At 38.6% G+C, this 221,387-nt stretch overlaps 7 protein-coding genes across 19 annotated transcripts; 4 read left to right on the top strand and 3 right to left on the bottom strand.

Annotated features, from left to right (window-relative positions):
* Nucleotides 1-32,222: 32,222 nt before the first annotated feature.
* CENPK (centromere protein K) lies at nt 32,223-57,460 on the bottom strand. Its single transcript, XM_075739442.1, has 10 exons — nt 57,311-57,460; nt 54,703-54,804; nt 52,140-52,196; nt 46,474-46,546; nt 42,197-42,243; nt 40,696-40,778; nt 40,477-40,572; nt 40,056-40,185; nt 35,676-35,726; nt 32,223-32,735 (listed from the first exon to the last, which is right to left on the bottom strand). Exons 1-10 carry the CDS (start codon nt 57,311-57,313, stop codon nt 32,577-32,579), a joined length of 801 nt encoding a protein of 266 aa, XP_075595557.1. The 5' UTR covers nt 57,314-57,460; the 3' UTR covers nt 32,223-32,576.
* Nucleotides 57,461-57,516: 56 nt separating this feature from the next.
* On the top strand, nt 57,517-72,830 carry PPWD1 (peptidylprolyl isomerase domain and WD repeat containing 1). Of its 2 annotated transcripts, none has more exons than XM_075739425.1 (11): nt 57,517-57,745; nt 58,826-58,928; nt 59,630-59,730; nt 61,009-61,129; nt 63,650-64,097; nt 64,647-64,837; nt 65,336-65,525; nt 66,903-67,084; nt 70,581-70,662; nt 71,287-71,469; nt 72,465-72,830. In XM_075739425.1, exons 1-11 carry the CDS (start codon nt 57,532-57,534, stop codon nt 72,606-72,608), a joined length of 1,959 nt encoding a protein of 652 aa, XP_075595540.1. In that variant the 5' UTR covers nt 57,517-57,531; the 3' UTR covers nt 72,609-72,830. The 2 variants fall into 2 exon arrangements, with proteins under 2 accessions (XP_075595540.1, XP_075595541.1); XM_075739426.1 differs by lacking the exon at nt 57,517-57,745 and adding an exon at nt 58,250-58,270.
* Nucleotides 71,883-103,605, bottom strand: TRIM23 (tripartite motif containing 23). Of its 4 annotated transcripts, none has more exons than XM_075739430.1 (12): nt 103,416-103,580; nt 102,367-102,529; nt 89,100-89,221; nt 87,228-87,506; nt 86,434-86,616; nt 85,676-85,891; nt 84,487-84,621; nt 79,026-79,155; nt 78,803-78,913; nt 77,231-77,355; nt 76,672-76,874; nt 71,883-71,899 (listed from the first exon to the last, which is right to left on the bottom strand). In XM_075739430.1, exons 1-11 carry the CDS (start codon nt 103,515-103,517, stop codon nt 76,695-76,697), a joined length of 1,746 nt encoding a protein of 581 aa, XP_075595545.1. In that variant the 5' UTR covers nt 103,518-103,580; the 3' UTR covers nt 71,883-71,899; nt 76,672-76,694. The 4 variants fall into 4 exon arrangements, with proteins under 4 accessions (XP_075595545.1, XP_075595544.1, XP_075595546.1 ...); XM_075739429.1 differs by lacking the exon at nt 71,883-71,899 and adding an exon at nt 73,741-75,497; XM_075739431.1 differs by lacking the exon at nt 71,883-71,899 and adding an exon at nt 102,925-103,005 and having other exon boundaries at nt 73,741-76,874; nt 103,416-103,470.
* Nucleotides 103,606-103,946: 341 nt separating this feature from the next.
* Nucleotides 103,947-133,290, top strand: TRAPPC13 (trafficking protein particle complex subunit 13). 4 transcript variants are annotated; one of them, XM_075739434.1, is made up of 13 exons: nt 103,947-104,076; nt 110,558-110,626; nt 111,504-111,603; nt 112,177-112,261; nt 112,884-113,011; nt 113,147-113,219; nt 116,243-116,287; nt 119,796-119,813; nt 121,981-122,114; nt 128,357-128,555; nt 131,618-131,718; nt 132,848-132,995; nt 133,090-133,290. In XM_075739434.1, the coding sequence occupies exons 1-13, from the start codon at nt 104,031-104,033 to the stop codon at nt 133,192-133,194; spliced, it is 1,251 nt and encodes a 416-aa protein (XP_075595549.1). In that variant the 5' UTR covers nt 103,947-104,030; the 3' UTR covers nt 133,195-133,290. The 4 variants fall into 4 exon arrangements, with proteins under 4 accessions (XP_075595549.1, XP_075595548.1, XP_075595551.1 ...); XM_075739433.1 differs by having other exon boundaries at nt 132,845-132,995; XM_075739436.1 differs by lacking the exon at nt 119,796-119,813.
* SHLD3 (shieldin complex subunit 3) lies at nt 103,960-109,589 on the top strand. The gene is made up of 2 exons (XM_075739445.1): nt 103,960-104,076; nt 106,250-109,589. Exon 2 carries the CDS (start codon nt 106,381-106,383, stop codon nt 107,128-107,130), a length of 750 nt encoding a protein of 249 aa, XP_075595560.1. The 5' UTR covers nt 103,960-104,076; nt 106,250-106,380; the 3' UTR covers nt 107,131-109,589.
* Nucleotides 133,291-134,498: 1,208 nt separating the features above from the next.
* SGTB (small glutamine rich tetratricopeptide repeat co-chaperone beta) lies at nt 134,499-156,167 on the bottom strand. Of its 2 annotated transcripts, none has more exons than XM_075739440.1 (12): nt 156,026-156,167; nt 154,590-154,714; nt 151,889-151,992; nt 151,047-151,116; nt 147,030-147,129; nt 145,191-145,295; nt 142,181-142,319; nt 142,031-142,093; nt 139,885-139,922; nt 139,573-139,656; nt 136,484-138,114; nt 134,499-136,342 (listed from the first exon to the last, which is right to left on the bottom strand). In XM_075739440.1, exons 2-11 carry the CDS (start codon nt 154,687-154,689, stop codon nt 138,003-138,005), a joined length of 915 nt encoding a protein of 304 aa, XP_075595555.1. In that variant the 5' UTR covers nt 154,690-154,714; nt 156,026-156,167; the 3' UTR covers nt 134,499-136,342; nt 136,484-138,002. The 2 variants fall into 2 exon arrangements, with proteins under 2 accessions (XP_075595555.1, XP_075595556.1); XM_075739441.1 differs by having other exon boundaries at nt 134,499-136,352; nt 136,496-138,114.
* A 26-nt stretch (nt 156,168-156,193) lies between these two features.
* On the top strand, nt 156,194-197,398 carry NLN (neurolysin). 5 transcript variants are annotated; one of them, XM_075739419.1, is made up of 13 exons: nt 156,194-156,390; nt 169,777-170,033; nt 172,497-172,645; nt 178,100-178,207; nt 179,699-179,801; nt 180,481-180,641; nt 182,034-182,169; nt 184,406-184,772; nt 186,846-187,047; nt 190,093-190,279; nt 191,624-191,752; nt 192,231-192,367; nt 196,885-197,398. In XM_075739419.1, the coding sequence occupies exons 1-13, from the start codon at nt 156,359-156,361 to the stop codon at nt 197,017-197,019; spliced, it is 2,103 nt and encodes a 700-aa protein (XP_075595534.1). In that variant the 5' UTR covers nt 156,194-156,358; the 3' UTR covers nt 197,020-197,398. The 5 variants fall into 5 exon arrangements, with proteins under 5 accessions (XP_075595534.1, XP_075595533.1, XP_075595530.1 ...); XM_075739418.1 differs by having other exon boundaries at nt 156,222-156,390; nt 186,822-187,047; XM_075739415.1 differs by lacking the exon at nt 156,194-156,390 and adding an exon at nt 156,445-156,682 and having other exon boundaries at nt 186,822-187,047.
* The last annotated feature ends 23,989 nt before the right edge of the window (nt 197,399-221,387 follow it).

Genomic DNA, 221,387 nt, shown 5'->3' with positions numbered 1-221,387 from the left:
CTAGAAATGGCCCCGGGCCATGTGTTCAGCCTAATACCAACCACTTGCCATCAGAAGTAGAAGCTATTGTGCCTGGCACATTGCATTTCAGAGAGAGAATGCACATCAAAGTGTACTTTCAATTGGCAAATGCACGCCTTTTGAGTTGAGCTGTCTTTGATGACCCTCTAAAACAAAATTCACAGCGATGCATTTGGCTTCAAGGATGGCTTTGAGACTACTTCTGCCCAGCAATGCGGATATTGCCAAGAATGTCTTCATTTAAATACAAAGAGTCTTACCAAAGGCAGGATGGTAGACCATCCTTTTCTAGGATGCTCCCTGCAAGCAGCTGTGTGTGTTATGCTGATGCAGAGCTTATCCCAAGCCTCCTTGTTTCTGCAACACCCTGTGAACCTGGCCAACCCGATTATTTTAGTATAAGATTTGGAAATAAAACTGGAAAACTTCATGTAAGCTTGGCATCCTCCAGCATGTCCTGGCCAGTTCCCTCCCTGGTGGAACACAGATGAGGCAGGGCAGAGAGAAGATCAGAGAATACAAATGTGGTGAGAGTAACGCTTGCTCAAAACGCGGGGCAGGGGGGACGACACACGACACAACGGGGACACGACCGGGGACGGGGACCGGACACGAGGGACGAACGACTGTGGGAGGGGTAAGATTAAATACCTATCTAGTAAACCTGAAATGAGGAATCTTAGACTACTCAAACTGATTAGGGAATCCTATAGGAGAACAGATGTTGGTCTCAAATTTTGCAGGCAAACAAGATGGAACTGATCTTATCCTCTTTAAGGCAGAAAGTACAATAAAACCAATACAGTTCCACACAAGAACAGGAATAGTAGTAAGCAGAAAAGGAGAGGTAACTCAGATGAGGGAGTTGTTTTATTTCCAAGGCAGAGTATTTTTTCCTGCTTCGTCTATTTCCAACTTTCCAAGTCCAGAGATAGATAACAGAAAGAAGATTAGGTCAGTAGGCATCACAGTTTGTTTAAAGGGAGCATTTTCCAGCTATATGTATTACAGTTTTTTCTGTGTGTTCTTGTTTTGTTATTTTCCTTATTCCACAGAAAGTTGTTCATAAGATTTGAACGGTCTGTAAGACTTAAAGAGAACAAAGCTGAGACAAATTGTACAATATGTGGAAAATGTGTATGGAAAATCTCTATGGAAAAATTTGACAAATGGTATTCCTCAAAGATTAGTGCACACAGAAACATATAAAAACTATGCAGAAAATCTTAGCAAATACATAAGAATTCAGTTATTTTGATTTTAGAATGAAAAATCTGGAATTAACTCACAAGAAGACTTGGCTGTTACTATGCAGAGCACTGCAGCGTTTTGTAGTCTGGCACTCAGCACTAGGAATGACACTCCCAGTGAAGAATTAGGCACCTTGGTCTCAGGTGCCTGAGTGACTTGTTTAGTTTCTGAATTGAAGGAGAATTACGGTAGTCATACTGATGAGCATCACAGACTGCTCATTTAGCATCTGCTCAACTATGTGGTGATTCCCCTTTTCTTGGTATGCTTTATATAAAAGCATGAACACATACACTAATGTCAGAGATTGTAAAATTGGATCGTGAAATGAGTACAGATTTATTTTGAATGGAAAAAAGAATTGGACTTTCCATATTCCTGGACTGTGTAGCTGGAAAAGATTTATTAAAGACTCTAGAGCATACAGTGCATACTGCTTTGGACACAGGTTACAACTTTGTCTAATTTAGATGGTTTTCTGGCATTCTTTCTACCACAGTGTCTTGCAACAGGTTATAAATGGAACTATCTTTAATAAAAGCTGTTAACCCAATGGTTTGAAGAAGAACTGGAAAAAAAAATTACAATGCTCACCTCTCCCCTTGTAACTTTTGGGTGTCCCTCCAAAATGCAAAGACTTAGGTGAGTGCAGGAAGGTGTTATGTGAATGTGTTTAGTAAATACATTTATTTCCTCTTATCTCACAAGTAACTTCATTGTTCGTTTTCTTAAAGAATTGTCACAGCACTAACAGCTCCTTGTTTAGGGAGGACAGTGTTCTGCTGTGAAAGCGTTTGTTAAGGCCCCTTTAAGATGTCCAGCATTTCCCTTTTCAACTTACTTAGGATTGGCTGGTTTTGTGTGAAGTTTGTGCAGCAGTTAGGGCTCTGAACCTCGTGTATGTCCCTAACCTGGAACTGGTTAGACACTGGAGACTGGAGAGTAGAAAGGGGAACTGACATGTATGCTTGCCTTGTTCTGTGGCCAATTAACCCTAGTTATCCCCTTGTACCCACTCTTGAAGAAAAAATCCAGGACCAGATGAATCTTTTGGTATGACCCAGCAGCTGTTTTTATGTTAAGAGCAGTCTTCAGTCTTCAGCTTCTTCAGTACAAATTGTAAGTAAGTGGCTTAACTTAAAAGCACTTCCCCCTTCCCACTAATTTGCACTGTAATCCACTGGCATTGACAGGTATCCATGGGAGTCCACTGCACTGTTGGATTTCACACTGAGGCAGCTCAGGAGCATCTATATGTTGCACTTAGCTGCTCTGCTGTGAGAGCAGTGATCTCCCATGAAAGAATACTAATAAAAAGAAGTCCCAAAAAAGAACAGTTACTGATCCCTTAGTAATGACCACAGCTATTTGTCAAATGAGCCTCTCAAAGCCCACTGCCATTTATGCAAAGCCTGGAAGCAAGAGCAAATACCATGATGGTTGAAATGTATATAACCCTTTCATAGGACTTTGTTCTGTATTCCACTAAATATTCTTGAAATACATTGTCTTGCGTATATTTTTGTTTATTATTTGTTAAAAGCATACTGTTATAGTCTAAAGATAAAACTAAATAAAGGACTTTCAAAAAAAGATCAAAGGTCACAACATGTTTTCCAGCATCAAAAATGTCTTTTTCACATTTTGCTGAAAACTCAGCAGTGCATTAAAATCAGAAACAACTTTTTGTTTCTAAGGAGTCAAAAGATTACATTTCTTAGTTACAGGCCTGTTTTCTGGGCACAATCTGTAAATTGAAATATGAACTGTGTTTAGCGTACTTCTGTTCCTGTTATAGCCATTAAGTGATTACTTGCATCAATATGCAACTTATACTGGAAAAGGATAACATGCAATTTTTTCTCAAAAACTTTCAGGATGCTTAATATTATGGTTCAACAGACTTGCACAGTATATGCTATCAGTTTTGCATTCTAACATGAAATAACCATAAAACCATCCAGGGGTATGAAGGTGATGGTGTGTCGCTCTTCACAGACGTTTGAAGGCAAAGCAGGAAGGAAAAGCAACTGGTTCCTGTGTTTGTACTTACATGATGAGCCAAAATCAAAAAAGGCCTTATCCTCCATGTGGTCATCGCTGGAAACTCTGATACAGGTTCAAGCTGATTCTAGCAGCCACCTTCTGAGCTACTGAAAGACTAACTTCTCCTAACTTCAGTTTTTCTGTTTTTTTTTTCTTTTCTTTCTGCCATCTATAAATCTACACAATTTCATCCACAGTTTAGGTTATCTGGCAATAAATAGAGTAAGATCCTATATAAATTATTACACCAACAGTTTTCCGAATACATTTAATTATAAATATAACACAACTCTTCCAGTACTGTCAGTCTATAAAGTTTGCCTAACAGTAAGTACCTACAGCCATCTTAATTTAACAGTGTATTTACAAGGACAATCAGGTACACACATAAGGAGTACAAACACAGATGGAGATATCCCACCAGCAAGTGTGTACCTATGGTGAATTTTTTCTGCTGTCTTTAAAAGAAGGACTTAAAGGTTTGCCTGTTTCCTAAGCCAGATAACTGGCTCATCCTGAGTATTGCAGCACCTGAAAGTTTAGTTTTGCATTTTACCAGATGTGGTTGGTATTTTCTAAGGTATCAAATGGGACTACAAGGGACCCAGGTGTAATTAAATATTAATTACTTCATAATTCAAGGATCTGCGTAACTCAAATAGTTTAAGTTTGTGCAACGTCACACCTTCATTTCAGCTAGTACAAATTTTAAATCAAGCTGAAGTACATTTTAGTAATTATAAAAATGAGGTATTTTACAGCTACTTCCACCAGTGCAAGACTGCTTGTTCCCCTAGCCTAGGCTCATACCTCTTCTAAAGTATCGTTAATTTTATGCACCACCTGTGGGTATAGCCTGTCATTTCTATTTAAAGTCTAGACACAGAGCATTTTTATTTCTCATTTTCGAATAGCTGTCCCTGGGCCATTCTCCTTCTCTGTCCCCAGATACAATGTCTGACTTTCAGAGGTGAGAAACAGAATTGGGAATCTCTGTGAATGGGCTTGGGGGAGGGTGGAGTGGTAACCTTTGCTCTTGTTCTGCCCCAGATTCTCGGGTTTGCACATGAATGGATACTCTTCCATTGGGGTCTTTCTTTTGGGGGATGAAACAAATTAACTGCAAAAGAATACCAGGGAATTCACTTTGTGCACTATCTCTGCAAAGTTTTTTTCTGAGACTCCATGGAAAAAAGAAATTCAGAAGCTTGAAATGCCTGATGCAAAACTTTCAGAATAGGCAGGGCAGCCCAGCATTCCTCGCACACTGCTCTACATCAAAACTACACATAAATCTCTTACCAGCCACATGGTTTCTTACCAAAGATGGAGTGAAAAATCCATTACTATAATTCTTCTGAAGTTCAACTGTAGTTTTAAAGATAAAAAGTTTTGTGCTTGTTTGTTTAATTGCTGCTCTTGTACTAGGGAGGACAGAGATTAGGTGCTTTTTTATTTTTAGTTCAAAAATTTGGGGAATTTGATGAAATACGATGTGCAGAAAAGGATTTTTTCATCTTGAGAACAGAACTCCAGGTGACAAGATGTCCACACTCGCTATAAAGTATGATGAGATATTGCATCTGTTTTTCTCAAAAAAACCCCCTCTTTATGCTTGTGCTATTAAACATGACCTGCATTCTAGTCAATGTGCCTGGGTGAATGCATTGCTACCAAAGTGTCTTCTGCCCCTTGCTAACATTTAGGCATTTAAGCAGCTCAGAAGTTCTTCCAGTTGTTTCATATATGTATTTTACATGGACACAGGAATGAACCTTGTATGACTCAATATGAAAAAGCTGTAGAAAAAGATGACCATGGCTACTTTTTGTGTTTTCTCAGTTATGAAGCACTTCAGCATGTAATACACACTTACTGAATCTGACAGTGTTTTCAGGTAAGACAATGGCACTGTGATGAACGATAATGAATGCTGTGCTTTGCGCATTGACAACAAACTACCATCAGCAGTGAGATCATATCAGGGCTATCCTAATTCTGTCTGCCTCTCTGATCCTGTTCAGGGAGAAAGTGAATTCTCCCCCTGACCTCTGAGATGCATTAAAAATATTAATGGTAAGTATGTGCAGTATTAATGGTAAGTGTGTGCAATCCAGTGGTCATTACTTCTTAGCTTATTAAACAACTTTTCACAAATGAGTAACAATTTACTGTATATTAGTTGGCAAGGTCACACAGGCTTAGTGACTTTAATGCATATTAAAAATTTAAATTATTTTATTCAGGTCTATTTATATAGATTTAAATATAGATTTGTTTCATAAAAATATGCATGTATAAATGAAAAATGTGCATATGCTAGTATTGGGAGGGTGGGCAGGGCTACTATTTAAATTAATTCTTTATAATTTCCATAAAATAATGCTTTGCTATTAAAAAAACCCAAACAGATCTTGTCTTATGGTTAGAGTATTGTGTTTAAACTCAGATTCCTAGCTTTTCTCATCTTTATTTTTGAATAAGAATTTTCTGAAACATTCAGATGGTTTGATAATAGCAAACTTATAAGCACTGTAGATTTACAATTACAGAGTTCTTATAGCTGAGAATGTTGCTCATTATCTGGTTTAGATTCAGCTTTTCAGACAGGTGTACAGGCCCTCACAGCAAGTAGTTCCACTTTTGAGATTGAATAAAAGTAGTCTAGATTACCCAAATCATTTTTTTAAACACAGTCAAATTTAACTTGGACTGATTAACTGTATAGTCAGAAGGTAATTTCATGATTAACACTTCTTTTTACCCTTTGGGAAAAAATAGAAGTAATTATAAGGAATTCCCCTTTTAAAATACAGTTTATTTTGGATATACTTCTTATCCATCTTTCTTCCTGTTATTTTACTAAAATAAACATACTTAACTGTTTTTTTCATAAAACTGGTAACAGGATCAGAATCCCCCTACAGATATTACAGCTCTGTCAGTGTAGGTAATTTGTATTTCCCAACTTCACAGTCGGTCATCAGGCAATCGTCCCACATCAGGCAGCATAATACTTTAAACCCCTGAGCTATAGAGTCATAGACTGGCCAGCTGGAAGCAAAATAGGTTTCCCCTTCCCCATTGCCAATGTGCTGGACTCAACCAATTCCCTGAAGAAAAATGACTATATACTTGGCACACAGCAGCTACTAAATTTAAATTCCTCCCACCCCTATATACTCAGCTTTCTATCTGGTTCAACACTGAACTCCTATGATTTGGCCAGCTTGGATGCAGAAAGGGATCTTAGCCATCAATAAATTTTACTGAAAATGATGCTTTGCTTTCCTTTCTTTTATAGTACTAAAAGGAAGTTCTAGTGAGATGGAAAAAGTGGCAGGTACAGCCAACCTAACATGCCATCAACAATCATTTTGGCTCTATGACCTGCGCCAGTCCAATTCTGATTGCGTGGCTTCATTTCTCTCGTGAATTACTGTCGTCTGTAGCAATGTGCATGTTTAACCAGCAAATCTGAACTGAAAGCAGATTTTCTAGAAAGGAATGGAAGAGGAAAATAGTCTGAATAGTCACTTTGGTTAATGAAAGCAAATTTTAGATGGGGTTCTCAGCTGTTCCTGGGAGTACGTAAAATTCATCCAACTTTGTATGGAAGAATCATTGTATCCCTCTCTTGTGATTATTTAAAATAAGTGCCACTGAAGTGAACAAACGTTGGCTGTGTGACTCGGCAGACATTTATTTAACCCACATGTTTATGAGTTCTCTGATGTCCATTTATTCTAGAGAAAACTTAATTGCAGAATTAGTATCTTTATCTCAAATTAGATTATGTTATAAACTAGCCATGCATGTTGTAAGCCTGATGGATACTGGATAGAAGATGAATAAATATCAACAACTTTGGCTTAACAGATCAATACTAAAATGCAACTATTATAGATGCAGAAGCATGATTCTCTGATTTTGTAAACAATGAACTCTAGGTAATTTTCTTTGGTTTCAGTGAAAGTAGGATTGGCTTCTTTATTCTTACTAATCTAATTTTGACACATAGGACTCTGTAACTGTCTCCAGTTTCCATTATTCCTACATACCCTTTTGATGTTGAAGCAAGATGGAATGACCCATTAAAACATCTTATAGACAACCTTAGTGTGTATACTAACATTGAGATGAATCTATGCTAACTTGACAGAAAAAGAAAATTATTATCAGATGTTGAGAATCCTTATGCATATCCCTGAAATTAAATAGAAAATAAAGAGAGATTTTTCCATTGTGTTTTTAGACCGAGAACTTTGGAATATTTTTTTCTGCATGACATTCATATTCTAACATCTACCCCATGTTACATCAGAGTCAATATTACTCACAATTTTTCTTCAATAAAATAATGGTTTAGCAAAAAAGAGTCTTTAACCAAGCCAAATGCTTTTTAGGTTGCACTGTCTCCACTCCTCTCCAATACACCATTTGTGTTTGAGACCCTAAAGACTCCTCAAATTTGGGCTTAACCACCTGTGATCAAATCTTTGGGCTTTTATCCACCTGTGATTAGTCTCTTACAATGGTCACAGTTTTCATCTCCTTTCTTTGGGTTTAAGAGTTTAGGAATAGTTATGGTGAAGTTGAGAAGGAAGTGGTTTATCTGATTAAAAAATTCATGCATCTTCACATTTAACAATGAAACAAAATACAATCTTCTGTTAAACTGTACATCCTGAGCAGTTAGCTGACATGTTAAAGACCCAGTCTCATGTCCCTGCTTCAAATAAGTCAATATTTAGAGTAACTGGAATTGATTTAACATAAAAGCAGGGAGAGATCTACGCTTGACTGGTAAATTGCTTTGTTGTCCTGTCATTCAATAACACAAATCAAGGATCTCACCTTTGCTTCATCCTAAGGTTTTACACATCCTGTCTAGGAGCCCTTATTAATAGATTGGGGGGTGATTCTTTTTCTTTTTCTTTTTCTTTTTCTTTTTCTTTTTCTTTTTCTTTTTCTTTTTCTTTTTCTTTTTCTTTTTCTTTTTCTTTTTCTTTTTCTTTTTCTTTTTCTTTTTCTTTTTCTTTTTCTTTTTCTTTTTCTTTTTCTTTTTCTTTCACCTTTGTAGAGCTGACAAACCTTTCCATAAAAAGAATACAATAAGCTGTAGTCTATGGCCTGGAATTTAACTTCCATTAAAAAAAAAAAAAAAAAGGTCCTTATTGGTTCCACCTACAATGGAGTATAACTATTACAAGCAGAGAAAAAAGTTGATGAAATGGCACACCTTACCCTGAAAGATTTCCAGCTATTCCATCACTACATTTACAGAATCTAAACTGAACTTTTTGGAAAGTTGCTCTTTTCCACAGTTTTCTTACTTTTCATAAAGCTTAAGAGAGGGAGTACAATTTGGACTATGATCCTATAAATTGATGTGCCAGGACTGAAGAATGTCAGCAATCAGCAAGCAAAATACAAAACCTTTGTAAAGAAAACATGCTCCCTTTCAAACTCTTAACTGGTAGCAGTTTTTTAAAAATAAGTAAGGATAGATCACAGTAATAAATAAACAGCAAATAGACATGTTACTACCTAGCATATAGTTGATCTTTGGTACACAGTTTTCCTGGTATACAAAGTGTAATGGAAGCTCTAGATGTTCAACACATTTAAAAATCTGGTCACTTAGGCTAGAGACTAAATACAGAGCTAAGTGTGCAGCACCAATTTATAAATGCTGTTTGTCAGCCTCTTCCAATAAAATGTTATTTGGCTTTGACATTTTCCCCACTTTTCCAGTTTTGTGTGTGGCAGAGTTTGCATCATACTAAAATCTGTTGTTGAGAAAATTTTGTCCTTTTCTGATGGAAATAAATTCTTATGTTCTGGGAACAAAGGACTGGAAGACCCAATAAAAGCTATGACCTGGATCCCTATGGCCTGTTTGCACAATCTTTTTTTGAAATAATTTCACTGCCAGTGGTTCGCATCAAACAGTAGGCTAGTAGAAAGGAAAGCAAAACAGAGTCTGAGGCCCCCTAGAAGAGAGGTGCGCAGCTTTCTTCTGTGGGAATAAATTTTATAGTATTTTAGCATTTTCCAGCTGGACCTGGCATGCAGGTTCACTCACAACACTTTCAGACTTCCCCCATAGGGTCCAGATTCCTGTCCTGCACGGGTACGTGATTACCAGAGTCAGTTGTCCCTCATCTTTTTTTCCATGTTACAGGAACCCAAGGCAGATTTTCTGTGTCATACTAAATATCTTCTGGTCTATCAGTCTCATATGCTAATCTTCTAACAAGAGTTCCACTGGATAGATGAATGATTCACAGAGAGTTTGATATTTGTGCTGATGACTTGCTTCTCTGGACTCAGCACCAAGTGGCATACGAATAGCCTTAAGAATTACCTCCCCAGGAGATATTGGTATGGTGCCTGGATCAAAAATTTTACAGACTTTGTAGTTGCATGGAATGCAACTGTTTTTACTTCCATAAGGAGACTTACTGGGTCTTCTGGGTTTCCTGGAAGCTGGAAGTGGAAGGAGATGCATCCGCCCTTCTCTGAAAGTATTTATCTCCTTGTTTTTTGCAGTAGCACCCTGATCAGATGAAGCTTGGCTGCCCAGAACAAGCACCTGAAGATCCAGGATGATTCCCAGTAGCTGGTGACGTCTTATAAGGCTGACACTTTTTCCACTGTTTAAGATATGTCATAATGAGCTGCCAGAGGAGGATGCTCTTCCCGTATACCTTGTAATGTGTTGGGAAGGATCTAGACTTTTTTGGTTTTATTTTTCATACCTGGGCTTTTGCTTCTAACATGGTTCAGTGTGATTCTGCAAATTTTCTTTCACAATTTTACAACATAATGGTTTACTCACACTTCTATTATTGAGAAATAATACATGTACTAATGATCCCATGTTTATAGGAAAGTTTTTATAAAAGTCTAACAAAGAAAAACATGTCCCAAACTGAGATTTTTTCATTAATTTGAATAAAAAAACAACTGCAGGCAGTGCCCTGCTCACAAAGCAGCTAAAACTCTGCATCTGGTAACCTTCTTGATGGGAAAGGGACCATTTTTTGCCCCTTAGCTTTCTCTGGACACTTCTGTACGTAAAAAGAGATGCATCCCTCAAAATTGCCTCAGAAACCAAATGAAAGTATTTTTTGAATGCATTAGCTTTGAAGAGAAAATCTTCAGAGAAAGCTGTGCCACAAAGAGGGCAACTGGATAGAGGTTCAGAGCCAAAGACAGGTCTGTTTTGAGTTACAACAGGGTTAGGGAACACCCCGCTATGATTACTGCTAGACCTAGAACATACTGATTTTGGAAGGAGAAATGGGAGAATAAAGGAAATAGAAAACATAAAAGAGAAAGTCAAGAACAAAATATAAAGAAAGAAAACTGAAAATGTGTATGGAGGAAAATAGAAAAAGGAATAGACACAAAATCTCTCAAGGAAATACATTGTATAATCTTTTTTAATGGTATGAACATGATAGTAGCAGAATAAAGAAATGTCAGTTTCTTCCAAAATAAAATGGTAATTCTTATTCTAGAATTACTCTATGTGCGATACATGGACTGATATTTTAACATCATAGCATGTAACATAACTTTTTTTTTTTTTTTTTTTTAGGCTACTAAAGGATACATAAGTGCTTCATGTATTGAGTAGTATATAAAAACAGTAGCATGCTATTTGTACTTCATTATGTACCACTGTGCCAAAATGGGAAGACAGCTTTCTAAAACTGATCACATCTTGTCTTATCCTTTAATTATCAAATGTTTTGAAAGGAATAATGATTATTAAAAAAAAAAAAAAAAACCAAAAAACAAACAACTATTTTAATATCTAGCTGCCATACAGGGTATTAATAAATCATTGTGATGCTTATTTAGTACTTAAGTTTATTTGAAACATACTGTTAATGAACAATGAAATTTTGAGTAATGTCAGTAAATTTATGCAAAGGATTTCCTTAACCATGCAAAAAGCAGGCATAAACTTTGAAATAAAATGTTTTCATGGGAAAATATAACACTTTAATTAATATATTAAAAATATTCCATTTGATCTGATTCAAACCGATTTGTTGCTTACAATCATGTAGTTTGCTAATAATTTGCTAAACACCCATATCTGATTAGGTTTTTTCACATAAGCCTGATCCATGCCAGACACATGTATGTTTACTGGAAAACCACGTCCTAATATTAGGTCAATATTATTTATTTCTTAAATTGAGTTCTGAACTGCTACCACAAATTAGATATTTGAAAGTGAAACACATCAACTTCAGTTTGATGATTTCAGTCTCTAATTTTTTCTAGGTACTCCTGTTTTTTAAAATTGGCGCTGGGTTTGTGTCCCCTCACAGAATTACATGCATGTTGTCTACTTTCCAGATTGCATTTTGGAATAATAGCAGCTTGAAAACAACCTTGCTAAAATGTTGCAAAGGTAACTTTGTTCAACAGTAGTGATAACGCTTTTTTTGTAAACATTGATGCTGCAGTAATCCAGTGGGACAGTTTCATCTGTGGTGTAGCCCCACAGACGGTCTTATCTCTAGTGGAAAAGAACTGCAGCGGGAATTAATTTGGCTGAGTAAAAATAACTCTCTCTTGATTTAAGGTGAAGGTTTACATCTAACTCCTGATAGTTCTATATATAGTACGCTAATTTGTTTTAGGATGTTTCTGGCATGGTATAGGAGACTTCTCATTGTAAGTACTATTCCTATCATACATCCTACTGGGGCTCTGTCTGTCTTCTACCTATTTCATTTGGTTTACGTGACTGCTGGCTCTCTAAAAAGTGAGGCTTCTCTTGCAGTAATTCACAGGTGATGTAGAGATGTAATATTTCATAAAATTAGTATCTGTGTTACATTATAAAATTTGAACACTGCTGCAGCTACACTTTTCTTGACGTAGAACAGTCGCAGTTTGACTAACTTAGTCAAGACACAGTTGTTATTCTCAGCTTCAGTGTTCCTGAACTGTAACCCATATGTGACAGCTTTCTTTCTGAGCTAATCATCTCAAAGTTAGCAGTCCAGAGACTTGCAAATGTTTTTTAAATTCAGCTTTGTTGTAACTGCCCACATCAGTCCTAGCTGTAGGAGGAAACTTACTTTCGAATTTGTGTGTTGTTCCTAGCAGAATTTTGCTGAGACCCTCACATATGCAGTTATGGTACTATTTTTATACCTTTGCCAGTTCTTCAATATTTCATCTTCCCAAATAATAGATGTGCAGTGCTGCCAGAATCCTGTCATATACAAGGGACTTTGATCAGGTTACACTATTTTTGTCAAGCTTGCACACAGTCAAGTAATGTATTGACGGCACAGCCTTAACCTTCTTATGCAAAAAAGCATCAAAACTAAGCGCCTGTTTGCACTCGGGGGCTGCCCTGTGAAGTTAGAGTCATCTAGGAAATACTTGATAAAGTCTAGTTGAATTTTTAATTTGCAAAACAGGTAGGAGGACTATTTTGAACAGACTGACTAAATTCAGCTCAGTTGAACAGTTTCACCTTTTCATGATGAAACACAGACCTGCTCCCTTTCTATTAAGCAACTTCATTCACATTGACCTCAGCCTTTGGATTCTTCTCTTATATACAACAAATTAATTACCTAGTTTTCCAGTGCTGCAGTTCAGTGTTGCAGGACTATAACCAACACATTCCTGGATCTAATAAAAATACAGCTTTCAATGCAATGACTGTCGCAAAACAAAACCCTCTAATAGTGAAATAGACACAAGTCCAAAAGGGAATGATACTGAAATAAAAGCATGCTGCGCATTCAAATAAAAATCTAGATGTAGCTGCATCAGGTTATGTATTGACAGTAGCATTGTAAGCTGACACTTGCTCTTTGGGAACATTTATTAATATAAATTAATAATTTAACCGTAAAAGCTTTACAGTCAAATAGACATAAAATTAAAATAGCAAAGGAAATACAGAAGATGAACTATTTTAACAGATACCGATTTTAAGCCCTGACATTTGTTTCTGTGAATAATTTAGTGTTCTGGCAAAGATGTCTCTAGATGATGACACTAGAATAATGGCCTGCCTTGTCACCAATCGAAGTTCCCCATTGTTCTGTTAAATGAAATAAAAGCACTTTATAATCTTAAGGGAACTTGAACAACCAATTGTCAGGGAAATGATCTATTATAAAGAGAAAAGGACCGGTTATTTATGAAGTAAACTGCAACATTAGTCTAGTCTAATTTGTATTTTAAGTCTTTCTGCCTGAAACAATCTCCAGCAACTCATTTAAATGCAACCGAAATTACAATTAGAATAGGAATACCACCAGAATTACATTTGTCTTGGCTAACTATAATCCAAAGGCTCATTTGGAAGCACCTGCAAGCAGCATTTGTTGCCAAATAGAGAAGCAAGATTATGTTTCATTTGACACAATAAATTTTCTGAAGTACAGAATTTAAAACATTTGCAGAACAAAGAACTTCTTATAACCATGGCTGATTATAATTACGAGTAGTTCGGCACTGCTGAGGTACCTTGGAATGCTCATTGTTTAACCTGGAAACAATCTGAACTAAAACATAGTGTGAGTATTGCCTGAGAGTATGCACAAAATAAAGAGTCTCACTGGCTTAATCACTAGAATTTCACCTTTGGAAATAAGAAAAAGTATTGTGATCAAAAAGTTGTTATGCTAAAACAATTTGAAGCAAAATACATAAATAAGCAAATAAAATAAAAATCTAACAAGGAAAAAAACCAGTAGATCAAATCCAGTAAACCAAATCAAAACACTGAAAAACCCCCAAACTTTCTCCCAGAAAGTACATGGATTGGCTATCTCTTGTGAATAAATAACTCATGAAGGATGAATTGCAGACTTAAAATAAACAGGCACAAGGTACTTATACCTTCCCAGACTGTTTTATATGCCGTTTATTGGACTTTTCTTTTTTTTTTTAAAAAAAAAACAACTTCAAATACAATGTAAGATACAGAAAATGTAGTATCATTGTACCAGAATATTAAAGAATAATCAAGGTTTCAAGATAGACTTATTTTTCCAAGGTTATATGCCTGTAACTTGCCATGGCAGTCTTGACTAGCATCACCTGTTCTCTCTCAACAACATAAACAAAAAGCTCACGTGCATTTCTGCCGAAACTTTATAGCCAGAAACTTCGATGCCAGTCTTTCAAAATCACAATTCTTTTACCTGCAGCAAAATCCAGACAAATACAACAGTTAATTTTAATGCCACCATCAAAAGCTGAAAAATTATCTGCAGAACAATTTTGTTGATTTGCTAGGAAAAGACCCCAGTAAGTTTGTACCAATTGCAATCTTTTGCGGAGTGGAGTTTGTGAGAGCAGACGTGGTTTGCTCTTCCTTGTAACTTTGTAATACTACCTGAAAGAAGATTTCATGTTGCTAGATCAATTTCCTTACAATATGAGGTTTGCTATACCTATATATTCTGAAAAGTGAGAAGAGTCAGGAGCTCTACACTCAGCACACGGTACAGAGGAATCACTACTGTAGAAAGAGTCATTTCTTTGATCCCATCAAATCTGAATGGCAAGTAGTGCTCCCTCAGATTGAGATTTTCTACTGAATCAGTTACTACTGACAGCACCATTCTCCCAGATTTGGTCTCTGTTTCAGGAGCTGATGGTTTATCCATGAATTATGCCCTGAATAGTGACAGGGTTGACTGACATATTTTTCTTGACCGTATTAAAGCCACCAGCTCAATACTGGGAGAATATGGTATGGGTTAGATGGAGAAGCCTCCTGCTTCTGTGATGCTTAGCAGTCAGAGCTGTGAGAGGTTTTAAGCAGCATCAGTACTCCAGCGATATGGGCCTAGTAAAATAAAACCAGCCATGTGCAATACTACTTTATTCAGTAATGATTAAAGTCAAAGAAATCTGTCCTTACTGCTTGTTGCTATCATGGCATCTATCTTGATCACCACTGGTTATTATTGAAAACACAAAGATTAATTGAGGTTTACCAAGAAGCCTGATTGACACTTCTCAAGATTGTCCTGCTATGATCAGCCAATTGTCTATATATGAATTGACAGACAAGGTTTTAACTGAGATCTCAGAGTTGAAGTGCAGTTCTGTGTGTTAGCAAGACTGGCTCAGCTGTGAATCTCAGGTACACTTCTCATAGCTCAGATGGATAGCAATCTCTAGTTCAAAAATATGACTCTGAAATGATAGAAATGAATATTGCCATTCAAAAGCCATGGTAACACAGGGAGTGTTCAGTTTCCTCTGGTCTAGGATATTATGAAGTTTTCTCTTCTTCAGAAAAAGGAAATAAGAATTTTATCTTAAGCTTCGGCTTGATCTTTTCTACAACTCCAAAGAAAATCAAAGCAACCACTTCTTTTTATAAGAGTTACTGAAGAGTGACGTGCAAAAATTGCCATATGAGTATAAAATGTGATGTTTGCCATTGCTGACAATGTCTACTGTTCAAGTATGAACTGTAGTGTCTGACCATGTCCAGTGAAACCCAGGTTTCCAAAAGTCAGCTACAGGATGGTTTTAATGTGATTCATGCTCATGTCATGAAACTGCAAACTAGGCAATCAATTTTTTTACAAACAGGCAGATAAGGTACTGTCGTCAGCTGGAATCCCAGACACCTTTAAATAGGTGTCTGAACTATGATTCCTGCAGCCACGGATCAAGCATGTTAAAAGCTCTTCCATTACACAGACGATCCGTATGAACACTAAAGAGCTGACGATAAAGATATGAATAACCTTGGTACATTCTCTTGGATCACTGTTGCCTTAATTTTAAGCTCTAAATCATTTTCAAGAGACACTTTTAGAAGATCTGTAGGTTATCAGCAGCCTGACAGACTAAATTTCCTAAAAAGATGGGAAGGAATGAATTTTCTCCTGAGCCACACTTCTCTCCAGCAAGAGATTCATCTAAATACAATAAAAAGTATCTGAATAAGCATCACCTGCCGGTGGTGGGAAGCACGTTGTTTTTTTCCAAGATGTGTGTCAGAGCTTCAGGTCAGGACTTTAAAAATAGTGAAATCTCAAGGAGGTCAAACAGTTACAGCAAGCCACAGGTGGTATCTTTGCTATCACTCATGTGTTGGACCTCACTATAGGATGCTTTCTGGATATTAATTTTGTGATTACTACTGCCATATCTGGTATGTCAAGATGGACAGTATTTTTTTTCAAAGGCATATTTTGGTACCAGCAAGAACTTGCTTGTCTAGGCTGGCATACTTGGTTTCAGCAGTGAATCCTTTTTTGTTATTATCCCTGCCTTTTGTTATTCTTCCACAATGTTTTAATTAATTGCCTTTGCTTGACTTTTCATTATCAGTTGGATGTATTTGTACTAATTTATAAATATGGCACTACACACGTGAAACTGAAAATGGGATCTCTTGGTCACAGAGCTGATGCTGATGAAATTAATGTCAAAGGCATAGCCTCCAAGGTGCAGCTAATTATAAACATGCTGGTATCAATAGTCACAATGCTTTTTATATTCTTCCCCTTGGAATTACAGATGTCTTATTTTGAAGTAAGGGTAACTGTTAAAGCTTCTTAAATTTTGGCTGAAGGACAGTGACATACAAGAATAGCTCAAGTGCTGTATCTGAGCATTCAGGTGCAGGATGAAAGAGAGTAAGAGCCACGGCTGTAGCATTTGTCAGGGATGTGTACTCTTTTTGGGCAGAAGATTTACCTGCTGTATTTGTTAATTAATGATATGAAACAACTATGACAGACTAATTTCAGTCATTATCAATAGCCAAATGTGGGGGGCAGTATCTGTGTGTATGCCTGACTGGTCTTTAACTTATTTGGGGAGCAAAGGTCTAACATACCCAGAAAAAAATGTTTATGAAAGAAACAGTACTTTTTTTCTTCAAGGATAGTATTTGAACTTATACTGATCCAGACTGCAACTTGTTGCCATGAGCAGTAAGCGGGAAAGTTTCAATGCCATCCTGACCTTTCCCTTGTACGTACCAGGTACATATATATAGTTCTAAGAAAAAGCTGATCAGGAGTTTATGAACTTGCATACTTAAGGTACAAAGGTATGTACAATGGAATCCATACCAAACCACATGCAAAATAGAAATTTTTTCCATGAAGCGGAACAGCATACTCGAGTGACAGATTTAATACTCAGTGTTAGATTTAAACCCACTGTACAGGTCTGTCCCTTTCCACTGAGGTTTTTCATCACCAAGACAATTTATCCTAAGTGGCAGGGAATGAGAAAGGAAGCCTGGGGAACACTGAGAAGAGAGGAATAGGATCCATGGTCTTTGTTACCAGCAGTATAAGGCAGGAACAAAGGGGTATCAAAATGACCCTAAAGCAGGTCTACTGTGTAGACCTCTATACCGCAAGTCACTCAGTGTAATTCATCTATGTGTAAATGTGTCCTAACATAAAATCTCTACCGCTATTACCCAGTATCACGTCTGGTAGACAACTGGATATTCTACTTCACATCATAGGTAGGTAGACTGTGAAACTATTTGTCACAAGACATTCTGGGTATTAAAAAAAGTACATGGATTCAAAAAGCGATTACACAAATGTATAAGAATCTCAGTTAAGGACTTCACATTGGTGATTATGAAAAGACTTGACTCTCTTCCTGACCCATGCAGCCGGAATGGTACACACAGACCTGTTTTGAAAATCCAACAACACGCTGGATGCTAAGAACCTGTTAAGCTGTTCTAGTGCCGTAGCTTTACCATAAGTAGAAAGCTCACTTCTTTCCTCTCATCATCTGTGGCTTTTTCACAGTGAAGTGTTTCATAACTGTGTATTAATTTATATGCTAGCAAATATACTTGATATACTTATCTAAAGCAAGTAAAAGCAGATTGCTCATTGATTGCCCTTGATGCACAAAATTACTATTGTGAAGTGACAGGGGGGTTCAGCTAACTGAACCTGTCAGTATGTCTCCTTTAAGAAAATTCTTAACTATCCACGCATGCATGAGATCAAATTTTCATCTACTCAGACTGGTAGCTCTGAATGTTCATTGAATTTCCCAGATTTTTTTAGTGTTAGCTTTGTAGAGTTAAAAATTTACATTAAGCTAAACAAATCCTTATTTCATAGAATGCACATAGGTAGAGTCCCTATATTAGCATTTACAGAAGTGTTAATTCCAATTAAATAACTGTCACTTAGACATGCACGGAGAAAAAAAAAGTGAAGTTGCCCTGCTCTCTCTTTAGATGTACTCGTCAGCCTTCCTAATTGTTGATACTACTGATGGAAGATCTTATTCCAAGCTTTTCTCATAAGCAAGATCTGTTCTTCATTACTGCCTTGAACTTCTTCCATTTACTTGCCAGGATTTTTCGAGGAGCTACATCTTCCAGCTAGCTCTGTTTCAGTCTGAACTAGTTTCCCTTAAAAACTGATAATCCATTTTAGGCCATGAGATAAAATGAATTACCTCTTTCTACAGCTTTCCTTTTGCTGTAGTAAGTGATTTAATTGAGCCTAAGGAAAAAGCTCTACATTGAAGTTTTGGGTTCTGAGCATGTCCCAAGCCTAAGCAGAAAGGCTTTAGGGAATGCAGTAAGATACTGTGGAGCTGCAGGAGAGTCTCAAGGAATATCTATGCATATCTTCTCAGGATCGAACAATTAGCAGGATAGGGGTTTCTGAAACAGTTGACTGCCAATTTTCTTTAATAACCACTCAATCTAAATTCTATAAACTTGCATTTTTTGAAAATTTGTACATATCCTTTACAACACATTTTATGGCAATGAATTCCATAATTTAATATAAAGCTTCATAGGAAGTGTTTTCTTTTAAATCTATTCTGATAATTTACTTGGATGAGATTTGATTTTGTGTTATGAAAAATAACGAATATTGGATCTTCTCTAGAGTACTCATTTATAGACTATCCTATCTCCTTCTCAGTGGTTTTGTTTTTTGTTTTTTTGGGGGTTTTTTTTTGGGGGGGGTGTTGGGGTTTTTTTTGTTTTTCTTTTTAAAATGAGAGAAGCTACTTAGTGTTTAACATTTTTTCTTCAACTTACCACAGAAGTAGGCATCCAGGGTGTCCTGATTCTGGGAACGATAGAGTCAATTTCACAAGGAGCCAGGACAGGTGACCCAAACTGGCCGGGGGCTATTCCATGCCCTGTGACATCATGCTCACCATAAAAGGGGGCTAGTCGGGCAGGGGCGGGGTGGGGAGTGTCTGGTCGGTCATTGGTTCAGTAAATTGTTCTCTATTATCACCCATTGTTAATATCTGTTATCAGCACTGTTGTTGATTGTTCTCCCTCTCCCTTGCTGTCCCAGTAAACTGCCCTTATCCCAACCCTCGAGGCTTTGCCGTTGTTTTTCCGTTCTCCTCCCCATCCTGCCGGGGGAGGGGTGAGCGAGCGGCCTTGTGGCACTTAGCTACCGGCTGGGCCTAAACCACGTCAGTCCTTTTTGGCGCCCAACGTGGGGCACGAGGGGTTGTGATAACGACAAGTCTGACCCAAGTGTGTTAAAACAAAGTTGTTATAAGCATTTATAATGTTATTGAAACAGTCGCTGGTCATAATGATGTTCTGTTTGGTCACATGGCTCTGGTTTGTAAACCCATGTTTACTCTATATAATCCCTGCGGCACTGTTTATCACCTCTGGGAGAGGGGTTCCTGTTCTCATGTTGTTGTATTGTGTGATAATGACTTATGATAAGATATCATCGACAGTCATGAGTCTGAGCTGGTACTTGTATGTAGCATTTCGGTCCCGCCTGTACCTCTGTCAGTATCTTTCAGAATTGATTAATAATTGCACCCGATCTATGGGGAAGACAGGGAAGGATACCTTCTCCCACTCTTTCACCTCCCCTTTTCTGTTTTGGTTGGTCACGACAATTTTTGAGAATTTTGAATACCCTTGGAATGTTCAGGCCAGTATATTCCTATTGCTAGGTCTCCTGCATGCTTTCCAAGTCCTGTTCAGGGTTAGCAAAAATTGTTTCAAGAATATTACCCAGGGATCTTCCCCAAGGCTGAATGGTCAGGGCTGGCATAGCATGTGGGAGAGTATGGGTGGGTATCTAGAGACCTTCTCACCCCCAATGGTTTGGAGCTTCACTCCCGAACAACTGCAAGACCCTGATAAAATGGTAGAATATTTGAAAGGAAAATGCTGTGGGTATTCTAAGGAGACACAACTCACTGGCTGTGCTGGGCCCTGGTCACAATCTATCAAACACTGCTTGATAGTCCCTCATCCAGAGGGAGAGAGAGCGAGCGGACCCTCAGGCACTGCAGCTACCCAAACCTCCCCAACAGGCACTGTAGCCGAGCCAAAAGATCAACCCATACCAGTATCAGTCGCCCCTATACACAAAAAGAAATACACAAGGAAATCGGTTCACTTAGTGAGAGATGATGATGAACTGGGGCCATCATGAGAAGAAGAAGAGCCAGAACCAGAAGTGATCACTCGATCCCTGTCCCTGAGTGAGCTGCGAGATATGCAGAAAGACTTCAGCTGCCTTCCAGGGGAGCACATTATTACCTGGCTGTTCCGCTGCTGGGATAACGGGGCCAGTAGCCTGGAACTGGAGAGCAGGGAGGCCAAGCAGCTGGGATCCTTGTCTAGGGAAGGGGGCATTGACAAGGCAATTGGGAAGAAGGCACAGGCCCTCAGCCTCTGGAGGCGACTCCTGTCAAGTGTGAGGGAAAGGTATCCTTTCAGCGAAGATGTCATATGTCGGCCAGGCAAGTGGACCACCATGGAGAGAGGTATTCAATATCTGAGGGAATTAGCTGTGTGGGAAATGGTTTATTACGATCCAGACAATGCACAGTTGCCCACAGACCCCGATGAAGTGCAGTGTACCGGACCCATGTGGTGAAAATTTGTGTGAAGTGCACCATCATCGTACACCAAGTCACTGGCAGTAATCGACTGGAAAAGTGAAGAGGCACCCACGGTGGATGAAGTGGCTGGCCGACTCCGGCAATATGAAGAGAGCCTTTCTTCCTCCCTCGTCTCGGCTGTGGAGAAACTGTCCCAGGACATCTGGCAACTCAAAGAGGATATATCTTACTCCCCACCTGTACAGACCCGTATTTCAGCTGTTAGGAGTAAGAGTTTTTCTGCTCCAGAGACGGGATACGGAGCATACACACCACGAGGTATCCTGTGGTTTTACCTGCATGACCATGGAGAAGACATGAGGAAATGGGACGGGAAGCCTACTTCAACCCTGCGGGCATGCGTACATGAGCTACAGGGCGACAGCTGTAAAAAGGAACTCTTCCAGAAAGGATGCTGCTCCAGTTTCCACCAGGGAGCCCCCCAGATCCAGTGGAAGGCCTGATCGCACTTATGATCCTCTTGAAGGGACTTCTAAGTCCTTTCTGCAAGACATGAGTAGTGACTATGATGAGCAGGATTAGAGGGGCCCTGCCTCCAGCCAGGTGGAGGAAAGGGACAACAGAGTGTATTGGACTGTGTGGATCTAATGGCCTGGCACATCAGACCCACAAGAGTACAAGGCCCTAGTGGACACGGGTGCACAGTGTACCCTAATGCCGTCGAACTATGAAGGGGTGGAACCGATATCTATTTCTGGTGTGACGGGGGGATCCCAACAGTTGACTCTGTTGGAAGCCGAAGTAAGTCTAACTGGGAATGAGTGGCAAAAGCACCGCATTGTGACTGGGCCAGAGGCTCCGTGCATCCTGGGCATAGACTACCTCCGGAAAGGGTATTTCAAAGACCCAAAAGGTTACCGGTGGGCTTTTGGAATAGCTGCCTTGGAAGCGGAGGAAATTGAACCATTGTCTAGTTTGCCCGGTCTCTCAGAGGACCCTTCTGTTGTAGGGTTGCTGAGGGTTGAAGAGCAACAGGTGCCAATTGCCACTACAACTGTACACCGGCGGCAATACCGCACCAGCCGAGATTCCCTGGTTCCCATCCACAAGCTAATTCGTCAACTGGAGGGTCAGGGAGTGATCAGCAGAACCCGCTCACCCTTTAACAGTCCCATAGGGCCAGTGCGGAAGTCCAATGGAGAGTGGAGGCTGACGGTAGACTATCGTGGCCTGAATGAAGTTACACCGCCAATGAGTGCTGTCATGCCAGATATGCTGGAACTTCAATATGAACTGGAGTCAAAGGCAGCCAAATGGTATGCCACAACTGATATAGCTAATGCATTTTTCTCGATCCCTTTGGCAGCAGAGTGCAGGCCACAGTTTGCCTTCACTTGGAGGGGTGTCCAGTACACCTGGAATCGAATGCCCCAGGGGTGGAAACACAGCCCCACCATCTGCCATGGACTGATCCAGACTGCACTGGAAAAGGGTGAAGCCCCAGAGCACCTGCAATACATTGATGACATCATTGTACGGGGCAACTCAGCAGAGGAAGTTTCTGAGAAAGGGAAAAAAATAATCCAAATCCTGCTGCAGGCTGGCTTTGCCATAAAACAAAGTAAGGTGAAGGGGCCTGCGCAGGAAATCCAGTTTTTAGGAATAAGGTGGCATGATGGGTGGCGTCAGATCCCAATGGATATTATCAACAAAATAGCAGCCATGTCCCCACCAACCAACAAAAAGGAGACACAGGCCTTCTTAGGCGTTGTGGGTTTCTGGCGAATGCACATTCCGAATTACAGTCTGATAGTAAGCCCTCTCTACCATGTAACCCGGAAGAAGAATGATTTCAAATGGGGCCCTGAGCAACAACAAGCTTTTGAACAAATTAAACAAGAAATAGTTCATGCCGTAGCCCTTGGGCCAATCCGGGCAGGACCAGATGTAAAAAATGTGCTGTACACCGCAGCCGGGGAGAATGGCCCTACCTGGAGTCTCTGGCAGAAAGCACCAGGGGAGACTCGAGGTCGACCCCTGGGGTTTTGGAGTTGGGGATACAGAGGATCCGAGGCCTGCTACACTCCAACAGAAAAGGAGATATTGGCAGCCTATGAAGGGGTTCGAGCTGCTTCAGAGGTGATTGGCACTGAAGCACAGCTCCTCCTGGCACCCCGACTCCCAGTGCTGGGTTGGATGTTCAAAGAGAGGACTCCTTCTACACATCACGCAACTGATGCTACATGGAGTAAGTGGGTTGCACTGATCACACAATGGGCTCGAATAGGAAGCCCCAATCGTCCAGGGATTCTGGAAGTGATCACAGACTGGCCAGAAGGTAAAGGTTTCGGAATGTCCCCAGAGGAGGAGGTGACACATGCTGAAGAAGTCCCACCGTATAATAAACTAACAGAAGATGAGAAGCCATATGCCCTCTTCACTGATGGGTCCTGTCACATCGTGGGAAAGCATCGAAGGTGGAAGGCTGCTGTATGGAGTCCTACACAACGAGTTGCAGAAGCTGCTGAAGGAGAAGGTGAATCAAGCCAGTTTGCAGAGGTGAAAGCCATCCAGCTTAGATGGCTTTCCATCCATTTCAGCCTTAGATATTGCTGAAAGAGAAAAGTGGCCAACACTGTACCTCTATACCGACTCATGGATGGTGGCCAATGCCCTGTGGGGGTGGTTACAGCAGTGGAAGCAGAGCAACTGGCAGCGTAGAGGCAAACACATCTGGGCTGCCCCATTGTGGCAAGATACTGCTGGCCGGCTAGAGAAGCTGGTTGTAAAGGTACGTCATGTAGATGCCCACGTACCCAAGAGTCAGGCCACTGAGGAACATCAGAACAACCAGCAGGTGGATCAGGCTGCCAAGATTGAAGTGCCTCAGCTGGATTTGGACTGGCAGCATAAGGGTGAATTATTTATAGCTCGGTGAGCCCATGACACCTCAAGCCATCAAGGAAGAGATGCGACATATAGATGGGCCTGTGATCGAGGGGTGGACTTGAGCATGGATGCCATCTAACAGGTCATCCATCAATGTGAAACATGCGCCATAATCAAGCAAGCCAAGCGAGTAAAGCCTCTGTGGTATGGAGGATGATGGTTGAAATATAAATATGGGGAAGCATGGCAAATCGACTACATCACGCACCACAAACCCGCCAAGACAAGCGTTATGTTCTTACAATGGTGGAAGTAACTACTGGGTGGCTGGAAACATATCCTGTGCCCCATGCCACTGCCTGGAACACTATTCTGGGTCTTGAAAAGCAAGTCCTGTGGCGACATGGCACCCCAGAGAGAATTGTGTCAGACAACGGGGCTCATTTTCGGAACAACCTCATAGACACCTGGGCCAAAGAGCATGGTATTGAGTGGGTGTATCACATCCCCTATCATGCACCAGCCTCTGGGAAAGTTGAAAGGTGCAATGGACTGCTAAAAACTACCCTGAGGGCAATGGGTGGTGGGACCCTTAAACACTGGGGGACACATTTAGCAAAGGCCACCTGGTTAGTTAACACTAGGGGATCTGCCAATCGAGCTGGCCCTGCCCAATCAAAATTTCCACGCCCAGTAGAAGGAGATAAAGTTCCTGTAATGCGCATGAAGAATATGTTGGGTAAAACAGTTTGGGTTATCCCTGCTTTAGGCAAAGGCAAGCCCATCTGCGGGATTGCTTTTGCTCAGGGACCGGGATGCACTTGGTGGGTGATGAGAAAGGATGGGGAAGTCCGGTGTGTACCCCAAGGGGATCTGATTTTGGGTGAAAATAGCCAATAAATTAAATTGTACGATGTTAATAGCTATATGCTGTATTAATAGTATAACCATAAGAATCACCCAAAACTAATGAAGGATGGACTTTGGAACTGACTTCAACTGGTGCCCAGGAACTTTGTAGAAAATTACATCTGTGACGTCCAGACTGCGAGCATGGACCATACCAGATACCCCAGCCATGAAAAATACTCCGGATGCAGCGTGCAACAATCCAGCAGCACGCACCATTGTTCCTGCTCTGAGACACTGTAATGGCAGATGGAACCCAAAGCCATGGCCTAAATGAACTCAATGGACACTTTAGAGCGATGGCCCATGGAGTAAGAAGATGGTGTCAGTGAAATAATCTGGGCATGATGTAGATGGTATGGAATAAGGGGTGGATAATGTCCTGGTTCTGGCAAGGATAGAGTTAATTTCACAAGGAGCCAGAACAGATGAGCCAAGCTGGCTGGGGGCTATTCCATGCCATGTGACGTCATGCTAACCATAAAAGGGGGCTAGTGGGGTAGGGGAGGGGCAGCGCGGTTCAGGGTTCAGGGCGGGCTGAGTGTCTGGTTGGTAAATTGTTATCGGTAAATTGTTCTCTATTATCACCCATTGTTAATATCTGTTATCAGCACTGTTGTTGATTGTTTTTCCCTCTCCCTTGCTGTCCCAGTAAACTGCCCTTATCCCAACCCTCGAGGCTTTGCCGTTGTTTTTTCCCATTCTCCTCCCCGTCCCACTGTGGGAGGGGTGAGTGAGCGGCTGCGTGGTGCTCAGCTGCCGGCTGGGCCTAAACCATGTCACAGGGTCAGTGAAGTATTTGAGCTTTGTAATATTAGTAATAGGGTGAAAGGATAGAAGAATACAAAGTATTTGAAAACAAATGAAGAAAAAAATCTAATGAGGCAATGCTAGAAAACAAAGCCAAAAACCATAGCTATTTCAATAATTAATTAAAAATACTGTAAGGTAAATGTGTATAGATTAGTCAGACATTAGAGCTAGACTTTGAATAATGGAGGGCAGTATGAAACAAAAAAAGTCAGTGTTTGTGCACAGCAGCACACACTGGGACCTGTACTCATGCCTAATCACCAATTGTGTGGGTAAAATGAACAGCATTCACTCAAAACCACACAAGATGTAATGCTTCTTTGTTTAACATTTAGTAGGACTAGATCTTGTATTAAATTGGCGCATCCCCTTCCTCCCCCATGTGTGCTTATATCATCTTGTAAAGCCGTCATGTGAAATACTCTTGTCAAGTCCTGTTCAGGACTTTCATAGTAATTTTTAGTAGCTCCAAGACCTAACTGCAAACAGCAGCCTGATTTCAGTCATTGCATTTTGTTTCTTTATCTAGGAAGTTGTCCTCAACTAGTACAGGTGATGGAGAGCCCGACTAGAGGAGAAGCACTGCTGGACTTGTTGCTCACTAATGCAGAGGCACTAACTAGACAGTTCAAGATTGGAGGCAGCCTGTGCTGAAGTGATCATACCCTCATGGAATTCTCGATCTTGAGAGGTACAGGATGGGTGAAAAGTAGAGTCAAGATACTAAACCTCAGAAAGGCAAACTTTCAGCTGTTTAAGGCACTAGTGCATGGGATCCCTTGGGAAACTGTCCTCAGAGGCAAAGGAGCGAATGAGACCTTGGAGGTATTTAAAGACAATTTTCTTAGGGCACAAGAGCTCTCAATCCTGATGTGCAAGAAGTCAGGCAGGGGACACAGGAGGCCAGCTTGGCTAAGTCAAGCCAGCTTTGGCTTAGCCAAACTAAAACACAAAACCAAAATGCATACGCAGTGGAGCAGGGATATACATCCTGGGGAGATTGTAGGGATAGCCCAAGAGTACAGGGAGGGGATCAGGAAAGCCAAGGCACAGCTGGAGCTGAACTTGGCTAGGGATGTGAAAAATAACAAGAAGGGTTTCTTCAGGTACACAGGACAACAAAGGAAGATGAAAGAAACTAAAGCCCCAATGAGCAAAATCAGGCAGACATGGCTACAATAGAGATGGAGAAGGCTGAGGTACTCAACAACCTTTTTGCCTCAGTCTTCACTGGCAAAGGCTCTAGTCATGCCACCCAATTCACAGAATCCAAAGGCAGGGACTGGGAGAATGAAGTACTGCCTACTGTAGCAGAAGATCAGGTTCAAGACCATCTAAGGAACCTGATTGTGCACAAGTTCACAAGATCTGATGAGATGTGTATTGGGTTTGCATGGCAAGGTTTTGGTAGTGGGGGGGGCAATGGGAGTGGCTTCTGTGAGAAGCTGCCAGAAGCTTCCGCCATGTTCAACAGAGCCAATGCCAGCCAGCTCCAAGATGGATCCGCTGCTGGCCAAGGCCGAGCCCTTCAGGCATCGTGGTAATGCCTCTGGGATAACATAGTTAAGAAGGGGGGAAAAACCTGCTGTGGAGCAGCAGCCAGAGAGAGGAGTGAGCAGATGTGAGACGAACAACTCTGCAAACACCCAGGTCAGTGCAGAAGGAGGGGCAGGAGGTGCTCCAGGCACTGGAGCACAGATTCCCCTTGCAGTCCCTGGAGAAGACCATGGTGAGGCAGGCTGTCCCCCTGCAGCCCATGGAGGTCCATGGTGGAGCAGAGATTCCACCTGCAGCCCATGGAGGACCCCACACTGGAGCAGGTGGAGGCGCCCGTGGCCCGTGGGAAGCCCACGCTGGAGCAAGCTCCTGGCAGGACCTGCGGCCCCATGGAGAGAGGAGCGCAGGCTGGAGCAGGTTTGCTGGCAGGACTTGTGACCCCATGGGGGACCCACGCTGGAGCAGCCTGTTCCTGAAGGGCTGCACCCCGTGGAAGGGACCCATGCTCGAGCAGTTGGTGAAGAGCTTGTCCTAGTTTTCGGCTGGGATAAACTTAATATTCACAAGAAACCGGGAGGGGACACAGCCAGGACAGCTGACCCAAACTAGCCAAAGGTGTATTCCATACCATATGACATCATGCTCAGCTTATAAAGGGAGCTGGCTGGGGAGGAGAACCCACTGCTCAGGGGCAGGCTGGGCATGGGGCTCTGGGGGTGACCAAACTGCATTGCATATCACCCACTTTGTATATCCTAAGCATTGTTGTTGTTATTTTCTTGTCCCTTTGCTGTCCCAGTAAACTGTCCTTATCCCAACTCCAAGTTTTACCTTTTTCTTCCCATTCTCCTCTCCATCCCACCAGGACACACACAAACACAATGACCAGTGAGCAAGTGGCCACACGGTGCTGAGCTGCTGGCTGGGGCTAAACCACAACAGTCCTTTATGGCACCCAACATGGGGCACAAAGGGTTGAGATACTGACAGATCTGACCAGAGAGTGTTAAAACAATTATATACATTTATTTTATTAGTTAAGTAATCACAACGGTGTTTTGTTTGTCACATGGCCATGGTATGTAAGCCTGTACTTGCTGTACGTATTCCCTGCAGCACTGTTTATCACCTCTGGGAGAGGGGTCCAGATTCTCATTTTGCTGTACTGCGTGGTATCAACTTATGATACGATGACATCACTGGTCTTGAGGTTAAGCTGGTACTTGTATGTGGCATTGCTGTCACGCTTGTACCTTGGCTGACATTTCTCAGAATTGATTAATAATCACACCCAATCTATGGGGAAGACGGGGGGGACACTTTCTCCTGCTCTTTCACCTCTCCTTTTTCTTCAGGCTGGTCACAGCAGCTTTTGAGGATTTTGAATATCCTTGCGATGTTCAAACCAGCATGCTCCTATTGCTATGTGTCCTGAATGTGTTTCAGGTCTTGGTTAGGGTTACAAAAAATTATTATTCTTCTTTTGTTTTGTCATTTTTTAGTCTTTTAAGGTTCTAGTTGGGCTTTGGCCCTTCTAATTTTCTCCTTGTATAGCTTGATGACATCTTTGTTGTCCTCCTGACTTGCCTGCCCCTTCCTTCAAAGGCCATAAACTCCTTTTTTTCCTGAGTTTCAGCCAAAGTTCTCTATTCAGCCAGGCTGGTCGTCTTCCCCTCTGACTCATCTTTCAGCACATGGACACAGCCTGCTCCTTTGCCTGTTAAGATTTCCTTCTTGAAGAGTGTCCAGCCTTCTTGGACTCCCTTGCCCTTCAGGACTCTCTCTCAAGGGACTCTGCCAACCAGGCTCCTAAACAGGCAAAAGTCTGCCTTTTGCAAGTCCAAGGTAGCAGTTCTGCTGACCCCCCTCCTTACTTCTCCAAGAATTGAAAACTCTATCATTTCATGATCGCTGTGCTCAAGACAGCCTCCAGCTGTCACATCACCCACAAGTTCTCTGTTTGTGAACAACCTAATTCTTACCCATAGACACTCAACCCTGTTGTCACCATCATTAAGCTCTAAACAACCAAAACACTCCTTAACATACAGAGCCACACCACCACCTCTCCTTCCTTGTCTATCTCTTCTGAAGAGTTTGTAGCCATCCATTGCAGCACTCCCATTGTGCGAGTCATCCCACCATGTTTCCACGATGGCAACTACGTCATAGTTTTCCTGAAGCACAACAGCTTCCAGCTCCTCCTGTTTGTTGCCCATGCTGCATGCATTGGTGTAGATGCACTTCACTGGGGCTACTGATCCTGCCACTTTTTTTTGCAGAGGAGAAACTCCAGTCCCTATGCAACCATTCTCAGGCACTTCTGTGGTTTCTAACCCACCAATAACCCGTGTCTTTGCTGTCACATGGCTCTCCATCTCCTGCCTCCACTGAGATGGCAGACCAAAAGGACCTCACTAGCACACTGTCCCTTAAACAGTGGCGTGCTGCCCCCAGGCTTATCTCTAGCAGCCTGGTTTTATCCCCTTCCCCCTTCAAATCTAGTTCAAAGCTCTTTCAATGACCCTCGCTAACTCATGTGCAAAGATCAGTTTCCCTCTTTGAGGCACATGTACCCTGTCACCAGCAGGCCTGGTGTTATATAAACGGACCCAGGATCAAAAAATCCAAAATTCCACCAGTGACACCAGTCTCGGAGCCAGGTACTGATCTGCTGGCTCTTCCCATTTTTTCCCTCATCATTCCCTGCAACTGGAAGGGTAAAGGAAAACACTACTGGTGCTCCTTGGGACCAGTCATCCCAAGGTCCTGAAGTCTCTCTTGATTGCCCTTGGACTTCTTATTGCAACTTCAGCACTGCCTACATGACAAATCAATAATGGAGAGTAACCTGAGGGCCATACGAGGGTTGGAAGCTTTCTCTTCATATCTTTAACCCAGGCCCCAGGGAGGCAACAGACTTCCCTAAGAACCAGGTCCAGTCTGCATATTGGGCCTTCTGTTCCCCTCAGAAGAGTCTCCTATGGCAATGACCCATCTTTTTTAATTTAGGGAAGTAGTTTTGATGCAGGGCATAGGCTGACCTAACCTTGGCAACACATCCAACCTAGATGAACCATCGTCCTCATTATTGTTTGGTTCCACTTGGAGAGCCTTGTACCTATTACGCAAAGGCACCTGGGAAGGTTGGGTAGTCACAGAGGAAACGGTCTTGCTGTGCCAGGCAGGAACTTGCCATCATTGCCCACTATCTTTTAAGCCACCACATTCTGCCAAGTGGATAAAGGACAGGGCATCATCCCTGTTATGAGTCCTGCCTGCCTGTTGGGCCTTTCCATCAAAGGTAGGGTGTGGTTCCAGTAACCTCTCTCTTGCCCTCCCCGATACTTCTCAACGTACTCACCTCCTGCTGGAGCTCTGTGTGGTGGGTTGACCCAGGCTGGCAGCCAGGTGTCCCCAAAGCCACTCTGTCACTGCCCTCCTCAGCTGGGCAGGGGAGAGAAAGTACAACGAAAGGCTCCTGGGTCGAGGTAAGGGCAGGGAGAGATCACTCACCAGTTACTGTCATGGGCAAAACAGACTCAACTCAGGAAAATTCATCTAATTTATTACCAAGCAAATCAGAGTATGATAATGAGAAATAAAACCAAATCTTAAACCACCTCCCCCCACCCCTCCCTTCTTCCCAGGCTCAACTTCACTCCCCATTTCTCTCCCTCCTCCCCCCCAGCAGCACAGGGGGACAGGGAATGGGGGTTGTGGTCAGTTCATCACATGGTGTCTCTGCTGCTCCTTCCTCCTCAGGGGGAGGACTCCTCACACTCTGCCCCTGCTCCAGCCTGGGGTCTGTCCACTGTATCTGCTCCACCATCATCCTCCATGGGCTGCAGAGGGACAGCCTGCCTCACCGTCTTCACCACAGGCTGCAGGGAAATCTCTGCTCCGGCACCTGGAGCACCTCCTGCCCCTCCTTCTGCACTGACCTGGGTGTCTTGCAGAGTTTCTCACATCTTCTTACTCTTCTCTCTGGCTGCAAAAGCTGCTGCTCCTTTTCTTTTTCTTCTTAAATACGTTACCCCAGAGGCACTACCATCATGGCTGATTGACTTGGCCTTGGCCAGCAGCAGGTCTGTCTTGGAGCCGGCTGGCATTGGCTCTGTCGGACATGGGGGAAGCTTCTGGCAGCTTCTCACAGAAGCCACCCCTGTTGCTCCCCCACTACCAAAACCTTGCCACACAAACCCAGTACACGCTGTCACTAAGCGTAGTTTCTCCTCGTGGACACACCTCCCACAGGGGTGCTCACTACTGCGGTCCTGTTGTGGTGTAAGAGCAGGGCACACTCTACAGCCTGACACCTGGGTGGCTGCGTGTTCCCACCAGTGCTCTGTCTGGGAAGCTGCGTCAGTTGTGGTGGGCGCAGAGCAGTTTAGAGAGGCCGTGGCTTCCTACGAGGTGGGTAACATTGCTCCCTGGTCAAGCTGGCAGAGATTCAGTGCACTCCCTGTGCGCCCTCCCATGCAAACTGCTATGCCATGCCCATGTCACTCGCACTCCCAGGGGCTTTTTATACATGGAGAGGGGGCTTGGCTGCCATTGCTCCTGGCCCTGTCCAGGTCTCGTCAGCTGCTGTCACACAGGTTCCTGGCGGGTGTCTCAGCTCCCCACAACGTTCCCCTGGTTTAGGAAACCCCTGTGCACTGTGCTGGAGCGCTCCGCCACAGATCTGTCAGCTTTCCTATGTGTTTATCTTAAAGCCAATAAATTTGTTTGCAAAGGCTCTGGAACAAAACCCCCCACATTCTTGAGATGATACTTCACTGTTAGTTCCAAAAGTTTGCATGGCCATGTACAGGAGGAGCTGAGTTACTTCAAATTTTGCCTCTACGGAGTACAACAAAATACTAAAGGAAATTGAGAAGAATTAGAGCAATCTAAGAAATGAACACAAAAGAGAAAAGTCATGTATAAAGCATGATTTTTAAATTAAAAAGGACTGTTAAACATCTTTACTTTGTCTATTATCTGAATTTGCATCTTATTAAAACAGCTAAAACAGTCCTCCACAATGCAAATCTTGGCATCACTTGCTGTAAAACTGAAAGCTGACTGTAACTACGAGCAGTTAAAAGTAGAATTTTTTGTCTTTGTTCATATTGCATACCCTGACTAAATACACATTTTATTAAAAATAATAAAAATAAAATCATCCGTTAAGAAGAGACTGCAAAAAACCCTCATCATAAAATATGTCTTAGCCCCCAAGTAAGAGTACTGGTGGTTTATCTTGTTTTGAAATAAACATGTAGGTCAGGCTACATGTGAAAGGCTTCTAGGCGCATTCTGCCTGGATCTTCTGGATGTCTCATGGCAATTCCGTATCGCAGCAGCAGCTCAACATAAGGTGGCCAAAACGAGTCAGTGATTGTTACATAGGGTTCATGTGGTGTGCTCATTAATTTGTTTATGAGAGTCTGGAAGATCAAAAGGATAAGATTTAGGAAATGAACAAAACAGCTAGATTTTTATCTCCTTTAACGAAATTTATACGAATGATTCTAATGATACACTTATGTAGGCAATAAAAGAAATACAAGACCTGTTCCAGGTAGAAGTAAAACAAAGCACTTCCAATTAACTTCATTACATGTATTTTGATGTAAAAAATAGAACTGGAGTTCTGCTTTTATCTAGACTAAGTTTTTCACCATCTGTCAAAAATTCTTGGTGGATTTTAGATAGTGTAACTGTAAATGCCTAAAAAGTCTGAACGTGAAGGTGGTAAATCCTTAAATGATTAATCTTTAAATCAGTATTTGAGTATCAAGACTAAAAGCATTAAATAAGAGGGAAAGCTGGATTTTGGGAATCACTTGCCTCAAAACTGTAACTACTTACTGTTAACAAATCACTGTCCCTCAATCTTTCAGATTTTAGCAGAGAAGAATGTCCATCTTACAATTTTTCAAAATTTCATTGCACCAATAAGCTAAAAAAAAATTGTCTCCTTAGATTGGGAAGAATTCTTTTTCCTGTATTTTGTGTCCTTCTGTAGTTATTGTTAGAAATAAATAACTGTGAAAAGTTAAGTATTGTAGTCCTAATTTAACTTCACTATGCTTGCACACCAAATCTTTTTGCTCATCTCATAAATGTATTATCCAAATTGTTATTACTTCTCATTTGGGCATGACAAGCAACTTTCAACAATTCTTCTCCTCTTGATGCTTCCTTACTTCTCCTTTGTTTCTTATCTAAATACAGAATTTATTAACAGAATTAGAAAACAAAGATCAGTTTTGACAGTTCTTTCTCTGATCTTGGAGACCATGTTTATGCCCTCATAATCTTACCCATTCCATGGTGCTCTCTCTTCATCCCAGATATTTCATCTTTCTACTCAGAGGTTCTACATGTTATAGCTTTCCTAATTTCAGTAGCTACAAAATATGTCTTGACTGCTAAAGAAAAACTCAAAATCTCACTACCAGACTTTACTTTTTTTGACCCATTTGGAAAAAAAAAAAAAATACTGCTGTTCTTTTTCCAAACATTCCAAAGAATTATTCCAGTTTGTCTTTTCTACTTATATGCCCCAATTCTGAATACTTACTCCAAATGTATTACTTTTAGATGAGTTTAGACTTAAGTCTTTTCTGACATCTGATATTTCAAAATAGCCTTTATGGCTGTAATTTTACATACAATTGTACTGTAAACAGTCTTTCAAATCTTAAGCTAGTTCACTAAATTATCAATCAGAAAGGAATAATCCTCTAACTGTTTAAAAGGAAAAAAATTACTACATTTTTTAAAAATTACAGCTCATTACTGGAATAAAAAGTAGTATAATAAAAATTCTGAGGTTTGCATGAGAAAAGATTTTACTGCTTTCTTACTACTTATGCTAATTTAATGAAGTTGCTACTCATATACCTAAATAATACAAATGTATACACCTAGCTCGTCAAAGTGGATTTATTAAAAATGTACACCTTCATTATCTAACAAAACACATGGGGATTGAGGAGACATGGTTAGGAACACATGCACTGATTGTGATTCTGTGACTGAATTATGTTTTTACAACAGCAAATCCTAAATCTGTAATTATAACACAGAGATGACTTTGCATTTGTCTCTTTAAGAAACTGTTATCTCTATCTAAGAAAACACTTGAAATTTAACAGGCACTTGAAGCTAGAACCAAGTTGCTCAACAAAAAAACCAAAACACCCATAAAACAAAGATAAGGGACATTGACAGTTTACACCAAGATAGTTTAAATTAAAAATAAGTCTGAATTTTTGGGAGTAGTATGTTCTTCCAAATGGAAATTAGACATTACTTGGATGTGTTCACATTTTGAGGAGATTAACAATGTCAGAAAAATACAAAGGGCAATTTTAATGCATTAGAACAGCTTTAAAATTTCAATTCCATAGAGAATGTGGCTATTTTAAATTCTGATCTGTTTTCAAGCTCTGCCTAATTTGGCATTAATAGGCATGCTGAGATACTTGAAGCATGTAAAATGATTTTGATGATGTAAGCCCCAAGTCTGGGCTTTAAACTAAAGTACAACAATGTCATAGTGACCAGATCATAGCATCTTAATACCAGAAAGTTGTTATTCATCAAGTTTTCCCTCAGGAAAAAACATTTCCCCCCCGCCATGGAGATCTTACACATAGATGCCTACAACTGCCTGAACAGTGAGGATGGAGTGGGAATAGGAATTTTCACTTCCAATGCTACTTTTCAGACAAGAAGGAACAATGTTAGTGAAAAGATTTTTAAAGCTCTTTCAAAATTATGCTTTGCAATTCAAATTTATAAATTGCACTGTGATTAAAAATACACACTAAGCAATGCTAGCATACTTATAAAATGAATTAGAAATGCATGAATCATCTATTTCCTCATATGAGAGGATAACCCAGTTAATGCACAAGACTACACATTAAGTGGTCCTTCTATAACTGTTATTGTATATTTCAGAAATACTTCTATTGAAACGGTACAAAATATAGCATGAAATGGAAAAATTGATATTTTTGTTAAGCATAGCATTTGTCTCCCCTAATAATAGCCACTAAGGCTCATAAAACTTCTTTAAAATAATCATTATAAAATTAAGAAATAAGGGATAATTATTCTCCAGCTTAAACTGAAGATTTAGTTATCTGAATTATTGCCACATCTCTTGTAAGAAATTGGGGTCTTAATTTGATAGGAAATAAAATAGAAATCTGACCTAACATTCTACTTTTCAATTAACATTCTACTTTTCAATTAATGATCTTAACCTTATGTCATATACTGTTATTTATCTTATTAACTTATTAAGATATTATGATCAGATCTGAGTATTGGAAATTTCCCCAAATCTCTACATAAAAACCCCATCTTACCTCTAAAATTTCATGCAGTGTTACCAGTTCTACAGCTGGCTTTTCAGAATTCTGCAAAGATAACTACTCCCCCACCAAATAAAGAGAAACCAAAATTCAATGGTCAGGAAAAGTGTTAATTGACAAATAAAAATAATCATACAATTATTTGATTGCATAGTACACAACAGATGAAAACTTTTATGTAGATTTAGTCATGACAAAAATACAAGGTAGTACTTAAATCATTCATCTACCAGTTCAATATTATACACTTCAAATGTAATATTTTTTGAATTAATTATTAAAAAAGATTAATCTTAAGTGATCATAGTATATCTACCTTGGTTTGCATTTAAATAAAACCAAGTACATCATATTTATAAATGTAGTACAGTGCAAAACATCCTGTGAATATGACCTGTTAGGAAAAAAAATAACATTTTTCTTGAACTTCAGAAAGATGTTTACAATGCAAATTTGACACAGCTCAGCACTTGAGTTCATAGTGCCTTAATACTTTTTCATGATTAGCTGATGACTATTTGTTTACTTTTACTCTGACTTCAATTAAAAAAATTGGTAAAGCTTAAGAAATAGAATAATTAAAAATTTTTTTAAAAAGTCTTTGATAAAATATCATTTGTACAGCAATCCGTTAGAAAATTACTTATTTTCATTTGTAGCAAGCAAATCTAGCCATTTGCCTATAAATTAACATGAATATGATTCTATGAATTCCTTAGACAGCAATGCTGACAAAACTGCTTGTGCTGTTACATGGTGAACGTGATTCAATTTTTCATTTTTATCCTTTTTCCCCCCTTCCTCTTCCCCTTCAACAAAATAAAGGACATAACACAGCAGTGCTGTTGAATATGTCAACTTAAGTTCTAAGATATTAACAGCTGTGCAGCACCTTATACAAACTCCACTTCTGGAACAGAAGAATACAAGCAATACAGAAGAATTTGTGAAAGGCAAGTTCTGGCTTCTTTTTTCTAGTCACAGTTCCTAATATTCTTCACCTTCAGAAAGCTGTAAGGGGGGCATACTACCAGCTCCACAGAAATGTTGCAAACTATGGAGCTAGGGCTCAATAATGCCTATCTTTGTCCCTTTATCTTGATATTAGGCTGAGGAAATAGAATCTATGCTAAGAAGCTGCAAAAGCTTCCTCGGAGCAATCCTGATGATACTCTGTAGCCTGGGCTGTCGTATTTCCCTGGCCAAAAATATTACTTTGTAACTTAGGTAGTGGGTTCAACCTATTACAAAGTTGAAATTAGGTTATGACTTCAGTAATTACTAGAACTGATACACAAAGAATAAAATCCTGAGGATATTAGTGCAAAGAGGTTTGCACTCTCATAGAACTAGCAAACATTTTGCTAGGTTTATAATATACATTGTGTATATTGTTTTGTAAAATTATAATACTTACATATGTTAAGTGTCATCAACATAATAAGTACCTCTAATTAATTAAAGCTTGTAAAGCCACTTTTAAGCAGGATGCTCAGCATTTATTTATTTAAACTGAAAGGTACCTATTCCTTCCTTCCATGATATAGACTGGCATAAAGAATACTCCTCAACACATGACGTTTCATATTTCTCAACTTAGGGAAAAAAAAAAAAAGTGTTTTTTTTTTAATCCAAGATTTAAAATACAAGATAATTTTTGCCCCAATCACTACCTATACTAAAGGTGTTGGGCCATGGCAACAGAAGCTAACCTGGGCTGCTGTGATTCAGTCTTCCCTCCCAGTCCCAGACGCAGGTGCCTGGTAAAAGGAGGGTGGAACCGTAATGTTGAGGCTTGGAGCACTTCACACTACACTGGAGCTGTGCCCTTCACGCGTCAGACCCGCACACGCGTCCTCACGCAGAACTACTGAGAACACAGGAAGCTTCCATGAAGTGAAGCAAAATTCCTGATGAACAGAGTTAAGAGGTCAGTGCTTCCAGAGCGTCGAGCCAAGCTGACAGCAGATGCGAATAACGTTACCCCCAATCAATGTAGCAGCAAATTTCATTGCTAATGCTGTCAATTTCTATTTCTGACACAATAAAGAAAATAATAAAGGTGAAAATGGCTGTCTCTTCTGCCTTCACAGTTAATCACTTAGATGCATATTACAGGGGACCTGCACTTGAGCCATGAAACCGAACTGAGTGAAAAGATATAGAAGCAGCTATGAATTCACAAGGAGTAAAAAAGAAAGAAGACAAACTGTGTTTAAGAGTTCAGGAAATGCATAAATAAAATTAAAACTAGGAAAAGATAAGACCCTGCTTGGAAATTTGTCAAAATAAATTTTACATCTAAGTAAAATTAAAAAGAAAAAAAACAATGGTAGAAGGTGGCTTCTGTGAGCACAGGAAGGGTTGATTAATTCCAAACATCTTGGGTCATTATTTTTTTCTTTAGATTTTAATAAGGAAAATTGCATGGAAGAGAGATGAAGGTTGGGTACCTAGTTAGAATTTCTGACAGTCAGTATAACAGAAGCTGAGAAAATTCAAGCAGCTGATTTTGCTCTGGGGCAGGACATTTTACATAAAATCTTGATCAGATTTCTGAAACACACATGAATTCACTGTTTCTTATATTTAAAACACAGCTGGATATGACCATGAGCAACTCACTCCAACTCTGACATTGGCACTACCTTGATGATGGTGTTGAAATGGAAGATTTCCAGAGGTCACTTCCAGCCTAGATTTTTCTACGACATCACATAAATGGGAGTAAAGAAGTTGGTGTATCTCATTATAGGAAATATACATTGTAAGGAAATAACAATGACATCTATGGAAAAATGGACAAACACTTAAAATGCATCTTGAAAAGTCATTAGTGTTTGAAGAGGCATGTCCTAGAACAATTGCAAGATAAATAAGAACCTGCAAATAGGAAGATGACATCAGGCTGAAATCAAGAAATACATAATTGAAAGATGACTGTTAATGAAAATCCCTGAAGCTTTAATTTCTTAATGTTGGAACAAAATGCATCATATTTAGTAATAGCAGGAAACTGGAAGGCATTGATATGCAGAAGAACTAAGATAGAATAAGATATTTGAAGATGGTTCAATAAGACTTTGAAAATGGACATGATGTCTTGAAGACTCCATTTGGTATTTTTATGTGCAAAATATGTATTTCTGTGCAAAACCAAGTTGTTTTTTTTTTAAATTATAAGCTCAGAGTTCATCAGTCGGAAATAACGGGAAGAAAAAGACAAGGGTGTAATAAGTTGCTTTTGTGATGACTGTCAACTAGTACTTTTGTTTATAATACTGTTTTTTAACAGGTTCCAAAAAAAGATGAATCTAAGTGGAAACAAATATAGAAAATTAGTAGTATTAGGATAAGCCAGAGAACTGAAAAAAATTATCTTACAGGAGAAGAACAAGAAAGCTCTGCTAGTTCAAGTAGCAAAACAAAGAGAGCGTATAAGATTGCTTTCTATAAATACCTCAGGAGGAATAAATACAAGAAAGAAAAAGAGCTATTCTAAGGACAATACTGGCATAGGAATACATGGATCTGTGTTAGATATGAATAAATTTAGACTGGAAGTTAGGAGGCAGTTTCTACCCAGAGTACTGAGGCACTAGAACAAGCCCCAGTAGAAACAATATTAACAAAAATAATTAGTTTTAAAATGGAGCTCAATAATATTAAAGAAATGATGTAATGTGGTTGTCTGAAATAACACAGAACTGGATTAAAGAAATAATTTCTATTTCTGTATTCTTAAGTGTGTCTGAAATCAAAATCAACCCGTCTTTTTTTGTAACTATTATTTCAAATAGTAATGGTAAAAGGTTTATTTTTACTGCAGACTTTGAATTTATTATGCAAAATACTCCCTGACTGACTATTTTCCCCTAAAGTTTTAAGATAATTTTTGGCCCAGTTTGCCTGAACAGAAACCAATGGTTAACATTCCAAACTACACTGTAATTATAAACACTTGTCCTTATTATTGTTCCAAAAACATTGTTAGACAATTAAAATTTGCTTTGCCAAGGAAAATATGAATCCACTTGCCTAGTCCAGTAAAAAAGAAAATGGAACAATTTGGAGTGAACCCCTCACCATTTTGAAATTTGGCACAGCTTGCAGTTCAGTAAGAAATACAATACATTGCTATGCATCTCATTGGGTAAAGGATAAATGCATTAAAAAGAAAATATCCAGCTGGGAAAAGCCTTAAATAATATAAACCAACCTGAAAAATATCAATTAAACCTAAAGGATCAGCTGTAAGAACGATAATTATTTCAAAATATAACTGCAGATTCTGTGCTAGTCACTTAGAAAAGATATTGCATCTAATTGATTAGAAATTGAACATTCCAAATTTAACAGTTAAGAAAATCTTACCTTCTTTTCAGCAATTCCATGTTTCTCTGGAAGGGGAAAATGTTCTTCTAGGAATTCACCCAGAGCACTCAAGAGTTCTTCCTTATATAACTTTAGCTTCAACAATTTACTGTGCAGTTCATAACATGCTCTAGTGTTCAAATTAATAGTAAAAACATAGCAATAGAATATGAAATTCAGTAAAATAATTAAAAAGTTATTCTTAAGTAAAAAAATCCCTTATTTTCTATTGTTATACGTTCAAAATCTTGAATCACAGGATATAAGCAGAGTAGCAATATTTTCCATGTTTCAACTATGGATTACTAAGTTATTATTTGATCTATTTAACAAACAAGGAGTATGTTTTAAGAGTTTGTTTGCTCATTTGCTCTTGTTGATATTTAAATGCTTCAATATAAAAACAGCGCTGTAGAAATACCTTTTATTGCAAAATTGTTCAACTTGAGTTTTTTCCTCTTCAATGTCATTAAGAGTATCTAGCATCTGCTCCTGTTCCTTGTGCCACTGCTGCTCTCTTTGAAACATGAAAAGTAGGAAATGGCACAACAGATAAATAGTTTTCCTGGACAGTCAAAAACCCCCAAAAAGCATGGTTAAAAAAGCTTACAGCATTTGTAAGTCCAAATTATTGTATTACCTTTTCAGATCTTCTTCCAGATTTTTATTCTTTAACTGAAGTGTTGTCAGCACCATTTCAAGATCACTTTTTACTTTCTGCAACTATTAAATAGTAAAAATAAACCTACAGTTCGCAAGTAGCGCAGTCTGTAGTATTTGTTCTATGTAAGGTTACATCCGTAAATCTGTTAAAGAGAGACAGTATTATCTGGAATTTCTTAAGAAATATGGCTATAGAGTGATACACTATTTTAAAATCCAGTTGGGGCTATTTAAAACAATACTGTCACCAGTTGCCCATTAGTGTCTTATTGAAGCTCTGTAAAACAACACAGTTGATTTTACCTGAAGTGGGTTATGGAGCACAAACATGAACTGCTCATCTGATGAAAAGATTGAGGAGAAAACATCTGCAGCACCAAGGCTGCATTCTCTAAATCATTGCAGCTGTTTCCAAGAATGAATCCATGCTAGTTGCACCAACATAAAATGTACAGCACTCAGAAAACAACAATGCTGCAAGGAAAGACTAATTGCATACATTAACTAAATGGTTCTTAGTGATAGAGACACATCTGGGAGAGGAAAGCAGGAGAAATAAGACTACTGCAGCCAGAAGTTACATGCACTGCTGAAAATAGGAAACAGTGGACTCTCAGTGAACTGGGTCTTTCATTAATACATTATCTGCTACAAAGTAGTTTATGGGTTTTTTTAAATATAAACCTATGCTTTAGGTGTATTTTGTGTCCTTCCATACAAACTATAAGAACTTTTATACGTAGCTCAAAGAAATAAAAATTGTGAAAATATTCTACAGAAGCAAATATGCTCTATATATGCAACACCTGAAAAAAAATCTGAATCCTCAACAAAATAGGCCACAAAATAGGATATCAGATCAAACATGCCATAGCAATACAGTGAAATGAAAGTATGTAACAAAAAACCCTTGTTAATAGCGGCTCTTAACAGCAGTTGGGTTCAGTTGTGAGTGATACTAGAGGAAGGAAAGCTGCTTGGAAGAAGAAAACAAAAAAAGTTTTGGGGTTTGTTTGTTTTGGGGTTTTTTTTAAGCCACATCCACAAGAATATTCTCAGGTCATGTTGCATACCAATGTCCAATCAATATAGTATAAAGCTACCCCATGACATTCTTGATTCGCTCTTTCTTCCAAGGCTGGAAAAATTCAACAAATTATTTGTAAATTATTGCCACAGAACTCTAGATCTCAGAATACTGATTCTTCAGTGTAACACTTAACATGACATTATTTTATATCAAGTATGAAATGCAATATATAAACAAATCTTTGTTTAAAAGATCATTCATTACAACTAGGAAATTTTAGTAGTTATAATGCAGGGGAAGAAAAACAGAACAATGCCTGAAGAAACATACACAATATCTTAGCAGTAGTCCACCACAAGAGAAGTCATAGGAAAATGCAGCAATTGTATACACTTTTCTTTTTTTTTTTCAATGAAATTTTATTATCTCAGCAAACAAAAAGACTTACCTCTTCTTTTCCTAATGCTAACAGTACATCTGGATGGGCAGAAATTACTGAAAAATAAAATGAATTAGGTTTTCTGCATCGGTTGATATAGACTTGTTTACACTGAAAAGCAGCCTGGCTACAGAGAAACTTGTACAGCCTCTAAAAAACTAGCTTGGCTGTCAGCAGCAGTTTAACCACATTTTGTGGTGTCCTGCTGAGCTAACCTACTGTCACTTTTCAGCAATTTAAATTAGACTGGAAAATGGGTGGTGTTAATGCTTCTGCATTTTTAATTTTTTATTCCTGAACTAGTTCAGATACATAATATTGAAACGCATAGTACAGTCATACTTCAAGACAAGCAAGCCTGATTTTTTCAGTGGAAGGGATTCCATCAACATTACCAATGTGGGCAATCAAGTTCTTCCACCCTTCCAATCCCTTGTTAAACAGCTTCCCAAATGCTTGATCAGGATTGTAAAACCTATCAGATTTGAAGAAGTTAAAAAGCATGTCACTATGCTTACTGTTCACAAGGAAAGCTACATGTAAGGAGATGAAAGGCCCAGCAAGGCCAATATCCTAACTCCAACCCTGAGCAACAGCAGGACTTAAGGGAAAGTATGATATTGTTCAAAGATGTGGTAATGTTTCCCCAGAATGCTTCTGCAAAACACAGTGATTTATGGTTCATGAATTTTCTGAATAAAAAGTGAATTTTTGTGTTTGATAGTGTTTGATGGACTCCAATCGAATCTCAGTTCCATGTCAACTTGCAGCATCTGCATAACCGTATGACTTTTGAAAAAGTGAAGCATTTGAATCTATTAACAGAAGAAATGAAAGCTACTTTAACTGATTTAAAACTTAATATGACTGGATAGTTTTTGTCCAAGCTTGGGCTCCAAATCTGTAATCTTAAATACAATTACTTCACTAAAAGCTTTTCCTTTAACAAAAAGGAAAATGCTTAATCCTCTCATAAAAGCATTAAATAGCACCTAAACACAATACAGTTGATTTAATAAATTTATAAATACTGGTTTTGGTAATTTCATAGTTTTTATCTCCACAAAGTTTGAGAAGCCTTAACTTAGTAGTTTTAAAAGCAGTGTTCTGAGATGAAAATCAGCAAAACTACTGAGTTCAAAATGCATTAAATTACATCACAGTAAACCGTCTTTTACACAGAGAATTACTGTCTCTAAATCGTGCCACAAAATTTGATTGCTCCCAAATCAAGCTTGTGTTTAAGAGCTGTGGGAGGTAGCAGTCTGTGTTATTATTCGAGTAAGACTTCTTTAATGACATGAATATCCTACATACACATGATAAAATGAATTGGTGTAGTTTTATTCACATTCGCTGGTATATTTGAAGAAATCCATACAACTCCCCTGCCCAGATTATCATGAGCCCTCACTACCTGGAATTACCAATTTCTCCTATTCGTTTCTATCAATTCTTCTTTTTTAGATACCTGATCCTGAATATGCGCTTCCCATTCAATATTCATATAGTGTGAGTATCAGAATAAAAGGCCACATCTTCCTAGGAAAGAAATCACTAACCCTGTATCAGTGAAGGAACAGTGCAGATCTAAGACACTGGGACAACACATTTATGGCAGCTGCTACTGCAAAGAACACACGTTGCTCTATCTATCAGTTAAGCTTTTTCAGCTACATTTGAAGAAAAAAATCAAAAGTCAAACAGAATTGTCTAGTGATACATAGTACAATTACTAAGCAAAATACTACCAGATGCTAGGAATGTAAAAACAACTACATGCATATGTTTATACAGAAACTCCTATTAAAATAAGAGGCATTTGGCAGAATACTGGTATTTGCAAAGAAAAATAGAAATTAGGCAGAGACCACAAGTAGTTTATATGGTTTAAAATATGGTTGCTTCCACTTCCTTCTTTTGCAAAGGTAGAAGTTAAATTCTATTTTTACGAGCCAAATGCTTGTTAAAAAATTTTAATTTAGCTAATTTAGCAGCTCTAGAGCTATATAAGTAGTACCAGAAATTGAGAAAGAATAAGAGACTAAAGTAAAAGCTTTGAAAAAATAAAATTTGCATTGTGGATTTAAGTCTGTTTGCCAATATTGTGCCCAAAGAAATGTAGAACTGCCAAGTTATAACCTCTGAAAATAATGTTTAAAATTGAAATGCTGACAGGCCCTCATTTACAAGAATTGAACTGGCCACTACTAAAAGCAGCAATCAAAATAACAAGACAGCCAGACATTCATGCTGTATTAGTAAATTGTATGAAATTAGTATGCATGCTATTCTTATTCAGATAAATTAAGACAATGTTTTCAATTAATTAATTCCTCCTTCAAAACAAACAGTAAGTAGAAAGGAGCCACGATGGACATAGAAGATGTAAGCACAGCAGACTCTTCATTTTTATACAAGCACTATAGCTCCATTCAAATTCTTAGCAGCAATTTCTTTTTTATTCCCTCAGAGAGGTAGCCAAAAAGACAAAGCTTTGGCTGCAAAGTATTATTTGCATTATAATATGCATAGATCATTTCTCTAGTACAAAATTAAGATTTCTAATAATAAATCTTATCACCTGTGAACAAAAAAGAATGGTTGAGCAAAGCAAGTCAGCAAGCCAATAAAAATAGGTCAAGCCCCAAGAATATTTTTAAGCAAATAGCTTAAAGTTTAAAATAATTACATATTTTAGTAAGAAAACCTAACATCTCCAGGTATTTTAGCCAGATAAAAACTATAAGTGCTTTCAATTAATTTGCTTTAAGCCAGCAGCTTATTCATGAGCAGCAGCTAAGAACCAGTATTTACCAAATTCATTCGATGTCATACTATTTGTCTACATACCTCTAAGAAGCATTTAAGGCTGACCATTCTTAAAGACGGACTTACAAAAAACACATGAACTATGAATTTATTCTAATAGAGCAACAATATTTATAAGAAAGAAGAAATATTTTTTTCTAGCTCCTATTATTTGATCACAATATGCAGCAAGTACATGAACTTTGAAAGAACCTGGAGAAGTGACTTTAATGTTCATCTGAAAATGCATTCCAATTTAGCCAAATGACAAAATATTGGAAATTGCCACTTGTTCTCTAGAACACATTCCTATCATTTTGTGAACACTAAAAAACCCCAAGCCTCTTCTGGCATAAATATAGTCAAATGTGTCAATGTATCCATTTAAAGATTAACTAGTAAGTTTTACTGCGTTGAAAGGTGCTGACAGTTCCTTCACAGGAGAAATAACAGTGAGTGCTATCGTAATATGGATAGTGTAGTGTGAACTGTTTTAGGAGTCTCCAAATAGGACATCTGAAAAAAAAGATTACTTTACTCACACTTATATTCTGAATGGCTTTATTTTCAGTGTCTGGCCACATCAGCCTTGCAATAGAGTGAAAGCAGTTGGCAACGATGCTAACGTGCAAAAAGAATTTTGAAGAACCGAGGAATTTATATCTTTTGACTGATAATGCCTAACAAATACAAGAGCTACCACTTGTCTCAGTGGGATTGTGCTTCTCAGGGTAAGTGATCTAGATTCCTATGTTTTTAAACTGAAGTGTCTTTCACCACCTTTTCTTGACCTGAAATCTTTGACCCCTGTTAAATCCAAGCTAGATATTTTACTACAGTCTAATGGGCTTACTACTAATGGTTACTTCAAAGTTTCAGTTTTCATAATACAACACATTTTGTGAAGTATTAATAAAAAAAAAATGAACAGAGGTATGGTTAAAAATATATCTGCATAAATTATTGTTATTTATTAGCAATACTTGCAAAGATAAAAAAAAATAAATCAGCTTCTTAAAAGACAAAATGAAGACAAAATTTCTTTGCCAAAGAAGTTCTGTCCTAAAAAGGAAATACAAATGAAAGATGGAGAAGAAACAATCACAGAAAGGAGAAACCTGAAGGTGGGTAACAGCATTATGAACTTCTATTATTTTGTTAGATCTGCTAACAGTTATTTTTCCATTTAACTGACTGATGAATGGTGATATGAATCATGCATTTATTTGTCCAGAATCATACGAGTAAGTTACAGTAGAATTCACTTTGAATTCTGAATTCACTTAGAGCTGAAGTGCAAAAAGAATACAGAAATGAAAAATCATGCTACTGTGGGAAGTATTTAACTTTTAAGTAGTTACAGTATGAAAATACAATCAGCAGACATTCAATATATCCACAGCTTAAGATGCCTAGGTGAAAGAGACTTTGCAGAAGTTTATACGAGTATACCCTACCTGGAAGCCATTACTTACCTTCAGGAATTCTTTTTTGCCATTGATAATGTTCCGCTGCTAAAGCTTTCACTCGCATCATTGACAAGGAATGCTGTATAACAAGAAAAGAAGCATCTATTGAAGTGTGTTCAGTTTCATTGGAGTAAAATGAGATAGACCAGGATAGAAATTCAATTATTAAGTTTATACAGCAGAAAACAAAAGAGCATCTATTACAATAGACCACTTACTCCTTGAAAAGATTTAAAAAGCCACTTGGAAGGATTAAGAAACATTTTTATTCTTTTTTCGAAAGGGGGAAACCAGAACTAGTCAGAGTCGGCATTTACCCCCCTAACTTCCTCTGTCACATCAGGCAATGACCACAACTAAAGATGAGCCACTGGAAACAATGACAATATCTCACATCCCCACTCCTCTTTAGATCCATGGCCGATACACATTTAAGGTTAAATGGATTGTGCTTGATATGTGATGACTAAACAAAAGATTGGCTTCCAAAAAAGCCAGTAGTCAAATAAATCTTCTATCAAAACCACATCTGTGGACTCAACAAAAAAACGGTCTAGAACTAGTGCTCTACCTCACTATAATCACTGAAAATATAGGAGTAATAAGAAAAAAACACCAGTTCAGAAAAGTTCATTAAAAAAACCAAACTAAACAACCTTAGATTTTAAAAAAATTACTTATTTTAGTATCTTACCATGCTCTAGAGAAAGAATATATTATTACTATTTCACTTCCTGAAACTGAGTACTACACCTATAACTTTTCTTCAGATACATTTCAAATTACATATAGATATCATATTGCTAGTAATCTGATAAGAAATTAATCATACATTTAAATACAAAAGTACTGTTGATATGGCCAAGCATTCCATAAAAAGCACTGCAGATTGCATTTGGCTTTCATCAACTAAAAAGAGATAAATATGCTAAGAATCATCAGCCAAGTTCTTATAATAAAAATATCAAGAACTGACAAGCTTAGCTTTTCACTACTCAAAATAACTTCGTAAAGTGCATCTTCAAAAGATAACCTTTTAAAATAAAGGAAAACAAACCCAAACCAAAAGAAATAATCACCATACAAACATTTCTCATTTTCTAGATCAGGTGGTGTCATCTCTTTTGTAATGGAGCACTACTTTTGACAATACCATCAGTTCATTCTCTGTTTCTTTAAACTTGATAAAAACATTCTGGATAGTACAGTAACTGGATGAAAAACTTTCAAATAAATTAACACTATCACTCGGCAACCTTAAATCAAGGACCGCCTTTTCAACAGACAAATACACCAAATATGTACATCAGATGTCTCTCTCTCATGCCCTATATACATTCCTAGAAAAATATGGTGCTCAGTAAGTAATCTATCACATCACAGAGCAGAATCAGTCCTGTGGTGGTGCAACCCCCCCCCCATCTTGAGCTGCTCAGTACTTGGCACAATTTCTCCCCTTTTTTTGAGCCACAAACCTGAACAGCAGACCAGAGCGTCAAGGCGTCCCTTTAATGTGTTTGGTTCTTGCTCACTTGGTAGCAAGAACAGCCTGGTACACCTGTGCTTGAATGGCTGTGACATTCTTGTTCCCTCATTACTTTGGAACAATAGTGCTAATCGATCACCTCCTGACAGCCTGGTACACCTGTACGTGAGCCATGGCCCAAAATGGGGAGATGCCAGAAAAGTTCTGAGTCCACACAACTGGTGGAAATTACCAGAATATTTCATCATCCAAGCTGAGCCAAAGTGGAAAAGTACATGACAAAACCTCCCTCCCCACTTCCCCTCCTCAGGAAGCTGCAGAGAGCCATGAGGTTGCCCCTCAGCCTCCTTTTCTCCAAACTAGACAAACCCAGAGCCCTCAGCTCATGCCTTCCAACCCTCTTACCAGCTCTGTTGCCTTCCTGTGGATACATTCAAGGACCTTCACATCCTTCTTAAATGGTGGGGCCCAGCACTGCACACAGTACTCCAGGTGATGCTGCACCAACACTAAATGCAGTGGGATAGTCACCTCTTCGCCATCTGGTTATGCTGTTTGATGCACCCCAGGATGCAGTTTGCCCTCTTGGCTGCCAGGGCATGCTGCTGGCTAATATTGAGATTAGCATCAACCACCCACCACCCCAGATCCCCTTCTGCAGGGCTACTCTCCAGGCACTCTTCTCCCAGTTTATACTTGTGCCCGGCATTACTTCATCCCAGGTGCAGAATCCAACATTTATTCTTGTTAAATGTCATGCCATTGATGAATGCCCAATGCTGCAATCTATCTAGATCCCTCTGCAAGGCCTCTTGTCCCTCAAGAGAGTCAGCAGCACCTCCCAGTTCGGTATCACCAGCAAACTTGCTAACGGTGCATTCAACTCCTGCATCCAGATCGTTGATACATACACTGAACAGAGCTAGCGCCAGAATTGAGCCCTGAGGAACACTGCTGGTGACTGGTTGCCAGGCAGAGGTAGCCCCATTCACTACAACCCTCTGAGGCATGCCGTCCAGCTAGTTCTTCACCCAGCAAACCATGAACCTGCTCATCTCACAGTTAGACAGCTTGTTCAGAAGGATGCTGTCAGGGACAGTTATCAAAAGCCTTACTAAAAATCCATAAAAAACTACATCCACCACCTTTCCCTTAGCACTAACCAGGTGACATAATCATAGAAGGCTATCAAATTAATTAAACAGGACTTTCCCTTTGTGAAACCAGGTTGACTGTGCCTGATGACTGCATTGTTCTGTAAATATCTTTGAATAGGACCTAGTATTATCTTCTCCATATTTTTTTCAGGGACTGAAGTTAGACTAACATTCTGTAGTTTCCTGGATCAATATAAGTGCCTGTGTTAGGGCTGCAGGAAGATCCCATGAAAGTTGCTGACAGAGAATATAACATGAGCTTTTCCTCTCCTCCCTATTTTCTATCGTGAAGTGCAATCAATTAAATAAATTTAATCTTCACTTTTCAACTCCATTTAATCATTGTCTTGCTATGACAGAATCACAGAATGGTAGGGGTTGGAAGGGACCTCTGGACATCATCTAGTCCAACCCCTCTGCTAGAGCAAGACCACCTAGACCAGGTTGCACAGGATTATGTTCAGATGGGTTTTGAGTATCTCCACAGAAGGACACTCCACAACTTCTCTGGGCAGCCTGTTCCAGTGCTCGGTCACCCTCAGAGTGAAGACCTTTTTCCTCATGTTCAGATGGAACTTCCTGAGTTCCAGTTTGTGCCCGCTGCCCCTTGTCCTGTCACTGGGCACCATTGAGAAAAGTCTGGCCCCTTCCTCTAGACATCCACCCTTTAGACATTTATAAGCATTGATGAGATCCCCTCTCAGTCTTCTCCCGCCCAAACAGACCCAGCTCTCTCAGCCTTTCCTCATATGAGAGATGTTCCAGTCCCCTCATCATCCTCATAGCCTTCTGCTGGACTCTCTCCAGTAGTTCCCTGTCTGTCTTGAACTGGGGAGCCCAGAACTGGATACAGAAGTCCAGACGTGGCCTCACCAGGGCAGAGTAGAGGGGGAGGATAACCTCCCTCGACCTGCTGGCCACGCTCTTTTTAATGCACCCCAGGATACCATTGGCTGTGTTGGCCACGAGGGCACACTGCTGGCTCATGGAGAGCTTGCTGTCCACCAGGACTCCCAGGTCCTTCTCTGCAGAGCTGCTTCCCAGCAGGTCAACCCCTAACCTGTACTGGTGCCTGAGGTTATTCCTCCCTAGGTGCAGGATCCTACCCTTGCCCTTGTTGAATTTCATATGGTTCCTCTCTGCCCAACTCTCTAGTCCGTCCAGGTCTCGCTGAATGGCAGCGCAGCCTTCTGATGTGTTGGCCACTCCTCCCAGCTTAGTGTCGTCAGCAAACTTGCTGAGGGTGCACTCTGTCCCCTCATCCAGGTCATTGATGAACATGTTGAATAAGACCAGACCAAGCACTGACCCCTGGGGCACACCACTAGCTACAGGCCTCCAACCAGACCCTGCACTGCTTATCACAGCCCTCTGAGACCTGCCATTCAGCCAGTTCTCAACCCACCTCACTGTCCACTCACCCAACCCACACTTCCTAAGCTTGCTTATGAGGATGTTACGGGAGGCGGTGTCAAAAGCCTTGCTGAAGTCAAGGTACACAACATCCACTGCTCTCCTCTCATCCACTTAGCCAGTCATGCCATCATAGAAGGCTATCAGATTGGTCAGGCATGATTTCCCCTTGGTGAATCCATGCTGACCACCCCAATAACCTCCTTCTCCTCCACAGGCTTATTGATGACCCCCAGAATAAGCTGTTCCATCATCTTTCCAGGGATGGAGGTGAGGCTGACTCGCCTGGAGTTTCCTGGGTCCTCCTTCTTGCTCTTTTTGAAGACTAGAGTGACATTGGCTTTCCTCCAGTCCTCAGGCACGTCTCCGGTTCTCCATGACCTTTCAAAGATGATGGAGAGTGGCTTAGCAATAATCTGCCAGCTCCCTGAGCACTTGTGGGTGCATCCTGTCAGGGCCCATGGATTTGTGGATGTCGAATTTGGCTAAATGTTCTCTAACTCGATCCTCCTCAATCAAGGGAGGGTCCTCCTTTGTCCATACTTTCTCTCCTGTCTCCAGGGTCTGAGGTTCCTGAGGGCTGGCCTTAGCAGTAAAGACAGTTTAAGAAAAAGTATATCTTGAAAGTTTAATTACAAGGGTATAATGTGTGTCAGTAAAGCTGCAAAGAAACATAAAAACCTCAGTCTACGCTCAATTAAAGTTATACAAAATTTATTTCTCCTTATAGGATTTTATTCAGTCATAAAAGAAGAAAAAGATTATATTTTATCTATTTGAATATGCATCTTCATTTATTTATTCTGATTAAATAATAGTTTAGAATATAGTTTATTACTAGCAAGAGATTAATGTTAGTAATGACATAGTAATTAAACATCTGAATGTATTTGACAGATACATCTCTGAAGAAAAGTGCTCTTTTTATTAATTATTCAGTCAAGTGTATTGAATTAGCCATCAGAATAGTCTTACTGAAGTCACATAAGATGGAAATTTATAAGAGCTATATATTTCACCCAAGCAGCCGAATGTTAACTATTTATACTTTCCAAATTTGGGGTCCTCATATAAATTCTATTTTAAAGCTTCCTATTTAGAATTTTAAAAAAACTAGACAGTGAGCCAGCACCGCATTCTTGCATGTTCCCCAAAATTTGAGGGATACAGGAGCTCATGCTCTCAGCATCACTTAGTTCACTTCTAACTCAAACACATCAGTTTCCCAATGATAACCATAAATGGGGAACAACTGTAATGTGCAAATATGAAGTTCCAGAGTAAAACTAAAAGGATCAATATAAAGTTTCACAAATTACATATACACTGATCAGTAAATAGTCCAAATGGGTATTGAAGTTAGACACTCCTCCATTTGGCTGCCTATGTTAGTCATTTATCACTTGTGTGGCAGGACTGCATGTAACCATTTTGCTATATATAAATGTAACTTTTCAGTATTTGCTAGACACGTACTTCAGAATACAGCTTCAAAGTTAATAAAACTGTCAGCTTTAGAGAATAGTGAAGATAATTTAGTTTCCTTCTTTTGGAAGAACTCCATATCTTTACAGAAAAAGATATATTTTGAGGAGAATAAAAAAAACCTGTCTTACCTTGGCATTCGATTTTAGCAGTGTTTCTCCTCCTAGAAGCCTTAGCTTGCTCTGACACTTGGCAGAAAACAAATGAAACACAAACATTGTTTACTTACTCTTCTCTTTTGTAAGAACAAAACATGAAGCTTAGAAATTCCGACAAGGTTTTTAGTATAGGAAAAAAAGTTTTGACTTGGCTTCTACCACATCCCTCAGAGCCTGACCCAGAACAACAAATTAAGAAATATTTTTAAATTATACCACAGTAAAAAAAAGTAGAACTTCAACTAATTGAAAGTAGAAAAGTAGCAGCAAAGAAAAGAAAGATGCATAATTTGATGAAAAAGGCAAGTTATGAGGGAAAAGTCGATATGGGGAAACACACTGAACAGATAAAAACCATGAGAAAGTGGGAAGAGAGAGTCATGGACAAGGCTGAATAGGAAAGCTGCTAAGAAGTTAACACACTCGCTGTTACTATTCTGGCTCTCCAAACAGAGCAAACATGTTACAATACACATTTTTAGTTTTAACTAATTTAGGGCAATATACTGTACACTTCAGAACCACGAAGGGCCACGAAGCTGATCAGAGGGCTGGAGCACCTCTCCTATGAGGACAGGCTGAGAGAGTTGGGATTGTTCAGCCTGGAGAAGAGAAGGCTTCGGGAAGACCTTATTGTGGCCTTCCAGTACCTGAAGGGGCCTACAGGAAAGATGGAGAGGGACTGTTTATCAGGGAGTGTAGTGACAGGACAAGGGGGAATGGGTTTAAGCTGAAGGAGGGTCGATTTAGACTACATGTTAGAAAGAAATTCTTTACTGTTAGAGTGGTGAGGCACTGGAACAGGTTGCCCAGAGAAGTTGTGGAGGCCCCATCCCTGGAAGTGTTCAAGACCAGGTTGGATGGGGCTTTGGGCAATGTGGTCTAGTGGAGGGTGTCTGTGCCCATGGCAGGGAGGGTGGAACTAGATGACCTTTAAGGTCCCTTCCAACCTAAACTAGTCTGTGAAATGGTCTGATTTTTAGAAGTGCACTACATCAGCTCCCATGACTGCAATGGGATGTATATCACGTCTTAAATTCAGGCCACCACAGATGGCCAAGGCTTCAGCAGGAAACACCTGCTAAACTCTTTTTTGTTTTATAACCATCAGCAATTTAACCTGCCCCATGATGGGGTAGGATGTATTCTACTAAGCAGTAGAACTACTAAGCAGTACTTTAGAAATCTGGCTTTTAATGTTTTGGAACCAAAACACAATATAGGATTTCTCCAATAAAACCTGCTAATGCTGACACTCAACCATTGGAACATTATATCATAAACCATATAACCTTGAAGCTAATTCAATGACTATTAGTGGTTTAAAGTTTTTGCTGAAACACGCATGCATCCAGGATGCAACAATCAAAAAGTAATAAAAATCCTACTGTTTTTATCAACTTCTAAAAACAATGCACATTATCACTTCCTGTATTGTTTTGGTGCTGCTGGGAACGAGATACAAGATATCAAAGCTTTTCAATTAAATTCAAAATAATAATCTTTCTAACTTCCCTTCTAATAAGAATATTTCAAAGAAAGTTCACATCCTCTGAAGTGGTGCCAAACAAAACGTCTGTTGATAGCTTATTACAGTACTTCAGAAACCTAGACACAGCATTCCCTGTCACTTTTTCAATGTTAAGACAAGTTTACGTGTAACAACAAATAAAATCACCTAAGTTTTTTTAAATCTAATTCTGTAAAATTATTGCACTGTCAGTTGTCTCTACTTTGTTCTACTTTAAGTTTGGAAGTATTTTTACTTCAGTTTCTGATACTTTTAATGATTTGAATCTAAAACTCAGAACTCAAGCAAATAGCATATAAACACCACATGAAATTGAGTGAAGCAATTAAGTCTCTCAGAATATAATTTAGAACATGACTTTTCATCAGACTCAGCAGAATCTTATAAGATGCATAGAATTCCCTCAGAACTGTTTAAAATTTTTCTTTTCTGAGATCCCTGTAAATAAAAATAAGTCACTTTGAAATGTTATTAGCCTACTGAGTCATATATCAAGAAAAATAAATTTTATTCTTGAGGATATAATTGTCATTTTGCATGAGTGTCTGTTAACTTCATTGTCCTTCTAAGCCTCTTTCTCCTCCCATTCTCTCTCTCCTTTAAGAGCCAAAGTACTTGTGAACAGCAGTTGAATCCCATCTTGCATGAGGCTAAAGAGAGAAGGATCTAAAGTCTCAGTGTGCTGGTACTACCCGAACACAAGTAAATTGTTTAATTTTTCCTAGTTTTAACATATACTCCTATTCTATTTAACTAAACCATAACATCAGCACACTGTAAACAAAGTTTGACACTGCAAGGCCATTCTTCACCCCTGCCAGAACTTATAGTTTTGGCCTTTCTGAAAATCTTTTCTTCTCCCCCCCTTTTTTTTCCTCATGTTTTGTTGTGGTGGTTTCTTTGGAGGGGGTTAGGTAAGCATACAGTGAAGGATGGGGGGGATCAACTAAAAAATGCTGAGGAAAGTTTACAACAAATCTAGTCTATCATTTGTGATTTGCATACCTCTTCCATCTGCTTCCAAATACTCTCACATTCATCCAAGAGTTCTTCCTTGGCATCTGCAGGATTAATGGGGCCGTTGGTGATTTCTGATGAATGTTCAGCCTATTAACAAGCCAACAGAACAATTATCATGTAGATCCACAATAATTATTAATAGGTTACTGAATCATACCTTCTACTTCAGGTCAGATATGTAACAGAGCAATCCCTCTGAATCCAAAACTTTCAGTTAACTCCCCTATGTTTCTAGATATCACCCAATCATTCAGTAAAATCAGCTAACTATATTACTATAGTAAAATTTGAAGACACTAATAATGTTTTTTAAAAATCTAATCACAAAGTCCTAAATTTTCAAAACTGCTTTGATTATCTGCAATGGCATTTTTTATTTTGACAACTTGAATAAAGAAACAATAAGAGAATCTCAAATCTACAAAGCCACACTTTTCTTCCATATATCTGCAAAGTTGTTAAGCATAGTTCCTTCTGCTCTGTCTTCCAATAAGTGTCCTAATCTATTTCTCTTTATGACAACTTGAATTCAGAATCTTTTTTGATTAACAAATTAAAGTGTTCTGGAGGTTACTAAAAAAACAAACAAAAGAACCTGCAAGATATGCAGGCAACCAAGGAAAGAGGGCACCAGGACACTCAAGAAAAAAATCAACTCAAGTTAAATTAAAAAGTTTGAGAAATTGTTGGGTCAGATAGAAAACATAAAAATTGAGAAATTTAATGCTAGTTAAATCTATAAAGAGATACATGAACAACAACAGCAATTAAGAAGGAAAAACAAGAAGGGCCAAAATGGCATTCAAAGGATTTTTTTTTTTTGGGGGGGGGGGGGGGGTGGGGTGTAAACGACCAACAGAAATTTCCTAGATGTACAAGATGCAGGAAGCCTTTAAAAATACCTATACAGATCACTATGACCACCAAATAGTTAGAGACTAAAAAGAGATATTTAAAAAGATAAAGATCTAAAGAAGAAATAAACATCTCTGCCTTTTTAATGATGCACAAATTCCTAACTCAACCTCTTGTTCATTTTCAGAGCAAAAATACAGCACCAGAAAAATTTATGTTGAAAAACCGAATAATTTAAAAGGAGGGAAATATACAACTAGTACCTCCAAAGTTCAAGTATGTCATAGCAGAGTGGCTAAGAAAAAACAGAATGTCTCACTGAACACTGAAATTATTCTAGAGAACTGAAAGGTAGCAATATTTCTACTAAGCCTTCCTGGAAAATTTGTTGCATTAATAATTAAAACCAGAACACTAGAAAATCTGGATTGCCATGATCAGATAAGGTCTAACAAGCACAGGTTTTGCAAAGGAAAATCATTATCTTCTTTAGTCTTGGAATGTCTCCATAACATAAAGAGAACTAGTTCACATAATTTATTAAGACTTCTGAAATGCCTCCAGCAAAGTCCCCCACAGAAGGCTAATAAAAAACCTAAGCAGTTGAAATGCAATGCACTTTTTCCTCAGACTAAAAATTGTCAAGGAGATAAACAAAAAAAGAGCCTGAACAGATAATTTTCACCACGGCAAAAAGGCTCAGCAGCAGAGCTAAGAGTGCCTGAGTGAAAAGAACAAAAGGTGAGGAGGGAAAAAAAACCCAAAAACCCTTTGGAAATTTGAAAGGGGTCCTGGGGTGGAACAAAGAGTCTTACCCCTCTCTGTCCCCCTGGTAGTAATACAATCCATCAACATGGAAACATTACATGATATAAATCTCTGAGTACCTAGCAAAAAACCCCAAACAAAGTAGCCAAAATGACTTGTGGTTCCAAACAATGTGCTGTTATTTACCTTATAAACTATATACACCAAAGTATCATGTTCAGGTGTTTTTTCTTGTGGCCTGCAGTTTTTCCCTATTTCTGTAGGGTAAAATTAGGTTCCTATTTGAACACCATACTTGAAAACTGTACACTTTTTTTTTTTTTGCATGTTATTAACATTAATGCGTTCCGGTTTCGACATGTGACTCTTTCTTACCTCATTTTAGAACTAGGTAAAAATACACATAGGGACAAGTGTGCATTATAGGCTCTATGCCAGCCAAGCTTTATGGGAAATGTTTATATTAACAAATACAAAACGACTAACTACTGGAAGAAATTCACAGATGAAAAAAGGAAAGTAACAGCAGCTCTGGAAAAACCGATAGGAAAAAGAAGTAAGATAGAAAACCAGGAGTTCACCTTAGGAAGGAGAAGAATAAAAGGAGGCTACAAATAGCATCACAAAAGAGGTTAGACAGGGAGCTCCCATTCTCCTTGACCTAAGCCCCAGAACTACACCAGCGACAGAAGAACGTGAGAAAGGGGGTTACTCCACACAGGCTAACGCCGAACGCAGCCTTGTGCCAGGCGGGAGCAGGCGGGCAGGGCCCGTTCCCTTCCCAGCAGCCCCGCGCCCTAACGGTCGCAAGCCTCCCCAAGGCGCCGCGGCTGCCCCGGCTCTACGGCCGAGGAGCTGCTCCGCTCCGTCACTGAAACCCGGGAACCCTTCCCCGGGCTGGCGGCGGCGCTCAGGGCAGCCGGGTGGCCGCGGTGCAGAGGCCAGTGGTCGCCCCCTTCCCGCCCGTTACCATGGCGGCTCCGCGCTGCGCTCGGCTCTGCCCGACCCGCGTCCTCCTTTGCGCGCGCTCCGCGTTCACTGGCTGCGTCCTGTGGCGTCACTTCTAATGCGACCGGCACCGGGTGCTGTTGGGGATGGGAAGTGTCGCGGAGAGGTGATGTTCTGCCCGACCCACGTGCTCCCTTGCGCGCGCTCCGCGTTCACTGGCCGCGTCTTGTGGCGTCACTTCTAATGCGACCGGCACAGCGTGCAGTTGGGGACGGGAAGTGTCGTGGAGAGGTGATGTTCTGCAGTATGGCGTCGTCCGAGTCTGAGCGCAAGCGAAAGCAGCCTGAGACGGTGAGCGGCAGCGAGGAGGTGGCGGCGGCGGCAGACGAGGAGGATGAGGAGGAGCGCTGGGTCGGGCCGCTCCCGGGAGAGGCCGCGCAGGCGAAGAAGAGGAGAGGTAATGGGAGGCCCGGAGCCTTCGCTCGCCTGCCCCTTCTCGGGGGAGCGGCCCGGGAGGCGTCCGCGGCCCTTCCCCGGGCTGGGTGCGGAGCGGTGGGGTCTCCTCCGGGCTGCAGGTCCCTCCGGGAGTGCGGCCGTGGCCCCGGGGTGGGGGTGCCTGGCAGCTGGGTCGCCTTCGGGCCGTTCCTCCGAGCCCGGGGTCGGGACAGGACGAGGGCGGGCGGAAGCCTGTTGCCTGAGGCAGTGTCTCGTACGTAAGATGACGGGGCTGTGGAGGGGCCGCTCGAGTGCGGAACTATAGGCTGGGGACGCCGTATTTCTGCTTCATCTGGAAGCCACCCTCATGCTAAGAGGCCGTGCTTTGCAGCGTCTGCGTTGCTGAAGCCGTGTTGCTTAGAGCTGTGGGATTCACTCTTCTGGATCACTGCCCTAAGCTGCAGGAGTAGGAGAAGCTTCTAGGCTGTGTTTTGATGTATAGAGTTGATGTGTCCAGCAACTCTCTGGCTGTCATGGTAAAGTAAATGTGAGTTTAACGATGTTCAACAGATACAAACCTACCGCTTCAGTAACTGATGCCATTGTGCAGGTGTTAATGGTTAGGATGTAAAAATCGGAAACAAAAGCAGAAAATCAGATTATTTTAGGTGGGACAGTTAAACAATTAGATAAGTAGGTGCTAGCACTTAGAATTTAAGCTACCATACTTGTGTGGGACCGTGAATCTCTTAACGACTACAGGGATACATTTGGTTTTGGAAGAAAAAGAGGTGCAAATGACATTCTGTTTGCTGGCAGTAACCTAACAATCGTCGTACTTAATTTTTATACATTCAGACAGCCAAGGTAATAATCACTTTAAATGGGGGCATCTGTATGGGTTAAAGCAGAGCTTAAGTGGCTTTAGCCTATCAAGACTATAAGCCTGAGTACAAAGCTGCAGTGGCTTTTATTAAAAAAATCTAGCATATTCTTGACTAAAATGGGAGTAAGCTGTTCAGTGGTAAGTAAGGGAGAACAGAAGCTAGATGTACCTTTATAAAAGAAAAAAAGTCCTGATTTTTCTTTTTATTCTGTCTAGTTCTTGAATTTGAACGTGTTTATCTTGAAAATCTACCGTGTGCTTCAATGTATGAACGCAGTTACATGCACAGAGATGTCATTACACATGTAGCATGTACTAAGTAAGTGTCTCTTTTTTTCCCATTATATCTCATTGCCAGAGATGTATTTTTGTATGTGCTAGGAAGTTTTCATTGTAGAAATTTAATAATGGAAAGTTACTGTGTCCGGAGGTGGTGGTTTAAGTTTGGTGGGGGTTGGTTTGTTTGTTTGTTTCATTTGGTGTGGGTTTTTTTGAAAACTAAGTGCAAAGGAAAGGAGTTACAGAAGCAGAAGAAGCAAGATAAAAATTGTTTAAATAGACTACAAGAAGGTCTTAAAATCCTTATTGCAATGTGCAGTGTATACAGGAGTAAGAGCAACTGACTGCATCTGAACAAAATATGATTCAGCAGAACTGGACCAGTTGAGGAGATAGCTTTCTTCTCTTTTATATATACACACACCCATACATTAATAAACAGTAACTACTGGGAAATCAGACCTAAAATAGGAATAAAATTTACATAGTCAAAAGGGATAGTATTATACATTTCTTCAGTTCAGTCTGTTGACTTTTCATAGATTAATCCAGAGTGCATTAAAATACTTTTTTGCTTTTCTGGGAGTGATAGTACCCATTCAGATAGTTTGTCACAGTAATTTGTTTAAAGTTCATTCTCTAGAGAATTATTAATTATAGTGCAACTTACTGCCTCAGAGTGATATGAAAGTGCATAATATGTATATATTTTTGTTGTTTTTTTTTTTTTTTCTTTTGTAGGACAGATTTTATCATAACAGCCAGTCATGATGGACATGTAAAATTCTGGAAAAAAATAGAAGAAGGGATTGAGTTTGTTAAACACTTCCGGAGTCACCTGGGTGAGAATTTGCTTTTTCTTCTCTAAAGGACCTCACTTTTTCCTCCCCCTTTGCTCTTACTCATGAGGAGGGAGGTTCTGGGATTCATTTACTGCAGTAAGGGGTTAAATGATACCTACCCAGCTTCTTCATTCCCCTATCCTGTTGTGTTTTGCTCCCAAACTGCAGGAGAGCTAGGGTGAGAATAAAACATGCAGGACTCCTCCTGCACAGATACTCTACATCCTTTGCATTGCCTTGTGCCCTGCCTGTGGGGAGAATGTCTAGGACATGAAGAAACTGTCTGTTTAAAAAAACAAGGTGAACAAGGTGCATGACAGGGTTTGTAAAATCCAGAGAATTTTAAGAAGATGTACTTTAAGTGAGGTTACCTTCATCCCTTATAATTTTTTTGTTTTGTTTTGTTTTCCCCTGCAGTATGGGAAAAATGGTTATTTTCATCTGGAATTATTTCAACTCTAGAGTAAATTCTGCATCATTGTCATGATTATCAGCTGAATTGCAATTAGGAATTAATAATTTTAACCCAGTTTTCTGAGTTAGTAAGTACACGTAGCTTTTCTATATTATGCTAAGCGTTAAATAGGCTGGGCAGAAAATGAGGTTCTCAATCCTATTAGAAATGATGATATGCCTGATGGGAAAAAAAAATCCCAGTTTGATATACAGACTGTTACAGTAAGAAAAATATTTAATAATAGACAGTAACAGTACTGTTTCTTTTTAGAGCTAGAAAAAATGTTATGGTGGGTTCTTGATCTTAACGATCGGCTTCTCATTATATACAGAAACAAAATGTGAGAACAAAGGCTACCAAGCAAAAATAAGTATTGTGAAAAACTTATGGAAGGCTCAACTGCAGAGCAATTTTGAGTAATATGTGTGTTAATAGCAGGACTGTAATATTCTATAGAGCTATTCTTTTTCTCTTTTGAGAGATGCAAGCTGAAAAGCACATAATTTTTTACCACACCATAATGTTGTTCTCATTTTTTAAAATTAACTTTTAAAATGAAAACAATTTTCATTATAATCTTCTGTTTATGTATACATAAACATTATCACATACTGATTCTAAACAGTGGTAGGATATAAAGTGTTGTTTTGTGGGTTTTGGTTTTTGTTTTTTATTATTAAAGTCAGGTAGCTTTTTAAGTCAAAAGGTGGAGAAACAGCTGAGAAACAGTTTTAAACCTCTTTAGGTTTTTTCCCTGTGGAATATTGTAATGAAGAATGTCCCTTTCCTGTATCTTAATACACTATTAACTTTTTTAATAGGTGTTATTGAGAGTATTGCTGTTAGTTCGGAGGGGGCATTATTCTGTTCAGTTGGAGATGACAAAGCAATGAAGGTGTTTGATGTAGTCAACTTTGATATGATCAACATGCTGAAACTTGGGTAAGTTACTTAGTTCTTGAAAATGTTTGTTTGAGATTATAAATGGTGGTTATTTTGCTAAGACGTAACCCAATAATTTTGGGGTTTTTGAGGGTTTTTTCCCCCCAGTCACATGAACCTGAGTAAGTTTCATTATGCGTCCCGTGGCTGGAGACTGCCTGACTGAATAGAAAAAATTATGATTCTGTATGCAACAGTACATGAGTGGAATAGGTCTGTGCCTTTCCTCAGTGTCAAATATTAGGCACAAAATGTGATGTTTCTCAAAATACTTAGCGAGGCCTACTTTTTTCCTGTTGTTTGACACTGAATTTAAAATTTATAGCCAACTAATAATTCCCGTAGAGAAGGAATTTGGCCTGTATGTATTGTCATATTTGTTGTCATAGGGATAGAAATTTCCTTCTTCTGTTAGAAAAAATGTCGTTGTTTTCTTTTAGTCTTGCTGTTGTAGGATTTCTGTAGTTACACAGTATGTAGCTAAAGAATCTGGGAGAAGTAGGGATGGATTTTACTGGAATTACCAGAGGACAGAGACACCACCAGAGGAAAACAAGCCCCACACTGTTACAAGGGTGGGTTTGGAGGGTTGGAGTATCAATGAATGCAGTACTAGGAGTGGTAGAAGTACTGGTTTTTCCACAGGCTTTTTAAAATTGGACAACTTCTTCCTCACAGTCTACTATTTGTCGGCTAATTGTGAAACGGAATAGAAGTGTAAACTCAAGGGGGAAAAAAAAAAAAAGCTTGTTAGAATGCGTGTATAAAGCTTATGTTATCTGCTGTGCTGGTTATAGTTTTAGTATCATCCTCCAGATAATGTTCTTAGCCTATAGGAATTGATTGCCTCTTGGCTGTCTGCTGTGGAAAAATTCTAGTTACCCTTAGTCTGTTGTTTTTGTTGGTCTTTTCTAATTAGCAGCCCTGTATTGTCACTACAAAATTTGTAAAATTGTAGGATAAAATAAATTTAATATTAATAAAAACTCCATTTGATGTTACAATAGAAGATGGTTTGGTTTTTTTTTTCTGTTTGAGAATTCAGGGAAAACTGAGGTAGAATTTAAATCAATTTTGTTTCCAGGATACCCTGAGAATGCTACCAATAAAATTTTTCTTTAGTATGTTCCCTGATTTATCTTTAAATAGATTTTTTTCAGTCTCAGTGATCAAGACCCACCTCTCCCCATATATTTTTTTCAAAGATAATTGGTTTTTACCTGAAGTGAACTCTTTAATGAAGAAGAGAATAGTATGCAACATAAGCATTGTCCTGAATAACCTTTTAAAACTTACTGTTTGTTGCTCTATCTTCTGCATTGCTGTTTATTGAACAGATAGTTTCTGTTGATCTGCCTGATAATTTTTTCATGGCTGTTTGCTCAGGCTTGCAATGGTTAATGTAGAATCAAGTTCTGTGTGGTCTTTTCAGCTTATTTTACCTTGTGTTGATAGGTGTGTGCTGGTATATTGCAGGGCTGATTAGCTTTGTCTTAAATTCTTCAGATCCTTTCAGTTCTAACTAATCTATACAGTGCGGCTATTTGCAAATACCTGTGCTTTATGCTTCTATCAATGATCTGGAGAAGGGTGGCTATTTCTACAGAAACTTTGGATGATGCATAGATCAATGGGACATCATGTTTGTTTATGTATTTTTTTGATCCTATTCTTTCTAGTGAAACTGAGACAAAGTTCTGGTTATGTTCCTCTTTATGAGAACCTTTACCAGACAGGCATTGAAAATCCAAATTATTAGTGTCTGTCATTTGTCAGTCCTTCAGTATCTGTTAGTTTGATTTGTGAAAGGATACTAAATACGAGTTTCTTGTGGAGACTATATTGTTTCTTTGTGGTCTTTTAGTTTCTGAGTTCTGATTCTCAAAATCTTTTCTTACAGATTTCTTTAAAAACAGACATAACTTATATTATTGACCATATCTCTGGCTTGTTTTATTCGTAGAATATGGTTTTGCTAGTAGAAAATGCATTCCTTCTTAAATGCATTCAGGATGCTTATTGACTATAGGGTGATTGTCTTCGTTTTACTTACATTGCGTTTTGGTTTTGTTTTCCTTTTTGCAAGATCTAGTTGAACTTTTCTGTAAGTGTATAGCAAAGGTGCATGTTTCTTCATTTCCACTGAGGCATTAATCACTTACCAGATATAAGAGAAAGAGAATCATAGAAATTGAGTAGTAATCATTAATGCTACTTGTGCTATTTAGCTGGATTTCCATCCTCCTTCTTTTATACTCACCTTCTACTTTTGCTTTCTGTCACAGCTTCTTTATAAAACAATATAGGAGCAAGTGAAATTGGCCAAGCCATCCACTGAATTGTGTTGTTTGGAAAAGTTTGGTTATAACACTGTTGAATTTTAGTAAATAAAGTTGAAAATTTGCTTCTGATATTTGATTTCAAGTTGATAGTATAACTTGATTGTTATCTAAGTAACACCAGTCCTTATTTCTTTTTCTTTTTTTTAATTTTTTTTTTCTCCTTCCACTGTTGTTGCAGCTACAACCCTGGCCAATGTGAATGGGTGTATTGCCCTGGAGATGCCATATCTTCTGTTGCAACATCCGAGAAGACTACAGGAAAAATATTCATATATGATGGACGAGGAAATAACCAGCCACTTCACATTTTTGATAAACTCCATACATCTTCTCTTACTCAGATACGATTGAACCCTATCTACAAAGTAGTCGTGTCTTCTGACAAATCTGGAATGATTGAGTACTGGACTGGTACTCCTCATGAATATAAATTTCCCAAGAATGTGAACTGGGAGTATAAAACAGATACTGATTTATATGAATTTGCTAAATGCAAGGCTTACCCATCCAGTATAAGTTTTTCACCTGATGGCAAGAAAATGGCCACTCTTGGATCTGACAGAAAAGTTAGGATTTTCCGTTTTTTGACTGGGAAGCTTATGAGAGTCTTTGATGAATCTCTGAGTGTGAGTTTGGTCTTGCTTCTCTTTTTTTTGAGGCTTTTTCTCTTCTTATTTGAATTTATATACCAGCACATTCCCCTAAGTTATCATCTGTTTCTATATTTTGTCTTACAGAAAAAGGTTTTTCAGGTTCTCTTACTTTTCTCTTGTATTGCTTTGCCCCAGAATTAATTCTTACAGATTTATGTTAATCATGCAGTTGTTGATTTTCATCTGTGTTTTTGTACTGCTAGATTTCTTTTTACTAGAAAGCAGTTGTGGAAAATGCATGTTTCAAATAGCATCAAAATAATGAATTAAATTTCTCATTTAAGAACTTTGTTAGACAGCTACACACTTTCCTTTCTTTGCTTAAGCTTAGTACTACAACATGCCTGTTGCATCGTTAAAATAGAGTATTACTTGTATTTATTTTATCTCTTCAGTTAAGTTTGAGTGGAATAGTCTCACTTGAATTCTGTATTTTCTAATCATGTGGATCAGTGTTTTGCTGGATCAAAAGTTTAAAATATGTTCATGTAATAATGATTTTTTTTTTCTTTTTTTCTGTAGATGTTTACTGAACTTCAGCAGATGAGACAGCAACTACCAGACATGGAGTTTGGTCGACGTATGGCAGTTGAGCGTGAGCTGGAGAAAGTGGATGCAGTAAGATTAATTAATATCATTTTTGATGAAACTGGACACTTCGTTCTCTATGGAACAATGTTGGGCATTAAGGTCATAAATGTAGAGACTAACAGGTAAGTTCCAGTGACACACATTGGAATAAATATGTTTGTTTCAAAGTCTATATTCAGTCAAATTTATAGTGTATTTAAAACTTTATATGACTGTGTGGGTCTCTCATCTTTTTTTTGTTGTTTTTATTTGGGAGCTTTGCATTAAACTGTAGATAAGATACTCCCATGCTTTGTAATGAGTTGCAGTTTAATGCTTAGTAAAATGAGGAGAAACCATGGCAAGCATATTTGTATTACAAATGTGTAATCAGTGAATCTCTGACTAACTAGATGTGATAACATAAAGTAAAGGTGGATTATGCAGTTGGGATTTTACCATGTAAGGAGGCTGACTAGTAAATTATGTAGCAAGTTTGAATAGAGAAGCATCATAAAAACAGTTAGTAAATTATTTTGAGAGGGTTTTGGAATTCTGCTTTGTCTTGCATTCAGAAACGAGACATTCTCTGACTGTAACCAGCTAATAGTAATTACACCTTTTTACATCTTGTACTTCAGGTGTATTCGTATCTTGGGAAAACAAGAGAATATCAGAGTGATGCAACTAGCTTTGTTCCAAGGAGTAGCAAAGAAGCATCGTGCTGCAATCACTATAGAGATGAAAGCATCTGAAAATCCTGTTCTCCAGAATATCCAGGCAGATCCAACAGTAGTCTGCACAGCTTTTAAAAAAAATAGGTTTTACATGGTGTGTGTGATTTCTATTTAAATAACTCCATTTTTATACGGATGTTTTCTCTGCATTATTTTTTTCTCCGTGCACCTTTCCAGTGCTTTTTTTATCTTAAGTATTTGCAAACATAACTTTACCAGAGGACTCCTGTTATATTGCAAATATATTTTAGAATTTTTAGCTTGAAATAGCTATAAATTGACTAGAAACAGCTTTGCAGTCTTTAATTTTTTCATTATCACTCAAGCAGTCAAATAAACTTGGATGGTTTTGGCTCTCTAAATTATAGTTTTCTGAGAAGGGTATATGGTTTTGTTCGAGTTGAAAAAAAAAAAAAAAAACCACCTTAAATAAACCTAACCAGATCTTAAACTGATAAAGAAACAATAATTAACTGTCTAAAATACGTAATAAAAAATAATTAAATTCAGACCGGCATCAGGACTTGGTAGCACCAAGTACGTCATGAGCAACTAATTAAGACAGGAGTTATTTTCCTGTTCACAATGTAGATTTTGGGTGAGATACAATGAATTAGCCCAACAGAAGCAATTCCAGAGTAGTTAGTAGTTGATCTGGGATGTGATCACCATAGAGGTTAGAGATCTGTCTGTCTTTTGTTGTTATTTGTGCTTGAATTTGATCGTGTTTTCCATTGGAGCAAGATAGTGTGCTTTGTAAAGCTTTGTGTGGTTAGTGTGTAGTGTATAATGGAATGTACTACTCTGAACAATTTGACAAGCGAGGAGGAAGAGTTAGACAAAATCTGGAAACATTACTCACTGTTAGAGAAAACATGACTATGTGCATGCAGAAAAAGATTAGTGATTATTATTTGATATGTAAGTGTACTACTCACTGAAGTAGATGTTGATGTACTCATGTTTATTCTATGTTTTCCTCTAAGTACTATAAAAATCACATTTCTGAGATTTCTCCTGTTTTGAGTTAAATTTACTGGTTTTCTATAGTTTTGTATTCATGCAATCAGTTTGACTTTGTAGTGAAACTAAAACTTTTGTGATGAAACCTACCAGTTTTATCTGAATATAACAGAACTAGATATTCTCCATTTTTTTTTTTTAAAGAAAAGATGCTGAACTACTGTGGGCTTTCTCTTGAAAAGGGGAGGGAGTTTAAAGATAACAGATTATAAAAAGTTGCTTGGATTTGTATGTAGTTGTACTGGAATTTGTGACTGTGGAAATGCTAGTAACGCACAACACTGAAATGCAAGGATAGACTGTCTATGAATTCTCTTCCTACATTTCAAAACTAGTTGGTGTTTAGCAGGTTGAATAATGACACTGTACTGATGGGTACAGAGCAGTGTGTAAGATATGGGGGAAAGAAGGAGAAAACCAGTTAACCTTCTGTTCTTTTGTTCTTCAGTTTACTAAACGTGAACCAGAAGATACGAAGAGTGCAGATTCTGACAGAGATGTATTTAATGAGAAACCTTCTAAAGAAGAGGTCATGGCAGCCACTCAGGCAGAAGGTCCCAAAAGAGTTTCAGACAGTGCCATCATCCACACAAGCATGGGAGATATTCATATCAAGCTTTTTCCTGTTGAGTATGTATTTGGTAGTTTTTCTGTTACTCTGTTTTTCCTTCATTCCGTGCTTGTTGGTGGCAGTATACAACACTTGTATTTCAAAGTAGGAATAATTCTTTTCTTCCCCTCTTTCTACTGTCCTTGTTTCCTGACAGTTTCTTAATACATCAAGCTGGGAATGTGACTTTTGACAAAGACAAATAAAGTAGGGTAAAAATAGATCCAAGTAACAGTTGGGGATACAGGGGTTTCTTATGATTCTTGCTTTTATTTAATTACTGGTTTAGGGGGTTTATTCCTGTCTTAACTTTTGTTCACTGTCTAAACTGCAAATGTGGATAGGTCATGATGCCTCTTCTGTGTAAGCTACATATTATTGTAAGGCACGGCTGTTTGGTTCTGTCTTGAGAAAGAATGATGGTGTTGGCAACAGCAATAGGTTTTGCAGTAGGTCTGTGTAAGCCAGAGGAACAGTAGTTTGCTCCTTCAAGAGCAGCATAAAATTTATACCAGCATATGATGATAGTGCTGTGTATATCCAAAACCAGGCATATAATTGAAAAAGAGTTTTTATGCATAACAATTGCTAGTTACTGTGTCAGCATCTCTCTTTGTGATCATAGAATCACAGAATGGTTTGAGTCAGAAGGAACCTCAAAGATCATCTAGTTCCACCTCCCCTGCCAGGGGCAGGGACACCCTCCACTAGACCACGTTGCCCAAAGCCCCATCCAACCTGGCCTTGAACACTTCCAGGGATGGGGCATCCACAACTTCTCTGGGCAACCTGTTCCAGTGCCTCACCACCCTCACAGTAAAGAATTTCTTCCTAACATCTAATTTAAATCTACCCTCCTTCAGCTTAAGGCCATTGCCCCTTGTCCTGTCACTACTTGCCCTTGTAAACAGTCCCTCTCCAGCTTTCCTGTAGGCCCCTTTAGGTACTGGAAGGCTGCTGTAAGGTCTCCCTGGAGCCTTCTCTTCTCTAGGCTGAACAATCCCAACTCTCTCAGCCTGTCCCCATAGGAGAGGTGCTCCAGCCCTCTCATTATCTTCAGGGCCCTCCTCTGGACTCACTCCAACAGCTCCATGTCTCTCCTGTACTGGGGCCCCCAGAGCTGGACGCAGTACTCCAGGTGGGGTCTCACGAGAGCAGAGTAGAGGGGCAGGATCACCTCCCTCGACCTGCTGGTCACACTTCTTTTGATGCAGCACAGGATACGGTTGGCTTTCTGGCCTACAAGTGCACATTGCTGGCTCGTGTTGAGCTTCTTGCCCATCAACACCCTCAAGTCCTCCTGACAGCTGCTCTCAATCCATTCTCCACCCAGCCTGTAGTTGTGCTTGGGATTGCCCCGACCCATGTGCAGGACCTTGCACTTGGCCTCGCTGAACTTCATGAGGTTCATGTGGGCCCACCTCTCCAGCCTGTCAAGGTCCCTCTGGATGGCATCCCTTCCTTCCAGCGTGTCGACCACACCACACAGCTTGGTGTCATCAGCAAACTTGCTGAGGATGCACTCGATCCCACTGTCCATGTCGCCAACAAAGATGTTAAACAGCGCTGGTCCCAGTACTGACCCCCGAGGAACGCCACACGTCACTGATGTCCACTTGGACATTGAGCCGTTGACCACAACTCTCTGAGTGCGACCATCCAGCCAATTCCTTATCCACCGAGTGGTCCATCCATCAAATCCATGTCTCTCCAATTTAGACACAAGGATGTTGTGTAGGTGTGGTGGGTTGACCCTGGCTGAGGGCCATTCTATCACTCCCCTCATTCATTAGACAGGGGAGAAAAAGTACAACAAAAAAAAAGCTTACGGGTCGAGATAAGGACAGGGAGAGATCATTCTCTAATTATCATCACAAGCAAAACAGACTGAACTTACAGAGTTTATTTATTACTAAGCAAAACAGAGTAGAGCAATGAGAAATAAAACCAAATCTTAAAACACCTCCCCCCACCCCTCCCATCTTTCCGGGCTCAACTTCACTCCCTGCTTCAACCTCCGCACCCCCCCCCCCCACCCCCCCCCGCCAGCGGCACAGGGGGACGGGGAGTGGGGGTTACGGTCAGTTCCTCACATGGTGTTTCTGCCGCTTCTTCATCCTCAGGGGGAGGACTCCTCTCATTGTTCCCCTGCTCCAGCGTGGGGTCCCTCTCACAGGAGAAAGTCCTTCACGAACTTCCCCAACATGAGTCTCTCCCACGGGCTACAGTCCTTCACGAACTGCTCCAGCGTGGGTCTCTCCCACGGGGTGCAGACCTTCAGGAGCAAACTGCTCCAGCGTGGGGTTCCCCACGGGGTCACAAGTCCTGCCAGCAAACCTGCTCTGGCGTGGGCTCCTCTTTCCATGGATCCACAGGTCCTGCCAGGAGCTTGCTCCAGCGTGGGCTTCCCACGGGGCCACAGCCTCCTTTGGGTGCCTCCACCTGCTCCGGCGTGGGGTCCTCCACGGGCTGCAGGTGGAATCTCTACACCCCCTCATCCTTCCTCCATGGGCTGCAGGGGGACAGCCTGCTTCACCATGGTCTTCACCACGGGCTGCAGGGGGATCTCTGCTCCGGTGCCTGGAGCACCTCCTGCCCCTCCTTCTGCACTGACCTTGGTGTGTGCAGAGTTTCTTACATCTTCTCATTCCTCTCTCTGGCTGAAAAAGTATGCTGTCTAGCTGGCTTTTTTTCTTCTTAAATATGTTATCACAGAGGCGCTGATTGGCTTGGCCTTGGCCAGCGGTGGGTCTGTCTTGGAGCCGGCTGGCATTGGCTCTATCGGACACAGGGGAAGCTTCTAGCAGCTTCTCACAGAAGCCACCCCTGTAGCCCCCCCGCTACCAAAACCTTGCCATGCAAACCCAACACAGTAGGACAATGTCAAATGCTTTGCACACGTCCAGGCAGATGATGTCTGTCACTCTTCCTTATCGACCAATGCTGCAACCCTGTCATAGAAGGCCACCAAATTCATGAGGCACTATTTGCCCTTAGTGAAGCCATGTTGGCTGTCACTAATCACATCCTTATTTTCCATGTGCCTGAGCATTGTTTCCAGGAGGGTCTGCTCTGTCATCTCACTGACTAGCCTGTAGTTCCCTTGGTCTTCCTATTTCCCCTTTTTAAAAATGGTTATGTTTCCCCTTTTCCAGTCAGTGGGAACTTCACCAGGCTGTCAGGAATTCTGAAATGTGATGGAGGGTGGCTTAGCCACTTTGTCTGCCAGTGTGAAAGCACTGTTCAGCAATAACTAAAATTTCACTGTGTTATCAAGACTGCTGCTGCCTTCCTGTGTAGTCATGCAACTTCCTACTCCTCTCAAGTTTTTTTGCGTCGAGCTCTGGGTTTGAGGAAGTGAGGATTTTTTTTTTCTTTATTTGATAAAAGCCATTTCTACAGCACGCTGAAACACTGCTCAGTACAACAGGATCTTAGTTTCATCTGAAATCTTTATGGCCTTGCCACCAGTGAAATATTTATTGTAGCCTGTATTTTCTGTTATATGATTTTTAGGTGCCCCAAAACGGTGGAAAACTTCTGTGTGCACAGCAGAAATGGTTATTACAACGGACACATATTTCACCGTATCATCAAGGTACCTTATAAAAAGTTCTCTCTTTTTTTTTGTGTGGTGTTTGTTTGTTTGTGGTTTTTTTTGTTGGTTTAGATCATGTCCCTTTGTGGTCAGTCCTCTGTTAAGCCTTTCATTTCCCTTTTGCACAAAGGATTTCTGGAATGGCCTCAGAGTTGCCTGTAATGTCTGAACAACTCTGAGGTTCTAAATAGCTTTATCACTTACTGAAGTTGTTTAATAGTTGTTCTGCAACTGACGAGGTGGAAGAAATCTGAAAATTGAATGAAAGATCAATTCAGCAATCCTGCTTGATTGAAGACTTTGTTTCATGTCAGAAGGCATTCCTTGTAAGGCTTCTTATTTCTGTTGCACCAGAATCAAGCTGATAGAGCCTAAGTGTTTGCAGAAGGTACAGATAGTCAGGTTTCTTTCCTTCCCTAGCAGGAACAGTGAGTAAGCTTGTTTTTTCACAAGTACTCAATTATCAATTAAAGAAGTCCTGAATGCTTTGTCCTTTATCCACAGCATTTTAACACATTTTGTTGAAAGGGTTGAAGTAAGTTTGAAAAAAAATGTCACCTGTCATAAACCACTTTTGCTTATTTATTCTATGCGATGATGTAATAACATTTACTTTCTATGCAGGGTTTCATGATTCAGACTGGTGACCCAACTGGCACAGGAATGGGAGGAGAAAGTATTTGGGGAGGAGAATTTGAAGATGAGTTTCATTCAACTTTACGACATGACAGACCATACACGCTCAGCATGGCTAATGCAGGACCAAATACCAATGGATCCCAGTTTTTTGTAACAGTAGTGCCAACTGTAAGTAATACTAAAAACTCAATTTAAGGCCTGAGATGCTAACTTGATAGTAAAAATAAATTTATTTCTGATGGAAAAAGGAACACATGAGTACTATCTAAATAATCTTTTCTTGTTATTTTGCAAATACATGCTGCATATGACGATGTATACTGTGAAACCATCCGTTAAGAAATAGAAAAGTATTTTTGTCAATTGTGATCAAGAGACCTTTTGGCTTTAATTGGAGTAAGGGTGGTATCAAATTTTTAGTAAATCAGACAAGTTTGCAATTGTGTATTACTAGACTATTTTATATTAATATACTGGAAATCTAGTTATTGCTTAGATTGTTTGCAGTTTTTGGATTGGTGCCAGGGTGACTGTTTAATATTGCCTAATTACAGCTATACAAAGAAGCCAATATTCAGGTTTGAAGATTTCCTTTGATCTATGTACTTTCCTTTGATCTATGTATTTTTCTATCAAAGAAAAAAAAAGAAAATTTTCTGTTAGATTCACATATCAAATAAAACAAATCCTTAATGGTAACACTTATAGATACTGCATTCTTCTATTATTTCAAAATCATGTGTCTTTTTCAAAAAGCACTCATCTACCACAATTTTGAGGCTTATTAAGTTATATCAGTATCTATATTCAGATTGCTAATTGGGATACTGTATCAACATGACTTTGAATTAGCATTTCTGTGAACTGAGAATACACTTTAAAATAACCTATGAAATGCTACTGCATTGCTAGAACTTGATCTCTGTAATATTTTAAGAAAACAAATGAAAAGGTGTGTTTAAATTCTTAAGAATATGTATTAGCCACACTCTAATATTTACTTACATGCTAATATTTACATGGTGGTAAGTTTCATAGTCTGAACATACAAAATGTATCCATGTTCACTTACTCTAGGTCAGTCTTTTTGGCTTGGTACCTAACCTACATGCTACTTTCTATTTTAATATGCTTTTTCTTTCCCCTTCTGTGTCCTCAAACAGCCGTGGCTAGACAACAAGCACAGCGTGTTTGGACGGGTGACTAAAGGAATGGAAGTTGTTCAGAGAATCTCAAATGTAAAAGTCAATCCCAAAACTGACAAACCCTACGAGGATATCAGCATCATTAATATCACAGTGAAGTAAGCTAGGAGTTGAAGGTTCCAGCTTAAGCAGAAAAAACTTGGCATGGTGAGACCGAAAAGACGACCTAGAAAGAACAGAAACATTTTTGGTAATTCCTAGATAAAAGAAGTGCTAGGACAGAGGATTCAGTTCTACTATTTTTAATGTACCTAAAGTGCCCCAAGTCTGTATTTGTGATAACTTTGTATTTTTAAAGTAAAAACATCTGCATGTTTCTTACAAGGTCTACTGTTCTTCTTGCATCTCTTCTATACAAAACCGAAGATAAAACCCCACACCCTGTCTCATGATAGTGTTTATAAAATAGGATCAGGGTATAGTTTGTAACTTTTTCATGTTTATTTGCATCTTTCATACCTAATTAATCCTTCTCACAGTCTTGAAATCTTTGAGAAGGTCAGAGAAGGTCAGAAATCCTAAGCTGAGCACACTCTTCATATGTACATGCATCAAAAATTAGATTAAGTTATGACACTGTTTGCTATGACAAGGTAAGTAATCTACCTATGTCCTTCAAAAAAGGTTGTGTATCTGTCTTCTGTCTCCATCTCCAGGAGTGATGATCAAACTCTTGGAATACTGGTTTATAATGTCCTGTGCAACTTGTTTGGCATTGAAAGAAAAAAAAAAAATTGGTAATGTTTGATTTCTTAGCCTAGGGAGTCTGTTTCTGGCTTCATTTTTACCGTAAGTCCTACAAACATTATCTTACTACTTCTACTGAAATACTTTAAAATTACGTCAGTCATCTCAACTAAGCTTATGTCAGGTGTTTCTGATGCAGTCCTCAATGAAAGCTCATACAAAGCTGTTGTGTATCTGTGGCTAGATACGGTCCTGTTACTATGTTGGATAGTTAAGTGTACTCTAAATACAGTAGCATTAACATTGATGCTACTGCCCTCATACAAGACTCAGGCATTTACAGTTCTGGTAACTTCATTCATGAAATTAGATATGATGCATGCTAATCAAATTCAGTCCCTCAAAAGCTGCTACCACTAGGAAGCCTTTATTCAGGGAGGTAAAGGGGTATCTTCAGGGATCAGTAAGAAAAATTCTATAGTAAGTTAGGTATAGCACACCTCTATTCTGAGATGAGGTTAACAAAAAAAAGGCAAGTTTGTTAAAATTAATTTTCAAAGTTTTAGATATTTTTATTGAAAAGAATTCATTTTCTGGGCAACTCAAACTGCAGCAGCTCATAAACTGTTTCCACTAAAAGAGCTCTTTCTTTCAAGAAATCTTTGCATAACTTCCACACCTACTCCCAACAGTTCAGAATAAGAACTATCTCAGAGTAAGACGCTCAGGTACCACATCATCCACAATAAATTTGAAGGTAGCATACAGTAAGACCATATCAAGTGATAATGATAAAGTGTTATTTTTCAGTTAGTCTAGACATACTATTTTTGAGCTGAGATTCTTTAAAGAATGCCGCGACACAGTTACTGATGTTGTATTTACTCAATTTCACAATTACTCAAAATCCCACGAAAAATTACTCAATCTTTTCAAATAGTCCTCATAGTTAGTAATGCTTGAGTGAGTTCTAGTTGAGGAAAAATTCCAATTGCATATTGCATAAGTCAGTATACTAAAAACTAAAGTTCACTAAAACTGGTGAAACAAGCTTAAATTTGTAACTGAAGCAGTTTATATGTAATATTAATTTATAATACAAATAAACCTCTTAGTGTATCTGTTTACACTGAAGAGTTCACAGACAAATGCAACACTTTCACAGTTACTTCAAGTCATCTTAAATAAATTCCATTTAAAAACACTTTTATGGTAGCATTCCATGTGTCACAAGCAATCTTTTGTACTCAAAAATATGCATAAGTGAGAATTTTTCCTCTGCCTTCAAATGTGACATTACAAAAAATCCAAACTTGTGACCTTGAACATTTTAAAGTAGAACTATAGTGAGAGGCATATATAACTGAAGCATAAGCCAGCTGAAATAAAATTCCAGAATCAGGATTTTTCTACAGAATGCATGTCTTCTCTGTTAAAAATATTCCAGGAAAAGGTATCTACTGTGCCTAGGAGAACTTCATATTTTCAGAAGAGCTATGAAGGGACAGTCAGCCCTAACTAGGTCTGGGACTGCTCTCCAGTACGGGCTAAGCAGGTGCTCAAATCAAAGCAGCCAACTGCCTCTTGTGCAAGAAGTTACAGGCCAGGAAGGATGACAATTTTTAGTTCAATAGGTGCAAGAAAACACCTGTCACGCCGTTGTAAACTATTTCCAAATTTATCGGGTTGTCTGAAGAAAGAGTAAATACCCCTTCTCAGTTCCTTGCATATATGTAGGCATTGAAGCCCATTTCACAAACATTTAACTACTTTAAAGCTTAGTGTTCTTTTGGCTACTATTCAAGTCAGACTTGCTGAATCTGAAGCTGCATTTAACACCATTTGAATGAAATCTAACAAGAAACAACTACAAATAAGTGTCATTATGAGGAAGTAGTTACCTAACTGCTTCCTCTTGAAGAAAAGTGCAAATGTACTAAATTTATACATTCTGTGCTTTATGTAAGGTATGTAGTGGGAAAACACCGTAAAATTGATAATATTACAATACAAGCCATAGCCATAGATAATGGGTTACATTTTCAGCCAGGTGACATTCAGAGCTCTCACAGGTAAACACACTTTTCAGTGTGGCAAAAATATCTACCCATCTGTGAAACAACACTGCTCACTTCCACTGTCTGCTTCTCCCAGTTCACCTCTACTCCAGTAAGAAAAGTGACAATACGCAGTTTTGATCTATTGGCCATACTCTTTGTAGCTCCTCTACTGACATGAAGAGGTGCATGGCATGGTTTCTTCAATCAGCAATGGCTGTGCAATTAAAAAGGATGGCAGAAGATTCTGGTGTGCATACCAGACAGATAAAATTGTTAGCAGAGGTGCATGTGCACCAGAAAGAGACATCATTCAGTCATTGCAACCTTCTCTAAATTTAAACAGCACTACACCCATATTTCATGGGTTTGTGAATGAGTAATCTTCAAAAACAGAGGCATTGGTGACAGTTCCGTGTAGAAGATACAGTGAGAATTGAAAATCTAATTACAGAAGGTTTATATCACATTTTACCATCTGCTTTTCTAAGTAAGAGTTATAATTAGTGTACACTGCTTTTATATTGTTATTTACCATTTTAAGGCCACTACCTTAATCTGGAAGCATGACTTCTACATAAGAGTACATAGCTGGATTGACATTACAGCACACTACTTCTTTAAGAAGTTTTTTTTATTTATTTTAAACTTCATTTGACTTCTTGAGGAGTAAACTTAATCTCTAAAGGCAGACCATGTCCTCAAGCACACCCAAAACACTTTCACCTCAATATCACTACAGTCTGCCCATAAATAAACCCCAACTAACCCCTCCCCCCTCAACTAGAAAATGGCTAGCTAGACAACACCACAGTTCCCTAGTCCTGCAACACTGTTCCCCATTCTCAGTCTTCTTTGCCTAGTTAGGCTGCCTTCCGGTAACAAACAGGGAAGCTAATAAATAATGTGGGAAACATTTTCTTTTTGTGGTGTATTTGCATGTAATTTTCAATGCCACCTTCAGATGAATGCATTCTTTAGCTATTATAGAGTAACACCATTTATTTCTGACTAATAGAGCTGGCTATTCTAATAACTTGAGATGGATTTTGGAATAGTTTGCTAGGAAAGTATTTGTAAACCACTTCAAATTTTTCTGACACCAATTAACTACTGTAACCTTGCTATAATTATTAGATGAACTCCTGTGTATATTTTATCATGGAAGAATTTTAAATTGTAACAACCTAATTTCACCAAAAAGAATTTCAGGGCACCCTTGTAACTAGCCCATTCCATTACTTGTATCAAATTTCAAAACCACTATCAACTGCACAAGTTTACTGAACCAATTATCCAATCTAGGATAAAGGGTTGTATTTTTCTGTAACCACCAAGTTAAACAAAGTCCCCTCTTCAGACAGCAGACCTGGCTACAACATCCTAAATTGTGCAAACAAAACAAAACAGTAAACTACAACCTTAAATTGCAGCTGCTTTAAAATTAAGCCACATCCAGGACACCAGCAGCCACTAATTGCCTTGAAAGCCAGTCCAATCCTTCATAAAGTCCTGTACCACTTCGAGCATCACAACCTTGAATATACCAGCTACGGCCACAGCAGAGTTTGTGGAGACTCAGCAGTTCTGTGATTTCTTCCACTGAAAGGGCACCTGCTACATCCTACAACAGAATCAGATGCAAAGACTCAGTTATTCTTCTGTATTATGTTTGAAGCATTTTATTTTCAACTGATGGCTTAGACTGAAGCTACAGATCATATAAAAGCTTTCCAAACACAAAAGCCAAATAAAACAGTTAATGCATTTACTCCTTGTTACCATAAAACAAAAACTGGTTGTTGAGTCTACTAAGCACTCTAGCATCACTTATTTTACCATCATTAAACATAAAGAAAACATCTACATTTTCTCCTTTCCACATTACCATTACCTACCCATAGCAGAGGGTTCAGAATGTTGGAAATTGATAGACAAACTGAGGAAAAATTAACAGTGAAAAAAAAATATCTCAAGTACCTGTTTATTAGCAAAGATCAAGAGCAAAGCATCCCGCAATTCCTTCTCTGTTAAAAGTTTTGCAAGTTCACTGTGTGCTTCACTGACCCTGTCTCTGTGACTGCTATCAACAACAAACACCACCGCTATGAAAGAGAGAGAGAGAGAAATGTTTTACACACATTCACATATAAACTCTGTAAAATTAGCTTTCAATTTACACAATTCTTTTTTTTTCTAGCAGTCTTCTCTGTGAAGTTTCTCAGCAGTGTGCAACTTCATTTTCAGGAGGACTGAGAAATGCCTTACATACCTCTATACTTTTGACAAAAATCTAGAATTCATCCTACAACTGGGAAAAAAAGGCTGAAGTTTTTTGTGTAGTCTAACATAAAGGCTGTGATACTTTAACTATGTAGGTCTAAAACCAGATTTACTATGTGTGGATTGAGTATCTCAGTTTAAACCATTTCCTGATCCATTTATACTCTACTCCCACATGACTGTTCTGGTTTCCCTTAACTGGCTATAAAATCTACACGTTCAGCCAAATCGGCACAACTTCCTTCAGCTATAGAGTACAAAATCCAGAGAAGATTGCCATGGACCCAACACAGCAGCAGTAGATTTTACTGTCCACTACAGAGAGTAACCAAGATGCCAGAAAGACTGGAGAGTCAGGGAGGCAGAGCTAGAGGATAGAATTTAATCTCATGGATTTTGCAAAGAAACACCAAAACTAAACAAAGCTTACTGCAGGTATGCACTAGGTTAACCGCTTAGATTTTCTCTCCAACATAAAATTCTTCAAGGCAGACGTGATTCCATGCTACTAGTGTTTACATGGTAAGTTTTAAAGAGGACAAAAGAAATCCCGCAATATAATTTTTAAAAGTTTGAAAATATGGACAATTTAAAATGTTGCAGTTTGCAATGAAGGCTGAAATAATGCACAAAGTGGAGCACAGAAACTGATGTTTGTCATTCCTAAGTATTTCAGAAAATTTGGAATGAATTAATGAAGAGGAACCCCTTTCTAAACTGGAAAACAACTATGGAGGATTTGCAGAAGGACAGCATGAATTTCTAAGCTGGTACCATTTAGATCAATGTTTTCATAATCTGTAATCTAATCTATGACCAGATATTACACTGCAATACCAAGTCAGAAGTTACAGAACTTTGTAGAATTTTTCAAGTTGCCAACTAAAGGCTCCTAAAGGCTGAGTATTTTAATTTCAAGCACTATTTAATATTTCTTCTTGCCAGTAGTACTGGCAAGTACTACTTCTCACTATGCAAACTTTGGAACACTGCCCCTTGTCTGTTGTCAGCTAGAACCAGTTTAACAAAGATTCTAATTTTGTTTGGCTCCATGAACTGTCTGATGGATTTATGGAGAACACACCTTTATCATGTAGCAGACACTATAACCAACTGGATTAAAATTTCTTAGCTCATGAATCTAGCGGCTGTACTTTGCATCAGAAGAACAATTTTCTACCATTATAAATTATGTCTATTAATAATCTTTTTGGCTCTGAAATACAAGTTAGAAGACAAAATACAGTTTAAAAGTTTTATTAGCCTCACCTTGTGTATTGAGATAATAATGTTTCCACAAGGGCCTCAATTTGTGCTTCCCTCCTACATCCCAAATAGTAAACTTCAAATTCTTGTATTCTACTGTTTCAACATTAAAACCTAAAATAAAAATACTAAAGTTTTATAATCTTGTTCTGTATGAATATAATCAAATTCTATAGATCAGTCAAACATGCAGAAAAATCATCACATTTAGATTGTTGATACTAACCTATTGTTGGAATTGGCTGCATGAATTCATCTTGCTTTAACTTAAACAAAATAGTTGTTTTGCCAGCTCCATCTAATCCTAGAGTGACAACCCGAATTTCCATTTTTGGTCCAATATGTACCCTGTTGTCCTGGAAGAAACAGCATCCACATAACAAATTTAGGAAATTCAACTTAGAAAACCCTTATGTTTAAGATAATTAACTTGTCACTATTTGTTAAGTGATTAAATGGATGGACTCCAAAAATACAAGGCACAATCACCAATCACCTCCAGCGATAATATAAACCAAAATATCCATTAATGTCTGTAGTGAACCTGTAACTTCTTCCTGAGTTATCACATGCCTTTTAGAAAGACAGCAAATCTCATGCTAGTATGTCTGTACTTGAAAAAAATTCAATTTCTTTCATCATTCTTGGCTTAAACTGCATGAGAAGTTGTTCATAGTGATTACTTAGAATTCTCTGACCAGAGAACTCTGTTGGTTTTGTAGCTTTTTCACTATGTTTTGTCACATTATCAATGCCCCCACCTACAGAACTATTTCCTTGCTGGAGGCTCCATAGCCACACCTCTTCACTTCAAGCAACTTCCAATGCTTTACCACATTACAACAGCAACATTATTAGTATTAACCAGTAATCTGAAATAGTGAAGAAAACAAAGCTTTGAGTCAAGGAGAGAGAATCAACTTCCTATTTGTAGGTTAGACCAAGCTACCATGAGTATTGAACAAGCTGACGCTAACAATGCAATCAAGTGGTATTACTAATATAAAGCAGCAAACTGTAAATTGTAAAATAAACAACACAGGCTAAGCTTACTATCTATCCCTGAAACATATTTCGAAATACTTAGAAATGCTATCTTGATGAAATACCAGTTTTAATCATCAGAACTATGTGGCAATACATTTGTTTTCTTGCAAAATCCAGACAGCACTGTGCAGGGCAAACAATACACAAACCCCAATGTCTACCCCACACAGCTTTTTATGTCTTCTTGCATTAGAAATGCTATTTATTGAGTGCAAAAATACTACAGCTGCTCCTGGTACAAGACCAACATGCATCAGTGTAACTGGATGTATAAACATCTACATCGTGTGACTTGAGACACACACACAATCCATTATACAACTGGATATATGTCATCATGACATGCAACTCCATTCTCCCCTCTGTCACAGACAAGGTAGCATACTGCCAGAATAATCAATACAGATTAAATCAATGACCTTATGCTATTGTAATCTCCAAAGAGAGCAAAAACACCTCAAGAAACTGGTTTCTAAAAAAACAAACCACAATGTAAAAGTCATCAACATCATGATTGTAAGTAGAAGAGTCAGATCAAAAGTCCCATCTAATCTAGTATGTTGTCAGAAACTGGGTAAAGAAGGATACATGTGAAAGTAAAACAGGGAAAGTACATAGTGGTAACTCCCCTAAACACCCTCCTTGTGTCTAACACCTTGCAGCTCATGGACTTACTGAGCCAACAATGCGGTTTCTGCAAGTAAGAGATCTTGATGTATTATTGATCTATGAATATCTCTGCTTGTTTCTTGAAACCACTGACATTTAGGGGCCAGAAAATCCTTGGCATAGAACTCCACAGGCTAACTGTTGCGAAAAAACGACCGTATTTGAATCTGTGAAATAAACTTGTACAAGCTGAGCAGTTTCAGCACTACAGCTTTGATACCACACAAGGCAGATGCTCCAAAACTAAAGCACTAACTGAATATTTGAGATCTGGAAAATAAAACATTGACACTTACTTGCTTTTCAATAAATTTCCTCCAAGTTCTAGATTTTTTGTTTCAGAGCTGAAGGTACTAAATTCAGTGCCAACATTGCAATACAGCATATTATCAGAACAGCTCTCCTTCTGGAGAAAAAAAACCTGTGGGCAGATTCTTGACAAGCATGTCAGCAGGAAAGGTGCAGGCAAAGAGACAGAACACAAAGTAGTATGCAAAAAGCACTGAAGAGTCTAAAAAATGCCATGCCTCCGCATCCTTTCCACACTCAAGCCTCGGTTCTGATTTTGTCTAAAATTTCTGGGGATGAATCTCCCCAGTTCTTCCCTGCGCCTGAAAGGAAGAAGGAAGGAAGGAAAAGAGGCCGCTCTGGATAGAGCTGATCAGTCTGTATGTGTCATGGTTTAGACCCAGCTGGCAACTCAGCACCCTGAGGCTGCTTGCTCACTCCTCCACCCCTCTCCCTCCGGTGGGATGGGGAGGAGAATCAGAAGAAAAAGGTAAAACTGGTGCGTTGGGCCAAGGACAGTTTACTGGGACAGCAAAGGGAGAGGAAAATAACAATACTTGTAACAAAGTGGGTGATATACAATGCAATTTGCTCACTGCCCTGAAACCCAATGCCCAGCGTGTCCCCAAGCACTGACTGCTTCTGGGCCAGCTCCCTGCTTTATATCCTGAGCACGACGTCATGGTATGGAATACCCTTTGGCTAGTTTGGGTCAGCTGTCCTGGATATATCCCCTCCCAGCTTGTTGTGAAAATTAACTCCATCCCAGCCAAAAACCAGGATAATAGGTTTCTTGCCGGAAGCAGCACCCTGGCTATGGCCAGGGCTTGCTGCCAGTGAGCCAGCCTGGCCATTCTCTCAGGGCTCCACCAGAAGCACAAGTCACCTCTACAGCTCCCATGGCTGCAAAGCAGAGGCAGTGCTGGCCTGTGCAACTCCACGCATCAGGGAAGAGAAGGAGATGAATGATTCTGTCAGACTCAGCCATCCTGTTGCTGTTTGCTTTCTGCAAGGTTTAGAGTTGAAACAGGTTGTTCTCAGTATGTATGTACTCTCTCAGAAGAAATCAAAATGCAATCTGTAACTGACACCAAATTTCTGCTTTTTCTGTGAGTAGTTCTGTCACTTCAGGAAGAACCTTGCAAGAAAAGTTCCTGCTCAGAAAACAACATATAGCACCTGTAATACGAGTTAGAAATAAGTGACTATTGATGATCACAGCTAGAAATTGCTAGATAAAAAAATATCTCTGCATCAACTGTATCATCACATTCAATAAAAAATGTTACATAAAAAAATCTGGCCAGTAAAACCTCTTTGTGTCTGCATTTATGCCAGGTGTGTAATTTGATAGCATACTTAAAAAGAGGTAACCTGTGACTTCTGTTCAAGTAAAACCTGGTGTTTTCTTAAATCTCAGTACAGAAAGTGCAGAAGAAAACCCCACACAACAACTGTGATCTCTTGTTTTCTGTCCTTTGTCTTTAACAAATTTGTTGACGTGACAAAAGCTGTATATAGGTTTACTTAAAGATAGTGTTAAGTGCTTTCCCTCTGATAGATTACTGTCTTCTTGGGTACTCTTGGCATTGGTAAGGGTTAGCAATTTTCCATACTTCTTTCCACATTAACAGATAACTGCTCTTTACTATCTCAGGTACTGTTTTTTTAATCATCTTCCCTCTCTCCATACATTTATGTGTATGGATGTACACATAAATATTTAGGACAACCAATTCCTATTTCAGTATGTAACACTCCACAGCCACTGGTCTCGTTTGACCAAGACACAAAAGCAATCTCTCTCTCAAAATAAGCATCACACTCCTGGATAAAGAGCCATTTCCTTGTAAACAAACTAAGTACATGAAGACATCTCGACCTTATTTGGTCAAAGTCCTCATAAATACATTGGTAAAGAAGGATCCATTGGAAACAACACACTAACAACATCTGGGAAAAAAATACTATGTACTAATACATTTCTTGAAAGGTTTTCAGCATCTTGTCCTGGAATTCTTAAAATCCTCCCTTCAGAGCTTTATATGTGGCACATATATGGTACAACAAGCCTCAGTACAAGTCACAACAGCAGCGATCAGCACGACAGTATTCTAAAAAAACGTTGTGTAGAAAGAGAGCTTTAAACTTTGTCAGAAGTGAGGAAACAAAAAGAGACTGAAGTAATTATTTTCACTTTACATTTTCATGGCTACTGCTGTTTTTGTGACAAATGACATTTGCTTTGGCATCTTTGAAATTTAGAATCTAAGCTTCAGAAGATTTCATGGAAATACCAGTTTGTCACAGGAGAAAAACAATAGAAGCTCCATTTCTTTCTAAAGAAAGCTGAGGTATAGACACACACTGGAACACTTCTGGGTTCCCCAAGCCAAGACTTATTTCAGATCTCCCATTACAACTTAGCTGGCTGCAACCATTCTCTTTCCAAATGCTCAGAAATTCACAATCAAAATTTTCTGAGTCAGATTAACAGCTCCTAAAGGCAAAACCAGACATCCAAAATGCCTGACTCAGCCCTGTGAGATAGCAGCATCAATCAGCTCTGAATACACAGAATGCAATTCATCATCTGTGAAATGTGAATGCTGCTTCACTCATGGAACAGTGAGGGGTTTGCAGAAGAGGTGTCTCTGACCCTACTGACTCTGGTCTCTGCTGAATAGGGAAGGGAAGGACAGAAGTGAAAGTGTTGCATTTATTGATCTGACAAAGCAGTTACTACATGGAAATTAAAATATAGTAAAGTCACAAAACAAATTACTTGGAGGAAATTGAATTTCTGACATCAACAAGGACTGGGACAGAATGCCCATGGAAACGTCCATTTCCTTATAGTAAAAGCTTCAACAGCAACAGTTAAACCCTCAGTTTTATCTCAGCAGCATAGATCGTATTCTTCTTTCACCCATTCAGAACCAAAAAACCCCATAAATCAAAGTACTTCTTGCTTTCAAACTTTCATACTCTCCTACATGAAAAGTATCACCATTATCAAACTCCAAATAATTTCATCCCTTTCACAGCATAGGTCACATTAAAATGGTATTAAAGCAATAAAAAACCCTCCCTACTTAGACAATAAACTATTAGTGAATACAAAACAACTGTATGACAAATTATCATTTAATGAATTGAAATAAATACATTCTTTTTAATATTATAAACTGAAAGTTATAATAGCATTATTGCATTTAAAAATAGGTGTGTAATTTTCAGGAAATAAAATAATAAACACTCTGCAGAAGCTATGCTGTCCTCTCAAAAAAAGACAAAAATACACAGAAAAACAAAGGGTAGATTCCTGAGTTGAATGTACAACAAATCGGGGATGTTTCCAAAGAAAGGTGTTTCTAGAATTCACAAACACTATCTTACATATTTAAAAGAAACCAGCTAATGTTCAAACAAAGCTACTGATGTAGTCAATGTCAAACAAATGTTTCTCACACTGACTATAACAGCATAGTAGTTTTGTTGCTCAAATACCACATGGCATTCATCATATGATAAGACACTGTGGCTGTAACTGATACTGAACTGCCTAAATTTGCTGCAACAAATACAGAATCCTAATGAATACATATTATTCCTGCTTTCTTTTAAATTACATTTGGGACTTCATAAAGTGGATAGCTGTACTTTCATGAGATTAAGAATACCTTTGTAAAAGTGACAGGTATGCTAGCATCCAGCTGTACGTGATCTGCAAGCTCTGTAAACTGCTGCTGCTGTTTCTGTAATGTCTCTAGCAATCTTGTAATTTCCTGTCTGGCCAACACTACTCTGCAGTCATCCTAAACAGACAAAGAAAACAAAAGCATGCCTTTCTTTTAGTAACTTACTTAAAATAGACAAACATATTTTAAATAGAAATACTCTAGTTAAAGAAACTCACATTTACAAAACAAATTTATTTAAAATTGCAATATAAATGTGAAGGCCATATCATTCTTCCTTAATACTAATAGATACTAAATAGTTCTGCAGTTTTAAAAAACTTTCTTTGGCCTCTCTTAGTCCTGTAGGTATAACAATATAAATTATAAGAGATAGTAATGTAATATATAAAGAATATTTATATCATTCATATATCATTCCAGCAGCTGGAATAGAGCACCTACTTTGTAGCATACAGCAACACACTTAATACAAAAAGATTAATATTCACCCATTAATGATGGCAACATTTGCATACTTAAAAGTACATATGACTAAGCAACCAGACATTAGTTCTACACAAAAGTAAAAAAAAAAAAAAAAAAAGTACAAATTACACATGAAGTAATTTCTTACATTCAATTTACTGTTCGCTACATATGCTATTTACTTCCTGCTATCACTAAATTAAGTGAATAATGGATGAATCGGATACTCACATATAGCCACTTTCTTCACACATTTAATATGTTGAATTACCTGTATTACAAGTGCTACCAAAATTTATTTAGTCTTAAAACACTTTTTTCCCACCAGCCTTGTATGACAACTATCTTCAAACACCTATACTGCTAACTGCAACTGTAAAATCCTTCCCATAAATCTCATAGGTTTTTTGCTTTAGTTTCATATCTTCTTCCTACTAACTTCACAAATAACCAGAAATTACTCCAGACAAGAGAATCATGCCACAGGATTTCCAGCAACTGAAGGATTTGATGGTTTTGTACTGATTATCCTTGTCTGACACTCCCTTGTAATGAATACTTCAATCTCACGTTATCGTAATTGTTTTAACATTGCAAAGGAAATAAAAACGCAGAGTACCACCTAGCCTTTTCATTTACAGCTTAAACTTAATTTGCAGTTCCATGTATCTTGCCATATGTTACAGCTGACTTGTCAACCTACCTGTTGTAAAGTTTTTTCACAATGAAGGCAAGCTGTTGAAACCTGTGACAAGAGGATGGTCATGTCTTCTTGCTGTTGCCTAAGCCAAATCAACTTCTCTCTCACGTGAGCATCAACAACACTAAGAGCCATTTCCTCCTGACGACAAAGGGTTTCATGAAGATCAGAAAAATAAGCTCGGACACATGAGCGAGCGTTCTCTGCAGTCCCTGGTACCTACAGTGTTGCAATCAGGAGATCCAGAGGATTAAGGACATCAGTTGATTCCAGAAGTACATTTTTCATTTTATTCCAGTTTCTAACTTATGTTCGTATCTGCTTGGCTACATCACAGTTCAAGTCCCAGTTATACAGAAAGTCTTACCAGCCCTAAGACCAAGATCCTCCAAGAAGTTACTCCAATAACCAAATAGCTTATTGGTATGTATACACACCTTACTAAAAATGACCAGGGGAAAAAGCCTGAATAAAAGAACAGGTGCAATCTGACATAGTACTTCAATATTGTAATAGCAGTTATACAGCTCTCCTTACTGCCTACTGCCTCCCTATTTTCATATAGCCTAAAAACATCGTAATGGACTGTAAGTTCTCCTCTTATCTGCTGGTTTAAGCCTCAATACTAACTTAGTAGAGCTAAGAACTTAAGATCTCATCTTATAAAACCTATGTAGAATTTTCAAAGAAATTCCTTATCTTGGTTATTACAAAAAGCAAATATTCTGTGCAAGTGAGGAAAAAAAAAAGCAGAAGCATACATGTTCGGTATGGGCCATTCCAACTCCATCTTCAACTATTTGTTCTCCTCCTTCTATATGCTGAACAATTCCAACTAATTTTCTGGAATAATCTGAGATTTCTTCTGTGAAAGTTCTTATACAGTGGGCCATGTCTAAAATGGATGCACGAATCTGGTTTGCTTCTGGTTCCAAGACAGAATGCTATTAATTAAAAGCAACATATTAAAGATCAATCATAAATACTTTCTTTAACCATCTTTTATATTTGACTACATATTTTATATAGACATATATATATATGTATAGGAAAGACAAGTAAGAATTTACAACTAACTTGCAATCTAATCTGTAACTCCTGATTGCATTTTATGTTGAGACTCAGATAGGCATCTAGCAATTACACAAGTAAACATACAAATTTGCCTGTTTACCATAATCAATTATAAAAAAAGAAGGGTGGTTAGACTGCACTAGGTTGGGTGAACCTAGTGTTTGCATGATGAAAACAACTTTCAGAACTGGTGACTTAATGCCATGAGAAGTTCAAAAAAGCAGCAGATAAAGGGACTGTCCATCTTAATATATAAATAACTTATTGTGATCTATAGAAAAAATGTGGGGTTTTTTTTCTTGTAATTTTACCATGGCAGTTATCTGAAATGAAGGGAAAACGAAAGAACGGTATGAAGTTACTTCTATAAAGACATATCAAGAATCTACCCTCCTCTTTTGATAAACTTTTGTACTTTAATTGGATAAATAATTATGTAAGCCACTCCATGGCATGACTAGAAACAGATTATTATCAGTACCTTATGACCTTGATGCTTCCCATATTCTTTGCAGACACAACACATAAGAGGACTTGACTGACAACCCTCTTCTAAACAAACAAATTCAATAGCATGCACTTGGTGTTGGGAGCACATGGTCTTCTCATGAGGCTTATCAGCAAGAGGTACACGCCTGTGTTTCGCTAGTGTCTTTGTAGAATGAGTAAGTTGGGAACAGTCTGCACACAGGTGAGTGGCACAAACAGTGCAATATACAGATGCAACGTGGGCTTCATCTTCATCACAACGAATGATACTCTAACAAAAAAAAAAAAAAAGACAAAACTGAAGTTTTTAACATTTAATCTCAATAACTGAGGAAAATCCTCACACCAATATAAGCCTGAAAACAGATTTTCTTTAAAAGTTACACGCTAATAATAGTGTAGGCTACTTTGAAAACTTGATTTTAAGTTATCAATATTTTTTTAAAAAATAAAAGTCAGTTTCCTTTAAAGTCAACTCCAGTTGGGTGTTCAATGATTTTATAAATCCAAACTTCAGTGGAAGTTATAAAAGTTTGGAGGCTAAAATAATTCAGGCTCCAGTGATTTCCTCCAAAGCAGTCGTTACAGAACAAAAGATTACAAAGTTACAGAAAACAAAACACCAACAGACAAGTAGGCAATTTGGACAGTTATCTATTCCTAGAATGGCACTGCACGATACTTTTTGCATACCAGTTGTTAATACTGAAGTGATTAAAGCAGCAAGTTTTGATAATGAAGTACTGTGAGAAACCGGACTGAAAGAACTTTTGTCTCAAAGATCGCTTTGCTCAAGCGGGAAACCCCTCCAGCTACCGAGTGCGATAAGGATGATAAGGGCGATTGCCAGGTCGTAAGGACGATTGCCGGGTCGTCGAGACTTTCAACCTTCGAAAAACGCCTTGCCAGATCACACGCCACGGAGTCAGATAACAGTCGTGTGAAGAATGGGGCTGGACCTGTGTGTATGCATGTGCAGGAACGTGGAAGCCGTGTCATACGTGCCATGGTGAAGACCACCACCAGTATAAAAGGGGACCGCCAAGATGAGGGTGGTGGGCCTTCGCCCACCGCTACAGAGCAAGAGGTTTGGACCCTCCCGAGATGGACCTCCGAGACGCTGTGGACCTGCGCCGTGCCTTCGTCCATGGGACGCTGTGGACCCACGTCTTCGTCTGCCGTCGCAGAACAAGAGGTTTGGACCCCTTTCCCCCACCGAGACACCGTGGATCCGTGGCTGTGACTATTCTTGCGATTCTATCCTGGAGTCTTGCTTGGTTTTCTGCCTTTCTTTTCTGCCCTGTTCTATCGCTCTTATCGGTTACCTTCACCTTTTCTTTTTTACTCTTTCCATAATAAAAGAACTGTTCCTGGTATACGGCATTTGACCTTGTTTGTGTCTTAATCTTGCTCTTGGGATCGTACCGAAACCTCCCCGATATCGGATCGGGACAAGTACTCTCACATGATGTAGTGACATTAAATCACTATAAAAGGCAACTACTTGGGAAGAAGAGGTGAAGTCTTTAGGAAGAGTTTCTGACAAGATTCATAAAACTGTTCTTAAATCACTGTACCTAAACTATCCAAATGAGTAACCTTTTCTAAAAATCTTAAAAGCCTACAAAAGGGGAAAAGAGTATGCATGCTTGGCAATACCTTTTTATTTTCTGCCTTCATCAGTACAGATTAGCATTAATTATGAAGCAATTAATTGAAGTCTTAGTACTAGATACTGAAAGAAAACAACAGCATTATTAGTGAAATTACAGTTGGCAAAAAAACTGACTTTCAATTTTTTTCTATCTAGAGATAACTCTGAGCAAACATAAAAAACTTTTTTTTTTTTTTTTAAACTCAGTACCTCTCCAGATAGACCAATGGCTTCTTCTGCCGTCCCACACTGCCCAGCAGGTCCGTTCTGCAACCGTTCCAAGAGTTCCAACAAAGCAAAATTCTTTTTCAAGCCCCAGACACCAGAATCTCCTATTTTTGAGGAAGAGTTAAATGAAGGGGAAGAGAGGAAGAAAAACCTCAAGCACATACCGTCATGAGAAGTTCCACAAACCTCATTTGAGATTCTGAATAATATTAAGAGCACATTAACTATAGTGATATTAACTAGAGTGAGATACAACTACCACTTTTTCTATGTAAGCTCACACTACCTTTCCATCCTCTTTCTTCCTTCCATCATGGAACTATTTAATATTTACGCAGACTTTCTCTACTTAAAAGATGCCAATATTATTAAAAATTTACAAAAACTCAGTAAAAACACTTGTAAAATAATGTGCAATAGCTATCAGCTACAGACTACAAGGAACACACAAACTCTAATGTATATCATAAAAATTAATATTTTGCATAACTACATACAGTGAACATTTCTACTGTACTAATAGAAGCTGTGAAGAATTCACACTGACAAACCTCATATTCCCTGAATCACAAGATGCAACACCTATTGCAGATGGCAGTCCAGCAAAAACCTGAATAATGGTTAAAACAGTATTCAGAAAGGCCCACATAGCAAAATATAAGGTATCTCACACTATCTAGAGCAAAGCAGAAGTCCATGTCTACAACTGCATCATCCTCATTTTGTAGAGGTTAACATGAAGCAACATGATGAGAAGCAAAACCAGAATTGCATCCCAATGACTGCTACAAAATGCTACCTGCATAGGCCACGTAACGTATGAGAACCCTAGTGATTGCTTCTCCAAGAAAGTATCATCCCTTCACTTTTTGCAGCATCACTGTCATAAATTTAAAGACATAGTCTCTGCTGCAAGGTAAAGGCACCTCAAGAGATGAAACATCATCTTTGAGTACTGGATCATTACTTTTTAGTCATAACAGTATCATGGAATGGTTGAGGTTGGAAGGGACTTCTGGACATCACCCTACCAGGTCCCCCTGCTCAAGCAGGGTCACCTAGAGCTGGCTGCCCAGAACCATGCCCAGGCAGCTTTTGAAGACCTCCAAGGAGCGAGATTCCACCAGCCTTCTGGACAACCTGTGCCAGAGCTTGGTTATCCTTTCAGTCAAAATTGTTTCCTTATGTGCAGACAGAACTTCTGTGTTTCAGTTTGTGCATATTACCTCTAGTTCTGTCACTAGACACACTGAAAAAAGCCTGATCCATCTTCTTTACACCCTCCCTTCAGATATCTGTAAAATATCTCTCAACCTTTCCTCATATCAGAAATGTTCCAGTCCCTTAATTATCTTACAGACTTTTTGCTCCAGTAGCTCCACATCTCTGTTGTACTGTGGAGCCCAAAACTGGACACAGTTCTTCACGTGTGCTGAGGACACAGGAAGGATCACCACTCTGGATTTGCTTGCAACACTCTTCCTAATGTAGCCCAGGATACTGTTAGCTTCCTTTGCCACAACAGCACACCAGGTAAACCAGGACCCCTGGGTCCTTTTCTGCAAAGCCACCCTCCAGCTGGTTGGCTTATTCTCTTGTCTCATTCTCATCCTGAGTGAGAGAATTAGAATCATAAAATACCTCAAGCTGGGAAAGACTCATAAGGATCACCAAGTCCAACTCCCTGCTCCTCACAGGACAACCTAAAACTAAACCATAAGATTAAGAGCCTTGTCTAGACCCTTTTTGAACTCTGACAGGCTTGGTGCCATGACCAGTTCCCTGGGGAGCCTGTTCCAGTGACCAACCACCCTCAAATATCCACCTGAGGGTATTAAAAGAGCTGGCTGACATTCTTGTGAGGCCACTCTCCATAACCTTTGAGAAGTCATGGAGATTTGGGGACATCCCAGAACACTGGAAGAAGGCTAATGTCACCCCCATCTACAAGAAGGGCCTAAAGGAGGATCCAGGAAATTACAGGGCCATCAGTCTTACTTCAGTCCCTGGGAAAGTTATAGAACTAATCCTCCTGGGGGCTATCACAAGTCAAATGAAGCATGTGATTGGGAAAAGCCAGCACGGATTCACCAAGGGCAAATCACACTTGACAAACCTGATCATCTTCTACGACGAAGTAACCTGCTTATCTGATATGGGGCAAGACATTGTCTACCTGGATTTCTTCAAGGCTTTGGATACGGTTCCCCACAGCCTCCTCCTGGAGAAACTGATGCGTTATGGTCTAGACAAGTGGTCTTTGCAGTGGGTGGGGAACTGGCTGACAGGCTGCACTCAGAAGGTGATGGTAAACAGCTCCTTTTCAAACTGGCAACATGTCACAACTGGGGGCTCCCATGGATCGAAACTGGGCCCAACGCTGTTTAATATCTTCATAAGTGATCTGGATGACGGGATCAAGTGCACCCTAATGAAGTTTGCAGATGATACCAAACTGAATGGGGAAGCAGACACTTTGGAAAAGAGAGCATGGGTAGGCTGGAAGAGTGGGCTAACAAGAACCTCGTGAAGACCAACAAAGACAAATGGAAGGCCTTGCTTCTGGAAAAACATAATCCAGAAGTGCAGCACAGGCTAGGATCTACCTGGCTGGGGAGCAGCTCTGTGGAAAGGGATCTGGGCATCCTGGTGGACAGCAAGCTCAACATGAGTGGACAATGTGCTGCTGCGGCAAAGAAAGCCATCAATGGGTTGCATCAATGAGGGCATCACCAGCAGAGATCAAGAAGTCATTATCCCACTCTACTCAGCACTTGTCAGGCCACACCTGGAATACTGTCTTCAGTTTTGGCCCCCGCTATACAAGAAAGATGTGGACAGGCTGGAGAGGGCCTAGGGAAGGGCCACAAAGATGACTGAAGGACTGGGAAGCCTGCCATATGACGAAAGGCTGAGAGAACTGGGTTTGTTCAGCCCTGAGAAAAGAAGGCTTGGGGGAGACCTTATCACCAGGTTCCAGTATTTAAAGGATGGCTACAAAGAAGATGGAGACTCTTTTTATACAAGAAGTCACATGGAAAAGATGAGGAATAATGGGTACAAGTTACTCCTGGGCAGATTCCAACTGGACACAAAAGAAAAGTTTTCCACAATGAGAACAATCAGCCGTTGGAATAATCTCCCCAGGGAAGCGGTGAATTCCCCAACTTCGAACACTTTTAAGATTCAGCTGGACAGGGTGCTGGGCCATCTTGTCTAGACTGTGGTTTTGCCAAGAAAGGGCTGGACCAGAAGATCTTTGAGGTCCCTTCCAACCTGGTATTCTATGATTCTGTTAACACATTCAGAAAAACCCTCCTTTTTGTCGTCCTTGACAGTGCTGGCCAGCTTGAAATGTAATTGAGTTTTGGCCACACAAATTTTCTCACTACAGTGGCAAACAGCATCTCTGTAGTCCTCCCGTGTTGCCTGTCCTTGCTTCCAATGTTCACACACTTTCCTTTCCTGCCTAAGTTCTAGAAGATACCTGCTCAGCCAAGCCAGCCTTCCACTCCACTTGCTTGACTTCCGACACTTTGGAATTGCCTGCTCCTGCACACTTAAAAGCTGGCTCTTAACAAGTGATTTATATCCAATGCAGAAAGTACCTAGCAACTTCCTCTCAGTAGAGTTGTTATACATAAAAGAAAAAAACCCCCATAGTTCAGTAGTATACTATCAGACATTCCTCACATGGGATGTTTGCCATTTTCAAGGACTGAGTATACAGAATCTGAGTGTTTTCCTCAATATACAACATCTAGAAAGTTATATTTGATTAACTGCAATAGGCTGACTACCATTGTTGAATTACAACTATATACTTTTGGAAATCAAGAACAACCAATTACAGATGGACGATCTGTGAATAAAGAGGTGTTTTTAATGGAGCTTAGTGTTGAATTCACTATGAATTTCCAGAATGAATGTCACTTCTGTGGATAGGATTGAGGTTTTTTCTTTTCTTCTTTAAAATCAGAGGCAGATCAACTTTTGAAGTTGTTTACTGCTCAAACCAAACCCTCATTACTGCACATTTTAGAATCAGTTTTACTCCTCATTGGCACTACAAAAGGCTGTTCATATATAGTATCAATACATGCCAATTCAGGTACCAGGTGTAATTACTTGCTAACAATTCCTAATTTGCAAGAGACAAGTAAAGAAACACATGTGCTCTCTTCCTCCAGCCTCAATGCTATGATGAGCTCTTCTGCTGTTGTCACAGGGATTTTATTACGATCAGTTCACCAAAACTGGTAGAACACAGATATATAAACCAATCCTCATTAAAACCTCTGAATACCCTGTTTTCCTAACAAATATCACAGTTAATCCATGAATGCCTATGATCTTGTAACATTTTTCCCAGCTCTTGAAACAACATATCTGAATACAAAGACAAGCTCAAGAAATTATTGCTGAATACCAACAGAGCACTTCTTCAGTACATTGAAAGGAAGACAAGATGTGGATGTTAGTTTTGTCACATCACCCTTATTTCTCTGTCAGATGTTTATACAAGTGTACAGAAGCTATTACCTCAGGAAAAGAAATAGAGGGGGTTTGCTAGGTTTGAGTAGACTGCTGGAAGGCACATTATTACCAGTAGTGCCCAGGGTAGTGACAGATGTACATTTACGTAGCTAAGAATGTGCCTGGAAACACCACCTTCTATTTAAACAGAATCTGTAGGACCTGAAATTGACTCATCTATTTTACAGTGGAACTTTTGAACTGTTTGTGAGACAAGAAAAGGTTGCTGCAGTTACTTTTTGCAGTGTGGGACAGAACTACCTGGGCAAAACTGCATATGCATGCTGCTTTTGTAATTCAAATATTTGTTTTGTTCTTCATACAAACATACATATCTAAGAATATGAGCCAAACTTCCAGTGAACTTCTGCTATTCACTGTAAAAAAATAATACATACTACAGTATTATTAAATTCAAGTAAATGCTTTATTTGATTTACACTTTGCTTCAAGCATGATCTGGAAAACACAATTTTAGATGCCAGATCTGGAAAAAAGTTGGACTGCCTCTCATAATCCAGATGCAAAGACTAGCAGAACAGCAACTGGAGCCTGAGGTTGGTTCTAGATGATGCCTAAAAACTCTTGACATTTTCAGTCCACATATCTGGTGTGTGACAGAAGTCTACATCTGACATGAACTCACAGAAACTGTATCCCACACATTTGCCCAGGCTACTTCAGTTGTCTGGTTCTCCTGAGTATCATTTCATATCTCCTAAATTATGCTGCCCAGTTGTGCTCTGGTAGGCATGTGCCCTTCTGCATCCCTCTAGAATTCAGATATCCCACTGATCCTATACAGACACTAAGTCTTGCTTCTTCAATACTGAGATTTATCAAACACTCCATAGATTTTGATGTACCATTAGAGTGAAAGTGCTGTTCCAAATGAACAGACAGACATCAACTACTATAAGTAGCAGGCAGTTATGAGAACCACCAAAACGAAGTACCCATCCCAAATGCTCGTTTCACCACTCCTCAGCTTGGTACACACAGCCAGAGAATAATCAGTGTTTTCATGGTTCTAAGAATACGGATCTTCAACTCTCGTAGGGGTCTGTATTTGCAGCACACAGAGAATATACACTGCTATAAAGGCTCTTTGTATAATTACACAAACTGTAATTACACAAACTGTTCAAATATAGTCACTACATAAAAGGCAATGCTTTTAAGAGCTAGACATGTTACAATATTGTTTGTAAGGAAGTGTACACAAAAGCAAAAAAACCACCCCAAAACAAACACATCTGCAAGTTCTCCTATCTTCAGCTTCAGCTCGTTAAGAATTATTTCTGAACTGGTTTTGGCTGCGATTGAGTTAATTTTCTTTGTAGCAGCTGCTGTAGGGCTATGTTTTGGACTTGTGACCAAACCAGTGATGATAACACACCTGTATTTTAGCTATTGCTGAGCAGTGCTTACACAGTGTCGAGGCCTTCTTCTGTTTCTCATGCTTACCTGCCAGCCAGTAGGTTGGGGGTGCATGAGAAGCAGGAACACAGCTGCCACAGCTGACCCCAACTGATCAAAGGGATACTCCATACCATATGACATTATGCTCAGCAATAAAAGCTGGACCGAAGAGGGAGAAAGCGGAGGGATGTTCAGAGTTATGGTGTTTGTCTTCTCAAGTCACCGTTACGTGTGATGGAGCCCTGCTTTCCTGGAAATGGCTAAACACCTGCCTGCTGATGAGAAGTAGTAAACAAATTCCTTGTTTTGCTTTGCTTGCATGCACAGCTTTTGTTTTATCCGTTAAAACTGTCTTTATCTCAACCCACTTTAGCCTCCTGATTCTCTCCCCTCTCCCACTGCAGGGGAGTGTGTGAGTGCCTATGTGGGGCTGAGCTTGAGCTGCCCACTGCAGTTAAACCACAACATTCTCTTTTACTTGAAGAGCTATGAAACAAAAAAAATGAGACTGGCTTTCAATCTTAAGACTTCAAAACTTATTTGAAATACATGCAAGTGCTTTTACTACCTGTATTGGGTTTGTGTGGCAAGGTTTTGGTAGCCGGGGGGGGGGGGGGGGGCTACAGGGGTGGCTCCTGCAAGAAGCTGCTAGAAGCTTCTGTGTCTGACAGAGCCAATGCCAGCCAGCTCCAAGACACACCCACCACTGGCCAAGGCCAGGCTAATCAGAGACAGTGGTAGCACCTCTGTGATAACATATTTAAGAAAGAAAAAAACCCCAACTTTGGGAGAGCTTTTGCAGCCAGAGAGAGGAGCGAGAAGATGTGAGAAACTCTGCAGACACCAAGGTCAGTGCAGAAGGAGGGGCAGGAGGTGCTCCAGGCGCCTGAGCAGAGAACCCCCTGCAGCCCATGGTGAAGACCATGGTGAAGCAGGCTGTCCCCCTGCAGCCCATGGAGGAAGGATGAGGGGGTGTGGAGATTCCACCTGTAGCCCATGGAGCACCCCACGCTGGAGCAGGTGGAGGCACCTGAAGGAGGCTGTGACCCCATGGAAAGCCTGCGCTGGAGCCGTGGACCCGTGAAAAGAGGAGCCCAGGCTGGAGCAGGTTTGCTGGCAGGACTTGTGACCCCATGGGGGACCCACACTGGAGCAGTCTGTTCCTGAAAGGCTGCACCCTGTGGAAGGGGCCCACACTGGAGCAGTTTGTGAAGGACTGTAGCCCATGGGAAGGACTCACTTTGCAGAAGTTCATGGAGGACTGTCTCCCATGAGAGGGAGTCCATGCTGGAGCAGGGGAACGATGAGAGGAGTCCTACCCCTGAGGAGGAAGGAGCGGCAGAGACAATGTGTGATGAACTGATCACAACCCCCATTCCCCATCCCCTGTGCCACTGAGAGGGGAGTAGGTTGAAACCAGGAGTGAAGTTAAGCCCGGGAAGATGGGAGTGGTGGGGAGAGGTGTTTTAAGATTTTGTTTTATTTCTCATTGCTCTAGTCTGTTTTGCTTGGTAATAAATTAGATGAATTCTTCTTTAAGTTCAGTCTGTTTTGCCTGTGATGATAACTGGTGAGTGATGTCTCCCTGTTCTTATCTCGACCCACAAGTGTTTTGTTATACCTTTTCTCCCCTGTCTAGTGAAGGAGGGGGAGTGATACAGTGGCTGTGGTGGGCACCTGGCCTCCAGCCAGGGTCAATCCACCACACTACCTGACAACATTTTTCCTGCAATACTGTTTCAAAGAGCAGAGCTGTGTTACATGGAAGACTGGAATGCTCACATGCCAACTCTTTTCCCATCAAGGACAGCAGAACTTTCATGAGGTGCATGCTACATCTAGCCAAAGTGAGGGCAACAGTGCTATGGTACCTCTGAAGACTTATATGAACCAACATATCCACACTGTATACCTTATTGATTTGCGTAGCTTCTAGTTTTGCTACATGAAACTTTCTTTCCTAGGCACTTTCCCCACAGTTTAAACCATCGATCATAATATTCTCAGTGGCCAAACTCAAAATAGAAGTTATGTGCCTCACATAAAAAGTGTCCAGACAACAGATAAATGCACAAATCATGTTTTTCTGTAGCTGTAAATAGGAGCATATATAAGCTATTTTCCCCTCCAACACCTTCAACTGGTACAAAACAATATTGACTATTTGTTTAAAAAACATGCTTACCAGTAAAAGACCATTCATTTTAGCCAATCTGCTGTTTCTGGAAATAGGCCTATCAAGGTACTGATTAGTAACTTTGAAATTAGGTATAAACCAAGGCTACATCAGTGCTTTCTGCAGTTATCAGTTCCATGGTGGAAACCTTCTCTTGTACGGATAGCATTACCAACACCCAATCTAAGCTCAGTGCACTCCACACAATAAATTGCAAACAAAAAAAAAAAGTTGTATTCTAACTTTTGTTTGCCATAGATCATGAAGGAGTTTACAGAAGTTATGTTCTTGTCCTCCACAATCACAGTAAGCAGCAACACAGTCCACTGCCTTGATATATTCTGACTTCAGAGCTTATTTTTCAGCTCTAGCACTCCTAGCAGGATCACAGTGTTTTCATAACACAGAGCAAGGAAGAGTCGCCTGTTATTACAAGTTGAAGAAATACAGAATGCAATATCCACTTTTAGAATCTAAATTACATTAAACCAGTTTGTAAATGTAGCCTAGATTTGCTGACACTGTATCCAGACAGATTTCTAAACACTAACACCCAGAAAGCAAAGCACAGAAAAGTGGCTAGATGGTTATCTTTTCCAGTGTTTAGAATAGCACTGTCCCATAGCAAACTGTCTGTTCACAACCATCAGTTACTACAGTATATAAAATACCCACATTAGCAACACACCATTATAATGACTGCTGATACTAATGTGGACTTCATATCGCAAGACTAGCCACTAATCCAGATAACCATTAATAGCAGAGTATAGATGGAGGTACACACGCCAAAAGGATAAACCTACTTATGAAATAGATTACAACAAATTAGCCTTTAAGCAAACATTGTCTTAGCCTTTAAGCAAACATTGGATAAAGCTGAGAAAGGAAGAAGCTGTTTAATCATTATAGAGTTTCTTACAAAAGTATTTTCTTTCACAGATTTGACTAAGTTCTAATATGTTTATTAAAAAAAACCCAAACTAAGAAGTACTCTCCTCAGTTTACATTCTCATATCTGATTTTAATCATGTTAGTTCTGTCCATGTCTAGCATGAAAAGAAAGCCAAGCCAGAAAAGTCAAAGCAGAATGCATCTACTGAAATGTAACCAACATAAAAGATACATCTGTATCTATTCTGTGTTTATTTTCCAGTTCATAACTTAGAGCTGTCAGGAGAAACAAAGTTACACTGCTCTTATGTCTTTCTTTAACTTTTTATTCTATGTCCAGAGATTTGCTAATACATGTTATACACTGTCAGTGCACTGTCGATCTTGGACACAGATGGAAAAACAGGCAAAGCTTACGCATCAACTATAAATCTAATAAATCAGAGTTTATAACCCTATAAAACATACTTTATCCTACAGAACCTCATGTCTCATTTCACTGGTATCTACCATAATGTTTACTTGTTCGAGCAAAGCCACTTTGCTTCTTTTAATACTAAATCTACTACAAAATTACTACATTATCAACATGCACATTTTCAACACTTCTAATCAAGTGGTTATTTTATATTTAAAAATACTGAAAGATGAGTTTTGTAAATACATCTATTTAATCTCTTTGACTTTAGGTCAAATTCTGCTTTGGTCACAAACGTAAAAGAGTCTAGTGATCTCATCCTTGTGCCTACAAGGGATGTTTGTGCCCATTACAAAACCACTACACAATCTGACTGTCTCTTCTCAAAAGGAGGAGGCATGAATAGCAGGAAGTGTGTCAGCCAGGAATGAGATAGCGACAGAGTGAAGATATTAAGACTGACTCCAGCCAACAACACAAATTTTCAAAAAGCATGAAGCTTGTCTGCAAAAGGTTTATAAATAATGCAAGGAATAAAGGAGCAACTTTTGTTTAAATGTCTGAAGCAAGCTGAGAGAATGTTATGTTATAGCTACACCTTCTTGCACAACATTTTGAAATTTTATCTTAGCACTCAAACACTAGCAAAATAATACATGAACAATATCAACGGGATGAATTCCATGAAGGATGCCAACACCTGCATGCATCAGTTCAACAAGTTCTAATGATAGAAAATAGTTTCAGCCCTGTAACGTGATCATGGGAGGGAGAGCTCACCTGAGCTCTGTTCAAAGATTCCTTAGCAGAGCTGCTCAGCTAAAATCAAAAGCCAGAGCCTCCAAAACTATTACACAAGCACATCCTTCCCAACAGTTCCCTGGTCCATGTATTTAAAAAAAAAAAAACAAACAAACAACCAAACCCCCCCCCCAACCCACTAATGAAAAGAGAAAGCAGTTTGAAAGAAATCAATCACCTCTTCTCCCAAATCAGGAAAAGGAAAGGAAAAAAAGAAATCAATCACCTCTTCTCTCCTTTAAGGAAAAGGCTTTAAGAGGAATCTCCTCTTCTACAAAGACCATATTATAGATTTTTCCCTAAATATATTGCCTGAGTCAACATTATCTCCAGAATATATGGCTTCAAAATTTTGAAAATTGAAAAAGCTTTTCCATTACATCTTTTTGGTTAAAGAATGTTAATCCATTTGAAGATAACCACTAGACAGCTCACATACCTTCAACACATACATATTTAAAATTCCCCACTAGAAGATTAATCACAGACAACTCCATTAAAGAACACCCCAAAAATGTATGTTTAGTCTACTCTGCAAAGCAATATGGTTTGGGAGGCTTTAGTCCTACCAGTTCATTACTATTTTCTCTGATAGCAAGATTTTATGAACTATTAGAATATTTTGCTAAGCATATAAATGATGTATTGTCAATTTTCACTTGCAGACTCTGTATTTCCAGAAATCCTGATCAACTGAGTAATTCTAATCCTGCCTTCCCATACAGTTATACATACATAGAAGAGACAGACTAGTACATTTAAACCAAGTGTCCACTTCAGAAGGGAGAAAATACAGCCATATCGATACATGTATAGATCCCTGAGTACTTCTGTCAAAAAGTTCCCAAGATTCCTTGGGAAAACTTGGACAAATATAGGATTAAGTGATTTAGTAATAAGAGCAAAGGAAACCAAGAAAGGCTATCTGCTGACCTGTAAAGATTAAATGACCAGCTAAAAGTATTTGTAAAATCCACAGTTACTGATTAAGGAACTTTGTTCAACACAGGTAGCCTCACGCCCTGATTATACAGCTTTTCTTTCAACAGAACTTTCTCTTGGCAACAATCCTATAATCTAGATTTAGATCCTAAACAGCTTCCTGAGATTACCTCATTTAAAGGGCAGAATGGCAATTGCAGAAAAGGGTAAAAATGGAGCTTGCTTTCTTACATGCCCTAAAATGGTGGGGAGGGAAGGATGAGAAATTCCCTGGGCCCAGAGTTGCCATGCCTCCCTTCCAGCTCCACTCCCGAGCTCTCAGAACGAAACAGAACTACAGCCGCAGCAGATTTACCCACCAGCAGTAACTACAAGGTGATGAGAGCAAGACAACGAATGCTCAGATGCTTCAAAGAGGGGCCATGATGAGTTGCACTCCACAAATACCCCATTTTTACATGCTGGAAGCAATAGTATTTCTTAATACAGTTCTTATGGACCTGGTAAGACTAAAAGTGGCTATGACTCTCTTCTACCTCAAATCATCAGCAGAACATTTTTATTCCTACAGTAGGATGCAAGTCTACCCGTCTAGTCTTGTGTATCCTAGACACAAAAGCTGAAGCTTCATCTTCCCTCTTCCTGCCTATAGGAGCCTTACAAGTTTAATAACATTTCACTGTGTTTCATCAGAAGCTCCTCAGTATTATGTAAGATGAAAAAAACTTTAAATGTTGTTATAAAGCTTCATTTTTGTTAAACCTGAAACCCACAAAAAATTATGATACTTTTAGATGCCTAAGAAAAAATGCACAATAAGAACTAAGAACTGACAAGTTCTCAATCATCATAAAAATGCTGCTTTTACTTTACAAGATACAAGCAGTGGTCTTGTACAGAAATGTTTCACAACAGCAGGACTGAGTCTTGTGCTCTAACATTCTCCCCCTTAAAAGCTTACTTTAAGAAATCTCGTGCAGCTGTACAGTCATAGATAAGAAGTAAAACAAATCATGACTTTTTTAACTGCATCTTCTAGATTGGCAATCATTCATGATGCTCATACTTACTGCTTCCCTCCCTCCCCAAAAACAAACACCTCTTTCATATGAGACTGACACTTCTTTTCCTGACTCCTATTTCCATAAAAGCATCCCACAGAGTGCCTTAATATTCCTCTCAGTTTGGTCTACAATCTAGCAGATTCTCTTACTGCAAAGTAAATTCTTATTTGAGCGAATTTGAAATTTAAACATTTCTTTCATGGATAATTATGGATTGCTAGATTAGAGAGCTCTTTCTCTAAGGATTCTCCTCCTTCCAACAGCTTTTTCCTCCCAGTTTTCCTAAAACTGCTGGCGCCAGTTCTATTAACAAATACTTCTGATAACTAATCTTCTCTGTAACCCTACGTTGAATAGGCAATTCCTATTCTGGAGGAGTTATAAGCATGTGTCATCTTTTGCCTAAAATAAGCTTCACCTGCTGCATAAAAGCTGTATCTTATCCCTTCAAATATTGTCTGCAGACAATCCTACAGAATTGTAGGGAATTCCCATTGATAACCTGCTGCTATCAGTTACTGCATATATAGAATTAAAATAATTTTAAAGAACTGGTTTATTACCACTGATACTTCCCTCTATATCACTTTTTCATTAATCCAGACAAATCTGTTTGTCAAAGAAACTACCTATTTAATTGCACAGTTTATTTAGCGTTTAGGACAACAGGAAACTAATACCCATTCAGGAATCCTTAGACACTAATTCAAAATAGAGTAGTCCCTTTGTAAATATAGGTCTACAAAAGGACTTTAAGGTATAAAGCTTGCAAGCCCAGGTTTGAGAAGATAAAGATAAAATCTTAGCTTTTTCTAAGATACCTGTTTCACTAGTGCTTAAGAGTGCTATGAGGTTCTCTGAATGAGAAGAAACACCATACATTCATTACTTGCAAATATTATCACTACATGGAGTGTTAAGAATCTATATCCAGCATTATATTCCAGATATCCTTGGCTTACAGGTTTTAAGAACTTTAGACTTACATTTTCTTACCTAGTTCAGTAACTTGCCGATCAAAAGGACAACGAACTGCTCTGCCATGAAGGGGAAGCCGGGTTAGACAGTCATGGCAGACAGTATGGCCACACAAAAGCAGACGGGGAACTTTGTCACCTTGCAAAGAAAATACATCTTCACAGACTCCACACTCAAGAACCTGTAATTTAAAAAGAGACCATATTTGGTTTGGAGCTGATAAAAAAGCCATATGACATAGTTTGTTTTACAGAAGTTCCTGCAATCACAGCAGATAGGCTGAGTCATTAACTTTGCTTTGTATGCACAATGATCACACGATTGATATTTAAAAAATAAATAGACACGAACAGAATATTTTAATTCTTCAGCATCCCGCCTGATCACCGCTAGTTCTTGCCCATGTCATTTAATGCACTCCACCAGAAAAGCCCACTAGTCAAGCAGCAAAACTAAGTAAGCAGAAACATCTTCTCAGGAAAAGGAAATGGAGGGCAAGACCCTGCCAAAGCAGACTGTCAGCCGGTGGAGAAAGCTTCCATTCATAGCTGATCCATATAAAAAGGTCAGTCATACCACGTTAGCCATTTATGAAGCTACAAACGCAGCATCGAGGTAGCAGGAACAAACAGCAGGGGACCGGAACATCTTAAACCACTAATAAAAAGCAAAATTGATCGTCATTTAGAAAAAATAAAACCAAAAACCACCCGACAATCCGTAAAACAATAGCGTCAGCTAGCCACCTGAGGATGCCCAGGCGTTACGTTTTCTCCAAGACAGCTCCCCGCTCGGAGGCAGCCACCCTCCTCCTCACACAGAGGCCTCGCAGCCCGCTCCGGGGCACCCTACGGCAGTGCGGCTCCGTGCAGACAAGGCAGGGAAAGGGCCTCCGAAGCGGCATCCCAGCCCGGCCCCAGCCGAGCTCCGCCGCCCCAGGGGACGCCTCCTGTCCCCGAAACCCCTCACTCCCGCGCTAACCCTTCCCCCAGCTGGGGCAGCGACGGCGCAACCCCAGCCACCACAGCCTGTCCTGCCGCAGGACACGGCCGAGCAGCTCGTCTCACCTTCACTGCGGCACCAGCCGGACCACGGCCGCTGCTGCCGGACCCCCGGCTACCATCCAACCCGGCACCAGCCCCAGCCTTGTTTACACCCGTGGCGGCCATCTTGGGGAGGGCGGAACAGAGCAGCCAGCCGCAGGAAGGAGCCGGGAGCCACGACAGCCACCACCCCCGCCCCTCAGGCCCCGCCCCGGTGGGCGCATGCGCTCCCCCGCTACCGCACCGAGCGGGTCTGCGCCCGCCTCCTTTGACTCGCACCAGAGAACTACGGTTCCCATCGTGCCGTGCCGCACAGCCGCCCCCGTGGCTTCTGGGGACTACATATCCCAGCATGCAAAGAGGGAGGCAGTGGCCATCTCAGAACGCCCAGCGAGCGCTCGTCCGCCCCGCCCGCCAGCGCCGGAGCGGGAGGCAGTGCGTTCTGGGGGCTGTAGTTTCGCTGGCGCCGTGCCCTGCCGGTGACGAGTTGCATCCTGCGACAGCTGTTTCCGGTTTCGGCTGTATTTACCGCGCCCGGGCTTTGCGCATAGGTTCAGCCCGTCTCTTCCGGACGAGCGGTTTGCGACATCGGCAGCGTTTTGGCCTGTCTGCCCTCCCGTAGGGGTGAAGGCTGGCGCCATGGACGTTAACCAGCCGAAGCAGGAGCACTTGCTGGCTCTGAAAGGTACCGACGGCGCGGCCCGCCGATGCCCAGCCACCTTCCTAGGCCGCTAGTGCCCTCGCCCCTTCCCTACCCCTGGGGGACGAGGTGGGCCGGCCGTCCTGGCCTGGGGGAGAGGCGAGGCGGCGCGGGCTCCGGGTTGCTGAACCGGTGGTGAAACGCTGTGTCCGTGCCAGAGGCGAGGCCGTGTCTTCCCTCCCGTTTAGCGGAAGGTCGAATAGGGAGCGGCCCGGCAGGAGCGGCTGGCGATCGGGCGCAAGGCAGGAGGTGCCCGACGGTAGAAGGAGGCTGGGGGTGGGGGGGAGCTGTTGTAAGTGACAGACGGCCCTGCACGCCAGCGTGCACCTTGCTTGATGGGGCTATTGAGGCTGTTCGATGTGCTTGCATTTTGCACAAGGCTTTCAGCAAGTGCAAGAAAATATTTTTTTTTTATTTCCTTTCCAGTTCCCAGCTGGCTTGTTTGTTGTTCCCCCCCCCCCCCCCCCCCCCTTAAGGGTTTTGCCCCTTTAACTTCATGCTTAATGCACAACTACTGTGTTTATGTCCTTAATTCAGGAATCATCAATAATGAAGATAAAAATGTGGATGTCTCTCGCATACCTTGCAGAATTAATACAGAAATCAAGAGAGCTCTGTAAGGATTTGATTATTTCTGCTGGTAGTTGTGCACCAGTAAGCCAGCAATCAAAACACTGAAAAGCCAGAATCTACTTTCACCTTATTTCAGTCAAAAGACGTAATAGTTACGTTCTTTTTTCCTAACTGTGCTTGTTTATAAAATAAATGCTGCTAGTTAAGTAGGAGTAATAAGCAATCAAAACCTCGATTCTGCAAGCACTCTACATCAGTGAGGCTGCTAAGATGGATAAAGTAGTGCAGGCGTGTAGATGATTTCAGAGCTCATTTTCTGTCCATTTGCTAGTTTTAAAACTCTCTGGGGGAGAGTTTTTAATGGTATGTGCATGTCACAGTAAGATTTGTTAACCATAATTCAAAGATTGACAAGCCTTTTTGCATAGATGTACACACACAAAATAAAGCCAAAAACCTGAGAACATCAAACACTATCAGCTGACATTACAAATACATTTTGATAGCAATTAATTCAGAGCAAAAAGTTTTATGATGGATCATTTTGCTTGTGTAAGAAACAAATAGAATCCTTGGACTTCTATTGAATTTAGTGCAGTGTCTAGGCTGTAGATTTTGCAGAAGTGAGAAAGGTATCAGGGTTTCTTTGCATTGTGACTATTTTAAACAAAATCTTGGCAGTGTAATGATTAAACAATCCTAGATTTTATTGATTTTAATATCATTGTATATTGCTGATCTGTGGCAGGGAGCCTGAAATGATTACAAACTTGTTGGTGGGGGAAAAACAGGAGGGCAAGAGAATGTCTCGTATGTTATGTTTCATAGTAGCATTTGCAGCTGTGTCTCTGTTGTGTCCTGTCATCCACCCCCCCATATAATCTTTGTAGAAAAGAAAGCAATGATGTATGAAATTATGAAGTCTTTAAGGACTTAATGAGTCCATTAGTTATTCTAGAAGTCTAATAAATTAATGAATTGCCAAGTCCTTAAGGACTAAAAGGATGGCTGAGAAGCTCTGAGACTAAAACTGAATGCATACTTCTGATATGAAATGGAAGCAGACAACTTTACTTTGCCTATAGCTCTTCCCTTTCCATCTGTGACTTTAAAAACTGCTGTACCAGTCAGTACTATTACAGGAAGGGTTTTTGTAACACACATGTCTTCTAGTTGCTTTATATGCCCTGGCTTAAAATGTTGAAGTGCAGGAAGAAAATACTTTGGAAATTTGCCAGACAATTTTTTTTTTCCAAAAAAAGGCAGTAGTAATTATATGTCTTTTAATATGCATCACAACAGTATAGCAAGAATAATGATAGATGGCAAGCATGACATGATGACATTAAAAGAATACTCTTGGGAGGGACGGTGTTGAGTAAACCACGTGTGTATGGGTAATGTTCAGCGTGTTGAAGTTATGCTGTTAGTGATGGAATACAGTCATTAATGTTCAGTCTGGATAAAATAGAATGTTCTGATATATATCTAGCTTTCTTACTATGTGTTGTAAAATATCCTAGTAATGTTTTGGGGGTTTTTAATATGGTAGTATCTTATTTTTTTTATAATACTTCTGCTTTAGGTGCTGTTTTCCACTGATCTTTTCAGCATGGGGCAAGGAAATTCTTGTAAATAAGATGTTTCAGTCTAGATTTCAGAATCCTAATCAAGAGACTGTTCCTTTTCTAATAACTGGATTCCTACTGTACAAGCATGGAAGTGGTCTTGCATTATCGACCACATCAGAGAGATCTAATAAAACTGCAGAAATTTGCAGAAGCAGCAGTGAAGGAGTTTCCCATTCGTCAGTTACCAAGATTTACACCCTGGTTTCCAAATGATTTATACAGATTTCCCCTCAAACCAAAAAAGCAGCCACCTGTTATTTCTTGTGAGGAAGCAGAAGAATTGAAACAACTTTCTACACCTTCGGAATATGTTACAGGATCTCCTGATTATGACTGCACAAAAAATCTCCTTGAGTTTCAGTCTAATGTGAAACATGGGCAGACTTTAATTCAAGCACAAACTGTTCAGAGACTGATTAACTTGGAGAATCAAGGAGAACTACCATCTAATGGAAAACAAAAATTGAAAAGGTCATGGAGTGTCTCTCTCCCTAGCCCTAAGCTTAAAGAAAAAATTCTTCCTTTATCTCAAGAACTGCAGAATAATTTGGAAAGGCTAAACCTGCATGCATTTTATAGAGCAAAGTGGACAATCGAACAGTCTGTTTGTAATAATCAGAATTTGGAGGACATCTGGATAAAAGTGAATAGACTCATCAAGCAGAATGAATTACCATCTTGCAATGCTACTATCCAAAGATCTGTGGGACAGATATGGATTTTCTGTGATATATTATACTGTGAATATGTTAGAAATATTCTTAGGGAAAAGCTAAGCCTTACTGATAAAATGAATTTGCTTGTACACAAATTTGGAATTATATTTAGTTTATGATTGTAAGATAGTTTCATAATAAAATTGCTCTCTGAAGTACTAGAGTTTTTAAACAGCTTAGAATATACAAACTTTAGAACAACTGATGAATTAGTGCGCAGAAAGCCACTTAATATTCTTTGCAACAGTTTTTTAACTGTAATAAATATGTTTAACTTTGTTTTGCCAGGAGCCTTATAAATGGTTCTGTTGAGATTAGTAAGTTTGTTTGGCTTACTACTGCATTTTGTAGCTTTTCTCTACCTCAGTGGTCTAAAGGAAAAAAAAAAATTGCAAGAAAAATTCCAGACTATTACAGCAAGCTGTGTGAGATAATAAAATTTGTGCTTTGAATCAAGCAAAGTACATCCTCACTGTGCTTCTTTGAAACTAGGACAAGGAAAAATGTTTTTAAGTGAGATATTATAATCACTATGAGGATCTGCAATTATTTTTGACACTGAGACTTTCAAGATGTGATTATTTCCTGAAAGTAGTCTGTGTGGGTTTCTTTAATGATGGCTTAGCCCTCACATGAAATACAAACTTACTTTCTACTGTATGTGTATGCTGTCTTAGTAATGTTATCTGTATCTTCCCAGAAATACTAATGAAAGTTTCAGTGGAAGTTGTGTGCTGAAAAATAATGAACAACTTAGCATTTGCTGGTTTATGACTTTGGTAGTAAGGTGGTTTTTTTCCCCCTGATGTTTCTGGTCTTTTGTCCCTATATTGGGGAACAAGAAAGCACTAACTTCAATCTACAGGTCAGGAAATTAAGAAATTAGACATCTACCTGTAAACCTCTATTTGTTGTCGTTATGGAATGTAGAAGTCTCTGAGGTTTTGAATGCCTTTTATGGTGATAAATGGTTGAGTTCAGCATGACTTTGTCACCTAAAAGAATAAAGTGTTTCAAGGTCATGCTGTCCCTGCTCAATTCAATGTTTGGAGGGTCAGTAGAGCAGTTAAACTGGGATCAATATGCCTGCAAAGGCGTGTGTTTCTCTTAGGCACCCCTACTAACTCCAGATAATTTTACTGTAGCTGGAGGTCAAGGCCTGTGGAAAAGGGGGAGAATAAGTGAATGGTATTTGTAGATTGTTAGATTATCATTAACACTGATGAAATAAAAGTGCACATAACCATAATGGAGATCCCTCTGTGTAAAAACTAAATAAAATCCTCTTGGACTTTTTCTTTTGCTGACATGCTTATATTGGAATAATTATATTTTATTATAGGCATTACATGTCATTTTTTAGTTAAAAATTAAGGATATTGCTCAGTTTGGATCATTGACATGTATTTCTGAACTTTGAATGTTAGGGGAGTCTTACATTGACATTTGGGGTGTTTGTGACATTTAATATTACCTCTTAGCAAAATTGATGTAAAGTGCTGTCTAAAGTAACTGAGGGTCATTATTAGTTTTAAAGCTCATATAGCCAAATTATTTCACTGAAATTATTTTTTTGAGTGTAACACTAATAGTAATAAAGTTTCTTTGTGCACCAGTGTTTTTAAAGATGCAATGGAGTAGAATGCAGCATGGTTTGACTTTTTCTTAGTGTTGTATCCTGCAAAGATATAATATTTTTTGGTATTAGTTTAGTAGTCCCATTAAATATGATAATCTGCATATCTTAGATTTTTACTCCATTCCATTATTTATTGTCTTAAATGTGACTAAACTTGATCTGTAACTGTTCCTTTAGAAACAGTCAGCAAGTATTAGTTTATATGGGTTTACGGTAGAATTGAATAAAATTAGGTAACCACCAATCATACAGTCCCACTAAGTTTATTTAATACATTATACTGACAGAGCAAAACAAACATCTTACTAAGATTGGTGTCACTGTTCAGTGGCAGCTGTCAGCTTTCTGCTGCTTTGGGTTGGCTTGTATGTGAATAATGATGCATGCACTCCTAGTTGTGAGCACCTCAGCTGGATAACTGTCATGTAATAAAAAGTGAACACCACATTTGGTTTCTCTGCAGAATTATTACAGTCTTGGGTAGCACCAGTGTACAAGCTGAAATCCAGAATTCCATTTGGAACTGTTCTGGAAATGCTTAGTTCATATGCATGTATAATTCAGTGTTTATCTGATTTTCAGTGCTGAATCTGGTTTTTCATTTACTCTGTTTTGGATATTTTGGGACTCTTTATTTACCTTGTGATTCTCAATCTTCAGAGGTCATGTTTTTCATCCTTTCACTATAGCAAAGAGAGTGTATTGCCTTTTTATATGTGAAAACTGATTTATTTGTGTTGATAACTTGTATAGGTCTGCTGTATAGTAGTGTAACTTCTTGTGAACCAATACAGCCCACTACACCCAAATGTATATCCAAATAATTCAATGTTTTACACAACTGGAAGTAGGGATGCTGACTGGACATACAAGATGAACAAAAGTACAATAAAGATAAAAGCACAATACATTTGTCAGTGCAAGGATGTTGCTTAACTTATTGCAGTCAAGAAGATACTTTTATTTTTTAGTTTTTGTTTTCAGAAATTATATGATTTTGTTTAAATTTTGAAGAAAAAAAAATCAGTTATTTTTACATATTCAGTTCAACACCTAAGGTTACAAATACTCCACTTTGTTTCGTGTGAATGTTTTCATGAGAAGTTATATGCAAGATTAGGGCCATTGGTTTATATGGACAGGGAGGAATTATTTTTAGAAGCAGTATCTTATATCTGTAATACAAATAAAAATCACATAATTTTGAGTATTCTGAGTCAAAATAGCCTTTGAGAATACCACTTTCTTGAAGCAGAGGTTTTTAATAGTGAAATCTCAATTATGTTGATTTTGTCAATATCAATAAAATAGTTTTTAAGTGTGTTCCTGAGGTTTTTGTCATAATTCTGCTTGTTTGAGTTTAAAGTTTGTGACTAAAAGAAAAAGTGGTTGTATAAATTGGGCTTTCTAGACTCATAACTATCTTGCCTGTGTTTTACTCTGATTAGAGTGTAAATGCAATTCCTGATAGGCTGGAGTTTGACCGAAAGGGTCTCCATACTAGTCATCATGTCCCATTCTAGAGCAACTGGGATCACAGAACAGGTGCTTAGCCTAGAAAGTCCACAAAAATGAAACTGTTACAGTTCTCCTGAAGTCCACAAAGCACTTAACGCCAACAAATATAAGACCTTTAGTGCCTAAGATTGAAAGTAGTAGATGTTATTGCACCAGGGGAATAAAGCAAGAGGGAACGATGGCTTTTTTTTTTGGATCTCAAAGTAGCAGGGAATTTATATATTGAAAAAGGCCAGGTGATCCAAAAAGGTGGTGTTACCCTTTTTCAGGCCAAGATTTGGTGGTTGTGTTTTTTGGTGGAAGGAGAGCAAGAGAAAATTATGCTTTCAAAAAAATAAATTAAAAATACTTGTTTCATTGACCTGTGGTTTGTTTTCTGATTTTTGCAGTGATGAGGCTAACAAAACCTACTTTATTCACTAATATTCCGGTGACTTGTGAAGAACGGGATTTACCAGGTATGCCTCTTATACTGACTGATTATTATGTACATATTACCAGGTTTAAACAATGTGAGCATCTGAGACTTAGATGTCAGAGGAGCCTTACAACCTTCCATGGACGGTCATCTGAAATAGCAGTATATTTTGTTTGCTAATAGCTGTAGGAAAATATCAAGGTGCACTCTGTGACTCTTGACCTACATCTTTGAAAGCTTGGTGATATTGCAAACATGTGACCTAAAAGCCTGAGCAACTAAGACACAAGGTGGAAGGCAGTTGTGAGAGAAATATGTAATTGTAGAAAGTTTGGTATTACTATTTTCTTTGTCTGGAGAAAATGCCCTGGTAACTAGAACCAACATGTGACTGTTCCATGGAAAATGATTTTGCAAGAATAGTTGCTTTTGAATTGTGTTATGCTTGGTGTACAGACATAAACTGGAAATTCCTGGATTGTCCCCCAGTAATAGTTGAAGAAGAAATTAGAAACTAGAAAACAAGTATAAGAAGGAGGCAAAGGAAAGACAAAGCAAAATCCAATAAAAGAGGATTGTGTGGAAATACAAAGCAAGCAGGGGAAGAAAGTAAGTGGGGCTGATTAGTTTTGTTATGTGCTGTGCTTTACTTGGGCAGAATTTCCCTTGAAGTTTGAGCAATGCCTTTGGGATTGTGCCCTTCAGTGTGTATACTGAATGATTTATTGGACACAAGTGTCTGGAACTAAGCTATAATTTATAGGTAGGTCTATAGATAATGTATTTCATCCCTAGACAAGTTGGTTGCAAAATAAATATGTCTAAAATAAACTACATCTAAGTAAGTCCCAACTTAAATTAGAAAAAGCATTACACTTAGCAAATATTTAGATACTAGCCATTTGATATTTCTACAGGTAATCTGTTTAACCAGCTCATGAAAGATGATCCTTCTACTGTAAAGGGAGCAGAAACTTTGATGCTAGGAGAAATGCTGACTTTGCCTCAAAATTTTGGGTAAGAATGAATTACTATAACTGTAACATGCAAGGTTTAGGATTCATTTAAGTATATGTTTTACTTTCTTTTTGAACATCATTGTTATGCAATGAGATGTTAAATCATTTTAAAAATATGTGGCTTGATTTATAATGTGGCATAATATATAAATGAGTGCTGCCTGATGTTCCTTGTCTGTAGCCTGACTGAATGTAATAAGGATTGAAAGTTGAAAGAAATTTGCAACTGTAAGTGAATTTCTGAGATAATGCACTACTGTAAACCACATCTTGTACTAACAGAGTTTACTACAGTGATTTTTGTGGCTACTGTACACCATCTTATTCTAGGAAAAAAATTCTGATTTGTTTATTCTTTTTTGAAGTTGTTCCTCTTAAAAGGATGACATTTAGAAGTATGAGTATGAAAATGCCAACAGACTTTTAGGATTTGATCTGGCAAATGTGTGTGTGCACATGTATGTATATGCATATTTGAATTAGAAATTAAAGGGGTTTCTGTGCAATTTCTGTATTTTTTGAAAATAACTGTTACTAAACGTATTTAATTTTTATTTTTTTTTAAACACAGAAATATATTTCTGGGAGAGACATTTTCCAGTTACATTAGTGTACACAATGATAGTAATCAAGTTGTCAAGGACATACTGGTGAAGGTATGTGAAGATAAATCTACTTACTGAATGTATAAAAAAAAATAAATATGTTGAATATGTTTTCTGACAATATCTTGTATGTTTAATGCTAATATATAAACTTTAGGAAAAATCTGTCACTTTTTCCAATTTCCAGATATATTTTCTAGATTGGAAACAATAAGACATAAAAATAGAAATGACAATAGAAATATTTAAAGATTAAAATGAAAAACTAGGATTGTAATAAAAGAATATGTTATAAAGCTTCTGTGGAGAATTGGTGTAGCAAAACTTCCACAGCTAAAAAATTTGAGTTGTATTTGTTTACTTGCACTTTCAATGAGGTTATCAAAGCACGTCTCTAAAGCATGCATTAACTTATGTTTTGTTTATGTTTGAAATGAGTTGTTCTCTAGTGCATTGTCTTCTGCATTTTCTGCTGAACAAATAATACATTGAGAATAGAAATTCCAGAAGTCATTGTTGAACTCAATGTAAAAAGTAAATAGAGATTTTATAAGCTGCATGTTAAAGGATTGGACTGTTTATATATACATATATATACACACTTAAGTTATTTTTCTTTAGATTGCCTTAAGCAGCTGCAGTTCTAACCGATACTTTGTTTTTCTGTCCCCAGGCTGATCTTCAGACAAGTTCTCAGCGCTTGAACCTTTCAGCTTCTAGTGCTGCAGTGGCAGAACTTAAACCTGACTGTTGCATTGATGATGTGATCCATCATGAAGTAAAGGAGATAGGAACACACATGTAAAGTTTTAAATTTCTCTATTTTTAAATGAGCTTAAATGAAACTGCAGCACATGCATGCTATACTGTTGCTGCTTTGATACAGGCAAAAAATTGAAGTAATTCAAAGTATTTTTTAAAAATTGTTTCTTTCAGCCTAGTTTGTGCAGTAAGCTACACTACTCAGACAGGAGAGAAGATGTACTTCAGAAAGTTCTTCAAATTTCAGGTATTGCATGAAGCATTCTATTCTACTATTAATAAGGGGATGAATCTGAAAAATCCATTTTAAAACATTTGATACTTCAAAAGCACTTTTAAATACTAAAAATCTGTTTGACTTATAAAAGTGAACTGATAAAAACCATCACTTCAAACTTCACATGAACTGATCGTTAAACATTTCTGAAGTAATATTTATTACATCTTATAATTTTTATTCACTTATTGAGAAAGAAAAATGTTTTAAAGTTTAAAAACCCAACCTTTTTATAGAGGTCAGCTTTATGATTATTTTCAAACCGAACAAGTAGTATTCATTCTGACTTTGACACATCTAACTTTTGAGTTTAAATTGTAAAATTCTGATTTTTGTTTGTAAAGATTTCTTTGTAAAAATTATAAAATTAGATTTTTCTTTTAAAATTGGAACTTAGTGGTTTGTTTTTTAAAGGAAACTAAGCAGTCTAATATGTTATATCTGACTAATATCCACGGAAGTAATTGATAGAGTTGAAACCTTTTGTTCCACTGCACAAAGACTTGAGATTAGAGTAACTGAGGAAAGCAGAAAATTAGTTGTCCATGGACTGAAGTTACCAGTACCTGAAGGGGGCCTACAGGAAAGATGGTGAGGGACTGTTTATGAGGGAGTGTAGTGACAGGGCAAGGGGTAATGGGTTTAAGCTGAAAGAGGGTTGATTTAGATTAGATGTTAGAAAGAAATTCTTTACTGTGAGAGTGGTGAGGCACTGGCACAGGTTGCCCAGAGAAGCTGTGGATGCCCCCTCCCTGGAAGTGTTTAAGGCCAGGTTGGATGGGGCTTTGGGCAATGTGGTCTAGTGGAGGTGTCCCTGCCCATGGCAGGGGGGTTGGAACTAGATGATCTTTAAGGTCCTTTCCAACCCAAACCATTCTATGATTCTATGACTGGTGCTGGCAGGAAAGAGTATGTTTCAGCTGTATATATAATGGATGTTTATTTTGTAGAGAAATATGCTGAGACTTGGATAACTGTGAGCTCTTTCCCATAGAATGGAGGATTAAGCAACATGCTTTTTATCCCCCTTCTCAATTTCTCTGTTTTTTGTCCTCCAGGAGTTCAGTATTCTGTCCCCTCTGTTCCCACTAGGCTTTCTCTGATCACTAATGTATACGTTTGCAGGCTTCCAGTTCTCATCTCCTCTCCCTTCCCTACCCGTGTTCCTGCCAGAGCCTTGTTCAAGATGTCCGTTTGTTGCCTTTAAATTTGATATGGAAACTTAGCTGTGTACATTTTTCAGGGGTCTACATGCTTACTGTAATTTCTAGACTTATTAACTGAATCCAACACAGGCAACTTTAATGTCAAAATAGCTAAGGCCAGCTATCTGTCAAATTTGAAGCTCTTCCTTCATAGAAGGAAGCATAAGAGCTTCTCAGAAAGTGTATGTACAGTTTAACATCATTCTATAAATAATCTCTGATTCATTATGAGAAAAACACTTCACTGAGCAATTGTGGTTGTTATTTTTTAAACTTGACATGGAGACACCAGCTAGAGAACAAACAAAAAGAAATGTTACAGAAAATTGAACAATATCTTTACAATGGGAGTTGATGGCTGCTAGTGATAGAGGTCCCACTAGCTATTTTATAACAAAAAACATTTTCTCTTTGACAGATTCTCAACATTTTAAAGTTATGTTTTCTACAATCTTTTAAGTTGAACTGGTGTTACGGTTGGTTTTAAACAGCTGCTTTTTTCAACCATTATATGCTAAATACTGATCAATAGTGCCTTTTTGTTCCAAAACTTTCTCTGAGTAATTAACACCATTATGTTTATAGAGAAGGAATGATTCTTTCTAGGGTTTGGGATGTGTGTGTTTGAACCTCACTATAACGATTTGATTTTTACTGGAATGCCACTTGAAATTTACTGGACAGAATGGAAAGACTGTTTATCAGAAAGAGAGAAAACATCAACATTTAGGGAAATTAATAAGCTCACTGAAGCAAAATATTTGGTGAAGAAAACCACTTGACCAACAAACACCTAAATTAAAATTTTGCCTTTTTTCTGACTAGAGAGAGATAGTTATGATTACTTGAAAGATTTGAACATTGTGCCTGTTACAATGCAAAAATCTCTGTGAAGACTACTTTTTGATCTTGAATTCTTCAGGGCTAAAAAAATTGTTCACAACTTTGAACTTTAAGCGTCTGTCAGTATACTTGTATATAAACAAAAGAAAATTTTCCCTGTGTAAAGGGAAATAAATGTCTTCAGCAAGATAATTTAAATTTGTTTCCTTATGACTATAATAGAAGATTATTTCTTTCTGTTACATCAATGTACATCATTTCATATTTGATTGTGCTAACTGTAGTGGCTTTAAGTACAAAATTCAAGCACTTAACCAATACTTTATTATCACCTTTTATGTCATCAAATTGTTTTCTTTTGCTGATTTAATCTCATGCAGTTAAAATGGTTTATTGACTTTTTTGATTTCTTGTAATAGTTGCATTTTCAAGAAGGAAGTGAAGCCTAGTAATGGTCTGTTGCTTAAGCTAATCATGTGAATAGTTCTCCATTTAATTTATTTTTAGAGAATCCTGCAGAACACTGAAGGACTTGTAAATATTACATGGTGCTTGCTTACTCGTGAAATCAAATGCAGACCACTTCAGGATACAAGATGGATATGATCTTATTTTAAAGACTTAGATCTACTTAGTGCTCTGGATTTGTCTGGTTTCATAAGAAGCCGGTGCTTAGGTGGAGAAGTATTTGTTTGCAGTTTGAGAAAACTGCTTAAAAGTAGCAAAGCAGTCAAGTCTGCAAATAAGAAGCAGCAAGTGTATACTCCGAATTGTGAGATTTTAGCTGAGTTGATTGTATCATATATTCCATTATGCACTTGTTCTGTGTAAGATCAAAAAGAAAAATAACACTTTATTAAAGATTCTAGCACTTATGCACAGTTTATGCTGAATTGGTTATCTGAGAAACCAATTATCAATCTGTCTTTTTTCCATTTCATTCAGGTTCTTAAACCACTAGATGTGAAAACTAAATTCTACAATGCTGAGGTAAGTGAGAGCTGTGTGTATTTGGATTTGTTTTGGTGTGCTGTATTTACACTTCACATTAGGTGGTTAGATTAAATTCAGAGAGCTGAAGTGCACGTTTCTGAGAAAGATGATGAGTTCTAAAGGAAAAACAATAGATGGTGGGTTTATATCATTTAGTTTAAAAGTAGATATACTTTTGATGAAGGAGGGGAAGAGATGTTAACCAAGGCAGACATGTCAAGACTTCAGTGCAACTGACTGATAATTTTGCATATTTTCCACTTTCCCATGAGCTCAAATACTTTCACTTATTGCTCGTATATTTAGGCTGATGGAGTACTTACTGTAAGGGAAATTAATTATTCACAAAGCAGATAATAATTTACCAGATTGGGGAAATTTAAATTATTGAATAGAGGGGTCATGTTTACATTGGCAAAATTTCAAGAATTTTTTTTTAGGTTTGTGGCAGTTATACCGGTGCTTCAAAACTTAATGATGTTATATATGCCTTGTATATTTATTTGGACTTACTTAGGCATCTGTCTTTGGCTACTTATGGGAAGAATTTTAACTGAAGATGACATAGATAGTGGAAACTCCTACAAATTACATACAGCGTTCTTTTTGTTTGTAGATATTTCCTGTGGATAGATGTATTATATAGGTCTGTTGTAGAGCATAAACTTCCACAATATCTCATTACGTAGAAAGTTAGGACATTTGTTTCCATCATTATCACTTACCTGCTTTGTGATAGTGAGCAAGTAGCTTAATCTTGTGAATATCGTATTCTGTATCAGTTGTATGAAGTTCAGACAGATACTTGCAAAGTACTTTGAGAGTTTCCATTATGAGTATTAAACCTTTTCCATAACCCCTGAAATGTGGTTAACTATTACACTGCTAGTCATTTGGTGGAAAACCTTCATTAGTATTCTTAAACAGTTTGAAATAGTTTAAAAGATAGAGTGAAGTTGAGGGTGTTGCAGTGACTAGTAGAAAAAAGACCAAAGTGTCAGTGAGAGGAGAAGAAAATATACAGAATTTGGCAATTTGAAAAAAAAACAACTTGTGTTTAGCTAAGTAGAAGATCTTTTGCTCTCCTGTTTGTTCTTAACTAAGCAGATATGTACTATGAATTTGCATGTAGAAAAGCAGAGACTCTCCAAGTCTATTGTTCTAACTATTTACCTTCATCATACACCCGGGGTTCATCATCCAAGATTATGGCTATAAAGGTGTGAAAGGTATATTTCTTTCCCTTCCTGACAGTATCGATAAATAAAACAGAAGGGAGAAATAACAGATAAGAATTTCTGCTCTACAAATGAGGATTCCAAATGCAAAGATCTGTCTTGCTCAGAGTTCTGTAGGAAACTTTCCATAAAGATTTTCTCTGCTGTGAATGAATAGCACATAAATTGAGACGTTTAATATATAGTGTGTAATTTATTTAGAGGGAAGGATAAATCAAGGTGTAGGGCATAAGTGATTTCATTATCATAGTACAGAGGAAAAGAGAAAAATATTTTCCTAAAAATCTTTTATGTATCTAGGCCGCAGGCTTCAATCCTTAGGTTGACTAAGTATGAGATACCTGAGTAAGGCTGGAACATAAGCACATACCACTGGTTCAGTGCTTTAGAGAGCTGGTGTTATCTGTAAATCAGAATGTCTGGAAATGTCCCCTGCTATGTTTTAAGAACAAAAATAATCCTAGGAAACTAGGTAATTCCTCTGGGAACAAAATAAACCTCCATTTTGTGTGTGGATTATATTATTATTTAAGATAGAAAATATCTGTCCCTCTCTCCCCTACCTCATCTTAAATTAAATGTTGCTGTCTCTCTATACTTCATGTGTAAATTTTGTTTTGTGCTGAAACACTTAACAAATGGAAATAAAAACCTCTTTAATGTAAATTCTTGGTAAACTTTTGACATCAAAAGTATTCTTTTCTTACAAAGCTGTTTTACTGACTTGATAAGGAACTTAAAATATCTCCATTCCTCAATTAGCCACCAATTCCTCATAATAAGGTCTTTGAGAAGCTTTGGTGTCTGAGTTGGTGTTTGTGATTTTGGTGGGTTTTTTTTTCCTGTAAAGGTTTTAAAAAGCTGCTTTGCCTTTTTTTCTCCCTGTTCAGGAATTGATGCAACTCCCATTACCACTGATCGATTGACAGAAAGAAAAAAAAAAAAACAAAACAAAACAAAAAAACCCAAAACACCCCCCACCCCCCACCCTCAAAAAAAACCCCCAAACCCCAAAAAACCCCAAACCTAAGATTGTGGATGATATTAACTGACCAGTTTTAATTTAGCTAGCAAACTGATATAGTACCATTCAGATTTCATTTCTGAAAGTATATAAAGTGCTGCTATGTGTTGTGACCACAGAAGTCAAATAAAATTTAAAAATTTAGAAATAAGTCTTTGGTTAGATGTTGTATGTGATAATACATTGCTGTCAAAGCACCAAGACCTTCATCCTGAATATTAAGACTACTAGCCTTGGGAGCTGGGGAGGGAAAAAGAAAGTATATATGTTGGTTATTAGTTGACTAAAGGTCTTTAAAGGTTGGTTAACCAGTTGAACTGTTACCATTAATATTACAGATGTGATGCTATCTATTCTTAAAGTCTGTCACTAAAATTATTTTCTACCAGAAATTATAAACCATAATTTCATCCTAAGACAAGGAATGATGCTGAACCTTAATTTTCTTGCTTGTTGCTCATATTGCAGTAGCACCCAAATCAAGTTGATCACTGAAATTCGTGCATAGAATGCATGCCCTGTCGCCCTAACCTGCTGTAATCCTGAGATTTAATTACCTGCCCTGGTCTGTAGAAAGTCTCTCACTGACTTTGGTGTGCCTGGTGAAAGGCTCTGTAAAAGGTTCTGTTCCTGCAAACATGCAGGAGACAAATATGCAGACACTTAAGAGAAGAACATTTGCAATTAACATTGGGTTTTTGGAATGATGAATATTCCCAAAAGTTTTTCCTGGTTATCTTATGCCAAACTTTGTTGTAAGCTGCAGTATTGTAGCTTTGCTAATACACATGACCACATTGTTTTTATTTTGAGACTTTATATATGTGGATACTTCAAATTATCTGTAAAATGGCAAAGACTGTTTTTCCATTTCATATACAACCCATTGCATGGATTTTAAATTCAGGACAAACTTTAAACTTGCTCAAAAACTAACTCTCTTTTTTGGGTCAGTTTGTTCTACCATATCTTATCTGTGATTTGTGTACCTTTAGGCTCTACTTTGGATTGGTTCTGAAGCAAAGCTAGTAAACCATGTAACCGTACTAGCTATAACTTAGTAGAAATGTAGTTGTCATCTTTGTTTGCATCCATTTTTATTTACGTTTCTGTCATACTAATGCTATCTTGTTTAGATGGTGCAAAAAAATGCAGAAATGCATTTTGTTTGAAAGTTAGCCTCCTTTTTCTTTAACATTTAACCCTAATTTCTCTAATGTATTCTTTTTTATTTTCCCATTAGAGTGACCTCAGTTCTGTGGTAATTTTTATTTATTTTTTTATAAATATGTATGCTTTTAATTGCCTATCTGTCTCTGTGCTTGTTGACATTCTTTTAAAAACATAATGGAAAAGCAATGTTTGTTCTGCATATCACGAATTGATGTTCCTTCATCTTTATATGTGCAGCTAATCATTAAAATGGTTTGCTTGCTCTTTAATACCCATTGTTGAAACTAAAAGTTGATTATTACAGACTCTTGCTTGTGGGGGTCTTCCTATAAAATATGTCACCAAAATTTGACTAGATTAAATATTTGAAAATGGGAGTTAATCCCTTCTAATATTTTCCTGCTTTTGACCTGTAGAAATGTAGGCTTTAATACAGTGCTGCTTGCATAAACTGACAGAACTTTTCATGTCTGGTTGGTGCAGACAGTGGGTTTAAGGAGAGAGCAGCAGCTGGATGTTCTTTTCACTAGCTGGAACTGCACTTTCCAACTTTTAACTGTGTGTAACAGTTGATGAGTTAGTATGATACTTCTGCAGTATGATTTCACTTTAAGGTGTGCCTTGTATTAAAACGAACTCTATTCTTCTGAAGTTCTTAAGGATGTATTTTTTTTAAACCCATGTGATATTAAACCAATTTAGGAATAGCAGAAAAGTAACTTGCTTTTTCATTATGCTGCTTGTTTTTTCTTTTCCCTTTCAAATTAACTTTTTCTAAATTTCTGCCTATGGTTGCTGCATTAAAAACAACTAAAATTTGGGTAAATGGACACTTTGAGCAATGGATTTATGGGATATAAATAGCATCAATTTAAGTAACAGTCAGGTGGTACTAGTAATGATTACTGAGAGCCATGTTTTAGTTGAGGTTATTTCCAGCTCCTTCTGCAAGTGTGAGGTCTGTCTGTAACCCATGGAGCTTGCACAGTTTTCATTATTATATATATGCTATCATCTGTTTTGTGCTTAACATGTTTATAAGGCACAACAGGTAGTCCATACCATTCTGGTTTTCTCCTTCTAACACAGTGCATTTTGATACTAAAAATATTTTGACTATTTTGTCCCACCTTAATTTTGTAATTTACAAGTAAGACTCCATTTGTATAATGAAGTCATTTACACTGATTAAAAACAAACTATAAGCTTTCTTCTACCTTTTGCATAAAATACTTTCTTATTTATCATAATAAAGTACCTAAACTGCTTCATACTGAATTTATAGAGTGGAATATTACAGTTGGAAGGTACCTACAAGATCATCTAGTCCAACTGCCTGAATCAATAACTGTCTCGTAAATGAAGATTTGATTTCCCCCCCCCTTTTTTTTTAATTGGCATTTCCTTGGTTTTGTTTTTCAAATTTCCAGGGGCTCATATTTCTGGTGGACTGAGCCTTCTGTAATTTTTCTATCCTGAGATTTTTGAGCTGCAAAGCGACTTTACTTGCCTGCGATTCCATAGAAGCAGAGAGGCAAACCACCTCTAGTTCCATGGTTTTTCAGCTTCTGAAGTTTAACAGTCTTTCATTCCTGTACTAGAACTGGTCCTTATCTTCAGACACTAGCTTCATTTAATAGATATGTCTTATAGGATGTTTTGAAGGTAGAGCACCACTTAAATTGTTGCATATAAGATTTGTAACCATTGGCATGATGCAGCTGTGCGAGAGAGGAGGCTGGTTTTTGCTTTTTAGCCAGTACATCAGTGTTTCATAATAATAAAATCTCAGAGCATGTACCTGAACTGTTTTACTTCAGCTAAAGAAACACACACTTATTTTAATTTTTTTTATACAGCTTGATGCACTAGTAATCTGGCATGGCATGTCATTGTGCACTGCAATTCCTTACCATTTATTCTGTTTTTTATTTTTTTAATAATTTGGATTAAAATTTGAGTTGCTATTGAGTTGATGAAAGTCTTGGGAAGTGGTGATCTGATGCATTACAAATAAGCAATATCTAGAACATGGTGAAATTATCCCACATCCATTGTTTGGCAAGATACCTGACTAACACTTTTGCTCCTATTTTTACTGGGGTTAAGGTTTTTCTTGCATTAATTACTTTAATTTGATTTGCAGGCATGAACTAAACACGTGACTTTATTTTTTTAACAATAGGACTGTCTACTCTTTTTTAATAACACTAATCATATTTTTGTGAACTTGCACTTTTGTTTTTGTTTTTCAGACAGATGAAGTATTTCTGGAAGCTCAGATTCAGAATATCACTACCTCTCCCATGTTTATGGAGAAGGTTTCCTTAGAGCCATCTATGATGTACAATGTTGCAGAACTGAACGCAGTTGACACAGCAGGGGAAAGGTATGTTCACATTTGGGATACTTGACTTTGAAACTCTTTGTATTATGATTTCATGAGATATAAGCATTACAGTTAGTGAGTTGCTGTAATAGAAGGATTGTACTTCTTTGCCTGCTTAAAAAGATCAAATTCCTATATATATTCAGCTGGAAAAGCTGTTACAGTTTTCTTTTTATAGAAAATATTCTTAAAACTTTGTAATTCTACCTAGTTTAGAAATATGCAGCTTAATCTTCAAATAATTGGTAACATGGATGACATGGTAACATGAAAACATACTACTTCTCCAATATCTCTTATATAAAATTTAGCTGACATCTGGTTCTGACTTGATCTGTGTACATATAGTTAGCCTTACAGGACCCATCTGACTCGTCCTTGCTTTCTTCTAGTGGACTGGTAACTGTTTTCAATTGTTCTAGTCAAGATCTAGCAAGGCAGCAATCAAGGTGAATTGGTAGAATGCCCCTATAGGATCTTAGAATAAAAAAAATTTGTCACACTGAAATAAATTAAATGTCATTTAGTAAAACACCAAATACCAGAAGGATGGTCTACTGCGTTCAGTAAACTGTTGTTGATACAAAAGCTTGTGATATCTGGGTAGAAGTTAACTTTGGCTGGTTTGTGCTTTGCGGTTGCGTGGGGTTTTGGAGGAGGTGATTGGGTGCTTCTGCAGTGGAGGCTGAAGTGAAAATTCTGTCATCTTGCCTGTCAAAGGGTTCACCTGCAGTGTAGTAGAGCACTGTTCTTAAAAGCGTTTGCATCCACTGTAATGGTTCTTGTCCTGAACAGGAATCTTAGGCTGATGAAACTGAGATTTACTGGTGACATGGTTTAGCCCCAGCCAGCAGCTAAGCACCATGTGGCTGCTCACTCATCCCCCCCCTCAGTGGGATGGGTGAGAATGGGAAGATAAAGGCAGAATTCATGGGTTGGGATAAAGGAAGTTTACTGGGACAGCAAAGGATGAGGAAAATAACAGCAGTACTTAAAATATACAGAGTGGGTGAGCAATTTGCATTGTGTATCACTTGTGTATGACCAACAACCCATTGAATTCACACTCAGACCATCCAGGAGCTGCGCCACCCCTCCCCAACTAGCCCCTTGTTAAAGGAGTAGCTGCTGCCTGAGCATTCACACATCATTCAGGGTGTCGCGCGCACACACACACACTTATTCTTGGGCACACTTCCTGCAGCAGGATCAGCCTGGGTTTGGTGCTTCCAAAGAGAGGGACCCAGAACAAAGAAATCCCGGGGCAATTACACCCTTGGGTCCCACATACCTGCCCCTCATGCGCCCTTCACGTGCTGTCCACGTGTCTTTTAGTCCAAGAGTGATTTTTGGTCTGAGGTCTTCTAACATCTAATTGGATTCTTCTTCTGTGTCCAGGCAGGCAGGGTCTGATCTCCTTGACTTGCAGTTTCTGCAGTTTCCCCCAAAGGTTGGAGCCTCCTTATCGTCTGGTTTAGACTCATTGTACACCTGGCCTTGTGGGTGGAACATGGAGAACTGAAGAGTCCCAGACATGAAAAAACATTACTGTGGCACTAGTGTGATATCAAAATACTTTCCTATACTACAAGACTAGACACAGCACTGTACTAGCTGTTAGGAAAACTACTAAGAAAATTACTGAGAAAAATACCTCTATCACAGCTGAAAGGCTTCAGCAAATCTAGCTAGTCATGCTAAGTAAAGCTAAGCAAACAGCACAAATCACACTCTATTATATTCCTAAGTAATTTATTCTAATTAAAACTTCCTTATTTATGATAAACAACTAATATCCCTCAACATCTCTTTTCTGCTGAGCATGATCACATAGGCATGGAATGCCAGTTTGGGTCACCTGTCCTGGTTGTGTCCAGTCCCAGCTTCTGGTGAAAATTAACTCTCTCCTAGCTGAAACAAGGACATTATCCACCCCTTATTCTATACCGTCTATGTCATGCCCCCATTGTACTTTCCAGTTAATCATCACCACTTTCTCTGTCTTTGAGATTATATATATATGTACATACTTACACAAATGTCATTCCCTTAATCTATAGGCAATCCTTCAAAAATGTCTGAGTTCATTTAGTCCATGATGTTAGGCTCCATCTGTCACAACAGTCTCTCAGGGCCGGAGAGATGGTGTGTGCTGTTGGATTGTTGCATGCTGCATCCGGAGCTCGTGGCTGGTGTATCTGGTGCAGCCCATGCCCATGGGCTGCATGTTGAAGATGTTGATTTTGAGGAAGTTGCTGGACACCAGTTGCTGAAGCCAGTTCTAGTTCCATCATTGCTGCACTCTGCTTGGTTTCATCAAAGCTCATCCTTCATTAATTTGGGTGATTCTTACTGTAACACCATTGATGCAGCATATAGCAATTGCAGCAGTGATGACATACAATGGCAGGCTTATTTAGCAATTAACATCATACAATTTAAATCATTGGCTATTCTCACCCAAAATCAAATCCCCTTGAGGTACACATCAGAATTCCCCATTCTTCTGCATCACCCACCAAGTGCACCCAGGTCCTTGAGCAAAAGCAGTCCCCCATATGGGTTTGCCTTTGCCTAAAGCAGGGCTAACCCAAACTGTCTTCCCCAGCGTATTCTTTGTGTGCGCTATGGGGACTTTATCTCCTTCTACAGTATGTGGAAGTTTTGATTGGGCAGAGCCAACTCGATTGGTAGACCCCCTAGTGTTAACTAACCAGGTGGCCTTTGCTGAATGTGTGTCCCAATGTTTGAGGATCCCACCACCCATTGCTCTCAGTGTAGTCTTGAACAGTCCATTGTATTGTTCGATTTTCCCAGAGGCTGGTGCATGGTGGGGAATGTGATAACACCCGCTCAGTGCCATTCTCTTTGGCCCAAGTGTCTATGAGGTTGTTTTGGAAATAAGTTGTTGTTGACTGTTGTCAGACTCAGTTCTTTTGGGAGTGCCATGTTGTCTGACTCAGTTCTTTTGGGAGTGCCATGTCACCATAGGACTTGTTTTTCAAGGCCCAGGACAGTGTTCTGGGCAGTGGCATGGGACACAAGGTATGTTTCCAGCCATCTGGTGGTTGCTTTCACCATTGTACGCAGATGGCACTTGCCTTGGCGGGTTTGTGGGAGTGTGATGTAATCAATCTGCCCGACCTCTCTGTATTTATCCTTCAGGCATTGTCCTCCATACCACAGAGGCTTTAACCGCTTGGGTTGCTTGATTCATGGATAACCTGTGCAACAATGTCCGTGGCCAAGTCCACCCCTCAGTCACAAGCCCCTCTATATGTTGCATCTCTTCCTTGATGGCCTGAGGTGTCATGGGCCCAGCAAGCTATAAATAATTCACTTATTTTGCCAGTCCAAATCCACCTGAGCCACTTCAATCTTAGGTTGTTGTTTTGATGTTCCTCAGTGGCCCGACTCTCGGGTATGTGGGCATCTACGTGACGTACTTTTACAACCAGCTTCTCTGGCCGGGCAGCAATATCTTGCCCCAATGGAGCAGCCCAGAGCCAGTTGCTCTGCTTCCATTGCTGTAACCACCCCACAGGGCATTTGTCACCATCCATGAGTCAGTATAGATGTAGAACATCAGCCATGTTTCTCAATCAGCAATGTCTAAAGCCAGCTGGATGGCTTTCGGTTCTACAAACTGGTTGAATTCACCTTCTCCTTCAGCAGTTTCTGCAATCCCCTTTTATGATTGTTTTGCCTTGCAGATCACATACTTGTGCCTGTAGGGCTGAGGTATGTTTTCCATCCCACTTCATTTCCTTTCCATCGTCACGTGATCACCACACAGTGCCTCATGGTGTGTACCCTCTATGTCTCTCTCGAGCAGAGATACTGGTCAAGAGCTGAGATACTGGTCCATACAGGCAGGGAGTAGGACATATCCTCTCTGAATTGCTGGGACTCCTGGGACAGTTTCTCCACAGCTGAGATAAGGGAGGAAGAGAGACTTTTTTTGTATTGCCAGCCACTTCATCCACCATTGGTGCCTCTTTGCCTTTCCGGTCCATTACTGCCAGTGAGTTGGCGTATGATGATGGTGCGCTCTGTACAAACTTCCACCACATGGGTCAGGTACATTGGACTTCATCGGGGTCTGTGGGTAACTGCGTGTTGTCCGGGTCATAATAAACCATCTCCTGGACAGCTGATTCCCTCAGGTACTGGATACCTCTCTCCATGGTGGTCTACTTCCCTGGATGACATGCAACATCTTCACTGAAGGGATATCTTTCCCTCACACCTGACAGAGGTCACCTGCAGAGGCTGGGGGCTTGTGTCTTTTTCCCAATCACCTTGTCAATGTCCCATTCCCCATACAGGGATCCCAGCTGCTTGGCTTCCCTGCCCTCTAATTCCAGGCTACTGGCCCTGTTATCCCAGCATTGGAGCAGCCACTTAATGATGTGCTTATCTGGATGGTGGCTGATACCTTTTTGCATACCTCACAGCTCACTGGCTGAAGTTCTTCCGTATATCTCGCAGCTCAGTCAGGTACAGGGATCAGGTGATTACCTCTGGTTCTGCCTCTTCCTCCTGTTCTCATGATTGTCCCAGTTCATGGTCATCCTTACTAAGCAAACTGATTTTTTTGTGTATTTCTTCTTGTGTATGGGGGCAACTGATACCAGCACAGGTTGGTTTTTTTGGTTCAGCCACAGTGTCTGTGGCTGGGGTAGCCACAGTGCCTGTCAGTCTGTTTTCCCTCTCTTCTCCCTGAGGGTGCTGCGTACTGTCAAGCAGCGTTTGGTAGATGCTGGCCAGGGCCCAGCACATTGAGGTAAGTTGTGCCTCTTTGGAATAGCCACAGCATTTTCCTTCCAAATATTCTGTCACTTTATCAGGGTCCTGTAGTTGTTCAGGAGTGACGTTCCAAACCATTGGAAGTGAGTTGTTCTCTAGATACCTGCCCATACTCTCCCACATGCCATGCCACGCATGACTATCCAGCCTCAGGGCAGATCTCTGGGTGGTATTCTTAAAAAAAAATTTTTGTAACCCTAAACAAGACTGGAAAAACTTTCAGGAGATAATAGCAATAGGAGCATGCTGGTTTGAACATCACAAGGATATTCAAAATCTTCAAAAGCTGCTGTGACCAGCCTGAAGAAAAAGGGGAGGTGAAAGAGCAGGAGAAAGTATACGCACACAGCCTTCCGTATAGATTGGGTGTGATGATTAATCAATTCTGAGACATATTGTCTGAGGTATGGACGTGACAGCAATGCCACATACAAATACCAGCTTAACCTCATGACCAGTGATGTTATCATAAGTCGATACCACACGGTACAGCAAAATGAGAATCTGGACCCCTCTCCCAGAGGTGATAAGCAGCACCGCAGGGAATACATACAGCAAGTACAGGCTTGCATACCACAGCTATGTGACAAACAAAACACCATTGTGACCAGCAATTGTTTAAATAGTGTTATATTTATAACAACTTTGTTTTAACATGATCTGGTCAGATCTGTTGCTATTTCAACCCTTCTTGTCCCACACTGGGTGCCAAAAAGGACTGTTGTGGTTAAGCCCCAGCCAGTAGCTGAGCACCATGCAGCCACTTGCTCACACTGCCCCCTCAAGGGGATGGGGAGGAGAATTGGAAGAAAAAAGTAAAACTGGTGGGTTGGGATAAGTACAGGTTACTGAGACAGCAAAGGGAGAGGAAAATAAGAACAAAAGTACTTAGAATGTACAGAATGTGTGATACACTATGCAGTTTCTCACTCCATATGACTGTACACTCAGACCATCCCAGAGCCACGTCACCCCTCCCTGACTGGCCCCCTTTTATGCTAAGCATGATGTCATATGGTATGGAATACCCCTTTGGCTAGTTTGGGTCAGCTGTCCTGGCTGTGTGCAGTCACAGCTTGTTGTGAAAATTAACTCTATCCCAGCCAAACCCAAGACAACTGGGAAGAAGTAAAGTTACAAGCATTGTTCTTTAAATACTAAGATGCTAGATAATGAATTATAATGTAGCAAAGCACATTTTCACCTCAGTTCTCTCTGGCCCAGATGAATTGTTTTTTTTCCCCCTCTTAGTCCTTGATGCTACATAAATTATAGAATTGTTTTCTGCTGTGAAAACACAAAAATAGTCTGTGTTTTGCCATGAATAAAATATCCAGTAAGACTGGTGAGGAATGGGAAAAAGCTTTGGTTCTTAAGTCTTCCTAAAAATGACTGTTTAAATTAAGCACCAATGTTGGGTTTTTTTCTTTTAGTGAGTCTACTTTTGGCTCAAGGACTTATTTACAACCTATGGATACACGTCAATACTTATACTGCCTAAAACCAAAGCAAGAATTTGCAGAGAAAGCTGGAGTAATAAAAGGTGTAACAGTGATTGGTAAACTAGATATTGTGTGGAAAACTAACCTGGGTGAACGAGGAAGACTGCAAACTAGCCAGCTACAAAGAATGGTAAGTTTAACTTAAGTATCAGTTTAACTTAGCATCCATTTGTAAGGTAAGTCAATAAACAATTTAATAATGACTTGAAGGAAAAGTTCAAGCTGCTTACTTTCTGGACATCATTCTGAATTCACATATTTCTATACATACTTGAGAAAGTTATTTAATACATTTGGTCAGTGAAGTGTGGAAAAAACCAATATTCTGAGGGACTGTAGCTGAACAAAAGTCTTCTTGTTCCTTTTGGTCATGTGAATGGCAACATTTTTTGTTTTCTAGAGGATTTGTTTTCTGGCACATAACATGCCTCTTTCTTTTTTCACATCACTGAACAACATAACTTAATGGATTGTGCATTTGAATTGCCAGAATCAAGTAACCTGCGTAGCAAAATACATTGGTTAGAATAAAATTAACTTCTTGGGTGCCATTTGGACGCAAACTGAAAAGCACTGACAAAAGAACAACTTTATGTATGCTAGCTGTTGACATAAAGTCTGCTCTCTAATTCATACAGACATTTTAGCCTCTTTGAGTAACAGTTTTTATGTATAGGATAATACTATTTATCTTTTGTGTTCACAGTTTTGATTGAATCTATTCTATTCTGGTTGATTTATTAATTGTTCATGAATTTTAAATTGTAATTACTTAAGTCAGCTGCACAGCCTCTGTCCTCTAATGCCTAAACCTGACTTGCATCTTTTGAATTGAGGATGATGTAATATGGGCGAGAAGTAAAAAAGCTTTGACAATTGAATCTTAGCCTGAGTTTACAAAGCTTGTATTGGGGTTTCTGCCTCTGTGTCTTCCCACCACCCCCATCTTCTAGTAAATTGAGCAATTCTGTAGGGAAATCACATTGACTTGGAACTAGGCAAGCAAACTTGAATCCTGGTAATCCACAGGGAAGTCACTAAAACTTCTCTTTGTTTTTAATTGAGGTGTTAAGTATCTGTGTAACCCTATCAAATTAGAAACTGCCCTTTTTTTCTAAACTTAAGTTACTCTTGTTAGTTTGAAATTTGTTGTTTGTTTTTCAACTAATAAACTGTCACATTTTCAGCTGACCTTTTCTGTCATTTCTTTTTAAAGACAGATTTTTTTTTCCCCTTCTTAAATCAGTATTCTCTCACTCTGCATCCCTTCTTGTTGAACCTTTGAGACTGAAAACAGTGGTGATTAGCGTAAGACCTCCACACTCCAAGATTAGCTTTAGTCAGCCATCATTGTTTTGTGCTAGTGATTAACAGAGGACCATGAGCTATTCTGTGTACTTTGAGCAACATCTGTCTTTGGAAAAGCAGCAAACAGTTTTTGGTTTTATTTTGTTTATCCTTTTCAGTTGCAGTGCAACTCCCTTGCGTCTTCCCTCATCTTTTAAGTGCTATCAGATTATTTCATTTCTAGGGTCCTTTTACCTTCCATGATTTTCCTCCTAATCCATTTACTAGCACTATAACCGTTGTTTCCCCAACAGGCCCAGAATTTTACTTGTACCGTGCCTCTCTGCCATTGCTTTGGTTTGGATCAGGAATGCATTTTTGAAACGAGTATGCTAGATTACACCCACATACCATAATTTGGGTGTTGTTTTTTGGGTTTTTTTTTGTGGAGTGGTCTTGGAATTCACAACTCAGTTATTTTTGGGTGACATTAAGCCAGACAGATGCATGTCCACAGTATGCCAAGGGTGCCCTACCTGCTCACAGGCATTCAATCCAGGACTAGACTAGAACCAGTCCAAAGTTGAAGAACATTATTGAGTAGCACAAGCAAGGAGTTGTCTAGTTGATTCCCTACTCTGAACAATTATCTTGTTTTTGGATGACAACTATGTTCCTCCTTTTGGTGTTACTCTAAGGCCTTTACCTCTAGCTATCAGTTATGCAGGTATCTCATTAAGGCCAACAGGTATGTGCTGGTTTAGGCCTTCTCATCTGCTCTCATCCTGTCTTGATGTAGTTAATTGCTGCTAAGTTTATTCTATAAAATACTGCTTTTATTGTTGGTTTTTTGTCTTAATATTATCTCTTTTAAAAGAAGAGTCAAATGTCTATTTAGGAAAATCGGTATACTTTTTCCAGTGCTGGATAATTACTTCTCTTTCTTGAAAGTTTCCAAACTTACGTTGTTCAACTTGTCTGAAATCTCTATTGGCTTGACATCCTTTTGTTCACTCTAATGTTCAATTTAATATGCTTTCTCAAATATAATCTTTCTTCTGTCTGTAATGAACTGTGTATGACTAAAACCTGTTCCCAACCCGTCAGTCACTGGCTTTCTGAACCTCTTCGGGAATATCTTTTAATCACATTGTAAATGTAACTTTTACTACAGCATCCTTCTATCACCAGAATTGTAACACACTAATTATCACAACTAAGCCTTGTCAGACATGACAATTTTTTCCCTTGTCTTTTCCTTACTATCTGTCATTTGTGGGGATTGAAAATTTAAAGCTTTTTATCTGCAGGCTACTATCTTGAGTCTGCTGTGATTGGTAGTAACTAGGATATTTATCATAGGTTTGTAAGCAGACTATATGAAATGTGTTCAGCTTTTGACAGAATTGGATAGTGTTCATATCATGTGCCTTTCTACTGGTGGCAATTAATTATTTTCGCAAAGATTTGGAGGACTGAAATGGCAAGAATGAACAATCTCTTATTTCTTAGGATGTGGAATAGTGGTGGGTTTATGCAGGAAAACTATACTTAAGTTGTCCATAGTATATCTGTTACTTGCCTAACAGAGAGGTCTTAGAATAAAGCTGATCTTTTCAGGAACTGTATATGGGTATTCAAACTTTAAGGATGTGAACTGTCTGAAAGGCTTAGTAATAAAGATCATCCTTGTCTAATGAATTGTTAAACCTATCAGGAAGCCAGTCATCGGTAGTGGATAGAGCACTGCTGTGATTTGGGTACAAATGAAAAGCACAAAAAGTCAATCTTCTTTCTTCAGATTCTCCTTATTCTGAGTTTGTTGCAGTAAATGAAAACTTGAGTAGTAAGAACTTCAGCTTTACTATACAGCATCTGAGAATATGTATTCTTGTGTCTTCCCAGGCTCCTGGTTATGGCGATGTAAGGCTGTCTTTGGAAACAATACCAGACACTGTAAATTTGGAAGAACCTTTTGACATTACATGTAAAATAACAAATTGCAGGTAATGATGTCATGTGATTCTTGTGCTTTTTCCTGAGTGGGTAAGTTGTGGCTGTCTTTGTTTCATTTTTCAATACGTTCTCGTGAAACAACTCAAACGTGGTCTTTACTATGACTTGTAGCAACAGAAAACTACTGGTCTGCTACTTGAAACACATCTTTTGGGTTACAATGATTTTAAAAAACCCAAGGAAGCATAAAAGACCCTTCCATCATGATCTGTTAGTACTATAGCAGCCTCACAGTACCTAAAGGGAGCCTACAACAAAAAAGAAGAACTTCTTTACTGTGGGGGTGGTGTGGCAGTGAAACAGGTTTCCCAGAGAAGCTGTGGTTGCCCGTCCCTGGGAAGTGTTCAAGGCCAGGTTGGATGAGGCTTTGGGCAACCTGGTCTAGTGGAGGGGTTGGAACTGGATGGGCTTTAAGGTCCCTTCCAACCCAAACTGTTCCTGATGATTCTGTTTGAACTAAGAGATTACCAAAAATCTATAGTGGAATTCCATGGAACTGGCTGCAATATCATTTAAGATTGAACGTCATACTTAAATCACAAATCATCTTAGTTGTTCTTAGTTTATCTAATAGGTTTTTTTTAACTACAAGTAATTTTAACAGAATAAATGATGCCATTTCTGTTCAGTCTGATTTTACCACTAGTTCTGCACCCTTGCTAGAATGCCTGCTGAACGCTGTCACTGTAGACTTTTGTATGTCTTCATCCATGTTTTGATTTGATTTGTGTTTACACTAGGATCTACGTTAGCCCTTTATAAAAGGGTTGTGAGTGTGACATTTAAATAAAGTAATTCTAAATACAAGTTGAAGCTAGGGACTGAAGCATGTATCTAGTCTGCAGATCGTTCTCATGAAAATCTTGTACTCCATCCAAAATGTGAGCACTGTTAATGCTATCCAGTATTGCTAAACGCATGACAGACTGCTCATGTTGGAAAAAGCCACATGCAACTGTGCATCACAGTGCATCTTGCTTGCTACCTTACAAGTATTTATAAATGTTTGATTAATAATAACCTGGATAATAAAGTAATCAAGCTTTTACATGTCTGCAGTCCTTGAGTGCTGAGAAAAAGCCCACAGGTTTATTATTGTTTTTCTATTTCTTCTAGCAGTGAAAGGACTATGGACCTGGTTTTAGAAATGTGCAATACTAATTCCATCCACTGGTGTGGAGTTTCAGGAAGGCAACTTGGAAAGCTGCACCCAAGTTCATCACTCCATCTTGCACTTACATTGCTGTCTTCAGTGCAGGGATTGCAAGTAAGTCTTTATAGCACAGTTTTGTTATAAAAGAGCTGTTTTATAAGTTTAGTAATTATTTCTAATAACTCTTATAAATATTTTCCTTTTCTAGAGTGTCTCTGGCTTAAGACTTACAGACACGTTTTTGAAGAGAACGTATGAGTATGATGATATTGCACAAGTCTGTGTAGTTTCTTCAGAAGTCAAACAAAACTGAAGAAAAAATTCTGTATTCCTGCTGGGCTCTTTTTCAACCAACTTCTTAATTTTTTTGCAACCGAATCGTATTAAAATGTGTACAAACAAAACCAAATCCCTATTATCTATAAATGTAACTATGCTTATTTAATTTCTCTGAGCATTTTTGAATATTTTAAATTCTTTTAAAAACATGCATATGCATTTTATCTACTGAAAATAAAGCCTTTGAAAAGTGTAGCTCTGCAAATTATATTGCATTAACATCACCTTGGGGCCGGGAGGGGCGAGATTGATACGAAATAGCAGCACTTTGTACTTTTGTTTTAATTATTTAAATATGTAAACAGTTTTTAAATTGTGGTTCTGACAAACCTGCTTCAATTTGAAGGAACTGGCCTTTTACAGACAAGTTCCTGGAATCCAAACCCCTAAAAGAAAAACTTCAGGGTACCACGTATTTGCATGGTACATGCATAGCCATAAGAACTAGAGCCTGATAAAGGCATGAGATGAGAGAGGGCAGCTGGCAGAAAGTAGAGCATAAGACAAAGAATGTGCTGGTTGTTGCTCAGTCTTTGGAAAGAAGCAATACTGCAAATCTGTTCCAATTAGCTGCAGTGTTGTGCAGACCTGTGTGTCCCTGCAATACAGGGCATGCTGTGAACAGGCCTGTTACTTCCCAGTTAATAGGGAACTGAGAACTAAAATAGCAGAACTCAGGCATTTTTTATAGTTAAACTGGTGCAATTCATTTTTCCCATTCCAGAGGCATTTAAGTAGATTTTTAAGAAAATGAGGAGAAGAACCCTGCATGGCTGTCCTAGATCAAGTTCTCCAAAGCATATGCAGGAAGGAATTCAGGATTTGGTTAAACACTGAAAAGTATTTTTCCCTAGCTTTGTTTTGACAAAAGATGGCAATATTTTTGGCTGAAATACCTAATTTAATTTAGAAAATGCAGAAAATGGTAACTGGCTTTCCTAGTTTAACACTAGTTAAACTAGTATTAAAGATTCTACTCCGGTGGCTTGTCATATTTCTCAGCTATCATATTGGCATTTAACAACCTTAATTAGTTTTGATAGTATTTTACTTAAGGCTTTCCTTTGTATAAAATCTTTAAGTAGAATTAAATTTTAAAATAATGGCTAAATTTAGGGCCAGCTTACTAAATTGAGGGAAATAGTCCATTCAGGAAAAAAACAAACTATCTTGCACTATATCCAATAAAATGCAGGGCAACCAACATAAACAGGTATTTTGAAGAATGCAATTTACCTGTTACTCTAGATACATCAACAAACTAAACCAGTAAAACCATGACTATCCACACAAAAAATGTAAAGAACTTTATTTATAGTCTATTTTCAAGTTAAACTGACGCAGGTTGAAGGAGATGTAACCACATGGTAATAAGAGGTAGGAGAGAGACAGAAATGGTAGACAAGTTGCATTTTCCCAGTATGACTTTCTGCAGCCTTGAAACAGTGTTTGAATCCAAAGCTCCAGACTTAGTTCTTTCTCAGTAGGCATGAGTGATTTTTACTCTGTACTTGTTACAAAACCGAAAGTGCAACTGAAACAATTTCTAAGCTGAATATTTCATTAGGTGTTTTTATGATCAGGCATAGTTAGAAGAATATATTTCCATGCAAGCAGGTTACAGGAGTTTACAATTTGAGTGCAAAACATTTTCTTCTCTAACAGTTATCACACTTATATGCTGATGGCACAGTAATGATACAAAACCAATTAGGTGTTAAATGTATATTTCCTCAGTCGAATGATAAACTGCAATTGACCTTAAATTAAAGCAGTATTTATGGGGAACTGTGGTTTACCACTTGATCTAGAAGGATGAAAAATTTAGTGCAAAATAAAGTGCAGTTATTACACAGGAAAAGATTCCTTCCTCACCCTGTGATTAAGACATATTGCATGTCTCTGTGAAACAATCTAGCCTATTCAAGGCAAAATAGACTTTAGCATAAATGATCCCTCTGTGCCTGGCATCAATAGAAAAGCATGTAATGACAGCTCCTGTTCTTGATTTCACTGGTTTTTATTGAGGCTATAAAGCCCTTTCTGTTAATATACAAGAAACAAAAAATATTTACAAGTTTAAGTACTGTGCCAGTTGTAGCACATTCCTAAAGAGTTAGCTAATGCCATCAACATTTTAATAAATACGCTAGTAACATATTATCTGTACTGGAGTAAAACCCAAACATGGCAATATTGCGCTATGTGAAATGAAAGTTACCACTCTATAAAGATGATTTCAAGAGTAGTTTTCTGGTAACTAAGCAATGCTTCATTCCATTTAACCTTGGGGATAGTTCTCCCATAAATCCAGTAAGCTACAGGGTTTGTACAGTAAGCTATAGGACAGTACAACTTCTACAGCCAGTCTTTGAATATTATCATATTTTGTGTTCTTAAGGAACTCTCAAGAGGTTCTTAGACTCTTTCCTGTCTTATAGTAGAAAGGTAACTGACTGCATGAAGATTGCTGTGATAAAGGATAAATTGAGTGTGAGAGATATCACAGTGCTGTCCAGTCCACTCTGGATTTATTGGTTCCCCTTATCAAGCCCCTTAGTGAAACTCACTTTGGGCAGCTGAAAATATGAGAGAACAAAGAGGAATCATGAAGTTTAACAGGAAATATGCTAGGAGCAATGGTTCTCCCTTGACACAACACACAATGTTGTACAGTAGTTGTAGCCCACCCACAGCCTCCATCAGTCTTTCTTGCAGATGTTATCCTGTCCTGTTAAATATGACTGAACTTAAGTAGCAGTTTTGTTGAATGGATTAGATTCAGGATCTGAACTACCTCTGAAAAAAGATCCTGTTAGGGATTTTCTTTGTCATCAGATGTCAAATCAGAAGTTGTTATGTGGAAATGTATTTAAGTAATGCTTAAATATCTCTACAGCCTCAAAAAGGCAGCTACAGTAACTTACTTTATATAGAGAATTTTAAAAAGCATTTTAATGCTGTGTGTAGGCAAGCTCTATTGAATAAAGTATTAAATGTCTTAAAGTTGTTTAAGTTGCTCTATTAAGCTTTACTTCTTTATTCAACAGATGGTAATACAGATTTCCTATTCTTGTGTTTTCTCCAATTCTTCTCCTTTCTCCTTGGATCCAGCTGCATTCCTACCCCACCCTCACCTCCACCCCCCATTTTAGTAGGGGAAGATTCATACAACTAGCACAACTAGCATTTGTTAGAGTCAAGTACATGACTTATCCCCAGATTTTCCTTTCTCCTTGGATCCAGCTGCATTCCTACCCCACCCTCACCTCCACCCCCCATTTTAGTAGGGGAAGACTCATACAACTAGCACAACTAGCATTTGTTAGAGTCAAGTACATGACTTATCCCCAGATTTTGCATTTGTTTGTACTTCAGGTGCTCTTTTTTGGCCACAAGATGAATTGGATGTAATGTCTGAGGTCCAGGAGTTCCTGTGTATTTCTCCATTTGGGAGTCTACTGTTACTCCTCCATGTACTATCTCCAGTCCAACTGGCCAGCAGAGGTCATTTTGTCTTAGGAATCAAAGCAGGCCCCTCAGATTAGTTTTGATACACAAAGAAGACAGTGTGACCGTTGAGTGAATACAAGTGTACCTTGTACCAGAAAGCAGTGTGAACAGTAAGCAGAATAAAAAAAGTTAACATAATAAAAACACAGAAAAGTAGTGGTCTCTGAAAAAGTCAGATTAATTCAGCAAGAAAAAACCAGGGTAGGAACAGAAATACTATGGAGTGGAAGAATCATTAACTTGGCAATATAATCATCACTTAAGATAGAAATGTGTAATGAAACTTAAAAAAAAAAAAAATCTGTAATTGTTTAAGCCAGTGATTTACCACACAAGAATAGAAAGAGAATCCTTTCTAAGGCAGTTATTTTTGATAAATTTTCAGTACTAGTGATTTGTACAGTCACAGGATCAGTTTTAGCTTATTACAGTTAAGAATTTTAAGCTTATGTTAAATACTGCTTACATACAGAATGTAATACAGTTTGCCATGCCTAGGAAAATAGTGCCATAATGCTGACCTCCAGGGCTACCATCATGATTTACATGGCAGTAGAAAAGCCTAAAACTTCTTAATAGTCTTTCCTTTCCCAAGCCAAGTTCTGTTTTGGTTTCTGTGTATTATCCTACTCAGGATTAGTGTCTTCTCTTTCTCTATGATTTGTGGTACTCCATACGCAATCATCTCCTTCCCTCTTGCCCAATGAAGTTGAAAAGTATTTCATGCTACTAACGACAGCCCCTCCACAGGCTTAAAGAAATGGACTTTTCAAGCATTAGTTTTAAGTACACTCTACAGTCCAACACTGATTTATGCTCATTATAGAACGGCACATCAGGTGGGCCTGTTGTTTCAGTATTTGACAGGGAGTACAGCCATAATGATTTTCACCATGAGAATATAACATGCCTTTTACACTAGCATTTTAGAATTAAGCTGTTAGGCAAGATCAGGCAACTATAAAACTCCTCCCCACTCAATAGCCCTGGAGATCAATCTAATGCACATACTGAAAATTACTTGTACTTGGGGATTTTAATAAACCACCTATTTAGTGTATTAATTTTCAGAAGAGTAACTATACATAAATGATATGTTCCAAGTTATGTGCAATAGATCTGTTTAACAGATTTATTCTTGTTTGCAAACACGCACAAAGAATTTTCTGTCTTCTATTCAAGCAGAAGAGTTACAATGGTGCTTTTGCTACTAACTATGGTATGCATTTTGGGGTTATATACCATTCCAATTCACATGCCTCCTTTAAGTCAGGAATGTTCTTCAGTGCTGCCACTGAAAGATCTGCTCCGGACATGATTTCTCAGTTGCTCTATGAGCTCTGGATTCTGCTGCTGTATCTGTTGTGCAAACTGCTGCCCCCTGTGTTGAACAGTTTTAAGTAAAATCAGCAAGTGAAAAAAAACTGACAAGCAGCATTTGTAAGAAAAGAAGATAGGCTAATACAACCGAAAGGCGCATTATATGAAAGTTAAGACTAAAGCTAACTTGCTGTATAGTCTTAATCAAGATATTTGTAGTATTTTGACTTTATCTAGTTTAAGTATCTCCAAATAGGATTATCATCAGGTCTTCATTTTCATTCTTTAGGACTATTACTTCTACTTGATGACATGGAAGAAAATGTATTACCTTACTTGGTAAAACTAAAATTTAGCAACAAATCTGCTCCAGTGATTTGCTCCCTTCTTTTCGAGAGGATCCATTCTAGTTGTTTAAGATAACTACTCTTGTAGTTGAAAGGGCAACCTTACATTAGTTTTTCTAGAAATACAGTGTGGAGCTGCCAACTTGTACTTATGAGCAAGAAGTCATTAATAGAAAGCAAGCATACAATTACACCTTTATGTCTTGTATGACTGAAGTAATGACAGCTCCATCTCCATAACAGTCGTAGATTAATAGGTGAGAAATTCCATGTAAAAGATAAGCGTAACACTGGTTTACTAGGAAAAGCAAGTCAGTAAAAAACATACTACTTCATGAATAGCCTGGCATAACTTCTGCATTTTGCGCAAGTAGCAAATTATCAAGACTCCTTTAAACCACAGTGCAGGTTGAAGGAAAGCCACCATTTTTGTAGATCTAGGTGTAGTATGTGTTTTTTGTGAAAACAGCCCTTGGTTTTGTGAAGGCACATTTCTCTCTCTGATGTGAATTATAAATTATTTTTGCCCTGAAGGGGCAAAACTTAAAAATAGTTTGAAACAGGCTGGAATGTTGAAATAAAGTAAAATTGTATGTATGTCCTTTAAGAGGTCTTGCCATATAAGCAAATTGCATGTTTTTGTGCAGACTCTTCCAGATGGATTATCACTATTGTACTGTAAAAGACTTGGGTCCTGTTTTTTGTAAGAGCTGCTACTCATTACACTGAGTTCCCTGAAGCCTTCCTAGTCTAAATGGAGGGATGCCAGAGCAGAACTTGTTGCAACGTGTGCTAAGTAAATCTATAGTTTTTCTAACTAGTGTCTGGGATATCAGGTAGTAAATTTATCAACACAATTTGAAAGCACGTGTAGGAGTACTTAAAGATTTAAAGGAACATTTTTACTAAGTGGCATTTAGGAAGTAGTGTATGAGAACCAGAAAGTGAAACTAAGCATGCAGTTCAGTCATTCCAATTGATGGAAGTGTACAAAACAAATAAACAAGATAGTGGAAAATAAGTCTTCAAGTTCTCAGCTTTAATAATAATCAGGCATACAATGGGGACATGCCACAGTATAATTGGCTTGACACTATTCCTTTTAAATAGATGTTGCACAATGATGCTTCTACAAATGAAACAGTTAAAACTATGCAATTTGTAACACTTACGCATGAATCAGGCTGGACAAATCCGACAGGCCACCAACACCTGCAGCAGGGCCACCAATGGCATTTGACATCATCCCTGACATCCTGGAACAGTTAGCACAGGTGTTGGCATTGAGACATGCAGGAAACTTTACAGTATGCAATAAACTGTAGGGATTTTTTTTAATTGCTGGGAGGAAATAAGCTGCAAAGGGAAGAAACTGCCGAAGTTTTATTTACAGTAAGCAGAAATACAGTACTATCCGTCTTTTCTCTTATTGATTCAACCCGCTAAAGACATTTGTTTCAATGGTATGCCATTTTAATACTTACAATTGTTGAACTTGAGGATTCTGCATTAAGCTTGCTGCCTGGAATAGACAATATATAGCTTTAATTATAACAGATTTACTACTTAGGTATCACTGAGGAGAATGTGGAGAAAAAAAACCAAACAAAAAACCCCCTACATGCTGTATTTTACATTTTATGCAAAATTAAGCTAAGTTTATGTGCACAGAGATGTAAAGTCCCCAACAAAAAGAATCATTACAGGAATGTATTTCAAGGATATGAAGCTGAAACAATTTGTTACATGTCAGATGATAAAAAATAGTTGTTACAGATTCAAACATGAAAAATATGACAAGAAGACATTGAACATAAAAACCCAGTACCATAATAACCATCATCATCATCATCATCTAATTTATGACTTCCAAGGACAGAGGTTTTCTGTTGGGCTTTCTGGGGAAAGGCCTGTATTTTGTTGATTCCCAGCCTATAAATCAGCTTGGCAACTACTGTTACTACTGGGTACAAACTGTTAAGATTACAGCCACAAAACATTGCAGAGTAAACCAGAATGTGGACTTACTTTGTAGCATAGTTTTGTAGTAACATGTATCTGCTGTGGTAATTGCGTATCTTCTTGCTTTGCAGTAAGCATGAGGTTATTTAAATTTCTCATTCATGAGATACCCCAAAAATCATATTGTGTCTACCATAGTGTAAGGGTGTGTATGGACAGATACTATAGTATAAACCCAGTCATGTTTTAAAGTTAGTAACATAATTCCTACAGAAATCAGTGTCTGTATGAATGCAAGACCAATAGGCACAACACAGTATCTGCTTACTCACTCTCTTATTAAAGGTACTACAAAAACCAGATACATATTCATTTTATTGATTAAAGTATCTCCACATATATATTTCAAAAGTAAACAAACTGTTTAGTCTATAGTTGGATATAAAATGTCAAATTCAAGTCAATTCTATGGCTAATACAGGATTTTTTTTTTTCTTTCTTCCATCAATAACATGTCTGATCTAGGTTAGGGGTCCAAAATGGAGGCCAAAAGTAACTTTCTCGCACTCAGACAGTAAGTCAATTTTTTTTCCTTAAAAACAAAACAAACAGGAAAATAATTCATTTGTTCCTGGCAGGATGCCCTGTGTTCTACCCACTTGACCAATCATCCGGAAAGATGCAAAAATTCCTTTCCCCGTAGTCAGCTCCATATTGAAGACTACATCTTTGACTCTAAACAGATGCAGACTAAGTCATGTGGCCAAAATGAAGTGGTACACAGAGTTCCAGTGCTATTTAATCACTAATGTTATTGGAGAACTTGCTCACTTCTTCCTTGCCTCCAAATAATAATCTCTATTATTTGGACCATAGCATCAGACCAGATGTATTGATCTCTCTTGGATGCAGTACATTTCCATATGGAAGCACTGGTTGAAACGTCCTGTCCTAATGAAGCTACCAGAGTGGCAGTAAAGTTTTAACTGAGTTCTCAAAGGAAACAAGTATTTTTTGCATTTTTTTCTCCAAATTCCATTCTTCAAAGTTAATACCATTTAGCTAAGAAAGCCACACATGGAGAAAAACTACTGAGGGACAAAACCACAATTTGGCATTGTACTGGAAGCAAAGGAATTCACTGTATGTTATTTATATTCATTGTTTGCACATCTCATGAAGTTTTGCACACTTAAGGATGTCAGGGATAATTTGAAACAGTAAGAACAAAAAGGGCTCTTGGGTAGTTCTCCCCAAGCAGAATTACTTTAGTCTTGTGTAGTCTGCATCTGAATCAACTGCTACTCGCTTAGAGGTGATTTCTTTGTATTCATTGTTAACTGCTATGTGGAGAATAGAAAATAAATTTTCACCATGCTGTTGACAAGTGGTTTACCATCATGCCATCTATAAAAACAGCATAGCTAATCTAGGCACATTGTTGTTCATAAGTAAGATAGAATCAATTGGAAATAAGGCAGGCATTATAGGAGATTTATGCTTCACTTCCTGTTTTGGGTGTAAAATGACTTAGAAAAGTTTAAATTCAGTATAATGAAACCATTGTCATTATAAAAAGCATTAAAATTACTTGTGTTATTAAACAATAGTTGTTCTTAAAGCTTCAGTTTTAGAAGCAGTATAATGTAAAGCTTGAAATATACTCACCATACTAATGAATGCAGGATTGTTTATCAAGCTTGCCATGTCAAAACTCAGTCCAGTTCCAGTCTACAAACAAATTGTAATTGAAAATAAGTTTACCTACAAAATCCCAGTTAAAACTATTATAAATAAATAGATATAGAGCTAACTTACAGGACTGGACATGTCTCTCAGTTTCTGTTCTGCTATTTTCAAATTTGACTTGTAAGAGTCATTCTCTGGATCAAGATCCAGTGCTTTTTGGTAACTGGTAACTGCTTCTTCATATTTATTCACTGATGTCAGAGCCAACCTAATGTGAAATAAAGAAATCCTGGGTAGAACATAAATGACCAGCAAAACAGAATGATACATTTTCTGTTCCAAGTAAAACAGTATCTCAGAATTAACTTCTAGTTTGAGCACTAAGTTAGAGCAGGTTTTGCTATTGTGCTACTACTGCTTAATTTCAGCCCTTGTTTTTGCAGAAGAGATGATCCCTCAAGGACTCATCTTGTATTGTCTGATCCATATATATGCAAGTTTCATTAAAAACTCCTTGGCATCAAGTGATTTATTCTGTATTTGAGAGCACAAGCTGGATCCAGCATCTGTGACTTTTTGCATAAGCTCAGGAATTCCTCTAAGTGTTTCCTCCAGTCCTTTGGATCCAAGAGATTATTCAGAAGGTTATGTGGGTAAGCAGGGTAAGAAGATACTCTTAACGTGAGTTCTGCAGCTTCGAGAACCCAAATACTGGAACCACAAGGTTCAGTATAATAGATTTTTGTCTTAGGATTAGTGCAAGGTTCTTCTTTTGAGTCTTCTACTTCGACAGCTTGAAAAGTGTTATACAGGATAGTAGTAACATCTGTAAGAAACCCTTATATCAGGGAAGTCTGCTTAATGTTTTGAAAAAGCTGCTTCTCTAGCAGCTCAGGAGAGCACAGGACAGATCTACTACTTTTGAAACAGTATTTGTTTTCAAATTTGATTAGCTACTGCAATCAAAACATTATCTTTCTTTGAGCTATGCCAGAAGTCCATCTGCTTGCAGTTTCAATTCTATCTATCTTGTACTGTATTTTCAATTTATACTGACCACAAAACTAAACTGATCTTTTCCGCATTTTGTGAAAGATCTGCATAACCCACATTCAGCTATTTAGTACTCCAGTCCCCCTTTGGTATGTGCTGAGCTACACAGACTGGGTTGATAAGCCTGTGGTAATGCCCACTAACAGACCTTAGTCTTAGGCAAGAGAGCTCAGTGTGCTAGGTACATCAGCCACAGTCATTACTCTCAGTGATTACAAACTCAATATGAAACTCCAGGAGTTTCCAGTAATACTCCTGCAAGAACCCCCACAATATTATGTTTTCTCTCTTAACACAGTTACTCCCATAAAAAACATTCTCCCTTTTGTCCCACTAACTTGCCAAAATAGTTTCTGACCAGACAAGAAATGCAATCAGGTATTTCTGTGATGCAATCATGTTTTTTTACAGGGAAAGTATGTAAAATTCTGCTTCTTGGAACACAGCACAAGTCAGAACAGCACATGACATTTTCTTTGTTCACAATTTCTACCCAGACAAGTACTCTTTCAGGGTCATGCTGGAAGTATCACATTAACTGTCTACATGGCTCCTGTCTCCGCATATTTCTGTGGCACTTCTGCATCTTTCTGTAACATTGAGTTGCTGTCAAATCCTGAAAGAAACTGGTATGCCTGCATAATGCAGTCAGAAAACACAGCCTTCTCATAAGGATTTTCTGTTGAGAAGATGATTTCTGCAAATTTTCCCCCCCAGTTATTACTAAACAAGTGCTGTTTCCTCATTCAGCCTAAGCCAAATGTATTATATCCATGTGCTGAATTAAGCAATGGCTTGCAGCATAAAATACATCCTCTGTTGAACAACCAGACAATCAAAAAAAAGAGAAGCTTGATTGCTGAAGAATGATCCCACTTACATTGTGTATCAAAAGGCATACTGGTCTTACACCTAAAACTCTAAAACAACCTCCAACTTCCAATTAAATCAGCCTGTAGCTTCCCTCCATTTCACTGAAATCAGGGGATCTTGGGTTGTACTATATGAAGAAATGATCTAAAGAGAGTTAAATAGGACAAAACCAATTCAACAGTCCCTAAAATTTCAAAGTTAATTAATCATCTCAAAAGCCAGTCAGGCTACATTTGTATTAGTAAAATAAACTGTATTGTGAAAAGTTTTCAAGTGATAGAATTACATCACCTTCGATCTTAAATAAATGCCCCCTGGCATGGTTTTGTCTCAGGCCAACAAGCATTATCCCAGACAATTTTGGAGCATGGTTCAGAATTTAACACAGGCCAAACCAATTTAGCAATAGGCAGTTTGGATGTGGCCACTCCATACTGCAAACTAGATTTCAATAACATGGATATGGGCCATTTTTTGCCAGCTGCCTCAATGAAAAATCCCAAGCATTTTTTAATTTACTGGTATGGATATAACCTCAAAAGCCTGATGCAGCATTCAGCCCACACCCACAATATGCTTGATTATTAAAAATGCAAAGCTACACATCCTGGAAGAATGGCCCTTCACTCAAGTAGATATCCCATTCAGAACATTCCTGACTTTTTTTCAGATAGTACTTAATCAGAACCACTGGCTAAAGAGGCTACAGTGTTAATCTCTCAGACATGACTGAGTAAAACTACCAAAGGGACATAGCTTAGTCTTGCTAAAATATCTGCTTCCAAAGAGCTACTGAACAGAAGAATTAAGCCTCTGTTCCTGCTTGTGTGAAGCCCCAATACTTACAGGATTCTGTACTCTAACAGCATCACTAACAGATTCACTGTTCCAACTGCAGAATTTTGATTACTCATAACTAGGTAGGAGGTAGAAAAAAACCCACATCATGACTTTCTAAACTAAATTTGCAAAGTTGATAAACTGAAAGGAAAAAAATTTGCAAACTGATGAAATCTGATATGAAAATGCTGAGATCAACCACATATATAAAACTTAAAGCTGACAGCCTGATAGGGTCATCTTCAGAAAATCACTACACTTTCAGAACAAGAAAGTCAGCTAAGTAAAACAACATAGCTCCACTTTTTTCAGAAAAATCCATGGTGATTTACACTTGGGTCTTCAGTGCTCACTCAGATTTTAATTAGCTTACCCCATTCTCCCATATGCTTTGCTGTACTTTGGATCTATTGCTATGGCTCTCTCACAATCCTTTATTGCTTCACTGTAGTTGTTGAGCTTACTTTGAGCAGCAGCCCTAAGAGGAAGATGGGAGAGAAGGGAGAGAGCTTTGTCAAAAAAACAATAAAAGAAAAAACAACCAAACAAAAAACTCAAACCCAAGCTTAGATATTCACATGTCCATGACTAACTTCAGACTTGTTTAATCCGACTGACTTTTCATTCACTATTTAGGCCTCAATTTTCTGCAATTAAGTAGGACAAGCAAATGTTCTGAATTAAGTATGTGCTTAAGTACATTGCTAGACTAGGACTTTGGAGAACACACACTCACCTTTGAGGACATAAAGAATAAATAATTCTGAAGAAATGGTTTAGATCCAGCATATGACTATGGACAAAATTAATCATAAAACCAATTACAAGAAGCAAAACTCTCAAGTAGTAGTTTATGTAAAATCATTGTTTAAGCAGAAGTATTTTATATGATTGGCATTTTCCAGCAAGAAGTATAGTTTTACTGCCATTCAAAGGAATGCTGTGATTTTTCCCTGCTCAATTTTTTAGCAGGCAACTCATGCTTGCAGGTGAATCAGGATAGCATTTTTCTGAATTATTAAATTACAATTGCATCTCTATACCAAAGAAATACTAAATGTTGCAGACATTTATACAATAAGGTTAAAGACTTGCCCAAATTAAAAAGGACATTGGAACAGATTAATCATCAAAACTTCCCCAGTTTGAAAGGGGGCATTCACTCCAATTTGGGGGGCAAACACTCTAATGTGTTCTTCCTTGACTAAAAAACTACAGTAGAAATGACAATATTTCCATTGCATAAAGTACTGGTTTTTTATTAGGAATGCTAGATGCTACAATCATCACTATACTCAATCCTTTCTCCTGTGATAACCTCCAAATTGCATGGGTTTTCTGACTTCGATTAAAATTTCTTCTGAATGGGACCACTCTTGTATTTTAAATATTTAGGCTGCTTAAGTTGACCAACTCCACAGATGCCACAGAAAAAAGCTAGGAACAATGCTTAGTGTCTCATGTGTTTGAACAGAAAATGTTTTTTCCATGTTTACGAAAAAATCATATGGCCATTTGAACTTTGATGGCATCTCAGCTTTCTCTTTTTCTCACTGCTGTGAGTTAAAAGCAATCAGGCTGAAGGCAGTATGCCTCTATTGCTCCCAAGCTAGCTTAAGAAAGATAGGAATAAGGCCTATATTTATTCAAATACTGCATCACCCACAAAACTCCAAGCAACTGCCTGTCTTCTTTTAAATAACTTCATAAAATACTGTGCTTACTGACATCAAAATTACTAACAACAGCCTTGTTATTTTTCAACAGGTCATGCATAAAAGTGTTGAGTATTTATACAATACTTGAAATCTCCAAAATGGTATTGCCACATTGATGATATTTTTTCAGGGAAAGTCAGTACTAGGGGAGATAGAGATGGCAGCTGAGTCACTAGAACACCAGAAAAAAAGACTTACTACTTTCAACAGACTGGGAATCACAGCCTACATTATGCTTTAATATAGACTTCCTAACTCACAAAAACCTGATCTCAAGTGTAACAAGTAATTTTAAAGCCCATATTACCCCTCTAACTGATACAGATATGCTAAATGAGCTCACTTTTGCTTTAGATCTTTTACAAATTTAAAATGATAAATTTCTGAATAGTGGGGTTTTCTAGCATTCTGTTGCTTTGATCTACTTCACAATTTATCTTTAAAATAACGTTAATGAAGTTCAGGAATGAAAAGTGTGTATTATTTTGCTTTACCTGTTGCAGTAATAGACTGCATTGTTTGGATCCAGTTTTATAGCCCTAGTATAACAATCCACTGCAGCACCATAGTTTTCTTCTTTCATATGATTATTACCTGAAATAAATTATAAAAAGTTCTTAAGTAGTTAAAAGATATAGTGCTATGTATGAAAGAAATAGAGCAGCCATATTATACCACCTATATAAGGTAGTTATGATTGCACTTCTTTGAGATACATTCTTTTAAATAGAACTGGCATGGAATAACGCAAATAAAAATATCTACTATGTCTGTAAAGTTTATTATGTACGTTGTAGTCCACTACATAAACTTTCCCCATCTCAACCTGCTATTTCACACTTTCCAGCTAGTTTCTGCTGTAAAGCAAAGATCTCTTTGTTGACAAGTATAATTGTAATTGCAGTTCTACTGTAATATAGATTCATCACACTTAACTATCTGTGCAAGCCTTATAATCCAATAGGCTATATGCTAATCCCTTTTGGGTCTCATTTTCCGACATGACCCAAAAACTTCCTTATAACTATCCATATAACATGGAAAATCAAAAAGCAAAACTAAGCACACAAGTCCCACTTCTGTGATGCCACATAATTCATTCATTAAGATAATGAGAAGTATGTATAGCAGAAGCAATCTAAAATGATTCAGAGGTAATTTTTTTCCACCAATAAAGCTCAGAACTTCGACTTTACAATAAGGTTTTGTATTTTTTAAGTCCAGTGAAAAAAAGAGAAAAATATAACTTTTCTATGGAAAGGAAATTCTGGAGTAAGGTCTTTCTAAACAAAAGGTGCCCTACACATTCTTTCCTCTCTGACACAGGGCAGTCCCAGTAGTTCATTTCTTTCCTCATGACAGAGGAAAGAAGAAGTCCTAGTTCAAAGAGCCCAAGCTTAAGGTTGTCCCTGGTCCTGTAACTACGGATCTTTGGCCTGCTAGATCCTACAGAAGTCTTGGTTTCCCAGCAATGTCAAGAAATTGTCAGGAAAATTATAGACGTCCACTGACTTCCTTGTATTTTGGCAAAATATCTATATATTCAGTATCAGTATTTCAATATCTCTATCAAAATAAGCAAGAGAAGGGGTAGGTCAACATGTTACTACAGATGTAGATAACTGCATAGGCAAAGGCTGGAAAAGTTCAGTCAGTGCAACATTTGGTCTCTGATAGAAAGCAAAAGACTGCAGCAAGCAGTCCTAAGTGCCTGCACTAACGGAAAACAACTCTACTTGCATTTAGTTGTGAACATGGAAAGCTTAATAAACAAAACCAGATTTAAGTAAGTAAGTATCATCAAGGTAGTACAAAATCACATCTTCCCAACAGCAATATACTAGACTGTAATCATAGTCAGTAGTCCCTGCCAGTGAGAGGCAAACTGAAACTGTAATTGCATGTGTATCTTCAAAATACACACAGAATGTAACCATATCTGTCTCCTTTCTACAGGCCCACCATCTACACGTCTTTCTTTGATCTAAGGTAAAGGCTTGTACACTAAATCTTCTTGTCAGATAAAAGACTTGCAAGTTAGCTGCAGTCAACAAGATTGCAGCTTGTTAACATTTCTCTAAAACAAAATTGCCATCAGTGACTATCAAAGTTGTAATTTCTGATACTGCTCCTAACTAAAGATGACCTGGGGTACAGGTGTAAATTGGAGCTAATATCAGTGGGTACCTTTCTTGCTCTCTCTCCCTCCAGTTCAAAATTGGCTAGAGGAAACCAGAAAAACAGCTAGACCTACTATGTCTGTTGAGATAAAGCAATTCAGGACAAAAGGAAAAGGAACTGTAATATTGTATTTTAACACCAGACAAAAATTCTTAAGACAAAAAAAAAAAAACAACCCACGAACCACAACACACAAATGGTTATACTTTTGAATGAGTGTCCTCCATAACAAAAATACTACCTATTATAATTTATACTGTGGTAATACCCAGATCTTTTTAGAATCAAGCCACTGTTACACTACACAAATCTGCACATAATCTGTGCACATAGCTTACATTACGCCAAAGTGTCAAGTAAGGGTAGGCAAGTAAAGTCCAGTATTTACTAGTCTGGAGGGTATATTACTTCCTGGTTTTATAACAACCAAGAAAGAAAACTCAACTATCTGATTTTGTTTTGCCATTCATTAGCCAATTTCTACAGGCACTAGGGCTGGTTTGAGAGCAGAGGAGGAGCAGGCTGGTGGCCACAAAGGTGAGGGAGGTTATTCCATTGCTAAGGACGTACGGATAGAAAAAAGGAAATGACAGAGTTATAGAATTACAGTGTTACAGAAGATATGGATCAAATTGACTTCCCCAAGTTATCTAATTTATCTCCCTAACTCAGGGCAGAAAAGGACTCATAACTGAAAACCATGACAGCAGTAATAGATAATACTTATGTGAAAATAAGGAGGATTAATATGACAGAGCAGCATTAGAAAACAGGACAGGAAGTTTAAATTTTATTACGGGAAATTAACCAGAGGCATTTCAAGCAGTTCCAAACTGCTTACTAATGCCCTTGATAGCTGACACTTCAAATGGCCCTTTGTCAAAGTTAAGACCCTTTCAATTTTTTCAGTGGAGGCATTAAATTGCTTTAGTAATACCATACAATGACTATCAGCACACATTAATTTCATTTCCTCAGTCTATTTCATAAACCCCTGTGGGCTGACAGATGACAAGACAGAAGTCACAGATTTAAAACAGGCATTGCTGTAATACCCACACCTGGAAAGTGCTGAATATCCCTACGGTCCAATAACCATACTGAGTGCTACAGGTATTCTTCACTTCCCATGAGCTGGCAGTAACAGATAGCAAAATGAAAAGCCAGCATGCACAGCAGGTATTTACAACTTACAAACTAATTTTCAGTTGTGACCTAACCTTGTTTGAGCTCTTATCCTTGGAATTAAAAAGCTAATTAGCGATGTCAAGAATTATGAAAACTCAGTATCAGATCCAGTAATGGACTGCATTCCTGGACTACAGATGACCAGTTTTAAGATAAGACAGACAGGTTTAAGGTTAGCGTTCTTGGAGATGTTTCTAAAACCAAACTACTAAATCATTTCCAGAAGGGAATGAGAAGCATCAGCAAACTGCAAATGACCTCAAGCACTTCACAGAGAATTAGGACTCATTCTCAAAAATGGTAGAACTTTTTCCACATCATTATCCTGAAATTTTTGAGAGGATTACATCTGCCTTTCAATCAGAAACTTAATTATTTTTTTCTATAAAACTCAAATATCTGAAAATCCATCAGGTCATAAAAAATGTGATTTATAAAGCATCAATCCACCTGATAACTATTCATATTAGTTATTGGTGCTAGATGTCTTTTTTTCCCCTCTTCCTTTTGCGGGGAAATAAAATGGATTTCTTCTTGTGTAGCATTAGTGAAGACTTCTATGGTACAGCTGCTTTTCCTCATATAATAGCAATAACATCTATCCAAGGGAAAATAAACAACTAGCTTTTCTCCAATTTTTATAGAGTATACAAATTATTTCACATGTGTGAAATACTGTCCCTAGTAAGTTCACAAGAATTTTTCTGTAAGTTTCAGCTGGGTCAGCTTTTTACCGACGTTTTAATATTCAGCTAGCAGGTATTCCTTGACATCACATAACCTTTTCAATATAAAGTAGAAACTTGTATAGCAATTCCGTGGACACACAGAGAAACCTGTAACATAACAAACAATAACTGTTCATTCTTTAAAGCTTCTACTACTCAGGAACGTTGCTCAAACTTCACATGTTATCCCTTAGTTTTTAAGCAACCTCCTTAGCAAGGGAGAGAATAGACTGTATTTTCTTAAACCCCAGATGGAGCAAATCCCTTAGCCCTCTTACAACATAACAATCACCAGAGAATATAAGTTTAAGTTTTTGTGCAGGGTGTTACCCAGCTGCATTACTATCTCTATCCATGATAACCCAAAAATCTTGATAAAAGCATAAGATGTTTTTTCCTGTGTTTATTACAAACCTTCATCCTTCAGTTGGTCAGCCTTTTCAACATCCTCTGGCAGAGAATCTGAGAGAGGCAGCATGTCATTCTGTATGTAAACAAACCAAGATTTTTTTTCATTAAAATATAAGCCCTATTTTTATTAAAAATTTCTTTTATCCTGGACAACATTGCATTAACAAGCAACCAGATTTTCTGTAGCGCACAGGAAGTATGAAAGAACTAAACATCACTAAAACATCCTTAGAAGAGAAAGATAGCTTGCTTTCTATTACTAAAAAAAACCTCATGGCTCGCCACACATTTTAAGGACATCCAGGGGAAGCGAGCTAAGTTTTGATTTTCTTACTTCTGACCCTCCTATTTGCCATCCTGGCAGTTTCTGTGCTTCTGTACTGGGGATCCCAGATAACATGTATAATTAGGACACATTTTTGAAGTTCCCATTTTAAGGTTAGCGTTCTTGGACATGTTTCTAAAACCAAACTACTAAATCATTTCCAGAAGGGAATGAGAAGCATCAGCAAACTGCAAATGACCTCAAGCACTTCACAGAGAATTATCTCTGGGAATTGCAAAATGCTTAACTGAATGATAAAATCTTTCAAGTGAGAATGAGACATCCACTGTTTAGTAATTTTCTATATGGAATTGTCCTCGTCTAGCTGAAATTAATTCCTCCCACTGCCCCAAATGAATCTCATTCTGCTAGCTTCTATGGAAATTTCACTTTTTTTCCCATTTTTTTTTTTAAGTTTCCACATCAGTTTGACCTGTACAGCACTTTAAAGTTGTGTATGCAATATGTAATCTTAGCACATATTGGCAGAGTAACTCTAGAATCTAAATTAAATTCTTACCTTGTGAAAAGAATTTGTGAACATTTCTATCAAATGCTGTGGAGGTGCAAGATGAGTATCTTCCAGGTTAATCTTAAACACAGTCTCCAGACACTGAATTGCAACTTAAAAGAAACAAAAAAAAAGTTTCTTGATAGAAGTGTAATTTCACTGATTTATTTATTTATAAAGCTGTGACTCACTTCCTTATTCAGCTAGTAAAAGCAGCTCTTTGGAACATATCATAAAATAAAGAAAGGCTACCTGATCTCCATAGAATTGACTTGCTGAAACATACTATAAGCGATAAAGAATTCGTACATAGTTCAGCCATTATTCTTAAACCAATTTAAAACTTTTACTTCAATTCTTTCAATCATTTAATGTCTTTAAAAAAACTAAACAAACCAACACCATAAACATGTTTCCACTTTCATCCCACAGAAACAGGGGCTATAGATAAGGGGGGAAAAAAAAAAAAAAGGAAGAAACTGTAAACAGAAAAGAGAAATAACTGCCATTTAAACACGCTGCCTAAAATATAACTTGGAAGAAGTGAAGTTTCTAGTTCATACAATAGGGTTGAGCATTAACTGTAAGAGAGCTATATCACTGCTCCAGATCCTAGGTTGTAGGGCAGTATATTTCTCCAGTCCACCTTCCGATTATTCTGCTTTCTCAAATTAAGGCATTTTTATTCATCATGCAAATACAAAATTCCTAGAGGAAATTTATACTATCATTGACATCGCTATATAATTAAAACATGCAGAATGCAGGTTACCAATATAAATGGAGTTCAAATACATGCTAGACTTCTATTTTGATAAAGTCTCAGTTTTATTTGCAATGTTATAGCTCTTTTTGTTGTTTTGTGGGGAACAGGAACTGTTAAAATTACTTCTTGGCACAGACACTTAATCATACAGCGTTTTATCTTTTCATAGACACCAAGGAGGTACATAAGGTACCAATGAAAAACATCAGTCAAATTTTTTCATCCCTTATATCTCCACCTACCATTAAACACTTCAGTAGGTTGGACTTTGGCTAATGCTGCTCCACATGCACTAAAGATATTTTGCGCAACTAAAGTCAATTATTCAGAATGCCCGCCTCCTATCTTCTGACACACAGCATATGGTACCATGCTTTTGGCAGGGCACAGCTCTAAAATTAGGATTTCATATCTGTATTAAAACGGTAAATTTTACATCAGCATTTAAGCACAACTGAGGTTTTATATTTTTTGCTCAGAAAACAGAATTTTAAAATTGTTGATTCCTTCATATGACATTGGCTAAGGCTGCTCTAAGACATGTTATCAAGTAAATTTTCAGTCATAACAGAATACTTATCAGTTTTATTATAAAAACAAAATGAATACTCTTCATGTCTCATTATATGATTTCCAAAAATATTGCTTTCTTTCATCATCTGAGCATCACCATAAGCTGATAACAGGTTAAACTCATAGCTGACTACTACTTTTAAAATGTACAAAATGCTCGATTCTGATGTAAAAACAAATCTTTTGGCTTTTATTATTTTGGGAGTACCCTTTGAATATCATGATACGCATGTTTCTTGCTTACATCAGTGAACAACTACACTGTAAAACAAATAGACATTGGAAGGAAGCAGGCTCCAGGTTTTATCTTTTTAAGTTTATGCCTCTGAGAAGCAGGACTTGCTTTGCACCTCACGAAAGCCTGCTCTCCACACCTCAGATTTCAGGTAAGTCAGTGATCAACTGCCTGGATGTTGTTTATTACACTACTGGTCCTAGACTTCCCCTCCTATCTCCAAATTCCTCCTTTGGTTGAGTCACAAGAAAAGACTGCTTAAAACAGTGCAAAGGTATTTTAAATAGATGCTATGAAAAGGTCATTGCAGAATTAACACTTTTTGTTCTTCTCTTGCTTAATTCCACATTGTGATACCACCTGCCATGAAGTCTCCAGAAATTAGGGAAAAGGAGCAAGAGCAGTATGAAGGAGAAAGACAGATACTATAAAGTTACAAAGACTTAATGAATGTCTGTTAACAGAGAAATACACACAGAAATCCATCTTTCTGTAGCTATGTCTACAAAGAGATGGACTCACATGTATAATGGAAACTATTTACCTTACTGAAAATATTCATTACCATGCCCTTTTTGGAATCACTATTCAAGTGAAAAAGAAATGAAAATAATGTATTTTATTTTCCATATTTCTAGGATCTCTTAGTCTTCCCTCATAAATTACATGGAATTCTTGCAAGTATGAAACAGGAGTTCTTCCCATATATCAAAACCAATATATGGTAATTATTTTACTTCCTCCATGGCCAGCACTGCTATTATCAGACACAAAATACAAAAAGAAACCAAACATAAAAATAAAGAGAAAAGAATCATCAGCAACAATTTGTGGGACACATACACGAATCATTACCATGGTCTGCATTATAGCACTGCTTAACTTGATATGATTCAAAGTATCTGTTGCTCAAAATTAAGGTAATATACATTTTGTAACTTTAATTTTAAAGCATCTCCCATTTAAAAAATGTTCTAATCTCAAAAATATTAAGATTGTGATCTTACTCACAGATAATATTTGGTGGCAGTTTCAGCTAGGTCACTCCATGACCACTTTCTATGATAATATACATTAAGCAACTTGACACATGGGTAGGTATTATACATACATATATTAGCACCCTTATCACTTACCTTCCAAGCTTTCTTGTTCATCTGGAGTGAAAGTATCCATCTGACTCTGGTCTCTCAAGAAATGGATGACTGCATAAACTAAGCGTTTGACTGATGACATTTTGAAATTGACGTTGCTCCTATGTCTTAAAAACAACAGGATGTCTTATTTTAGAAGAATGAATTCCTAGAGTATTCCAATCTTCCACTGACCTCAGTAAGTACAGACAATACACAAAAACTTATCCTTCACCAGAAAGCCCAATAAAGCAATGCCTTGAAACAAGTAGTTAAATTGTATGGATTAGGGAGAACTCCTACAATCATCCAGTCTAAGTACAGCAAAAAAGCAGATTTCCTCAAATTCATTCCTGCGGGAGAGTTCACAGAAGCTAAAATAATTCAGCAAATTATTTTTATTTTTTTATAGTTTGGATTTTATTTCTAAGAGATATGCTCGAGAAAGCAGGAGCACATGCTTAAGTACAAATCAATTTAAAAGCCACATTGATAAATATAATGACATAAAGAAACATAGTTTAATAAAAGGTATTCTATTCTCTGACAGTGTGCTGCTGAAGAGTTTCTATTCACTTTGGACAAAATCTGGGACACTGTGACCTCAGTGCACACTTGTGATTAGTGACACTACTGGCTCAGTCTGATTTGCATTCAGCATCAGCTGGGAATTACGTAACTTTAGGGAAAATCTTAGTTCCAACTTTCAGAGTTATTTTTCTTTAAACCATTTCGATTTAAAAGGGCACAACCTTATCGAGTCGCCAGGGGAAGCAGGTTAAAAAAAAAGAGCGTTAAATGAATGGCAAGACCAGGGGCCAACCCTCGCTAAATCATTTTCTCTCCACAAGCTCCGAGCAAACCGACGTGCGGCCAAACCCACGCCGAGCAACCGCCGCTGCGGGGACGGGGGAACGGCGGCTCCTCGCCAGAGGGGCGGCCGCCGGAGGTGCACAGCGGCCGCGCCCGCCGTATTCGGGCTCCCCGCTCCGACAGGCCGAGGAAGCGGCCGCCGCCGTGCCGCGCTCCTCGGCCGCTGACACGCCCCACCGGACGGGCAGCACGGAGTCCCGCTGGCTGGGGCGCGTCCCCACAGGCACGGCCGGGGGCCGCGATCCGCGTCCCCACGCGTACGCCACCACCTCCACCCCCTCCGCCCACCTCCCAGGCCCACGGCAGGCCCGGGGCCGCTCGCTCAGGCCCGGAGAACAGGTCTGCCCAGCGCAAGCGGGGCGTCCCGCCGCCCGCGGTGCCGCCTCGGCACCGTGGGAACAGCGGCCGCGCCGCTCGGCCCGTCCCACCGAGCGCCCGGACGAGGCCCGACCCGCCCCACCACCCCCCGAGCTCCACGGACGAGGGGCTCCCCGGAGGCAGTGCGCAGCCTCCCCGCCCCCGCAGAACTGCGCTCGCCATGGAGACAGGGCATCCATCGCCCTTACCGTGCGAGACGCAGCGAACCCCGCGACAAACGCCGTCCTCGTCCCTGTCAGCGCCGCCGCCGGGTGGGAGAGACAAGGGGCGCGACGTGCCGCCGCGGCGGGAGGAAGAAAGCGGAGGCGCGTGCGGTGGCTGCGCGAGCTCGCGGCGGGTACGCGCTCGCTCGGTAGCGGCGGGAAGGGCGTGAAGAGGCGGCGACGGAAGCGGATGCGCGGACCGGTGGCGGGGGGGCTGAGGGCTGTGCCCGCGGCCGGCAAGAGGGCGGGGCGGCAGCAGGAGCGAAGCCGGCCCTGCCTCCCCCTCCGACCCCCGTCTCCCCTCGCACCGCCCTCCTCATGCTGGCCCTGTGCGCGGGCGCGGCTCGCAGGTAGGCGCGGAGGGGAAGGTGGCGCCGCGGACCCCGGGAGGGAGGCGCCTCACGGCCAGCCGCGGCGGGCGGTCTCCGGCCTGGGGGCCGCCTGACTGGAAGCCGTGAGAGCCCCGAGCTGCCCGCGGCTGATGGGGCAGGTCCTCGTCCCTCGGGGAGCCGGGCCTGGGCTGTGGCCGGGTGTCCTGACGTGGCGGCGGGGCCTGGCTGACCCACGTGCGGCCGGGCCGAGAGGGGGGCTGCCGGGCGGCTCTGAGGAGAGAAACGCCCGCTCGCCGGCGGTGGGCTGCAGGTGTGCGGGACGTGCTCCGAGGGGCTAGGCAGACAATAGGGCAGGAAACTTTACAGCCCGTGGTGTTTATTGCCTCGGCTCCTGGCACAGTCTGTCTTCCCTGAAATAATCTCCGTTGTGTACGACTTCCAGGTGGGCAGGGCGGGTGAGGCCAGGTCTCCGCCTTGTTATTTTTGCACCGAGTGTCAGACGTACGGCAGGAAAAACAATAGATTGAGGACCAAGGCTATAGCAGCGGGGCTCTTCAGCAAGGTGCATGTGAAGCGAAACGGGGCAATGTGTTTTTAATGGCCTTGTAGAAAGGTGTGTTGCTATTTCATGTTATATGAGGGGTGAGACTGGTATAAATGTATTATCGAAGGGTTTTAAAATAAGGCATTAGTTCTTTTCACTGTTATGAATACTAGCTGTAAACAGACGTAGAAAACCAATGTGGAAGAAGACTCGTAGGTAGTTCCAGATGAACTAGACAAATAAGCATTATTGGAGAAGTTGAAAGGGCAAAAGAATATAAGCAAAGGACCAAATTTAATAGGAAATAGTAAGAGAGTCACAATGTAAATATGTTGTGGTACTGAAAATGGAGATGAATTTGAGTGTAAAATGAAGACGATAGTTACCTCTTGTGGACTTTTGAGGAAAGACAATTGTGTGCTTACTGCATAAAACGTTTTTGTCCTATTTCACAGCCTTTGTTCAGATCGAATTAGGATTGAGGGGTACTAGCAGTTAGAAAATAAGATCCAGGATTTTTTCTTTTCATAAGGTTCCTGCTGTTGTAAATTAATTGAACAATTTACTGTTGTCAAGTGAAGTGTACAACTATTATCTTTTCCTAATTTATATTTACATTCCTATTGTATAGTCATTTTCACTGTTCTCCATATTTTGCTTTGACTGTTCTTGTTTGTTCTACAAATTTTTCCAACAAAAAGGAAAGAAAGAAAAGAAATGAAGGATGGAAGTTATTTCTTTAGAAAAAAGATTAAAAGCTCTATCTCTGTTTGCAATTTGCATTTGGGAACTATAGATACCTCCTTTTTAAGTAATAATAAAGTATTGGGTATTGATTGAATTTTTTTTTTCCATCACTTGTTTGTAAGTACAGCAAGGAATGATTACTGCACTTTGCTAATTGTGGGGTTTTTTTCCCCCAGTTATTATTTGAGTGTGCCCAAATAATTGTTTCACGAAAGAGAGAGGTCTTGAATGGATAATAGTAACCTCTAACTTTCAGAAGTTAAGCCATTGGTTATAGAAATGTTAAATAACAAAGATTCTCAGCTTCTATTTTTCCCAAGGGCATCTTAACATGAGATAGTTTCAAGTATCATGCCTTACATTGAATAAAACTACATTAAGGGTTTGATTCTTTTGGTTAAAATAGGCAGCTGTTGGGAGGGAGGCTATTTCCAATTAAATACTTCTCCTATTGGAAGTCAAAAGATTCAAAGATTAATATTTAGTTCAATAAAATGCATGGGAAAAGGCAGGCTAAGATGTAGGTTAATTAAGTGCAGCAGTCTGTTTACTTCTTGAGAATATTTTTAGAAATGGAAAAAAAATCTGAGTAAAAGTAGACACACTGATGTAAATAATTTCAGTGTCCTAAAATAATTCTCTAGGATTCTTGAATTCTGGAGTCTTTCTTTGAATATCTTCAAAATCAGCTTTTGAATAGGAAAATATATGTACACGGAGTATGGAAAAACTAGATTTTATATTTAAGATCTAATTTTAGATTTCCACCACTGAAAAGAAACTGAACACTGGCTTTTCTTTTGATAAGGAAGTAAACCAGCAAGGCTGGGGGAAAGAGGCAGGAAGAGGAATGACATTGGAAGGTAAAGAAACAGGAAAAACTTTTGGAGTCACTTTCTGATTTCATACTTATCACCATAGAGTGTGTGTGTATGCTTTCATTAAACTATCAGGTCCAACACCTCAGCAATGGAAAGGGCCAGACAGGACACTTGGAACATTTTTCTCTTTCCCTGTGCTCCACAGGCTGCATAGCCTCGACTGTGTACTGCAGCAGCAATTTTTTCCTGTGGTCAAAAGCAACAGCTGCCACCTTTCTAACCACAGCAGGCTTCAGAAGAGCAATTTGTCTATTAGACAGAGTTTGCAGAACAAAATCATTCCCTGGACTGGCTGAGACAAAGATGTCAGGCTCGGAAGCCTTTTGTGTACTGAATTTGACCCATGGAGCAACAGTTGGACCACACTAAGCAATGCAATTAATGTCTTTTGAGGATATACCTGTTCTATCATTCTGTCTACAAAGGAAGACATGCCTGGCTTTTAAAGATCTCTTTTAAATGGTTTGGGTTAGTTCAAAAGTCTGTCCTTTCTTCTACAGGAGCCAGGGTCAGGTACCTCAGAAGCATGTAAGATAGGATGAACGTTCAGTACTGTCTTTTCAGAACAGTCTAGAAATTGGTGACTTTGCAACACAAAAACAGTTGTCTTGTACACTGTTGTACAAAAATTTGTCCAGTAATACCTTTTTACGTTGAAACTGCCTACTAAAACTGTGTTTAATCTCTTCCTGGGTTATCAGAGGCAATGAGGGGAAAACATGATCCCTTTTCATTCTATCTTTATGATTTTATAAATCTCTGAAGTATTTCCTCTGTTTGTTTTTTTTTTCCCCAATCTGAAGAATCCCAATGTAGTTGTTCTTTGAATGGAGTTCACTGCTCACTGCAGCTGATTGTTACTAATTCAAGATGGCTTAGTAGAACAGGAGAAGGTTTTGGCAGGTGGGAGAACAGAAGGAGAGGGAGTTTATAACTGTTGGGAGGATCAGAACTGCACATAATATTTGTGTGCTTTATGGTGTTACAGAGTGGAATAATGAATCTTTGTGTTTTGTTCTCTGTTTCACCATTGCTATAATTTCCTTCTTTTCAGCTGCTTCTTGGCTGATTTTTTTGTTAAACTGTTATGTCTCCAGAATGATTAGATCAGCTCACAGTTCATCACTGTGTGTGTAAAGTCAGAAGTGTGTCACTTCACATTTATTAAGACTGAAATTCACTTCGTTAGTGGTTTTAAACTTTACTCAGTTTTGTGACATTCTTTCACATCTTTTTGTGGCTGCCTTTAGTACACTGTACTATCATCAGTAAATTTTGTCACTTCATTAATCCCACCTTTTTGTAGATGAGGTATAAATATGTGAAAGAATATAGAACCCAGCATGAAACCCTGCAGGGCTCCCCACTGGTCACCTAGTTCCATTCAGAAAAATGAGCAGCCATTTCTGTTTGTTTCCTGGCTTTTAGCCATTTATCCCTAAGAGGATCTCCCTTCTCATCACACAGCAGCATAGTTTTTTTAGGACCTTTTGGTCAGTAGTCTTTGGAAATCAAATAGATTCTATTAACTGATCTCTGTCTATTGTGACTTCTTCAAGGAATTCCAATAGATATGTGAGTCAAGATTTCCCTCTGTAGAGGAGACTCTTTTCCAGTACATATGCATTTAGATTAGGAAAGACGAGGATGGGGGGAATTACACTTGTCTCTGAGCAAAATACATTTGGGGGTGTGTGTGTTCATAATGCTGTCTCTAAGAGAGTTCCGTCTTTAAGAGACACTTTTTATTTCTACTGTTGAATGTAAAATGATTACAGTTCTTGGCCATACTTACCGTGCTGGAACAATCTTTCATATAACCTGGAAGCCCAGGAAGCACGCAGTGTTGTTCGGTCACTTTACTCAAAAGCTAGAGCAGAAAGCAGGCTTCATTTGCTCGCCTAGTTTGTGGTGTTGAGCAGGCACACTGTAGCACAAAGTGCGGTTTGGGATTTTGCAAGCATTGAAACAATCATGGCATGCTAGAATGCACTGTCTTCTTGAGAAGAACAGTGACTTAAAATGGTGCAAGTAAGCAGGATTAGGTCATCATCTGTCACAGACACGTAGAGTTTTCCAACTAGTAGTGTCAAAGAACATTTCTCATTGCTTTGACTGTATGAGACTTAAGATCAATGGGAAATCAAAGGGCATTTCCATGGTACAGGCTGAACTGATTAACTGTGGATGTAAATCAAAGATGGTTTACAAACCATCCTCAATAGCTTTCTTAGTTGGAGTCAACAAGCTGTTTTTCGAGCATTAGCTGATTGCATTCAAGTACTGAACTATCCTGGCAGTAATGGTGTGTGCTGTTTGCACTAAATAGACGCACTTTACCTGCTGTTTATGTTGCTGACACAATAGACATATGATAGATGCTTCTGCAGCAGCATCTGAGAGCACTGTAGGGCCTTAAAAGCAACACTTTTTCCACTGTGGTTTCATGGTTCACCTGATGGTAGAACCAAGCAGTAAGATAAATCTAATGAGCACCTGCCACATCAAATTCAGTGTAGTACACTTACTGTCTGCATGGGAGTGTTGAAAAGTCTCTCAAATTCCTTTCTAAGATCCTCCAAGCAAGTTGTGCTGTGATGGAGGTTTGTTGTGGCACAGAATGGATTCAGTTCACAGAGTGGGTTTGGGTCTAGTTTAGCAGTCCTAGTAATTTTTGGTTTTGGTTTGTGCAGTTGTTTGTTGGTTTTTTTTTGGTTTGGGGTTTGTTTGTTTGTTTTTTAACCTAGAACCATGGATACCATAATTTTAGAGATCACACACTCTACAGAAACAGTACCCTGACGCTTCTATGTGTTCCACTCCAGACTACTTGTGTGGAAATAACCTCCTCCTATGAAAGTAATTCAGACCAGTTTCAAAATTCCTTTTGTTTAAAGACTATTGGAGAGGGCTGGGGGGAAATGGGAGAGGATATAAGTAAGTTGTAACATGTTATGCACATGTGTGAGTTCCTACTTAAGGTCTGGATTTTCTGTAGTTTCCACAGAGTGCCTTTTTCAATTACTTTGCTGTTGTTAATTTTATCAGAGAAACCAGTAAATGTTTGTTGCCAGATAGTAAGGTCATAGAAGTAACACTGAGGGTAATTTATGTGTCAATAAAGATTTTTAAATGTTTGTATAACTTGCAGCTTTTTTGACTCACATTGATCTGAAGAGCTAAAAGTATATCTATTATAGGGGTATAATCAATGTAGAGTGTACAGTGAATTAAGTTACAGACAGTCCTTTTTTTCTGAAAGATGTAGCGACAAAATGGATGGTTTAGTGTTAAAAGGCGCTAGATTTTCTTCTGTTCCTTCAAATGCAGCTTAAGGAAAAAAACCAGTTCCTAATGGCAGTTACAGAGCTTTAAATTAGGAAGTACTAAATACGCTGTCCTCTTGCTATAGTGAGATCTGTGTGTGCCAAACACAGTCATGACACAGAGCCAAGTATGTTTCTAAGGAAAATGGCCCAGGAATTCAAGGCATGTATTCACTGTTCCATCCACTGTCAAGAGCCAAATGGATGAAAGGACTGAGAAGTGAAGTGTAAGAAGGACTTTAAATGTGTTTGTCCAGCAGGAAAAAGTGATTACTTATATTGTGGGGCTGCAGTCTCATTCCTTTGGCTCAACTGAAATAATGTTGCCCTAGGATTAGCTTTGAACTATTTAATTGTACTTTGCTTGTTCTGTCTTGTTCTCCGCCCCCCCGCCTTCTGGTTTTTGCCTTGGCTTACTCAGTCCTCTGCTTACTTTGCTTGATTTTGTCCTTACTTTACTATAAAATATACAATTACTTCTTGTCTGAAACTGTGAGTGAAAAGTGAAACAATATGGATATATATTTAGTAATTCAAGCAAGAATTAAGGATCTCTAAATATTACAAAGATTTTAGCCTATTAAATTTCTATCTTAAAATCCATCCTGAGAACACAGACCAACTGCAATGTATCTTACATTGTATTAGATGCTGCTGAATGTTCATCATGGTTTGTTTCTGAAATGCTTTTTAACTTCTTCATTTAAAGAAAAAAAAGTATTCCATTCTGTATGAGGCTTGACTGTTACAAAGCTTTGCTTTAACCACGTCTGTCTGCTATAATTTATATAGGTTTGATAGCACCTGAGTCTTACTTTCAGGGAAATGCCAACATATGGCATATCATTCCAGTATTAAATAATTTGTCCTGAGGCAAACTGTCAGGTTTTATATTGCCTTAATGGGACATGTCTAGTTTTGTTTTGTTTTGTTTTTTTAACAAGACCGCTAGGTGGGGTCAAAACACTGGGACCCTCTGGATGTTGATTGCGGGTACCTGATGAACGTGGTACATCACACACAGCGCCGGCTTCCAGCGTGCAGCGCTGGTCCTCCTGCAGCCTGTAAGGCTAGGAAGTGTTGCTTAACCAAGACCTGTGCTTTCAAAAGATAGAAAGAGCAAAATGGGCTTACTGATATTCTTAACTTTACAAAGCTTCATACAGTAAATTACTGATTGAAAAAATTGTTAATTTCGTTCATTGTGATTTGCAAATCTGCTCTTACGTCTATCTGTAGGAATGTCCCCTGAAGTATAAATAAGGTGCAGCAAGAAAAACTTAATGGTATTTATTTGCCATTAAAGTATTTCAAAACTAGAAGATTACTAAATCATCTGAATTAGATGCCCTTCTGTCCTTGTCATTCTCTCTCCTTTTTAAAATCTTTAAAATCTTTAATCTTCCACTTTACCCCTGAAGCTGTTATCCCAGACCTTTTGTCAGCAGACAATATAGTTTTCCATCCTATATGAAGCTGATGTGCTCTGATTTTTGTGTAGCTGCGTGGAAATGTCAGATCTATTAGCAAGTACAGTAAATTGGTTTGTATATATGTTTCCCAGAAATACATTTATTAATACATTTTTTTCTGTAAAATTATATTTGTCATTGTAACTAATACTGTTTAAGTGAGGATTAGTTTGAAAACTGGAAGTACTATTGAATATTCTTGGATGGAGTCATAGCTATCCATATGTAATCAGAGTTAAATGAGACAGCAGGCTTAAATCTTGACCATATTATAAAGTGATTATCAGTAGTAAGAGCATATCATGGACAAGCTTGCAGGTTTTTATGTTTGTATTTTCAAAAGCTGGTATTACCCTTTGCTGCTTCTGCTTCATAGACAAGCTTTCTTGTTTTATTTTAATAGCATTAATGGAGCATGCCAGCAAAGGGTTGCTTGGCATGTTCCAGTCATGGAAAATGTTTCTAAACAAACCACACTTACATAAATGTTTAATATGTTTAAAATACTTATTGCACAAGTTAAAAATCAGTCTGTAAATTCAATTGCTTTGTTTGTCTTTGCAGCAGTTATCTTGGCCACTGTATTGCTGTAATAGAGTATTATAAAAGTCCTTCTGAAATCAAATTTCTGTTTTCCGGAAGCAGCAAGTAATTAAATTTAGGTTTGTTGGTAAAATAAATTACCTGGCATTCTAGCAAAAATAGCAGTGATTGCAGCCTGTAACTTAGAAGATTTGTTTTCTTCTTAAAAATCCTCTTTTAGAAGTAGCTACTAAGCTTTTAAGTTGTTGTTCAACTCACACTAATTTTGGTAGAAATTGTCATTCTTACTGCTTTTGGGATTGGCAGATTAATACCATAATTTGTGAAAACAGCTGCTTCTGTAGTACTCTTTGTTGTAGCTGAAAGCTCAAACCAAACTTTCTATGCCTTTCCTCCTGAAGTTCTCACAGATGGATGAAGCAGTGCACAAATGCGTATTTCAGCCTGCCCTGTATGTCATTCCACTGCCATTATTACACGCCAGAGGACTCACCCAAGAAAAAGACCAGTGCAAGTTGCCGACAGAGGCTAGTTAGATATTCACAGTAAAAGTGCAATGTAAATAACCATGCTTTAATTTTGAAGGACCTCGCAGGAACATAGGGACTGGAAGGGACAGTTGGGGTAACCAAGTAATATAATCCATTTTATATGCTGGTCAAGCTCCATGTTATAAATAGAGGTGTTTTTACTTCCTGGTGCTTATTGGGCAGCTCTTTCAGAATCTCACTGCCCTGATGGTTACAAATGTCTCTTAAAATTCTAGCTTACATGTATTCCTGACCCATTTATTCTAATTTGTTCTTATGTCAGTATCACCTCTTAGCACCAATAGCTCTTTTCCCTTTGGGGCACTTAAATGGGATGCTTAATGACAGCAATCATCTTGAGACTTTTTTTGCTAGACTCTACCCATGCATTTCATATGTGTTTCTAGCTGTAGTGCAGGCTTAGGTGCCTATTGACACTTCTGATCCTTCGTTTAGGCCAGCACAACTGTTTTGAAGTCTCATATCAAATAGATGATGGAACTGATAAACTGAAATATAACAGTCCCCCCTGCATTTTTTGGTCCACTTCATTTTCACCCTGACTCTTTTCAAAGTATGACCCTACCAACAGTTATGTTGCAATCATTGATGGAGTGGTCTTGAGGGACAGAAATGACCAGCGGAGGGAGGAACAGGAAAGAATAATAATATCTGAAGGCAATACTGCTGCTGCACATGAACCTTATCCTTAACTCAGGCTTGTTTAGATACGTCTACCATTCTACACTGCACTGCAGAAAGTTGAGTGTAACATCTGAAACAGTTTGAACTAGTCAGTTCACGCATTAGCAACAGCCTACCCACAGCCACATAGGATAATTGCAGTATATGTGTAACATTATTTACAGACCTATATTTGTTTATCCTTCTGTCTAATTTAAACTGAATAAACTTCTGACTGCTCAGTCCAAGCAACGGTTGTCTCTTCTATAGTGTTGCTGCCATTTACCAAAAGCAAGCCTAAAATAATAATTGCATCTTGTTGGTTCAGTTGCTATTTGAAGAAAGCTGTTTGCTGTTGCATCTGGTTCCTACCATTATTAATAGAATTTTTTTTCCAGTTTATATCTGGGATGTTAGAGTTTTCCCCCAGTGATACAATTTACTGTAATATTTTCTCTCTAATAACATGACAAATGTAGTTGCAGAGCACTTTTGAAACAGTCATACTGTTTTAGCTATACTCTTCTTTCTTGTTTCTTTGTAGTCTATTTAATTTTGGCATTGTTTCTTGAACAAATAAGATAAAGTTAGTAAATTATCTGTTTTGTTGCAGTATGCTACATGGAGTTTGGGGAATTTATTTATTTATTGTGTAGACAAAGAATATGAAATACTAAGCCATGAAAGAAATGGCTAAGATTTCACCTATGAATATATTTTTACTTACATGTTTTTTATTAATCTGATATCAATCCCTGAGTACAATCTGATTGAGTGGTAGCAAAGTAATGTCATGTCTGTAAATGAGTATTTGAAGAGTTGCATGTAGTGATTGGTTTTATGTGAAATGCTATGTTACAGACCCACCTTCATTTGATCAGCTAGAAAGGCTTCCAGGTCTTTCTGAGTTTGTACTGCCTTTGTTAATCTACATAAATGACTGTTTCTTTGTATCAGCAGGAGGAGACAAAGTATCAGCATTTCAAAACTAGGCAGTTCTGTGTTTTCTTGTCTCTTAACAGATAGACAACGACCTGTTGGCATTTATGGCCATCATTTAGGCACCTGTCAAATTTGTATGTGTATTCCTCAATACAACTAGCCAACATACTAAGAAATGCATCTTTTTTTAGTATTTAAAAGTAGTGCTCTGCAGTAGTCAGGGACTCTGCATTCGAGTTCATGAAATCAGTCCGACTTCGATTATTAATTAACTTGTTGGACAGGCTGAAATTAATCTGTTGGTGCTGTGACTAGTTTAGTGTTTGTTTCTGATAATGCGAGGTTGGTCAGTGACAGAGCTGTGTTTTCTACATGTCTAGGTGAAGGTAATGAATGGCAGAAAGCTGTAAGTTCCCTTTAAAAAATAGTTTTCTGCTTCATATCCTGCACTTTAGCGTAGTTGTCAGCTTTATGTTGTTCAGGCTGTTGTTTTCCTTTTAATCTATTTTACTTTTATTTTTACCTTAATTTGGCATATTTCATGTTCTTTCTGATATTCTCAAGCAGGCTGGAGGAAAGCGGTAGAGTTCAGAGCCTTGAACCTCCTTTTGAGGAGGTACCCTTTCAGCTCCCCTGAGGTTGTACCAGAGCTGCACTAGCAATGTGTGAAAAACTAGACAAAGGGCAGTCCATGCTAATTCTTAACCTTTTACTTTCATGAAAACAGCTTAATTTATGATAAACTTCTAAACCCCACCTGGAGTACTGCGTCCAGCTCTGGGGGCCCCAGTACAGGAGAGACATGGAGCTGTTGGAGTGAGTCCAGAGGAGGGCCACGAAGCTGATCAGAGGGCTGGAGCACCTCTCCTATGAGGACAGGCTGAGAGAGTTGGGGTTGTTCAGCCTGGAGAAGAGAAGGCTCTGGGGAGATCTAATTGCAGCTTATCAGTATCTGAAGGGGGCCTACAGGAAAGATGGTGAGGGACTGTTTATGAGGGACTGTAGTGACAGGACAAGGGGTAATGGGTTTAAGCTGAAGGAGGGTCGATTTAGACTACATGTTAGAAAGAAATTCTTCACTGTGAGGGTGATGAGGCACTGGAACAGGTTGCCCATAGAAATTGTGGATGCCCCCTCCCTGGAAGTGTTCAAGGCCAAGTTGGATGGGGCTTTGGGCAACCTGGTCTAGTGGAGGGTGTCCCTGCCTGCAGCAGGGGGGTTGGAACTAGATGATCTTTGAGGTCCCTTCCAACCCAAACCATTCTATGATTCTATGAAATGAGATTCAAACTCTCAGTAGTCCAGTGGAGAATCTATCAGAGAGATAGAACACAAGTGGAAGGAATATTCTTTATTCAGGTTTCATTTTCAGACTTAAATCATCAATATGCTGAACATTTATGTTTCTGTATGGCAGTAGAAGGGAAAAGTAAACATCTTGTCTACACTGGTATGGGAAGATTTAAAGAAACTGTAGTGACACAAGGAAAAAAAATTCTAAACTGTTGTGATTTAACCCCAGCCGACAATTAAGTACAACACAGGCGCTCACTCACTCCCCCATGGCAGGACAGGAAAGAGAATCTGAAGAGTAAAAGTGAGAAATCTCGTGGGTTGAGATAAAGACAGCTCAATAAGTAAAGCAAAAGCTGCGCACACAAGCAAAGCAAAACAAGGACTTAATACACCACTTCCCATGGGCAGGCGGGTGTTCAGCCATCCCCAGGAAAGCAGGGCTCTGTCACGCGTAACAGTGACTTGGGAAGGCAAATGCCATCACTCCGAATGTGTTCCCCCTGCCCCTTCCTTCCTTCTTCGCCCAGCTTTATATGCTGAGCATGACATCATATGGTATGGAATATCCCTTTGGTCAGTTGGGGTCAGCTGTCCTGTCTGTGTCCCCTCCCAACTCCTTGTGCACTTCCAGCCTCCTAGGTTGGTGTGAGGAGCAGAAAAGGCCTTGGCTCTGTGTAAGCACTGCTCAGCAGTAACTAAAACAACCCTGTGCACCAACAGTTTTCAGCACAAATCCAAACCATAGCCCCATACTAGCTACTATGAAGGTAATTAACTCTATCCCAGCCAAAACCAGCACATCAACATAAAGTGTAGATAGAAATGTCTTTAATTCTTGTTTTGCATAAAAATAATTTTGGCTAGGCTATTTCTAGACAGTTCCTCTTATAGACAAGTAAGATATTTAATAAAAAACCTTGCTGTGAAACAGAAGCCCTATGTGTGGCTCTCTTCAGATTGTTGGCATTTCACTCATCTGCTTTGTTTTTCCTTCAGGCTAAAATTGCCTATCCTTTTATGCATGCTCCCTGCATTGTATGCCAAAACCTATCTGAGCACTTATGCACATACCACACTGCTTTTGTAATAAAATTACTACAGGTACAGTGGCTAGTGTTAAGTTAGAAAGGTATTTGATACAAAATAGTGTTATGTAAACATCCCTTTTAGTAGCAAGCTCTCTGGGTGTGTTCTTATATTTCTTTAGTTACAGCTGAAAGTTTTAAGTTGTCATTATTGCGATAACAATATATGATTTATTTGTTTTAAATTATGTGACTGAAATAGGGAGGCAGATAGTAGGTCTCTGTCAGCCAGAGATCCTCCTCTGATGCCTCTATGATCCTCCTATAATACTAAATATTGCAGTAAGTTTTACTCCTTGAATGCAAGTTGTCTTTTAATTACTATCAAATTATCTCCCTCAACAACTACATCATATATAACTGAGCTATTAATTTAGTCACCCGGTGGACTGGCGACTTGTGACTGTGCGGGTTTCTATTAGCCCCACTTTAGTCAGTTGCCTAAGTGTGTATCCTTCTCCTTTATACAACCAAGTTGAATGTTGGTTTCTTGGGGTAGGAGGCTAGAAGCCTCTTTTTCTGAAGCCAGTATCTTCTTAACTTATATTTGGATTCATTGCTCGAAATCACTTTTTTTTTTAATATTGTCAAAAAGATTAGTGTAAAGGCAGCCACTGATTGCACAGTACACTAAGATCAGTTACATATGTAAACTTTTCTGCTAGCTAAAGCTGAAATATAGTTGATTTATGTAATGAGGATTAATAGTACAGAAATTACAGTAAACTTATTTACCTCTTATGACAACAGAGTGAAACTGTGTATTTAAAATCCACGATTACATTTTCAAGTGAGAAACAACTGGAAATTTTCCTCCCATGACTGATTATGTGGTAGACGTCCTGTATAAATATAAAATTATTTGTTATAATGAACACAACCAAATGACTTTTTTTTTTTTTTGATGTCCTGTTTTGTACATCTTTGCAGTTCTTGGTCTTCATAATCGACAAATCACTATGTGGGTTTTACTCCTTATTTCAAAAATGCAAATACTGTCTGTTTCCATAGAGTTTCAATAACTCTAATTCTGTTTTTCTTAGAAGATTGAATCATAATTTAATCTGTCTGGTTTTATCAATACCAAAGTTTTTATCCCTGTCCATACTTAGTCATTCTCTAGATGGAAAAAGTAGAAGACAACCCTCTCATTTATTAAAAATTAGACTTAATTGATAAGGGTAGTGTCTGTGTATGGTCCTGTTGGACAAGCTATGGCTCTAAAAAGGGCTTTGTTCTTGCTTCTAAAAATATTCTGTAGTTATTAAAGGTCTGTTGCCTTTTTTTAATGTTTACTATAAAGTACCTCTTGAACTAGAATCTTCCTATGCAAAGATCATTTTTATACTTTCAGGTCCATTGGGCCACGGCTTGTGTTGAGAATGACATTAGGAGCAGAAATTACTAGCCAGCTCAAGGCTTCTTCATACATAGCATCAGGCCGAAACCTTTTGAGATGGGACCTGTCACCAGAGCAAATTAGAACAAGAACAGAAGAACTAATCAGGAAGACAAAGCACGTATATGACAGTGTCGGGATGCTTGATATTGGAGAAGTAACACATGAAAATACTGTACGGGCCTTGGCAGATATAGAAATGGAATACGCAGGTTAGTGTACATTTTCTTTCCATAGGGCATTCCATCTGCACATAAAGAAACATTGAGAAAAGATAGCTGTTGCTTACAATTCTGATCCATATTGTTCTTGTGTAGAAGCCTCTCAAGGATCCTCTGGTCATATTAACCTTTCAGGACCTCTCAGCAATATGTAACATGATCAATTACAAAGTTCTACTGCCTTATTCTATAGACAAAAGTGAGGATTAGCAAAACTGTGCTGTTGATGTCTTTGACGCATCCAGAGAATTGCATTGGTCACCTGGGGTTTTTTGCATGTGAAGCTCCACAGTTACATTTTCTTATTCGACTGTGTGCAACAACCACTAGGAACAATGTACAACAGTGTAGGCTGCAATGTCTGTGGTATGCATAATACATTCAAACCTGATAAGCAGTGCTTTTTTCATACACTGCAGAATCTGAGACAAGGAAGTCAAATGGAACAATGGAAAGGTTGATAAGCTCCTAGTAGAGAAAATGTGATGGTTGAGAATGGGAGAATTTTTGAATGCTTTTTTGAAAGAAGACTGCTTTAATTGCTCACTTTAATATTATGGCCTGCAAGGCCTTGAAGAATCCAGGGAGAGGTGTTGGTTATGCAGTCACATCTAGATTGTTCTGAATGAATTATCAAGACATGCCAATATGTGGGTGGAGCTTAATAGTCAAACACAGGTCATTCAGTTAATTTGTTAATAATTGCCAGTCAGAGGAGATGGGAAAAATAAAAATGTGTCTTGGGTGGTTTCATTCTGAAAAACCTATCACACGGTGTCTGCATAACTCTTAAAAAGTAGTCAGTGTAATAAAATGTCAAGTTCTTTTAAATCCTCTAAAAATTCTGCAGTAGCTACAGAAGTGCTGAAAACAGCAATCTTGGCTTGGAGCAAAATCTTTGCCTAGCAAAAGAGAGCAGTCTGCAGTTCAAATGATTGTACTGTAATATTAGTCTGGCTTTCACATTACTTAGAATTACAGTCTAGGCCCATCCAGTGAATTGACTGGAATTGATGCTGGCAGAAAGACTGAGTAATCTTCATCCAAACAGCTTCCTGTCAGATTCAGATTTAGTTGTACCAATGTATTTGGTGTAATTATTGTAACACTTTTCACCAAGGTATAAAATTCCCTGCTTTAAATTAAATTAGAAGGAAAAATCTACGTTTGATTCAGACAATAGTGGCCATCAGCTTCTCAGCATAGAACTCAAGACTTGCATCTTTCAAGATGTACTTTTTTTCCTCTACCTGCTATTGCAGTAATGGGCCATATTTAAGCTTTTAATGCTAACCTTCAAAGCTGTATGTGAAACTAGCATAACTTAGTGGTGAAACAGCCCATGGCGTATGATAAGGGTGTATTACCCAAGCAAGACTTCCATTAGAACCTTGGATTTTTAAGTCTCTTTCACATGTGCTTGAAAGACCTACCCCAGTAACTGGAACTTATTAGCTGAAAAGACACAGGTGACAACAGGCCTTACATTTCACTTGGAAGCTGCCAAAACTGACTTCATTGTTTTGAAATCTCTTGGCATGAGGACAGGAGGGGTGGGGGGGAAGGTTTCCTATGGACTTCAGGAAGAACCATATGCATATGATTGCATTCCAGAGGTTTCTGAAGGGCTGACAGTATCTCAGGGGTTGATAAAACAACTTCAAATTGCATAAAATTACATAGCTTGAAAATCCTAAAATGTTGTTACTCTAAAATGTGTGGGGAGGTGGAGGGGAGTGAAATTATAATTGGTTTTGAATTAAGTTAATTCAGCTGGTCATAACAATTAATTTCTATTTTAGCACTTCAATGTCATTGTAAGATGCAATATTGCTTTAATAAGCAAGGATTTACTTAACCTCAAAAGTATATTTAAAAAAATAGTATTACTCAACTTCTGATCCCTAGAAGTTCAGAATACATAGACAGCATCTTCTGTGTTTGCCTTTTTGTTTTTTCTTAAACACAGAAGGGAAGATGGGGATTTGACATGGTTCTCATAACAATGTACAAATAACTTCAGGACAGATGGCCTGTTTGAAATATTCAGAGCTTTTCACTTTAAATGCTAACATGGAAACATCTGTGCCAGCTATGAAACATCAGTCTTCACTTACAAATGGTTCAACTTTCAAAAATCGTGTGTCGTATTTATATACTTTTCAGTTGACTTGGTAGAAGTAAAAAGGTGACATAATTAGGCTTGAGTAATAGATTTCCATAGTTTCTGTAAAATGTTTATTTGTTATAACAGTGTGCAGTTTTGTCTTTCTGCTTACTCATTTTTGCAATATCTGTAATCATTTTTTTTGCTTCAAGCCTGATCTGAAGTGTCAGGTTGCTCTGGGTAATTGTTTCTTATATCTTCTATAAATATCAGAAGAGGGGAAGTACCTTATCCTTAAAGAATTTCTAGCCTTCTAAGTAAGTGTTCATTGCCTTTTATTTAAACAGTGGAAAGAAGCATGTTGGATTTTCCCCAGCATGTCTCACCTGACAAAGAGGTACGCTTAGCAAGTACAGAAGCTGACAAAAAGCTTTCTAATTTTGATGTGGAGATGAGCATGAGAGAAGATGTGTTTCAGAAGATTGTTTATTTGCAGGTAAATCACAATTATATCTGCATAACTTGTGGAAATGTAGATAAAATTCCAGCAGCGAAAAACTTTTCTCTAAAGAAGTTAGTATCCACAGTGCTTTTCAAGATCCCCATCACTGTGTGTGTTTCCCCTGGGTCCATACCATTCAAGTCTTTCCAGTGGGACACAGCTGTACAAAAAGCCTCTGATTCCACAGAAGCTTAAGCCAGTGTAATTTGGTGCTCCTGCTCTTTGCTTCTCATGTCTAGATGGGTGCATCCTTCTCTCTCCATTGCAATAGCTTTGAATTTTGTCTAATCTTCCAGTGACCTGGTACATGGAACCTAAACTAGCAGAAGGAAACTCATTGGGAAAACTAAAATTTATTGCTGCTGGCTGAGCTCCCTGAACAGATCTGCCCTGTGCATTACCAAGGGAAGAAAAGAGGCAATATAGCAATGTATTTAGATTGGCTTACACTGCTTTTGAATTTGTCAAAAATTGTGCTTTATTGAAGTTGTTGAGAATTTTAAATTTTAAAGTTGAGTTTTAAGTTATAAAAGTTAATGAGAACATTTAACTGGGAGTGACCTCCAAAATTACTTTGCTTGATCTGCTAATTATAGACAGCTACATTGTATACTCCTCCTCATATGTTGCTTAAGCCTCAAAATAAAACTAAGTCAAAAGATACATTTACTGTTGAACTAGTTTATATCCCTTTTGTGTTTCCGTTTAGCCTTCCTTCTAATTGAACGGCTACAGGTATCTTGTATTCTTCATTTGTACTATTTATTTTGTAGCTCAAACAGGAATAACATTTGGTTTTGTTCAAATGGATCTAGTAACATTTAGTAATAATTTTCCAAAGGTGAAATTTAAAGATAATGCAAGGAAGCTATTCAATGTGAAAACTAATATATATACATTTGTCCATGCTTCAGATGTGAATCTTCCCTTTCAACCCCACTGATTTTTAACCTTCTTGTGATGCTGATTATATATCGGAGCCCTGTTCCTTGGAGTCATCATTTGTGCTTTTTTGCAGTGTTGACTGGGAACCAGAATAATGTTTGCAGCACCTTACTGAAGTGTCTTCCAATGCCATTGTCTTCTATTGCTGTGTTTTCTAGGCGCATTTTCAGGTGTTCTTCTCTAGCTGGCTATTGTTGTTTATGTGTTTGTGGAGGTATTTAATATCCCCATTTTGGGGATCTTCTGTTGTGTGTGGACAGATAGTGCCTTATGTTGATTTTTATTTTTTTTCACCCTGTGCCTTATGTTGATTTTCCCTCGCCTGCTCTGTTGCTGGTAATTAAATGGTTTGATATGTATTTATTATTTGTTGTGATTTTCCCCACCCTCTAGTGAAGTATGCACAGATAGATTTAGGGCTAATCTGCTGTATCTATGTATCTATCTATTTTTAATTACAGGAATTTCTGATAGTAGCTAGTGGAAACTGATTGCTGTTATTTGCTAGTATTACTTTCTTATAATCTTTTTTAAAAATGTTTTTAGTTTGGTGTTTTCCTACTTAATTTTCCTCTGCACCAATACTTGGCTTTTGTAACAGTTACAACTGTTGCTTAAATTTGCATTTTTTTTTTTTTTTAGAGATTTTTCTTGGCTTAACTGCAGCATGCAAGCATGTTTTAGTATTAGTTTTCCAGAGGTGCAACCTCTAAGCATATATCAACTTCATAATAACTATGAAAATAGTAGCAGTTTTTGCTGTAGAACAGATATGAAATTGCCAATAGTGCCAGACTAATCAAGTCTTGTTATTTCCAAATCACAAAGCTCTTGTTAATTTTTGGTAAATTTCTAATGCCTTCTTCTGTTAAAAATCCTGGAGCACATAAAAAAAAAGGTCTTCCACAAACAGAAATGTTTTGCTGAAATAATCTTATCAGTTTAGATGAGCCAGTAAAATATTTTTATTAAATCTAGTTTTTCATTGCCTAATAGGAGGATTTAATAGTTCAGGTATATGAATTCAGTTTCATAGTACTCCACAAGGGCTGGATTAAAAAGCGATAAGGAGAGTGAGGGCCCTCACACTCCCACGTTGTTTATAATACAGTCAGTCCACTAAAAGATGAGTAAATCTGCTTGATCTCAGTGATATCTTGAATGTTTTTGCTCCCTTTAGTGAGGACTAAACTTTTCTAAGTTAGAAACTGTTTAGTTTTCTTCCTAAATTCTGCTTTATTTAAGAACTGTTGATGGTGGAAGATGTGTGAGGTTTTTGTATTTAATTAAAAAAAAAAACAAAACACAAAACACAAACAACTGAAAATAATCTAGTCTTTTTCCTTTCCCCACACATTAGGGCGAAAAAAATGCTGGATAAATTTATGTTGTTGAATATGATCCTGATCCTATTCCTTAGAAAATACTTATTTTGGGTCTGAAACTAGGAATAAAAGTTAATTTGGTAGTGAAACTATAATTTTAAATTTTATTACTCCCAACATCTGCACATGTTGGCTAGCAGAGGCATGCTTAAGAATGTTGCCAATCTTCTCCACCCAGGCGCCTTCAGGAAACTCAGATGTAAACTGAGTTTCAGTTTACAGTTTTTGCTCATGATATTCTAAGTAGGTTTTGTTTCTTACTCTGCCTGAAGATTTCTTCATGGAATAAGTTAGCATAGTTATCCAAACCAAGTATGAAATGGTGTATCAAATCACCAACTACAACCATCCTAAAACTTCTGGAAAGTTCCAAAATTTCATGTGTGTAGTATATTTGCAATTAGCAATTCTGTTGTGGAAATTGTACATCAAACACAGGATGGCATAGACTATCCTGACCAGACCAAAGTTCAGAGATGACCACAGAGTACCCTTGGTTCCTATGCCTGTGAGAGTTTATATGCTTGATTATCCTTAAAGACCTGTCAAGTCTTTCTGAATGTGTATCCTCCATATCTTAAGCCTGTCTGTGATGGCAGATAATCTTCAAGAAGTCTGATATTAAGACTAGAAGCTATTTAACATTGATTTCTTTGAAGTGTATGGAGAGATATATAGTCATCAAGAGAAGCATGAAGAACACTAACTTAATGTTCTTCTTTTTCCCCCAAAGAATTTTTCTCTTTCTTAGCTTTAGATCAGAGCCAATATTTACTGGTTTTAAGGGCTTGAAATGAGTGTTTCTGAATTCCCTTCTTCTGCCTAAAATCTTCACTGGTTTTGGGCCCAGGAGATTTTCAGGAGCATGGATAGTTCCATATGCCCAATGGAGGGGCTGGGACATCCCTCACAATGCCTAAATAACGCAGTGAGACTTTTCACAATCGTCTGTCCTTAACTGTTACTGTAATAAAAGTAGTGTCTTTTTATAGAGATTAGAGTACTCAATTTTTTTTGTCTGGCTTTCTATTTTTGAGCCTTGCAGCCAGTTAGCATGATATCAGTGTTAATATAATGACAGTATCTGCATTTTTCACATCTATAATTTTGAAGTCTGCTTTTTCTATCACACTAGTCTTAGGTCAGGAAAAAGAAAAACTCTGGAATTGTGGGTTGTCCAGTGGAAGAAACAATATGTGAAAATTCTGATTGTTACAAATATTTTTGTACTCTATATTACAGCATTGACAGTCTTAGATGTAGTGCTTGGTAGCGTAAAGATCTTCATAAAGCTGCAGAATTTCAGGGAGTATTCTTTGCCAGAAGCAGAGCAGGAAACCTGAGTGTCGCAGGGAATATGGTAATAGCCTTATTTTTGTCTTTGTGTTGGGAAATATTTTGTGTGGCTTGCCTTATGCATTTATCACATATGAGGATGGAGATGTGAGGTTTGACTTGGACAGGACAGAGGGCATGATTTTCTTCATTTATTTTCCTCCCAAAATGAGATTTTGCACCATCTACATCCTGTTATTTAAATACAAAAATAAACAAAAAAAAGCAATGACTGAGTGCTGCAAAAAAATCATAGCCACGGTGAAGGGAACACCATGTAATCACGTGGCTCAATCATCATTGACTTTACTTGTGTGGTGACCTACAGTATTTAGATCATCCTTTCCTGAGTCTACAGATTCTTTTAAAAACTACCTGTTAGCAGATAATATTAAAAAGAAAAAATATTCATCATATGACAGTATTGGTAAACTAACTTAAATCTGCCTATTGCTTTAGAAAAGTTAGTTTATCACAAAGTGAAGTGACTGTTGTCATTTTTTTCATTGGACTTAGAAATTCTTACATATAGGCTATTGGTATATGAATAAGAGTTTTAGGCACGATTGTGCTTAGCAGTTATTATTATTACTATAGCATAATGCAACTGGGACTTGTGACTCTTTATGGAGTAAAAACAAAGCTAAACTGTTCTAAGCCCTTTCATGGCTCTAAAAACTAGTATCCACTAATTTTTTAATCCTATATTCAGGGCACTGGTAGAAGTAGACATTGTTTGTGTGTTGTTGTGTGGATTATTTTTACATTCCAGTGGGGAAAATAACTGTTTCAGAGTCTTTATTATTTTCTCTTGGAATACAACTAGGTTCCTGTCTCTTATTTTTTCTGTTTAAGGAAGAGAGGTAATTTGCACTAGCAGGTCATTAGTTCGCATGTTTCAACGTCCTTACTATTCAGGGTACTAGTCAAGAATTAATTGTATGTAAGTAAGCTGACAGGAGAGTTGTTTAGACAAGGCAGAGCTAATTTTAACAGCTTCATATTTGAAAGTGAACTTAAACAGAGTATATCCTTTTTAACAAGGCCTATAAGTTAACACCTTTTTAAAATGTTCGCGTTTAGATGGGGGAAGATAAAATTAAAATGTTTACAGCATTATTTTCAATTTAGGAGAAAATGGTGAGTTTCTAAATAAAACAGTTACACTGTAGTCAATTTGAAGGAAGACCTTCACAGGACTGATCCATGTTCTGTTACAACCAGTATCTTGTCTCTTAATGTTGATTGCTTTAGGAAATGACCATTCAGGAATCTTTGTAATAGCATTACCAGACATAGAAATACTGTTCTATTTGTTGTCATTGATTGACTTGTTCTGAAAGAGAAGATAAATATGCTCAATTTTTATGCCATCTGATAACCTACAGTGACACATCTAATCTTTTGGGTTTTTTTTTAATCCCTCTAACTTTTAAGGTATAGTGTTACCTTACAACACTGATTTTCTTCAAGTGTATATAAGAAAGGTATCTCTACAGAAAAAGCCCAAGTGCACTCTACTATAAACTAAAAGGGCTTTCCATTACGACAACATGTAAATGTGCTGAGATACTTGGTAAAAGAAAATTATTTTAAAACTGTGCTACATCAGTGTAAGAATACTGTTGCATAAGGTAACTGTTTTTGGGAAGTCCTTCACACTAAAATCTGGGATGTTCCTTTTTTACTATGGTGGTGTTCTAAAGAACAACTCTGTTCAGACCCTTCTAATGCTTGGTATGTTTCTTACACCAAATTTAATTATTCTATACTGTCATTTCAGCAAACTTGTGATCCTGAAAATGTAAAGCCTGAAACAAAGCGGTATCTAGAGAAATCGGTTCAAGTGGGAAAAAGAAACGGACTCCATCTTCCTAAAGAAGTGCAGAATGTAAATATGGACTATTAATTTATAAAGCAAAGATTATAAGCAAACTGTTGAAGGGATGAAAGTATGGTTGTATAGCTGTACTAAGCATATATTTGAACTTTGTGCTTTTGCACCTGCTTAATTACTGCTCTAATCTTAACTGTTCTTAGTTCAAGATCCATCCTTTAAACTTAAATCACCTTAAAGTTTTTAAATTAATCTGTTAGACACTCACGGTACTCAGTGGATAGATGTGGTATGCATCACCTCAGCCTTTCAGGATAAAAGAAGCCTATCTGGAAGAGTTTTGTTAAATATTCTGATTACAGAGAATGCCTAAATTACACAGATTCCTAGCCAAAAGACCTCTCAAAAATGTTATTTGTGAGTCCAAGCTTCAGAAGTATGTATTAATTAATAGGTATTTTAATTTCAATGATTAACCAATGTTGTAAAATGTGTCCAAGATTTTAGCATTTTGACTAAAATAAAAACTTGAGGTAGCTTAAAGGGAGCACAAGCCACACTGAGTTTAGCTTCATTAAGGGAGGATTTGCTCAAGCATATAAAAGCACTTGTCACTTCTGAAAATCATGATGTACATTTGTCAGCATGTGAGATGCTGACGTAATTCTCTTTAAATTCTGAGTGATGTTATATAACAATCTCGATTTATGACTCTTGAATAGACTTTACCCTTTGAAGAAAATAATCATTCTTCATCCACTTTCTTCAGTTCATGGGAACAGTTTCATGTGTATTTTCATTGCTTAAGGGCAGCTGATGCCTCTAAAGGAATTTTGAAATACTTTGTAAGGAGGCAATAGTTGAATTACATTTAAGTAAAAACTTGACTAATTATAGTCTCTGCCAAATTTTGTATTTGGTGTATATTCTACTGATAACTACTGTGTTTATGTGAACTTGACAGTAAGAGGTAGAGACATGCAAAGAGGTATATTAGAAAATGTTTCAGATGGGTGAATATCAGGATTTTTAAAAAGGTTGTGAAATGACCTTCTCTTGTGTGGATATTCTCTTCTTTTTGTCATACCTGTACAATTCCAAAGGAGTGTTTTTCAGTAGGTTACATGCATTTTTACTCTCTTGATTCTCATTGATTTTAGTGGATAATTTTACACTTAAAATTGTAATTTAGGCTTTTCAAATACAAGAAAATAATTGAACGTTAGCACATAATGCTGTTCATAGAATGTCTTTATGTGTTCAGTCCCCTCTGAGTTGAAAACACGTTTGAAATGTCTAAGCAATAGCCCTGACCCAGGGTTCATTGGCAATACTATTGCTCAGAACCAAAAGAAAGAAAAAAGGGAGGCTGAGGGAGAGTGAAGTATGATGCTACCTACAGTATGTTACTTTCTCAATGCTGGTATTCCCTGTCAGCTGTTAGAAAGCCCAGCTGGAAAAAGTGAAATACTATTAATGTGGAGAATAGTAATTGCCAAGTTTGATTTTTGTTTCTCCACTAAGTTCAGTTTATACCCAATACAGGAAATAAAGGCAATGAAGAAAAAATTGAGTGAGCTGTGTATAGACTTTAACAAAAACCTAAATGAGGAAAACACATTTCTTGTATTTTCTAAGGAAGAACTTGGTGAGTAGTATGCTTGCTCTTTCCATTTCTTCAACCTTCCATTTTTACTTGAGTAATCTTTTTTGGCCCAGTGAATGATGGTTAGATCAAGTGAAATTCTGTTTTCCAGTCTTCTCTGTTTCCTTTTTAATCCTTTCCCAAAGTCAGTTTAGAATTACTTTTTGCAGGTGTTTATGATTTCTTCATAGATTTGTGCTTCCTGAAGTGTTTGTCTTCTCTACTTCTTTTCTCAGTTCTCTCCCATCAGGCAATCCCCTGTGTATTATATTCATTGCAATTACTGGAAAAACTTTTCTGTCCCAAAATATATTTTAGTTACTTCAATCATTTAAACTGATCTAGAGATTTCATGTGACAAGAGAATTTAGGGATTCATAACCTGAAGGGCATGGCATAAAATGTGCTTTACTAACACCAGGGATATTTTTATGTCATATTCAGGTTTTTATCTGGAAGCCTTACATATATTTCTCTTTTGCTTACAAGTGTTTCCAACTTTTATTTTGCTTGGTTATGATTTGAAAAAGTTTTGCCAAATAGTTGTAAAGAGAGGGGTTATGTTTCAGTGGAGATTTCTGGTGTCAAATTAGATTACAGTAGAACAAATGCAACAATCTCACAAAAAGAGGAGGGGATGAGTAATTCTGGTAAACACTGTTTATTAAATTGTGTTCTATAGAAGGCCTTCCTGATGACTTTATTAAGAGTTTAGAGAAGACTGAGGAAGACAAATGTAAAATTACTTTAAAGTATCCCCACTATTTTCCTGTCATGAAGAAGTGCTGCATTTCAGAAACAAGGAGAAAAATGGAATCTGCCTTTAACTCGAGATGCAAACAGGTATGTTGTGTATTAACTGTTTTACAGGGTAATGACAGAGTTGAAAAATGGAGCTAGACATTCAAATGTGAGATTTGAGTTCTATATATTGTCAAGTACTATGAAATCAAAACTTACCAGTGTGATCTTTAGCAGTTCCTTGCTCTAGTTTATTCTGATGTCTAAAGACCTTAGAAGTTCCGCCTGTGTGTACGGATCTTAAAGTTTCAGTGGTGCTGTTAATAGGAGTAGGATTTTGCTCTTTCTCCAAATTTCCCTGCAGTGTTCTGCAGCTTCTTACTGGCACTTTCCTCCCAGAGAAGAATATCTGATTGTAGCTTCTGTAGTACTTTTGGATTCTTGAGAATGAGAGGGGTTATTTAAGTACGCATTTTAATTATGAAATATAGGTGATTAAATGTGAAATTAATGCATTGCATATTGATGAGAATTTTAATGAGATGTTTAAAAACCCCTAATTTTTATAAAAGTTTTATTTAATTGTCTGAAAAATAGCTGGAAACATGCCTTATAAAAAGAGGAAATAATTTCACAAATAATTTATTTGATTCTGATGAGACCAGGCAGATAGGTACAAAAATAATGAAAAGGACAGAACGGATAGAAGTGTTATTCAGGCAATTGTACAGACCGTTCATTAGAAGACAATGGCAGAGTTGAGCTCTTTGTACTTGAAGTGCTGGGAAAAGTGAAGAGTACAGGACAAGATAAAATGGCACCAAGAACCGAACACTCAGCAAGTCAGCACACGTAAAGGGATTTGCTGTTAAAACTGTGGGACAATCTTTGAACCCAGTGCTTGAAAAAAAGGCTTTTTCCTGAGAAATCTCACTTTTCAAGAACTGAAGGCTAATGCAGTTACATTTTTCAGCTTCTCAAGGATCCTCCACCACATTTAGTTCAGGGTCTGGGGTTTTTGTGTTTCAGATTTCTTTCTCTGACTGCCATCATCAGAGTGGCAAAAGAGGGAAATTTGCAAGCAAGCTTTGAATGTTGGCACAGTAGCTTTGCAGTCTATCTTCGTCATTAACAAGCAATTAAGCCTGCTGTCAGCCATTTCCCTGTTATGTTTCACATTTAAATGATTGATAAAGGAGATAAACTCTTTGCAACAGCCCAAGATTTGTTATTATCATAAAAGAAAATAGTGTATCTTTTGATTAATTAAAACAGGTAAAGTATAATAGGGAGAGTAATGACTCAGACTGACTAGAAAACTAGCTACCTGGAATCAAATGCTGTGACAAAAATTTTACAAGAATCTAGCTAATCTTACATTATTCTATATTTATAGAATACTTACAGTGTTTCAAAAAATATTATTCAGATAATTGTTTCTATAACACGCGTTTTCTGGTTTCACTTTACAAATTTGCTTCCTTTCTTTTTTAGGAGAACACAAAAATTCTTCAGCAATTGCTTCCACTAAGGGCAAAAGTAGCAGAGCTTCTTGGTTATAATACACATGCGAACTTTGTCCTGGAGGTAAACACTGCAAAGAGCACAGATAATGTAACAGCCTTCTTAGGTTTGTTCTTATTTATAAACAATATATAATTTTATAATTGGTGTGGCAACATGACTCCTCAGCCAAGATAAATTTAAATACGTAATTGGGTCACAGTGTCCATCACGTTTAGATAGAAAAGGAAATCTCTGTTGTGTCTGTTCTGGCATACTTTTTTTTTTTTTTTTTTTTTTTTAAGACCATAGCTGTACAAATGTAATTGCTCCTAAATAGGGAAGCACAAGACAAAAATCTGAAATAACTGCTTTGTGGCAGCTAATACAGGCAAGCAGTTATGTCTTTCTCTGCCCCAAAATGCAGTTAGCGTAATTTAGAACCAGAATAACATGTGCAGCCTAAGCAATTTTATCAGTTCAAGAGGCTGCGTCACAGTTGTGTCTTTTCATTCCCTTAGGTTAGCCACATTTAATTTTTTTGTGCGTCTGTAGCCTTAGTGTCTTTGTGATACAACTGCAATGAAAGATTGCAGTATGTGATGATGCAACTTCTGTGAGCTGAATTAAAAAATTAAATCTGGAATGATAGATTAATTTTTGAATTCAAAAGCCCTCTAATGGAATTTGATCTAAAACCAGAGCTATCTAGAAAATTTTAAACTGAGCAGTTTACAAATTTATAGTCATCCTGTTGACCTCAGTGGGCCTGCTCTTGTGTATAGAGTTAACCTCTACTTTCTGAAATTATGTACTTCCACAGGATAGTATTAATTCCTTTATTCATGTCTCAATTAACAACTTAGGATTGTATATTGATATATCATATAAATAAACCCCCCCAAAATAATTCAGTACAGCAATAAAGTCTGGTGGTAGTGGGTTTTTGTGTTTATATATCAATAAAAAGGCTCAAATGCACCTCTTCCTTCACTTGTAATTCTGTCGTATTTCTCCTGTTATGGTGTAAGCTCAGCTCCCTATGTGGCAATACCGATTATCCCTGTACTTGTCAATGAACTTACACTTAATTTTTATTTATAGTTAAATGTTAGAATTACCTGATTTTTTAAGTGTACTTAACATGGTTTGGACTCCTTTCTATCTATAATATTTTTGTAATTCTAAATGGGCTTATATAATACTGATTTTTTTCAAGGTGACACATCTCATAATTTACAGTTATTGTTGTGAGTTTAACTTTTTACAGTATGAGATCATATACTTTTCTATTCGTAAATATCATGTTTCATGGTAATTCCCCTATAGGGAGAATGTTCATCAAATTAATTGTCAGCTTTAATTTAGTTCTTTAGATATATCCTCAGCTACAAGCATGACAGTATGAGTTGCTCTGCTTTGTTCATAGATATTCATGTTTTAAATCAATGCTTATAAGCTGATCTTATGGCTAGGAAGAAAAGCATTCTGTTCTATGACATATTCTGAATTTTAGCATAATGCAAGCTGCAAACAGTATTTCAGTCATGTAAGTGCATATAGTGCTTTACAGCCTACCTAGAAACTGGAGTGGCAATTCCTAAATTTTACACTCTAGATAACAATAGTGAACATTAACCTGAATTCTTAAGGAAGGAAAAAATGTTTGGTAGTCCAGAAATACTTTCAAGAGAATAAGTACAGTATGAGAGTTTCAGTAAGCTTAAATATTTTATATTCAATATATTGGATTCAAAGTGATATGACCCTTTCTTGTCCAAGAAAAGCTGTATTGGAAAAAAATTGAGATCATAGACATTAATATGCAGTGGCTCTGGTAGTCTAGAAGCTAGCCATCATATAGGCAAGAACTCATTAGTCTCTTGTTCTTTTATAGGACTTTAGCTAGAAGTAGGTCATGATCTGTTTTGAAAAATCTTGGAAAAAAAAGTAGTGTTTGAATTTTGCGTTAGTCTTCCAGTAACTAATAGTAGTTGGAGTCTTAGGCTGTTTCTACAGAAACACATCAAGAGAACTGAGATTACCTGAGGTAAAATCAAAGGTTTCAAGCAAAAGTGTCTAGTGTTATTTTCCATTCCTGATGTGTCTGAAAAAGTCTAAATTTACCAAAACCCTTTACAGTACTGCTAGGCCTATGTGGACTCCTGTATTATTTCTAGCATGCCTGCAATTAAAAGTCATTAAGACAAGAAAGCAGACAGTTTGCTTGCTGTTAGTCAACAATTGTAAAACTCTAGCATCCACTCTTGGGGGATGTGCTTAAAGTTATGAGTGTGTTTTGTAGGAATACATGTTAACAGTAAGGAACACAGAAGTTGATTCCAAGACAATCTTTGTTTCAGATGATTTGAGTATGAAATTAAAGCCATTGGTTGAGGAAGAAAGGGAATTCATTCTAGACTTGAAGAAAAAGGAGTGTAAAGAAAGAAACTTTGATTATGATGGAAGAATCAATGCATGGGATCTTCATTATTATATGAACAAAACAGAAGAGCTGAAGTACTCCATAGATCAAGAAAAGCTGAAGGAATACTTTCCAATTGAGGCTGTTACAGAAGGCTTACTGAATATTTACCAGAAGCTGCTGGGACTTGTATTTGAACAAGTAGAAAGTGCTCATGTTTGGCACGACAGCGTTACTCTTTATACAGTAAAGGATAATTCAACAGGAGAAACGTTAGGGCAGTTCTATTTGGACCTTTACCCCAGGTAATTATGACTTAGTGTTTTACTTATGTGTTTAAAATGGAGTTGGTTTTAGTGGGTTGCTGATGTGGTTGAAATTAAATGCATATGGAAGTAAATATTTGGGCCACTGACAAGACCATTGCTGTGTTCATTAAGTTGTCCTCTGGACCATTTTCAGATTGTTTACACTTTTTTTTCTTCCCTGTATTACTGTGTTTCATGTTTATGTTGGTTTATGAAGCATTACTACTTTGTTCATTTTCTGTACTTTTGCTGCCTAGTTAGTTATCCATAATTTTTTGCCTCTATGAACTTTTCTTCTTCCTAACTGTAACACTGTGTTTTACTTTTCATTTATGTCACGCTGTTACTCCAGTCTGTTCAGATCAATTGCATTCCTATCTGCCCAGTGCTCCTAGATTGTCCCAGTTCCTCTTTAGACTTTTATGTGTGCATTTTGTACCTTGTTGTCCAGACTGCTAAAGAAAATATCAAATAGATCAGGACCAAGAATAGATTCCTGTTGAGCACACCTTGAAATGTACTTCCAGGTTGATCTCTGTAGCTCTCCAACTCTCTTTGTAGCTATTTACAGCATCATCTGTGTCCTTCAGAGATTAGGAGACTAGACTGATTTATTTACAGGATTTATTCTTAGCCCTTTTTGACTGTTTCTCACTGGTTTGTTGGAGTTTTTTTTAATTATTCTTTAGCAATTTATAAATTGGCCAATACCATTTTTTAATATAAACTGATTTAAGGGTTGAGAAAATCAGGTAGTTGATACAATAGTACATAAATTGTTCTTTTTAAGATAGGCACATGTAATCTTCTTCACCTGTTTGCCTGCTCCCCCTTTCTACATATGTGATGGGTTGGTCCTGGCTGGGGGCCAGGTGCCCACCAGAGCCGCTCTATCACTCCCCTCCTTAGTAAGGCAGAGAGGGGAGAAAGGAAGATGGAAAAACAACCCCAAACTCATGGGTCGAGATAAAGGCAGTTTAATGTAGCTAAAGCAAAAAGCTGCGCACAGAAGCAAAGCAAAAAGCAAAAGATTATTCTCTACTTCCCATCAGCAGGTGATGTCCAGCCACTTCCTGGGAGGTAGGGCTTCAGTATATGCGTACCACTTACTCCGGAAGACAAACATTGTGGGGGAAAAAACCAACCAAACAAACAAAAACCAACAAAAAACCCAAAACAAAACAAAAAACCCAAAACAAAACAAAAAACCAAACCAAACAAACAAAAAATCCAATGAATGCCCCCACCCTGTTCCTCCCCCTCTCTCTCAGTTTCTTATTGCTGAGCAGACGTCATATGGTATGGAATAGCCCTTTGGTCAATTTGGGTCAGCTGTCCTGGCTGTGTCCCCTCCCAAGATCTTGCCCACCCCCAGCCTGCTGCTGGGCAGGGGGAAGAAATGTTGGAAAGACAGCCTTGACGCGTGCTGGCACCGCTCAGTAGCGGCCAAAACATTGGTGTGTTATCAACAGTTTGCTAGCTACCAATACACAGCACAGCACTATGAGGGCTGCTGTGGAGAGAATTAACTCTATCTCAGCCAGACCCAATACAACATATCATGTGAATTGCTGAAGCTATTTGTTCGTAAGACTCTTCTGACTTAACTAGCCAGTTAACTACTAGGGTTTAGGGCAAAAATTTCAAAATAATTTTTCTTTAAACTTTTGGATCACACTGAAAATGCTGTAAAATGTATTCTTTTGTCTCCTGTGAGGAAAGAAAAAATACTGCTTCAGAGGACAGAACTTAATCCTTCCTGTCACAGTCGCAGCTTAAAATAGAATTGACATCTGAAGTATATATACTTTCAGTATTTGAGTAAAAAACAGATTCTTGTAAATGCTGCTGTGAATCTTAAACTGATGTCATTTAAATACTGGATTTTTTCCCCCTTATGCTCTTAACAGGATCTTAAACTTAATCTTAGAAGTCATGAAAAGATGTACTTTCTTTGTGTAAAGCATTAAAGAGACACTGACTGATTGTCCCTGTTCTTGAATAGGCTTTGCCATTCTGGTTAGCTGGCTTGTGATTTGAAGATAGTATCTTATATATTTTCTTATACAGAGAGGGAAAGTATGGGCATGCAGCATGCTTTGGTCTCCAGCCCGGCTGTATTCTCTCTGATGGCAGCAGAATGATGTCTGTAGCTGCGCTGGTAACCAACTTCACAAAACCGGCGTTGGATCGCCCATCATTGCTGCGACATGATGAAGTAAAGACTTATTTCCATGAATTTGGTCATGTAATGCATCAGATATGTGCACAGGTTAGTGATGTTTCAATTCCAGTGTATGACTGACTTTCTGCACTGTCTCAAAGTCTGGTTTGGTGGTTTATAATTTTAGTAAAGCACATATGCAGTTTTTTTGTTATTTTTCAAAGTGGTAAGCTGGGCAAGGATTTTTTGTTTTATTTTTTATTTAAAACTGCAGCAATGAACACACCTTCTTATGAAAAACATTTTCATAGGAACATACACTTTTGCATTTGCACCATGCAGATACCTGCAACAAGGGAATAGATCCATGCATAAACTAAAGGACGTGCTCAGTGGTGGCTTCTGTTACAGCTGTCAGAGGGCTTTTTATTACTTCTAATAATAATCTAGCATGCTAGATATTAGAAGCAAAAACCAGTTGCTGTACCTAGGAATGCAAATGATTTGTGAATCCAGATCACCTGCAGCATTTTGGCATTTAGTGCTCTTGAGAGCTATCATTCCTGGCATCAAAAGCATGAAACAGGTCTTGCCTGAGCTGTTGTATTTTCTGCTCTCCTATCTGACAATCAGGGTTCTCACAGTGACCAGAAAGAACTTAAGCTAGTCTTCAGATTTTGCATCAAGATGTCGATAAAGTTATAAAATTGCTGAATTCATTTTTACTTACACGTAAAATTGATTCTACCAGATGATGGATTTATTATTGGCCTAATGAAAATTTTGCATTTCAGAGACAAGTCTCAGTATTCATTCACAAAAAAAATTGCATATTTATCTACAGTTCCAGATTTTATGTAGCACTGCTTTCATCTTCTTTATTAATAAGTACCAAATAATAAAATCAGAGAAATATCACACACAATAGATTTTAATTTTGACCTTGATCCTAGAGACTGGGACTGCAGAATAAAGAAACAAAGTCATAGAAATCCAGAATTAAACAAATGACATTCAAGCAAACTTCAGAACAACTAGCTAGACTTGCACAGATATTTTTGCATCGTGTTGAAGGTAGAAATATAATGATTGCTTGATCATCGTCACCCTAAGACAAGTTTTCTGAGCTCAGAAATAGAGATATAAAACCTGTTTGTTCTTTTAAACCACCTAGAAGATATTTATAAATTGGACACATTCAGCATTGGTACAGAGCTGACTGCAACATTTTGATAACCAATGAGGATGTGGCTGACTGTTGTAGAGCCCCTTCTGGGCAGCCCAAGCCAACAGTTCCAATGCTTATGTACTGTACTTGCTGCAGAATCGCACGCAGTCAAGGAGGCCTGCTTTCCAGTTGTCTCTCCCACCGCTGAGGTGGTTTCTACATGCGTAGCTGCCGTGCTTGCTGCTCTTCTAATTTATGTAAATTGTTATTTGCACACCTGCAAATAACTTGTTAGTCCTACATAAGAACATCCTTTGGGATTTGTGCGAGCACAGCACTATCTTGTTTCATACAATGATTGTTTAAGTATGTTAAAACTTGACATTTAAAGGGTATGGAGGGATTGGACTGGGTGGGAATCTGTGAGCTTCTGGTAAAGATCAGCTTTTGGAGACTGATGCTTCTTATAATGTACTGGGGATCTGCTGGAAAGTGAGATATCAGGGCAAGGAGGGGATCTGTTCATGCCATTAGGGAAGGATAGCTATTTGTGTACCTGAACCAAATGTCTTAATATTTTTTGTTAGCGTGGTGCACTTGTGTATGGGTAAATGAGGATATTTGGAGGCCAACGAATGCTTGCACGTCTCTTGCCTTTTGCTCTAGCCACTTCTATCACCATTTCTTTCCAGCTTTTCTTCATATCTGCTATTCAGCTAGTAAAAAGGACTAGCTTATTACAAATATGGATTTGAATAACCCACAAGTGTGAATGAAAGCAAATGTGTTTGTCCTTTTCTGCTGTTCTTCTGAAGATATGAGAGGAAGATACATGCATGTGACATAGCTGTCAGTTCAATGTGTGTCCTATATTATACATGGTTTTTGTTGTTGGTTTTTTTTTTTTAACCCTGCAAGAAAGCAAGTTCAAAATCCAGTACTCCTGTGGGCATCCATTCCCCAATGGATGATGGAACCTAAAAATACCTGCAGCTCTTAGAGAGGACATTTGGGAAACTCTGAATTCTCTTTTTATTTTAGCACATGAAATGTTTTGTTAGAATGTTGCTGAGAAGGAAAGAGCAAGAAAATTGGGTTGGCAAGAGGAGGCACTTATTACAAGACAAGTGTGGAGTGAGACCAAATAACTTCTGTTGGCATTTGAACAAATGTCTTTCAAAAGTGATAATTTCTTTTTAGAAATATTTTGGATTTGGAATATATTTTAATGAAGATTTTTAACAGTACAAAACTTTTCTTCAAAATTATTATCTAGAGGGGCTTTTTAAACATGAAGTGATTGACGATACTAAAGTAAAAAATAAAAAGCTGTAATATGCTTGGCTTTCAGAAGGAAGATTCTTCTATGTGTGATTGAGTGTCAGATTTGGAGACCTTTCATGAATAAACTTGCTAGGATTCATTTCTTTCAGACCATGTATTACTGGCCCAAGAAATTGTGCTATATGTTAAGCCTTATGAATGAAGACAGTTAGGGCAAAGCTGAATAGGATAAGTTGGTCAGGTAAAAACTTTGAATCCATGCAGTCGACTGTAATACAATAAACAATTCTATAAGTGTATAATTGGTGTTTATTATTTTACTGTGGGGTAATACAACAAAATTTTATAACAATTTATGAATTATATCATTGTCATAAGACAACATGGAAACATTCATATTGCTGTCATAACCTAAATGGTAAAAATCAATAATAAGAAAACTGTAGTACTGTTTCATACCAGTAGAGAATGCAGTAAATAACTACTGAGTAATCTATTTTGTCACTTGGCAATAGTCTTATATCTGAATTTTTGCCCTCCTTTCTTTAAAATTAATTTTTGTTATTGTTGTTGTTATTATTGACCTGTTCAAATGATTCCTTTTACTGTGATTAACACTGAAATTTTGGCATCTGAAAGTTTATATTCTGCTAGAAATCCTGGCTTCTATTTTCATTTAATACAATGGCTTTTCCTTTTAGACTGATTTTGCTAGGTTTAGTGGAACTAATGTGGAAACAGACTTTGTAGAGGTTCCATCACAAATGTTTGAGAACTGGGTGTGGGAAAAAGAACCACTACAGCAAATGTCAAGACATTATAAAGATGAGAGCCATGTTGCAGACACTCTCCTTGAGAAACTTGCTGCCTCTAGACTGGCTAATACAGGTAATAATACTGGCTAATACTCCCCTCTCTCCACACAGTGTATGTATGAAAATATATCATTAAAAAAATTGGTGGGACACGTTAAAGACAAATATAACAAGCCCATGGCATTTCTTTTGTGAGTACACTCATCACTGTCTTTCTGGGTTTATCTGCATGGGTACCACCATTAGTAAAGGCTATGATGTCAGACACCACTATTTGCAGGAACAGTAGCAGCTCTGATTTTTTCAGACTACACACAGGACTTTACATTCCTCTCCATGTGACTTTTTTACCTACCAACTTCGCTCATTTAAAATTAGGGGTGAGGAGGAAGGTCCTGGGTTTTCTGTTGTTTTTTTGGTTATGTTTTTTTTTCTGGTAGCCCAGGGCAGGCACCATGCATGAATACAGTATCACATTTTCTACATGTATCATCTACATTTGATTTACACATGACATTTGACAAACATTAAAGTTGTTTGCAAACTTACTGAACATACATAGCACATCCCAGACAGAAGCACTGTAGTCCTGCACTGCTCAAACAGCATCTTAACTTCTCAATCCAGATCCTTAAATCCATGTTCTCTACCTTCCTGGTAGATATACTGTCTTCCCAAACTATGGTCCCAATTCTCTTCTCCTTCCACATCTTGTACGACCTTTCATCTGTCTCCAAACCGAGACTGTAATCTCATGTCATTGCCTATCATTTCAGTGTTATTCTGTCACTCTCACCCCTCTGTGCCTGTAATCAGAACTCTCCCCAATATCATAGCCTTACCCATTTATGATACAATTTGTCATTAAGCCACTGCTGTTTATTTCATACTGCTTCCCTATCCTGAACAAGAAGTTCCTGTCCTTCTGTCTTGTACAGGCACTGTAGGTACATAGGCATTTTTTCTGAGTAAAAGCTCAAAAAGCTTATAGCTTTTTCAAGAAGGCCTACAGCAGCTGCAGCAGCAGTTCTTGCTGTTCTTTGGAGTGTCTTAAGGTAGGCATACTTACTGTCATCTGTGCAAGCCCTGAATGAAATGGTATACTGGAAGTGAAAACAGCTGAAAACATAATTTTAAATACTAAATTTGCTTTTAAAATATCTGCCTTATTTTGGTCTTGTTCTGTGAGGAAAATAACATTTGAAAAGATGTAGCTTGTAATGACAATTCCTTTATTAAAAATATGCCTCTCAACTTTTGTAACTGAAGGAATTCAAAGGGAATGACATAACTCCAAGTTTTTTCCCTAGTTAAAATTCTAATAATTTAGGATGCATGTTGAGATCTTTGAATAAAATGTGCTAAAGAAACTCCAGCTACTTTGATGATAGTTAATTAAATGTTCTTACCCACTTAGGCCTTTTAACCCTCCGTCAGATTGTTTTGAGCAAAGTTGACCAGGCACTGCATACAAAGCCATCAGTTGACCCAGCAGATGAATATGCCAAGTACTGTATGGAGACTCTAGGAATTCCTGCCACCCCAGGTATGTCAGTATGAAGCTTTTATATAGCATGTCCAAATGGTTTGATTAAACATGACTTTCTTTCCCAATAATGCTTGGCCTACAAAAAATCCGAATTGTTGCCTATAAAAGAATGTACTTTATGAAGCTGAAATAATTACTTGGAAACTTGGGGTGATCTGAATGATCTCTTCTGAAGGAAGATGAAGGTAAATATAAAACTTAATCTTTTGCAGGTTACATTTTAGAGTGACGTGAATACCACTTTAGATGTTCTGTTACATCTGTGTTGGATGCTCAAATAGGCTAAAGTGGGAAACTGAGTTTCTTTTGTAGTCAACAGAATATGACCCATACTTTTAGAGGCATACTCAGACCCTTTAGGTTTGAAGTTTCAAAGTAGTTGATACAAATTCCTTATTAATTTATTCTTGAAGTACTGTATACATCAAATAACTGCATTTGATTTAAATAAATTCATGTTAATCTACTTTTCAAGGAACAAACATGCCAGCTACTTTTGGACATCTGGCAGGTGGTTATGATGGTCAGTACTATGGATACCTGTGGAGTGAAGTGTTTTCCATGGACATTTTTTATAGCTGCTTTAAGCAAGAAGGAATAATGAATCCAAAGGTAAGTGATGAACACTTTTTACTAAAGACTTTTGTTGCACTTTGTCTCTTAAACCACATTTATTACAATCATGATCCATAGGTATAACATCTCAAGTATGTCTGTACCTGTCAAGTTTAGATCAACAACAACAAAAAGGTGTATAGATGACTTAGTTTAGAAAATCACCTTAAATTTTGGGGGGTTTAATACAATTCTTACATAGTGTGGTGGGTTGACCCTGGCTGGGGGCCAGGCGCCCACCAGAGCCGCTCTGTCACTCCCCTCCTTCACTAGACAGGGGAGAAAAAGTATAATGAAAGCTTGCAGGTCAAGATAAGGACAGGGAGAGATCATTCACTAATTATCGTCACGAGCAAAACAGACCGAACTTAGAGAGGGAATTCATCTAATTTATTACTAGGCAAAACAGAGTAGAGCAATGAGAAATAAAACCAAATCTTAAAAACACCCCCCCACACCCCTCCCATCTTCCCAGGCTCAACTTCACTCCCGGCTTCAACCTCCGTCCCCCTCAGCGGCACAGGGGGACGGGGAATGGGGGTTACGGTCAGTTCATCACACGGTGTTTCTGCCGCTTCTTCATCCTCAGGGGGAGGACTCCTCTCATCGTTCCCCTGCTCCAGCATGGGGTCCCTCTCATGGGAGACAGTCCTTCACGAACTTCTTCAATGTGAGTCTCTCCCACAGGCTACAGTCCTTCACGGACTGCTCCAGCGTGGGTCTCTCCCACGGGGTGCAGACCTTCAGGAGCAGACTGCTCCAGCGTGGGTCCCCCATGGGGTCACAAGTCCTGCCAGCAAACCTGCTCTGGCGTGGGCTCCTCTCTCCACGGGTCCACAGGTCCTGCCAGGAGCTTGCTCCAGCGTGGGCTTCCCATGGGCCACAGCCTCCTTCAGGTGCCTCCACCTGCTCCAGCGTGGGGTCCTCCACGGGCTGCAGGTGGAATCGCTACACCCCCTCATCCTTCCTCCATGGGCTGCAGGGGGACAGCCTGCCTCACCATGGTCTTCACCACGGGCTGCAGGGGGATCTCTGCTCTGGGGCCTGGAGCACCTCCTACCCCTCCTTCTGCACTGACCTTGGTGTCTGCAGATGTTCTTACATCTTCTCACTCCTCTCTCTGGCTGCAAAAGCTCTCTCTAGCTGTTTTTTTTTTCTTCTTAAATATGTTATCACAGAGGCGCTGATTGGCTTGGCCTTGGCCAGCGGCGGGTCCGTCTTGGAGCCGGCTGGCATTGGCTCTGTCAGACACAGGGGAAGCTTCTGGCAGCTTCTCGCAGAAGCCACCCCTGTAGCCCCCCCTGCTGCCAAAACCTTGCCATGCAAACCCAACACACATAGTCATATATTTAATACTATGTTATGACACTTTGAAGACATTGTGTTGCATTGACTAATGTCTTCCTCTAATTTTAGACTGAAAAAACATATTGCTCCATTGCAAGAGCATATTCTTCTGCTATGAAAGCTGTATGATAATGGTACTCTATTTCCATTAATAGTACCTCAAGTGTGTGGTACTTTTATGTAGTTATTATTTAGAAAACTGAATTTATTTTGATCTTTCACAGCACAGTATAACTTGCAAATTTTTCTCTTTAGTTTTTCTCCCAAGTGGCTTTTGAAGTTCAAATCAGTGACCCGTTCTAGATTTACTGGGGTTTTTTTCCCTTGTGTAATTTTCCAGCCTCTTCTGCCTCCAGCAGACAGAAAGGATAGCTAGTGATGTGGTTAATAGTCCTGCCAACTCTGGCAACCTTTTTTTATTTTTCAGAGATTATAGTATTAGACTTGTGAGTCGAGACACTGTAGTTCTATCATGGGAAAAACCTTGCAGTTTTCCTGATCCTTCTATCTGTCTGTCTTCTGGATTCAGCAGCCAGCACTATTACTTCCCTTCAGTAAATGTATGCAAGAGAGAAGTAAAGGAGAGACTAGAAAGTGCTTGACTTTCTTGTTCCTCTCCTGGAATTTGCCCTCATTCTTCCCTTTCATTATCAAAGCAACCAGAACTTCTAGAACTGTCCCTCCCTCTAGAGGGTGGAGAAAGAAAAAAAGATGAGACATTGACCTGGACTAAGAGAGGAGTCCAAAGAGGAGACAGGGTAGGGGCCAGAAAACTGAGACAGTAGTTAGGCCAATAAAACCCAAAAGGGATTTTATAAAGAAAAGCAGCAAGCTGAATAGTTTGAGAAGAGAGGTGACGAAAGGTTTGGAGGTCAAGATTGATTTTGAAGTGCTAGGGATTCATGACAGGTACATGTGAGAATAAGCACTCTTGCTTATTCAATGGGAAAGTTGTCACTCAGTAAGAGCAGGAGAGAAGAAATGGCAAGTTAAATGAAAGAATAAAGTAACTTTAATAAAATGCTGTTCATGTGGATCTTAAAAATGGTGTTTGGGTAGGGGTGAGACTTGCTGGGTTTTTTTTAACTGTTTGCAGTTTGGAGAGATGGATAAGGGTGTTGGTGCCAGACTTGTGGGACTTGGTGTCAGTTCCCTGTTCTGAAAAGATCTCCCAGACCTTTTTTTTCTTTTAGATGTACTCCCTACTCTCAAAACTCTTTGCTGAGTGACTGTATAGTCAAAATCCTAGGCTATAGCTTGGCAGAATTTCTTTGTGACCTGTACTTCTCCTGAGGGATGAAAGTGCCTTTTATTCTGATTTTTTTTTTTTTGTGAGGATCTTTGTTTCCGTTGTCTGTGTATGGGAGGCTTTGAGAATAATTTATTTATGCTAGGAGTGAATATTTGCTACAGTTCAGCTAAAAGGCAACTAGTGCCTCTTTGAATTTGAAGCCTGCTATCCAGGCTAAGAAGTGAGGAGGAAAAGTTATTATTTGTGTGTGTGTCACTCTACCATATGTGTGTGCACACACACTTTGCTCGAATGCTGATACTACTTCAGGGTAATTTTGTAGAGATTTTTCCCTCCCTCTTCAGAGCAATGCCACCTTCACAAATCGGTTCTCCTTCAGCTTGTTTTCCTTCTTTGTATTCCATGTAAGTCTATTAGAGTTTCATTGGATGGGACAAACAATCTTTTATAAACAAATAATAGATACCAGTATTATTTTTGTAGTTATTCATATTTTATTATATCTAGATTTAGAATAGTCTTCAGAACAGCAGGAAAGGAAAAAGGTAATGGTATTATGACTAAGACTTTTAGAAATTTGGCTTACCTCTTCCTGTTAGAATAAAACCTCTCTTCCTGTTTTGAGCAACAGTTATAGAAACTAGTTCCAGAGCCTGTATTTATAAAAATTCTTCAGCAAACACTAAACTTTAACTTCACTGGTCGTCACGCTCCTCAATTCTTGCACATCATCTGAAATAACTTCTGGTCTCCCTAGAACTGAGCAATGTGCTGGCTCTGGAGAGACAACAGCAAAGACTCAAGTCTACTCAACTACCACTTTTAAACTACAAGGAACAGTATCTTCATTTGCTGCTAATGTTCAGGAAACTAACACAAATAATGAAGTATAAGCAATGCTTCAGTGAATTATGATTATTTTTGCATGTTAGGTTTTTCCAGCTGTTAATTCAGACAATGTGATTGATAATGCAGTTAAGTCATGGAAGTCCATTGGTTAAAAAGGCCTATGCTTGTTTTTGCAGTACAGCTATCAGGAAGTGGTGTAGTCCTGTACTCTCATAGCTTTGACATGTGTGGGAAGTATATATGTGTATATATAGTGACTAAAAGGAAGAACATTGTTTTCTTCAATATCAGAAGCATCTGAGACCTCTGCATGTAAAATATTTTCTCATTGATAGTCATGTCTCAGAAGCCCAAAATTCTCCAGATATGTTCTTTAAAATATGACCTCTTGTTAATAAAGGTTAATTACTTACTGTTATCTTTACTTACTGTTGTCTCAGAAGCTTGGTTCATTCTTTTTAATGGAATCCATTCCTTCTGAAGTAATAATGTTTTCTTCCTGAAAATAAAATCTGAGTTAAATCTCCATTACTATAAGATACTTTAATGGCAGAGTTAAATGTGTTTGTATATACTATATATACTACTATGTATATAATATGTGTGTATGTGCCATGTCATTCCTCAATGCTGTATCTATCTATCTGTCTCTGTTCTCCAAACAGAGATTAAAGAAAGGGAAATCATCAACTAAGAGAATGGATGTTAGGTTCCCTTTTCCTGCCAGTCAGTCATGGGAATAATCCATCACTGAAGATTGTGTGGAGATTGTGTGTGTGTGTGATGCTTTATAGAATGTCTTCCGGATGAGTTGTGATTGTAACTTCCAAAACAGTGTAAAACCAGAAGAAAAAAGACTTCTTTGAGAATAAAATAAATTGCTTCTCTCTTGAGTTCTTCCAGCAGGTATAAATTATACTTGTTGTGTATCCTGATTTGGTATTAAGAAAATCTGGAAGGATGGAAGGTGTTTAATCATGCGTAGATTTTTAAATATACAACAAATACAGAAAAGCAGCAGTTTGCAAGATAAGAAATACTAAAATTCTGCTTTACCTTTTATCAGGCTGGTATGAAATACAGAAACCTCATTTTGAAACCTGGAGGATCTTTGGATGGGATGGATATGCTACAAAATTTCTTGGAGCGTAAACCAAGCCAGAGAGCTTTCCTATTGAGTAAGGGATTATGTGTTCAGTAAAATTATGGTTCCTTTGTAACGGCATATAAGTACGGAATGAGCTGGAAATGTCAGTGTATTTCGCATCTTAACTATGTATCACTCTAGGGAAATTGTGTCACTCTTTGATGATTTTTTTCATTGTATGAATAAAAATTTGATTTTTTTTTAAATTGCATAGGACTACAAAACTCAACGTATCAGGGAAAAAAATTCTGAGATGTGCAGAAGCTGAGGAATTTGGATGGGAACTTTTTTGAATTGTTATGAAATAATACTAATCAGTATGGGGAGTTTGTCTTTTAATAGATGCACTTAAACTATGTGTTGTGAACGAATTTTAAAACTGGAGGGGAAAAAAAGGACACTACCAGCAATAAAAGAAACAGATTCATTCTTATTGTGTATTCTTCTGTTGTATCGATTGCTCACAAATGTCTTTGGAGAGGAAGTGTGCTTGATTTCATCATGGTTTGGGTTCAGTCTAGCTTCCTCGACATATTCAAGTCTGAGAACCTGCCCCAGACAGCTTTACAGCAGAGATACTTGTGTGATACTTTTAGACTTCATTCTGATGCATGGTAAATTCTTGCATCATTTATAAACTTACACAGTATAACTAAAAAGCAAAAAACCCTACCATTTTCTTCCCTTCATTGAGGAAAAACAACCAAAATCTATGACCTTGGCAGTTCTTCCACCACTTTTTCTTTTTTGTTGATGATCAAAAATCAGGTCTTTGTTTTCCAAATCAGATCAACATTGGCACTGAAAAGTTATACGTGAGCAACTATAATGGTTTCAGTTGGTTTGTGATGTATTTTGAGATACATTGGAAGGAAAACTATGTTCCTGGTGGGAATGGTAAAAGTCAATCTTAAGATTTTGCTGTTCCTTTCCAATGTGGCATGCATGGGTGCTACAGAAAAAGTTTCATAAACTTAATTATTTCAGCTATGGGAGTGTGAAAGTAATCAGGGAATCAGGAAAAAATGACTCTTACAAGTCAACTCTACACCACCCAAATGAAACTGCTAATACAAGTGCACTTTTCTTGTCTTTAGTTATAACACCTTACTTTGGTTTTGGTATTACAACATGTATATGAACAAACTAATTATAGCTGCAAACATGGTTGGTATTTCTGTTTGCTCAACTGCAAAATAAGAAAATGTGCCTGGTCAACTCAAAAGACTTCCTCTTTTTCTAGCAAAATAAAACTGAAAGCATTCACTTTGGGTCAAATCTGTGTGTTTCAGGGGGTAAAAATCACAATTGTGAGTGTTCAGTTGAAACTTTGTGTCTTTTTCTTTTCAAGCATTTAAACTGGGAATGGGGTGGAGGGAAGGGAGCTTAACTGGTATTAGAAAAGGAAATTTTGACAGGACTTATTTTTGAACCACACTAGTTACAGATGTGAGGGGACATAAATATTTGTGGCTAAAGCATATTAACTATGTCATCTTAGCAGAGCATATAATTAAGTCAATTCTAACTCTCCTAGTCAGTTACAGTTTTAGACCACAGTTCTGCATGAAAATGTGATAATGGGTCATGAAAATGTGATACATGAAAATCACATCTATGAGAACATCGTGAATGGTATTCAGAACAGCTATAAAGGAAAGCTGAGGAAACTGATCGATGCAAAACTATCCAAAAACGTGAATTTTGCCTAGATTAATTTCCCTTACTTCAAAATCCAGTCAGAATGTATTTTGCTTTCTTTGTAAAAGTGTTTAAATTATTGCAAACTTATAAATGCTTTTTTTTCCCTTTCATGCTTTAACAATAGTTCAAATGAACTAAAATGTTGTAAAAAAAATATACTAAGTGATACTTTCCAAAAATGAATCTGCAAATCTAAGCAATGGAAACTTTCTTAAGAAGCAAAATGCAGTTTTTATTTTACAGTTGGTAGGCAGATTTCCACATGAGGGAGACCTTTCACTGCATAAACTGGCAAGCTCAGATCAAGGTAGATAATTGCAAAGGTAATTATTGTAAACAAAAAATATGTGATGACAAAAAGTTATGTGATGATTTAAAAGTTAGATCTAGGACAGTACTGATGATAATGATGATAATTTGACTTATTTTCCTGTTCTTTAGAGTGTGTGTGCTATATAGTATATAGTAACTAAGATATTGAAGTACAGGAGAATGTCTGTTATTACATGTAGGTGAAAATGCCTACATGGTTGTACAGTTTGTTAGCATCAGCTGGATATCCATGTGTGTAGAGAGGAGAAAAACATAAACTACATAGTGACCACAAATGAAAGTGTTATGTTCTATACCTGTTGCATAGAATAGAGTTTTCTGTAATTTGTTTTTGTAGAAGCTAGTTCCCTCAGTTTGCATAAGGTAATAATTAAGGCAGATCATCTTATGGCTAAAACTGCACTCAACACAGGAGCTTAATAGGTATGTTCTGAAGTGCTTCTGAAACACCTTAATGTGGCAACATATCAAACTTGTCTGGTAATTTTTATATTGGCTTCGTGGAGCCTTCTGAATCAAGTTCATGTTCACATTCCTTACTGTAATGACCTGATCTTGGAATGGAAAAGATAACCTGGAGAAAGACATCTTTTCTGGTTTTGCAGCTATCACAGGCATGAAACTTTGTATAGGAAACAACTTATTCTGACACTATGCTAAGGCTGTGACATAAAGAAAATGGGGAACACTTCTGCTGTGGAAACATGAGTTAATTACCTCGATGCTGCACAGAAACAATCACATACATTCAAGCATGCCAAGAGTTAGGTATCTGGCAAAACCCTCCCTATTTTAGAGTTGGTAGACTCACGATTCCACTGAATTAAATTTCAAAACAGCAAAAGCCTACGTTTATTTATTCACTGTAATAACTGAAAAAGTAACTTATAATCTTAGTGTGTAACAAACAGCTGCTTGTCCAAGTTAGTAATGTATCTGTTTAGAATTTAGTTGTATTTAGGATTTTTTTTTTCCTCTGTCATGAATTCAAAGTGGACTTTGGCTCACTTCACAACATAAGCTTCAAGTGAAAGGGAAAGGGTAAAATGGAAGACTTGGGAGAGAGTGGTGATAACCATTCAGGAAGTGGCTAACAGGCAGTGGCTTTCTCATTCTGCTGCTTCACTGCAAAAGATAGAATGGGTTGGTCATACAACTGGGTTACAAGATGGTGATGGCCTCAGCAGCCCGTGCTTATTTGTCTGATGTAGGTCCAGCATATAGGCTGTCTCTGGATTGCTTCCAAGTCATGTGGTCAAACCTATATGGTAAAAGCAGCCTGAAGAAAAAGTTTAAACTTTGCTCTCTAAGCTGTGGTGGCTATTGGTTGTTACACTGACTTAATAAAGAGAGCATTAAGATGTAGAGAGTCCATGTTTATAGAAATATTTGGAGTATTGACTGTCATTTGAGCTTCTAATACTACTACAGTTGGTTTTCCTATACAAATAGTTCTCTGTTGTATGTTATTATTAATAATATAACAATATTGCAGAAAAAAGAACTTCCTTATTTTAATCAGTAATCTGGGTCAGTCAACTGCTGACCTTGTTTGACAAACAACTTTGTTAAACCTTGTTTTAACAGATAAGCTAGCAGCAACTAATTCTAATGGCTGCAGTCATTTGGTATGGGAGAAGTAAAATTATTGCAACAAGAAGTGAATCACAAGGTCAAGATCTCAGCTTCCTCTCTGAAAAAACAAATGATTTCCAAATAACCTTTGGAGGTGGTGAGGGGTATTTGAGTTAAATGGAGACTCCTAGAGGGGTTTTCCGGAAGTGTAGAGCTATTTGCATGGTGAGTGGTAACTGACAAGGATTAGGGAGGTAGACATCAGGAGGATACAGAGAAGGCAGAGTTACTGAATGCCTTCTTTGCTTCAGTCTTTACTGCTAAGGCCGGCCCTCAGGAAACCCAGACCGTGGCAGTAGGAGAGAAAGTCTTGCGAAAGGAAGACCTTCCCTTGGCCAAGGAGGATCGGGTTAGAGAACATTTAGCCAAATTTGACATCCACAAATCCATGGGCCCTGACAGGATGCACCCATGAGTTCTCAGGGAGCTGGCAGATGTTATTGCTAGGCTGCTCTCAATCATCTTTGAATGGTCATGGAGATCAGGAGAGGTGCTTGGGGACAAGAGGAAAGCCAATGTCACTCTGGTTTTCAAAAAGGGCAAGAAGGAGGACCGAGAAAACTACAGGCCAGTCAGCCTCACCTCCATCCCTGGAGAGATGATGGAACAGCTTATTCTGGGGGTCATCAATAAGCCTGTGGAGGAGAAGGAGGTTATTGGGGTGGTCAGCATGGATTCACCAAGGGGAAATCATGCCTGACCAATCTGATAGCTTTCTATGGTGGCATGACGAGCTCAGTGGATAAAGAGAGAGCAGTGGATGTTGTGTACCTTGACTTCAGCAAGGCTTTTGACAATGCCTCCCGTAACATCCTCATAAGCAAGCTTAGGAAGTGTGGGTTGGGTGAGTGGACAGTGAGGTGGGTTGAGAACTGGCTGAATGGCAGGTCTCAGAGGGTTGTGATAAGCAGTGCAGGGTCTGGTTGGAGGCCTGTAGCTAGTGGTGTGCCCCAGGGGTCAGTGCTTGGTCTGGTCTTATTCAACATATTCATCAATGACCTGGATGAGGGGACAGAGTGCACCCTCAGCAAGTTTGCTGATGACACTAAGCTGGGAGGAGTGGCCAACACATCAGAAGGCTGCGCTGCCATTCAGCGAGACCTGGACGGACTAGAGAGTTGGGCAGAGAGGAACCATATGAAATTCAACAAGGGCAAGGGTAGGATCCTGCACCTAGGGAGGAATAACCTCAGGCACCAGTACAGGTTAGGGGTCGACCTGCTGGGAAGCAGCTCTGCAGAGAAGGACCTGGGAGTCCTGGTGGACAGCAAGCTCTCCATGAGCCAGCAGTGTGCCCTCGTGGCCAACACAGCCAATGGTATCCTGGGGTGCATTAAAAAGAGCGTGGCCAGCAGGTCGAGGGAGGTTATCCTCCCCCTCTACTCTGCCCTGGTGAGGCCACGTCTGGACTTCTGTATCCAGTTCTGGGCTCCCCAGTTCAAGACAGACAGGGAACTACTGGAGAGAGTCCAGCAGAAGGCTATGAGGATGATGAGGGGACTGGAACATCTCTCGTATGAGGAAAGGCTGAGGGAGCTGGGTCTGTTTGGGCGGGAGAAGACTGAGAGGGGATCTCATCAATGCTCATAAATGTCTAAAGGGTGGATGTCTAGAGGAAGAGGCCAGACTTTTCTCAATGGTGCCCAGTGACAGGACAAGGGGAAACAGGCACAAACTGGAACTCAGGAAGTTCCATCTGAACATGAGGAAAAAGGTCTTCACTCTGAGGGTGACTGAGCACTGGAACAGGCTGTCCAGAGAGGTTGTGGAGTCTCCTTCTGTGGAGATACTGAAAACCCACCCGAATGCCATCCTGTGAGACCTGCTGTAGGTGATCCTGCTCTAGCAGGGGGGGTTGGACTAGATGATGTCCAGAGGTCCCTTCCAACCCCTGCCAATCTTTGAATCTGTGGTAGCACAAGTCAAAGGAAAAGAAAGGAATTAGAAACAAGACACACTTGTCTATGAACAGATTTCTTATCTTTTTATTTGCACGCCAAAGGTGAGATTATGCACCAGCTTGTTGCTTGAATACTTGTGCTTCTTCCTGACATCTGGAAATTATTTTTTGTTTCACCACTATTTTCTTCATGCATATATTTTTAATAATAGTTTCCCATAGTGGAAGGAAAAAAGTGTGATGTTATGGGGGAAGTTCAGTTTGTGGGGCCTATGCTGGAAATCCTGTATAGCTAATCATCGTTAGCCATTGTAAAAAATGTAGATGATACAAAAGACGTGGTACCAAACAACAACCAATCTATTTTGGACCTAATTAGGATAGATAAAGACAAATTAATTAAATGAATTGGAAGTTAGTGGTTGCCTAGAAACCAATAATCATGACCTACTTTTCTTCAGTGTTGATTAACAGAGGATAGACTCAACCAGTACTTGCTTGCACTATACTCCTGATGAATTAAAAAGACTAAAGATAAAAGTGCTAAGATAATCAATGAGTAAAAGTATTGGAAGAAAATTTGTGAATGAGGAGTTGTATGTATGTCTTTAAAATTCAATTGGCCAAATCCCACAACTTCACAACTTTAAATTTTTTGAGAACAATTCTGACTAAGAACCAATCTGTTCACCAGTAAAAACAGCAATTAAAAATAAACAAAACAGAAGTGGAAGGTCAGGAGTAGGAAATGGTTATCAAATGAGGAATTGTAAAGTGTTAAAAATTATAAAGAAGGCTAAAACTCCCAACAACAACAAAAAAAAAGGATGAAAGGATTATGGCCAATATATATAGCCAATATGTTGTATAACAACATATTAAGAACTAATAAACCCATTTGTGTTACAACCCTTTAGTAGATGGAAATGCTAATATTGCAAATGATTAAAAGGACAATGTTTAATTACTGTTTCTCTTCTGCATTTAGAAAGAAGCAATGTGATATAATCATATCATATGAGAACAATGGGGTACTTTCCAGTCCATTATTAAGTGAGGAGGATATTAAGCAATACCTACTAAGAATAAACATTTTTACATGAGTGGGATTGAATGACTAGTACTCTATGAACCTACAAGAACTGGTGGTTGGGGATTTTTCTCCCAGTGCTGTTAATCTTGGTATACCAGGCATATGCCGTTGTACTAGAACAGTGCTAATGAGTTCCAGCATTCAAAAAGAGCAGACAGGTGACTACTGGTCACATAGCTTGAAATCCGGCTTCAGCAAAAGAGTGGGAAAGAATAAACATGTTTCTCCTGCTGACAAATTAAACAATGAGTGTAATTCATACAGTGCAAGTGTTTTTATGAAAAACAAGTTTTGTCACACTGATATAATAATTTATGGCCATTACAAGACTGGTAAAGGTGATTGTAGAGAGATTTATGTAAAGGGTATTTGACTTGGTGCTGTGTATTTTCATTTGAAATAACTCTATATGGTATCAATACAGAATATGTAAAATGGATTAAGAAGAGCTAACTTTTCTCAGAGAGTTCTTGTTGGTGTAGAATTATGGTTGAACAGGGTACAGTGATCTAAGTGCTTCAGAGATCAGTAAAGGCCAGTAATATAAAATCACTGGTGATAAAATTTGTAAGAAAATGAATAAAAAAAAGCAGTCACACAGAATTATTTGGATTGTTTGAAAGCTTTGGGCATTCAGCCTAAAAATTTCTATAGCATGAGCAAAATAACATGTAACATGTCTGTAGTAACTAAAAATGTACGTTTAAACTACAGCTTGATGGATTGTATTCTGGAAAGTACTGACTTCTGAAAGTACCTAGAGGCTGGGTATAGTAGTCAGTTCATTCTGAATTGTTATGAGACTACAGCAAAAATGGTTAGGCAATCTCATGATGGATGAGTGCAAGAATATTGCGTAAGAGCGGGTTGCTGATGCTATTTCTGTATACCATAGCAGTAAAATGGGCACAGCAATTGCACACAATTTTGATGTCCTGATTTTTAACTTGTTATTCCATATCAACACAGTTCTGTATGTAGAATAGTTAAGCTGTGGAACTCCTTGCTAAGGATATTGTTGAGGTGATAGGTTTACATGGGTTCTAAATAAGACTCAACAAGTTCTGGTTTTAGAAGAGAAAACCATGGAGGGTATTTAAATACATAAGCCCCTTTTCATCCTCAGGAAGTCCCTGCAAAGCAGATGGTGAAGATGAGAATAATATTGCAGGAAATAACATATATGGCAGCCCTATTCCTACTTCTTTTAGACATCTGCTTTTAGCCACTGCGAGAGATAGGATGTTGTATCAGATCAACCTGCTGTTTGATCCAGTATGGAAACTGGAGAAAGGGCAGAAGAGTGCTGCCACAGAGCTTACCTGAGAGCTGGAGAACGTTCAAAGGAAGACTTTCATATGCATTATCTTTTCAGATTAGGAAAAAAAAAAAAGATTCTGTGATGACTGAATTATAGTTTCTAGGTATTGCCATTATATATTAAAGGCTCTTTAGTCTTTAGTAGGAGAATGTCAGCTAGAAGCTGAGGTCAGTCATTTCAGAGAGAAAATAACAGCATTTTTAACAGCTTACTATTGGGCCAAATTGCTCAGAAAATTGATACCATTGTCAGCTCTTAATGTCTTCAAATCAAGATAAGTGAAAGCTCTTCTAGGAGATACGCTTTCACCAAACACAATGTATTAGACTTCATTTAGAGTAACTGAGTGAAATGGAATGGCTGGTGATATACAAATTAGATTGATTTTATATACCTTTTTCCCTTTAAAACTCTACAATTCTGTAAATCTTAACAAAAAAGATTGTTGCATATTTATGCAGGGCAGAGGTGTAAAACTACCCAATGTAATTCACTGCCGAGGGCTTCTTGCCTTCTAAACCACTAATGGAAAGCAAAAGCAAATGGAGGAAGTATTGTTAAGTTAAGCAAACATTTTAACCTGAAGTAGTTTTCTTTAACTGGATAATTGTGAGATTTACAAGTGCTTATAAGAAAACTGAGCAGACAAATGTTTTTCCATATAACAGAGGATAAACTTATCCTTTGATTTCTGGTTGAAGAAGACAGAAGAAGACAGACTTCTTTTCTGTAGAAGTAGAAACTGAGTAGTATACCAAAGTTACTGTTACAAATAAGATTTTTAACTAGCCAAAGTTAGCTGCTTTTTCTTCATTAAGTTGTCCCCTTTGAATTTCCAGATTTCGGTTAGGAAACAGATGACTTCTTTGTGCAGAACTAGTACTTTCTGATTGGACTCACTATCAGGCCAAAAACTTGTCCTCTCCCCCTCACACGCACCTCTCCATTAAGGTGTTACTCTCTTCAGGAATTTAGTCAACCCATTAGCTGAGATGTACACTTTAAACTTGGGAGAAGCACTTGGCAAAGAACTGAGCAATTGTATTTCTCCTTATTCTTTTATTGTACTCCGTATTTGCTAAGAAGTGGTCATGGGTCACCAACCAAGATAAGTTACAATCAAAATCTGGCAAAAGTTCAGAAGTCTAGTCAGATTTATACAACCATGTAATGTATAAAATGTTATGAATATTATCAGTAATAGAAGATTTTGACAAGGACTGTGATTTTATACAGAATCACAGAATCACAGATTCACAGAATCACAGAATGGCAGGGGTTGGAAGGGACTTCTAGAGATCATCTAGTCCAACCCCCCCTGCTAGAGCAGGATCACCTACAGCAGGTCTCACAGGATGGCATTCGGGTGGGTTTTCAGTATCTCCACAGAAGGAGACTCCACAACCTCTCTGGACAGCCTGTTCCAGTGCTCAGTCACCCTCAGAGTGAAGACCTTTTTCCTCATGTTCAGATGGAACTTCCTGAGTTCCAGTTTGTGCCTGTTTCCCCTTGTCCTGTCACTGGGCACCATTGAGAAAAGTCTGGCCTCTTCCTCTAGACATCCACCCTTTAGACATTTATGAGCATTGATGAGATCCCCTCTCAGTCTTCTCCCGCCCAAACAGACCCAGCTCCCTCAGCCTTTCCTCATACGAGAGATGTTCCAGTCCCCTCATCATCCTCATAGCCTTCTGCTGGACTCTCTCCAGTAGTTCCCTGTCTGTCTTGAACTGGGGAGCCCAGAACTGGATACAGAAGTCCAGACGTGGCCTCACCAGGGCAGAGTAGAGGGGGAGGATAACCTCCCTCGACCTGCTGGCCACGCTCTTTTTAATGCACCCCAGGATACCATTGGCTGTGTTGGCCACGAGGGCACACTGCTGGCTCATGGAGAGCTTGCTGTCCACCAGGACTCCCAGGTCCTTCTCTGCAGAGCTGCTTCCCAGCAGGTCGACCCCTAACCTGTACTGGTGCCTGAGGTTATTCCTCCCTAGGTGCAGGATCCTACCCTTGCCCTTGTTGAATTTCATATGGTTCCTCTCTGCCCAACTCTCTAGTCCGTCCAGGTCTCGCTGAATGGCAGCGCAGCCTTCTGATGTGTTGGCCACTCCTCCCATACTCTAAACATGAAAGAGTTTGGGCCTAAAACATTAATGAGAAATGTCTCAAGTACACGTATATGGCACATTGTGTTTTGAGAGGAGTGCATTTTAGTCATCTTGATAATTTTTAAAAAGTGTGTTTTTATATTTCAAGCCTAGTCAAGGAGTAAGAGTATTTTATCCTATTGAAAATTCAGAATTAGGACCCATAGAGATTACAAGGTTTAAATCAGCTATCTGTAAAATATTAATGAATATAATGCAATTAAACTTAATAACATTAACTGCATTTGCCCCTTAGAATGAAATTTTACTTTTATACAAATAAACTCACATCCTCTACAGGAAAGAAAAATCATCAGAATTTGAAAGGTGTTGTATATATGTTGTCTGTACACATACTCACATTACAAATGTGCTCATGCCCAAGTATGCTTATGCCTTATCTATTACCACAAGGACATTCTCATTCTCTTTCCTGTCAACCATCGTAAACCCTGGGTAAGCCCAGCCACAGGCCCCTCCACCATTTCTAATGGAACTTAGTGAGCGAGGGAAAGATTGAGCAAGCGTGAATCTGAATATAGACAAACATACCCCTGAAGATTTTCTGGTTTCCTGGCAAATCACCATCTTTTTTCCTTCAGGTTGTTTTCTCTATGCATGTTTACTCTGCTGGAGACATGCAGCAATGCCCCTTGACCTAAAGGAGGAATTTCTGGTCTAGGATGGCTCTCAAGAATTGAACCACATTTCTTTGGTGACATGGTGCTTGATAAAAGCATGAGTTAGGTCTAAGGTGGCTGGCTTTCATCTCTCTCATTCCCTAGGGACAGCATTGGATTTGCTTGAGTTCTGATAGAAATTTCTTAAATCACAAATTGGTTTCACTTGAGCACTGCTGTCGTATCGTCTGCTATCCAGTGTGGTAAGTTCTCAGTAGAGCTGTACCTAGGAACCTGTCTGCCATGAAGACAAAAAGGGAAGAGGTCTTCCTAAATGCTTGGTTCAGCCTGAATAGAAATATATCATGATGTCTGAGTTGCAATGCAGTGGGTCAGGGTTTTTAGGGGGAAACTTAAGGGTGGTGATATTCTTACTTAGGCAAACATAAATTTGGTCTACAAGGGTAAGCTTGCTGTGGTGAAAGAATGACATGTTACTGAAGTGGTTGCTCCCCCAGAGGTCTGTGAAAACAAAATTCAGAACCCCTTATGAGATAGTGAGATAGGATCAGTGGAGGAAAGAAAACCCCAAACCAAAACAAAAAACCCCCCAAACTTCCAATCAAAACCTACCTTCTAACAGTCTTTACAGAAAACTAATGGCGATCGCTGAGAAAAAACAGAGAACTGGCTAATGAATTCCAAGACATCATCTAGGATCACAGGGAAAGAGGCCTTCATTATACAGAAAGATTATCTGCACACCAGAGAAAAATCCAGTCAGTTTAGTCACATAACTGTGTCTCATGGAGTTTCTCCTGGACAGAGGCAGATATACTATAACCATCCATAGTTTCAAGGCAAAAAAGTCAATCTTAGGTGGAAAATTCTACCCCAGTTCTGCAAAAGCATGTCTAAAGCCTGGAATGGTGTCTGGGCATTGTAAATTCTTGAGTTATAACAATTGCCCAGGCTGGAATGGCGAAAGTTAGATTTGCTGTCTCACATATTATCTTCTTAAGCACCTTGAAATTAGAAGATAACTAACAAGGATGCAAGAGACAGATTGGTTCTGTAGCAGAAGGAGTACCATTTCTTGTTGATGTCCAAAGGCGACCTGGTCCCCAGATACTGACAAGGTGACAGAAGAGTTTTGTGTTTTCAAATTTTTTGCTTTGGACAGTCCACACTCAAAGCAGAGACTAAGACTGACTATCTCAAAACAAAAAGAAGAAAAGAGACAATTCAAGCCTCTTTAAGCACTTTCTGGGCTGGAGAAGCCTTGGAGACTAGAAATCCTATTTGCCTGATACACGTATTTGATTAACATGGGCTCAGTTCTGTAACTTAGTACATTGTTTGGCAAGCTGCACAGGTGTGACCACTTATGCTACTGTAGAATGATCCCTAGTATGTCTACTAGAGTACCATTTGTTTAGTTATCAACGAAGTTCCTAAAATATTAATACCTTTTTTATTATTATTGCTGGCCAACACCTGTAGCAAAAATCATGCATCTCTAGATTATTTCCTCTCAATAACATGTTGCTGTTGCTGATATAATTTTCCTGTTACTTAATTATGTACAACAATAATTATAATGACAAGTTGTATCAAAGGTGTAAAATATTGCTGACAATTAAAAAGAAGGCAGTTCAGGATTTGTGCAGAAGCATTATGGTAAGAAAGCAGAATTTAACATAAAACTAAAGAATAAATTTAGGCAGCAGCAGAATTGGAATTTTTAGAAGCAAAATTTTAGATGTTAGAGAATAGATCTTTCAACCATTTCTAGCTCTGTATCTCACTCAGGATATTATCCCAGAGCTTAGCATCTAACTGGTATGATGATACCTAATTTTGAGGCATTACACGTTTTATATTGGCTTTTTCTCTTCTGATTTAGGCTGGTTATCCTCAAAGGAGAAATTTTGGCTGAGGGAGGTTGTTCGGTTTGTTATATAAAAGAAATAATGACTTTATTTGTAAAATATTGCCATATGTCATACAAATAAAAATCAACAAGATGTCTAAGAAGATAACAGAGACTTAATTTTCTTTTATAGACTTAATGAAAAAGAATTGCCTTAGTTTAAAAGAAAGTACAAGAAAGCATAATTTTGTTCTTGACATTTAATTAGATTTGTGTGTTGCAAAGTTTTATCAATAATTAGATAATATCATGAGTTCAGGCTAACGAATTCTGAAATGTGTTTGAAAACTTTCTGAACTTCACTTGCAAATTGATACTTCAGTGTAAGCAACAGCACACCTTTGAATAATATCTGATTATTTTGATATATCTTTAATACATCTAAAAGAGCCATCAGAATGGAGAGGAGTGTAAAGTAGCATTTCTGTACTCATTTTTAATCAGATTGTCATTAGAGAGCCTGAATCTTCTTAAATTGCAAATACAGGTTGAGCATGAAGGTTACAAGTTCCCCTCACGTCTTTTCGTAAGTACTGGCTATGCCTTGTCTTCCAGTAGCAGTTACGCCTCTGCGACGCCTCTTTACCTCTGTTGCGGCTATTTCCACCTCAACATGTTTTATGTTTGCAAAAGTACTTTGTTCATTCTGCTGGCAGAAAAGGAGGGAGTGAATCTAAATAAGCACTTGACTTTTCCCCAAGCACAAAGTATAACTCTACATGTGTAACCTGTGTTTATTAACAGCATTTTATGGCTACAATTTTACATGTTAAAATACAGAGCCTAAGGTTAGTTATTTAGGTGAAGGTGATTTTCAGAAAATGAGGATCTATTGTGTTCAGTGACAGCCATTGTTAAGGGAACTGAAAAATCGTACTATGCTAACTTGCCTAACATCTAAAAAAATTTATCCTCCTCTTATTGATCACTGTTTGTCTAAAGCATTTTACAGAATGGATAACAAGGATAAGAATGTCCTTCTTTACATGTAAAAAAGTGAGATCTAGAGAAGGTATTTTGGCAAATGTTAAACAGTGAGTCTCTCAAATTTTAAAATGTAAGCAAGGGTGCCTATCTCCATATGCCATTATTATTGGGGATTATGACACCTCCATTTTCTTTAGAGAACCTGTATTCAAGTACTGTAAACAATTTAATTTTGGGAGAAGAAAAAAAAAGGGGAATAATGTTCAGGTAGAAAAGCAGAAGATATTTGGAATGACAGCAGGATATGTGAACACGACTAGGGAGAGATCAGTAACATTGTGATGATAAAATTTCCCTTCACTGGAAGAACTGTGTAGCTGTAATTTTTCACCAGGAAACACAAATATGAGGGCATCATTCATTATATACACAAAAATATAAAATTAAGTCAGTATTTATTATCTAGTACTGGAATGATTTTCATATGGGGGAAGTGGCAATATTTCAGATTCTTTTATGCTGACTAGTACAATTTCAGTGACCCAAATGCCCGAAAGGAATTGCTATGAAAAGAATGATTTACTTTGCATGCTCTCTGCCTGATTCAACTTGCACACCAACATGTGTTCAAGTCCACCCCTACTTTGAGAGCACTTGAACAAATGCTCTGATTAAAGAGCCTTAAATTCTAAGCCTTGTAATTCATTGCTTTTGGCACTGAATTGGCTGATGAGCTTGCATGAAGAGAGTTGGGGCCCTTTATGCTAGGCATTACAGACACTAATTAGTGTCTATTAGTTTCAGATATCTTAGGTGCTGGTGGTTTTGTGGTTGCTGGTGAGGGACTAGATCATGAGTTTCGGGAAAAAAAAAAAATGTCCCTGGCATGAAGAGAAATAATATCCGTTTCAAAGACATTTTACAAGGACACAATGATTAAGTTACACTAGGAAATACAGGGCACAAAGTACATTTTGTTTTTAATTATATATGCACAGTCCACTGAGAACATAAAGGAAATAATGAGATCCTATCTATCTCGATAGTCTTTTCTACAACACTGATTTATGTGCAACAACTCACTGTAGCTCACAATCTGCAGTTTGTGTCTTAGATTTAAGATCGAGAAAAATTGCTCAGTCAGTCCCCTTGCAGATTGTTCCTTCTGCATTAGCATCAGGGAACTCCCTCCCACCTCCTTATCTGCTGCCAGGAAATTGGTCACTGAGGGCACATGAGGGACAAGCTGCGCTTCCACGGTTCTGCCGGTTTCTCTCGCTGTAGCCGGAGCTGGTGAGCAGCTGTTATTATAGCTGGCCCAAATTCAGCCCTGTGGTTGTGGCCTGGAGGCAGCTCTTGAGTGGGATAAAATGGCTCTTTTGCAGTTGAGCTTATTCTAAGAGCTGTGGGAGATTCAAGCATTTCAATGGATTTCAGAGATTTTTAGGTGTATAAACACAGCAAGCTTTTACTGAACTGCACACTCTCAGAGGTACATAACCTAGGTAAATGTAGGTGTATCTTCATGAGAATAGCAAAAAGGACATTTCAAAATAAAATTTTTCTCTGCCAAATTTCAAATTTTTACTCTAAAGCATAGATACCAGATGTTTTTAATTATTGAAATAATATGTAGAACACCGTGCTTTGATTTCAGGAGCAGCCAAAATAATTCAGATGAAATTTTCCTCACTAAAAGCAGTCTGGGGAGCATATTCAGCACAGAGAGTGTCAGGTCAAACAGTTACAGCTTGGCAAATCTAAAAGCAATTGAAAACAGGTTATTATAGTAGGAAATATTGGGCAACCTAAATTGCAGGGAGGTCTACAAGTCCAAACTATAATTTGTCACATGTAACTTGTAAGTGTAAGAAGTTAATTTAAAAAAGTAGGTGGAGAAAGAGTTTATTGGTATGGTTTGTCAGAGTTGGCACTAGTAAAATCGTTTTAATATTTTTAATGTTGACATATATTTGTAATGGGAACTCTATGTTTCAATAACATGACTTTATTATTATTATTATTATTCATTTATTTCATCAGATGTTTTTGTATCATTTAGATTGTGGTTGGTGGTAGGACTTGTTAAAATATTCCCTAAGACCTTTAACTAAAATATTAGTAGAGAAAATTATTAGTTTTTTAATTGAGATGCTTATAGAAATATTCCTTTCCATAACAACCAGAGTTTTTATAGAATGGTCAGGTTAAGTTTTACTCTAACATGTATAAAATGTGTTTTAAGGTGGCTGTTGTATCAAATCACTCTTCAGCAGGGATTCACTGACACAGGTCTGCTAAAAGTCCGTGGAGCTATGTTAAGTGACCTGCCCAGTCATTAACAGAATAAATAAACTGTGAGGATCACCAAATATTTAAATGTCTGCTGAGGTAACCTTCTGGTTAACTTTAAAAAGAGAAAACACTGTGTTTTGTGTAAAGGATAGATTTACTTCAGCCATTTAACCGATGTGTGTCAGACTACCTCTAAGTTCTCAATTGGACTTGAAATCTCATACTGTGGAAAAAGCTGTAAAGCAAAAGCCTGAAAGACGCAGAGATACTCTGTCTCAGCCAAGGAAACTATCAAGGCAGATTTTTCAAACAATTGTAGGCACAAAGGTTGAATGAAGAAGTTACAACTGTCTCCCAGAAGCGAACCCACAACTCAAGACACCAAAGCCAGAACTGGCAGCTACTGGTGAGAACAGGTATTGAGAAGGCTGCTGCCGCAAGTCAAATGAGCTAAATATCCACGTGGCTTCTCCTCTACGTCTGACGCTTGTGGATGTGGGTAAAAGCATGTCAGGATGACAGATGCAAATGTAGATGTCACACACTAAGAAAGGAGAATTGGATTTAATGCCAAGGGCAGGAAAGCGGCTTGCCAAATGACAACAATGTGTACTTCATTGGAAGATGTGTTGAAACTAAAAGCGGGATGACACTTGAGTGAGTTGTAATTACAGAAGTAAGCAGGAAGGTGGCTGCAATATTCAACTTCAGAATTAATCTGTACTTGATAGTGAAATCTGATATCCTGATGTTTTAACTTTTAAAAGTGGAAACATGAAAAGTTATCATCAGGGGTACAAACTAGAGGAAATATTGGTAAGAAAACTGTGCTTATAAACAGGATATAAATAAGAGATTGAGGTTAAAAATATTTATTACTGTGGGAGGATGGAGGAAGGGAATACAACTTTATTGATACACTTGTTTTGTTTCCAGATATATAATAAGATCTTTAATCTTATTTATCCTGGTGTAATGTAATATATGAGATAATCATCTCCAGTTGTTCCAGGGACACTGAATCATAAGACCTCTGAGTTGTCCAGTGTGGTTAAAGGAAGGTAGAAATAGTTCTCTTCCCACTGCCAAAAATCTTGCTGAGATTTTATTGATGGAATTTGTGGTGCTGAGCAAGAATGGCATGCCAAGTGGTCTGCTGCAGGAAGGCAAGTACCCTCACTGAGTTATTTCATGGAATGGTTTCCCAAGTTGGTCACAGCAAACTAAAAATAAATTAATTCTGAAACCTGTGGTCTCTTCTTGTTTGGACTCCCTTAGTGAGTTTGTGTCTCTTTTGCATATTTGTCAGATAGATGCATGTTTCAAATTTTTTTTCAGTTCTTCCTATTTCAGAGGTTAGATAGTTATACTGCTAATTAGACCAAAATAAGGTTTTCATATGCTTCACCTAATGCATGTAATCTTGAATTTTCAAGTTATTATAGACCAACCTCCATAATTTAGTTGTCTAGTTTTACATTATAAGGAGATATATAGTTTAATGGTATCTTCTTAAAACTCAGATTTAGGTTAGCCTGTCATTTGGAACCGTGTTTTAGTACCACTAGTGTAATTACTATATAGATTATTTACAATCATTTCAGACAGACAACCTAAGATTAGGAATAGTTAAATTTCTGCATTGCCTTTGCATTAGTTATTTCAAATGTATGACTGAAACTATGAGTCTTCTATGCTTCAAAAGTATGGAGATGTTAATAAGCAGCAATTACGAAAGACTGCTATTAGCTGCTCACAGTATAAATATTTCTTCATGATGTTGACATGTGAGTGCCTGTAAAAGATGAGTGCTCCATTCTGCTTTTCAGCATGCATACAAAAGTTTGCCAGGTATATCTAAAAAAACCAGGTCACTTTTCAGTGTAAGCAACAGTAGTACATAGCCTTTCAGTCTGTCATGCTATGTGCGTATATTTGTGCTATGAATTGACAAATAACTTGCAGAGTTTTTCCTGTTGGTTTGACTGAACTGGACAATGCTTTGTTGGGAGCAGGATGGGATGGCAGGTACCACAGGCATGGTCCTGCTCCCATTTTAGCCAGTAAGAATTTTAACACAGAAACAGAGGCTGGATAAGGCCTTTTGTGAAAAAACCCCTCAGTCCCAGTAAGGAGCTTCTTATCCTATAGTTAAGAAAGGAGCTGATAAAGATGCTGCATATCAGCAGAAATTTATAAATACAGGCTTTAAAAATAATGTGCAAACCAAACATGCAAATTTGTAATTTTTTGCAAATCTGCATGAGAACATTTTAAGTTGTGAGCTCAGACTTCCTATGCCTCACGCATCTCTGTCACAAGCCTAACGTCACATGAAGGCTGATTGTCCTGCACAGAGTGCAATCAAATGCTACTGCAGTTCCCAGTGCCCCACACAGCGTGTTTCACGGCAGCTTGGGCAATCCTGCAGCGCTGTGCCATGGAGACGGTCCTGACACAGATGAAGATCCCACAGAAAAAAGAAGAAAGGAGGTGGTCATGTAATTGAAGACTGTATCATAAAGCACACCAGTGGGTGTAATTATGGTTGAATGTAATTATGCACCTCCTAACCTTAGGTACCTTAATTATAGCACCTCCTAAATCTTTGAGTGCTTGCCGTGGAACTTGGTCTGGTGTAGCTCTGCTGGCCTATGAAACACACCATGGTTCTATCAGCTGTGACTCCCTTATTGCTGAAGACAGTTACTTGGTTAATGCAGGCATCAGTGGGTTTTTCTCCACGTATTTAACTTTTTAAAGCTAGTCAGTGAAGAAATTTGACCGTAGACTTTAAAGAAAGTAAAGCTGTTACTGAGGGCTTTTGCTGTCTTGTTTTTCTGGGGAATGACAGCTATTCAGCGGGGCTCAGGGTAGCAGCTAGGGAGCCCAGGAATCTCGGAAGCTTCTTGGAGCATTTGGAGCAGACAGCGTCATTTTGGAAGTTGTCCAAACTGAGCTGAGTGTCTGAGCAAAACACGGTGCCCGGCAGCCTCCTGCCGCAGTCGCGTGGCGTGACGGTTCCCTCCAGCACTCTCCCCCTGGATGACCTTCGCCACTCTTGCTCCTACCTACCTTTCTTTGTGGGTCTTCTCTGAAACTAGCCATGATAAAATGTGTGTGTTTCACGTGCGTGTGTCTCAAGGGCTCTCTATGGGAAGGAAGCTGTCCAGCCAGTTCGGTCTATGTCGTCATGGTGAAAGCAGAGAAGTGTTCCACCCACAGCAATGTTTTGCCCTTAATGGAAGAAATTAGCCTAACCCTCACACTCATTTGAAAACACTTAACAGCAGTAGGTAGGGACATGATAGACTGACAAATGCATGTGGATGATATAATCTTTTGTCTCAATAGTATTTCAATGAAGAATAACAGCAGCTTTGGATTTCAGTGTCTTTAAGAAAAATTCCTGCACTGAAAAAGTAAGAGAAAATTACTTGTCATTTTTAAGGGTCCTGAAAATCCAGATGCATGAGAAACAGCTGTACAGCAATACATAGCTTAAAGCAAAAAACCCCAATATTTAGCTAACAAAGTGAAAGATCACCTGGTGCTGTTGAATCTTGCTACCTTCTGATGGGGGTGGGACGTACAAAGAAGCTTTATTTGCTCTGCTGTGCAGCGACTAGGCTGTGTGACAACACTTAAGTGACAAGACACTCCAAAGGGAACAGGTCGGGGGGGGCGGGGGTGGATGCACTAGTGAGTTGGACTTGCACAAAAGTCATCCCCAGGGGCACAGCTTCATTTCAGATGGCTCTACCTGGAGCGTGGCTCTATTGCCCAGCCCTGCCCACTGGCAGCCCACAGTCTCATGAGGCCCTGAAAAAACAGTATGAGATGAACAGCGGCAATTAGTATCAATTTTTTAAATTACAATATGTGTTTAGACATTGTCAAAGTCCACTAATAAACCAAGAAATCCACTACAAAATTTTACCTACTATCTTGCCCTAACTTTCTTCAGAGCATTCATCAGTTTCTTCTGAAAGCGCATCTCTTTCTACTAATTAACCATAGCCAAAACCTTTCAGGCTGTATCCAGCCAAATGTTAATGTTGTTAGAAGCAGTAATAATTATGCAAGTAGTCACTTCACTGGTCGCTGAAGGTGAGTTCTGTATTCAACCTGAATATAAGCAGGCTATTGCGTTTTTAGTGAAAAAGTGTGAAATTTTATATCAGAAACTAAAACTCCCTCCTGACTCCTCTGTAGGTAAAGGAGATGGTGCTGGGAGAAGTGACAGACCTTTGATTGCTTTTGCAGTGTTGCAGAAAGTGGTGGAGATCACAGTGTACTAACTGATGAACTTGCTGATGCCTGGATGAAAGATTCACGGCGTGCATGGTGGCTGGGTAGCGCTGTTCTGACGAGCATTTCATTGTCTGATGTGTTTCATTCAGACAGCTGCTGTGTCATAAGAAACACACTGGTACTTAGATTTCCCAGTGTGGCTGCTGTACAGCATGTCTGTTGATTTTTCTTCCTATTATCTCCAGATTTGTTACTCTAATGACTTCTTTCCCCTCCCCCTCTTCTGCAAACTTTATTGAGACATCACTGGGAGCTTCTCTTCACGTTTGTGCCCTTTCTCTTGACTCTGAATTAATTAAGGGTGAAACTGGAACAGTGACTCATAGCAAAGGAGGAGAGTTTCTTATTACTAATAAGCAAAGGCGGCCACAGGAACCCACTGTTTCCCGGCTCCAACAATGCCTTCCTTTGGTGTGTCATTCCCACATTGATCATGTTAACTGATGCCTCTTTAGACACTAATTGCTGTATTGATGAGTCTGAATCGGACAGTTTCACTATTTGGGGGCTTTGGGGGAGCCAATCTCCAAAAAGGTGAAAGTGCTAATTATGTTGGTAATTACTTTAAAGCTCTTATCCTACTTTTGCCAGTGTCCATTTCCATGGTAACGGGAGCAGGTAGGGCAAACAGCATTCAGCTGAGCGGCTCGGAGCTCTTGGCTACGTCAGCGATGGCTGAGTTTGGAAAGACACTACACAAAGTGCGCTTATGGATTTTCCAAGACTCCAGAGATTTCTTTGCCACAGACCTAACTTAAAATATCAAAAAGCTATCCTAAAAATGAGATTCCCTCTTTATGAGCTGTATAGGCTTTTTTAAAGCTTTGGTTTTACCCTTAGGTGATCTGGCAGGTCTTCTAAAGGCTGGGCTGCAGCCAGAGTCCTCAGGGGAAATTCTGTCTGACTCAGCAACTATTTTTTTTCCTGCAGGCTCCTGGGCTGAGAACAACAGCTTTGCCACTTCCTGACTCTTGGGCCTGGCCTGCTAGGCAAATTTCAAAAAAGAAATTCCCACCAGGGCTTTGAGCGTGTCTGAAATTGTAAACAGACTGTATTCGGACTGGTTTATGTCATTGACCTACAGTTGGTGTTAAACTTACTTAGGCTGCCACCAGCTGCAGCAACTTCCTAGATATTTAGGCTTTTAGCAGGTAACTGTGGTATTTCCCCACATCTTGTAAATACAAATCATTCACTTTTTCTTTATGAAGCAGCAACAATTCCAGACTGTTGTGGCTAGTTATTCACGCCCTCAGCAAAACCAAGTGTGATGTTTCTGTGCTCTGGAGTGAAAGTTCTGAAGTGAGCTGAGTGGAGTCATGAGCGAGGAAAAAATCATAAGGTATCCTGCTTTCCTGTGTGACCTTCAGAGTTCAAAACAAGCTCCAACAAGAGCACTTCAACAGGGAAAGCAAAATGTTTGGCTTTACAGACAGGTGCCTCCATAGGACGTTTTTAAAAAACAACTTCATAATGCAATAAAGATCATAAAGATTCTGTAGTATCGATTCCAGTCCCGTGATTCTGGAAATGTTAACATCTAGAAATATTAATTTTATTCTGTGATTAGCACTGATACATTTAAAAAGAAAATTCTTTGTTAGCTAACACATTTCTTTTTATTTAATCTAAATAAACTTTATTCAATTCTGTAACTGATATTAGTTTTCATTCTTGAGCAAGTCTGCTGTCCACAGTGAGATTATTGCTATCCTGTTTATTTAAAGGAAATAAATAAGAACAATAGATAAACCATAGATAAATAATATATGGTGCCTTAGAATTTAAGGAGGAACTGGATGATCATGAATTTTGAAGAGCAGGGCACTTTTAGTTACTTATGTCAGAACGTAGGAACTTAAATATTTGCATGTGTTTCATTTGTTTCTTTTTATTCTTGACACTGCTTATATGACACAGGATCAGTTTTCTAATTCTACATATCTAAAATAAGTGACAGTTAATATTTGGGCGTGGTTTGTCTTCCCTGATTTCGAGCAAAGAAAGACTGGTTTAAGTTCATAGGGCTTTTCCATGCTAAGAGATACCTCACAAATTTATGAGCCACACCGTCCTCTTCCCAGCAAAACTTTTAAGGCACTAGCAAGGGGTAAAATGCAAAGTGGTGGGGGTCTACCTTTTCTAGAAAAAAAATAAATTGTTTTGATGGCTAGCAAATTTGGGGGCAGGGGAAGGAGAAAGAATTGTTGATAATAACATTCACGCAAGTGCTGCTGTTATTTTACTGACAAGTGACATAGTTACTAAGCACAACTAGTCCCTGTATTAGGAAAGAGCAAGACATACTCTTTTCTCAGGATGTTTATACTGTAGAGTCCACCCGCTTTCCTTGGATCCTTCCACTTACTGAAGCAAACCACGACATTGGCTACCAAAGTTCGATAGTGTGTTTACACGGAGACAACGGTGTGAGACTAAGACATCTTGTGCCATCCTCTTGTCCTCATTTGGCTTATTATTATTTTACTAATGTCCTTTTACCCGGGGTCAAAGGGCGTTACTCCTGTGTTTTCTGTGTGGGTGCACATTAGCTACACATTGCTTTGTCATGTGGGACATGTTTGTGTGACAAACATTCCAGCCCCGTGCGAATGGGACTAAAAGCAGAGGAGGTATATCTCATTCGCTTGTCTCTGTCATAAAGAAACCTTCTGGGGAAAGAAACATGGGAAAACTGATTCTTTATAATAATCTAGATAGATAGCTGCAAAGACAAAAAGGCTCCTCTGCACCCAAGCAGACCAGCCACAGAGCCCGATGGCCGATCTACCGAAAACTCAGAGAGTTCTCCGCAGCTGAAAAACAAGCAGGCTAAGTGAGAGTGTATGATGTTATTTTACATCCTGGCAGAGAGATGGCTGTCATCCAAATTTCCCTCATGGAGAAATTTAGCAGAACTTTTGGACCCAGCATCTAGGACAAATCGGGGATAGCATACTTACAAATATCTACATAAAGAAATAGCAGACTTAAGGACGTTTACCCCAGCTGGGTTACACAGAAACAACAATGATCTGAAACTGAAAAACTGAAAGAAAAGCTGTTCTGAATATACAATAACATACTCTGCTCATCTTCAGCTGCATTCTGCAGAGCAGGCAAACAACTGGCAGCTGGAGATGGGTAATCTAACACAGCAAGTCCACAGACTGCTGGGTCAGAGAAATGGACTGTTGCTCTGGTTTGTCTGACACTTGAACTTTATGTGCAGAATATTTAATAATTTGACTGACTTAATTCTAAGGCTCCATATGTGAAAACAGAACTCTTATGAAGCAGAAGTAGAGGAGACTGAAGGAAAAAAGTGGTAAAGCAGGAGGGAGAGGAGAGAGAATCGTGTGAAAAGCAAATATGGATGTGCTTTAGTGAAGAGGAAAAGCTTATGGGATGGGGTGGAAGAAAGTAGGACCTATACCTAGAACATGATGCAAATTCTTGAAATCGGCACTTTGGAGAACTGTTTCCATATATTGGCACTCATGTTTAAGTCCACCTTGCAGAAACAAACTGATAAATGCTATTATGACTGATCACAGATCAGAGAGATCACGCTCTGCCCACACTGCAGCTCGTATCCCACTGAAATGAGTTTCCCATGTTTGGATTTGCCTTCGTTTGTATCTCCAGTAATGAGGCCTGGGAGCTGTATTGTGCTGACAACAAAACCATCCACCTGGGCTGCTTCTGCCCTTGAGTTTGCCCTGACACAACTTTATTTATTCCCTTTGTGCTTCCTTGACCGTGTGGGGTTTTGCACTTTTTAGAGGAAGCTGTGCAACCACCTGTTCTTGTTGGCAGGTTACATTGGCAAAATATTTGTTTCTCACAGGTGTGAGGCTGGCTTGCAGTGAAGAAAACAGTACAACACGACCATATTGTGCCCTTCACCACCCCTGAGCAACGAAGCGCAGCATCGCAGGCTTTTGTAAGGCAGGTGGCATGCTGAAGTCCGTGCAAGGGCTGTGCCAGTCCTGGGAGTTTTGAATGGCTGCAGAAAACACCTATGATCATTTTTTTGCCATTCTGACGGTAAGCTATTGTCATAATGTTTAGCTGTCATGAGCCTGCAGGTATAGAAACTTATCCGGTTTATCAAGATGAACTGCCTTTTAGTTTGATTTAACTCGTTTCCCTGCTAGGTGTAAGCACTTTGTGGTTTGCCCGGGGCCTCAGCAGCGA

Source organism: Balearica regulorum, chromosome Z, assembly GCF_011004875.1.
Source record: "Balearica regulorum gibbericeps isolate bBalReg1 chromosome Z, bBalReg1.pri, whole genome shotgun sequence".
NCBI lineage: Eukaryota > Metazoa > Chordata > Aves > Gruiformes > Gruidae > Balearica > Balearica regulorum.
This window is presented reverse-complemented; position numbering and strand designations above follow the sequence as displayed.

Bases quoted from the DNA above. Each gene is read 5' to 3' on its own strand.
- CENPK (XM_075739442.1), bottom strand. The intron at 46,547-52,139 runs GTAAGACAGGTT...CTTGTTATACAG, and splicing joins TGCTAAAATCGAATGCCAAG to CATTCCTTGTCAATGATGCG. The intron at 32,736-35,675 runs GTAAGATGGGGT...TTGATCTTCCAG, and splicing joins CACTGCATGAAATTTTAGAG to ACTCTCATAAACAAATTAAT.
- PPWD1 (XM_075739425.1), top strand. From the start codon at position 57,532: ATGCGACCGGCACAGCGTGCAGTTGGGGACGGGAAGTGTCGTGGAGAG. The intron at 59,731-61,008 runs GTGAGAATTTGC...CTTTTTTAATAG, and splicing joins ACACTTCCGGAGTCACCTGG to GTGTTATTGAGAGTATTGCT. The intron at 70,663-71,286 runs GTACCTTATAAA...CTTTCTATGCAG, and splicing joins TATTTCACCGTATCATCAAG to GGTTTCATGATTCAGACTGG.
- TRIM23 (XM_075739428.1), bottom strand. From the start codon at position 103,517: ATGGCCGCCACGGGTGTAAACAAGGCTGGGGCTGGTGCCGGGTTGGAT. The intron at 86,617-87,227 runs GTACTGATAATA...TTTAATTAATAG, and splicing joins GGAAGCATCAAGGTCATAAG to CATTCTGTCTTGGAACCAGA. The intron at 79,156-84,486 runs GTATTCTTAATC...TGTTTCTTCCAG, and splicing joins TACCTGTCACTTTTACAAAG to GACAACAGGGTACATATTGG.
- TRAPPC13 (XM_075739433.1), top strand. From the start codon at position 104,031: ATGGACGTTAACCAGCCGAAGCAGGAGCACTTGCTGGCTCTGAAAG. The intron at 113,012-113,146 runs GTAAAGTTTTAA...TGTTTCTTTCAG, and splicing joins AAGGAGATAGGAACACACAT to CCTAGTTTGTGCAGTAAGCT. The intron at 128,556-131,617 runs GTAAGTTTAACT...GTGTCTTCCCAG, and splicing joins CTAGCCAGCTACAAAGAATG to GCTCCTGGTTATGGCGATGT.
- SHLD3 (XM_075739445.1), top strand. From the start codon at position 106,381: ATGGAAGTGGTCTTGCATTATCGACCACATCAGAGAGATCTAATAAAA.
- SGTB (XM_075739440.1), bottom strand. From the start codon at position 154,689: ATGTCATCAGTCAAACGCTTAGTTTATGCAGTCATCCATTTCTTGAGA. The intron at 147,130-151,046 runs GTTTGTAATAAA...AATTTATTTCAG, and splicing joins TGACCAACTGAAGGATGAAG to GTAATAATCATATGAAAGAA. The intron at 139,923-142,030 runs GTGAGTATATTT...TGTCTATTCCAG, and splicing joins ATCCTGCATTCATTAGTATG to GCAGCAAGCTTAATGCAGAA.
- NLN (XM_075739415.1), top strand. From the start codon at position 156,522: ATGGGGCAGGTCCTCGTCCCTCGGGGAGCCGGGCCTGGGCTGTGGCCG. The intron at 178,208-179,698 runs GTAAATATGGAC...TACCCAATACAG, and splicing joins TTCCTAAAGAAGTGCAGAAT to GAAATAAAGGCAATGAAGAA. The intron at 180,642-182,033 runs GTATGTTGTGTA...TTTCTTTTTTAG, and splicing joins TTAACTCGAGATGCAAACAG to GAGAACACAAAAATTCTTCA.